The 243793-nt window shown below is 38.8% G+C and overlaps 6 protein-coding genes and 1 long non-coding RNA gene across 15 annotated transcripts; 3 read left to right on the forward strand and 4 right to left on the reverse strand.

The window, feature by feature from the left end:
* Positions 1–72583: 72583 nt before the first annotated feature.
* Positions 72584–74525, reverse strand: foxd1 (forkhead box D1). Its single transcript, XM_042509498.2, has one exon. The coding sequence runs from the start codon at positions 74218–74220 to the stop codon at positions 73219–73221; it is 1002 nt and encodes a 333-aa protein (XP_042365432.1). The 5' UTR covers positions 74221–74525; the 3' UTR covers positions 72584–73218.
* A 7126-nt stretch (positions 74526–81651) lies between these two features.
* On the forward strand, positions 81652–89958 carry btf3 (basic transcription factor 3). Of its 2 annotated transcripts, none has more exons than XM_088070841.1 (6): positions 81652–81732; positions 84130–84195; positions 84612–84725; positions 84827–85028; positions 87281–87337; positions 89448–89958. In XM_088070841.1, the coding sequence occupies exons 2-6, from the start codon at positions 84130–84132 to the stop codon at positions 89492–89494; spliced, it is 486 nt and encodes a 161-aa protein (XP_087926967.1). In that variant the 5' UTR covers positions 81652–81732; the 3' UTR covers positions 89495–89958. The 2 variants fall into 2 exon arrangements, with proteins under 2 accessions (XP_087926967.1, XP_087926968.1); XM_088070842.1 differs by having other exon boundaries at positions 81665–81795.
* Positions 89959–90875: 917 nt separating this feature from the next.
* On the reverse strand, positions 90876–96230 carry ankra2 (ankyrin repeat family A member 2). The gene is made up of 9 exons (XM_088070840.1): positions 96107–96230; positions 95537–95855; positions 95271–95429; positions 95124–95189; positions 94116–94213; positions 93890–94015; positions 92890–92956; positions 92658–92738; positions 90876–91880 (listed from the first exon to the last, which is right to left on the reverse strand). The coding sequence occupies exons 2-9, from the start codon at positions 95814–95816 to the stop codon at positions 91825–91827; spliced, it is 933 nt and encodes a 310-aa protein (XP_087926966.1). The 5' UTR covers positions 95817–95855; positions 96107–96230; the 3' UTR covers positions 90876–91824.
* Positions 96231–116149: 19919 nt separating this feature from the next.
* Positions 116150–134206, forward strand: LOC148186158 (uncharacterized). Of its 3 annotated transcripts, none has more exons than XR_015775180.1 (5): positions 116150–116327; positions 116417–116482; positions 116584–116892; positions 119709–119803; positions 134184–134206. It is a non-coding gene; the product is annotated as an uncharacterized LOC148186158 (long non-coding RNA). The 3 variants fall into 3 exon arrangements; XR_015775181.1 differs by lacking the exon at positions 134184–134206 and adding an exon at positions 121027–121041; XR_006105340.2 differs by lacking the exons at positions 119709–119803; positions 134184–134206 and having other exon boundaries at positions 116584–117203.
* Positions 134207–144132: 9926 nt separating this feature from the next.
* LOC148186159 (uncharacterized) lies at positions 144133–146814 on the reverse strand. The gene is made up of 2 exons (XM_088071442.1): positions 144366–146814; positions 144133–144152 (listed from the first exon to the last, which is right to left on the reverse strand). Exons 1-2 carry the CDS (start codon positions 145468–145470, stop codon positions 144133–144135), a joined length of 1125 nt encoding a protein of 374 aa, XP_087927568.1. The 5' UTR covers positions 145471–146814.
* Positions 146815–156407: 9593 nt separating this feature from the next.
* arhgef28a (Rho guanine nucleotide exchange factor 28a) lies at positions 156408–242353 on the forward strand. Of its 6 annotated transcripts, none has more exons than XM_088071123.1 (36): positions 156408–156812; positions 183319–183373; positions 191902–192046; positions 192143–192523; positions 197898–198087; positions 198214–198403; positions 200462–200531; positions 202861–202907; positions 203102–203174; positions 209434–209549; positions 210638–210909; positions 210998–211187; positions 211283–211394; positions 213061–213147; positions 214464–214506; positions 215773–215874; positions 217066–217189; positions 218646–218781; positions 218868–218923; positions 219044–219104; positions 219581–219701; positions 219798–219913; positions 221376–221516; positions 221687–221937; positions 222032–222157; positions 222670–222787; positions 222916–223170; positions 223293–223369; positions 224205–224383; positions 224488–224579; positions 224691–224876; positions 225989–226224; positions 226893–226940; positions 229387–229905; positions 232828–233113; positions 239494–242353. In XM_088071123.1, exons 2-36 carry the CDS (start codon positions 183341–183343, stop codon positions 239667–239669), a joined length of 5355 nt encoding a protein of 1784 aa, XP_087927249.1. In that variant the 5' UTR covers positions 156408–156812; positions 183319–183340; the 3' UTR covers positions 239670–242353. The 6 variants fall into 6 exon arrangements, with proteins under 6 accessions (XP_087927249.1, XP_087927250.1, XP_087927248.1 ...); XM_088071124.1 differs by lacking the exon at positions 156408–156812 and adding an exon at positions 162037–162148; XM_088071122.1 differs by lacking the exon at positions 156408–156812 and adding an exon at positions 177624–178182.
* Positions 165606–167293, reverse strand: LOC148186160 (uncharacterized). The gene has a single exon (XM_088071333.1). The coding sequence runs from the start codon at positions 166746–166748 to the stop codon at positions 165699–165701; it is 1050 nt and encodes a 349-aa protein (XP_087927459.1). The 5' UTR covers positions 166749–167293; the 3' UTR covers positions 165606–165698.
* Positions 242354–243793: the final 1440 nt, after the last annotated feature.

Here is a 243793-nt window from a genome sequence, read left to right on the forward strand (position 1 = left end):
TTCCTTTTACTGCTGCTTTATTATTTAATCAATTGAAGAAGCCCTCTCATGTCCCTTTAATTATGGTTTTCTTTGTAGTTATGTGCTCAAAGTTGGAAGAGATTAAGCTGTAGGAGGAAGAGGAAATGACTGTTTACAAACATGATAACCAATAACAATAAAATGCCTTGATTTATGTCAGACTAGGATCTCGACATATTGTAATAGCATGTGATTCACCATGTGCATTTGGGGTGTATGTGTGGACAATTTTATTACTTGAAACAATAATGACATCGATTATATTGTGGGCGTAATTGAACTACAAGGTATATTATTTATTAAAAACAGCTACTGACTTTGGAAATATTAAATGGACAGTTTCCACTAAAATCTCTTTAAGAACTTGGTTCTTGTCTGACCAGACTCTACTGAACAAGTCAGATCATTCTGATTCTGTGCCGTCTGCAGATTTAATACGCCTGGTGATACTTTCACTGTCCACATGGGGAGACATGTAGCCCTGTTGTGTTGCTTGGTGACACATGTCTCTTGTTTCCGTTGGCTGACTGGATTCTGGATTGTCACACTTGAATTTTTTGCCCAACAGCAGCCAACGCTTCTATAGGTATCAAAAAACATTGGTACAACTTGTACAAGTTTTTGAAGCTCCTATCCACTTTAGTTATTTTTAGTGTATTATAAGTTGGGATATGAACGCTGACTGACCAAAATAATGAGTGTAGTTTCAAAAAGCCATAGTCCTCTTGAAGCCTTGAGTTTGGCATTATGGCCATCGTCAATCTTGGTGTTCTGGAGCAAGAAGTGATCATATTTAGGCTGTACTCATGCACTGTTTGTGTGTAAATGTACAAAATATAATGCATCAAAATAAATATAACCCACGTCATCATGATAACATGACCTATGCACTGACGGGAGTAAAAATGAAATAGTGTAAAGATTGAAAGTCTCTGTAAAGATGCAGATTCGGGTGGTCAAAAAGCACAGGACCTGTCCCCAGGAGATCAGTGTTCATAACCATGTGAAATCAAGGGAACTTTGAGTTATTTTAAGGAACGTCATGTTTCTTTTCATAAACCTAACCTATTTAACTTTACTTGGTCAAACTTAGCCTATGTAACTTTAAGAACTTAAAGTCATTCATGGGGTGCTAAATTGTTGCATATCACACAAACCATTGTTGCCATATTTGTACCACGGTGGGGAACTAACCCTAATTTTAGCTTCTGGCTTGGTTAGCAGGGTGTATTTACAGCTATGGTTAATGAATATAATGCTAATGCTAATTTCTGCAAGCAAAAAAACTTAAAACTATTAAAACAAAATGTAACTACTAGAAAAAATAAATAGAGGGTCCTTAGAGGGTCTTTTAGTGCAACCAGATGCTGAGCAATACTTTTTTTTATGACCAACATGTTATAATTAACTTTCATGAACTGAAAATACACTAAAATTTCATCAGCTATGGCTATGAATATACAGTAAATGTTGAAATTAGCTATAGAGACCAAAACCGTTTTTGGGGCATTTTATCATCGGTGCCTATGGGACTAACTCGCTTCTGGAGCCAGCCTCAAGTGGAATTTTGAGGAACTGCTTGTTTGAACTGTTTTTGGCACTTTGGTGTTGGCTTTAATTTTTTTTTTAATTTCAGATTGCCACTTGGATAAATAAATGAAATGCTGATCGGATGTTATGACGTTAGTTCCCAGGATATATTCTGCTACATACAATATTCCACTGAATGCCATCTCTTTTGCTGTTCATGGCCTCAACCAAAATTCTTGTTGCAAACTCATTGGAAACTAATTGGTTCTGAAACATCTTCCTCTGCATTCCTTTCACAGAACTAGTTGAATGATATCATTTCTGGAGCTCATTGTTGAGCGTGTCTATCAGAAACATGTTGTGCATGAAAAACAGCTTCTGAAGTAGAACAATTTATAACCCCCCCATACACTTACAAACATACAATCAACGGGAAAACATTTGGCTAAATTATGGTTGCATCTGGATTTTCTCAGTTGTTTTGCATTTGCAGCCCCCTCAGCATAGCTATAGATCATACGCTCCCATGAGAGAGTATCAGAGATTTTAAGCACCTTTTGATGTGAAGCTAACCTGGATTTAACCCACTACATGCCACCCTGACCATTAACGAATTTATGCCTGGTATAAGCAAACCCAAACAGATAACAAAAACATTTTTTAGCCATAATTTGGGAGAAAAATCTGCGGATCTGCTTGTAACTTACATAAAACCTGCACTGACATTTTCAACAGTTTAATGTATCCCTATTGCATCAATACTTTTCCAGAAGTTAAGTCAAAATGTCACCTTGCAGCCATCATAAGCAACCTTTACTACAACAGAGAATTTGTGATATCCATCTTCACATGTGTGTGGCTGGGTTCAAAGATGATTGCAACATGCTGGCTTCGCTGCTCATGAGAACTTTGTGGAGCTGCAGCGCACAGAGGACCACACTCGTAGTCCCGACCAATATCTGCTCTGCTCCATATCGATTATTTCCATAAAATGTTATTATGAAGCTAATTGTGCTCCTATACTTTAGATCAGATTTCCAGCATATGAAAGTCAATAAAATGTGGTATTTCTGGGCTTGAGGATAAATCCACTTCAACATGAATGATCTAACAGCCTCCTGCACTTACTAACTAGACTGTGGGGCGTTTGCGATTGAAATTTCAGCGTGATTTGTGTGAACATTGCAAAACCTTCTGGCTGAGAAATAATCGATTTTACCCCCATAGCAAGGGCGTGTGAGAGTCTCTTTACGCCAAACGTGTGCAGAGTAATGGTTATGGTGCAGCACAAGTAGTTAATGCTCACTTAACTGAGCGTGATAAAAGTAGATAAAGTGTCGATTACTAGAAGTATAATTTGAAAAGCAGCATGCAGGAGTAAGTGGATGAAAAGATAAAAGTTATAATCACTAAGAACCATTATCTATCTGATTAATGGTAAAAGTCCTTCACAAACTCATAGAAGAATTTTACAACATCCTTTGGTTGAAGTTAGTGTTGGTGTATGGGAGGCCAGCTGCGCAGTGTGCCGCCCTGATGAAGATATTGCCCGGTAAGCAGTTCCAGCCTCCTCCCGGAGCTCGAGATTGTTGCAGTAAAATAGCACACTGAGAATGTGAGCTGTGCGCACCCCAGCTGAGAGCCACTGCTATCAGATGTAGGGCGCAAACCGCAGAGTGTGGGACCATGTGGGGCGGACCACCCATGAGTGTGCCTCCCCCATTTTCCCTGGCTGCAGCTGGAAGAGACACAATGCTGGAGCATGGGAACCGAGCGCCAGCCGTCAGCCGTGGAGCTAGGCCTTACACAGGGGATATTTTTGGTTTAGCAAATGAGGAGAGTCTCACTCAACTTTCAGTACATGCACAGGTTTTTTTTTTTGGTCTCTCTGATCCTGCTCTGAGCCTTTGTTTGTTCAAGGAACGTCCTCTGGGACATTAAGATGTGCTGTCGAAACTGATGGGATTTAAATGGGAGTTCAGAGTTTTGTCTGTCCTGAAACAGGGATCAATGTCCAAATTAAAAAAGAAAATTGAGTTTTAATTCTTTCGCACACACTTTTGACATTTGACATTAAATGTACAATATGTAATTTTCGGCTGCAAGGGGTTTCTCAGTCAAAACAATGACAAAAGACACAGCAATGCAGTCACTACAATTTCCCATTAGTATTTCTTCAGTGATCATTGTTTAAGAATCAAATTATCTGCAAAGGTTTCTTCCTCTCAAAAAACAAAACAAACAAAACAGAGCGAGAGATTAAAACTGGTAAAAACACTGAATAACGCAGTTTCACGTTAAAAATCTTTTTTTCCTCTGATGGTGTTCACTAGTTGCGGAGGGGCTGCCAACTCGTCTCCTGCTAATGTTTGCTCACCTTTTTATTCTGATAACTACAAATCCAGACACTCGCAAGTTTTTTACCGGTAGCCAAATTATAAGCAGAGGTTTCCTCCTCTCCAAAAGAAACTGATCAAGTGATTCAAACCAGTACAACACTGAAAAAAATATTTTAACATTAAAAATCAGTGTTTCTTTGATGCTGTTTGGCTCATTGAAAGAGGGGGGGATGCTAGCCCAGCTACTGCTAATGTGTGCTCACCTTTATTCTTTCATAAATTAAGATTCAGATGTTCAGGAGGTTTTCATCGCAAGCTGAATTATCTGCGAGGGTCTCCTCCTCTCCAAAACAAACAGACAATGTGACTAAAACTCGTAAAAACTCTGAATAAAGCAGTTTCATGTTAAAAACCAATGTTTCTGCAACACTGTTTGGCAGGGCACAACCTAGAGCTGAGCTGCCGCTAACACTTGCTCAGCTTGTTTCTCTGATAACTTAAGATCCAGACATTAGATGAATAAAATCCTTCATCCGGTTAAAGCATATGGCTTAAAAAGACCAAAAGTGTATCGTAAAAATGTGATTTAAAACTGAATAAAAAGGCAATTTATGACAGCTTCTGGCAGACAACCACAACCCTGACACATGCGCAAAGGGACTCACTGAGTCACTGACATGCAAAATGACACGAACCGTGTCCTTGATTAAAATGACAGATTTCTCTGGGTTTGAATATTGTTGGAAACATTTGGGATAAGATAAATATTCAAGTTGTTTTTATACATTTCAATGCAGAAAAATTATGTAGTATATATCTTTAAAGGTTATATTTAACAGGTTCTAAAAATTAAATCTGTGCATCAGATCTGAAACAACTGAAGTCAAATTTCCTCAGTGTTAAAAGAAACTATTTGTTCAAAAAAATACACTAACTATACATTATATTTTATTTATTTATTTATTTTTAAGTTAGTGTATGAGTTAGCTTAAAATAGACTGAATTAGAGTAGACAAGTTGTGGTAATTTTTAAGGATTTCACTTAAAACAAATAGGTTCTCTACAGTGTAATTGATGAAGTGCCATTTCAAATAAAAAGCACATTTCAAGAAACTGTAATATGTCATCCACCAATCACTTTGACAACCTTATAACCGTTTGTCAGTGTGGATCATAAACCCCGTCATCCTCACCCTCTGTCACTTTCAAAAAAATACTTCTGTTAAAGATGTTGAAACCCAAAGCCGAAGCATTCAGCTGCGATGTTTAGGTTAAGTAACCCCCTGGGTTAATAAACTAAACAAAGGTAAACCGTGCAAAATGGTCACAATGAAATCCAGGCTAAGTAAACGAAGCAGAGTTTACAAGATACAAGGGGCTGGGGCTGCATGCGTGAAACTTTAATGTGAAACAGGTGATGAATGTGTTTTTACTCTAATAAAGAGGCTCCGAGGGAGAATCCCGCTGAAGAGAAGATTATTGAAAATCACATTACAAACCCATATGTAGGGATGTTTGGTGCACTTAGCTGCAGCGTATCAGTATGTCCCCGATTGATCTTACAGTAATAGCCTGTAGATTTTATCAGTACCGTATCATTCGATCAAACATCATGGCTTTTGGCGAAAGTCTGGGCTTACACTCTGTTAGGTCACTAAATTGTTCGCTAAGTCTCAGCCGGGCGTTTAAAGCGTGAAGTTAAACTGTCTAAACACAAATTCTGGCAATCACCTTCAATAAAAGCCTGCAGCTCATGGTTTGCACCCTGTTTGATTTATATCTTATCTGCGAGATTATCCGCGGAGTCTTTGGAGAGTTTGTCTTCACTTTAGGTGAGTTATTGCGTTCAGGTTTTACCCCCTTTTCATTTTCAGCCGGGGGAACAAACACCGCGCGTGGAGCAACTCCAGAGAAAATATGAACCCCAAGAACAACAAAAGGGTTCTTTTTAACTTCTTCAAACCACATCTCCCAATAAAAGCTGAACAAACATACCCTGCCACTTGCGAGCGGCTGCTGTCCAGCAAGTTTCACAGAAAAAGGGCTCGCTTTCAAAGGGGGGTAGGAGCGGGGGCGCTTATGGGACTAATGAAAACTTCACCTTAACTGCAATAATAAAAAGCACACCACCCAAACACTAGCGATTTGTTCCTCTCTGCAGTGTTTTCTCTGGGTTCGTCATTCTAGATGCTTTAAGAAAAGTCGATGCCCATTTAAAGGTTTTCATTTTTAGCTTGTGTTTTGTGGCCTGTTGATTCTTTTAGGAGGATAATGGGATTTAAAAGATGTCAAATGTGCTATGAAGTGCAGCAAACCGCATTGTTGCTGGATGTCTATGACAAGATCCGATGGCTGCGGGGGGGGCAGACTCGAGGCCCGTGACCAAACCGGGGACATCTATCCCCTGAGCTCCTCCCGGGGAAGACAAAACGGGCTTAACGGTGGTATGAAAAAAGAAAAGAGTGGCCTGTGAATGGTTACTGTTCAATTTGTATTTGGTTCCCCGCTGGTCGCAGAGCTGAGATCAGAGCCGAAAGTGAAAACACATGGCGAGGGTCAGCAGGATCAGAAGACCACCACACACACGGCAGAGAGAAGGAAAAAGGCAATGGGAACTTGTGTGAAGAAATGGATTGAATAAACAGAGTCTGCAATCGCCTGCACCCTATTATCCTATAATTTACACTGCATGGGAGCTTGGAAACGCGGGCTGTTAAAGGGCGACCATTGGCTTCCACTGAAAAGTGGCATTCCACGCCTCATGCTTGCCAATCAAAGGGCCGAGGCATTATCGTCTGAGACAAGTTTTGAATTCTTTCAGGCCTAATGTGTTTATTTTAAATATCCAAGGGAAATTATTACATCAGCGGCAAGCAATGTCTCCAGAAACAGCCGGCCCTTTGAAGCTTCCAGCAGCAAAACATACATTTAATTACATAATAACTCTGAAAATTGTATTTGTACAATCAATAGTGAGGATTAAATGTGGAAGTACGAGATTGGGCTAAAATATTGGCCCGTACCATGACAAAACAAACTTCAGAGGGAGAAAAGGCCAAGAAAATAACTGAAGATGAAGAATTAGAGCGTTGGTTTGGCGCGGAGCTCAGCATCAGCTCCCCCTCCACCCTCAGTGCTGATGAATGTCAGCTCACTTCTTCCACCTCGCTTTAATTACCGCTCTGTGCACCCCGTCCCCTCCAATCTAGCATTGAGCGAGCGCCAGTGAGCTCAACAGTAGTGAAAACATTTCTCGAATCTCTTGAAAGATGTCCTATGTGTTTCCAGAGGGATCCTGCTGCCAATTATTTTCTGCACATCAAAGAATTTTTTTGTTTTTTGCTACAAATGGGAGCGAGGGTGCAGTCGCTCATCTGCTAACAGACAGCCAGCCGAGGAGAGCGTGCCGTCGCAGTGAGGGATCATCTGTAATGCGGCGAGCTGAATTGTATGGATGTGACATCAGTGTTTGTAAAGAAAACAGCTGATCTGCTTTGATTAACTGATCTCATTACACGGAGAGTTGGAAAGCCTTGCGTTACATGGCAAGATGGTGTCATTAAGCATGATGGGGTTAAAGCATGACCAGGCAGTGGTGTCCCCAAGGGGACCCAGGGGGACCAAGGCCCTTTGATACAGTTGCAGGGTATATTAAATGGGCTGAAAAGTGGGGCCTATATGGGATTGTCCACAGGTTCATATTGGCCCCATGCCAATTGCCCATTTGGGTAGGTTTACCCTGGTGGTCCCCAGTTATATGTCCATTTTGGGCCCATACCCACTTGGTACCCATGTAGTCCTAGCATTCTTCCATGCTGGGCCCACTTGGGTAAACCCACCCGTGTGGGCAATTGGTATGGGGCCTTTATGGACAATCTCACATAGGGCCCATTTTTCAGCCCATTTAATTCCCCCAACATACAAATGTTGGCTGGGTGGTCACCACTATGTAAAATTTCTTTGGGTGCCACTGTGACCCTGAAATGCAGGGAATTTTAACAAAACATTAATAAAACACCAAAAGAGGTATAAAGTTTTTTTCTGGTACTTATCCTTCAAAGGCATTCAGAAGAATATAAGCCTCTCATTTTCACTTCTTCCTTAGATCTCCACCCGTCTACTGCTGTGGATCTGGGACTGAAGGCTAATTGGAGTCAGTGTTGTCTCATTTGAGAATGGAGTCGATTACGACGCTCTCTCGTCTGTTTGGTTTGATGGGCATTGGCGGAGGTTATCCAGCCTTTGAATCTCTCTGCTTATTTATCCAACAGCTGGGCAAATACCCACAGCCCTTCTGCATTAGGGCTCATTTTTAAACATTTAGAAAAGACAGGGCCCAGTGTTTATGCCTCCATCTTCCCTCACATCTGCACTTAATATTATTGTGCAGACTTTACGCAGAACAAGGGCTCGATCCTTTGTTATGACAGGAAGATATTTTGAACTTTTTGAGGATTAATACTGTTTGCTTTCCTGCTCACTCCCTTCAAAACAGCTCCAGGGACCCAATAGGTTAAAGCTGAAATCTGTAACCGACTTTGGCAAGCCTAGTGGATGGGATATTGTTTTCAATTCATCTGCCACTTACATTATTCAGCTGGGATACATTGTCTCTTTTATCAATCCCTCTTTTCCTCATTTTCCCCCCATCACAGTTTTATTTTCCAGTCCGTGCTCAGTGGAAATACGTTTTGTTCCTGGTATGAGCACATTTAGTCTCCGTCCATGACTATCATGACATCAACTTAGTCCTTCTTTCATAATCTGAACAATTTGTTTTTATATTACATATTTTTATGACGTTTTCATCCCTTATTAATAAGAGCCTTAGATTCTAATCTTTTGATAGAAACAACTCTCAAGCGTGGTTTATTGGCTCAGTAAAAATGTTATTTTTACTGTGATGTCGATCTTTGTATTTGAGTTATTTAATCAAAAGATTGTGCTGGAAAATACTTTCTTTCAGTGTTGCAGGATGATCCAAAGAATCTGACCAGAAAACAAAAGGGCGGCCACTGAGCAAGGCATTGCAATGCTCATGAAATATTACAATACCCCTGCCAATACCAGTACCTTTAAAGTGATAGTGATACCAATAGGGGACTTCATTTGATTTTTTTTCTTTATCATGGGAATGGAAGCATTCAGTTCTGTAAAATGCCACCAGACACCACAGATGTGTAGTACATTTAGCTAAAATGCCAATTCTGTAAAAAAAAAAAAAAACTGTGCTTGACCTCATCATACCGCAGACTGTATGGGTTGTTGCGGCTGTGGTAGTGAGCCAATCACACGCTCCATTAAGTGGAAGAACTCTGGTGGTGACATTTTCTAGCTCTGGCAACAAAAAGGTTTGAATGCAGGTTTCTTTTGACTGGAGAAGTTTTGTTGCTACTTTGTAGGTTATTTTGGTCAATACCTGAAAGCTCCAGTGTGTAAGATTTAGGGGATATATTGGCAGGACTGGAATATATGTTTTTTATTAGTTTATAATCACCTAATAATAAGAATTATTGTGTTTTTGTTGCCTTAGAATTAGCTCTTTATGACTACATACAGAGGAGGTCCTCTTACACATAGTCCATGTACACACTAAACACAGGCTTTAGGGCCTTTTTGCTTTTTTTTTTTTTCATTGGTCAGTGTAGTTCATCTACACACTTGGCATATGGGGAAAGTTTCAGCTGCTTGCAATCTGCAACCTCACCACTAGATGCCACTAAAACCTACACACTGGACCTTTTAAAGTATTGAATACCAATCATAGACTGTATGGAAGACATGACACATCCCTAAAGTAAAGTCAAAATGTTTCAATCGCCCCCTGGTGGCTGAATGCAGTATAGGTCACATTGGCCAAACTAAAAACTCAAAGTACATGTAAAACACATTTTTCCAGAAGATGGTTTATGTCATTTTATATTAAAGTGTTTATTTTTCTGATAAGTTTGGTTAAAACTGATTGAACTGTAGTGAATTGATGTTAGAGAAAGAGGAATTGTGGTCATGATTGACAGCCGTGTGTGCCAATCAGTATGTTCGCTGTCATGATTGATCTGATTGGTGTATGGGTGAGACTCAGTACCTGCACAAGATGACAGCGACTGTATCTGGGATATTTTTATTAATGTATGTACAATTGGGGTAAGTGGAGACCCATCATCTCTATTTATTTACAGTCTTTGGCACCAATACCCTAGTGTAGCAGAAAGGGAGTAAAGGGAGAAAAAAAAGTGCAGAACAGCCCTTTACCACTCTGCCAGTAGAGGAAGTTGTAGAGTGAGAGGGCATTAATTAGGCACACCTGTGACCTTGGGGGGGTTAACAACAGCAGCAGCAGCATGGAGGAACAGAGGAGTGAGAGTGGCTCAAGGAGAAGATAAATCACAGTTTACTTTAGTTTTTGGACATTTTTGCTCAAAAACATACAGGAAAAAAGTTAAATTAAAAGTAAAGTGAGCAACAGTTGAGACAAGGACCAGCTGGATTGTGGGAATATTTTTGGACACTTTTGAGTGAGTGCTGATCTCTGGAGCAGGTGGGATGAATGGACTCTGGTTCAACTACATCTTAAACCCATTTGGATGCACCTGTGGACTTCCTTGCTGTGGCCATTAAGGTAGGTCTCCCTTTACTTCCCTCTTAGATCACTCTTTGCTCCTCAGTGACATCACTCCTCACTTGTCAAATTCACCCCCAACACACACACACACACACACTGAACTGAAGTGCATACACACACACATATGTACATATGCTCACACACTCAGAACTGAAATGAATTGAACTGAGATGTTTATCAGCAGCCCTTTAATTAGGCTATTTGTTTATTTATTAAGGGACATTTTATTTTCAGATCTGTGCTCAAACTTTGAATTTTGTTTCTTTTGATTTGATGGGCATTTGGTTTGTGAAATTTTGTGTTGAGTATGGACCTTACCGTTTGATCTGATCATAATCTGGGTATAATACAATGAGGTTTATTGATGAATGAGATGATGGTTGGTGTTTTGCTCCTTTCACGTTTTGTAGCGGAGGTCACTAGCTGTGGTTGTATGTTAACAATAGGCCAAATGATTATCTGTAATGCGAATGGCCTCGCTTGTGAGGAACCTACAAAAAAATATCACCCAGCTCAAGCTATTATCCTCAGCTCTGCAGGTTGCATATATGAACTTACTGTTTTGGCTTTAGGAGCCATGACTTAACTTTTTGGTTCCCTCTTAATGTTCTCATCCATATAATTTACAGTTTGTTGAACGCAAGCTGACAAAATATACATTAATTCTGGTAAATTCTTAAGTTTCTGCTAACTATTGCTATATATAAAAAAAAATATCAACAAGGAAATCATCTCAACTTTTGGTTTGACTTTCTTGTATGTTGATGCTGTTCCCACGCACTTTTTTGTACGTATATCTATAAAAGGTAATGCACCAGAAGCCTAACCTACATAACTGTACTTTCCTAAGCCTAACCTAAGTTAGTTTACTTTCTTAAACTTAACCTATGTAACTTTACCTTCCTAAACCTAACCTAAGTTTATTTATTTTCCTAAACTTAACCTATGTAACTTTACTTTCGTAAAACCTAACCTATGTAACTTTACTTTCCTAAACCTATCCTATGTAACTTTACTTTCCTAAACCTAACCAATTCAACTTTACATTAACATGACAACGCCATGTGTGGGACGTTGTTTTGTAAGCTATCATAGGAACCGTTATATGAGGACATGTTTACATGTGATATCGTAACTATTAGCTTTATTACAACCATGTAAACACAATGAATAAATTAAAGCACATGATATGGCATATTATCCACTTATTTTCACACTTGGCCTCATCAAAGGGCCACTTTACCAAAAGGGAAGTGGTGTCTTCAACCAGAGTCAAGGCAACTTAATCGACCATTTCATTACTTGATCATTAGGCGTTTTAGTGGTTGTTTTTTGGGTAAAATCTCCATCTCAAGTTCAGTTTGCAGACTTATGTTGCATTAGAAAGGCCTGTGCTGTAGAATTTTAGACAGTATTTGAGGTTTCCATTGCATTTTCGTTTGTGTCTGTAACCTCAGGCACTGGGTGCTTTGAGGTTGTTTTTGCTTACATTATGAATGACTTTGTCTACAGTCAGTGGGTATAGCACGGCACCAGGCAGAAACACAACAGAGCCCAGTTGTCTCTGGTGGGAGATAGAAGTGTTGATGTAATCTAGTGTTGTCCCAGATTTAAAGATGCCTGGCTTTATGGTCACTTTTTCTTGATGTAGTGTTTCAACACATGGCCACTTCGATTTAAATCCCATATTGGTTTGTGGCAGCGGTGGACTTTGACTCTTTCAGCACAACCATTCAAACAGATTCTTGAGGACATATTGTGTTTGATATGATTGATTCCAAACATTATTTAGCTGGAAAATTGGACCAAACAATTATCAGTTTTTACTGCATTTTTATGCTTTGCTTTAATGAGGAGGGCTGGCTCCCATTTTGAGGTCACACACACTTAACATGAAAGTTTTTTAACTTATTCTGTGGGGAAGAGATACATTTTTTCTGGTGAAGAACAGTGAAGCCAGCTAAAGCTTTTGGCTGGAGGAATCGTGAAAGCTTTAAGTTTGAATCTGCTCAATATGAGTCTTTTCACGGTTAGAATGAAACTGATTGGAGTTTGTGTTTTGGCAAATCCAGGTAGAGCAATGCAATACGCATTGGATTGTTTAATTTGAACAGAGAGCAACACTAAAAAAAATGTGAAAAAAAGTATTTAATTTTCAAGCTAGAACTGTATTTACTTTCACCATGCAATCTGGATGAAATGACTTCTGCATCTTTGAGGCTTTTATTTTGGTTTTATGGCCTGCAGACTCTGCCCTCATCAACCTTGTTTTCAGCTACAGGAGTTAGCATTTGATAAAGCCTCTGTACACTACCTGTTCAGCACCAAACACCAGACAAAGTTAACAAGCAGCTGGTTAACATGAGGGAGCATTTAGCTGTTAAAGAAAATTATATTTCCCTAAGGATTTGGTGGGGAACAAAACCGAGCTAAAGAAGACTGAATATTGGACATGACTTCATATAAACGCTGATGTTGCTCCTTAGCCTTGCTGCCGGAGGAGAATGTTGCAAATGTGCATATCTACAAACCACAAATAGATTACTTTTGTAAGTTTATTATGTATTATATTAAAATTCCTAAAATGACACAGTTCTGAGTACTTGTGTATGAGCTGGCTTTGTCATTGGGATGTGGATGGTGACAACTAGGCGAGACTCCTACGAAGCTGCAGACCAAAGTTGGAGACCATCAAACAACAAATCCCAGCAAGTTTGTAGCCACCAAAAGTGGGTGTTTTTTTAGTGAGCCATCACTTTGTTTCCAGTGGATATAGCCACAAAAAAAACACTTGTTTCTTTACTGAGCCATCCCTGTATTTTTTGCTGGGACTATGCCACAAAAAGCAAATATTTTACACCAAAACACTATCTTTTCCTAATCATAACCAAGTGTTTTTTGTGCCTTAACCCAGGGGCATAGCACCACATTCTGGGCCCTATGTATGAATTGTCTTTGTTGGTCCCCTAACTTTTCTTTCATTTTTTTAAAAATAATATGTACCCTCATTTTTGCACTAAAATAGCTGGTAGTTTTTTGCAAACAGGAGTAAGCAGTGTACTTCTTTTGTGGTCTATTTTCCTACACAGATTTGGTTCTCTGGTTTTGTGAGTATTTACAGCAACAGGTTGGTGTATGTGGGACTGACTCAGAATAAACTACAATGCCAATATATCATTATAATGAAGGAACATGTCACCCAGCGCAACAGTGTGGCTCATTCATGTGTTTGTTTTTGGACAACAATGGAGCTCTACAGCACAGAGAAAAGAGATACTAAATCAGACAATATGTGAGATCGGCTCTTCGTGGGTTTTGGGACTTGTAATGTTGCCTTTAGGAAATCTACAGAATATCATGAAATGTACCCTTTGACTCTATTTCTCATTCAGATCATTTTAGTCTTCTTTCAGAGTATTTAAATGCAGCAATAAGATAATTTATGGTGTGCATTTTAAATTCATGGTAATAGAAATGTGCTGTTGACAGATGTCAGCTCTATATATGACGTAAAGACAGTTTTAGCTGTGTGTGCGTGATTCCTTTTATGATTCCAATCATACAGAAAAAAAAGAGAACAATGTTGTCCCCGCATGTCTGCAGTCCGTTTATCTCCCTGAATACTTGAATGATGGTGTCTCATATTGGCCACTGCATATGTATGTGTGCGGTTTTATATGTGTGTTTATGTGTGTGTTGTGCAAGCGCAGACACAACGAGAGCAGGACAGACACGCAGCGAGGGAAGTGTACTGTAAACCTGCCACAAGTGATTTAGAAAGTCGTATTTTTCCTGCCGTTGACCAGCAACATGTGGTGTTCATAGACAGCACATGAGGCAGGACATAATGGATGCTTTTAGGATAGCTTTGTCGAGAGCGGTTCTCTCTGTCCTTTTTAAAAGTTAAAAACACACACATGCACAAAACATTTCCCTAACCATAATTCAGACGGACCACCAGCTAAGTCGAATGAGAGTGTAGGCTACGCTTGGTACTTAACACGCACCAATCTCCCGCTCACATTATGAATTATAGCATCTGTCAGAAAGCGGAGAGGAATAGGGAAAGCTTCTCCGCCCATCATAATGAGCATCATCCCCCACTTTGTCTAACCATAATTGGATGGGACTGTCAGATGAGCATGTGCAGAAAAAGAGAGATCGATCATATTTAGCATGTTGTTGGTGAACTATGTGTAAGGAAGAAAAATGATTAATTTCCTTTTTTGAGAGCAAAATACTTTCAGCATTTGATGTTGGTTTGTTGACATGTAGTAGGACTGAGCATCCGCTGTGTGAAGTTTTGATTCATTCGCTGTTTGTTCCTGCTGATCCGACTGACAGCGTCCTGTTCCTGGTTTTCGATGTGGCGTTCTGTGCCTCCATACACTTCTCTGAAGCTGCAGTTGATTACATTTCATAGTGTTTTATACCATCGGCTTGTTGCACTTGATTAAATTTGATGAATTTTTATTTGTACCAACTCGCGAAGCAAACACCAGGCAGCAGCTGATAAGCATTACTGTTGGTTAACTTTGTGCTCCACAACATTCATTTCCTATTTGTATTCATTTTTCTAGTCATGACATTGAACCATTAAACATCATAAAATATACATCTAACAGCAATTCCAACTTTTGTGCAATTTACTCATTACTGGTATAAGCGCTTACAGGCCAGTGTGTGTGTGGTATGTAACACTTTATAGTGGTTTCTGCTTGTGTGTGTGTGTGTGTGTGTGTGTGTGTGTGTGTGTGTGTGTGTGTGTGTGTGCGCGTGTGTGTGCCAATTTCACCATGCTAACACACAAACATGAAAATACAAGTTGCTGTTAAGCAGGTATAGTGTTTAACATGTTTACTATTGTAGCCGAGCATATTAGCATGCAAACATTTCTTACTATGCCCTAAACACAAAAAAACAGCTGAGGCTGATGGAAATGTTGTTAGTTTTGCAGGGATTTGGTCATAAACCACAGTATTTGACAAATTACAATTCATTCTGAAAGGGACATGAATGTCTGGACAGAAATTTATGACAATCCATTCAATAGGTGTTGAGATATTTCAGTCAAAACCACAAATGGCAACCTCATGGTGGTGCAAAAGTTAGAAGATCATCAAAGTCATTAGGATTCATCCTCTGGAAACCATGAATGCCTTTACAAAAACTCCAGGAAATCCATCTATTAGTTCAGTCAGGACCTAAGTGATGAATCAACAGAGCAACCTGCTGCTAGATTTGCTTCAGACCTGAAATAATGAGAGGAGAAACATTACAGAAATTGAGATTTCTTTCTAGTATACTCTAGGGCAATGAGTATGAAAGTGATGTGAATCATAAATCAGCAAGTATGGGAGATTTCAGAGCAACTTGTTCGACTTTCCACCACCATCATAAAAACGCCAAATGAGGGATTACGTTTTGGAAGAACTGTGTTCATTCCTATAGTAGAGCTCATGCATCTCAGTCACCGAGAAAATATAAGCACCGCACATTTCTGCAAACCCCAGATAGATTTGTATGTTTCATACATATCTCATCAACCTTTCTAAAGAGACACAGTGTTTGAGCCGACTGTCATCAAAAAGTGGAGGGAATGGTGGATGGAGTGACACTCGGGTGTAAGCTGCAAACCACTCCAGATCACTGTTCATGACCTGAGAGCAACAAAACCCACTGCTTTTTAGAGAGTTATTCTGTGTTTCCAGCAGCTTTTTAGCCACGTTACTACTAGTTACTAAACATAGGTGATTTTTAGTGGGCTATTTAGCCACCAAACGCAGATGGTTTTAGCAGTCCATTGCTGTGCTTCAGCGGCTTTTTAGTTATAAAAACGGAAGTCTTTTTAAGTGACCATTTGCTGTGTTTCCTGAGACTTATAAGCCACCCTACCTGTATGTGTTTTAGTAGGCTGTTATTGTCTTTTCAGCAGAATTTAATCACCAAACATAGGTGGTTTTAGCACCCCTTTGCTGTGATTCCAGCTGCTTTTTAGTCTCCAATCGGGGTGTTTTTTAGCTGGCTTTTTAGCCACCAAACATGAGTGTTTTTAGCAGCCCGTTGCTGTGTTTCCAGCATCATTTCAGCCAAGAAACTTGGGTGTGTTTTTAGTGGGTTCTGCAGACACAAAACTGGATTTTAAGCCCCTGTTGCTGTATCTCAAGTGACATTTTAAACACCAAACATGGTTGTCTTTAGTGGCCTGTTAGCAGGTTTTTTAACTACCAAGCAGATGGTTTTTAGCATTCTCTTTCTGTGTTTCCAGCAGTGTTTTAGCCACCAAATGAGTGATTTTTATCGATCCATTACTGTGTTTAGAGTGGCTCTTTAGCCACCAAACCTGAGTGTTTTTCAGCAGCCTGTGACTTTTTTTTCTACAAGAAGCAGTTATTTTTCACAGAGACATTGCTACGTTTCCAGTGGCACCAAAACTGGGTATTCAACATTCACATTTCTTGGCGTTTGGGTTGACTCACGAACTTGTGCCAAGGAGCAGTTAAGCTGTTCTGGGGGCTTGTGGTTGCTTAATATCTTACTTAGACACTTCATGCACTTTTTTTGAAATGTTCATTGAAATGATTGTCAAATGTCATGATGTCATCCACTGTTGAAAATGACATCGTGAAAAGGTCCTTAAATTTGTAAATTGTAAATTGAATTATCTATCAGTCCTCCAACAGCAGTTAGTGATTTCACTTAGAGTTCATTCATGATAATAACATCCTTGCATCTGAGCCCTTACAAAGGAAAAGACCAATAAATTAATAATAATAATAAACTCTATTTGTAAAACACTTTTCAAGCAAAAGCACAAAGTGCTGTCCAAGATGAACAAAACAAAAACAAGCCAAAAGCATTAATAATAAAACATATGCATATACATACACCTACATATACACATGTAGACGAACATATATGCATGCATACTTGCATTTGCCAGTGCATCTACATACACAAAATAACTCAATTAAAGAAAAAATATTAAAAAGTAAGTGAAATACAATAGTCCAATAATGTAATGTGTCTATCAATTATTAGGAAAAGCCTGTATGTAAAAGTAAGTTTTCAAATGCAATTTAAAAGCATGAATAGAGTCAGTGGATCTGATGCTCAGTGCGAGGTTATTTCAGAGTCAACACTGCAAAGGCTCGATCACCTTTAGTTTTTAACCAGGACTCTGGACTAGTGAGAAGACCAAGACTAGCAGACCTGAGAGGCTTGTTTGGACAGTTTGGAGCTCAGTTACATACTCCGATGCCAGATCATTTAAAGCCTTGTAATCACATATGTTGGTACTAACGTAGGTTCCAACCTGTTAACTCTGGCTTTCAATGATATATTGTACAAAGCATGGGAAAAGTGCAGCGCTGTTGGTGGGGTCCCTGAAAGCCACCTCCCTGCCAAATTTGCTGCCGTGCATACTATTAATATCATGCAGGTTTCATGCTGCTACATGCTCTTGCCATGCACATGCTCTATGTAATGGGAAAAACCACAACTTAAGACCACTAACAGTGGGGTATAATTTTTCTAAATTGTTCTAAAAGCCACATAATGTTAAATGCTTGTATAAATCCAACCCGAACCAGACTCTGAGGGTATTTTAGCACAGCCCCGGGCCTAATTATTATCTATCATCCAGGGAGACACAGTAAGTGGGAAACCCCTGAGCCACCACCCGCATAGAATACAGCAAGAGTCATTTGCACAGAAACAGGTTGTCTGGTCCTAATGAGAGGTGGGTGGATGGAGGGTGACAGACTTGCTTGGCCTATGTGTACGCGGCCCACTGCACCCAAACTAAAGAGGGGATGGTGGTCTCCGCCATCAGCAGACATTAGGCTCCAGTGGGGAGAATAAGCCGGCTGTGTCAGGTGTCGGTGGACACTCAGCGACTGCGGAGGTCAGTACACAGACAACCAGCGCTGGTTAGATCCCTACTTATCAGAGGACAAGGCCTCCATGGTCAGTGAATCAGCCCAAAGAGCTGCTCTAATCCAATTAGAGATGATTTTGTTTGCATTTGTGTGTGAGTGTGTGTGTGTGCATCTGTCTCTTTATTTTTGTAAGCTGTAAATCCCTTGTAAACCGAAGGCTGGTCTTTGATTTCATTTTTGAATAATCAAACGGTATGAAGCGTTCTCATTGTGTTACCTCGTGCTACAAGATTTAATAGAGTCATTTTTCACAGTTAAACAGGAAAATAACAAAAGCACTTGTATATATTGACCTAATTGAGGCCTGTGGGGTCTGAGACGCATTTATTTCTCAAACTGTCTCCCTGTCAACATCGGTCACACAATAAGCAAAAAGGCCTGCCAGATTTCCCTGTGTGTTGCTCTCATATGATAACCACCTCAGTACCCTGAACGTTCATGAATGGAGGCCCAGATGTGGGCCATATGCAGATTTGCAGTCACAGAGGGTGGGAAACATGTTGAAGTGAAATGACTGCTGAGCCAAATTCACATATATGGAAACACATCTACTCTGGCGTGGTGATTCCTGAAATGGCTAATTAGGCTACAGCAGCTGGCAAAGGAGAATTCTGGCAGCAGGGGTGGCCGAACACATTTGAGCAGTCTAGAAAGTTTTAGGGATCGCCCTGGTTCTGGTTTCTGTGGGATTTTTTCTCTCAATGAGGGAAAAATCACTTGTTGGCTTTTGAGGTGCAAGAGATCTACAGGATGCTTAGAGAGGAGATGTTCTTTTTCCTCATGATAAACAGCTGTAAAACTATTCATATTTAGGGTTTCTAACACATTAATTTATTTGTGGTGGACTGCTGTGATTAAAACATCTGCTGCCTCATACTAAGTTTATGTTTTTGGAAAAGAAGCCTTCATAGGAGCACTATTGGAATATATTCCATTCAGTTTCACATCGCACGTCTCAGAGTGCAGAGTGCAGACCTATTGTGGACCCTGACGGAGCAGCTAAATGCCAGGCGCAATGAAAGTGAAACTTAATTGTGCTTGGTCTAAATGTTCGCTTCTGCAACAGTTTCTCCTCTCATCTCTTGATATGATCAGCTCTGATGGCATCAGCAGATCAGATATTGATCCTGTGACTCAAACTTCTTAAACTGTTGGTGAGGAGAAAAAAACTTTTAGTTTTACCTGCAGTATATTCAAGGACCTGCAAAAATGTTTGAATTTAGAGAGGGGACACAGATTGATTTTTTTTTTTTTCAAAGATACAAAAAACAAGATTAAAAAAAAGGGAAACTTCTGTAAATCTGTGGGAAAGACTGGAATTAAATGGGTGCCCTTTTTACATTTTGTTTTTTGTGCCTAATATTAACAAATCAAACCTGTTTCAGACTAAGAAGCAGCATTATTGTTACCCACAGTTCAAAAATAAAGCCCTGCTATTTCTTGTTTAACTTCAAATGCAGACGAGCTGAGAAATGGTTCCCAGCCTGAGTGAAGCCCTGAGGGGTTACAGGATAGGTTGTGAAATGTTTAACAGGATAGGAAAGAAAAAACATTTCTGCTAAATCATTAATTTCTTCAGATGTTTTTAAAATTTTCTTCTCCTATATCTTTGAGTTTTTTATTTTTATTGTTTTTATTTCCACATATGCACATTAAGAATACACAATACATAATAAGACAGAATGTGAAGGAGAATTGCCCAAAGCTGTCTAAGGGCTTGAAAAATGGCATTCTCAAGGCAGCGAAGACAAGAAATATCAGCAGAAATAATCCATTAAATCTTAAAAATAATTAAAGATAGTGTTTTTGGTTTTGAAGTAAGGGGGAAAAAGTGAAGTAAAGCAGCAACATAAAAAGGTACACATTCTTTTTAACACTTGGCCATAGTCTTTCATACTGTTATGAAAGAGCTGCACCCCCCAACCCCACCCCCAACACACATTTTTCTGTTTTCTGTTTGTCGGGGTTTGTTTTTGACTTTGCACCTTCTGCAAAATATTTTGGGCCTTTGTGGCACGTTTGCCATTGTCAGCCACCATATTTGTTCCCCTCTGGGTTGGTGTTAGGACTCTACGATTTATTACAAGTAAACCAACTGAAAAAGGCATGTCACTCTTTGCTACATAAAGAACTGGAACCAAGTTTTGGACATATGCAACTTGGGTTACAACCAAATGGACATGGGGCTCTTTGAAGGTTTCACTGGCCGAAATAGTTTCGAAACTAGTTAACTGCTGGATGTTATAAACAGAACCACAAACCCCTCAGAACCCTCACATGGGCTTAAATGGATTTAATCTATTCAAATCAAACTTATTCCGATAATTAGATATTTCAACAAGTTCTCCAAACTAAACAATAAAAAAATATTGTATCATCCACTATGGTTATAGTATAATGAAGACTGCGGTCATTGTTAAAAGAAAGTGTTGGTTTGCTGTAGAAAAAAGATGAAAACAGCAGTATCCTGAGTTAAAGTCACACCCTTTTTTGACCCATCCATCAACGATGAACTCTTCCCCATGAGATTTTAATATCAACATCATGCTACTTTCACTTTTTTTCCTGACATTCATAGTTCAAACCAAGGCCGGCTCTAAGCATGAGCACACAGGGGACAATACTCCCCCAAATGCTCCATCTGCCCCACTAACACCAGACATAGGCATCTTTAGCCTCGAAAAATTCTCACTTTGAGTGATTAATGTCACTAAAACATGAGTACCCAACTTGCCCATATATGTTTCTAAGATTTTAGGATATTTCTAGGATTTTAGGAAAAATCTCTGATTTTAGCACTTTTCTAGGATTGTAGGAAATTTTTAGGATTTTAAGACATTTCTTGGATTTTAAGACATTTCTAGGAATTTAGGACATTTCTCAGATTTTTGGACTTCTCTAGGAGTTTAGGACATTTCTCAGATTTTAGGGCCTTTCTTGGATTATAGGGCATTTCTAGGATTTAAAGCATTCCTAGGATTTAAGGAAATTTCTCAGATTTTAGGGCATTTCTCAGATTTTAGGAGATGTCTCAGATTTAAGGATATAAGACATTAGGGGCTTAGCTAGGACCTCTGTCGTGGGGTGCGGGGGATCTTCCACTGGCACTTTTTTTGACAAATAATGTATTCTAAAGTACAAAATCAATTCCCAGTGTGAATCACTTTATTTTTATTTTGAATCAGAAAATTGTTGGGGGGCCACCTAGCACCCTATGGGGAACCAGATTTGGCCTGAGGGCTGTAAGTTGAGTATCACTGCCATAGTTAGAAGGCACAAAATTAAGCTTGTTAATCAAAAAGCTTAGGATAAATACATGGAACAGTTCAGCATATGTGCTTAAAGGATAACTCATATCACCAACCAACATCTCTTAGGCACTAGTAATGTAACATAGATCATTTAGTCTTTTAAAAATGCCCAATTTTCTTGCTTGGACAACCTCAGATGTTTTCAAGCTGCCCTGCATAAAAATATTCATTCAGTCAGCGCACTTGCAGAGTAACACTGTTTGATCCAGGCCAGTTTTGGGTCCAGATTCAAGCTTGTCATTCAAAGCATTTCTCTACCGGAAAAAAAGTGCCTCACCCCACCCAGCCTCGCACCTCCTTATCCTGTCCAAGACAACAAAACCACACAACACAGCCGAGCCCTTTTTCTATAGAACTCCCTATTGTAATTTGAAACACACTTGAGAACCCCCCCCCATACAACCCCATGGCTTCCCTCCACACCCATTGTCAGATGGAGCGAGACAATTAAGACCACATTAGATCTTTTCAAGTACTTGTAATTTCATAAGAGTGGGCTTTCTTTTCCTCTTTTTCCCCCCATTTTTTGAAAATGAAATGGGGGAAACCCGCAGTTCCTCAAGAGCCACTTGGAAAAGATGGGAAACAGATATTAACCCTGCGAGTGATGGTTCTCCAAGAGGCCTCCTCACTCAAAGTGCCTCAACTATGGGACCACACACACACAGACACCTGCACCCTCTGAGACACACACAAATCTAGAACCCTAGACTCCAAAAATGACACAATCTCTCTAATCAGTTGTCTATTTAAAGAAGAAAATGTAACCAATCTTGACTGATTTCCTGTCTTATATTACTCAAGACGTAAGCTACAACTACAATTACATCCATTAACAAAGAAACGGTCATGTTTTTGTTAAAATAATTGAACACACTTTGTATATTTCATGTATTTGATTCATTTTCCTTGGCTCCTCATGAGCTTTAACTTACCCCATGTTGAGTAACCCGGGCCCCTGCGCTTGGCCCCATTCCACCATGTGAAATGTAAATGATGTATTGTCCTAATTAGATGAAAAAATATGAGTAATCCTCCCAGCATGCACCACTTCTGAGGGGGTTTATTATTCTAGCCGAAGGTGCTACTCTGTTTTATTTACTTTGATCCCGCGTCTTTTCGGACTCTGCGGTAATCAGAGGCAGAAAGTCATTACGTTGTTATCACAACTGCAGCCGCGGCGGCCAAAGCTTGACACAAGACGTTAACCCGTCTGTAATGGAGAGGCCTTCGCTTGCTCAGCGGCCTGGCCCACACGGCCCGCCGCCCCGGAGGAACATACATCAGAGGGCTAGGGATTCATTATGACCTGTTCCCCCTAAAATGGCATCAGCAGAGGTGTGCAGAGAGCGCGGGTGCAAGAGGGGACCTGAGGGGGAAACAGGGAGCGGGTGGGACGCCCCTTTGAGGACCGAGCTCTGAAAATCAAAAGAAAATGAGTGATGGGTGTGATTTGAGCCCACTCCTCCCACCAGTAATCACCACTTTAAATGTTTAAAATACCCAGGGATTTGTGCGCTACAGATTTCATTAGTAGCCCTCCTAAATGAATGGAAAGTCGCTTGGCTTTGTTTGTTTTTCTTGGTGCGTTCTGTCACTCCGCTCTCCTCCCCCTCCAACCTCCTTTAAGAGTGGCATTGCGTGAGTGGCAGCCATTTCACCTTGACCCGCCTGATTGACCCTGACGATGGCGGCGAAAAAATCCCTCATCAGTGTGAAACGTTGCCATGGTTTCAGCTGAGCTGAGACCCCTGGTCGTGGGGACAGTGGGTCTTTTTTTTCTTTTTTTTACACCCCTCCCCTTGCTGCTCCGTTCCTCTCTTCCGTGGCTCCATGCCACAGCCATGTGGGGCTGCATCATGTCTGCCGGCCTTCTCACACGATCCCGGCACTATTGCGTGCAGAGGCTGCGCTGAGAGCATAGCATTTTCACCCCACTACCTTACGCATGAGTAGGCTTGGGAGGGGCTGAGTGATAGAGGGAGGGGAGAGGAGCAGGAGGGGGGAGATTGTAGATTGATGGCGGAGGATGAGACACAGAACAAAGGTCATGTAACTAGGTGAATATTAGGAAAACAAGCAAATGATTGAGGGATTGGAGGTTAAGATGAGTGGAGGAGAGATGGAGAAGACGTGAGATAAGAGGGAGAGGGGAAGGGAATCTCCTGATGCATTATTCAGTTCATACACAGACAGCCGGTGGAGCGCTCTCTGAGGTATTACTGTGACGCACGCACACGCACACATACACACGGTGCACACGCAGACAGGATGAGAGAATAGTCTGGGCACTCAAACCACAGACAAAACATTGAAAGCGTACACACATGCTTCCTCTCTCTCTCCGTCTCACACAAAGGTACACTCAGCCGCCCACTCACACAAACACCAAGTGAAAACACAGTTATTTACTCATTGGATTCAACGGAAAAGCAAGAACTAACAGCAGATGTGCGCGCTTATCACGATTTCCTGATTTTATGTTTCCAATTTTGCCCCTCTCCTGCAAACCCAGATTTCACTATAACCTACTGTAATGGTATCCTAATATACTTCAATATATATCTATACATATATATATATATATTGCATGCCTACAGAGTCTGCTATGTACAACACCGATTCCAAAAAATATTAGAACGCGGTGTAAATAACAACAGGATACAGCAATTGGCAAATACTTTTTTTAACTACATTCAATTTAATACAGTAGGAAGACAAGATATTCAGTGTTCAAACTGATAAACTTTATTGTTTTAGATAAAATATTCACTCATTCTGAATTTAATGCCTGTATAACATTATAAAAGGTTGTGACATGGGCAAGAAAAGGAAAGATTGTTGAATGCTTGAAAAAAATTCATAGGTAAACAGGTTTATAGGTAGCAAATGATAGTATCATGAATAGGTATGAAATGGTCTTCCTTGAAAGGCTCAGTGTTTACAAGCAAGGATTGTGACTTTGTGAAAAACTCTGTGGACAAACTGCCCAACAGTTTAACAACAAGTTCAACACACAATTGCAATAAATTCAGGGATACCATCTACAATCCATAATATCAAAAGATTCAGAGAATCTAGGGAAATCTCTGCATGCAAGGCTGAAAACCAATAATGAATGCCCTTGACCTTTGACCCCTCAAGCAGCACTGCATTAAAAATTGACATTACTGTGTAAAGGATAGCATGGACTGGGCAACCACTGCCATTAAACATGGTTCATTGTTGTATCTATAAATGCAGGTTAAGACTCTATCATGCACAGTGAAAGCTATATGTCAACAACATCCAGAAATGCTGCCAACTTCTAAGAGCCATCCAGATTTTTACCAGCATAAAATTAAGCAACCAGAGTCTGTGATTTTATGGAGTTTTGTTGGTGTCTATGGCATCATGGATAACCTGCACACCTGTGAAGGCACCATGAATGCTGAAAGGTACGTAAAGGTTTTTTAACAACATATCCTGCCATCCAGACACCTTTTTCAGGGACGTCCCTTTTCATTCCAGCAAGACAAAGCTAAGCCACATTCTGCACGTTTTAGCGTGGCTTCATAGTAAAAATATGCAGGTACTGGACATGCCTGCATGAAGTCCAGACCTGACATTGAAAATGTGTGGTCCATTATGAGGCAAAAAATCAACAACGGAGTGTTGAGCAACTCAAGTCATCTATCAGGCAAAGTGGGAAAGAATTTTACTTTCAAAACAACAATTAGTGTCCTCAGATCCGAAACACTTACCCTGAGTGCTGTGTAACAGAAAGTGATGTAACACATCGCTAAACATGCTCCTGTCCCAACTTTTTTGAAATGCGTTGCAAGCATCAAATTCAGACAGAGTGCATATTTATTGAAAAATATACAATAATAATGATGTTCATGAGTTTGAAAATTAAATATCTTGTCTTTGTACTGTATTCAATTTAATATAATATATCTAACATATTGAATATTATATAAGTGGTTTGCATTTGAAAAAAAAAAAAAGCAAAATATCTACTGCTAAAATGAAGGTGCGATTTTGGGCTCAAAGGAAGTCATCAAACACTGCGCAACAAGAGGATTCCCCCCCGCTAGCTATCAGTAGCTATTACCAGTTACCAAAGAGTAGTTTGCTGTTATTATCCCCAGTGGCAGAAATGGCGGTTGGTTTCTAATAAACACAACATTAGTTTTTTTTGTTTTTAAAACACACAATATCACATACTAAAATGAACAGCATTTCACTGTCTGGGTGTGACAATGACTTGTTATAGTAATCTAAAAACCATGACCATTTATGTGTAAAGCATAAAGTGTAGATCACAATAACCCCACAAAACTGCTAAAAGAAATCTAAACAGTCTTTTTTCTTAAGCTCACTAATGTGCATCACCACATGGCCTGTGTGTGTTCGAGAAAGAGAGCGGGTGTTACTGAAGCACTTACGTTGCTTTAATTGTCAAAGTAAATGAAACCCCGTAATAGATGAGTAATTTGGCAGTAAGTTAAAATGTGTGGTTTCTTACATGTCTTAACGTCTCTTTTTTTCTTCTTCTTCTTAAGTGTTTTTTCCACTATTTGTACCACTTTCGCCCCTTTAGAATAACATTATTATCACAAGCATGAAGAGCACCACAATTATTCACAGCCCGCTCTTTCTCAAGTTAGGAAATCGCCTTGAAAATTGGGCAGGCCTGCAGAGTGTTTGCCACTTAAGTCCCCGGTCTTGTGCTTTTGAGGTGTGTGTGTGTAGATGTTGAAACTCCACACCATACTTGCTGTCAGATCTCAAACCGTAACATAAACCAATTTTCAACAGTGTTTCTCCTTCAATCGTGTTAAGTAACAACAACAAAAATAAAAGTGTTCATAATTTCAGTTCTAAACGAGGTCAAATCCTGCTGGCATACATTTTTTTGAATTATGAAATTATGAAAACAAGTGTATACCATTTTGCAACACGTTTAAAAGTAGGTGATGTATAGAATTACTAAAATCCTATTTAGATTTCGTTGCAGTTACTCAAATTTTTGGTTATAGCTTTATAATTGATTTTAAGATGATGCCTTTTTAAGCTCTGTCAGACCTGGTTTTCAGCTCCTGCTCAGATCTTTTAACCCATGAGGAGCTGGACTGCATCACTGTAGCCTCAAGCAAAAGGTCTCCCTGACGTCCACATAAATAAAAGGTCCAGAGGTGATTTGACCTTTACTATCTTGGCTATGAAAAACCTACCTGAGAGCCACAGGGCAACAAAAGAAATCTTATCAAAACACTCTTTTGATAGAGAGACTTTAATAGGAATATCATTTTGGGGTACTGAAGCAATGTGGCACAGCTATTTTTTATTGATTTTTAACTTAGAGCCCTTATTCTACTTTACTTTGCTGTTCTAAAGTGTACACCACCAGTGTTGGGACCTTTAGTAAAAAATGTATGTTATTCATGAATCACTACTCCTTTCAAAAGTAATGCAACTTTACTCATTACTCCCTTCCAACAGTAATTTGTTACACTACTCATTATATAACTTTTTCATTACATCACACAAAATTTGTAATTATGCCCTTTCTCCTCAAAATTCAAAGTTCACATGTGCGCCTCTTTGTGAAAATCAGGATTGTAAATAACTTTTTTAACCTTTTACCTGTGACTGATATTTACCTAAGGATCTGTGGAAGATGGAAGATCAATAGTGGAGTTAGGCAACGTGGTATCTATCACATATCTGGCAACAAGCTTCATTGGTTGTTTATTGTAGCAGCTGTCCAAAATTAAACTCCAGTTTTTGGTTGTTTAGCCAGACTTATTCTATTATAGCCACCTCTCTCTCAAACACAGCTACTTCCTCCTGCTATGCAATAACCACTTTTACTCTAGTTCCAGTTACCTGGCATTCTCTGCGAAGGCTGGGTAATTGGTACTCAATACCTTTAAAGTATCAACTGAAAAACCCAGTACCAAATAACATTAAAACTTCTCCAGTCAAATAATACCTGCATTTCATCGTTTTTGTCCCCAGATTTAGAAAATCAAGACTATTTATATGATTTCACTGGCAGCCAATCATCGCAAGTACTATTTGATTTAATGTGATGTGTAATTGGCCCACTACACACTGTAAAGTTTGTAGTGTGAAATTGAGCACAGTGTATTTCTGTCTGTTCAGGGTGCTGAGATGCCACCAAAACTTTAAAAGTATGGCTATATGGGTGTTGAATGTTGAAAAAAAGGAATCGAATGAGGTAGTCTACTGGTATCAGTATCACTTTTAGAGTACTAGTACTGGTATTGTAATGTTTTAAGAATACCCAGCCCTATTTCTGCTAGCCTTTTCCCACTATTCTTATCAGCCTTGCAGATATTTAACCTGCCATTTTCCAGTCATTCCATGCTAGATTATCAAGGTTGCAACGCTGCAAATGCTTGCTTGTTTTTCACCAATCTTAACTCGAACCTTTGCTTGAACTTGTGCCCAATCTGTTCCTACTTTTCTCGTATTATCCATTACATGTTCCTGCTCTGCTCACCAGCTCTGCCCTTTGGATTTGTTTGCCTGTTTGGACAACCTTCCTGTTGCCAACCTGTATCTGTTTCTCAAACTTTACCTCTCCCTACCTGCCCTTAATAGCCCCAAAACTAGCACGTGTAAATACAGGAGCACCTGCTAAAACTATGCTATAGACTCCTTTCCCATTGCTAGAAGACAGCAGGCAAGGATGCCTGTCTGTGTATTTTTACTGATATGTCACGTTCAAAGGACAGGCCACAGAACAGGTTAGTAAACAATAGAAAGCAGCATGGAGGCCAGTGAAAACGTTACAGTGGTTACTTCTATTTTATATCTCTTACTTATTCAGTCTCTTTCTCAAACTCGATGCAAACAAATTTTGAATGATGTTTTAGCTCTGCTTAGGCAGAGGTGGACGGTATTTTGTGGAGGCGTGCCACTGCATCTCACTAGTAAATTGGCTAAAATTAACATGTCCACCCGGGTGTTGCATTTCCATCACTGCCGATCAAAGCCGGAGCTGATAAATATGTGTGACTACTGCAGAATCATTTGACACTGGTTTAAATGCCAATTGTAACCTTTCCCACTACATATCAAAGCCAGATATTGGCAGGTGTTGCTGAACAGATCAGCATAAAATCATTCATGCATAAGATTAAATCTTTCTGTACAAATTCCAATGGTTTTAGATCTGCTGACAAATTAAAAACTGAAATAATATATATATTAATTTTTTTTTTTTTTTTTTTACATAAACACTTACAATATAGGGCTGAAGAAATTATTATTGGGCACTTGACTGATGATGTTTTTAGTGGTTTAGTCTAAATAATGAATCCCAATCAATAACTCTTGCTGTCTTTGCCCTCAGCTATGTTTCATAACTTAATGCCTCTCTACGAAACCACACCACTCACATAAACATTCAACATTTGTTCAGTCAGACCAATTTGTTTGACTTTCCATGCAACACAACAAAAAGTGCCTTTGCCCAATTACCATGTACACAGACTCTGCTAATAGCAGGTTGGCCTCTCATTGTTTACAGGAGGGAGTAAGGTTGTATCCCTTAACTTCTGGCACAGTATCACTTTACTTCAGATTCAAAGCAGAAATCGCCTTATAATAGGGGAATGATGTCATAGGACACAGTGAAGGGGGTCAACTCAGGGGCCACTCTGAATATGTTATTTGTAGACACACTATAAAAAAGAGTGAAAAAATTGTGATGAAATGTGTTGCTCCCAAAAATAATGAAGCACACAACTAATGAGTCACAGCGCTTTGTGAACATACAGAGCACAGACAATGTTTTTTTTTTTTTTTTTTTTATATGATGTTTGTGCTCTTTTGCTTAAGGTTTTCTTTTTCATGGCATCCAGTGCACCAAAATGTAATTGGGTGTTTATTCAGGATACAGACAGGTAAATATTATCCTGTAGAGATGAATTTTCACATTTTAGCAATGCTTTTACTAATATAGTTTTAAAAAAATCTAGAGTGGTGACTTCAGTTCCAAACACTCATAAAATAAACAATAGTTGTTGTGCAATCTCTATATTCGGTATTCTGAGACTGTGATACTGTTGTCTTAAAACATTTATACTTGACTTCAGGAGTTACTGCTATAGATTTGTGGAAGTTGTGTAAGAGGCTGGACTGTATCAACAAGACAAAATCTACAGCAGAGCTTTAAACTATGCAAACATGCTAACATACTTGCAGTGAAAATGCAAACATGCTCAAAATGACAGTGCTAATTTGGATTTTTAGCAGGCATCTTGTTCACATCTTAGTTAAGCATGCAAACATTTGCCGATAGCCTTGAAACCAGATGAATCTGCCAGCTCATACGAACAAAAATGTTCAGATTGTCTCCAGAGGGTGGATCCTATCATTTTGGTGATCCAATAACTTTTCCTCTTGTGCCACCACGAAATTCACATTTGTGGTTTTGAGTGAAATTTAACTCTTGGTTGGATTTCCATGAAAGCAAGTTCGGACATTCATGTCCCCCTGAGGATGAATCGCAAGCTTTAGTGAACATATGACTGTTATCGCTACTTACATAAACTACCATATTTGCATATAATATTACATTCTATTACATGCTATCTTAAACTATATTTATTAATTTTTGTGTCTATAACTATTGTTATATGTTATGGTATTGTTACCATTTCTGTTGCTGTGCATCTGCCCCCTCTTCCATCCTCTTTTTTTCTTTCTCTCTCTCTTTCCTATATATTTGTAATCTACTGTAATTTAATTGTTTTTTACAACATCCATTGGTCATCTGTTCATCCTGGAAGAGGGGTCCCTCCTCAGTCGCTCTTTCTTAGGTTTTTACCTTTTTTTTTAGTGTTTTTGGGGGGAGTTTTTCCTTAGTCGATGTGAGGGTCTAAAGACAGAGGGATGCTGTAAAACCCAACACAAACTGTGATTTGTGATAATGGGCTTTATAAATAAAATTGACTCGATTTGGACAAACTGAAAATTTGACCTTGTGTAGGTGCTGTGTAAGTGATCACCAAAGTTATAATAATTCAACCTGGAGGGATTTAGGATTGTGAACATTAGGATCCATTCTGTTGGGACCATGAATGTCTGTAAAAAATTACATGGCAATCTTTCCATTAGCATGAACTGGCATCAAGAGTTGCAAAAATGTAGAGAGGTACTTAAAAATGTTAACTGCTTAAAATGAGCCAGATATTTCTCACAGCATGCTTTGATAAAGTGACCAGCTAAGGCGTGGGGTTATTATAGCAGTTGGAATGCATCCATCAGCTGTTGGATAAGAGCTGGATCATTTGTTTAAAACTTTCTAAAATATTCAACACTAAAACCTTAATGGACAGTTGTTTGACTCAGCTTGATTTAATGTATAATTCACAAAGTCAGCATTTTAAAGCACCCTGCAAACATTTAGCTTCTATTAAAGAAAGCAAATTGCATTTTTTTTCCTTTGTTATTAGCAGAGTTCAGCATGTTCTCGCCAAGTTTTCATCCATCAAAGAGATGAAACGTTTCTCATCTCTGAACTGCGACCGGAGACGAGAGCTAAAATGATTATGTGAAGCAATGAAAACATTAATGTGGCGAATGGATGTTCCTCCTGCTGTGTCAATGATTTTAGAGTAATTCTCGGATGTGCTCTCACACACACACACACACACACACACACACACATGCATGCGCACACACACACACACACACACACACATTTAATTTTGTATGGGGAATTGAGGCCTTTTATTAAAAAAAGAGAGAGAGAGATGGCTGAACAGCTTCAGAGACACACACACACACACACACACACATTCCCTCTCCCTTTCGCTCTCTCACACACACTTAAACACACATTGTTCCTTTGGGATCTGAGCGTATTCATGAGTCTTATTATGCCAAGGTTTTCAGGTCTTTCCTTTTGATGTGTCATTGTATTTCTCAAGCCTTTTAGGTGGTTTTCTCCTTTTCTGAGTAACATTTCATGAACACACACACACACACACACAACCTTCCACTCCTCTCCGTCTCCTCCCCCTCCCAAAACACCCACTTCACCTCCAGTATCCCTTTTGGCACTAATGATGCCATGTTGTGCATTTGTCTAATTTTCTGAAGTTGGTTCTGTACGTTACACTGGGAGCTGACTGATTCCAGATTTTCTGGGATCACGATAGGTTGTGCGTGAGAAGAGCCAGCCGTTTGTTCATTTGTTTCGAAGTTTGTTTGTCTTACTCATCCATGTGTGCTTGTGTGTGTGAGGCAGCAGCAGAATACGAACAGTATGTGTATATTGTATAAATTCCCTTGTTAATATTAGAGGATAAACACAGGTCTTTGATTTTTTTCTATTGTGTTATGCATCAAGTTTGACCTATTTGTTGATTTTACACACTTAATCTCCTGTGGATTCTGTGAAAAGCTATAAATTTAAAAGAACTGTGACATACTGACTGATCAGATGTGTTACTCCAATATTTTTTCTTCAAATTTTGATTTATTCATGATTTGGACACAATTTCAAAACATCATTAAATTGATAGTTCAGGTTTTTGTGAAGTGGGGTTACATGGGATACTTACCCATAGACAGTTTGTTCCAAACAGTAGATGTCAGTCAGCACATCCCCAGTTTGGAGAAGCAGGCTGGACATCAACATGGAAGCTAAGCAATGTATTGCTGTGGATAGGGTCCAGCAACAAAACATATTTTAGCCAGCTTAAAAAAGTCCCACCTAATAGAATAAATATGAGTTTAAGAGAGTTTAAGTGTATGCAACATTGTAAGTATTTTTACAGCTTTACCTTGATGTCAGACATTGATTTCCAACAGGAAATTCTAGCTGTTATATTACCCTCCTGAACACCAGACTCCATTAAGAAAAACATTGATTAAACATTGCTGAACACAGCACTCTAAAAATAATCCACTGGTTCAATTTTAAAGTAATTCCAACTCTGGCAGCATTGAGAAAAGTCTTTTTTTTATAGTCTGACAAACCCAATTTGCTTTTGATTTGATTTAATAATAATCATAAATATGTGCTATGTAGTGGTCAAACTTTCATTTAGGGTATTCTAACTCTATTTTAATGTTGTCCTATTGATTTATTCAAAACTGAGATATTTTCTAAGAAAGTGTTGTTAATTTTTGATTTTCACCAGCTTCTGAAAATAAGTTGTCAACTGAGAAAATCACGCAAGCAATATTTTATACTTACAAACCACTTCAAGAATAATTTCTCAGAGTGCAGTTAGTTAATTTCTTTGTGTCATTGTTCGACTTTGGGGTTAGTTCACACAATGAGATAAACTAACTAACTGATCTAAACAGTAGCAGACCAGCACGAGTTGTGTTCAGTGAGCTGAAATTACTGTTTTTCTCTATGGAGTTTGGTGGTTTTGACAAGAGCATAGATGGGGAACTGAAACCGTTAATGGCTTCCCCATGGAAACGGACAGTCTTAAGGAAATTTAAAGGAGTGGAAATACTCTCAGTATAGCGTCCACTCAAACTGATACTGATTTTTTTAGGTGGGACTTTTTTCAGATGGCTAAAATGAGTTTTGTTGCCTCCATCCACAGCGGTACATTGCTTAACTTCTGTGTCAGGCTCCAGTCTGCTTCTCCAAACTGGGGACATGCAGACCAACATCTACTGTATGTTATACACTGATTATGGATAAGTACCCCATACATCCCTACTTCCAAAAATCCGAACTATCCCTTTAAGTCTTTTTTCAGACTTATTGAACTCAGTTACCCTACCACCAGTGCTGCTACACTGTAAAAAGAAACTAATTGCTTTAACTTAAAAAAAAAAGAAAAAAAAGAAAAAAAGTTAATGTCTGGACTGCCTTAAAATTTGAGGTAAAACTGTAATGATTCAACCTGTCTTCTCAAATTTTGTCAACTTTTAAAATTTAATAAATAAACCAACTTTAATAAGTTAAAACAAATAGTTTCTTTTAACTGTGTAACGTAAATCAATAACCCACAAGGGCCTAATTGCCCCCGAATAGTTTGAGCCACACATGATCTCCAAATGCTTTCAGTCTATAGATTCACATGTTGCAGCTCCAAGACTGCAGCTCTGAATCCCACTTTGGCTTCCTCCTGCTTCCCCATGCAAGGATGCATATGCAGATTGCACATGAAGCTCTTGTGAAAATAAAGGCACTTGTGGTGAGGGGGTCTGAAAAGTCTCCTGAAGTGGTAGACTCTGCGGCCTAATTAACATGCCATAGGTGTTAATTGGCAGCTGGCAGCAGTCAAAGCAGTAGCAGGTGAGCACCAGCGCTTGTTGAACTTAGATGCACTGAATAGCACGAGGAGTCACTGGGGGTTTATACACCAGCGATTTGCAAGTCAATGCCCACGGCTGGAGGTTAATTTGGATGTGGAGAAGTCTGACATCATGTTTCCAACCTTCATTCAGGAGGTTAAAGCACCATTTTCACTTCTCTTTTTTTTGTGCACAGAGAATTTGATTACAACAATTTAATCTGATCATGTTTGCTGCAGTGATGTGTGAGTCCATGCTATAATTACATTTGACTGTATAATTTGGAGAAATCATAGTGTAATGTGCCTTTTGGGTGGGGAATAGCTGCATAACTCCATTGTAAACTGAAAAGAAATCACTCATATAAACTTGGTTTTCAACCACCTGCTAATATTTTAAAATCACTTGAGTGAAAGGTGTTAAAAGCCCTTAGATTCCTCCCAGCATAATGTACTGACAGTGCTCTTAAGGGACTGCGGAGGAGGATTAGCAGACTTCCATTATTAATGGTCGACAATAAGAAATGTGGATTATTGTAAATGCGATTTGACTTTGGATAAGTTCACATCCATCTGCTATTAAATCCATTAAACACACAGATTCCCACATTACACTAATGACACAGATGGAGGCTTCCTTCTTTAAAGCCAAAATAACACTAAATAACGCTAAGGGTTGAAACTTAAGGGATTGTTCTCCGTTTATCAGAGTAGGGGGTTGTGGCTGTTTTATATATATATATATATATATATATATATATATATATATATATATATATATATATATATATATCCATCTTAACCCTCCCCCAAGCTGGAAATGTTGTTTTTTTTTAAATGCAAGACCCTTCCTCCACCATAAATAACCTCTAACCTTTTTTTTCTAAATTTACACCAAATTAAGGTATTGGAGCCAATGCAATGACCACAGGCTTGCAAGTTCTCAACACAATAAAGCTCATTTTATTGTTTTTACAGTTTTGGCCATGATAACCAATAGGATTTTGACAATTTAAAAAAGCAAAAAAAATATCAAACAAACTTGCCTTTCAAACCTGCTGGTGCATGGGTTTATAATAAATACAAAAAACAGGATGCCTTAAAGGTTTGTGTACAAAATTTGAGAACAGTTGTTGTTTTGAAGAGTTGCAACAATTCACCATCTCTCTTTGAATTCAGTCAACTTAAAAATTTAAGGTAGCCTGAATTTTTTAATATACATATAAAATGATTTATTTCAACAATGCAGAAGTCCCTCCCCATGCTTGAAAAGTGATTGAAAGTGCCTCCTGCGTTTTGCACCACCCCTTCCCCACTTATAAATAACAAACAGTCCTTTATTGATTATTCATTGATTTGTAGGCATCAGGTGGATGTTCATCAAGACTTAATATAGTTGGTTTATCGCGAGATGTGACGGGATTTAAATCATATGCGTGATTTTTCTTTAAGCAGAGCAAAATGCTTCAAATTAAAATAAATTTTAAAAAAATAAAAATAACGTCCTTTCAAAATTAAAGGCCACATTGGTGAATAAATAAGTCCTTGAGGGAAGTGAGTTGGAGACTTGAAACTATTAAGAAGTTACTAATAGTTCTATATATATTTTTAATCTTTCAGCTGTTTTTTTTTTGTTTGTTTTGTTTTGTTTTGGGGTTTTTTTTACACTTCTGTCACTATTTAATTGTTAAGAAGCTTCCAACTTTTCTCGGCTCTGCCTCTCGGTCTCTCCCCCCTCCCTTCCTCCCCCCTCGGGGGAGTTGTGGCCCACATTCACAGCCTCCCTGCGGACACTGAGCTATATGAACCTGACCAGTCAATTAGGAGAGAAAACAAAAACTAGCTGCAACCAAACACAACCATCGCGTGCAGTCCCGCAGCTTTCAGCCAATAAACACATCCACGCACGCGTGACAGAGCCTATAGCCTGCACGCGGGATTACTTTGGTCATCCCTGGTTTATTACTTGTCACTTTAGACACAACTGCGACGCTTTATTACTGTTTGTTTGGTTTCATTTTCCACATTTGATCGCTAGTTATTATAAAATGAGACTGCTGTCCCCAAATATATGGCCACTATACTCTGAGTTTATTATACCCCCACACATCAAAAACAGGACGTTTGAAGAAAAAACACGATTTCATCAGCCTACACTAATAACTTAAACAGTTATTTTTAATAACTTTCCACCTTAAGCTAAACCCACATCTTAAGACCCCCTCCAGACTATTTTTAACACATATAAAACTGTTAAAACAACATGTTATCTGCCAACGTTGATTAATAATTTGTGTCTGATAAAAGTTCTACATTCAAAATGACGTTTATTCTCTCTTCACCAATGGAAAATCTAAGATCTATGAGTATGCACTTCAAATGTTTAGTTGATCCTAAAAATGCCAAACTCTGCACATCCATCATTCTCCGACTGAATTCACAATAATAAAATAAGAAATATAGGTTAATGACACACAGTGTTGTTATTAATAATCATAACAATACCGATTATAATGAAAGTGTAGCTATTTGCTGTTTCCTTTCAGGTGATGCTCATATTTGACTGAGTTGGTCCTTTTCAAATTGAATAAATAAATAAACAAATAAACTGGCACCCCGTTTGTCCTATTTAAAGTGATGATTAATTTAGATTTTGTATTTTTTTAATTATCTTTTTTTTATTAATTTTTTTTCATGTTGTCCTTGTTTGAAGGATTATTGAAGCCCCCATGGTTATTATTGAGGAACTAGAAGACAGTAGCTGCAGGCATCAGCCAGACCTTATTAGATTTATTGGAGTCACCTCAACCTCAACTCAATCTCAACGAGACTACCTGATTAAATATAGTTTAAATATAGTTTAAATATTTATTTTTTTAAAAATTGGAAAATACATTTTAAAAAATAGTGCAGTATTTTAACCCTAATCCTTCCAACAACCCTAACACAACTTTGGGCAGCATTATAAAATATTCCACTACAGTACTTTTCAGGCAGTAGCTGTCTCTTTGAAGCAGTTTGACAAGACGAGACAAACACAACTTTTCCCCCACCAATTAATCAAACGGACAGAAGAATAAACAAATAAATAAACAAATAGACCTAAATAAATAAATAAAAAGCCTAAATAAATAAATATTTCATCCGTGCATTTAGTTTCCTATAACTTTTTGGACTGAAAAATTAACTGCTGAAATAATTTACACGTCTTACAAAATGACTCAGATGATAATATCAACCAAGTGTCTTAAAGAAATAAAAACGTGTATAGTTTGTGCCTGTTAAATGTCGCAGCCCTGCAGCTCTACAGTAGGTTATATTAAGTGTGTGTGTTCTCGAGCCCTCTGCGAGGCTTTGATGTGATGTAAAAAAAGTGAGTGGCACATCGTGTGTATGGCGGTGAAAGAAAGGGGAGCAGCTTCCTTTGGGGCAAAACACACTCGTCTCTTTCATCAATTAGACTACCTCCCACCACGACTCAGCCCCACATGAAGTTTCCCCCCTCTGAAACATATTTAGTTCACTTCATGGGAAAACAAAACATCCATTTTTAAACAGATTTTTCATCAACTTGACTGTTCTGCATTAATATTTCACTTGCGATGGTAAAGCCAAGCAACACAGTTTAGAGCAGAGAGTCAGATCCGTCCGCTGCTGACCCTTCACATCCTGCAGAAATCTGTTCAGTCACTCTAGGTGGCGAGTTTCGTCAATTTATTAAATTGCAACATTTTTTTTGCCAATCCCTTTGCACGGAAAGCATTGTTTCGTTTTTTCTCCACAGGGCATTATGAATAATTAGAGGCCAAACACACAATCCTGCTTAAGGGGACACCAGGAAAGACCTGCTCTGTACTGAGGCGCTTGTGCCTAATGCCAAACCAGAAACCATAAGCAGCTGGGAGCGATCAATAATTAATATACACCGGACGCGCATGGGCGACGTTAACTGAGTCCTGATTTGGTGCTTCCTAGGAAAAAGCTCAGTTTCACTGTAAAACCATATCATAAGGAGCTCAGATTTTTTTTGTAGTTCAGTTAAAGTAGAAATATCATTTTGTAATAAGACTGCCAAAGTTAAAGTATTGTGCGCCAAAATGTAATTTAAAAGTATTCAGTTCAATGCAAATGACCCCTGTGACCCCTGTGCACTGCTTTATATTATTCAGTTCTCATTGGGCAAAGCAGCTTTTTACTTTTGTCATGTGGAGCTCAGTATTACTGGCTACTTCTCTAAAACATTGCTTCATTATATGATTTATGGGAAACATTTTTGGTAAAGTAACAATAGCTATAATGCCATAAAACAAGAATATTTCTCCATGAAAATTTTACAGTATGATATATATTGCTGCAACAGCATGATATTTTCATGGTAACCATCCCATGAAATATTGCAGTTTCATGGTATTACAGAATTATTATTATTATTATTATTATTATTATTATTATTATTATTATTATTATTATTATTATTATTATTAGTCAGAATGACCTTTACATTAATGAAAACATAAGGGTAGGTTTTGTGAACAAATGTTTTATCATAACTTGAAAACTATTTTTAAATGGAAGCATGTACAAAGTCTCTTTTTTGAATAACAAATAAATAATAATAATAATAATAAATGTTGAGATTGTCTGTCCAGTCACCCACCCCCACCCCGACCCCTTTTTGTGTATCAAAGTGTTTAGAGAATTATTTAATTTCAAATTAAATGTTTGTAGGTTAAAAAAAATGTTGCTGATTGATAATTATTTTAAGAGGTTTTGTTGCTTAACAATGTCAACAAATAAAAAAAAAGAAAAAAGTAAGAAAAAGTATTTTATTTGCCTAAATTTTCGGAATTTTCAAAATAATAGCCATGAGTACATCCACGAAAAGAGCATCACAACTTTGCTGGCCTCCACTCACTTAATCAGAACTGCTAAACTCCTTCTAATCAGGCCAGTTTGCAGAGTTTGAACTGGAAATCCTCCAGTCAGCAGGTTTACCTCAGTTGAACTAAAAGAGCTTGTGGGTCCACTGATGATTGCTCTCTGCAGACTATTCAGTAACTGATTCTAACAAAAATGCATGCAAACACCATTTGATAAAATGACACAGATTAAACTTTAGGTAATAAATTTCTGGTGTTTTGCAATGTTGTAAAAGTTATAGAAGTCACAATTTTGTTAAAATTTTTCAAATATGAAAATAATTCCAGCAAACTTTGTGGAGATCATTTTAAATGACAGATCCAAATATTAAACTTTAAACAAAAAGCTCTGGTGTTTTGCAATGCTTTTATAGGCTAAATATGATTTGAAATAGCTAATTTGAGAAACTTTCAACAGGATTGTAATTTATCTTTAACTCCAGATTTTACTGATTTTTTTAAAATAAAAATGAATATTCAGATTAAGATTTAGCTCTAAATCACGTAACTTATTGATAAATAAGTTGTAAATAATAAATGCAAAAAAAAAAGCGAGGCCTGGAAAAAAGTTGTTAAATTTAGAATAAAAACATGTGTTTTCATTAAAAGTTTCAGCTTATTAAGTAGTTTAAATTGAGGGGAAGTGGCTGTTTTTTATTTTCTTTAAATTGCATGGTGAGTAATTCGGAAAACACAGTTTGAAGTAGTAGTTTTAAGACTTAACTTCGGGTGTCATCAGGTGTTTGTTGACAGAAGGCAGTGATGCGTCTGTTTTTCACCCATTTGTGTTCGACACTTGTTTCTAATTTCTCAAACACATAAAATGACATCTAACGATCACTTTGTGGATTTTTAGTTGTCTTAAAGTTTTTAGGAGTGAGTAAGAGGTTTGGATAACTTGTAAAGTGAGCGTTTTTGATGCCTTCACGTTGACAGAAACGCTGATTTTTCAGTGCGCGCGCGGTGATGTTTGCAGGCTGTGACAAAGCGCGAGGGAAATTCCTTTTCTCCCAGTGGGCGCCCACGGGTGCCCGCTCAGCGATCCGATGTAGTTTGCAACAAAAAAAAACGTTCCCAAGATTTTAATCGGTGAAATGATCCAGTCCATGCAGTCCCGGTTAACAGATGACTTCAGTAAAGCCAAACGTTGCCGGCTACTCGCCCTGAAAAGATAAGGTGCGTTTGGGAAATGTTTGTTTCTGTGTTTAGTCAGATTTAATGACAACATAAACTTATCTTGAAAACCATAATGAATGGCCATTAGGACTACAAAGCTTTCCAAATGGTGCGCGTTCAAGGGAATATTTTAGTGTCATATCAAAATTACAACTCGAGTAAACCAATTTTCTCCACACAGGAATAAACACAGACTCCAGTGAACCGCAAAGATCAAGCTCAGGGAATATCACAAAGTGTTTCCCAAACTGCAGCAGACTTCTTGAGCAATTAAGAGCGTTTGGCTTTGAATGGTAAAGGAAATAGCTTTCCTTGCTGTTAAATGTCACCAGAAACGCGCCCGGGGCATAAAGTGACCACTTTGTTTTTGTTTTGTGTGCTTAAATCCCTCTCAGTTACAGACTGTGATATCACAGGAGAGCCAGGGGTCAAACCTAAGACTACAGAAAACTCCATTCTTATGATTTTACTTTAAATAAAGTAAATTCATTTAATTGATATTGGTTTAAATTGAGTGCAAAATAGTTCTTCCTCTATAAAGTTATTCAATGACTATTTGGCATCAAAATGCCTTTATTTAGATCGCACAATAAAACCAAATAATTTGAACTTTGATCCCAAAAGGCAATGTTGTCTTTTATTTCCCTTCTTGCCCAAAGTAGTTGAATTATTTCAATTAAATCACTAAGAGCGCTGTGAGAATTCTAAAATTAAAGATAATAAAGTGACAGGTTGGGAAGATGATTAAATTTGTGGCAAGTTACAAAATTAGCTTTTACTGTTTCAGAGGATTGCTGGGAAGGACACAGGGGCGTAGGTTTCTGTTAAAAATCAGGGGCACATATGTGAAGGGAGGGGGGTTCCTCCCTCGGGACAATTTCAGCATAATACAATTAGTTTCCTGCATTCTGATACATTTTCTGCACAATTTTGTGCCTTTTTGCATCAATTTCCAGTGGAAATGTCTTTAAATTTGCCAAAATAAATGCCCTCTTTAGACCCTAACCAGGAGCATAGCAATAAATTCTGGGCCCTATACATAAGCAGTCACAGTCACCAAAGAGCACTTAAAACATTGTTCAAAATTAGTCAGCAAGTCAAGAGTTGAGAGAGAAAAAAGAGACTGAATAAGTAAGATAGAAAGAAAAAAAGGAGGACCCACTTTAACATTTTCGCTGGCCCCCATAATGCTTTCATACTGTTTACTATCCTATTTTCCAGTCCGTACATGATGTTGCTCATTACATGACACACCAGATGTAAATGTGAGGGAAAAAAAATCTTATTTTTCTGTTCTTTCAAAAACAAAAAAAAAAACAAAATAGAAAGGCATACTTGTCTACTGACTTACTACCAGCAATGGGAACGGAGACTCTAGCCTGTTTTGGCAGGTGTTTGATCAGTAGTGGCAGAAATACAACACTCAGACGGATGTGCTAATTTTATGCACTTGCAGGCAGCCACAAAATATCATCCCTTTTCATCCAAGTAGTGCTTAAACATTGTTAGTTTGTAGCAAGTTTGAAAGGGAGACTGAATTAGTAAGATATATTAGACAAGAAATAGCATTTTCATTGGTCTCCATGCTGCTTTCTACTGTTTACTAGCCCTGTTTTTTGATCCATTTGTAACGTTGAATGTGACACCCCAGAAAAAAACAGAAGGGTATACTTGTCTGCTGCAGAGCTGTGTAAACAACTCTGGTCCACTTGCAATGTGAGAACTTCTATTGCCTATTTCCAACATTTTTTCCCAAGTTTAAAAATATGCATACATGCATACACACTAATTTGGGTGGAAAATAGGTATATGTTTTTAAGAACCTTTCGTCTTATTTATATGCAGGAGAATTTCTTCTGCAGGATAACTTATTGTCTTATTTAAGTGATAGAGAACTTCTTGTCTTCTTCAAACTGGCATCAGATTCTGATGAACCCCTAACTTTGACAAAAAAAATTGCTTTATTTTTTTCTACATTCACACACCTCTTTTACACCCATTTAACAAACTTGGGTCACGAGTATAAAAGGAATTCCCTCAGGTCAGAGAGAAAGCTGTGTTTTGAGGACCTTCTTAGCAGCCTTTGCCTCACTGGCCTTTGACCCCATCAGCCCTCTCTAGTGAAGGAGCATAATCCACCTAACATGGATTTAAACAAACAATGTAATCCATAACACTCAGCCGTTGCACACCATCTCATTCAGGTTATGAGTCCTGCTGCTGTTATGACTGTGTTGCTTTGAGTGGGCTGATTTGTCTCACAGACTATATTGTCCTCTGGCAGCGGGAGCGAGTTCTCACTGGCATTTCACTGTGCACGAACACTGAATATAAAAGGGAGCGTGCATAGGTGCGCTTCTCGTGATTCCCCCGCAAGCCACACACCTGCATTAGAACTTGGCCGCGGTGTTTTTCCCAGTGCACAGCCCGGCCGGCTCTGTGTGCGCTCTCAGTACAGCTGTGTTTGTGGCCCTTGCACCTCTGCCCTCGCCTGCCTCCCCGCCGCTTCAAGCCTCACTGCTCCCCCCTCCTTCCTTAAAAAAGTTCATCAATATTTTGGTTGACCTTTGACTTGACCCGCACAATTAAACAATGGGATTTTGGGTACACTAAATGGCCTGGCTTTGCTACAGAGGGCAGACTAATGAGAGGATGTCGTCTTTAGTTTATAGTTCAGTCCAGAAAGCAGTGGAGCGGAAAAACAACCCGACGTTCCGTTAAGCTGCCTCACGCAAACTTTCAAAGCGGGGGCACTTGGAATCAGACTGGGCTTTCCAATGTCATTTACCTTCACTCACATAACTCCACCCACCCACCTCCATCCCCTTCCCCCAGCTTTATTTTAAGTTTCCCTCTTTTTTTTCTAATTTAGGTGCCTTTTTAGTTGCATTTCCTGTTCCAGTCCAATAACAAGGGAATCAAACATTTAGCAGGTTTGCATGAACAGATGTAGAACAGTGCTGACAGTGTGTGCATGTGCTGTCATGGTCAGTGTGTGTTTGTGTATGCGTGAGAGAGAGAGGCTGTTTTTTGTATGTTTAGCTGTGTTATTGATGTACTTTTCCCTCGGTCTTGCCAGTGTTGCTTTTTCAGTCTCCCAGCTGGAGTAACAACTGACTGCTGAGCCTTATTTTTTTATTTTTTTCAATAAAAAGTCTGACAGTGGCCAGTGTTGACCAGCACAGGTACAAAACTCTCTGTTTTTACCCAAGAACTGGTGTGAAGTACATTTTAATGTACTTTTACTCCCATATAATGCCACTTTATACTTAAATGCCACCAAGAGCGTAAGCTTCATTTCAAATTTTAGGAGGGTATATAGGAGACAGGAGATGTGGGAGTCCTATGCAAGAAAAAATGTACATAAAACACTTGATTTCCTGCATTGTGATGAATTTTATGCGCACATTTTCACTTTTTTTGCATCAATTTATACAGTAAATGTCTTTAACTTTGACGAATAAACTTTAATACTTTCATGATTTCATTGCACCCTCCCCCAAAATCTACACCCATATTCTTCACTAAATATCAGAGGTAAATATTGTACTTTTTATCCTACTACAGCTCAGTACTTGCAGATTTAGATTTCATTCAAGAAGTTCACACACAAATTAGACGTACAATTAAGCAAACAGCACATACCCATAAAAGCACACCAAACAGTCATGACTGTGGAACACATGACATCATATCCTCAGATTCAGATTTTAATTAGCAGCATAGTGATTTTGCTTTAGCAACAGGACAGGCTGATTTAGAAACTGTTTTTTTTTTCAGCATATTGTGTTTGCATGGAGGGATTTTTAATTGCCTGTTGGAGGACAGAAGTTAGTATTTTGTGTTTAGAAAGTGCGAGGGGTCAGTTGAAATGCTGTTAGCAAGTCTGAGCAAGCTTTTTTCATGGGTTGCCTAAAAGTAGTGTGTACCACAGGTTGGCCAGTCATCTCATCACAAATTTGGAGTTGACTGTATAATTAAGTTTTTAAGTTTGACGCATATTTGACATGTAAAACCTATGATAAGCTTTGGACAAACAGGCTTTCTTTGCTGTTTCCAGTCTCGTGCTAAGCCAACTAAAAGCAAAGTTAGCCAGCTGTTGGTGGTAGCCTTATATTTGCCGCACATATGTAAATGGTATCAATGTTCTCATAACACCTGGAGGATCTGGGGGTCATCTGCTAGAAAAATATCACCATAAACACTTAATCTCCTGCATTGTGGTGATTTTTTTATGCACTAATTTGTGCATTTTCTGCTTCGATTTATGGTCTAAATGTCTTAAATTTGGGGGGGGATGAGAGGATGGTGAATTCCACTAAATGTCCAAGGCAAATATTGTACTTTTTAAACTACAAAAATGTATGTAACAGCTAGTAAACTCTGCAGAGATTTATATTTGAAATATAAAACCTGTGATAAGCTTATAAAACACAATGCATTGCTGTAAAGCTGTGGTCTTAATCCTGTGAATGCTTGAAATGGAGCCGTCTTTGTCAGCGCCCCGGTTGAAAACCACTGCATTAAACTACCAGCTCCAACTCTACATCAAAGTACTTATTACACATCAATGCATCAGTGATATTTATACAATATCTAATATAATATACCATATTAGACCACTGTCAGAGGCTATTCTGCATATTAAGTACTATTAACCCATTCAGATCCCTTATCTATTCCTATGGATAGAATGATTTTAGAAATTTGATTTTCTAATGATACAATCAGCTTATAGTACATCCTATTGATTACATCTACAGAATGTTCATGTCAGGAGGTTTTCAACATATTGTTTTCATGAGACACTTCAGAAATTGATGATATTTCAAGTAGCAATAATGATGCAATATAAAATACATATGCAGTGTGTTTTAAAGCCAAACTTTATTCATTGATATGAGTTCACCATTCATGAAAAATAAATGAGCTTGTTTTTCCTTTTTTTTTCTTTTAAAGGGTCTGTTAAAACCATTTATTGTGTACTAGTAGATGTTTCTGCGTTCAGATTCGCCATCCATTGGAATGGACAGAAAAAATAACATAATAAAGTATCTTAATCACAGTTATTTTCATGCTAATGATTTATGAGTGCATTTAGAGTAGAAATCCCCCCCATTACATTTTTTTTGGGTTGGACCATAAATGGGTTCTGAAAAGGGTAGTTTGAAGGAGGTTACAGTATGCAAAAAAACAGAACCTTGAAGAAATGAAGAAAACCAACAAAAGTGCAAACATACAAGTAGGTATTTATCAGGTTGATTACAATATTTTTAAATTCCGTACATTAAAAATCCTCCAGACATATTACACTCTGATTTAAGGTGAGCGTCCCATTAACAAGAATATATGGAAAAAAAGCCTTTTTCTACACATGCACCATCTTGCACAGTGAGGCTGAAACATCCAAATAACAATAATCAAAACACATTTTTGAGTTGAGGGAGGGCTTTAAAAATGAACTACTTTGAGGCAAGATAAATAATATAAAAATATAAAAATAAATATGTATTTCCCCAAATTCTACCCCTGGAAGTTTGGAGATTTAAACCTTCACCTTTAAATACAAATTACAGATTATTTCCTTAAATAAATTAAGAAAAATTTGTTGCAATTACTTGTTTTTTGTGAGTGGATTAGGGAGATTAAGACACACAACCTCAGTATTTGTGAAAGAAAAACCCTGGCTACAGCCCTGCACCTCTACCCTTAAAAAACACATTTTAAGATGTAAACCTCGTGATAAAGACATAGCTGACACTTTTCCATAGGCTGTTTTAGCTTATGTGTGTCGGCCTATTTTCATTCATGTATCACTCCATTTTTGAAACCAAAATTTACCCTTTGAATAATGTCAAAAAGCCATGAACCAAGCGATTAATTTCTTCACTCTGACGGTTTTCCAGAATGAAGCTGAGCAGGCGCAGCTCTGCCCTTCAATGATTTATTAGTGCATCAGCTGAGTGTTTATGCAGCATAATGGCACTGAATCTATCACTGCCACTATATTGTCACAATGGAAACGTGTGTTGATACTGTTATATATCTGAATGCCGGTAATACTATTACTAGAGCCCTACCCCCCCTCTCACTATATAAACACACACATGCACACGCTCCGACCCTATGGTGCACATACACATACTGGCTCCATCTCCATTCATTGGTTCAATCTTTCGAGGAACCTCCTCCCAGAGCGACAGACTCGATATCTTTCGCTCTAATAATCCCTCACAAACGCTGCGTGTGGCTTTAGTGTCCCCGAGTGCTCTACGCACGAGATGGCTCGTATAGGACTCGCTGTTTGACCACGCAGACAAATAAACATACTGTACGCACACAATAATATCCCTCCTTCAGGATACATTTTTACATCTTGGCAGCTTAAACTTGCTGTTTGATCTCTTTTAAGATAGATTCATTGACTCATTTGGGATTTTCCTTCATTCAGAGCCCTGAAATAGCACCTGATATGTTTGAGGGGATAGATGGCATGAGAAATAGCAGCGACAAAGGATTGAGATGAATGGATTTAGGGAGAGGAGGACTCACTGTCTGAAAAGCAGAGGGAGGAGGGTTGTGTCATGCACCGATGTGTGTGTATGTGTGTCTTTGAGATGGAAATAGACAAGCGGACACATTAAGGGATTACGGATGTGATTTTGGGCTAAAGGGAGGTTAGAGGACCTGACTGTTTTGGAGTGAGAGGAGGGGAGAGGGGGAGCGATGACTCTGGAGGAGTTTCACACCAGGGCAACAACAACGCTCAGAGGGGAGCAGTGGATGTCGATCAAAACAGTCAACAGATACTTGAAGGGATGAACATCAGGAGAATGTGTCTTGAAAATAAAATTTACAAAGAGTGTTCTGTTTTGCTCGTGGTGACAACAGTTTTGAGAGCGGCTGATTTCCTGGTGGCTCTGTGCTCACTGGCACTTTGCCCAAGCAGCGGGTTCATTACCACTGAATCAGTTACAGCAGACTGACACCCAGACTTCAACCCGTACACCTCACAGCTCTGATGAGACGGCCCTCCTCCTCTGTGCCAAGATGGTTTGAGACCTCCTCTTTTGTGATGCAGCCGGCTTACAGTTCTGTGACCTCTGAAGCAGGAAAAACACACCGAAAAGCGCTTAAGTTGTTGGTTTTTACCCACCCAGGGGAATACTTTCAACTTTCACTGGGATTTGCTGTTTTTGTAGGCTAGTCCTATTGATCTGCTCATTTTGTCAAAGGAAAACTTTGGGACATTTTGGGAAATGCTTAATTTCTCTCCTATGTACTTCATATTTCTCTCCTGTTTTCCTCCTTTTACTTGCCTTCTTTCTCACTTATGTACCTTATATTTCTTTCCCCGTTTCCCTACTCTTACTTGATTTCTTTTTCTCCTATGTATCTCATATTTCTCTCCTGGGTCCCTACTTTTGCAACACTTAAATAGGCAACCCAGCTGCTAAAAAAAAAAAAAGCTGGCATGGTACATTTCCACTGTTTGAAACCAACAAACAGAAAAACTTGTTGCTTTTGAGCAAGTCATCCCTGAGTTCTAGGTGCATTTTAGCCACCAAACCTGGGTGTTTTTTTAGTGACCATCACTGTGTTCCCAGCTTGGACACTGTCACGAAAAGCAGTTGTTTTTTAGTGTGACATTGTTGCATTTCCTAAACTGGGCATTTTACGCAAAAACGTGATCTTTTTCTATTTATCCTTTATATGTAATTTCAGCCCAGCCATCAGAAAACCCTTTCTGGTAGATTTTTTTTCAATATTAACCAGCAGAGTCTTATGCTAAGCCACTCATCAGTTGGCTGTTGTTGGTAGCCTCTTATTTACGGTAGACAAGTGAGTGGTAACTTGTCTTCTAACACTTGGCAAGAATGCAAAAGAGCACATTTAAGAAAATGTTAATATGACCCCTTTTCCTTAAGACAGTGAATTTTCATTTTTACACTTTGTTTTCTGTACAATCAAACAGATATAACATGTTAGTGAACTTTCGGGGTGCTGGTAGGTGAATTTTGTTACCTTAGGACAGAAATGCTAGCTCTTTCCTGTTTCCAGTCTTGTGCTAAGCTCATCATTTGCTAAGCAAAGTTAGCAGCTGCTGATGCTAGCTTTATTTTTACTGTAGCTAAAGATGTGAGTTGTATCATTCTCTTCATTCTTCTCACTTAGAAGCAAATTTCCCAAAATGTGAAACTGTTCCTTTAAGGTGTACATTCTATTGACAAATGTAAGACTCACTTACAGGGGCTGAACAGCAGCAGAACCTTGAATTAAAATAATCTCTCATAAATGAAAACATATGCAGCCGATCCTTTTAGGAGGGAAAAATGATTGAGAGCCACAACTGAAAGAGGAAGTAAAGAAGGTCAAAAAGTGATCTTTATTTTCTTAAGCATCCCTACCTCTGCTATTAGCCAGTGGTCGTTTCTTAACCTTTTTGGTCTTGAATCAAGGGCCTGCTCAGTTGAGTTTCCCCCCAAAATGGAATTAGACTAAAATTACAACATGAGGTCATGGCTCTCTGGCAATGAACTCAACAACTAAAAAGGGGTTAGCAAAAAAGATTTAAACCTTTTGAAGAGCACGGCTTGGTATAGAAATAATCATAAAAAATAAAGTAAATTATATTTACTGAAGTATGTCAGAGCATGTTAAAGCCAGAAACCTCAAAGTGGGAGGACTATAGCAGGAGTTTTATGGAAGTGGCCAGCTTCGGCATTCTTGTGATATTCCCAAAGGAACTAAAGATAGCAGAGCTGTAAAGTACACATAAAGGCTTGTGCACTACAAGGACATACACACTTAGGGCCTTGTAAGTTAAAGTTTGTTCAGATAGCTACCTAAAATATCAGGTCTGCTTCATTGTTTTTACAATCACGGCCGCTCGCCTTCTAATTATGTGATCTTGCAAAATGGTTGCGGTGTGGCATAAAGTTTATTTTGTGAGGACGGCAGCAAATAGAAAACACCAAGGAAAAACTCATCACTGTTCTCAAATTGGTGTAAGAAGTTACAAGAACATTCCAAACTTTACACTCTGGGTTGGTTATGATAGCTGCGTATGATGTTGGGAAGTTGTATTTGCATCTGGTTTTTAACATCCCGAAAGTGCAGCTTCCTTTGCTTTGCTTGTGGTTCGTCTTTGTCAAACAGCTTCACTTATGGGGCTTTTAAAACAAACGTCCTGAGGCATCATTTTAACCACAGTACCTTCATATGGAGCAGACCCTCTAAACATATGTGATGCAGGCAGAGGCAGAAATCTTCAAAAAGATTTTTAAGATAGGCTTACCACTACACAGAGTAGAACAAATCACAACCATGATTTTTTTAAAAAAATTTCCCCTTCATGTAATGGCTGATTGTAACTAAAATATTTTATACAGCAAAAACTGTTGAAACCGATCAGTATATTGACTCAGCCCATCAATGAAAAAGTGCGTAATAAACCCACTCTGAAGACGGGATGTACCTGCTTAATTTCATGTCTTTTTTCCCATTGCCTGTATTTAGTTCAAGTTTATACTAATATCTGCCAGTTTTTAATATACATATTAAAAACTAGAATAGTGACACTCAACTAAATCTGGGCACCTCCAACCATTTTCTAATTCACAATAAAAATAAAGCAGTTCACTCTGGGAATTGTTTTTGTACTTTTAGTCTACATAAGTAGCCAGAGTGCACAAAACTGAATCACAATAGAGCTTGATTATTAAAACAAAATATTGCCAGTGGAGGATCCATCCAAAGAGATGTCCAGGCTAAATGTCCTAAAATCCCAGAAACGTCCTAAAATCTTAGCAATGTCCTAAAATCCTAGAAACATCCTAAAATCCAAGAAATGTCCTAAAATCCCAGAAAACAATGTATGGGGCTGCTGAGACTGGCTCCTGGCCTAATATCATTTTGTAAAAGTTGCCCCTAAGCAAAGCAATTTGAGTAACCCTGACCTAGAGGCTTTTTAATACTTAAATATTTCACCCAAACAGCTTTTTAAACGAAAGTTACTTTTACATGTATGATGGTATGCCAGCACAGCTCAGGCCATCACATTGATTTCAGAAACTCTGCACAAAAACAATAGGTTGTGCAATCAAACACAATGTGTAAAATGTATTTTTTCATGTTATTATGCAGGCTGTTTTCATAAATTGTTTGTACTTTTTGCTACACAGAGTAATGGACCCAAATTTGTACATCTCCCATGTAATCACGAGACAGTAATTTGTGCATAACCCACATCTTATGGAAGGCTGCAATCGCGTGACCAATGTGCTGACAGGAGTGAACAAGAAAGCTGGGGGTGGTAGCATGTCTCTTTTCCTAAACCTAACCACAGTTACGTTACTTGCCTAAACCTAAACGCCATAACTTTTTCGTTAATTAAGTAATTTAACTACACTGAATGTCTTTCTTGGGGCGTTAATTCATAGGATATCATGTGAACCATTGTATGAGAATACATTAAAACCAGACACTCCATGCTTCATAAAACAGATCTTGTTACAGCTTTTATAGATTTTCTATAATTTTTTTTTATAATTTAGAAGATTAAAACACCATTCCAAATGTCATACTTTTTTTTCTTTTATATAGTTTTAGTTTTCAGGCTGTAAAAAGTGGAGGGGTCCCCCCAACCCCTCTTAAATTACGCCCCTGGATGTAATCTTTTACTGATATTTAAGAGCATGTTTTGGATTTTACAGCAAGAAAACAACTACATACTGTATGTGTTTTGAATTTGACTCATGCTGTATCTTCACAATAGTAGAGAGCCACATGTTTCTCCTCAGCTGTGAGGAAGACTGTGACTCATCACTTGTTTGACACGATGACTCCCACAGAGCTGACCTACTGCTCTGTGGTAAATTTGGAACAAGATTTTTTTTATGCAGCAGTAACAACATGGCAACATGCCTACAACAACAACTACAAATAATACTAATTGGGGAGGGGAAAAAAATCAAATAATAACACTTATATATTGTTATAATTTATACAGTAATACATGTTCTTTAGATGGTGTAGAAGTGTTTAGTGGTTAATTAAAGGTGTAGAAACAAGAGAATGTAAATAGGAAGATTGAAAAAATAAAGGAAAAAGACAATAAAACACACGATAAAATTAGAAAGAAAGAACATAATAAGCACAAAGTAATAAACGTGATGAACACCGTTAAATACAAAGTGACCGATCTACATCGTACATGACTATTTAAATTAGATTTAAATACCAACATCATTTTTGTTTCATCTCCTTTAAATGTAAATTGAGGTGGTGAGACAGTTTGGCGACTTAAGTCAGGTGACCACAGACAGAATGTACTGAGGCCTTGCTGAGTAATGGTAATTAAAATAATTCAAAAATGGATTTTAATGCGAAGTGGGAGCCAGTGTAATGAGACTGGGTAATGTGAGCAGGCTGTTTTTGGTGTTTGTTATAAGTCTTCCATTCATTGTAAGCGCTCCTCTCCTGCGCACACACACACACACACACACACACACACACACACACACACACACACACACACACACACACACACACAAACACACACAGGACAAACAACCTCCAACAGAGATGAGCCCAAAAAAGCAATTACAGCATGTCCTTTCAACACAATAACACTCACACTGTAATGGACCTGTCTACAGCCAGTTACTGGCATGAGCTTGACTGGGAATGGAATAAACGGCACTTGATCAATTCAAGCTATTTAGAGTTTTTCAGCGATTACAGCTGAAGTAGATATGTTTTAATTAGTTTGTGTTTACTCTGTGTGGGTGTGTGTGTTGGACGGCAGTGTTCCTGTCAAACTGAAGTTACATCAAGCAGTGCAGCACAGCAGGGGACACGGAGGAAATGTAATCATAATGATGGCATTGTCATCAGTAAACAAAGGTGTTTCTATGGCCGGTTCTCCTGTTTTTACCTACAGTGTTTGCATTATGTTCCACTCTCTTGTAAATTCTGCTGTTAGAATAAATTCATGTTGGCATTGTGTATTTCTGCAGTTCGCAGATATGAAACATTTGTACATTGTTATGTGGCATTGGAGGTTTACATTTCTTTAACTTTGAGCAGTGTTGTGCTTAAAGGGATAGTTCAGTTGCTCTGAAGTGGGGTTGTACATATTCATAGTCAGTATATTACACAAAGTAGATGTCATTCAGCTCATACCCAGTTTGGAGAAGCAGGTTGGAGTCCAACATGGAAGCTGAGCAATGTACTGCTGTAGATGGGGGTCTACCTGCTCTATTCATACATAGGCTCAATTGGATATTACATGACCTTTGTACGTGGGAGCTGGCACGGTAAAGTATGTGTAATGTCTGATTGAACAGATTCAGACATTCACTATCTCACATACAGCTCATCTGGTAATGTCTGGATAAGTTCAGGGTTGCAGGGCATGTGTGAAAGGGATTAACATTGTCAGACTCACCAGGGACAATTACAAAAAGGGATCAAAATCTATGCAGAAGAACCAGAGAGATCATCCTTTTTATTCTAAGCATTCTTTCTACTTGTAAAAATGTGGTGCCTACATTACCCACAATGCAGTGAGACCATTAACTGTTCAGTTGGAGATTCCAGTGTGTTATGCCAGTGGTGACTAATCTAGCTTCAAGCAACAAAGGGCCACACATTCACATCCCAACCTGTACAATATTAAATATTGTTCAGTGGTTTTCGTGTTTTCAGATGACATGCCAGGTATCGTCCTATGTTTGTTGTTGATGTTCAGTGACAGTGTGTTAGTTTGCATCTGTTAAATGCATTGTGGTTTTTCAAAATACACCTTCGTTTTCCAGAAAATCTAAATTTTCTGCTTTTTAGATGCAAACAGTCTTTTTCAAAATAAACATACATTTTAGATAAAACACTTCGTATTTAAGTTTATTTCCTTGTGCCAAGCCATCTGGCTGTTCAATGGTGTATCACACAACAGGCAACAGGTTACGTCCAGCTGCACAGTAAACTGACGCCATCTGCCGGCATGTCACAAAATGGCTTTTGGCGCTGGTGGGTAACGCTAACATCACCAACCAAGCAGCGGTATTGGAGGACTTGAATGTGAATGGTCTTGTAAAAAACACCCACGAATAAGGGCTCAAATGCCGCCAGGAAATGGGAATTAACTGTAATTTTGGGAGAAACGAGACTCTGGACAAATCAATATTTTTTGGGGGGAGGGATATTGGTATGAGATCATTGCTTGCCTTTTGGCTGCTATAGACACAGAGAAAAATGCGTCAAACTTTGAAAACCACATCCATCGGGGTAACTATTGGCACCACAATATGCGAAAAGTGTTGAAATGCTAACGAAGTACCTGTGGCAAGCTAAAAACATAAAGTATCAGCATGACATTGGATTATTTAAGCACATTATGTCTACTAGAGAGGAAGAATAATATTCAGCTTCAACCTCTACAGTTTATCTGGTCAAATTAGCAAAACACTTGCAGCTAATAGTACACTGTCAGGATCCCACAGGTTCCCCTATTTTCTCTGATGGTCCTTCACTTTTGTCTCCACATTGGTTCTCTTAAAAGCTGTTTTTCCGTTTGGAAGCTAATAAAAACATAGTTCCTCGTTTTTTAAGTTGTTGGTAGTGCATCCCATCACACAGCTGCTTTTACACATTTTTGAGTTGTTTGCTTGCAGTCGGAAAAGACACAGTTTAGATAGCATTACGTCACCCACCAGCAGGAGCATTTATAGGTCTGGTATGGTGCAGTGCATTCTGGTAGTTGTAGGATTTCTACCGTTTGAGCAAAAGCAATGTTTTTCTCTTTTTTTTTTTTCTGGTCACGTAGCACCAGTTTCAAAAGTATTTGTGTCTTTATGCTGCACATACAACCTAGCTTTACATGAGAACTCTCTCTTAATGTCAGTGGAATACTTCTTTAACTTCTTTGAAACCTGGAGCGACATTACCTCCCCTGTGCTGCTTTCAGATAGCGTTCACATGTATTCAAACCTTTGAACCCTGAGCAAATTGGTTTGACTTCTTTCAAAAGCATGGGGGGAAAGAGAATGAGCAACTTGGTAATAAGTGTTTCACAAACTGCAAGAAATTAGTAGATTTTTTTTTTTTAAATCTAGGGAAAAAATGGCAAGGGAAAACAGAACAGAAAAACAGAAAACAGCTATATTACAAACTATATATAAACTATATTTATGATTATCACTTATATAAAATGATGTTAAAAAATATTAGACTTTTTAAGCTCTTTTTTCCAAGTTGCTTATTTTGGGGTATTTTCTTATTTTGTTGCTCATTTCCTTCTCCCTATGTTGAAAAAAAAGGTTTCAAAAGGTAAAGTAACCCCTTGAAAACAGGGTGATATAACCTCAGATGATAAATTCTGATTTATCATTCTGAGTCTGATGGTTGGGTATCTGTAAAGATGGATGGCTTAAGCTTAAATTCTACAACACACATGCATGCTAAATCATAATAGATAGTCAAAGATAGTATGTGAAACATGATGAAGCGGAGCACATGTCTACGATTAATGAAACATTAAATCACCCGCACTGGTGTTTTATCAGAGATGATCGCTGAGACGTTCATTCTCATGGGAGTGTTGTAAGTGTGGGTGGTTTATCTGCACGCCACACCTCAGCCAGACTCACTTCTAGAGCACTTCCTTAGAAAAAAGACATGACTGCGTGCAGCATGTATGTAAGCAATCACACACGCTGCAGATTACTCAAAACATGATGCAGGTCGCTTGTTCCCATGTGTCATGAGTTTGCAAATTCTTTCTTACAAACGCCAATCTGTGTCAAAGACGTCACCAAGCTCGTCCTGCTCTTTGTCTAATCCTGCACGTACAACTTTAATGACCTCAGCTGTACAAACAGACTCATCTCCTCCTCCGCACCCTGTCCTACAGCAGGTCCCTTTAGGGCCGGCGTTGGCGAGGGGGAGTTTGCAGGATTTGGGGGGACCCAGATTCTTGGTTTGAAGGAAGCAAAATAACTTCAGGGTTCACTTGGTAAAGCACCGTAAGACATATTTCAACACTTCCTCCACTCGCTCCCTCTCACTCTCGGTGGGTGCGCCTCCACTGTATGTTTGTCTAAGGCAGTGTGAGAGAGCGAAAAGTTTGTGTTATTCTTCAGTGCATATCAATCCTTCTACATTTATGCAGCCAAAAGGTGTCTCGTTGAAATATCAGGAATAAAGTGTAGCGCCATTTTTGAGCAAGGAGAAGAAAAACAAACAGGTAGTGCAGGGGTGAATAGAAATGTTATTGTGAGTAAGTGTGAGCAAAGGAGTTAAATGCTTCCATTGCTCTCCCGTTCTGTCTCCTCGTGCCCCTCAGGCTCCATATAATGGCAGTGGATAGCAGGCCGTCCCTGCGGAGCATCACTAGGATAAACACACACTCATGAATGGCGTGCATTGAGCCAGGGCTCTGAGGGGATGCAGGGGAATACAGGGGTCACCGGTGGACCCCCTCCTGCAGGGGAGAGGTCGCCACACTGACCGCCCTCAGAGCAGCCAGAGACAAGGAGGATAAATTCTTCCCCTTCTCCATTCCTCCGCTGCCATCAGCCCTCGTTCCCTCCATCCTTCATTCTTTTGCATCCCCAAAGAGTGAGTTGCTAGCCCCATGAATCCCCCTGTGCTGCTACTGAGAGACTGATTATTTGTTTAGACTGGGAAAGTCATTAAGCATTAACGACAGAGTATCAATCTGTCAGGCTGTTTAACTGTCAGCTGGAGTTACTCTGACTTGGAAATCAGGTAACAAACAGTGGAAAGTACTTTTATAGGTTTATCCTGAGCTACAGGATGTGCGCAACAATGTACTTGCTTCAACTGACAACATGGTTGAAATGTGGCAAAAGATGAATTTATTAATTTTATTGTTCTGTTGCATGTCTGTCCGCCCTAGAAGAAAGATCCCTCCTCAGTCGCTCCTCCCGAGGTTTCTACCTTTTTTTTCCGACCTTTTCCGCCTTTTTCTTTTTTCCCCAGGTTTTTTTTTTTTTTACAAATAATTTTTCTAAATCTGTTAATTGATTACAGTTTTTAGAACATTTTTCACCAAGTTGCTCATAACATTTTTTTCTGATATTTTTGAAAGAAATCAAACCAATTTGTTCAGGGTTCAAATTTGAATTACTTGTGAAAAGCGACACAAGAAAAGTGATGTCAATCCAGGTTTCAAAGGATTAAATTTAAAGACCAAGGACATTATTCAGACTGTAGGCTATTCAGTTTTGTTTCTCAAGTCCAGTCTTAAAGATAAACTGTCCGCATCACTATTTGCAAGTGGTCAGATCAGATTTGAGTGTCCAACCAGTAACACCCTCTTCTGTACCAACCTATCTTGCTGTGGTAACCATGTAGACATCACTTACTACAAAGCTAGACTAATGACACAGCTTTCCAGTGCAGAAGCATGCCAAATAGAGGTCCATCTTTTTGCCTGACGATCTCGCTGTCAAGTGTTATTTAATTTGAAATACTTTGGCATCTGTCCACACGCTGTTGTTCTCCATGTTGTCCCTCATAGTGCTCTGCTAGAAGCGTTATGGATTCAGCACTTGCATCACTTTGGACGTGATGCTGTCGAGGTTGCAAGTAAAGCAACAGACACTTTGAAATTTGATTGAAGTAGCCGGAGCGACTGGACTGAGACTCATCTGTAGAAATCCGGATGGAATTGGGTTTCAAACCACCTCCAAATGGGGTTTGGATCCAATTACCAAAAATCGCATTTCATGTGGGTTTTTGTTGTCCAGATTTCTAAAATCATTCAGAATATGCCAAGGATTTGGGGTTTGCACTTTTAACAAGGCAGATGTCATTTCTGGCTACCAGGTCAGGGTCGCAACTTGTTTGTTGGTTTCCAGCAGTGGTCTGAAGCAGCAGGTTTTGCCTCAGTGACACACCTTTCATCATTCCCTCCAACCCCAGATGGGCTCAGCTCAGGTATTTTATAACTTCAAAAGCATTGAAATGATATGTACGTAACGTAAAAATGCAACATATTCGCAGTACAATGCCAACATTTTCTTCTGGCAACTATACAGGGGCTGCAAATTATAGGGAAGCTAAGCTAACTGTCTGCCAGCTCAAGCTGCTTACTTTGAATCTAACTCCAGGTGAGCAAGAAAATTATCATATTTCCCTTAGTGTCAGTTGAAGAGCAGTTGGATTTAGGTAGTTTACTGCACCAATACGTCATATTAACATATGTAGCAACCACAGTGGTCCAGATGGAAAATGGCTAAATGATTTGTAATATCTTGCAAAGAAACCTCCTTTTTCAGATAGATTTCGTTTTCAAGGTCAACTTTCAACTTATATATTTAAATCCAACTTCTTCACCATAGCTGTGTGTTCTAACTGGGTCTGTTTGTCTGATTTCTTATTTGAATTTTAGCAACAGTAGTTATTACATTTTTGAGATGTTCACTGATGCATGTTGTTATTTATTGAGAACTGAGAACTGTTAATGAGAACTGCCTCTTGGTTTCATAAGGCAGGTTTCCATAACAAATTTACGCAAAAAGGAAGCCATATTTTCGAAATGTTGGAAAAACACAATTGCGAGATGACTGCATGTCCATTTTAATGATGTTATGCGACTTGTCCTCTGGCGGTAACATCCCAAGAAGCATGACGATGGTTGTTTAAAACATCAGCAGGTTTATTTTTATTGCAGCCACCACACTAGCCGTCATTATTTCCAATCGAAAGTCACGCAGGCGTGCTATGCGAGGGATAATTGAAGCGTGAGTCCCTAGCAAGCTATAATTTCTTTGAATCGTGTAAGACTGCGTCATGTTTTTTTGGAATGTCACATCATGTGTTGTTGTACATCATGTGACCGATAAAAGCGAAAAAAAAAGTGTTTCCATTGCCAAATATGGCTTTTTTGAATCGCCTGAAATACCACTTCATGCGTACATAAATACTTTATTGCGATTAAAGGGATTTTTTTTCTAAATAGACATGTTTTCATTAGCCTTATTTTATATTCACAATTTCAATTTGCGCAGTTTGAGGGTTAATGGAAACCCGCGTGCAGATATTCATAAACTAATCTTAACTTTTATTATACTGTATTTTTAAAGGCATAGGAAGGACACTGATGAATTGACAGTAAAAGTTTCCACCTAAAACTTCCATACCCTGTGGTTGCAACAGTAGGAGGAGGGTTAAAGAAGTATGTGGGAGGAAAAGTTCCACAGCTAACAAACGAGCAGCGTTCAGATGCACAGATTTATGTGTTCGCTCTGTGACATCCTCGCGCCATCCAACCAGCACTGCATTTCACCCCTCTTTCCTAATCGCCACACAGTAACCCTATCCCCTCTGGTGACGGGCAGAGAAATGGAAACATGCTGATCTGTGTAGCATATGTGCTCATGCCGGACTGAGACTGCGTCCTGGACCCCCCTACCTCCTCGTTCCACCTGAGTGCAGAGTGACAGGAGAGGATGGAGAGATCAAGAGGAGGAGACCAGTGCGGCCAGTGAATCAATTACATTACTGTACAAACAAGGAGCTGCACAGGCAGGCGGAGAAGTCCCAGCTGTCAGAGTTGTTGCTACTGTCTACATCTTGTCTGCATGCAGCTTCAGACATCTTCTTGGATTTTTTTGTTAAGCTTGTTTTGCGAGTTTTAGTAGTTTAATATCTTGTTCTCATTCTGGACTCATATTCAGGAAAACAGAGGACTTTCAGGAGCATACCAGGCTCTTTTTAAAGTAATTTTCCTAAGCTTTCTCACTCATTGTCAGACTTCTCAGCTATGTTTTTCTGGCACCTAATAGCTTTGCTTTTCAAACAAGAACTCGCTCTGTAATCCAGTTTTTGTTGAAAGTTTCCAAATGTATTATTCCATCATGTTTGAGTTGGCCGCGTCGGGCTGCAGCGCCGTACATGAATCAGTAAAGAATAAACAGCCACTGAAGACCATCCAGGGCATCGTTTGAGAAACTTCCACGGCTAAAGAAACAAATACAGACTTTAAACAAATTTCAATATTGTTATTTTAGGCCTCACGTGCAGCAGAGCTCAATTAGTGAAGCATCGCATATGTTCAGCATAAACCATCAAAATATTGTTGAGAGAAGATGAGAGCACGTCACAGTGTTTTAGGGTTGAAGTTGTTGTCATGCATTTGGCATTTTTTTGTTTGGTTGCTAAATTGAACAGTAAACGATAAAGATGTGGATACAGTAGAGAGCTGCATGGATAAGAGCCCAGAGGAAACACCTGACCAAACACTGCACACAAAGAGTTCAACTCTGGATTTATTCTTATTATCATTATGTACAATTATAAGAGACTAAATCAGGGTCATAGAGAATGTGAAGTCAAAAACCCAGATTCTGCTAGTACCAACCCACCATCAAAAAAATCTCAGACTGGCTACCAATACATTTTTTGATTGTTTCAATATTTGTTCAAATTTTAGTAATTAAATTTTATCTGCATAAACATTGTTTTGAAATCTCTTCACTGCCAGTACTGATATTCTGGGAGTAAAAAAAAACCTTATGTGAAAATTGTACAATTTTCCCCAAGTGGTTTTCAGATATTTAAAAATGATGTAATGTCAAATATTTAAAAACAACAACAACAACAAAAATCCACATTCATTCCATATATACAATGACCACATAAGTTTTGGACAAGTGCTTGCAGACTTGTGAAATATCAAAGGTGTGTGACAATATATGGATATGAAACAACGCTACACATTTTTCTGTTAAAAAACAATATATCAAATTTGATATATATGTTATTTTATAATATTTTTTGGGTTATATGTAACCAAAAAAATATTACAAAATAAATTAAATGTAACTAGAGCACATCATTTGATGGGATCACAGCTGTGACTTCGCAATGTGATTTCACAATTTAAAGCATAATTGGGCCACAGGTGTAAAGTGGGGAGAAAAAAGGCTGCTTCCTGACTTCTGGCACCCTTGCTTAGACTACACCCACCGTCGAACTCGGCCATCATTGTGATCTCAGCTAGACAGCTGCTCGGGGCATACAGAGAGGGGCCAGTTTCCCCTTTCCTACTTTCTACCCCCTTTTTTTGGTGAACTTGCTCAGGCCACACCCATCTTCAAACTCGGCCTTCATTTGATCTCAACTACACACCTGTAAAGTTATGTGACTTGCGCAGTTGCGTTGATGAAATCTATCCACTGACAGACAGATAGACTTATAAATACCTGGCAAAATACTCAAAACAACTTTAGTTGTAGTTCTTGTTCCATTAGGCGTCACCAGGAAGTGGGTGGTAGGGTTGGCCAATAAGAGCATGTGGTGAGATTTAGAAAAAAAACCATCATGGTTTGGGTTTAGTTCAACATTCATACATGAAGCAAACAGTCTGGGGTTTAGTTGGACACATCATCACCTGTCCCACCTGCCCTATAGGCACTTTTGAGCTACTTACATTGCGTTGTTATCGCCAGTGTTTCAAACTGACTCAGTCCGAATGGTGTACCATACCGCCATGACAGGTGGCTTTTGGCATCAGTGTCTGATGCAACCAAGCAGCAGTATTTGGGGACTTGGGAATGAGAACGGATTGTACCAGCCTCCCTGTAGAACTAGTTTAATACAGAGGACTGTGCATTTTATTGAGCAAAGTTTTTTATTTCTGAAAGTAACACAGTATGTTCTAACAAAAAGTTAAGGTTATATTTATTTACACTAGGAATAGTGTAGAACACTAAAGGGATTTTGAGCTATCTATCCAATTTTTCTTGTAATTTAGTGGATAAGTTTGCAGATACTTCATTTTCTCAAATAATTAAGAGATAAATCATTATGAGCTACTATAAGTATAAGATGAACTTTGAGTTTGAGTTGATTGTTGTGTATTGTATTGGTGTTGTAATGTGTTTGGTCGTAGTGAGAGTATGAATGTTATGGATGTGTATTTATGTAATCTAGTCCATGATTTATTGTTAATAAAAATAATGTAGATCCCAGGAAGAGTAGTTAATACCGAAGCTTCTGGAGATCCTAATAAACAGATAAACAGACAACGCTGTCATGGCTAATAATATCTTGTCTAAGAAATAACATCCTCCAAAACTAACCATACGTAGTTGTGGTCATTGGTGTAGTTGGTGAGGTGGGTACCCTTCTAGATGATGGGCAGGTTGACAAGGAGGAGATGAGTATACTCTACTGTAATTTTCTGTGGCTTTTTGGCTGATAGGTATACTGTAAACATCAAGAGAAAAGGGTGAATATACCCTGTATACATGCGTATGACCTCCTATCCACCACTGGTTGTAGTAGCCTATTGAACTCCTCCTCAGGTTGTTTAAAGTTCTAACTTCCTCCTTTTTTAACCTGAAACGTGTACACTGTAAATGTTGAGTGAAATAAAATGAGCATTTTGGTTGCTGGCTCTATCATTAGTATCATAGAGTTCGAGTAACAGCACAGTTTCATAGTAAAACAGATATGTTTCTGTTTGGAGAAGGCTGCTTGCATAATGATTGCACTGAATTACCACTATTGGATGGCAGTAATTAGTCTTGGTGTTCACATTTAAGAGTGTGTGTGCACTGATGGTATGTGGGTGTGTAAAAGCCACTTTTGCAGCTTTGCCGTGTACGAGAGGGCAAAATGGAAGCATAAGTGAGGCACTCTGAGCATTGGAGATAAAACATGTGAAAAAAAAACCCTAACCAGAGTGATTGTAGATTCAACTGGGAAACATGAAGCGAGTTCACATTATGGAACTTCAGTAAACACACAAGATGGACCTCTTTACTGAACTGATGCAATTTGTGTGAATTGAGTAGGAGTGCAGCTTTTTGGGTCCCGATCAGGTATATTTAGCTGTAAAAGCAGTAGAGCTGCATTAAAATTCAGCCTGTAAATTTAGCCTGTGCTAACACTAGAGTTCGGCTACATTTCAGTGGCTCTGCTGCACCCTGCTGAGCCCTGAATGTGTATCCAGTTACCTGCCAGTGGAGCCACTTCACATATCCAGCAGTGATCCGCTCAGAATTGGCGGGCTTGACCACCCTGAAGCATAGGGGCCACTGGACACCCCCCTCAGTGAAGATATACTTTGATAGAGGCCCCTGAAAATGTTGTGACGGGGAACAGGAAGTGCCAACTGCCTTGGGAGGAAGTATCAAATAGAACAGCGTCTTTTTTCTACTTTGGTGAGATCTTGCCTGTTCGATGTTTTCTATAGTGAGTTTTAGTGCTGGCACTCCACACAAAAAGAGGCTTTCAGCAGGACCTCACTAGAATATACAGTGTTTTTACAGTTTCTTTCCTCCCTCAGAGAGAGTCAACATTGTTGTTGCACACTAGGTGTATGTTTTCCGTCATTATTTTATCAAACCAATGAGGGTGAAGACGGGGATGAAGAATGGTACACTGAAAAAAATTGCATCAAAGTTCCTCTACTGGCACTACATGGAATGACTGATTTGACTGTCACAGACAGATTTCCAATGTCGGAAGAAACTCCTGAAAGTTTTGGTGCACCCTTCTGTGATCTTGATTGATTAGTGTAGGGCAGTCATAAAACTGCCGGAGCTGTCTTGAGTCCAGACACACCAAAATTACATCAGTGTTTCATACCCTCCTGCTGCCTGTGCCAAAAAGTTGCACTGAAGACCCCAAAGACTACAGCCAATGGCAAACTAGTACATTTGCATCTTGTGAGAGGACACAACTCTGAAAAAGCAGGGTGGTAGTCTGTATTTTCATTCAAAAAGGGAAACCTAAGGGCTAACGGATTCAAGATGCTAGTTAGCTACTTAGCATACATACAACACAACCCAGCGTTGAAAGAACAAAGCATATTTACTGTGCACAATCTTGACTTTAGCCGTTTGCTTTTCCCACTTCCGTTGGACTGCCAGTCAGAGGGATTTCAATAACCGTCAGGCTCCACCATGTCCAATTCAACATGCTGAACCTGCCTGGGAAAAACAAAGCCAACATGGGCAAAATACTACCAACATTGCAGGAAACACCAAAATAATTAGTGTGACAGATGCTTACTAACTGCTCAACACTGAGCAACTGTTGGCCTGGTGTGTCAGGGCCTTTAGGTCAGCCTTTGGACATTCCATTTATTCCATTTTATCATAAGTTTTTAGTCTTGGCTCATGCAAATACTAAAATTCAGTGATATGAGCATTGTCAACAACCAACAACATTTTTAGAATATTTTATAGTTCTTGAAAAGATTTTGGTTTAACGTTTTCCACCAGGAGCAGGATGTGAAAAGGAATCTAGTTGTAGTGTCGCAAAAAGTGACCCTAGTCTTTGTAAAATCTTGCAATTTGTGACTTCAAATTCACATTGTCTTTAGATGTGAGAGGGTGTCAGACTTTAGTCTTTTAAAAGTCCTTTCAAAGTCTTCTGGTGTACAGTAGGACAAACTTGAGGCCACCGTGACCTGTACATGCACACATGCAGTAGATGTTGGGAAATGAACACTCAAATACTCACATTTCCTGTATTTCCTGTCACTCTTTCCCCCCAGTAATCTTTCTTTTTCCAAGCATTAGCGAGTCATGACTCAAAGGGCAGCTGAAAATTTAAAAACGTGTCTTTCTGAGGCATTTTCCTCACCTCCACAATGTCATACATAACCATGCAGTATGTGATCCCAAAATCAAAGCTCAGATCCTTAATACGTTGCAGAGGGTCATGGTTTTGTCTTTTATGTGGCTCACATTTTGGCTACATCTAAGAGTCGGGGTGCTTGTGAGTGTGTCCTAAAATCTCTGGATCTAATTGTGGGTTGATGTGTTGCTGTGTGCAGAGAGCACGTATGTCAAATATTGAGACAGACTTGGGCAAACGTCCAAAAAAAAGCTTGAGAAGACACAAGCGACACAGAGAGAGGTGGGGCGGCTCGATCACCACCACTTAAATGCTCAGCTCCAACGTCTCCCCGCTCCTTTCAGAGATCCGAGTCATCTGCCATAGACACTTTGTGGTCGAGTCAATGAGGCGGAGAGCTGGAGAAAGAGGAGGATGGGGAGGGGGGAGACATACACAAACAGAGGGGAATGTTCGGGGGAGGAGAGGGGAAGGATATTTAGGAAAGGAAAAGTGAGGAGTGAATGGGCCTACATGGGTGGCTTCCAGTGTTGACGTTTTTCCTTTTGAGTGACAAGGCCTTCGTCATTGAGGAACAGATGACATAACGCAGAGGATGCAGACTGAAATTACAAACTTGGAAGCTGCTTGAGGAAGCCAAAGTTTGAATTGCCCCCCATGTCACCCCTCCACCCATCTACACAAGGGCGTAGGTTTCATTTCAGCTTTGCTGGGGCATATATGCATGGGCAGATTATGAGACAATAGGCCCCTGGGCACAGATCCGCAAAAGGCCCCACCACTTCTGCTACATAGAAGCAGGACGCACAGACTTTGTGCTGGTTTATGACTCTTTATTGTTGTTGTTTTGTGTCTCTTTGTAGTTATTGTGCATTTTTAATGGTTTTGTGATAACTTTGTGTGTGGTCATTTATGTCTCTTTTAACTTTATTGTATTTTTGTTTCTTAAACATCATTTGTGTATTTTTTGTGTATTTGTGTCTCTTTGTCATCCTTTTGTGTCAATTTGTAGTTGTTTTGTTTCTCTGAAGTAATTTTGTTTATTTTTGGTCATTTGTATCTCTTTTTAGTCATTTTGCATCTCTTTGTGGTTGTACTGTGTCCCTTTGTTGTTGTGTTTTTTGTTGTTGCTTTTGAGTTTGTTTTGTGTCTTTTTGTCATATTGTTTTTGAGGTCTTTTTGTATGTTTTTTAAGTCATTTTCTGTGGGTTTTTTTGGTCATTTGTGTCTCCTTGTTGTTTTCTTTCTTTGTGGTCATTTGGGATATTTTTTGGTTGTTTTTGTCTCCTTGTAGTCATATTGTGTCTCTTTGTTGTCGTATTGTGTCTGTTAGCATTTTGTTTCTTTGAAGTCACTTTTTGTCTTTTGGAGGTAATTTTGTGTATTGTTTAATTGTTTGTGTATCTTGTAGTAATTTTGTAGTCGTTTTGTGTCTCTTTGTAGTTGTTTTGTGTTTCTTGGTCATAGTTTTGCTTCTTCAAGATAATTTTGTGGGTTTTTTGGGTCGTTTTTGTCTCCTTGCGAAAACAATGGGAGGCCCCTGACACTTAGGGCCCCTGAGCCTGTGCCCAGTACGCCAGTTCAGTAACCCCACGTCCATGCCAGTGGTGGACAAAGTACACAACTCCAATACTTGAGTCAAAGTATAGATACTCCTCGTCAAATATTGCTCCATTACAAGTGAAAGTTGCTGAGTTAAATTACTACTTCAGTTAAAGTACTGGAGTATTTGCTTTTAAAAATATTTAAGAATTCAAAGTACTTTCTTTTTTAATCTTAACACGTTGTTGTATATTGCTTCAATACCTCAAGTCCCCCAAAACAACCCTCTGAATGCAGTAATCTGCTTGTAGAACCTGTAGAGTAAAAAGCCTGTTGAATATGGATGGCAAATTCTTGTGGGTCATGTTGAAGTTTACGCGCGGTAAATAGAGCAACCAATTAAGTCGATATGAATCATTCAAATGAAATAAACACTGCATAACCAAATACAACCACCTGCTGATGACCTCTCCTCTCTACCTGTCTCTTCCGATGAGCTGCTCAATCTGAGTAGTGCGTGCACAAGTTAGAGATACAGGGAAACCACCTCGACAAAGAAACCACATGCAGAATTGCACCATCACAGTTTATAGACTTTTGCATTTTAGAGGAGAAAAATCTTCTGTCAATGTAGCAAGTAATAAGAGCCCTCATAGAAATTAAGTGGAGACAAAAGTATATTTGTTTTTCATATGTATGGAACAAAAGCGACCCAACTCCGATTAACGGAAGAAAATGGATGGATGGATGGATGGATGGATGGATGGAACAAAAGTAATACATTTCCAAAAAAAATACTCAAGTAAAGTGCAGATGCTCAAAAACTGTACCTAAACCTTTGAAGCCTAGTCAGACATCCTTTTCTTGTACTGCATTCAGACATCTATCACATGTATTTAAACGTTCGAATCCAGAGCAAATTGCTTTGCTTTATCTTGAAAACAGGAGAAAATGCAATGAGCAACTTGACAAGAAATGTTTTGCATATTGAAAGAAATTAGTAGATTTAGAAAATAATTCTTTTAAAAGCTAGGGAAAAACGAAAACTGTATTTGCAATAATTATAAATGTGAATTTAAAATTAGGTTCCAGATTTATTTATTTATTTATTTTGCCATTTTTTCAAGTAATTTACTTTTCTTTTCTTTTTTGCCTGTTTTGAAGTGATTTTCTTTTATTGCTTTTTCTAATGTCCTTTTATTTTTGGGGTTAATTCCTTACAGGCCTTAATCCCATGTTTTTGAAAGAAATCAAGCCAATTTGCTCAGGTTTCAAAGGGTTAAGTACAGTACTTGAATAAATAAACTTCAATACTGTCAACCACTGCTCCACGCACATACAAAACGAGAAGTTTGGACTCCTCCGCCAGAAAATGTGAACTGTCAAACACTAAATTTCCAGCATTCCTGTGATTTTTACACACTAATATGTGCAATTTTGCATCAATTTACTGTGTAAATAACTTAAATTCCATTGCAATTGAAGTCTTCTGCTACTTTAATGTTTTCATTTAGGGGGACAAACGCACATGCATCCACCCAAAATCTACGCCCATGCATCCATATACGGATACACACACACAAGCTGAAAAGCCTCTCATCTGTCTCGGTTAGTGGTTTTGAATGTATCCTGCTATATTTACTGCCGCTGCGTGGTGGATTGCCGGCAGTCTGTGTTTAGAAGCTCAGAGGAAATGTTTGGGCTCTGCCTTGCGTCAGCTGCAGCCGTTGGTGTGGATTACCTGTGGGGTGTCACGATGATGAACGGGCTGCAGGAGCTCGATGAAGTGTTTACGACCGAAAGGCGTTGTTGCATGTAACTAATCAGGCCTGAAGCTGCTAGTGCTACTTTGGCAGAGCCCCCTTCTGAAACGGTGAACGCGATGATGCTTAATGATGTGAGGGATGCACGCGGATGCTGCGGTGACATCACACAGCTGCCGGACTCCACAAAGCTCTTTGGAGTGACCACAATTTGGGACTTTCCAACTGTTTCTATAAGTGCAGCCTATTTCTCTTTGTTCTATTTATTGTTGTAACCTAAGTAGGAGATGTCTAGGTAACCTCTGTACTTTGTTTCGAGCGGACAGAATAATAAATTCAGCTGTAACAAATGGTTTGTTTCAAGCCGGGCCCTGTTATTTTATCATCACATTTCTGCACAAGCGTGATGGATAAGCTACGGGCCCCTAGTTGTTTGCATGAGCGGATAGCAGGCCAAAGCAAACACGTGCAGGGCTACAAAAAAAAAAAAAAAAAGAAGTGAAAAATGCAGTGAGAGGCAACAACATAATTCTGCAGCAGATCCCGGATCTGCGGGTTCACACCGGGGTGAGACAGGCAAGATGTAGAACAAATAAAAACACCTCTGAAAGTCTTCGGCTAAATAAATTATGTGCAAGGACGCGTAAGCTTGCACTTCATGGAGTTGGTGAAAGCTCAGTTTTTCTCTCCCCCTCGGCCCCTGTCTGGAGCGAGGTGGCCCGGAGCCAGAGTCTTTAATTCCTCTGTCAAACAGCACTTCATGCATCTCTACAGCTGTTACTGTAACTGCGAGTCTCATCATGTGTACTCATCACTGCTCAGGCGCTGTACTTTCACCATCACTCCGTCTCTGTAGGGGAGCAAAAGTGCTAAAAAACATGATGAAAGCTTTGTTCTCCTTTTTTTGTTGCACGGAAAGAAAAAAGGAAATAAAGAAAAGAAATAGAAAAAGATGTATGGGTCAGGAAGAAAAAAGAGAGCAAAAACGATGGCATTACAAAAGGGGAAAAGCAGAATGTATCCCAAAGCCACTCTTGTGTAGCAGGTCCTTGCAATTCTGAGCAGCCTCTAATGAGGCTAGTATTCAGGGGTGGCATTAGTTCCCAAACTTTTTAATGGGGTGGAAAGCGGAGCTCCTTTTAGAGAGAGGGGATAAGTGTAGCGACTGTTCCATACACTGAATAGCAGATGGAGAGATTCTGCACCTCCCTGGGAGGTATTCACTCTTTTTTTTAACCTTTTTTTCCCTAAATTTCATTCCTTGAACTTACCCCCTTTTTTCCAATTGCTCTCTTTTTCTTCATATTTCTCCTGTTTTTCACACATTTCACATCAGCACATGTTCCAAGGGTTTGCTTCTATGTTATATCAATTAATCAAAAGAAAAAAAGTTCGGCCAACGTATACAATGCTAAAAATAAATAAATAAATACATGAGCACATGTGTAAGATAAAACTCTTCTTAAAATGTATTTACTTTTGTATTATGGGAAACCACCACGAGTGAATAAAGTAGTATAAGTAAGTACATCCCCGACTTTAATACTGAAAGTAACAGGTAACTTCAACATACCAAATACATTTAAAACTTGTGTCAATTATACAAATACAGAAATAGCTTTTCTAACTTGCTTTTATTTAAGATCTTATAACATATAGTTCCTGTTAAAATGCCTTTCAATGCTCGTTTATTCCTCTGTGTTTGATCGGTGTTTGAATTTAAAATACTTAAAAATAATAAGAAAAATTAGAACATTTTATAAAATAAACCTTTTTTTACTGAGATAGAACTTTTGAATTTAATTATCTTAATTAATTTCTTATATAAATTATGATTATTGGTAACTGCTATTATTAGTATTTATTATTTAAAAAGAACGTTAAATTTAATATAACAAATAACTTGGTTCACGTCACGGAGGACTTCCGGTTACAATTTCTGCAATGCACCTGGGGTTGTAAATAATTTATTAATTTTTGGAGGCATTGTGAGGCCAGACACATGACATGTTTGCTATTAAACTCTATCCCAAACTGTTTATAATGAGGCGAAATTTTCAGAAAATCGAGTCAGCTTTCTACTTTAGGCGTATTAGTGACGGGTCATAAAACTGTAGTTGTTGACGTTTTTATATCACAATGTTTGTAATTTTATTCACCTTCGATTATTTCTTAAATTTTACATTTTACAGCATGGAGCCATTAATAAGTGAACGTCTATGTTATTTATGCCCTGCAAAAAAAAAAGCTCGTCAAATAAATATCAGATAAACGAGGACATAAAAAACGTTGTTTCTATATTTCCCAAAAAATGTTACTGTGTTTTATTTCATAGCTAAACATTTTTTTTTCAAAGTGCAGTTTGAATCCAGTTATTAGATGTATTCCCAGTAGTTGTCACCAACTCTCTGTCTTTGCAACACATTTGTTCTGCTGTGTGTGTTGAGGACAAAAGCTGGTGAGGTCAGTGTAAGACTTATTTATTCAGCAGGGCCATAAAGGTGTCCAAAGGCGGCCCAAAATGAGCTGTTTACCGGCCCTATAAGTTTATAAAGTAGCCAAAAGTCTTTAGGGCTTCCTTTGAAATATAGATTATTCTCACAGCCTTGAATGCCCCAACACATTTAGCCAAAGCCCAAAGTCTTTTATGGGCTGAGTGTGGTGCTTTATCCCCTCTCCTCATGACCTGTGACCCAGCAGGATAAACTGCTAACTGAGCTTCAGTCATGCTCAAGACGGCTGATGGCCACATGATCCATGACATTTCATGAAAAGAGCCTTTTTTTTTGTAACTGCAGGACTTTACCTACATATTCTGCTGTTGCTGATGACAAAACACTGAACAAACCAAATTCAGTTATTCAGTCATTACAGGCATTTTGTCACTTGTATGCTCATAATAGTTTGATGTTTATCTTCATTGACCTTTGCTCTTCTTGTTTGTAGATTTTTGTCTAATTATATCTCTCTGGATTCGGGACTGTGGGTAAATGAATTAAAAACGAAGAAAAAACGCAGTCAGATTCCATGTATGTGTGCACATACTTGGTCCAAAAATCTATTGTGATCTTATTCTGATTTAAGTGTAAAGTTTAAAAGATTGCACTTTTTTTATACTGGGAAATAAAAGAATTAACTGTAAACATTTTAAATAATCCCAATGCCTTTATCAAGTCTATATCTTAAATATTAGGCTCTACACTGTTTGATTGGCCTGATTAATTAATTATGAATTCTATTTCAGACTACTACTACTACTACTACTACTACTACTACTACTACTACTACTGCTACTACTACTAATAATAATAATAATAACCATAATAATAATAATAATAATAATAATAATAATAATAATAATAATAATAATAATAATAGCCAAAAAAAATAAATGAGTAGGTATAGGGCGTTTTTCTAAGAATAAAAATCTTAGAACCATTTTTGGTGATGTGACCTACAACCAAGTAGATTTTCTTTTTCTAGATCATTTTTAATCAACAAACTACTGCATACAGCTCGCTGGCTTAATGGCTAAATGGATAGATAGCTGGCTATTGTAGTTACCGGCCGTCAATTTTGCGCGCGTATGATATTGTTTTTTTAGTTCTTTATTTTTGTATTGAGTCCTATTTTCCAATGAGTCAGATGCGTTATTTCTTTTACACAATGGAAGCGCCAGAGTGACATAAAAAATATATTTTACAATGTTCTCCTCCCCTCGGTATAGCACAATAACATTAGGCCCTTAGATGCGTAAAAGGAGGGTTTGACTTCATTCGCTTTTACGAAATGTGTTTTCAATATGGCGTTTGGGTGCTTGGTGAAAGCAGTCTTTCCAAAGGAAGTTTATAAATTATAAAAGCCAAGGATGAGTCTGGACCACTGCGTAGGCCTACATATTATGCTCCAAATCGTAGCAACTCATATTTGGCAAGTGAGCTGTTATCAGGGCAGTTACGCAGAGAAATATTGTTAAAATAATTCTAAACTGAGAAACAGGAAATCCAGTACATCACAATACCAGATACACACTATACTCCCATATATGGAGAGGATAGAGCTTTTTCACATGCATTGCACGCGATAGAACACCATAAGAGGGTCGTATTGCTCACTGTTTAATATATAACACCTCTTATAGGTAATACGCACGTATATCTGGAATACCCAGATATTAGGCTATATGCTGAAAGATAACACAAAAACACCATACAAATGACAATTAACAACAATGTAATGCTTCTAAAACCCTTTTTTGATAGTACAGCAACTGGAAAAATGCCGCGCGGCTCCACAACATATTATAACGTGTCTTATCGCATTAATTAATCTTCCCTTTCCCCTATTTAACCTTCTCTTTTTCTGTAAACAAGTCCATACAGTACAACTGACCCCCTTCCCTCCCTGCTCCTACTCTCCCTCTCTCTCTGCAGCGTGTGTGTGTATGTGCCTGTCTGTCTCTCGTTGCGTGTTACATCATCACGCAATAGCTGTCCTCCCGTGGCCTAGTGAACTGGCTCTAAGCGCTGCACCAATTTAGCTATCTACTACACACACGTTGCTTTGAATCAGGGGATGCAGACACACGCAGTGGACGGGCGCACATATCCAGTCACGGAAGCAGCGCTGTTGTACAGTAAAGGCTTACGTACAGAGAGCTCGTGAAATATTCACAAAGCAGAGGTCTGACACATGAAGCGTCACACATGAGATCTGCAGCTTCAGCACCTGAAATGTGTCTTGGAAATTAATATAATAGATATTTAGTTATCCACTCTTTACTTTTGATGCGTAATTATTTGTGCGTAAAATGGCACAAATTGGCTTTTTGTGTCACCAAAGTTCAAATGCCATGCTGTGGGGGCAAAATTAACATAAAATAACAAAAAATAGTGAGTGGATTAAGGTGGTTTTAACCTCCACTACATATCCTTTCATGCGCCCCTGTTGGCCCCGCGTGGCGTACCAGGAAGCAAACATTTCATTTTCTCTGGGAACAAACTGTGTCAAATAAGAGCCCATAATGAAATATTACGCTAGGAGTGTTTTCTCAAGAGCTGCCCAGCTGTCGACATCAGCACCGGTATAATCACCGACCTGAAGCAGGCAAAATACAGCCCCCGTGTCACCCCGCTGACACCTTCCTGTCCGCTCACCATAATTACGAGGATGAGTGTGAGAGAGGTCAGATGGACACACAGGGGCCTCGTGTGCGCATGTTCCAAACGCGCTGACATTAGAGAGTGTGTGCAACATCTGAACAAACTGTTTGATCACATGAAGAAAATGCAGAAATTTCTCTTGTTATGCGCGCTTTTTGTGGGAGACACTTCGCACTTCTGCAGCCTATTTGGATTGTTGTGACTGTATCAGCTGGTTGAGTAGCACAGGCACAATGTAAAGACCCTATAAAATCACACACACGTCCAACTTTTTGGCAAAATTATTTAGCCTAATTTCCTCCTAATAAACCCTCAATGTTATTTAATAAATTTATCTCCAAACAAATTATCCTTTTTTGCAAAACGAAATTTATTCTTGTTGAAAAACAAACTGTGTAAAAATATCACACTTCAATTACACAATACTTGCCCAAAAAATGTACAATGTTTTATTACTGAAATAAACACACACTGCATATTATTATTATTATAAATGTATGACTTGGCTCTCTGTGTTCGTTTTTTTAATACAAAATCAAAACCATAAAAAAAGTTTTGATTTGCCAAACTAATAGAAAAAACATGGATGTGTTTGACACAAATACATTATTATTAGCCTATTTTCCAAACGTGATCATTTATAACCTGTCCATTATAAGTCCTGAGACGCCCTAAAAAACAGTGACTGAAATTACTTCATGAAATACAAGGAAAAAAAGTTTCAACAGTCTTGATTCACACCGAAAAAAATGAACATAAATATATCTTTTTAAACAGCATGAATATAGGCACAAATCGTGTTTTCTTTTTTTTCTCTTATGTCCGTCATTCAGCTGCGTGCTATCAAACAAACATACAAAAATAATCCTACCTTCAAAGAGGGGCGTTTTTTGTTTTTGTTGCTGTGTCTCTTTATTTTTTTGAGTTTCTTGTGAAAGTTTAAGACATTTAACAGGCGCTCGCAGCTCTGTTTGGAAAGTTTTATACCGGGTGTAAAACAGCTCCGGGGTGCACGCTCTGCGCCTGAGTGGCCGCTGCAGGCCCCAAAGAGGACGGTAAGACCGGGATAACAGCCGGGGAAGTCCTGGAGGGGCTCAGGGACCCTCCGATGATACTCTCTATGGAGAAAGGGGACCGCTGCACCGGAGAGCTGGACTTCTGCACCGGGGCTGCAGCCTGCACGCTGGCTGAACCCAAACTGGAGCTGAGCTGCGGGTAAAACCTACTCCTGGCTAAGTCCGTGGTGGTGGGCATCAAAGACGGTGCGGGGATAATGGTTCCAGTGTGCCTGGAGTGCTGCTGTTGCTGCTGCTGCTGCTGAAACGCAAAAAGTGCAGAGTGTGTGTGGTAGGACTGGAGCTGGATGCCATATCCTCCGCAGCCGTACGGTCCGTAGCCATACGCAGCAGCGGCGGCGGGGAGAAAACTGTTGTGCTCCCGCAGCAAGTCCTGCGCCTGCTGCCTCTTGAAGCGCTTCCTCCGCCTCAGAAAGCTCCCGTTGTCGAACATATCAGCCGACTCCGGGTCCAAGGTCCAGTAGTTGCCCTTCCCAGGGTTCCCAGGCTCCCTCGGGATCTTCACGAAGCAGTCATTGAGCGACAAGTTGTGTCTGATGGAGTTCTGCCAGGCCGGGAACTTCTCCCGGTAGTAGGGGAAGCGGTTGCTGATGAAGTCGCAGATCTCGCTCAGAGTCAGCCTCTTTTTTGGACTCTGCAGGATGGCCATGGTGATTAAGGCGATGTAGGAGTAAGGAGGCTTCACCAGGGTGTTCTTGCCTGCCGGCTTGTAGGTGTCCCTGGAGGAGGTGGAGCTGTCCAGGCACGGAGGAGGAGAGCCGGCCAGGAGGATGCCGTCGCGCATCTGTGCCACCTCGTCCACGTAGGAGCGCGTGTGGTTGTCTCCATCCTCCCCTTCGCCCACCACGTCTATGTCGGTCTCTTCCGACAGGATGGAGGCATCCGACATCTCTGAGCTCAGAGTCATGGCTCACACAGGGAGCTGTGCGCCTCCGACCGCCAGATGAGGAAGCTGCCCTGCCCTCCCTCTTCAAAAACTCATATGAGGAGGGGGAGAGGAGAGGAGCACGTGTCCGCGAGAGATGTCCCCCTGCGTTCTCGCTATTTCCATATGTTTTCTGGGGGATTTTTTTGTTAAATAGCCGACTGACGAACGGTCCCGTCGATGCCAAGCGGAGGAAACGTGCGGGGAAACCTGCAAACGGGTCAAACCTGAATCACACAGGGGGCGGATCTTCTCCCGTTATTTATACCAGCGGCGTGGTCACATGGGGAAGAAACGTCACCGAGGCAAATGAAAAGACAGAGAAAAAATTAAATAACACAAAAGGTCTTTGAAAATTAACTGAGAGTGGGGTTTTTTTTTTAAGTTTGGTGTGGCCTGCATCCTTTTTAGTGGTCATTCACGGTGGCCTACAGTGCGCATTAATCTGAAGCTTTTATTCCACCGCAGCGTTTTGGGCAAAAATAGATCTTTAGGAAAGTCTAATTATGACCAAGATCCACGCGCATATCTTGACATTTAATTTATTTATTTAAGCTTCCATTATATTTTTTTAATGTGCATAAACAATATCCCCAAGTATTTAAGATAAAAAAAAATAGGTTGCTGCTAAAATATAAAATTTTAATATAGGCTAAAAGCAGATAGTTAAAAAACGCGTTGGGAAATAGTGCCGGGGAGTGGTGCACCATATCCAGGCAGCTCCGTTTGCGTGATCCGGTAGTTATCTAGATTATCCGCGAGCCATTTGTAATGGAAAAGAGTCAGCTGTTAACTCGAATCAGTCACGGGTCACGCAGAGCATGCAAGCCCCAGATATAAGGCCTCTGCCGTGCGTCTGGAGCATGGAGCTGTGTGTGTGTGCAGAGAGAGAGTGTGAGTGTGTATGTGTGTGTGGACATTTCTATTAATCTTGTTTTATTTTGTAGAGTTACGAGAATGGAATTAATATTACAAATAAGTGTAAAAAAAAAAAAATAGATTGAAAAATGTTAAAGTTGATCAAATGAAAGTCAGAAAGAGTGCAAAGTAAAAATTGCATAATGACTGAAGGCCCATTAAAAAGTGTGATAATAAATAATATATCGACCCTAATAGTATAAATTGCATATTAAATAGATCCTAAATAAAACACATGGAGCTCAAGTTTATTTTATTTATTTATTTGCAGCAGTTATTTTTTTTACATGCGTTATTATAGATAAGTAAGAGCAACCTAATACAGTATGATTTTTTAAAATTGATTTTATTCTGAAGGGCCAAATTGCCTTCAAATGTGGCTTATGACTGCCTTAAAATTACTTTGAAAATGTTTAACTAACTTTTTTTTCAGAGAAAGCAGAAGAAATGCATCCCCCATTTTTTTTTATTCAATTTAATTTATCTAGGCTATTTATTTGCAAAAAAATTGTTTAAACAAAGCAATAACATTCATCAAAATATGCACTCTGCTGAGTTAATCAAATTATTATATAACACCCCCCCCCCCTTAAAAAAAGAGGAGTCGCTTTTCATTAACGCAGCGGGCCTAGAAACACATTTATATATCTCATAAAAATCTGCACATAAAGTGGCTTATCATGACTTTATTTCTAGATATATTCAGTTCTAGGGCCCTTCAGTAACTTTTCACAGGTTCCCATTTGACTGGCGCCATCTAGCGGCGAACGTGTCTCACAATTAAAAAACTTGGCCCATAAAAGTTCAAAACTGTTGCAGCTGTGACACAAACAGAACCTTAATAGTAACTTGTCTTAAACTAACCGTTTTGGTGTAGCGTTTGGTGTTTATAATAAACTGATATGACTTGTCATCTGGTAAAAAAAAGGGCCACAATACAAGACTATACTGGCCTTTACAAATACTAATTAATTTTCATGCATGTGACAATAGTTATGGTAAAAGTCTGAAGGAAAAAAAATACAACGAGCCTATTAACTGTAATTTTTATGTATTTATTTTGGTTTATTTATGTTAAAATGATTGTTGTTTGCCTCGATTATATCTGACTGTATTCGTCATCACTTCTGTCACTTCTAAGTTGGAAATGACCGACTTAGGTGTGCACTATTACCACATAATAAAATCAAAATACGCTATAGGCCTATTGATTACTGATTTTTAATTTTCGGACAAAATCAACAAAAAAAAACAATAAAGATAAAACACTAGAGAAAGTTGGTCACACGTGCGCAACCCACATGTTTCATCAATTGATTAGCAATTAAACTAATGGTGTTTGTGATTTAAAATAAACCGAATGAATCAATGTTGTTAACTAATATAGTTGCAACAAGACTTGATGTTGTTTTAATCGAGTAGTTTTGGTCGATCAGTTTTGATTAACATCTTTCTATTTATAGTTCCTTTATTTTCTATTTATAGATTATTTTATTGCACTGAACTCCTTTGGCAAAAAGAATCTATTTTTATTTATGACTCACATATTTATGTGTCTAAATGTTACTATATGTAATAGTATGTGTGCAAGGCAAGCTGTTCAAGCAATCTGCCCCCGGTGGGATTATAAAGGTTATCTGAATCGGAATAATACTGACCTCACTGATTTGTCCTTTAATAATCAATAACCAGTCCATATAGATTGTGTGATTATTTAAGATTTTAAAACTCAAATTCAGCCTTCATTGAAAAGAAGTCTGGGTTCCTCTAAAGCATTCCAAGGACTTGCGCGCATTAAACTGTTCCCTGCAAGCATGCGTTATTGACTCTCTTTATCTTAAATTTGAAACCAGAAAGCACGGGCAATAACTTGCACATCTGGAAATCCAAAAAGTCCTCATCAAAGATTAGTTTTTATGCAGAAAGATTGTTTGATTGCTGTCATTTAGAATGCATAGAAAGTTATTTTTTTTCAGTTTAAGTGGAGATCTGCAGAGCCAAAAAAGGTTTACGCATAAGTTTTTTTGTGAATGCACTATATGAGAAAAAAGTCCGCATTAAATGAATGAAGACCAGGTGATTTTTTTTCTCCCTCTCTCTCCCTCTCTCTCTGAGCCGACACTTCGAACAGCAGCTCTCGCATGTGTGGTAAACCGCCTCTAAAGTGTTTCTAAATTCCCCCCTCTGCGATCCGAGGGTGTTTCCGTGCCACGGGGTACCAAGAAAGCACTTAGCTGGTTAAACGCAATCCCTGCCTGCCTGCCTCCTGCTCTGACAAAACCCCTGAGTGTCACCAAAAACCGGGCAGTCTGAGAGGGGCATGTGGGGCATGTGATTAATGTGTATCACATGCAGGAGAGGCGAGACAAAGCTACAAAGATACGGTGCGTGAGGTGGACTGGAGCGAAGAAAAATGAGCCTGTGGGCCTTTACTTGAGGAATATCACATCCAGGCCGGATTTAAATGAGGACAATGCTGCAGTTATTTTTTTAAAATTAAATCTCAATGGTAATATTAAGGAATATACATTAAATAAAACATGTTGACATGCAGTTTGTAGTCTTGCACTTAAAAGTTACAGATGCCAAATTTGTTCCTCAATATTCCAAAAGCTCTGTGCAGAATGAAGTCAGGTGAGATGTCAGGTGAAGTGAGACAATTAAGAGTTTGCATCTTTGGTTCTTTAACCCTTTAAAAAAAAACTGAGCAAGAAGGCTTGATTTCTGTTAGAAACATGGAAAGAAAGCAAAGAGCAACTTAGTTAGAAAGAAGATCCCCAAATATGAATACATATTAATATATTAAATATATAAATATTAATGAAATTAGTAAAAAAGTTCCAAGAAAATTACACAAAAATAAGCAAAAATCGAAGAAATGTAACAAAAAACTGTATAACTGTGTAACTGTGTTACTTTTAGAGCTTGTTATGTTCTCTGCTATATAGTTATTGTGAAAATATGTTGTCAGGTAAGTTATTTTAGAAATATTGGACCTTCACATCAAGAACCTGACCATTTCGATGACATGTTCAGGTAACAGCTGGGACAGCTGGTAAGGTAAAATGGGAAAATAATGTTTGTGTGTGCTTTTTATGTTTACATAAATTTATCAGCTTATTCATGGAATCATTAATGTAAACTGTGACAAATCATTAAAAAAGATTGTCCAACTTTTTCTGCCAGCCTTTCCCTGTTCTCTCACTCCCTATTACCCTGGTACTATATTGTCTACAATGACATGTTTGTAAAAAAAAAAAAAAAAATATATATATATATATATATATATATATATATATATATATATATATATATATATATATATATGGGTAATTCTGGACTACTGTGGTCGACATGGACTCAGCGCATAATGTTTCATATTATTTAAGAGACAAAAATATTTAAAATGTCTCTAATATGGCAGGATGGTACTCAATAGCATAAATGATTTTATGGCACTTTGTAGCCTCAAAACATGCTGGTTTCACTTCACTACCTTAATTTTTTGTCCCATAATACCCAAATGCATAAAACTATTATCCATAAAAACTTAATGTGTATTGTGATAATATTCTGATTGTAAGTCAACATTTAACAACATCCTACAACCATTTTTGTTGTTCTACCTGTATTGTTTTGCTACAGCACTTTTATTACCAAAAAGAGAAAATTAACATGGCACATGGCTTTCCTTGCAAGTTATGGGACCAGTGGATTTTTATTTATTTTTTTTTTGACTCTTTACTTTGTCTATCCTTATTATCTCAGAGTTATAAAAATTATTGTTTCATGTAAAGAACATTTGTAGTAACACTGCAATAATATGCTGGGTGACTTCTAATATTCAAAGAGCCTGAGATGTAAAACTTTATTTTTCCCATTTTACCTGATGCCACAAATTACCTAACTTCAGGTCCAAAACAATACTTTTATACTTGAAAATCTGAATTTTGGCTGTAAAATCTGCATACTTCCTTACACGGCTATGAAATTTTGCATGCAATGTTAGGAAGGAAGGGTTCATACAATAAATAAATGCATTTTATAACTGATAGGTCATCCTGTCTTGAAGAATGTGGTGCTGTTAGAGCCACTGTTGTTATAATAATCCCTAGTCTCAGTTTGTGTTCTTGCCCCTGAAGGTTACAGACACATTTTTGCAGGAGTCTCAATACCCCAAAAGCTTCATCAGGTAATTTGAGACATTGAGTGGGACAAAAAGAGTTTTTGTATCTTAGGCTCTTTAAATCTCACTAACCTGAGATTGAACATGTTATGGAGTTGTTGCCACACGTGTCCTTTACATGAAACAATTATTTTTATTGGTCTAAGATAACTCAAATGGACAAAGCAATGACTTAAAAAATCACTGATCCCAGTACTTTCAAAGTAAGCCATGTGGCATGTTGATTTTTTTTTAATGTTGGTAATAAGAGTGCTGCAGCTAAAACAATAAGGTTGTGACTGCAAAAAATGGTTGCAGGATGTTTCTTACTAAATGTCTGACTTAAAAATCAACATATTTTCAAAATACACTTTACTTTACATGGGAAACGGTTAAGTGTTGTTGATGCATTCACATAAAATAGGACAAAAACTTTTTATAAAATGACATTTTTCTGAAGAAAAGAGCCTGTTTACACATATAGACTATGTACTATATATTTGTAAACAGTTATATTTATATATTTTTAAGGTGAAGACAAAATTGCAGTTAGTTTATCTGTAAGGACATATAAAACTGAGCCTCTGAGAAACAATGATATCTTCTCAATTCGCACATATTGTGCGTGCCCATTGTTACTTTTGGTAACAAGTAATTGCTAGAACAACAACAGCAAACTACAGTTTTGCTAATATTTCATCAGCGGTGCTGATTCTAATGATTACTTTACACTGAAACTCACCACTTCATTAATGAATGGAGACATCTGCTGTACCCAGGGGTTTTTGCTCCACCCCACATCCATGGTTCAGAATGGACTACTTCCTATATAAATGTGGGGTACGTCATTCTGATAGGTACAAATATCTATCAGATTGGATTACTATGCATTAAAATGTATTTAAATGTGGTTTGGGTCATTCTGTCAATTGCAAATATCTATCAGATTGTATGAATGGGGCGTAGGTCATACTGTCAAGTACAAATTTCAATCAGAAGGAACTACTACCTGGATAAACTGCAGTTAAATGTGGAGGGGATCATTTTGTAAGGTACAAATATCTGTCAGCATAGACTACTGTTTGTATAACCATAGTTAAATGTGGAGTAGGTCATTCTGTAAGGCCCATACATTGTTTAGAAAAAACTAAGACCTGTATTAACATGGAGTAGGTCATTCTGATCATATTCTGATAATATCTATCAGATTGGACTACTTCCTGTATAAATGTAGTTAAACGTGGTGTAGGCCATTCTGTTAGATACAGATATCAATGAAAATGAACTACTACCTGTATAAATGTAATTAAATGCGGAGTGGGTCATTCTGTTAGGTCCAAAAATTGTTTAGAATGAACTAAGACTTCTATAGATTATGAGTAGGTCATTTTGATAGGCAAAAATATCTATCAGATTGGACTACTAAATGTACAAATGTAGTTTAATGTGGTGTAGGTCATTCTGTTACATACAGATACCTATCAGAATGCACTACTACCTGCATTAATGTGTAGTGGCCTCTGCTGTCAGGTACAAATATCAATCAGGAGGGACTGCTACTTATATGAATATGGAGTAAGCCATTCTGTCAGGTACAAATATCTATCCAAATGGACTACGGTACATAAAATGTAGTTAAATGTGGAGTAGGTCATTCTGTCTGGTACAAATATCAATCAGAATGGACTGCTACTTGTATAAATGTGAAGTAGATAATTTTGTGATGTACAAATATCCTGAGATGGGTCTTTGTTTTGCAAGTCACAAATAAGTCTTTTCACCTATAAGTTCCAAGTCAAGACAGACAAGTTCCACGTCTAGTCCCAAGCCCTCAATTTGTTGTTGGAGTCCCAAACAAATCATAGTACATTCTTCATTAAATGCAAAAAAAAAAAAAAAATCATTAATGCTTTTACTTTTGCATTTATTTGTTAAAACAAACATGTTACTGCACTTAAACTAACATGATCTAAGCATTATTTCACTCACTATGTTCATATTAGCCCAGACTTACTGCTCTTTTCAAATGTTTACTGCTGCATATTTTTTAATATAAATTAGGAATTACATCTTTAGTTCGGGAGAAGGTTACAAGTATTTTTTTCAAGTCAAAAGGCTAAAGTCCAAGTGCAATCATGAGTCACTGGTGTTAAAGTCCACGTCAAATTGCAGATCATTTTGACTGTCCAGTCTAGAGCCAGTCTAAATGCATCAAATATATCACTCAAGTCCATTTTCTTTTTCAATTAATTTGATTCAGACATGGACAGGCGAAACTGTTGCCTGCAAGACAAAACACTGAGCAAAAAAACACCCCACGACTAGTTTGCGCATTTGGCCGTACGTCACTTCCTCCCTCCTCTCTCTCGCTTCCATCTTGCTCCCCGCATGTGTCTGCTGTTAGTTTACAGGTCAGTGAGGAGCTTTAAATACCTTCTTCCCTGCACTGTTTTCCCCCGATCCGACGGCAAGAGGTAAACGAAAGCCTTTTCTCCCTAGATGGCTGAAATCTGCCGGGGTTTGAAGCTAACGTTACTGACGGTTGTGTGTTGGCTATGAGTGACAGGCCGTCCACTCCACAAGCTCCCAGTTAGCTCAGAGGCTAGCTGAAGTTAGCCCACAAGTTCTGGCACAAAAGCTGAACCACACCTTGTTTTGATACAGAGGTTGGCCGTATTAGTCAGCAAACGTTAGCTTGAACCTACCTGACGCTACCTGCGGTGCTTTTGGCTTATTGTGTGTGGCCCCACCACAGCTTTTAGTTATGTGGCTGTCCCCGCTTGTTATCCACAATACAGGCTACATACCGTTAGCTTTCGGTGGCTAATTAACCAAAGTCAACGCGTTTGGCTGACACTGACAGCTCCTTAATGACTCTAATAAAAGTGGAGTAACCGCTTTGAATGGGGTCAAACCGCCGACTACTGCAGCCATACCGAAGCCTCTGCTGTCTGCCCGTGTGTCAGTATGACTGTTTCAGTGTATTAGCCTCCCCTAACTTCTCATCTCTTGTTTTCGTCTGGTGTATCATGGCTATTGCGAGGTGTTAGTCAAATGACTCTGACAATGTATGTCCATATTGTAGGGGTGGAAAACGACAGAGGACGCACGATACGATACATGTGTCACGATACAATTGCGATTTCTAACATTTTGTAATAATATGAGGGTATTGGATAGCAGATATTGTGATGTATTGTTATTTGTTACCCTAACATATAAATAATATATAAATACTGTCTCAAAAAGAAAAACAATGCCTAAATAGGTTTTATCTATTTGGATAAAGTTTTAAAGATTATGTGCCTCCAGTCATTGTAATTGGTGCAAAATGTATCTAGTCGACTGAAAAAGTAACTGATTATTTTATTCTAGCAAACTACTAAAAGTTTAAGTTGTACTCGCCAATAAGAAGTTTAGTAAAAGGTTGCTGCTTGACGTCAGTGTAGTGATAAAATATTGCCGCACAAAATATCACAATGCTACACTTAATCAATGTTTTCCCCCACCCCTAATAGATTGTATGCATCTCTTACTATAAATATTTGAAAGCTCATAATATTGAATTTACAGTGCAGCTGGCATATCTGAATTAGAATTTCTTTTATTTTCTGTATTAATGAAATGAAATACCAATACATGATATAGTAACACAATAATGAAATATATGTACGCTACATGAACTTAAGTAATGTGATCATGTCCTTGATGTTCAGAGTTCTGTCAGTGAAACCTGACTACATGGTTGTCGATACATACTCAACTCTCATGTGCATGAAGGAAACTTTCAAGAGCAAAAGAAGGGTTAGGTTATATATTGATAATATAACGATGTCTTGATAGGATATTGTCTTAGATTTCAGATATTGTGGTTTCATATGCGTTTTTTCTTTTACTGGTTTTAAAGGCGACATTACAGTAAAGTGAAGTAATTTTTTTAACTTACCAGGCTGTTCTATTTACTGTCTTTACATATTCAGTCAATATACCTACATTATTGCTAAAAGTTTTGACTTGTAAGAGAGGTAGCGCAATAAGGCATTAAAAAAAAAACAGTCCACACTACAGGCAAATTTTTTGTTTAGAATAACACAAAAGTCAGCATTTCACACTTGAACTACACCTAATGTGTTTCTGTTACCAAATGTATGTAGTCAGAAGGGTGGGGTTAGACACAGACGCAGATACAGCCAGTTAGTCATGATAAAAACCCTTTAGAAAGTGCCATACATCACTCACTATCCATGTTCTCTTTCTGTAATGTTTTACACACTGTACATGTAAATCACACTGTCTTCTGGGTTAGATATTTCAGCAGCACACATTGTCTGTTTGCAGTGTTTCATGAGATCAGAGTCTTCAGTCAGCACATGACCAAACCAGATCACACTAAATGCACCTTGCCTCAGCTTGTTACTTGATGTCAAGCCTGTCAGATTTCCAGTTAGTTTTCAGATCTCTCGTTTTCAGTGTGTTGCATTCTGAATGTTTGTATCCCCTTACTGGCATCATGGTTTGCTTCATGTCTTGTTGCCTGCTTTTTGCTGTATTTTTAGATGAGATTTATTTGAGAGATGAGATCTTGTGAATTACTCCTAATATGTTTTTCTGCCTTGGCTGTGTTGTTTTTGCCTGTTTTATTTCATTTTATCATAAGTTTGTAATATTTGTAAGATAGAAAATAGTGCAGTATCACATGAGTTAACTGCTAACTTTCCAAAATGTCTGTAAAAAGTTTGTTAAACACAGAGACTGTCAATATAAAGATACACTAACATAATGTGATGTAATGCACTTTATTTTTTCAGATGAAAGAAACTATGAATCAAGAAAAACTTGCCAAACTGCAGGAACAGGTCCGCATCGGCGGAAAGGTAAGGGACAAAATCATTATCTTTTAGGCCAAAAAAGTCCCAAATTCCACGTAATGGATATGATGGATACAGGAGAAGTTGCCTAAATAGAGCATTAAAAACTCATCTATATGCTTTAAATTCTTGCTGTTTTTGCTGTGTTTTGTAAATATTGTCATGCTTTTTGACTGATGCTCACATTAGAAAATATGATATTGATACACTTTGAAAAAAGAATGAAAAAAAGGTGTTGATAAGCCATGTGACTCGTGTATTTATCACACATGTGAATGCTTATGTAATTTAAATGAACGAACCTGAAGAAGCTACAGGCAAAATGCATCACTCGCTCTGGAATAAAGTCGCGGTAAAGTTCTTCAGTGTGCGACGGTCAATCTTGTTCTTAACTGTTTATGTTTTTATGTCTGTCCCCACAGGGTAGTGCACGTAGAAAGAAGAAGGTTGTACACAGAACAGCAACCGCAGATGACAAGAAGCTGCAGTTCTCCTTAAAGAAACTCGGTGTCAACAATATCTCTGGTATTGAAGAGGTAGGAATAAACTCTCATCTCAGTTTTGTCTCATTTTGACTTAAGGTGACGGTTTCAGTGCTGCCTGGGGTTTCGTTGCAAACTTTTGTCTTCTGTTGCAGGTTAACATGTTTACAAATCAAGGAACAGTCATCCACTTTAACAATCCCAAAGTGCAGGCCTCCCTCGCAGCCAACACCTTCACCATCACTGGCCACGCTGAGACCAAGCAGCTGACCGAGATGCTTCCTGGTATCCTGAACCAGCTGGGAGCCGACAGCCTGACGAGCCTCAGGAGACTCGCTGAGGCTCTGCCCAAACAGGGTTAGTAACCTGTTAGACTCGCTTAGTTGTTCTAATGCCCGGTACACATTACAGGTGAATCAAGATGGTCTGGGGCCTGATTCCGCCCTCCTAACACCTGTCAGCAAAGCCCCAGTTTTGTGACAGTTGTAAAGATTATCTGACCAGATTTTCCTGTGGTGTGAGGTATTTTTTTTGTTTGTTTGTTTTTTCTACAACCCCCCCCCCCCCATCCGTTTGCAAGTCTAGCTTAGTTGCCCCAATTTCAAATCACAAATAATCTTCCTGTTGTGAGGAGGGGGGGACCCTGAAGATTGCCGGCAGTCCCGCAGATCTCAGAGGGTTTTAATGCAATATGGAACTCAATTTAGGATTTACTCACCAAAATTTAAGGTTTCTTTATGAATTTTCTGTCAAAAGTAACAGCTACTTTTTTGTGCTTGTCAACCGCCATGTTTGTTTACTTTGATTTGCATTTCTGGTTTTGGGAGTCGGGTTGTTTGCGAGTGAAATCTGTTAGTATGGTGTGTTGTTTTGGCCAAATTGTTGCTCTTACCTCACTATAGGAACAACATTGTTAAATTTCAATCTATGTGCAGGGTCTCTCACATTTTCAACATCTGCTGAGATTACAAAAATCTTTTAGTGTGGGCCAGCCTTAAGCCCAGGATGCTGACGGTGTCCGTACAAAATCGTGTCAAAGGGAGGTGTTTTGGTACAGAGTTTAAGGATTAAAATGGCTTAGCGAAAAAGCCATATTAAACATTAAAGGTTTTTTAGCATGCTGGTTGCCTGCCCAGAGGTTGTTTTATGCACAGCGCTAGAATGAAATGTAAAGTCGTTCCACGTAGCGACAGGGATTTACAGAAAGGCGACCAATGACAGGCTTTATGTCCACTTTTGACATCCTGCGAGCCTGTCTATTAACTTATCATACTAAAGCTTATTCTCACATAAAGTCATAATTTAGCATACATGACTGCAGAACTGTATTTTTTAGGGCTTTAAATGTTTGTGTATTCTTACCTGCACCATCACAGTATGGAGGTCAAGGTCAGGTGCATGCAGCAGCAGCAAGAATATACACTATGTTACATTGATGCATGAAACGATGACTTAAGTTCATAAGCAGGAGTTATGCACGGAAACATTTTTAGGAGTGGCGGAGCTGGAAGACCGGCCTGCAGGTTACTGGTCAGCAACAACAGCAACTGAGAGAGTTACGTCTGAGATGAGGACAGTGTGTTTGTGTTGCTTCACCGCTGTGGAGTCTGTTAATGGAAATACATCCAACATGCAAATGCACATTCAGCAGCAACACCTAGATGTGCCAAAAACGATAAATGTTTTGGTGCTATAAATATTTAAATATAGCCATGGTGGAACGAACTAAACCTCTTCTCCTAATGCACAAGTTTCATTTTTGTTATTCTGTGTATTTGTGTATTTTCATTTGGGGTCGACCGATATTGTTTTTTCAGGGCTGATACCAATTATTCGTACTTATTGAGACAGATAACCGATATTTGGAACTGTTTCACATTCATAATAAAAATTAAAATATTTCTGTCGAAATTTAGAATTTGGAATAGAACAAACTCCAACACAAAAGTTTGTTTAAATGCCTTTAGCAAATATTTAACCAGAACTGAAACTTTTAACATCATTATTTGGAAAGTTCCCAGCAATAATTTAATAAAGGTAAATGGAGAAAAAAAGAGAAAAAATAACTCCCTGACGACATACATTTTATTGGCGATCATTAAAATAAAATGCTGATACTGATAATCTGCAAAATGCCAAATATTTGCTATTGCCCACCCCCATTTTTCAATTCAGTTCTATATCCTGTTGTGACCTGTTGCCTTTGTGGAAAGTGCATGTTCAGTGTTTGTACATTGTAATACAGTAGATATTGAAATATTTCTTATTTTTATAATGAGAATAGTTTAGTTTTTAGCTGCCAGGGGGCAAAATGTGGCCTCAGTAGCCAGCTAGAGTCTGTCTTGACACTAATACAAGTGTCTACAGAAAATAAATGAAAAGAAGAATATCCTTAAGCATTTTTATTTGTCAAAACATGACACCTAAACGGGGGGATGAACCAAACACTGACTTTTATGAACCGTGATGTCTCCAGTATTTTCTGTTTAGTCAAACTTGTTTAAAGACATGAGTCTCGCTGCCCTCTGGGTGTAACTTCGATTGTTCTGTGGCAACTTAGCTGTTTAAACTGCTCTTCAAACCACTGACACATCTTTCTGTTCTTGCAGCTGGAGATGGAAAAGCGCCAATTGCAACAGTAGAAGAAGAGGACGACGATGTTCCAGGTGAGTGCTATAATGTACAATATGTGTTTTCCTGCTGTCAGGGGCCCCTCAATCAAAACAGGACCAAGAGAGTCACCTTCTCTTAGTTAGAATTCCTTCAGTGTTCGTCGTTCAGAAGTACGGAAACACATTGCTGCCACTCTAGAATAAAAAAATATGCATCAGTTTCATGTTATAAAGTGATAATTTATAATGTATGTCAGCAGAAATTGACAGTGAAAATGGTTTTTTGATGTTTATATTGACTCTACACCATGTTTCACTGCAGTTTAACAGTCTCTATCTGTCACAGAGATTAGGAAATACAAAGACACCTGTTTTACTCCAACGTCCCCGCTTCACACAGCAACACTGACAAAAGCAGTTTCACGTTAACAATGGTGTTTCTCTGAGACACGTTTGCTCAGCTTGTTTCTCTGATATATCAAGATCCAGACTTCTGATGACTTTAATCCTTCATCTGGTGAAAGTATAAAGGTGCAAAGGGGATACCACTGACAGGTGATGGTGACCAAATGGCACGCACCGTGCCCTTGATTAAAATTACAGAGTTCTCTATGGTTTGAACATTGTTGGAAGTGTTTTGGATAATGGGAGCACATAACCAGTGTCTCCCGCAGAATGAGAGTGTATGTGTGGCGGTAGCTGATGACTGGACGAGGGGGCATCAGCAAACTGTGCCTTTGAGTCATTCTGTGTCCCCTCTCTAAATTCAGACTGGAGTTGACAATTGTTGGAATGATTGAATGATAACTGAATAACTTTTTTTCAGTCTTTTTTATGTTTTTTTTAATCATTCTGTATCCCCTCTCTAAATTCTGAGCTTTTTGTGGGTCCATGAACACAGCGCTGGCAGATTTGTTTTTTTCCTCAGCAGCAGTTTTTGACTTGTGGGGTGGATAGATCAGATCAATGAATGAGAGCGGCTGCAAACTTATACATCCAGTGCAATAAACCGTTGATTTCACTTAAAATGCACCTGGCATTCTACTGCTCAGAGGACGCTCTGTGCTCCCACAGTGTGGTGCCATAAATAACCGAACAGTATTCCAACAATGTGTCTAGCAAATGGTCCAGCTCCAAAAATAGAAAATCTATTTGTGGCTGCAGATATTTTAATCGTGGCAGGCCGCCACAGATAAATAAATGAGTGGTAAAGCCTGACACAACTCAACAGAATATATAACATCGGTATAGTCGTTCTTAGACATTATAATGCAGAAGTAACATACTGCATCTTTAAATATCTCATCTTGTGTTACAATCAACCGTCTAGCATTCAAAATAAAAGGTTACTGAAAAATGTAATGTTTGGTCATCTTGCATCAAACTCCTTTGCAGGCTTGTTTGGAAATACTCTGTCACATTTGTTCATTATGAGGAAAGTTTTTTTTCTCTCTTTCTCTCCATTAAATAAACACGGTTTGTTTTCTTTGGGCTTGTGAAAGGGGTCACACGAAGGGGATTCATCAATGACTTAAGACCAATGGTGCAATGTTTGAATCTCGTCTTATTGTTTATAAGATCTCAAGATCCCGTTTGCTTTTCTTTGTGAGGAAAATAGACCAAACACATGCGGTTGCCATTAGAATAATCTAAGCTTTTTTTCCCAGGACTTCTCTTCTCGCCGTAGCTCTCACTAATGTAACAAACGATTACACATGCACTCAGCAATAGCAGCAGTCGCAGCCTGATGGCACAGGGGTTAACAGCCATTGCCATCATGCTGTTATTGGAGTTAAGTTTCCTTTTTGTTCTCCCTCTGATGGAACATGTTTACTTAGACCTTTCCAATTGTTTCCATTTTAACCCCTCGACCCTTTGTGCCAAAGCTCTTGCGAGGCTGATTTCTCACATTTCGTGGAGTAATTGAAGCCAACCTTTTGATGCGTATACGCCATCATTTTTACAGCTGCTTTCAGTAGTTGAGGCCCTCATATGTTGAGCACATTGAGTCGGTGTAGTTGAGGGGAAAGATGAGCAAATAATTTGGATTGCATTACTCCTTGTATCACGTTTCAGATAAACATGCTTTTCCTGAGTTGTGCTCCGCGCCTCTGAGAGTCATTTGCGCAGATGGACAATTTACCATCGAACTTTTTTGTTTCAGACCTGGTGGAGAACTTTGATGAGGCGTCCAAGGATGAGGCTAACTAGAGGAAACGGGACTCCGTGAAGTGTCAGAACTTGACGGGACCATGTGAGGCACAAGATGTTTTTCTGTCTGTTTCGAGGGGTGGAAAGCTGATAGTTAAAGTACCTGAGAAGATGGATAATCTGTCGACTTTTGGCTGTGAGCGTTGTGTTAAAATGTGCAACACCTGAACAAAGTGCTTGAATACGTTTATTATTTTGGGGTAATTTTCTAGAATAGCACTCTAAAACCAAGGGGTAGCAGTATTTAAGGTATTTTAGTACTCATTCCACTTCTCCATCAGACTCTCCAAATGCTTGTTGTGCTCTGTATGTCCAGTTAGAGTGAGAGATTGTGTGTAAAATGTGGTGTTTAATGCTCCTGCTGTAGTGTGCATCTTATTTTCCTCCATGTTACTGAACCTTAATTCTTTGTGGCCTCTCTCAAAACACCATATCTGGAATAAACCTTTGCTACTGTCAATATATATCCAACATTTCTGGTGTTTTTTTACCCTCAATTGCAGTTTCTGCAGCTGAAATACTGCGGCTGCCCTTCTGTAAATTGGTCAGGTTTGAAGGTTGATCTTTGAACTGTTTACAGTGATGTGCAACTCAGTTAAAGGAGCATTTCACAAAAAAAAAACCTCAAGTAGAAATGAAAAAAGTCAACTTTTACAATCACAGCTGCATCCCAGCTGTAGAATTTTGCTTATTTTTTATAAATGGGATTGTGTGGGGCACTTATCTATAGACAGTATATTAGGAACAGTAGATGTCAGTCAGCACGCCCCCAGTTTGGAGAAGCAGGCTGGAGTCTAACACAGAAGTCGAGCAATGTACTACTGTGGATGGGGGTCAGCAGAAAAATGTATTTAAGCCACCTAAAAAAATCAGTTAAAGTGTACACTGTATTAAGAGTATTTTTTACCATGTTACCTTGCTGCAGACAGCCCCTCCTCAGTTCCTCATCCCATGCTCTTGTCAAAGCCACCAGACCCCTTTTAGAAAAACATTAATTTTAGTTCAGTGAACACAGAAGCTGCTGATCTACCACTGCTGCAACATTTTAGTTAGTTGTGTAATGTTTGACTTTGATGAATCTGAACTAACCTTTTAAAACACCAAAGTCACACAATACACAAGCAAAGTGACTGATAAAGACAGCAGTAGACCAGCAGCTCCTGTGTTCAGTGATTTTTTTAAATGACTGTTTCGCTTAATGGAGTCTGGCTTTGGGCAGAGCAACATCACATCTTCAGTTCCCCACTGGAAGTCACTGGTGAGGTTCAGCTGTGAAAATATTCTTTATAGCTTTACCTTCAGTGATAGACTCCTCCCTGCTTCTTGGTGCAGCACTAAACAGCCTTGAAAGCGTGTATTCTCCCCACGACTGTGACTCTAGTTGCAGTTTTAAAAGATCTTTTAATTAAATAACAGCTTATTTCCCGTGTTTGTAAACTGCGGCTTGACCTTCTTGTCTTGCAATCAGTTAAATATCTGTACAGAAAGATGAGTGTTACTGAGGTCAGTACAAGTTATACCTTGATACATCACTTAGGACTGGTATAAAACACAAGCACCTTCATACAGTGGCAAACAGCACCACAGTTACTTTGCTTAACATTTCAATGAGGTGTGAGGTCTTTAAAAATTCACACAACAATAGTGGACATTAGTATCATAAATACACAGAAACAAAACAGACTTAACATCAATGTGAGCATTTTATCACAATACAACACGTCTAAAGTATAAATAGAATAAACTCCATACAACCAACACAAAATCTTCAGGATCAACAGTCCGTCACTGTGTGCATTCCAGCCTGTAAAAACCTGTTTTCAAATTTTCAATCTGCCGACTTTGCAGTCATCTTCGTAGAAGCAAAACAAGACTCAGAAATGTGCCTGAACAGTATGAACATGAGGCAAATTGTATTACATTAAAATTCCTTTACTTTTTAAAATCTGTTTTATGATTAAGGTTAATACTTGCCATGGCATGAAGAGGATGGATCAGCCACTGATGCATTTAATTTAAAATACGACTGCAAACCTCCATGCTCAGTTAAAGCAAAATCAACTCTACACTGCAAAAAAATCCGTCGCTGTATTCAGATCCGAATCTCAACTCTGCATTCGACGTGAAGAGTAAAAGTTAAAAAGACGATTACACTGAAAACGTGTCGCGTACAAACCTTCATGTGCATCATGCCAACAAAATACTGCTGACATGATGTTGAAATGTCACATTATGAACTCAAATTACTCCTGTTGGCAGACAGCCGGGGCGTGCTACATGATTGTCAAGAGCCCGGCTGCGTCCCTTCCGCATTCATTTTCCTTGAGTGTTCATTCTCTGATTCCCATCAGTAACTTCAGCAGGTGTGCCTCCATCACCTGTTGAACTGAACGGAGAAATGCAGAATTTTACTGAACAGAGCTATGTTTCATATCAAAATGAATACTAATCACACTTTTGCAAACTGACAGTAAAGTGATTGTTTTTCTGAGCAGGCACACTGTCGACAGCTTGTTTCCAGCTCCGATCAAAGTAAAGTGTGACAGGAGTTAACTTGAAATTTTGTGTTTAGAGAAAATCAGCCTTTTAATTAGCGCTTCCCACTTTGGGGGTTCATGTAGATAATATTAGAAATTATTTAATCAGTAAAAAAACAAGTTTTTTAGTGAGCTTTCATTTTTCTAAGTATAACTTATTTTAATGTCTAAAATTCTTTTAGAAAATTATTTCAATGATACCATTCAGCACTACATGTGCCACCTCTGGCAGTTCTTCTATATGGTAAGATTGTTTTAATGTTTCTTGTGATGGTTTGCGTTGTTGTTTACTGCTGTGTGGTAAATATGTTTCACCCTTTAAATATTAGTTTGTGTTAATAATGTGCTCACTAGATAGCAAGATCTTCCAGATTCCCTTTTTTCAATGACGATTATAGACTAATGCCATCTTAGTTCCCCCTCACACAGGCTTAGAACATACAGTACATACTGGTTGGCTGTAGATTTTCGTCTTTGCAGTGTGTTTACGTGTAACTTTTGGCCGTGACACAAGCAACATGAGGCGGCGCATCAGTCGACTTTGTCACTGCCAGTTTTTTGATGTCGGTTTGGTGTGTCTGGGCTTTTAAATGTAAGCTCAGACTATGAGTTTAATTGACACATACCATTGCGGTGGCCCATGGCAACAGCCATGTCCATTGCATTGAATCCAGAGTCAGACTCGATTGTGGGATCAGCACCGCTCTCTGAAAAACATAACCATCCCAAAATGTTATTGTTGCACAGGTTTGTGTTGGATGCATAACATTTCCTAGATGTTATGCATCCAACACAACAGTAAAGAATGCTGAACAAAGAAGTTTTTCTGACTACTAGTTTTAGAAAATGTGTCCTCACCTAACAAGATTTCAACACAGCGCACATGGTTGCCATGGACAGCGTACAGCAGAGGGGCTCCTCCATTCTGAGGGCCACAGGAGCAAAGTCTCAACACAGACTCTAAATTTCTCTAAACTAAATTTCATTGTATATAACTGTACACTGACAAATGAATCTGACTCACCAGGGCTTAAATTAACCCTTTGAAACCTGGGCATCTTGGCTTGATTTATTTCAAAACATGGCAAGAAGGCAATAAGCAATTTCAGAAGAAATGACCCATATATTAGAAAGAAATAAGAACAAATGACACAGAAATTACCAAAAGATCTGCACAAAAAACAGTAAGTAGAAAAAGTAAAAAGTTAAAAAAAAAAGAAATTATCTGGAAAAGCTGCACAAAACGTGATGATTCTGTAAAAATAATTTTATATATAATTATGATAATTAGAAACTTAGTTTTCTGGACATTTTACCCTAGATTTTTTTTTTTTTTTTTAATTTTTAAAGATTTTTTGGGGGGGCTTTTACTGACCTTAACAGACAGGACAGTTTGAGAGTGAAAGGGGGAGAGTGACGGGGCGACATGCAGCAAGGGGCTGAAATCAGAATCAAACCCACTACTGCTGCGGGCGAGGATACAACCTCTGTATATGTGGTGCTGCTTTATCCACTGAACCATCAGGTGCCCGCCCTTGCTTTTTTTTAAATTTATTTATTTATTTTTCTAAATTTACATAATTCTTGAAATTTTCAGGACATTCCAGGCTAAGTCGCTCATTGCCTTTTATACCTTTGCTTTTTTATGGAATTCAAAGGTTTAAATACTTATTCAAGGCGTCCGAATGCAGCACGGCAAAAGTGATGTCAATCCAGGTTTCAAAGGGTTAATAGTAGGAGTCACATTACACCCCTGGTGCAAAGTGAGTGAAAAATCTCTCTTGTATCATATTTTTTTATTGTCATATTCTACTTAATCAGCTCTAGTAATTACGGGATAAACGCTTCGTATTCTTACCCAGTCGTATTCATTGACGTCAACACCACAGTCAATGAGCATCTTCACAATATCAGTGTAACCCTTACTGCACGCCAGCGACAACGCACTTTCCCTCCCTTTGGCCAGGAGGTTGGGGTCAGCACCCTACGGCAAAGAATGATACAGACAGTACATAAATAAAGAGGGCATACTCCTTCATAAAATCACAGGATCTGAATAATACGAGTCGTTCAGATATCCTCACGTTTTGGAGCAGAAACTCGACAACAGCGATCTGTCCGTGTGCAGCCGCCCACATCAGGGGGGTGAAGCCTTCCTCATCTTGGAGGTTGATTACAGTCTCTATTAGGATGACACATAACAAGATAAATAAACAACATCACTGCATATATTTTCATTCACAAAGCTGCTTGTCCTTTGCGGGAGTACAGTGAAATAGGGGAAGATAATATAATTTGATATTTAAAACTACATTTCTTACTGGTTATTAATGCAGCTTAACAATATTACATAAAAATGTTGGAAAAAGTTAATAGACAGTATAACTAGTATATAATTTCATTTAATTACTCTCATTAAATACTAAGTTTCATGTGTTATTTAGCATGTTATTCAAAGTTCTTGCAGATTAAGACAAGTCATATTGAAGGTTTTTAAAGACTTTGTTATGCCAGACTGAAGTTTTAAGACCAAATTTCTCATAACAAAAGTTAAAGGACAATTTTATTTTGCCCAAATGTTTATTGTAGCATAAAACATGATGTTTTCTTTTTGTCCAGTGAAAAAGTTAATGATCTACATCAAATGTTGAAAAATAAACCCATCATGCTAAGAGTGGAACACATGGAAAACAATTAACATATATTATCATAAACATATCTATTTGGATCACCATTGTGCTGAGTTTAAAAAGAGGAATTTACTTAATTATTTCACAAGAAATATATGTTACCAAATATTTTACAATACATTAAAAAAAGATATTCTCCATGATACAACTCTGGGCAAACGTATTTCCTAATAAGGAGAAAAGGGGGCGTGGCAGTATGTTAATTGCACACAGTTGGCACGAGCCTGCCAATTAAGAATAACTCTTGATTCACCAACATACGCACAGAGGCAAGAGCAAAGATCAGACGGGACGCACGTCTCTTGAATTTGACGGTAATGTTGCTGATGCTTACTTTAAGCGCAGAGTAAGAACGTTTCTACGCATATATTAGTGAATGAGGCCCGCACGTATGATGCCTACCTTGTTCAATCCTGCTGGCCAGAAACACCATCTCACCTTGGGCTGCAAGCTGGTGGATAGACAAAGCTGAGAGGAAAAAGCAGTAGATTAACATTTTGACTTGACTCTGTTTAAATAAATCGAGATTTTAAAAGCTGTGCTACTTACAATGCACCAAGAGAGGTGTGGAAGAAACCTCGTTCCCGCGGTGTTTGTTGGTGAGAGTGGTGGACTGTTTGATGGGGGAGAAATGTTTGGTGGTGGAAGGCGTGTAAACATGGCGCACCTGGATCCCCGGAGAGGGTGAAGTCTGGATGTTGCACTCAGCTGAGAAGAGGAGAGAAACACTTGTGGTAAGTGAGCCTCGCGCATCGGACATTAAGATGTAAACAGCGTGTAAAGTTACGTTAAAGACACATATATGGGGCTCTTACCTTTAAATAAAACAGAGGCCACCTCCAGATCAGAGTTGACCTGGTCCTGGATGTTCTTGCTGTCCTCCTCGTTGAGCGACTTGACAAATCTCGAGCAAACATTCATGTCAAAGCGGTTGGGCAGGATGAACTTGATGCCCATGGCCACATTTTGAGTGCCTGTGTCATCTGGGCTTGCACCCACCGACTGCTCGGTCTTGATGGCACTCAAATCCGGCATGACACAGATCCCCTCCATGTCCTCTGACCCTCCGGAGGCTGACACCGTAACGTTGTCCATTCTCTCACCGAGCTGTCACACTGAGGTCACACGGCAAGCCTGAGAAAATTATATTAAAAACACTATTCAAGAGGTTGACGGTAGCGTTATCTCCCTCTGTCTGCCGACGATAATCTACACAGAGCAGCCGTCATATTAAATGCCCGGTAAACTGCATGTTAGCTATCAGTTAGCATGCTAGCTGTTGTTTCCATAACCTTCCGTTTGACGCACTAACGAAACGTAGCAAACACATTTGAATATGAAAACACATTTAGCGAAGGTTACGAAAAAATAAATACATTCCTTACTTGAAAATTCATTGTTTTATGTCATTATCCACAAGCGGCGACACTTTTACAATCGGTGTTTTGGTATTTTTACGCATGCGCAAGTGGGTCACGTCAACAATGCGGTGCATCCACTATTGCCATCCCTCACTTTGGTTCCGGATTCCTGCTAAGGAAAATATCAAATCTTTTATATTTAAAACGTTGAATCCTGAAAACATGGGAAAACCGGCAATGAGCAACTTGGCTATGAAGGCCCCGCAAATTGCAAGTAAGGACTTGAAAAATAAAAATAAGATAGGGAAAATGTCCACACAACTATATTTAGAATTGTCATAATTATATACTGAAAATTATCTTACACAATATTACTACTACTACTACTACTACTACTACTACTACTAATAATAATAATAATAATAATAATAATAATAATAACATTAATACTGATTGTTTTTATTATTATTATTATTGTTGTTGTTGTTATTATGTTATATGTTGTTTTAAACTTGCCTTTTTGCCATGCTTTTGAAAGAAACCAAGCTAATTTGCTCAGGTTTCAAAAGGTTTATAAGGAATATATATATATGTATATATATATATATGTGTGTGTGTGTGTGTGTGTGTGTGTGTGTGTATATATATATATATATATATATATATATATATATATATATATATATATATATATATTTAATGTGTGTGTGTGTGTATATATTTATTAGACAATTAAGACAAGACAATTATCCACATTCCCTAAGGGTCTAAGAAATGACCTTGAAAGTACTTGACAGCAGGACATCGTCTAGTCTTGAGTTTACCTCAGCCTAAAGGGATAGTTCGGATGTTTTTGAAGTGGGTTTGTATGGATTACTTATCCATAATCAGTGTTTTACATACAGTAGATGTCAGTCAGCACACCCCCAGTTTGGAAAAGCAGGCTAAAATGACACAGTAATCGTCGTGACTCGGTGTCGCTGCTCATTTAAAGAGACTCCTGCTGTCAAAACTGTTCAAGCTGCATTTTAGTAAATAATACATTTTATGACACCTATAACTTTTTTTTACAGCTTCACATGAACTCAACATCACTTAAGTTCAAAGAAATCTCATAAAACATAGTAACACTTTGAGTGTTTTATTAAATGCAACAGCAAACATCTGACTAAATTAAAGAAATGATGGCAACATTGAGCCTGCTGACACCTGGTGATAACATGCGTTCTTGGTGATCAGATCACATGTGTACAGTGCTAAATACAGGTGTAAACAACCACCAAGACATACTGTGATCCGATGACTCAAACTACCTGCTGAGGTGGACTGGGACACATATGACCAGAGATCTTTTGGACAGGGACATCAGTGCAGGACATGGTGGTTTTGGTGACAAGGGGTTTATGCTCTAAAATGTACCCATGTTGGATCACCCAAATGCATGTTAATGCCGGGTCTAAACAGGCTTGGAGTGTGCTCGGTGGACGGCTGGGATGGCGGCTTTGTGTCGAAGGGTTCATGTTGACTCTCAGGAGCTCTTGGACAGAAGAGGAGTCCTGTCCTGAAACAAATACATCTGTTTGTGCTCTTTGTGTTATGTAAGGAAATATAACATGTCTGCTAACAGCATCAGTGTTCTCCAAAATTCTGTCACACTAATGGACTGTTAAATGACGAACCGTCTTTTAATTTAATGTTATTAACCCTTTAAAATCTTGATCCTCATCAATTCTGTTATGCTGCATTCAGATGCTTCTCACAAGCTTTTTAATCCTCAAAACTGAGCAAATTGGGTTTTGTTACTTTGAAAAACATGTGGGGAAAAGGCAACAAGAAACTTGCCCAAAAATAGTATATGGTGTCAAGAAAATGACCTGGAAATTCGTTAATTTTTTTAAATGGGCAAGTATGATAAGAAAATGATCAAAAAACTAGGGAAAATGTACAAAAAACTATTATTTATAGTAATAATGTACTTAAAATTATGTTACAGAAAAATGATTCTACATATATCAATATATTTTAATTCACTGACTTTGACTTTTCTTGTTTTTGCTTATTATTAGGTAATTTTCTTGTATTTTTTACTGATTTCATGCAAATTTCTAGGCCATATGTTTCCTACTCTCTGTTTTTGAAAAAAGCAACCTAATTTTCTCAGGTTATAAAGAATTAATCTGCTACAGGTTATTTTAGTATAGAAAACATCTAAGGGGTTTATCTTTTATGCTGACTGTAATTCAATATATGGAGAAAAGTTTGAATATCCTCAGCATATGCTAATGTATGGCAGTTATTGTAATATTAAGATCCTTACTTGGTGGACTGAAACACAGACGAGCACCTATCTGCTGCTGTCTAGTGAAGGCAACACTGGATGCTCTGCAGGAATTAAAAAAAATAAAGAACAATAGAAAGAGTAGCATTAATCATCTTTGAGTTACTAAATAAGACTTGCAGGAGACGTCTGTAAATGTTGTCATTAATTTTTACCTCTGTCTGCTCTCCCGTTTGTCCTGTGGGTCGGATGTAAGCATTTCCTCTTTGTCGTCAAGGTGGATGTGCTTCAGGAACGCTGAGACTGGGTCTTCCTCCTCCGCTGCTTCCTATGTGGATGTTGGAGCGGTGCACATCATCCTGCTGACTGACAGTAAGATTATCTTTAATCTATTAAATAACAGAAAAGTGCGTACATGGCCAATTTACACAATACCATAAATGATTTATCTTTATGTAAATGAGGAGTTCATTCTCATCCTGAAGTCCACAGTGAAAAGTCAGCAGCTCAGGAGGTGGAGAAAAAGAAATAAGGGTTTATAAGGCAAATAATATTTATGCAAATAAAATGTATTTAATCAATTATATTACATGGAGAAAAAAACTCACCTTTTTTTTAGCCCACACTAAACAACAGCAGCTCCAGTGGTGGTGAAGTAGGATAAAGTTAAATATGATGAAGAATGTTAATATTAAACAAATTACCAATTTTCAAATTATCGAATAAGTATGGATAAAATGCACTTGTCAAAGAAAGAGAATGTTAAAAAGTGAGCTTACACTTACCTATTTTACCTATTTTGTCTATGGTAAACTGAAACTGGTCAGGTGGTGGAGTAAGATAAAAGTAAAGTCATAAATTGTAAGTAAACTAGAAATCTGAGTCAATGAAATAATCTTACCAAAGAAAAAAGTTTAATTCGGAAGCTCACACTCACGGTTTGTATCCACAGTGAACAGCAGCAGCTCAGATAGAGTGAGATAAAAGTGGAGTCAAAATGATTAGTAAATGTGAAATCAAAGTAAGTAAAATAAACTTGTCAAAGAAAAAGAAAAGGTTAATTAGTTAGCTTATACTCACTTCTACCGTCCACTGCGAACAGCAGCAGTTCAGTCAAGTCAAAAATGGTTCATGAAACAAGAAATTTGAGAAATCTGTGTTATTAAAATAAACATATCAAAGAAAAAAGGTAAAGGAGGAAGCTCACGCTCACCTTTGGTGTCCTAAGTGAACAGCAGCACTCAGGTGATGGCGTGAGAGAGGAAAAATAAATAACGGTTAGTGAGACAGAAAAGTCATCTTTGAATGACTAAATAATTGGTATTATTTCAACAAACAGATGTAGTATACGGATATAAGGTAGGTCACATAATATTACTGTCTGTTAATATTGCAGATTATTCTAAGTCACTTTCTCCACAAGTCAGTACTTACTTTTGTGTCAACGTTGATCTGCAGCAGCACAGGTGGTTGTAAAAGATAAGAGTAAAATCAGAAATGGTCAGTAAGACAAGAAAACGCAGTAAAATAAATTTGTCAAAGAAACAAATGTTAGTTAGTAAGCTCACACTTATCTTTTCTGTCTGTGGTGAACAGCTGTTTAGGTCATGGAGTAAGAGAGGGAACCCAAAATGGTTAGTAAGACAAATAATCTTTGAATTATTGAATCAATGGATAAATGGGCACATACAATTACATTAATTACTTTCTATGTCCTTCTATAATATCCTATTTTAAGTCACTTTTTTAAAAGTCAGAAGCTCATACTTACTTTTTTCATCCATGTTGAACAGCAGCAGCTCAGGCAGTGATGTGAAAGAGAGAACACAAAAAACAGTGAGTAAAACTGACAACTAATGATCTTTGGAGTATTAAATGAGTGCTATTATATGAACAAACAGGCTTTGTGTACAATATGTAGCTGGCGTACACGATAGTTTACATTACGTTCTGTATTTATATTATATACGTATATAACTTATCTTGTATAAGTTAGAGTGTCATACTTACTTTTTTTGCTGTTGGGGAAAAAAAACAAATGTTAGTGAAACAAATACTAAATTATTATTATTGAATATTATGAATATGACATATTTTATAGAGTTACTTACCTTTTTGGCCATATTAACGCATTTTGGGTTGCTGATGATAGATGTTTGGTAAGTATACAGTTCAGAGTGCTTGATGTTAGGTAGACTTTAAATATGCTTTGTTGGTCCCATGAGGTTCGCTCATATTGGATGTCCTGTTTTTTGTTGTTTTTTTTTTAGTTCTTTTTTATTTTAGACAGACTCTAAACTACTTTTTAGGAGCTCTGTTGGTTCCATGAGGTTTGCACATACTAGATGTCCTGGTTTCTGTATTTCTTGTTTGTTTGTTTGTTTGTTTGTATGTTTTGGGTTTTTTTTAGGTTAGGCAGACTTCAAACTATGTTTGGGGAGCTTTGTTGGCTCCTTGAGACTTGCACATGCTGGATGTCCTTGTTTTTGGGGGGGGGGGGTGTTATTTAGTAATTTAAAGCCTGTCTTACTTTAAAAATAAGACAGGCTTTAAATTACTTTTTAGGATCTTTGTTGGGTCCATAAGGCTTGCACATACCGGATGTCCTGGGTTTTTTTTAGGATAGGCAGAAACTACTTTTGGAGAGCTTTGTTAGTTTGCACATATTGGCTGTTCTGTGGTTTTAGGTGTCCAGGTGGTCTGAGAGTGAGGTGCCATGAGGTGCTTTTTTCATCCATCTTCTTCTTTTAGTGGAGTCATCTTTAGTGACATGTTTAGTGTTGAGAGCCATGTACAGTTTTGCAGTAGGAGACACTGGTGCTACAAGAAGAAATGTAGTGTTCATTTGAACAGCAACCAAACCAAAGATTCTTCAGCCCTGCCAGTCGCAAAGGCTACATGCACGGGATGTCAACAGCCCTGCCAGACGCAAGGGCTACCTGGGGAATGCTGGACCTGCCAGACGCAAAGACCAGCCCTCAGGATGAAAGAAATGCTGATCGATCCAACGTGCAAAGAATCGGATATACTCCAAAAATGTCCTTGTGCAAAGACGCTACCTGGAGTTTAAACAGCCCTGCCAGACGCAAAGGCTGCTTTGTCTTCCTCAGCCCTGCCAGACGCAAAGGCTGCTTTGTCTTCCTCAGCCCTGCCAGACGCAAAGGCTGCTTTGTCTTCCTCAGCCCTGCCAGACGCAAAGGCTGCTTTGCCTTCCTCAGCCCTGCCAGACGCAAAGGCTACATGCACGGGGTGTCGACAACCCTGCCAGACGCAAGGGCTACCTGGGGCATTGCTGGCCTTGCTAGGCGCAAGAGCTGGCCCTCTGAAAGAAATAAAATGTCGATCAATCCACCGTGCAAAGAATGAGGAGATACTCCTAAAATTCCTGGTGCAAGACACTACTTGGGGTGTCGAAGCCCTGCCAGACGCAAAGGCTGCCATAGGAATCAGTGGTCCTGCTGAGCAGTGGAAGTGATGAAGGGCAGATGAGTGATTGCTCTGATGTTTCAAGCAAGAAATTCTGCCCATTCATCCTAGACTCAATCCCAGTCGCTGTCTTCAGCCCACCTTCGCCTCTTCGCGTCAGCCTCCTCCTGCTCCTCTTCCTCCTCTTCCTCCTCCTCCTCCTCCTCCTCGCTCTCTTCTCTGTCTCTCTTCGTGGAGGAGCCAACGCCAGAAGGTCCAGGAACCACTGCATCTTCAAGCTCCTCGGAAGCATCTTCATGGGAGATGGGCCCGATGTCCTCAACGTCCGACTCAGGGTCCTCAAAAGCCGCCAATACACTGAACTCGGAGATCTCAGAGGACGTGTACTCTTCAGGTTCCCAATACTCGGCCCTGTGAAGCATGTTCTCAACAGCAGCACCAACAGGCATAGGCATAGCATGAGGGTCAGCATCAAGGAAAGCATCAAAAGCATCACCATGATCATAAGGGTCACCATAACGGATGTCCTCATGTTCAGCGTGAGGGAAAGCAAGAGGAACATTGCGAGGAGCTTGAGGAGCAAAGTAATTTGCAGAAAGAGCATTGCGAATAGCATGCTGAATAGCAGGAGGAGCATAGGGGCGAGGAGCATAGTTATTAGCAGGAGGAGCATAGTGATTAGCAGGAGGAGCATAGGGGTGAGGAGCATAGTGATTAGCAGGAGGAGCATAGGGGTGAGGAGCATAGTGATTAGCAGGAGGAGCATAGGGGTGAGGAGCATAGTGATTAGCAGGAGCAGCATAGGGGTGAGGAGCATAGTGATTAGCAGGAGGAGCATAGGGGTGAGGAGCATAGTGATTAGCAGGAGGAGCATAGGGGTGAGGAGCATAGTGATAAGCAGGACGAGCATAGGGGTGAGGAGCATAGCGATAAGCAGGAGGAGCATAGAGGTGAGGAGCATAGTGATAAGCAGGAGGAGCAAAGGGGTGAGGAGCAAAGTTATTAGCAGCATGGGGATAAGGGAAAGGAACACCAGGGGGAAAAGCAAAGGGAACAGGGTAGTGAGCAGGGAAGGGAACAGCTGGGTGTGCAGGTGGGAACGGCTGCTGACCCTCTACGTTACCTCTCGGAGGCTCTGCCTCCTGAAGCCCGTCCACGTCATCCGCCTCGACACCGCCAACCTCTTCCTCCTCGTCCTGGTAGTCAGGCAGGACTGGCTCATCGGGGGGTCTCTCAGGGGGTGCAGTGCTCAATGGCCAAAAGGAGCCAGCTGAGGAAGAAAACATATTTTTAATATTTCACATTTTCCACTTCACAAAACAAAAGCAAATATGATCAGTAAACTCTCAGCTTGCCCCAATTTCTTTGGGAAATACCAACTTTGTATTCTTATGCTGGATTGCACCAACAAGGTTTTACTATTATTAACTATTATTAACTAAATTCTATTGCACCAAATTTCAACATAAGTTTAAGGAAGATTATATCTCAGTTTAGTTTTTGCTCTAAACCTAAATTCAATTTAATTCTATAGCTTTATGTAAATTTGGGCTAACTGATCAAGCATGGCAGTGACAGAAATGCAGCTGTATCACTTTTGGCCCTGAGGTTTTACGCTACCAGCTGTTTCCAGAGGGGTGATGAGGATCAGTTTGGCCTACACAACTCGACTGCCTGCCAGATTGTTGGCAGAGTTTCTCAAAGGAGGAAAAAATCTGAGCCTCTGCAGAGCCATCATAAATACCAATAATCTAGCAATTTAGAAAGCTGGACAATGCAACGTTTATTGTTGCGTAAAAGCAGCATTTTAAACAGTTAATGCCCCCTTTACCTCTTTTTTATACTTACTTGGTGCCGCAAGCAAGCTGATATGAGCTGTGTATTTATTTATTGTAAGTATTTGTTTATTTATTATTTCAATTCCTATATGACATGTGTCTCAAATCATTGAACTCAGTTTAAATATATATTATAGCTAAAGTGACTAAGGCTGACTTGTGTTCAGTCAGATATGACATTCAGTACTGTCTCTGCTCAGTGAGAGAGGAATCAGTTCATTTAACCCTCATTTGCATCAGACAATTCTGTGGACTTTTGGTAGTCCACCTACAGAAAGCATTTGTGACATCTCAACAAATTATTGTTTTTTCGGATTATCTGTATGTGACAATTCATGAATATGCCTACATACTCACAGAGTAATTTAGCTGAATTTGGACTGAGTAGATAGTTCAGTTACATTATTCTAAAAATATGTAGTAAATTGACACATATACTCCATACACTGTAAATTCTGGAGAAATAATCTTGGAAACCCATTTTATTGGAAAAAGAAAGAACATATAACTATTAATCTTAAATCTGGTTATTTTACTTACTAAGCTGTATTTACTTTTTTTGTGAAGTTGTTGCAGTTTCAAAATGACAGGTTAAATTACCTCATTCTTTCTTAGTGTTAGCAGCGTCAGAAAACCAAGTTAGTTTGACTTGAACTTGATCATGCCAAAAAGGATTTTGCGAATGATGAAGTTTCTGCTAGTTTTGTTAACATGTTTAAGAAGATACAAATATGAATGAGTAGTATGCAGCCGGCACAATGCAGATATATAGCAAAATAACTTGAAAAATATATAGAAAACTCCAAGGCCCTCTTGTTGAAATGCATTTGTTTTTAAGGCATAGTCATTTTGCACCTTAAAAACACTCCGACATGAAACATGAAACTCAGCGGAGTGTGTTTTGAAGGTGCAACATTACTATGCTGTAAAAAATACATGCATTTTAACATAAAGATGATTCCTTGGAGTTTTCTTTTGACTTTTCAAGTCTCGGTTTATCCCTACCCAAAGAGCACCTCGAACAGAGTGACTTTGAGTCCAGGAAGTGCTTTTCTTGCAGTTTTGAAATAGCACAGTGAACTTTTACTGACATCGCTTAGACTGAGAAAGATTGATTTGATTACACTTGTCATTAATAAGTTGCAACATTAAAAATGTAAGTAAACCTCACAAAAAAGTCAACATAAATTGAGATTAATAGTTATATTTTTCATGGCAATTTGTTTCCTAGATTTTTTAAAAATATAAACTTGTCACATTTTACAGTATTAGTTTAGAATCAACAATTCAGCTATTTTGCTTTATGTTGATGTTTATCAGATTATCTGTATGTGACAATTCATGAATATACCTATATACTCACAAAATAATGTAGTTGTACTTGGACTGAGTAGATAGTACAAGTTCAACTAAATAATTCTTAGGATATGTTGTGAATTGTCACATATATATATATATATATATACTATAGATAAAAATCTACAGACAAAGCAAAATAGTTAAATTGTTGATTCTCAATGAGCGGGCTGTTTAAATGTTACAAATCTTGATAAACTTATTTGTAAGTGGACTATGCAAATGTGCTACCCACAGTTCAACATTCCTGGTTGCATTCCTGCTTTTGCCTATGAAAATGCATCTTATTCCTTATAACCACAACAGAAGTCAGACTGGTATAATAGTAATCAGAACGAAATGCCACAATTCTTTCATGTTGCATCATATATAGTACAGTGATGTAGAGACAAGAGATGGTTTGACACTAATGAGGATGTAATTCCCTCCAAGATAAACTAAGTAAAGGTTTGAGCGAACAGACCCACGTGCGCAGTTACGCACAATAAAACATGAAACCCTCCACGAAATGACGTAAAATCAACAACAATGCTGTTTCAAAAATAGATGTGGGAAGTGCAGTTTTCCAAGAGTGTCTAATCCCCCCGAGATAAGCTGTGTAAAACACTAACATGCAGCCGGAAAGTTTGAGCGCAAAGACCTGCGTGCGTAATTACGCACGGTAAAACGCAGGCGACCTCATGAAATCATGCATCAAAAACAGGACTTCTCCTAAATTAACCAAACAAAACCGGTGGGGTTTTTTTTTTGGCACACTAATTGTTGATATTTAGATTGAGTATGAGTTCAAATCATGCAGCACGGAGGAGACGGTGACACTTTGGATGCAGGACGCGCACAGTCACAGCACGAAAAATAACTCATCGATTACTTTCATAAGAAAATACCACATGAACGAGCAAAGCATATCGTAATGTTCTGATAATAGTGATATTTTAAGTATGAGCTCTGAGTGATCACTGAGCGCCTTTAGGTCCAAAACTGTCAAACACTTTAAGTCAATTCTCATTCAGACTCAGAGTAATATAGCAACCTGTTTGTGCATTTTAAGGAATTTGAATGAAAATGTATCTAATTATGTGATAAATTTAAACTTTAAAAGGACCAGACAACAGCAGCCTCAACGCTCTACACAATCTACACAGAGAAACGTGCCCCGGTTTGTTTACACCTGCGCGTTCTGACGTCTGGACTTGCGCTCCCACACCTTCCATCGTCTCCATGGCGCTCAAGATCAACAAATCTTTTTTGCATTTTTCGAAAAATGGCCCTTTTTGCATTTTTCGAAAAATGGCCCCGTCGCCATTTTGTTTCATTAAATTTCGACAAAAAATTTGGAAAATTCACAATTATCAAACAAAAATATCAGTGTCTCAGAATCAATACACCACCATTAACACATTCCACACTTCTCCCGCCAAATTTAGTAAATTCAATTCATAAAAATCATTTTACACCGAAAAACATCGAGTATCACCAAAAGCTGTGTTTTGCTAACAGGTCAATTAGCATTTTGTTAATAGACTCTCCTCAAATTCAGTAATTTACCATAATTAAATGCATTTTTTGTCGAAATTCTCTCATAAGTGGGCTATATGTGCAACATTAATCAATAAATCCCCAAAACTACATTTGACATGATATAACAAGGTGTCTTACTAGCAAAGGAGGCGATCCAACGCCTGATACGGGCCAGCAGGTGCTCCTCCGCGGGGGGTCCGGACGCCATCTTTCAGCAGGTAGCTTCAGGTGTAGTTTTCAGCTCAGATATCCAACAATTTCTTCTGTAGACGTTGTTTCCAACTTTACAGCAGACGGGTTTTGCAGGTCAACTCGTATCAAGTCCAAGTGCAAATGAGGATTCTCGAAGTCCGGCGGCTTTTATAGAGCTTCTTAGAACATGTTCAGTTTCCATGACTTTTACTGACGCACGTGCGTGAGCGACGTTGTAGACCTACACAGTAAATGGATGATAAGGATGCAGACCCTGAATTGGGACACAGCTTTGGTGATGAGTATCATCTTCTGCTGACTCTGCAGAAACTTTTGCAGCACCTGTTGCGTGCAGCTAGTCTATCTAATAATGAGCACACGCAGCCTGGCCTCTGCAATTTACACCATCTGTATTGCATATAGTTGTAGTCTATATGTGCAAATTATTCCCTGTATCTCTCCCCTGTATTTTCAAATACAAAGAAATGTCCACACCATCAGTCAGGGCCGTAATAACCTATGAATCAATATGGGGGACCCAACCCTCCAGGGGGTCTGCAGAAATATCCCCCAGGAGATAATTTTTAACAAAGTTAAACGCTAGAGTGACCATTTTGAAACAAACATCATGCATTAGGGGTTTGATGACTAAGGACCATTTTAGGCAGCCAGAATATGACTGAGGGCTTACACAGGAAAAGTGCAGACTGTTTTAATGACACAAAACATTTTTTTAAACTGACATTTTACTGAGATTTTTTAATTATATTTGTTTATGATAAAATAACACTTAATAAAAACTAATTGACAGCGATAAAGCCTCCGTAACACTCATATTTAGTCTTCCATTTGTTCGTACATTTGAAGTGCACACATAGACGGTTTTAATGGCATATAACATTTTTCAGTGACATTTATGTTTATTTATGACAAACTCATAATTGACAGTGATACAACCAACATAACACTCATATTACATTCTAGTTTTCCACTTGTTAATAACAATTTGTTTTGATAATTTAATATTGATGAAAAAGAGAGGGTTTGGCTAGTATATATTATAATTACTACCTAGATTTCATTACAAAGTAGCAAGATCAAGAAATAACTAAGTAGCCAAATAAGTGGGTAAAATCAAAGTAACAGTTAATTGTAATCTGAAATGACTGCCAAGTCAAACTGATCAAAAGCCAGCCTTTGTATTTCAATAATAAACTGATATTTGAATAGTAAGGTATTTGCTTGTTGCCATACAGCTTCCTATATTTATATTTGTACATGTCCATTTTCCTGTCTTTAACTCATAGATGCAGGCAGTTCATGTCTTATAGGAATACTTTTGCAAATTCACTTCACTTATAGTAAATTCATAGTCCTTACCAGAGGTGTTTCTAGGATTTGAGGACATGAGAGATTTTTTTTAACAAGTTCTATTTTATGCTTTTTTTATGCAATCAGGCACCTCATTTACAAGTCTAGAATGACAGATTATTAGATGTGAGGCTTTTAAAAAATATTTATACACATATATATATTCTATTTATATCTGGGGCTACATTCGGGCTGACGCATCAGATGAGGAAGCCAAACAGCGCCGCTGGTCATTACCTAACATGTGAAAGATGAAATTTCTCAGGTTTTAATTTGTTCTTTTTTCGCCAAAATGAAGATTAAACAGACATAAATAAAAGGAAACTGATAAGACCAAAATAAAGTTCCACTCAAAGATCATTTGGAAATGAAACAGCAAACATTGCATGAAGTCATTTAATTCTCATTAACTGACTAAATTAAAGTATTTTTGAGTTTTATATGGCAGACCAGCTCTATAATATGTCCCATTAATGTCTTTAATTCTAATTAATAGCTGTGGAAAAATAATGACTGATCTCGAGACCCCGAGACGGCCAGATGTTCCAGAATAACAATTAAATAATGGCACCTTGTCCTCACATGAGAAAAGTTCAACAAAGCAGAAAGATTTGGAGCTTGTTTGATATTCTTTTAGATCAGTTTACCAAATTAATGATGGGGAATTACAAAGTGGTTCCAGCAGTGGTTATTATTTTCCGTCAAAGCTCCAAAATGTTAATCAGATTTAGAGGTTACAGCAAATATTTTCCCAAAGTCTGTCAAATCCCTTCATCAGTAGGCATAAATAACAATAATAATACATTTACTCACAGGTTGTGTCTACTAAAAGACACAACATCTGTTAAAATGATCATAAAAATACGTTATAATTCTTGTCTTTTGTAACTTTTTATTAAAATATTTTTTATTATTTAAACTTGTTTTTCTCTTTCTCATCAGTTACAAACACAGTAAATAGAAGGATAAAATACTAATAAATATTTCAACAGAATGCTTTTACATAAAGAAACTATACCTATTTAAATGATCATAAATGAATGCAGCAAAATAATTGTCCCTTTATTTAAATTTTTTGTTATTTTGAATTGATTTTAAATTTACTTTTTTATTTTTTTTCTTGTCATTAATAAATCTAATAATAGCAAAGATAAAATAATATAACAACAAGTACAACAGCAAATTAATAACAATAACAATGAAACATTTTAACAAATTTTAACAAATTAAAATTTTGAACACAAACATTAATAAAACATTAAAAGCAGTTGTAAAAGGTCTTGATTGGTGATTTGAACAGCAACAGACTGGTGCAGACTTGAATGTGTTTGTGGAGAGATAAACATGCAGTAGTATGTTTTTGTTGTTGTGAGGTAGTGTGAATGAGGTGCTATGAAGTACTGCGTCAGGATCTTGACTTTCTCTGTTTGTTTTGATGTGACTGTCTGGAGCCTGAAAAGCTGCAAAGCAGCAATTAATAGGCTTTGCAGGATAAACAGTGCTCAAGCCCCTGGAGCATTTATCCCATTCATTAGGACTACAGGTTTGTGTGATGCTTTATTTTGTGTCATTTTACATTCTGTTGATGCTGATGTTAACCCCTTTCCTCACACAGATTTAGAAATCATTTGATCTTTCAACACATAATCTATCAGTTAAACTTCAGAAAGTCATTTTTCCAGTTTTACCTCTCTTTTAGGACACTTAGAGGAGGGGGGAAAAACATAGAAATTGGATATTTTGCAAGAGGAAAACCTCATGAATAGGATTTTTAACTGCGCTTTGACTGTGTTGCAAAATTCAAATCCCTCAGTCTGAACTTAAGGACTGATTTTTTTTATCATTAGTGTGTTTGAGAGGTCAAGAGGAGCTTTGGAGGCTCAGTTTGTTCAAGTAAAAATTACCACACAGCGCTTCATAAGCGGTTATTGTTGGACTGTGTGTGGAATGTCTAAACAGGGAGAAAAGCTCTGATTGAAACAGAATGTGTTGGGATCCCACTACTCTCATTACTCTGCAAATAGAGATTTCTGTCCCGAGGCCTCTTTGTGCAGCTATTGCTGTTTACTTGTTTGTTTGTTGTGTCACTAATGAGAAAGGTCAGGGGTTTTGGGCCTTGCATGCTGCTGTGATGACACAACAGGGGGTTTTGGAAATTAAAAGCTTCAGTTGCACTGAGGAAGTTTTGTTAGTTTTGTGTCTTAGTTTCTGACAGCGTGGGATTAAATCCTCAGTGTGCTGCTCTCGCCATCTACAGGAAACCCGGGTGACATGTATTGAAAACAAGATGATTACACCAGATTTGTGCTTTATTCCTCGCCTGCTGTGGACATCATTTTGTGGTGCATTTTGCAATTTAATGAGAAAAACAAACATGGGATGAAAGATGATGCATCTAGGCTGCAATCTGGAAAATCTCCACATGATGGCAGTATTGTATGTATGGCAGTATAACTGCACTCATTTTGTACTCACTGATATACTTTTGCCAAAAGATGGCACCAGAGTCTCATTGCAGTGCTGCTAATATAATGAGCTTTGTCCCTCTCCCACATTTTTTAAAAAAAATGATAATGACAACAATTTACAACAGCAATAGCACATATCAATTAAATATAGCAAAAGCCAATCAAATAAGCATATATGATATAAATAAATATATAAAACATCCAAACTACAATATACAAGATAGCTAAAACAAAACAAAACAATGAATTAGGTTGAAAATACTACTACTACTACTACTAATAATAATAATAATAACAATAATAATAATAAATTAATTAATTAATAATAATTAATAAATACAAAATAAACTGCATTGTCAGAGAGAGGAAGTACACTGCTCAAAAAAATTAAAGGGAACACTTAAACAACACAGTGTAACTCCAAGTCAATCACACTTTTGTGAAATCAAACTGTCCACTTCGGAAGCAACACTGATCGACAATCAATTTCACATGCTGTTGTGCAAATGGAATAGACAACAGGTGGAAATTATAGGCAATTAGCAAGACACCCCCAATAAAGGAGTGGTTCTGCAGGTGGTGACCACAGACCACTTCTCAGTCCCTGTGCTTTCTGGCTGATGTTTTGGTCACTTTTGAATGCTGGCGGTGCTTTCACTCTAGTGGTAGCATGAGACGGAGTCTACAACCCACACAAGTGGCTCAGGTAGTGCAGCTCATCCAGGATGGCACATCAATGCGAGCTATGTCAAGAAGGTTTGCTGTGTCTGTCAGCGTAGTGTCCAGAGCATGGAGGCGCTACCAGGAGACAGGCCAGTACATCAGGAGACGTGGAGGAGGCCGTAGGAGGGCAACAACCCAGCAGCAGGACCGCCACCTCTTCCTTTGTGCAAGGGGGAACAGGAGGAGCACTGCCAGAGCCCTGCAAAATGACCTCCAGCAGGCTACAAATGTGCATGTGTCTGCTCAGACGGTCAGAAACAGACTCCATGAGGGTGGTATGAGGGCCCGACGTCCACAGGTGGGGGTTGTGCTTACAGCCCAGCATCATGCAGGACGTTTGGCATTTGCCAGAGAACACCAAGATTGGCAAATTCGCCACTGGCGCCCTGTGCTCTTCACAAATGAAAGCAGGTTCACACTGAGCACGTGTGACAGACGTGACAGAGTCTGGAGATGCCGTGGAGAACGTTCTGCTGCCTGCAACATCCTCCAGCATGACCTGTTTGGCAGTGGGTCAGTAATGATGTGGGGTGGCATTTCTTTGGGGGGCCGCACAGCCCTCCATGTGCTCACCAGAGGTAGCGTGACTGCCATTAGGTACCGAGATGAGATCCTCAGACCCCTTGTGAGACCATATGCTGGTGCGGTTGGCCCTGGGTTCCTCCTAATGCAAGACAATGCTAGAGTTCATGTGGCTGGAGTGTGTCAGCAGTTCCTGCAAGACGAAGGCATTGATGCTATGGACTGGCCCACCCGTTCCCCAGACCTGAATCCAATTGAGCACATCTGGGACATCATGTCTCGCTCCATCCACCAACGCCACGTTGCACCACAGACTGTCCAGGAGTTGGCGGATGCTTTAGTCCAGGTCTGGGAGGAGATCCCTCAGGAGACCATCCGCCACCTCATCAGGAGCATGCCCAGGCGTGGTAGGGAAGGTCATACAGGCACGTGGAGGACACACACACTACTGAGCCTCATTTTGACTTGTTTTAAGGACATTACATCAAAGTTGGATCAGCCTGTAGTGTGTTTTTCCACTTTAATTTTGAGTGTGACTCCAAATCCAGACCTCCATGGGTTAACAAATTTGATTTCCATTGATAATTTTTGTGTGATTTTGTTGTCAGCACATTCAACTATGTAAAGAACAAAGTATTTAATAAGAATATTTCATTCATTCAGATCTAGGATGTGTTATTTTAGTGTTCCCTTTATTTTTTTGAGCAGTGTATTTGTCCCCTTCCCACATGGCCTATAACCCATCTCCTCAATTAATCACGACAACAGCATGCAGGAGAAACTGTAAAATAGCTCAGACTGCAGACTGCATTCAAAGTAAGACAGTATTGCTGTAGACACTCTGTTTTGACCTCATTTCACATATTGAAAGTCGTTAGCAGCGAATGGGATAAGTCTGGGAGCAGGAAGGGTGGGAAAGTCCTCCTCTGGCTTCCTGTTACTGTCATACGTCTGTGTGTGATTATGGTTACAATCCAACTGAGGTTTCTATTCAGCTGAAGGGCATTAGGAAGTAAAGTGCTTCATGCAAATTCAACACTGATATGAAACAGAGCTGGCTTTTCCCCCTCAGTGCACAAGTCTTTTATACTTGTCTGTATTTAAAATGTTCAGTTAAAATGTCCATAATACAAAAATAAAATGTAGATGACTACATACAAACCTCTCAGGCTAACTGATGCGGTAATATATATGCTCCTTGTCTGTTTTAAGAATTGATTTTAAGGTTTTACTGATTACTTTTAAAGCATGTATGGGTCTTGCTCCAATTTCCAAAATGTTGACCTCGTATGAGCCAACAGCCATCAGGACCCCTCGAATTAGGAACGGCATGCCTGAGGACATAACACTCGCAGAATCTGTGACGTCTTTTGAATCACTTCTTAAAACTCACTTTTATAGACTTGCTTTTATATGATGTCACATTTATGTATTTATTTATTTATTTATTCATTCATTTTTTTGATTCCTCTTTCTTATGTCCTGGTCCTACCATTCTTTCCTGTTTTTAATGTATTTACTTGTTCATTTTTCCCTTTACAAGAAAGTTAACAGGGTGCATTTTGTGTTACATTTTAAATTGTACTTCCTTCGCTCCTTTTTGAAATACAGTACCTGTAACAACCAGATCTCACCTCTTTGTATTAAATGCAATAGAAATATTGGCACATATTTTCTTATTTTAATTATTGTCAGTAGTTATTTATTTATTGATATTAATTTATTTATTTGTCTGTTCGTTTTAATCTGCAATGTATTTGAGTATGTGGAGAGCATAGTGCTTTTAAGTTATAAAATCAATAAAATCTATTAAAAAAGAAAAGAAAAGCCAGGCCCTTTTCAAGTTTATATTCACTATTTTAGACCTCCAGAAAAACTTTCCTCTAGGAACAGTATGTGTTGCTATATTGTTTTTTCCCACAGTTTTATTGAACAAAATATGTACAAAACATGTTTTCTTTTCATCTTTTTTTTTTTTTTACAAAAACTTATTCGGCGAAACCCCTGATATGAATACTTTTTTAATGTATTGTTATTATTTGTTTATTCCCGTGTCCATTTTGTTGGTTCAAATCTAATATTATGATCATTTATTATTATTTATTGTGTCGCTTCATTGTGGACAGTTGACAAAGGTGAAAGTGACATCATCAGTCCAGCTTGCCTCTGATTGGAGGAAATTAAAATTGCAGCTCCTCTGTGTACCACATCATGAAGTAGCCAACAGTGAAATTACACCATTTAAAGCATGACATATCACTTTAAGTCACGTTTAATATGGCCATTAAACATATGGCGATAACATCAAACTATAAATCACGGTGATGGGAGTGTTTGCGTCTCGTGGCTTCATTCAGTCGTGCAGCCCGGTGCGCGTGAGGGGGGCTGGACCAGAGGGGGAGGCTGCAGAGAGGACACACAACTCCGGCGACACCTGCAAACTAACTGCTAACAGACTCTCTCCCGGAGCCGAGACACGGAGGACACGGACGTGAATGCGGAATAACGACGTAAAATGCGTTCACGAAGCGGATAAGAAGCTAGCAACAGAAAAACTTTATTTTACGATAACAAAGTGGTGCGTTTTGAGTCGAGTTTGGACCGAGAGCTGAGAGAGACGACAGCAGGTAATGGCAAGCTTATTCTTCTTCAGCTAAACAGCTAAACAGCTCCTCCTTACAATAGCTTTTTTTTTTTTTTTACAATGAAACAGAAACTGCGCAGTTAGATGGCGTTTATACTTTTTGGGCACTTGCCGTTTTATTCACTCGATAGACGATGCAATGGTGGTGCGTTCACAGGTAAAACGTTAAAAAGCGTGGTGACTTTAATGTCTGCCTCATGTTTCAGATTGTCCTTGATGTCTTGCTGGGATGAATTTACCGGCTGTGTTTGACTGCAGGAGTTTCACTTCCCAGTGAAAGCAGTAGAGGTCATTTATTGTTGTTGATGGATATATTTAAGTGCTGATAATGTGTATTGTAAGGGACTGTTCGTTATCTATGAGAGGGGAGGGGGTGCTGCTGAACGGGGGAGGCATTTCAGATTTTTTTAAGCACTGGGGAGAGTTGTGTTTTTGATTTGGTATAAGGTAGGGCCATTCAACTTTAAATGGTTGTCTTTTTTAAAATTAATTTTAAATACCTTCAGAACCCCCAAAACCTGCCGTTTGAAACATGCATAGGCATCACGTTTTCTGTGCTGCATCCAGATGCCTTTCACAAGTATTTACAACTTTGAACCCTGAGCAAACTGGTTTGATTAATATATAAAAAAAGAAAAACATGGGGGAGAAGGCAAACAGCAACTTAGAAAGACCTTGTCTGCAAATTACAAGAGATTAATAGATTCAGAAAAAACAAGGGAAATAATTGCAGAGAGCTATGTTTAACGTTATCATAATTTTGTAATTAATGTATTTTTAATAGAGTTATTATAACTTTTAAGCAATTTTATCAGGTAATTTCCATTTTTGTTTTTTTCACCCTCCTTTTTTGTTTCTTTTCTTTCTTTCTTTTTTTGCACTTATTCACTGGCAATTTACTTTTTACTAATTTGTTGCTCATTTCGGGGTCTTGTCCTCTTATGTTGCTTGTCACTATCACTTTTTTATTTTTTATTTCTTAAAAAAAAGAAATCATGTCATTTTGTCCAGTTTTTAAAGGATTAAAGACATGTTTTCCAAAACAAAAAATCTCCAAAATCACACCATTTTCAATAGCCAGAATATGTGAAACGTGGTTTTTATGACAGAGGGAGCATCAAAGAATGATACAGACAGTACATAAATAAAGAGGGCATACTCCTTCATAAAATCACAGGATCTGAATAATACGAGTAGTTCAGATATCCTCATGTTTTGGGGCTGAAACTCGACAACAGCGATCTGTCCGTGTGCAGCCGCCCACATCAGGGGGGTGAAGCCTTCCTCATCTTGGAGGTCTATTAGGATGACACATAACAAGATAAATAAACAACATCACTGCATATATTTTCATTCACAAAGCTGCTTGTCCTTTGCGGGAGTACAGTGAAATAGGGGAAGATAATATAATTTGATATTTAAAACTACATTTCTTACTGGTTATTAATGCAGCTTAACAATATTACATAAAAATGTTGGAAAAAAGTAATTAGACAGTATTACTAGTATATAATTTCATTTAATTACTCTCATTAAATACTAAGTTTCATGTGTTATTTAGCATGTTATTCAAGGTTCTTGCAGATTAAGACAAGTCATATTGAAGGTTTTTAAAGACTTTGTTATGCCAGACTGAAGTTTAAGACCAAATTTCTCATAACAAAAGTTAAAGGAGGCTGACACCGTAACGTTGTCCATTCTCTCACCGAGCTGTCACACTGAGGTCACACCGCAAGCCTGAGAAAATGATTGTGGCAGGTGATAGGTGCACCAGTCAGGGACCCTATAAATACATGTACCTGTAGCAGGAACAGAGGTTCCGCTGTTGGTTTGTGCCGGTGGAATGAGGCAGGTGCACACCTCATTCCACACAGGCGTGCAGAAGGCACGGGCTGCAGGAAGACAGGTAGGCGAATTTTGTTTGTTTGTAGGTGAGTGTTGGTTGATGATGTCGTGTTTAGCACGCATTACATTTAATGTTTTTATTACTTTCAGACCTGTTTCCTCGCTGGGTTGAAGGCGGCTGGTAGTCGGTAGGGAAGTTTATCACCGACGTACCAGGTATTTTAAATTTGGTCGTAGCTTTCATATTTTAATTGGTGTGTATTTTAATACGTTTTTGTAATAAAGTGTTTTTAAATTGTTGATGTGTTTCCTTGCAGAGCATCAGTGGTCCATACGCTGCTCTTGCCGGGAATCATTTGTTTTGGTTCGTTTTGTTTCTTTCGGCTTTTTTTCCTGTGTCTAGTCCGCCCTGGCAAGTGAGCCGGTACGGGGCAAAAAAAGAGATGGCTGTTGCCCGTCGGGCGGACTAGTTTCTTTTCTTTTCTTTTCTTTCTTTATGTTTGTTTGTCTTTTTCTTGTCAGCTGCTTCCCCCTCATCACCAGTACCCAGCTTACTCCCGGTCAGGCTGCCAGAGAGGGCCTAAGGTGTGCAAAGTGTGCAGCGAGTACATTCACGCGTGTAAATTGTGAGTGAGAACTCTTGGAGTGCAAATTCATAGTGTGCAGTGTGCTGTGAAAAGATTCACGTGTGTAAACTGTGTTAACTCTTTCGAGTGCAGACCTAAGGATTGCAGTGCATTGGTGTTATTGGAAACTTATCCCCCCCCCCTTTCTGTTAGCATAATTGGGAGTTAAGCTGGGACGCGGGTAATGTGAGAGAAACTGATTTGTAAGCTGAGCTTTTGTAATAAATATTCGCTATCACTTACCTCTGTGACTGTCCTTTTTAAAAGACTAGTACTTGAGCGGGTGTAACACTTGAAAATTCATTGTTTTATGTCATTATCCACAAGCGGCGACACTTTTACAATCGGTGTTTTGGTATTTTTACGCATGCGCAAGTGGGTCACGTCAACAATGCGGTTGCCATCCCTCACTTTGGTTCCGGATTCCTGCTAAGGAAAATATAAAATCTTTTATATTTAACACGTTGAATCCTGAAAACATGGGAAAACCGGCAATGAGCAACTTGGCTATGAAGGCCCCGCAAATTGCAAGTAAGGACTTGAAAAATAAAAATAAGATAGGGAAAATGTCCACACAACTATATTTAGAATTGTCATAATTATATACTGAAAATTATCTTACACAATATTACTACTACTACTACTACTACTACTACTAATAATAATAATAATAATAATAATAACATTAATACTGATTGTTTTTATTATTATTATTATTGTTGTTGTTGTTGTTGTTGTTGTTGTTATTATTATGTTATATGTTGTTATTAACTTGCCTTTTTGCCATGCTTTTGAAAGAAACCAAGCTAATTTGCTCAGGTTTCAAAAGGTTTATAAGGAATAGAAATATGTGTGTGTGTGTGTGTGTGTGTGTGTGTGTGTGTGTGTGTGTGTGTGTGTGTGTGTATATATATATATATATATATATATATATATATATATATATATATATATATATATATATATATTCTTGAGTAGCTGAGTGTGCTTTTACTGGTAATTAAGACAATTATCCACATTCCCTAAGGGTCTAAGAAATGACCTTGAAAGTACTTGACAGCAGGACATCATCTAGTCTTGAGTTTACCTCAGCCTAAAGGGATAGTTTGGATTTTTTTGAAGTGGGTTTGTATGGATTACTTATCCATAATCAGTGTTTTACATACAGTAGATGTCAGTCAGCACACCCCCAGTTTGGAAAAAGCAGGCTAAAATGACACAGTAATCGTCGTGACTCGGTGTCGCTGCTCGTTTAAAGAGACTCTTGCTGTCAAAACTGTTCAAGCTGCATTTTAGTAAATAATACATTTTATGACACCTGTAACTTTTTTTTACAGCTTCACATGAACTCAACATCACTTAAGTTTAAAGAAATCTCATAAAACATAGTAACACTTTGAGTGTTTTATTAAATGCAACAGAAACATCTGACTAAATTAAAGAAATGATGGCAACATTGAGCCTGCTGACACCTGGTGATAACATGCGTTCTTGGTGATCAGATCACATGTGTACAGTGCTAAATACAGGTGTAAACAACCACCAAGACATACTGTGATCCGATGACTCAAACTACCTGCCGAGGTGGACTGGGACACATATGACCAGAGATCTTTTGGACAGGGACATCAGTGCAGGACATGGTGGTTTTGGTGACAAGGGGTTTATGCTCTAAAATGTACCCATGTTGGATCACCCAAACGCATGTTAATGCCGGGTCTAAACGGGCTTGGAGCGTGCTCGGTGGACGGCTGGGATGGCGGCTTTGTGTCGAAGGGTTCATGTTGACTCTCAGGAGCTCTTGGACAGAAGAGGAGTCCTGTCCTGAAACAAATACATCTGTTTGTGCTCTTTGTGTTATGTAAGGAAATATAACATGTCTGCTAACAGCATCAGTGTTCTCCAAAATTCTGTCACACTAATGGACTGTTAAATGACGAACCGTCTTTTAATTTAATGTTATTAACCCTTTAAAATCTTGATCCTCATCAATTCTGTTATGCTGCATTCAGATGCTTCTCACAAGCTTTTTAATCCTCAAAACTGAGCAAATTGGGTTTTGTTACTTTGAAAAACATGTGGGGAAAAGGCAACAAGAAACTTGCCCAAAAATAGTATATGGTGTCAAGAAAATGACCTGGAAATTAGTTAATTTTTTTAAATGGGCAAGTATGATAAGAAAATGATCAAAAAACTAGGGAAAATGTACAAAAAACTATTATTTATAATAATAATGTACTTAAAATTATGTTACAGAAAAATGATTCTACATATATCAATATATTTTAATTCACTGACTTTGACTTTTCTTGTTTTTGTTTATTATTAGGTAATTTTCTTGTATTTTTACTGATTTCATGCAAATTTCTAGGCCATATGTTTCCTACTCTGTTTTTGAAAAAAAGCAACCTAATTTTCTCAGGTTATAAAGAATTAATCTGCTACAGGTTATTTTAGTATAGAAAACATCTAAGGGGTTTATCTTTTATGCTGACTGTAATTCAATATATGGAGAAAAGTTTGAATATCCTCAGCATATGCTAATGTATGGCAGTTATTGTAATATTAAGATCCTTACTTGGTGGACTGAAACACAGACGAGCACCTATCTGCTGCTGTCTAGTGAAGGCAACACTGGATGCTCTGCAGGAATTAAAAAAAATAAAGAACAATAGAAAGAGTAACATTCATCATCTTTGAATTACTAAATAAGACTTGCAGGAGATGTCTGTAAATGTTGTCATTAATTTTTACCTCTGTCTGCTCTCCCGTTTGTCCTGTGGGTCGGATGTAAGCATTTCCTCTTTGTCGTCAAGGTGGATGTGCTTCAGGAACGCTGAGACTGGGTCTTCCTCCTCCGCTGCTTCCTATGTGGATGTTGGAGCGGTGCACATCATCCTGCTGACTGACAGTAAGATTATCTTTAATCTATTAAATAACAGAAAAGTGCGTACATGGCCAATTTACACAATACCATAAATGATTTATCTTTATGTAAATGAGGAGTTCATTCTCATCCTGAAGTCCACAGTGAAAAGTCAGCAGCTCAGGAGGTGGAGAAAAAGAAATAAGGGTTTATGAGGCAAATAATATTTATGCAAATAAAATGTATTTAATCAATTATATTACATGGAGAAAAAAACTCACCTTTTTTTTAGCCCACACTAAACAACAGCAGCTCCGTGGTGGTGAAGTAGGATAAAGTTAAATATGATGAAGAATGTTAATATTAAACAAATTACCAATTTTCAAATTATCGAATAAGTATGGATAAAATGAACTTGTCAAAGAAAGAGAATGTTAAAAGTGAGCTTACACTTACCTATTTTACCTATTTTGTCTATGGTAAACTGAAACTGGTCAGGTGGTGGAGTAAGATAAAAGTAAAGTCATAAATTGTAAGTAAACTAGAAATCTGAGTCAATGAAATAATCTTACCAAAGAAAAAAGTTTAATTCGTAAGCTCACACTCACGGTTTGTATCCACAGTGAACAGCAGCAGCTCAGATAGAGTGAGATAAAAGTGGAGTCAAAATGATTAGTAAATGTGAAATCAAAGTAAGTAAAATAAACTTGTCAAAGAAAAAGAAAAGGTTAATTAGTTAGCTTATACTCACTTCTACCGTCCACTGCGAACAGCAGCAGTTCAGTCAAGTCAAAAATGGTTCATGAAACAAGAAATTTGAGAAATCTGTGTTATTAAAATAAACATATCAAAGAAAAAAGGTAAAGGAGGAAGCTCACGCTCAACTTTGGTGTCCTAAGTGAACAGCAGCACTCAGGTGATGGTGTGAGAGAGGAAAAATAAATAACGGTTAGTGAGACAGAAAAGTCATCTTTGAATGACTAAATAATTGGTATTATTTGAACAAACAGATGTAGTATACGGATATAAGGTAGGTCACATAATATTACTGTCTGTTAATATTGCAGATTATTCTAAGTCACTTTCTCCACAAGTCAGTACTTACTTTTTGTGTCCACGGTGATCTGCAGCAGCACAGGTGGTTGTAAAAGATAAGAGTAAAATCAGAAATGGTCAGTAAGACAAGAAAACGCAGTAAAATAAATTTGTCAAAGAAACAAATGTTAGTTAGTAAGCTCACACTTATCTTTTCTGTCTGTGGTGAACAGCTGTTTAGGTCGTGGAATAAGAGAGGGAACCCAAAATGGTTAGTAAGACAAATAATCTTTGAATTATTGAATCAATGGATAAATGGGCACATACAATTACATTAATTACTTTCTATGTCCTTCTATAATATCCTATTTTAAGTCACTTTTTTTAAAAGTCAGAAGCTCATACTTACTTTTTTCATCCATGTTGAACAGCAGCAGCTCAGGCAGTGATGTGAAAGAGAGAACATAAAAAACAGTGAGTAAAACTGACAACTAATGATCTTTGGAGTATTAAATGAGTGCTATTATATGAACAAACAGGCTTTGTGTACAATATGTAGCTGGCGTACACGATAGTTTACATTACGTTCTGTATTTATATTATATACGTATATAACTTATCTTGTATAAGTTAGAATGTCATACTTACTTTTTTTGCTGTTGGGGAAAAAAAACAAATGTTAGTGAAACAAATACTAAATTATTATTATTGAATATTATGAATATGACATATTTTATAGAGTTACTTACCTTTTTGGCCATATTAACGCATTTTGGGTTGCTGATGATAGATGTTTGGTAAGTATACAGTTCAGAGTGCTTGATGTCAGGTAGACTTTAAATAGCGCTATGTTGGTCCCATGAGGTTCGCTCATATTGGATGTCCTGTTTTTTGTTGGTTTTTTTTTAGTTCTTTTTTATTTTAGACAGACTCTAAACTACTTTTTAGGAGCTCTGTTGGTTCCATGAGGTTTGCACATACTGGATGTCCTGGTTTCTGTATTTTTGTTTGTTTGTTTGTTTGTATGTTTTGGGTTTTTTAGGTTAGGCAGACTTCCAACTACGTTTGGGGAACTTTGTTGGCTCCTTAAGACTTGCACATGCTGGATGTCCTTTTTTGGGGGGGGGGGGTTATTTAGTAATTTAAAGCCTGTCTTACTTTAAAAATAAGACAGGCTTTAAATTACTTTTTAGGAGCTCTGTTGGTTCCATGAGGTTTGCACATACTGGATGTCCTGGTTTCTGTATTTTTTGTTTGTTTGTTAGTTTGTATGTTTTGGTTTTTTTTAGGTTAGGCAGACTTCAAACTATGTTTGGGGAGCTTTGTTGGTTCCTTGAAACTTGCACGTGCTGGATGTCCTTGTTTTGGGGGGGGGTGTTATTTAGTAATTTAAAGCCTGTCTTACTTTAAAAATAAGACAGACTTTAAATTACTTTTTAGGATCTTTGTTGGGTCCATAAGGCTTGCACATACTGGATGTCCTGGGTTTTTTTTAGGATAGGCAGAAACTACTTTTGGAGAGCTTTGTTAGTTTGTACATATTGGCTGTTCTGTGGTTTTAGGTGTCCAGGTGGTCTGAGAGTGAGGTGCCATGAGGTGCTTTTTTCATCCATCTTCTTCTTTTAGTGGAGTCATCTTTAGTGACATGTTTAGTGTTGAGAGCCATGTACAGTTTTGCAGTAGGAGACACTGGTGCTACAAGAAGAAATGTAGTGTTCATTTGAACAGCAACCAAACCAAAGATTCTTCAGCCCTGCCAGTCGCAAAGGCTACATGCACGGGATGTCAACAGCCCTGCCAGACGCAAGGGCTACCTGGGGAATGCTGGACCTGCCAGACGCAAAGACCAGCCCTCAGGATGAAAGAAATGCTGATCGATCCAACGTGCAAAGAATCGGATATACTCCAAAAATGTCCTTGTGCAAAGACGCTACCTGGAGTTTAAACAGCCCTGCCAGACGCAAAGGCTGCTTTGTCTTCCTCAGCCCTGCCAGACGCAAAGGCTGCTTTGTCTTCCTCAGCCCTGCCAGACGCAAAGGCTGCTTTGCCTTCCTCAGCCCTGCCAGACGCAAAGGCTGCTTTGTCTTCCTCAGCCCTGCCAGACGCAAAGGCTGCTTTGCCTTCCTCAGCCCTGCCAGACGCAAAGGCTACATGCACGGGGTGTCGACAACCCTGCCAGACGCAAGGGCTACCTGGGGCATTGCTGGCCTTGCTAGACGCAAGAGCTGGCCCTCTGAAAGAAATAAAATGTCGATCAATCCACCGTGCAAAGAATGAGGAGATACTCCTGGTGCAAGACACTACTTGGGGTGCTGAAGCCCTGCCAGACGCAAAGGCTGCCATAGGAATCAGTGGTCCTGCTGAGCAGTGGAAGTGATGAAGGGCAGATGAGTGATTGCTCTGATGTTTCAAGCAAGAAATTCTGCCCATTCATCCTAGACTCAATCCCAGTCGCTGTCTTCAGCCCACCTTCGCCTCTTCGCGTCAGCCTCCTCCTGCTCCTCTTCCTCCTCTTCCTCCTCCTCCTCCTCCTCCTCGCTCTCTTCTCTGTCTCTCTTCGTGGAGGAGCCAACGCCAGAAGGTCCAGGAACCACTGCATCTTCAAGCTCCTCGGAAGCATCTTCATGGGAGATGGGCCCGATGTCCTCAACATCCGACTCAGGGTCCTCAAAAGCCGCCAATACACTGAACTCGGAGATCTCAGAGGACGTGTACTCTTCAGGTTCCCAATACTCGGCCCTGTGAAGCATGTTCTCAACAGCAGCACCAACAGGCATAGGCATAGCATGAGGGTCAGCATCAAGGAAAGCATCAAAAGCATCACCATGATCATAAGGGTCACCATAACGGATGTCCTCATGTTCAGCGTGAGGGAAAGCAAGAGGAACATTGCGAGGAGCTTGAGGAGCAAAGTAATTTGCAGAAAGAGCATTGCGAATAGCATGCTGAATAGCAGGAGGAGCATAGGGGCGAGGAGCATAGTTATTAGCAGGAGGAGCATAGTGATTAGCAGGAGGAGCATAGGGGTGAGGAGCATAGTGATTAGCAGGAGGAGCATAGGGGTGAGGAGCATAGTGATTAGCAGGAGGAGCATAGGGGTGAGGAGCATAGCGATAAGCAGGAGGAGCATAGGGGTGAGGAGCATAGCGATAAGCAGGACGAGCATAGGGGTGAGGAGCATAGTGATAAGCAGGAGGAGCATAGGGGTGAGGAGCATAGTGATTAGCAGGAGGAGCATAGGGGTGAGGAGCATAGTGATAAGCAGGAGGAGCATAGGGGTGAGGAGCATAGTGATTAGCAGGAGGAGCAAAGGGGTGAGGAGCAAAGTTATTAGCAGCATGGGGATAAGGGAAAGGAACACCAGGGGGAAAAGCAAGGGGAACAGGGTAGTGAGCAGGGAAGGGAACAGCTGGGTGTGCAGGTGGGAACGGCTGCTGACCCTCTACGTTACCTCTCGGAGGCGCTGCCTCCTGAAGCCCGTCCACGTCATCCACCTCGACACCGCCAACCTCTTCCTCCTCGTCCTGGTAGTCAGGCAGGACTGGCTCATCGGGGGGTCTCTCAGGGGGTGCAGTGCTCAATGGCCAAAAGGAGCCAGCTGAGGAAGAAAACATATTTTTAATATTTCACATTTTCCACTTCACAAAACAAAAGCAAATATGATCAGTAAACTCTCAGCTTGCCCCAATTTCTTTGGGAAATACCAACTTTGTATTCTTATGCTGGATTGCACCAACAAGGATTAACTTGTAAACCTGAATAAATCACGTTGTAAGTTTAAATTCTATTGCACCAAATTTCAACATAAGTTTAAGGAAGATTATATCTCAGTTTAGTTTTTGCTCTAAACCTAAATTCAATTTAATTCTATAGCTTTATGTAAATTTGGGCTAACTGATCAAGCATGGCAGTGACAGAAATGCAGCTGTATCACTTTTGGCCCTGAGGTTTTACGCTACCAGCTGTTTCCAGAGGGTGATGAGGATCAGTTTGGCCTACACAACTCGACTGCCTGCCAGATTGTCGGCAGAGTTTCTCAAAGGAGGAAAAAATCTGAGCCTCTGCAGAGCCATAATAAGTACCAATAATCTAGCAACTTAGAAAGCTGGACAATGCAACGTTTATTGTTGCGTAAAAGCAGCATTTTAAACAGTTAATGCCCCCTTTACCTCTTTTTTATACTTACTTGGTGCCGCAAGCAAGCTGATATGAGCTGTGTATTTATTTATTGTAAGTATTTGTTTATTTATTATTTCAATTCCTATATGACATGTGTCTCAAATCATTGAACTCAGTTTAAATATATATTATAGCTAAAGTGACTAAGGCTGACTTGTGTTCAGTCAGATATGACATTCAGTACTGTCTCTGCTCAGTGAGAGAGGAATCAGTTCATTTAACCCTCATTTGCATCAGACAATTCTGTGGACTTTTGGTAGTCCACCTACAGAAAGCATTTGTGACATCTCAACAAATTATTGTTTTTTCGGATTATCTGTATGTGACAATTCATGAATATGCCTACATACTCACAGAGTAATTTAGCTGAATTTAGACTGAGTAGATAGTTCAGTTAAATTATTCTAAAAATATGTAGTAAATTGACACATATACTCCATACACTGTAAATTCTGGAGAAATAATCTTGGAAACCCATTTTATTGGAAAAAGAAAGAACATATAACTATTAATCTTAAATCGGGTTACTTTACTTACTAAGCTGTATTTACTTTTTTTGTGAAGTTGTTGCAGTTTCAAAATGACAGGTTAAATTACCTCATTCTTTCTTAGTGTTAGCAGCGTCAGAAAACCAAGTTAGTTTGACTTGAACTTGATCATGCCAAAAAGGATTTTGTAATGATGAAGTTTCTGCTAGTTTTGTTAACATGTTTAAGAAGATACAAATATGAATGAGTAGTATGCAGCCGGCACAATGCAGATATATAGCAAAATAACTTGAAAAATATATAGAAAACTCCAAGGCCCTCTTGTTGAAATGCATTTGTTTTTAAGGCATAGTCATTTTGCACCTTTAAAACACTCCGACATGAAACATGAAACTCAGCGGAGTGTGTTTTGAAGGTGCAACATTACTATGCTGTAAAAAATACATGCATTTTAATATAAAGATGATTCCTTGAGTTTTCTTTTGACTTTTCAAGTCTCGGTGTATCCCTACCCAAAGAGCACCTCGAACAGAGTGACTTTGAGTCCAGGAAGTGCTTTTCTTGCAGTTTTGAAATAGCACAGTGAACTTTTACTGACATCGCTTAGACTGAGAAAGATTGATTTGATTACACTTGTCATTAATAAGTTGCAACATTAAAAATGTAAGTAAACCTCACAAAAAAGTCAACATAAATTGAGATTAATAGTTATATTTTTCATGGCAATTTGTTTCCTAGATTTTTAAAATATAAACTTGTCACATTTTACAGTATTAGTTTAGAATCAACAATTCAGCTATTTTGCTTTATGTTGATATTTATCAGATTATCTGTATGTGACAATTCATGAATATACCTATATACTCACAAAATAATGTAGTTGTACTTGGACTGAGTAGATAGTACAAGTTCAACTAAATAATTCTTAGCATATGTTGTGACTTGTCACATATATATATACTATAGATAAAAAATCTACAGACAAAGCAAAATAGTTAAATTGTTGATTCTCAATGAGCGGGCTGTTTAAATGCTACAAATCTTGATAAACTTATTTGTAAGTGGACTATGCAAATGTGCTACCCACAGTTCAACATTCCTGTTTGCATTCCTGCTTTTGCCTATGAAAATGCATCTTATTCCTTATAACCACAACAGAAGTCAGACTGGTATAATAGTAATCAGAACGAAATGCCACAATTCTTTCATGTTGCATCATATATAGTACAGTGATATAGAGACAAGAGATGGTTTGACACTAATGAGGATGTAATTCCCCCTCCAAGATAAACTAAGTAAAGGTTTGAGCGAACAGACCCACGTGCGCAGTTACGCACAATAAAACATGAAACCCTCCACGAAATGACGTAAAATCAACAACAATGCTGTTTCAAAAATAGATGTGGGAAGTGCAGTTTTCCAAGAGTGTCTAATCCCCCCGAGATAAGCTGTGTAAAACACTAACATGCAACCGGAAAGTTTGAGCGCAAAGACCTGCGTGCGTAATTACGCACGGTAAAACGCAGGCGACCTCATGAAATCATGCATCAAAAACAGGACTTAATTAACCAAACAAAACCGGCGTTTTTTTTTTGTTTTTGGCACACTAATTGTTGATATTTAGTTAAAGTCGATCTCTCAATTTATGAGTTCAAATCATGCAGCACGGAGGAGACGGTGACACTTTGGATGCAGGACGCGCACAGTCACAGCACGAAAAACAACTCATCGATTACTTTCATAAGAAAATACCACATGAACGAGCAAAGCATATCGTAATGTTCTGATAATAGTGATATTTTAAGTATGAGCTCTGAGTGATCACTGAGCGCCTTTAGGTCCAAAAACTGTCAAACACTTTAAGTCAATTCTCATTCAGACTCAGAGTAATATAGCAACCTGTTTGTGCATTTTTAAGGAATTTGAACGAAGATGTATCTAATGATGTGATAAATTTAAACTTTAAAAGGACCAGACAACAGCAGCCTCAACGCTCTGCACAATCTACACAGAGAAACGTGCCCCGGTTTGTTTACACCTGCGCGTTCTGACGTCTGGACTTGCGCTCCCACACCTTCCATCGTCTCCATGGCGCTCAAGATCAACAAATCTTTTTTGCATTTTTCGAAAAATGGCCCTTTTTGCATTTTTCGAAAAATGGCCCCGTCGCCATTTTGTTTCATTAAATTTCGACAAAAAATTTGGAAAATTCACAATTATCAAACAAAAATATCAGTGTCTCAGAATCAATACACCACCATTAACACATTCCACACTTCTCCCGCCAAATTTAGTAAATTCAATTCATAAAAATCATTTTACACCGAAAAACATCCAGTATCACCAAAAGCTGTGTTTTGCTAACAGGTCAATTAGCATTTTGTTAATAGACTCTCCTCAAATTCAATAATTTACCATAATTAAATGCATTTTTTGTCGAAATTCTCTCATAAGTGGCCTATATGTGCAACATTTATCAATAAATCCCCAAAACTACATTTGACATGATATAACAAGGTGTCTTACTAGCAAAGGAGGCGATCCAACGCCTGATACGGGCCAGCAGGTGCTCCTCCGCGGGGGGTCCGGACGCCATCTTTCAGCAGGTAGCTTCAGGTGTAGTTTTCAGCTCAGATATCCAACAATTTCTTCTGTAGACGTTGTTTCCAACTTTACAGCAGACGGGTTTTGCAGGTCAACTCGTATCAAGTCCAAGTGCAAATGAAGATTCTCGAAGTCCGGCGGCTTTTATAGGGCTTCTTAGAACATGTTCAGTTTCCATGACTTTTACTGACGCACGTGCGTGAGCGACGTTGTAGACCTACACAGTAAATGGATGATAAGGATGCAGACCCTGAATTGGGACACAGCTTTGGTGATGAGCATCATCTTCTGCTGACTCTGCAGAAACTTTTGCAGCACCTGTTGCGTGCAGCTAGTCTATCTAATAATGAGCACACGCAGCCTGGCCTCTGCAATTTACACCATCTGTATTGCATATAGTTGTAGTCTATATGTGCAAATTATTCCTTGTATCTCTCCCCTGTATTTTCAAATACAAAGAAATGTCCACACCATCAGTCAGGGCCGTAAAAACCTATGAATCAATATGGGGGACCCAACCCTCCAGGGGGGTCTGCAGAAATATCCCCCAGGAGATAATTTTTAACAAAGTTAACCGCTAGTGTGACCATTTTGAAACAAATATCATGCATTAGGGGGTTTGATGACTAAGGACCATTTTAGGCAGCCAGAATATGACTGAGGGCGACACAGGAAAAGTGCAGACTGTTTTAATGACACAAGACATTTTTTTAAACTGACATTTTACTGAGATTTTTTAATTATATTTGTTTATGATAAAATAACACTTAACAAAAACTAATTGACAGCGATAAAGCCTCCGTAACACTCATATTTAGTCTTCCATTTGTTCGTACATTTGAAGTGCACACATAGACGGTTTTAATGGCATATAACATTTTTCAGTGACATTTATGTTTATTTATGACAAACTCATAATTGACAGTGATACAACCAACATAACACTCACATTACATTCTAGTTTTCCACTTGTTAATAACAATTTGTTTTGATAATTTAATATTGATGAAAAAGAGAGGGTTTGGCTAGTATATATTATAATTACTACCTAGATTTCATTACAAAGTAGCAAGATCAAGAAGTAACTAAGTAGCCAAATAAGTGGGTAAAATCAAAGTAACAGTTAATTGTAATCTGAAATGACTGCCAAGTCAAACTGATCAAAAAGCCAGCCTTTGTATTGCAATAATAAACTGATATTTGAATAGTAAGGTATTTGCTTGTTACCATACAGCTTCCTATATTTATATTTGCACATGTCCATTTTCCTGTCTTTAACTCATAGATGCAGGCAGTTCATGTCTTATAGGAATACTTTTGCAAATTCACTTCACTTATAGTAAATTCATAGTCCTTACCAGAGGTGTTTCTAGGATTTGAGGACATGAGAGATTTTTTTTAACAAGTTCTATTTTATGCTTTTTTTTATGCAATCAGGCACCTCATTTACAAGTCTAGAATGACAGATTATTAGATGTGAGGCTTTTAAAAAAATATTTATATATATATATATATATATTCTATTTATATCTGGGGCTACATTCGGGCTGACGCCTCAGATGAGGAAGCCAAACAGCGCCGCTGGTCATTACCTAACATGTGAAAGATGAAATTTCTCAGGTTTTGCTTTGTTCTTTTTTTGCCAAAATGAAGATTAAACAGACATAAATAAAAGGAAACTGATAAGACCAAAATAAAGTTCCACTCAAAGATCATTTGGAAATCTCAGCAAACATTGCATGAAGTCATTTAATTCTCATTAACTGACTAAATTAAAGTATTTTTGAGTTTTATATGGCAGACCAGCTCTATAATATGTCCCATTAATGTCTTTAATTCTAATTAATAGCTGTGGAAAAATAATGACTGATCTCCAGACCCGAGACGGCCAGATGTTCCAGAATAACAATTAAATAATGGCACCTTGTCCTCACATGAGAAAAGTTCAACAAAGCAGAAAGATTTGGAGCTTGTTTGATATTCTTTTCGATCAGTTTACCAAATTAATGATGGGGAATTACAAAGTGGTTCCAGCAGTGGTTATTATTTTCCTTCAAAGCTCCAAAATGTTAATCAGATTTAGAGGTTACAGCAAATATTTTCCCAAAGTCTGTCAAATCCCTTCATCAGTAGGCATAAATAACAATAATAATACATTTACTCACAGGTTGTGTCTACTAAAAGACACAACATCTGTTAAAATGATCATAAAAATACGTTATAATTATTGTCTTTTGTAACTTTTTATTAAAATATTTTTTATTATTTAAACTTGTTTTTCTCTTTCTCATCAGTTACAAACACAGTAAATAGAAGGATAAAATAATAATAAATATTTCAACAGAATGCTTTTACATAAAGAAACTATACCTATTTAAATGATCATAAATGAATGCAGCAAAATAATTGTCCCTTTATTTAAATTTTTTGTTATTTTGAATTGATTTTAAATTTACTTTTTTATTTTTTTTCTTGTCATTAATAAATCTAATAATAGCAAAGATAAAATAATATAACAACAAGTACAACAGCAAATTAATAACAATAACAATGAAACATTTTAACAAATTTTAACAAATTAAAATTTTGAACACAAACATTAATAAAACATTAAAAGCAGTTGTAAAAGGTCTTGATTGGTGATTTGAACAGCAACAGACTGGTGCAGACTTGAATGTGTTTGTGGAGAGATAAACATGCAGTAGTATGTTTTTGTTGTTGTGAGGTAGTGTGAATGAGGTGCTATGAAGTACTACGTCAGGATCTTGACGTTCTCTGTTTGTTTTGATGTGACTGTCTGGAGCCTGAAAAGCTGCAAAGCAGCAATTAATAGGCTTTGCAGGATAAACAGTGCTCAAGCCCCTGGAGCATTTATCCCATTCATTAGGACTACAGGTTTGTGTGATGCTTTATTTTGTGTCATTTTACATTCTGTTGATGCTGATGTTAACCCCTTTCCTCACACAGATTTAGAAATCATTTGATCTTTCAACACATAATCTATCAGTTAAACTTCAGAAAGTCATTTTTCCAGTTTTACCTCTCTTTTAGGACACTTAGAGGAGGGGGGAAAAACATAGAAATTGGATATTTTGCAAGAGGAAAACCTCATGAATAGGATTTTTAACTGCGCTTTGACTGTGTTGCAAAATTCAAATCCCTCAGTCTGAACTTAAGGACTGATTTTTTTTATCATTAGTGTGTTTGAGAGGTCAAGAGGAGCTTTGGAGGCTCAGTTTGTTCAAGTAAAAATTACCACACAGCGCTTCATAAGCGGTTATTGTTGGACTGTGTGTGGAATGTCTAAACAGGGAGAAAAGCTCTGATTGAAACAGAATGTGTTGGGATCCCACTACTCTCATTACTCTGCAAAGAGAGATTTCTGTCCCGAGGCCTCTTTGTGCAGCTATTGCTGTTTACTTGTTTGTTTGTTGTGTCACTAATGAGAAAGGTCAGGGGTTTTGGGCCTTGCCTGCTGCTGTGATGACACAACAGGGGGTTTAGGAAATTAAAAGCTTCAGTTGCACTGAGGAAGTTTTGTTAGTTTTGTGTCTTAGTTTCTGACAGCGTGGGATTAAATCCTCAGTGTGCTGCTCTCGCCATCTACAGGAAACCCGGGTGACATGTATTGAAAACAAGATGATTACACCAGATTTGTGCTTTATTCCTCGCCTGCTGTGGACATCATTTTGTGGTGCATTTTGCAATTTAATGAGAAAAATAAGCATGGGATGAAAGATGATGCATCTAGGCTGCAATCTGGAAAACCTCCACATGATGGCAGTATTGTATGGCAGTATAACTGCACTCATTTTGTACTCACTGATATACTTTTTCCAACAGATGGCACCAGAGTCTCATTGCAGTGCTGCTAATATAATGAGCTTTGTCCCTCTCCCACATTTAAAAAAAAATGATAATGACAACAATTTACAACTTAGATAAACAGAGCAATAGCACATATCAATTAAAGATAGCAAAAGCCAATCAAATAAGCATATATGATATAAATAAATATATAAAACATCCAAACTACAATATACAAGATAGCTAAAACAAAACAAAACAATGAATTAGGTTGATAATAATAATAATACTAATAATAATAATAATAAGAATAATGATAATAATAATAATAAATACAAAATAAACTGCATTGTCAGAGAGAGGAAGTACACTGCTCAAAAAAATTAAAGGGAACACTTAAACAACACAGTGTAACTCCAAGTCAATCACACTTCTGTGAAATCAAACTGTCCACTTCGGAAGCAACACTGATCGACAATCAATTTCACATGCTGTTGTGCAAATGGAATAGACAACAGGTGGAAATTATAGGCGATTAGCAAGACACCCCCAATAAAGGAGTGGTTCTGCAGGTGGTGACCACAGACCACTTCTCAGTCCCTGTGCTTTCTGGCTGATGTTTTGGTCACTTTTGAATGCTGGCGGTGCTTTCACTCTAGTGGTAGCATGAGACGGAGTCTACAACCCACACAAGTGGCTCAGGTAGTGCAGCTCATCCAGGATGGCACATCAATGCGAGCTATGTCAAGAAGGTTTGCTGTGTCTGTCAGCGTAGTGTCCGGAGCATGGAGGCGCTACCAGGAGACAGGCCAGTACATCAGGAGACGTGGAGGAGGCCGTAGGAGGGCAACAACCCAGCAGCAGGACCGCTACCTCTTCCTTTGTGCAAGGGGGAACAGGAGGAGCACTGCCAGAGCCCTGCAAAATGACCTCCAGCAGGCCACAAATGTGCATGTGTCTGCTCAAACGGTCAGAAACAGACTCCATGAGGGTGGTATGAGGGCCCGACGTCCACAGGTGGGGGTTGTGCTTACAGCCCAGCATCATGCAGGACGTTTGGCATTTGCCAGAGAACACCAAGATTGGCAAATTCGCCACTGGCGCCCTGTGCTCTTCACAGATGAAAGCAGGTTCACACTGAGCACGTGTGACAGACGTGACAGAGTCTGGAGATGCCGTGGAGAACGTTCTGCTGCCTGCAACATCCTCCAGCATGACCTGTTTGGCAGTGGGTCAGTAATGGTGTGGGGTGGCATTTCTTTGGGGGGCCGCACAGCCCTCCATGTGCTCGCCAGAGGTAGCCTGACTGCCATTAGGTACCGAGATGAGATCCTCAGACCCCTTGTGAGACCATATGCTGGTGCGGTTGGCCCTGGGTTCCTCCTAATGCAAGACAATGCTAGAGTTCATGTGGCTGGAGTGTGTCAGCAGTTCCTGCAAGACGAAGGCATTGATGCTATGGACTGGCCCGCCCGTTCCCCAGACCTGAATCCAATTGAGCACATCTGGGACATCATGTCTCGCTCCATCCACCAACGCCACGTTGCACCACAGACTGTCCAGGAGTTGGCGGATGCTTTAGTCCAGGTCTGGGAGGAGATCCCTCAGGAGACCATCCGCCACCTCATCAGGAGCATGCCCAGGCGTGGTAGGGAGGTCATACAGGCACGTGGAGGACACACACACTACTGAGCCTCATTTTGACTTGTTCTAAGGACATTACATCAAAGTTGGATCAGCCTGTAGTGTGTTTTTCCACTTTAATTTTGAGTGTGACTCCAAATCCAGACCTCCATGGGTTAACAAATTTGATTTCCATTGATAATTTTTGTGTGATTTTGTTGTCAGCACATTCAACTATGTAAAGAACAAAGTATTTAATAAGAATATTTCATTCATTCAGATCTAGGATGTGTTATTTTAGTGTTCCCTTTATTTTTTTGAGCAGTGTATTTGTCCCCTTCCCACATGGCCTATAACCCATCTCCTCAATGAATCACGACAACAGCATGCAGGAGAAACTGTAAAATAGCTCAGACTGCAGACTGCATTCAAAGTAAGACAGTATTGCTGTAGACACTCTGTTTTGACCTCATTTCACATATTGAAAGTCGTTAGCAGCGAATGGGATAAGTCTGGGAGCAGGAAGGGTGGGAAAGTCCTCCTCTGGCTTCCTGTTACTGTCATACGTCTGTGTGTGATTATGGTTACAATCCAACTGAGGTTTCTATTCAGCTGAAGGGCATTAGGAAGTAAAGTGCTTCATGCAAATTCAACACTGATATGAAACAGAGCTGTCTTTTCCCCCTCAGTGCACAAGTCTTTTATACTTGTCTGTATTTAAAATGTTCAGTTAAAATGTCCATAATACAAAAATAAAATGTAGATGACTACATACAAACCTCTCAGGCTAACTGATGCGGTAATATATATGCTCCTTGTCTGTTTTAAGAATTGATTTTAAGGTTTTACTGATTACTTTTAAAGCATGTATGGGTCTTGCTCCAATTTCCGAAATGTTGACCTCATATGAGCCAACAGCCATCAGGACCCCTCGAATTAGGAACGGCCTGCCTGAGGACATAACACTCGCAGAATCTGTGACGTCTTTTGAATCACTTCTTAAAACTCACTTTTATAGACTTGCTTTTATATGATGTCACATTTATGTATTTATTTATTTATTTATTCATTCATTTTTTTGATTCCTCTTTCTTATGTCCTGGTCCTACCATTCTTTCCTGTTTTTAATGTATTTACTTGTTCATTTTTCCCTTTACAAGAAAGTTAACAGGGTGCATTTTGTGTTAGATTTTGAATTGTACTTCCTTAGCTCATTTTTGAAATACAGTACCTGTAACAACCAGATCTCACCTCTTTGTATTAAATGCAATAGAAATATTGGCACATATTTTCTTATTTTAATTATTGTCAGTAATTATTTATTTATTTATATTAATTTATTTATTTGTCTGTTCGTTTTAATCTGCAATGTATTTGAGTATGTGGAGAGCATAGTGCTTTTAAGTTATAAAATCAATAAAATCTATTAAAAAAGAAAAGAAAAGCCAGGCCCTTTTCAAGTTTATATTCACTATTTTAGACCTCCAGAAAATCTTTCCTCTAGGAACAGTATGTGTTGCTATATTGTTTTTTCCCACAGTTTTATTGAACAAAATATGTACAAAACATGTTTTCTTTTCATCTTTTTTTTTTTTTTTTTTACAAAAACTTATTTGGCGAAACCCCTGATATGAATACTTTTTTAATGTATTGTTATTATTTGTTTATTTCCGTGTCCATTTTGTTGGTTCAAATCTAATATTATGATCATTTATTATTATTTATTGTGTCGCTTCATTGTGGACAGTTGACAAAGGTGAAAGTGACATCATCAGTCCAGCTTGCCTCTGATTGGAGGAAATTAAAATTGCAGCTCCTCTGTGTACAACATCATGAAGTAGCCTACAGTGAAATGACACCATTTAAAGCATGACATATCACTTTAAGTCACGTTTAATAGGGCCATTAAACATATGGCGATAACATCAAACTATAAATGACGGTGATGGGAGTGTTTGCGTCTCGTGGCTTCATTCAGTCGTGCAGCCCGGTGCGCGTGAGGGGGGCTGGACCAGAGGGGGAGGCTGCAGAGAGGACACACAACTCCGGCGACACCTGCAAACTAACTGCTAACAGACTCTCTCCCGGAGCCGAGACACGGAGGACACGGACGTGAATGCGGAATAACGATGTAAAATGCGTTCACGAAGCGGATAAGAAGCTAGCAACAGAAAAACTTTATTTTACGATAACAAAGTGGTGCGTTTTGAGTCGAGTTTGGACCGAGAGCTGAGAGAGACGACAGCAGGTAATGGCAAGCTTATTCTTCTTCAGCTAAACAGCTCCTCCTTACAATAGCTTTTTCTTTTTTTTTTTTTTCAATGAAACAGAAACTGCGCAGTTAGATGGTGTTTCTACTTTTTGGGCACTTGCCGTTTTATTCACTCGATAGACGATGAAATGGTGGTGCGTTCACAGGTAAAACGTTAAAAAGCGTGGTGACTTTAATGTCTGCCTCATGTTTCAGATTGTCCTTGATGTCTTGCTGGGATGAATTTACCGGCTGTGTTTGACTGCAGGAGTTTCACTTCCCAGTGAAAGCAGTAGAGGTCATTTATTGTTGGTAACAGATATATTTAAGTGCTGATAATGTGTGTTGTAAGGGACTGTTCGTTATCTATGAGAGGGGAGGGGGTGCTGCTGAACGGGGGAGGCATTTCAGATTTTTTTAAGCACTGGGGAGAGTTGTGTTTTTGATTTGCTGTAAGGTAGGGCCATTCAACTTTAAATGGTTGTATTTTTAAAATTAATTTTAAATACCTTCAGAACCCCCAAAACCTGCCGTTTGAAACATGCATAGGCATCACGTTTTCTGTGCTGCATCCAGATGCCTTTCACAAGTATTTACAACTTTGAACCCTGAGCAAACTGGTTTGATTAATATATAAAAAAAGAAAAACATGGGGGAAAAGGCAAACAGCAACTTAGAAAGACCTTGTCTGCAAATTACAAGAGATTAATAGATTCAGAAAAAACAAGGGAAATAATTGCAGAGAGCCATGTTTAACGTTATCATAATTTTCTAATTAATGTATTTTTAATAGAGTTATTATAACTTTTAAGCAATTTTATCAGGTAATTTCCTTTTTTGTTTTTTCACCCTCCTTTTTTTGTATCTTTTCTTTTTCTTTTTTTTGCACTTATTCACTGGCAATTTACTTTTTACTAATTTGTTGCTCATTTCGGGGTCTTGTCCTCTTATGTTGCTTGTCACCATCACTTTTTTATTTTTTATTTCTTAAAAAAAGAAATCATGTCATTTTGTCCAGTTTTTAAAGGATTAAAGACATGTTTTCCAAAACAAAAAATCTCCAAAATCACACCATTTTCAATAGCCAGAATATGTGAAACGTGGTTTTTATGACAGAGGGAGCATCAAAGAATGATACAGACAGTACATAAATAAAGAGGGCATACTCCTTCATAAAATCACAGGATCTGAATAATACGAGTCGTTCAGATATCCTCATGTTTTGGAGCAGAAACTCGACAACAGCGATCTGTCCGTGTGCAGCCGCCCACATCAGGGGGGTGAAGCCTTCCTCATCTTGGAGGTCTATTAGGATGACACATAACAAGATAAATAAACAACATCACTGCATATATTTTCATTCACAAAGCTGCTTGTCCTTTGCGGGAGTACAGTGAAATAGGGGAAGATAATATAATTTGATATTTAAAACTACATTTCTTACTGGTTATTAATGCAGCTTAACAATATTACATAAAAATGTTGGAAAAAAGTAATTAGACAGTATTACTAGTATATAATTTCATTTAATTACTCTCATTAAATACTAAGTTTCATGTGTTATTTAGCATGTTATTCAAGGTTCTTGCAGATTAAGACAAGTCATATTGAAGGTTTTTAAAGACTTTGTTATGCCAGACTGAAGTTTAAGACCAAATTTCTCATAACAAAAGTTAAAGGAGGCTGACACCGTAACGTTGTCCATTCTCTCACCGAGCTGTCACACTGAGGTCACACCGCAAGCCTGAGAAAATGATTGTGGCAGGTGATAGGTGCACCAGTCAGGGACCCTATAAATACATGTACCTGTAGCAGGAACAGAGGTTCCGCTGTTGGTTTGTGCCGGTGGAATGAGGCAGGTGCACACCTCATTCCACACAGGCGTGCAGAAGGCACGGGCTGCAGGAAGACAGGTAGGCGGATTTTGTTTGTCTGTAGGTGAGTGTTGGTTGATGATGTCGTGTTTAGCACGCATTACATTTAATGTTTTTATTACTTTCAGACCTGTTTCCTCGCTGGGTTGAAGGCGGCTGGTAGTCGGTAGGGAAGTTTATCACCGACGTACCAGGTATTTTAAATTTGGTCGTAGCTTTCATATTTTAATTGGTGTGTATTTTAATACGTTTTTGTAATAAAGTGTTTTTAAATGGTTGATGTGTTTCCTTGCAGAGCATCAGTGGTCCATACGCTGCTCTTGCCGGGAATAATTTGTTTTGGTTCGTTTTGTTTCTTTCGGGTTAGTCCGCCCTGGCAAGTGAGCCGGTACCGGGCAAAAAAGAGATGGGTGTTGCCCGTCGGGCGGACTAGTTTCTTTTCTTTTCTTTCTTTCTTTATGTTTGTTTGTCTTTTTCTTGTCAGCTGCTTCCCCCTCATCACCAGTACCCAGCTTACTCCCGGTCAGGCTGCCAGAGAGGGCCTAAGGTGTGCAAAGTGTGCAGCGAGTACATTCACGCGTGTAAATTGTGAGTGAGAACTCTTGGAGTGCAAATTCATAGTGTGCAGTGTGCTGTGAAAAGATTCACGTGTGTAAACTGTGTTAACTCTTTCGAGTGCAGACCTAAGGATTGCAGTGCATTGGTGTTATTGGAAACTTATCCCCCCCCCTTTCTGTTAGCATAATTGGGAGTTAAGCTGGGACGCGGGTAATGTGAGAGAAACTGATTTGTAAGCTGAGCTTTTGTAATAAATATTCGCTATCACTTACCTCTGTGACTGTCCTTTTTAAAAGACTAGTACTTGAGCGGGTGTAACACTTGAAAATTCATTGTTTTATGTCATTATCCACAAGCGGCGACACTTTTACAATCGGTGTTTTGGTATTTTTACGCATGCGCAAGTGGGTCACGTCAACAATGCGGTTGCCATCCCTCACTTTGGTTCCGGATTCCTGCTAAGGAAAATATAAAATCTTTTATATTTAACACGTTGAATCCTGAAAACATGGGAAAACCGGCAATGAGCAACTTGGCTATGAAGGCCCCGCAAAGTGCAAGTGAGGACTTGAAAAATATAAATAAGATAGGGAAAATGTCCACACAACTATATTTAGAATTGTCATAATTATATACTGAAAATTATCTTACACAATATTACTACTACTACTACTACTAATAATAATAATAATTATAATAATAATAATAATAATAATAATAATAATAACATTAATACTGATTGTTTTTATTATTATTATTGTTGTTGTTGTTGTTGTTGTTGTTATTATGTTATATGTTGTTATTAACTTGCCTTTTTGCCATGCTTTTGAAAGAAACCAAGCTAATTTGCTCAGGTTTCAAAAGGTTTATAAGGAATATATATATGTGTGTGTGTGTGTGTGTGTGTGTATATATATATATATATATTCTTGAGTAGCTGAGTGTGCTTTTGCTGGTAATTAAGACAATTATCCACATTCCCTAAGGGTCTAAGAAATGACCTTGAAAGTACTTGACAGCAGGACATCATCTAGTCTTGAGTTTACCTCAGCCTAAAGGGATAGTTCGGATGTTTTTGAAGTGGGTTTGTATGGATTACTTATCCATAATCAGTGTTTTACATACAGTAGATGTCAGTCAGCACACCCCCAGTTTGGAAAAGCAGGCTAAAATGACACAGTAATCGTCGTGACTCGGTGTCGCTGCTCGCTTAAAGAGACTCCTGCTGTCAAAACTGTTCAAGCTGCATTTTAGTAAATAATACATTTTATGACACCTGTAACTTTTTTTTACAGCTTCACATGAACTCAACATCACTTAAGTTCAAAGAAATCTCATAAAACATAGTAACACTTTGAGTGTTTTATTAAATGCAACAGAAACATCTGACTAAATTAAAGAAATGATGGCAACATTGAGCCTGCTGACACCTGGTGATAACATGCGTTCTTGGTGATCAGATCACATGTGTACAGTGCTAAATACAGGTGTAAACAACCACCAAGACATACTGTGATCCGATGACTCAAACTACCTGCCGAGGTGGACTGGGACACATATGACCAGAGATCTTTTGGACAGGGACATCAGTGCAGGACATGGTGGTTTTGGTGACAAGGGGTTTATGCTCTAAAATGTACCCATGTTGGATCACCCAAACGCATGTTAATGCCGGGTCTAAACAGGCTTGGAGTGTGCTCGGTGGACGGCTGGGATGGCGGCTTTGTGTCGAAGGGTTCATGTTGACTCTCAGGAGCTCTTGGACAGAAGAGGAGTCCTGTCCTGAAACAAATACATCTGTTTGTGCTCTTTGTGTTATGTAAGGAAATATAACATGTCTGCTAACAGCATCAGTGTTCTCCAAAATTCTGTCACACTAATGGACTGTTAAATGACGAACCGTCTTTTAATTTAATGTTATTAACCCTTTAAAATCTTGATCCTCATCAATTCTGTTATGCTGCATTCAGATGCTTCTCACAAGCTTTTTAATCCTCAAAACTGAGCAAATTGGGTTTTGTTACTTTCAAAAACATGTGGGGAAAAGGCAACAAGAAACTTGCCCAAAAATAGTATATGGTGTCAAGAAAATGACCTGGAAATTAGTTAATTTTTTTAAATGGGCAAGTATGATAAGAAAATGATCAAAAAACTAGGGAAAATGTACAAAAAACTATTATTTATAGTAATAATGTACTTAAAATTATGTTACAGAAAAATGATTCTACATATATCAATATATTTTAATTCACTGACTTTGACTTTTCTTGTTTTTGCTTATTATTAGGTAATTTTCTTGTATTTTTTACTGATTTCATGCAAATTTCTAGGCCATATGTTTCCTACTCTCTGTTTTTGAAAAAAAGCAACCTAATTTTCTCAGGTTATAAAGAATTAATCTGCTACAGGTTATTTTAGTATAGAAAACATCTAAGGGGTTTATCTTTTATGCTGACTGTAATTCAATATATGGAGAAAAGTTTGAATATCCTCAGCATATGCTAATGTATGGCAGTTATTGTAATATTAAGATCCTTACTTGGTGGACTGAAACACAGACGAGCACCTATCTGCTGCTGTCTAGTGAAGGCAACACTGGATGCTCTGCAGGAATTAAAAAAAATAAAGAACAATAGAAAGAGTAACATTAATCATCTTTGAGTTACTAAATAAGACTTGCAGGAGACGTCTGTAAATGTTGTCATTAATTTTTACCTCTGTCTGCTCTCCCGCTTGTCCTGTGGGTCGGATGTAAGCATTTCCTCTTTGTCGTCAAGGTGGATGTGCTTCAGGAACGCTGAGACTGGGTCTTCCTCCTCCGCTGCTTCCTATGTGGATGTTGGAGCGGTGCACATCATCCTGCTGACTGACAGTAAGATTATCTTTAATCTATTAAATAACAGAAAAGTGCGTACATGGCCAATTTACACAATACCATAAATGATTTATCTTTATGTAAATGAGGAGTTCATTCTCATCCTGAAGTCCACAGTGAAAAGTCAGCAGCTCAGGAGGTGGAGAAAAAGAAATAAGGGTTTATGAGGCAAATAATATTTATGCAAATAAAATGTATTTAATCAATTATATTACATGGAGAAAAAAACTCACCTTTTTTTTTAGCCCACACTAAACAACAGCAGCTCCGGTGGTGGTGAAGTAGGATAAAGTTAAATATGATGAAGAATGTTAATATTAAACAAATTACCAATTTTCAAATTATCGAATAAGTATGGATAAAATGAACTTGTCAAAGAAAGAGAATGTTAAAAAGTGAGCTTACACTTACCTATTTTACCTATTTTGTCTATGGTAAACTGAAACTGGTCAGGTGGTGGAGTAAGATAAAAGTAAAGTCATAAATTGTAAGTAAACTAGAAATCTGAGTCAATGAAATAATCTTACCAAAGAAAAAAGTTTAATTCGTAAGCTCACACTCACGGTTTGTATCCACAGTGAACAGCAGCAGCTCAGATAGAGTGAGATAAAAGTGGAGTCAAAATGATTAGTAAATGTGAAATCAAAGTAAGTAAAATAAACTTGTCAAAGAAAAAGAAAAGGTTAATTAGTTAGCTTATACTCACTTCTACCGTCCACTGCGAACAGCAGCAGTTCAGTCAAGTCAAAATGGTTCATGAAACAAGAAATTTGAGAAATCTGTGTTATTAAAATAAACATATCAAAGAAAAAAGGTAAAGGAGGAAGCTCACGCTCACCTTTGGTGTCCTAAGTGAACAGCAGCACTCAGGTGATGGTGTGAGAGAGGAAAAATAAATAACGGTTAGTGAGACAGAAAAGTCATCTTTGAATGACTAAATAATTGGTATTATTTGAACAAACAGATGTAGTATACGGATATAAGGTAGGTCACATAATATTACTGTCTGTTAATATTGCAGATTATTCTAAGTCACTTTCTCCACAAGTCAGTACTTACTTTTTGTGTCCACGGTGATCTGCAGCAGCACAGGTGGTTGTAAAAGATAAGAGTAAAATCAGAAATGGTCAGTAAGACAAGAAAACGCAGTAAAATAAATTTGTCAAAGAAACAAATGTTAGTTAGTAAGCTCACACTTATCTTTTCTGTCTGTGGTGAACAGCTGTTTAGGTCGTGGAATAAGAGAGGGAACCCAAAATGGTTAGTAAGACAAATAATCTTTGAATTATTGAATCAATGGATAAATGGGCACATACAATTACATTAATTACTTTCTATGTCCTTCTATAATATCCTATTTTAAGTCACTTTTTTAAAAGTCAGAAGCTCATACTTACTTTTTTCATCCATGTTGAACAGCAGCAGCTCAGGCAGTGATGTGAAAGAGAGAACACAAAAAACAGTGAGTAAAACTGACAACTAATGATCTTTGGAGTATTAAATGAGTGCTATTATATGAACAAACAGGCTTTGTGTACAATATGTAGCTGGCGTACACGATAGTTTACATTACGTTCTGTATTTATATTATATACGTATATAACTTATCTTGTATAAGTTAGAATGTCATACTTACTTTTTTTGCTGTTGGGGAAAAAAAACAAATGTTAGTGAAACAAATACTAAATTATTATTATTGAATATTATGAATATGACATATTTTATAGAGTTACTTACCTTTTTGGCCATATTAACGCATTTTGGGTTGCTGATGATAGATGTTTGGTAAGTATACAGTTCAGAGTGCTTGATGTCAGGTAGACTTTAAATAGCGCTATGTTGGTCCCATGAGGTTCGCTCATATTGGATGTCCTGTTTTTTGTTGGTTTTTTTTTAGTTCTTTTTTATTTTAGACAGACTCTAAACTACTTTTTAGGAGCTCTGTTGGTTCCATGAGGTTTGCACATACTGGATGTCCTGGTTTCTGTATTTTTTGTTTGTTTGTTTGTTTGTATGTTTTGGGTTTTTTTTAGGTTAGGCAGACTTCAAACTACGTTTGGGGAGCTTTGTTGGTTCCTTGAGACTTGCACGTGCTGGATGTCCTTGTTTTGGGGGGGGTTGTTATTTAGTAATTTAAAGCCTGTCTTACTTTAAAAATAAGACAGGCTTTAAATTACTTTTTAGGATCTTTGTTGGGTCCATAAGGCTTGCACATACTGGATGTCCTGGGTTTTTTTTAGGATAGGCAGAAACTACTTTTGGAGAGCTTTGTTAGTTTGCACATATTGGCTGTTCTGTGGTTTTAGGTGTCCAGGTGGTCTGAGAGTGAGGTGCCATGAGGTGCTTTTTTCATCCATCTTCTTCTTTTAGTGGAGTCATCTTTAGTGACATGTTTAGTGTTGAGAGCCATGTACAGTTTTGCAGTAGGAGACACTGGTGCTACAAGAAGAAATGTAGTGTTCATTTGAACAGCAACCAAACCAAAGATTCTTCAGCCCTGCCAGTCGCAAAGGCTACATACACGGGATGTCAACAGCCCTGCCAGACGCAAGGGCTACCTGGGGAATGCTGGACCTGCCAGACGCAAAGACCAGCCCTCAGGATGAAAGAAATGCTGATCGATCCAACGTGCAAAGAATCGGATATACTCCAAAAATGTCCTTGTGCAAAGACGCTACCTGGAGTTTAAACAGCCCTGCCAGACGCAAAGGCTGCTTTGTCTTCCTCAGCCCTGCCAGACGCAAAGGCTGCTTTGTCTTCCTCAGCCCTGCCAGACGCAAAGGCTGCTTTGCCTTCCTCAGCCCTGCCAGACGCAAAGGCTGCTTTGTCTTCCTCAGCCCTGCCAGACGCAAAGGCTGCTTTGTCTTCCTCAGCCCTGCCAGACGCAAAGGCTGCTTTGCCTTCCTCAGCCCTGCCAGACGCAAAGGCTACATGCACGGGGTGTCGACAACCCTGCCAGACGCAAGGGCTACCTGGGGCATTGCTGGCCTTGCTAGACGCAAGAGCTGGCCCTCTGAAAGAAATAAAATGTCGATCAATCCACCGTGCAAAGAATGAGGAGATACTCCTGGTGCAAGACACTACTTGGGGTGCTGAAGCCCTGCCAGACGCAAAGGCTGCCATAGGAATCAGTGGTCCTGCTGAGCAGTGGAAGTGATGAAGGGCAGATGAGTGATTGCTCTGATGTTTCAAGCAAGAAATTCTGCCCATTCATCCTAGACTCAATCCCAGTCGCTGTCTTCAGCCCACCTTCGCCTCTTCGCGTCAGCCTCCTCCTGCTCCTCTTCCTCCTCTTCCTCCTCCTCCTCCTCGCTCTCTTCTCTGTCTCTCTTCATGGAGGAGCCAACGCCAGAAGGTCCAGGAACCACTGCATCTTCAAGCTCCTCGGAAGCATCTTCATGGGAGATGGGCCCGATGTCCTCAACATCCGACTCAGGGTCCTCAAAAGCCGCCAATACACTGAACTCGGAGATCTCAGAGGACGTGTACTCTTCAGGTTCCCAATACTCGGCCCTGTGAAGCATGTTCTCAACAGCAGCACCAACAGGCATAGGCATAGCATGAGGGTCAGCATCAAGGAAAGCATCAAAAGCATCACCATGATCATAAGGGTCACCATAACGGATGTCCTCATGTTCAGCGTGAGGGAAAGCAAGAGGAACATTGCGAGGAGCTTGAGGAGCAAAGTAATTTGCAGAAAGAGCATTGCGAATAGCATGCTGAATAGCAGGAGGAGCATAGGGGCGAGGAGCATAGTTATTAGCAGGAGGAGCATAGTGATTAGCAGGAGGAGCATAGGGGTGAGGAGCATAGTGATTAGCAGGAGGAGCATAGGGGTGAGGAGCATAGTGATTAGCAGGAGGAGCATAGGGGTGAGGAGCATAGCGATAAGCAGGAGGAGCATAGGGGTGAGGAGCATAGCGATAAGCAGGACGAGCATAGGGGTGAGGAGCATAGCGATAAGCAGGACGAGCATAGGGGTGAGGAGCATAAGCAGGAGGAGCATAGGGGTGAGGAGCATAGTGATAAGCAGGAGGAGCATAGGGGTGAGGAGCATAGTGATAAGCAGGAGGAGCATAGGGGTGAGGAGCATAGTGATTAGCAGGAGGAGCAAAGGGGTGAGGAGCAAAGTTATTAGCAGCATGGGGATAAGGGAAAGGAACACCAGGGGGAAAAGCAAGGGGAACAGGGTAGTGAGCAGGGAAGGGAACAGCTGGGTGTGCAGGTGGGAACGGCTGCTGACCCTCTACGTTACCTCTCGGAGGCTCTGCCTCCTGAAGCCCGTCCACGTCATCCACCTCGACACCGCCAACCTCTTCCTCCTCGTCCTGGTAGTCAGGCAGGACTGGCTCATCGGGGGGTCTCTCAGGGGGTGCAGTGCGCAATGGCCAAAAGGAGCCAGCTGGGGAAGAAAACATATTTTTAATATTTCACATTTTCCACTTCACAAAACAAAAGCAAATATGATCAGTAAACTCTCAGCTTGCCCCAATTTCTTTGGGAAATACCAACTTTGTATTCTTATGCTGGATTGCACCAACAAGGATTAACTATTATTAACTAAATTCTATTGCACCAAATTTCAACATAAGTTTAAGGAAGATTATATCTCAGTTTAGTTTTTGCTCTAAACCTAAATTCAATTTAATTCTATAGCTTTATGTAAATTTGGGCTAACTGATCAAGCATGGCAGTGACAGAAATGCAGCTGTATCACTTTTGGCCCTGAGGTTTTACGCTACCAGCTGTTTCCAGAGGGGTGATGAGGATCAGTTTGGCCTACACAACTCGACTGCCTGCCAGATTGTCGGCAGAGTTTCTCAAAGGAGGAAAAAATCTGAGCCTCTGCAGAGCCATCATAAGTACCAATAATCTAGCAACTTAGAAAGCTGGACAATGCAACGTTTATTGTTGCGTAAAAGCAGCATTTTAAACAGTTAATGCCCCCTTTACCTCTTTTTTATACTTACTTGGTGCCGCAAGCAAGCTGATATGAGCTGTGTATTTATTTATTGTAAGTATTTGTTTATTTATTATTTCAATTCCTATATGACATGTGTCTCAAATCATTGAACTCAGTTTAAATATATATTATAGCTAAAGTGACTAAGGCTGACTTGTGTTCAGTCAGATATGACATTCAGTACTGTCTCTGCTCAGTGAGAGAGGAATCAGTTCATTTAACCCTCATTTGCATCAGACAATTCTGTGGACTTTTGGTAGTCCACCTACAGAAAGCATTTGTGACATCTCAACAAATTATTGTTTTTTCGGATTATCTGTATGTGACAATTCATGAATATGCCTACATACTCACAGAGTAATTTAGCTGAATTTAGACTGAGTAGATAGTTCAGTTAAATTATTCTAAAAATATGTAGTAAATTGACACATATACTCCATACACTGTAAATTCTGGAGAAATAATCTTGGAAACCCATTTTATTGGAAAAATAAAGTACATATAACTATTAATCTTAAATCTGGTTACTTTACTTACTAAGCTGTATTTACTTTTTTTGTGAAGTTGTTGCAGTTTCAAAATGACAGGTTAAATTACCTCATTCTTTCTTAGTGTTAGCAGCGTCAGAAAACCAAGTTAGTTTGACTTGAACTTGATCATGCCAAAAAGGATTTTGCAAATGATGAAGTTTCTGCTAGTTTTGTTAACATGTTTAAGAAGATACAAATATGAATGAGTAGTATGCAGCCGGCACAATGCAGATATATAGCAAAATAACTTGAAAAATATATAGAAAACTCCAAGGCCCTCTTGTTGAAATGCATTTGTTTTTAAGGCATAGTCATTTTGCACCTTAAAAACACTCCGACATGAAACATGAAACTCGGCGGAGTGTGTTTTGAAGGCGCAACATTACTATGCCGTAAAAAATACTTGCATTTTAACATAAAGATGATTCCTTGGAGTTTTCTTTTGACTTTTCAAGTCTCGGTGTATCCCTACCCAAAGAGCACCTCGAACAGAGTGACTTTGAGTCCAGGAAGTGCTTTTCTTGCAGTTTTGAAATAGCACAGTGAACTTTTACTGACATCGCTTAGACTGAGAAAGATTGATTTGATTACACTTGTCATTAATAAGTTGCAACATTAAAAATGTAAGTAAACCTCACAAAAAAGTCAACATAAATTGAGATTAATAGTTATATTTTTCATGGCAATTTGTTTCCTAGATTTTTTAAAAATATAAACTTGTCACATTTTACAGTATTAGTTTAGAATCAACAATTCAGCTATTTTGCTTTATGTTGATGTTTATCAGATTATCTGTATGTGACAATTCATGAATATACCTATATACTCACAAAATAATGTAGTTGTACTTGGACTGAGTAGATAGTACAAGTTCAACTAAATAATTCTTAGGATATGTTGTGAATTGTCACATATATATATATATACTATAGATAAAAATCTACAGACAAAGCAAAATAGTTAAATTGTTGATTCTCAATGAGCGGGCTGTTTAAATGTTACAAATCTTGATAAACTTATTTGTAAGTGGACTATGCAAATGTGCTACCCACAGTTCAACATTCCTGTTTGCATTCCTGCTTTTGCCTATTAAAATGCATCTTATTCCTTATAACCACAACAGAAGTCAGACTGGTATAATAGTAATCAGAACGAAATGCCACAATTCTTTCATGTTGCATCATATATAGTACAGTGATGTAGAGACAAGAGATGGTTTGACACTAATGAGGATGTAATTCCCCCTCCAAGATAAACTAAGTAAAGGTTTGAGCGAACAGACCCACGTGCGCAGTTACGCACAATAAAACATGAAACCCTCCACGAAATGACGCAAAATCAACAACAATGCTGTTTCAAAAATAGATGTGGGAAGTGCAGTTTTCCAAGAGTGTCTAATCCCCCCGAGATAAGCTGTGTAAAACACTAACCGGAAAGTTTGAGCGCAAAGACCTGCGTGCGTAATTACGCACGGTAAAACGCAGGCGACCTCATGAAATCATGCATCATAAACAGGACTTCTCCTAAATTAACCAAACAAAACCGGTGGGGGTTTTTTTTGGCACACTAATTGTTGATATTTAGAGTGAGTATGAGTTCAAATCATGCAGCACGGAGGAGACGGTGACACTTTGGATGCAGGACGCGCACAGTCACAGCACGAAAAATAACTCATCGATTACTTTCATAAGAAAATACCACATGAACGAGCAAAGCATATCGTAATGTTCTGATAATAGTGATATTTTAAGTATGAGCTCTGAGTGATCACTGAGCGCCTTTAGGTCCAAAAACTGTCAAACACTTTAAGTCAATTCTCATTCAGACTCAGAGTAATATAGCAACCTGTTTGTGCATTTTTAAGGAATTTGAATGAAAATGTATCTAATTATGTGATAAATTTAAACTTTAAAAGGACCAGACAACAGCAGCCTCAACGCTCTACACAATCTACACAGAGAAACGTGCCCCGGTTTGTTTACACCTGCGCGTTCTGACGTCTGGACTTGCGCTCCCACACCTTCCATCGTCTCCATGGCGCTCAAGATCAACAAATCTTTTTTGCATTTTTCGAAAAATGGCCCTTTTTGCATTTTTCGAAAAATGGCCCCGTCGCCATTTTGTTTCATTAAATTTCGACAAAAAATTTGGAAAATTCACAATTATCAAACAAAAATATCAGTGTCTCAGAATCAATACACCACCATTAACACATTCCACACTTCTCCCGCCAAATTTAGTAAATTCAATTCATAAAAATCATTTTACACCGAAAAACATCGAGTATCACCAAAAGCTGTGTTTTGCTAACAGGTCAATTAGCATTTTGTTAATAGACTCTCCTCAAATTCAATAATTTACCATAATTAAATGCATTTTTTGTCGAAATTCTCTCATAAGTGGGCTATATGTGCAACATTAATCAATAAATCCCCAAAACTACATTTGACATGATATAACAAGGTGTCTTACTAGCAAAGGAGGCGATCCAACGCCTGATACGGGCCAGCAGGTGCTCCTCCGCGGGGGGTCCGGACGCCATCTTTCAGCAGGTAGCTTCAGGTGTAGTTTTCAGCTCAGATATCCAACAATTTCTTCTGTAGACGTTGTTTCCAACTTTACAGCAGACGGGTTTTGCAGGTCAACTCGTATCAAGTCCAAGTGCAAATGAAGATTCTCGAAGTCCGGCGGCTTTTATAGGGCTTCTTAGAACATGTTCAGTTTCCATGACTTTTACTGACGCACGTGCGTGAGCGACGTTGTAGACCTACACAGTAAATGGATGATAAGGATGCAGACCCTGAATTGGGACACAGCTTTGGTGATGAGCATCATCTTCTGCTGACTCTGCAGAAACTTTTGCAGCACCTGTTGCGTGCAGCTAGTCTATTTAATAATGAGCACACGCAGCCTGGCCTCTGCAATTTACACCATCTGTATTGCATATAGTTGTAGTCTATATGTGCAAATTATTCCCTGTATCTCTCCCCTGTATTTTCAAATACAAAGAAATGTCCACACCATCAGTCAGGGCCGTAATAACCTATGAATCAATATGGGGGACCCAACCCTCCAGGGGGGTCTGCAGAAATATCCCCCAGGAGATAATTTTTAACAAAGTTAACCGCTAGCGTGACCATTTTGAAACAAACATCATGCATTAGGGGGTTTGATGACTAAGGACCATTTTAGGCAGCCAGAATATGACTGAGGGCGACACAGGAAAAGTGCAGACTGTTTTAATGACACAAGACATTTTTTGACATTAACTGACATTATACTGAGATTTTTTAATTATATTTGTTTATGACAAAATAACACTTAACAAAAACTAATTGACAGCGATAAAGCCTCCGTAACACTCATATTTAGTCTTCCATTTGTTCGTACATTTGAAGTGCACACATAGACGGTTTTAATGGCATATAACATTTTTCAGTGACATTTATGTTTATTTATGACAAACTCATAATTGACAGTGATACAACCAACATAACACTCACATTACATTCTAGTTTTCCACTTGTTAATAACAATTTGTTTTGATAATTTAATATTGATGAAAAAGAGAGGGTTTGGCTAGTATATATTATAATTACTACCTAGATTTCATTACAAAGTAGCAAGATCAAGAAATAACTAAGTAGCCAAATAAGTGGGTAAAATCAAAGTAACAGTTAATTGTAATCTGAAATGACTGCCAAGTCAAACTGATCAAAAAGCCAGCCTTTGTATTGCAATAATAAACTGATATTTGAATAGTAAGGTATTTGCTTGTTGCCATACAGCTTCCTATATTTATATTTGTACATGTCCATTTTCCTGTCTTTAACTCATAGATGCAGGCAGTTCATGTCTTATAGGAATACTTTTGCAAATTCACTTCCTTATAGTAAATTCATAGTCCTTACCAGAGGTGTTTCTAGGATTTGAGGACATTAGGAGCTTAGCCCAGACTTCAGTTGGTCGTCCAGAGGGATCCTTACATGAGAGATTTTTTTTAACAAGTTCTATTTTATGGTTTTTTTTATGCAATCAGGCACCTCATTTACAAGTCTAGAATGACAGATTATTAGATGTGAGGCTTTTTAAAAAATATTTATACACATATATATATTCTATTTATATCTGGGGCTACATTTGGGCTGAGGCATCAGATGAGGAAGCCAAACAGCGCCGCTGGTCATTACCTAACATGTGAAAGATGAAATTTCTCAGGTTTTGATTTGTTCTTTTTTCGCCAAAATGAAGATTAAACAGACATAAATAAAAGGAAACTGATAAGACCAAAATAAAGTTCCACTCAAAGATCATTTGGAAATCTCAGCAAACATTGCATGAAGTCATTTAATTCTCATTAACTGACTAAATTAAAGTATTTTTGAGTTTTATATGGCAGACCAGCTCTATAATATGTCCCATTAATGTCTTTAATTCTAATTAATAGCTGTGGAAAAATAATGACTGATCTCGAGACCCCGAGACGGCCAGATGTTCCAGAATAACAATTAAATAATGGCACCTTGTCCTCACATGAGAAAAGTTCAACAAAGCAGAAAGATTTGGAGCTTGTTTGATATTCTTTTAGATCAGTTTACCAAATTAATGATGGGGAATTACAAAGTGGTTCCAGCAGTGGTTATTATTTTCCGTCAAAGCTCCAAAATGTTAATCAGATTTAGAGGTTACAGCAAATATTTTCCCAAAGTCTGTCAAATCCCTTCATCAGTAGGCATAAATAACAATAATAATACATTTACTCACAGGTTGTGTCTACTAAAAGACACAACATCTGTTAAAATGATCATAAAAATACGTTATAATTATTGTCTTTTGTAACTTTTTATTAAAATATTTTTTATTATTTAAACTTGTTTTTCTCTTTCTCATCAGTTACAAACACAGTAAATAGAAGGATAAAATAATAATAAATATTTTTACAGAATGCTTTTACATAAAGAAACTATATCTATTTAAATGATCATAAATGAATGCAGCAAAATAATTGTCCCTTTATTTAAATTTTTTGTTATTTTGAATTGATTTTAAATTTACTTTTTTATTTTTTTTCTTGTCATTAATAAATCTAATAATAGCAAAGATAAAATAATATAACAACAAGTACAACAGCAACCAAAATTAATAACAATAACAATAAAACATTTTAACAAATTTTAAGAAATTAAAATTTTGAACACAAACATTAATAAAACATTAAAAGCAGTTGTAAAAGGTCTTGATTGGTGATTTGAACAGCAACAGACTGGTGCAGACTTGAATGTGTTTGTGGAGAGATAAACATGCAGTAGTATGTTTTTGTTGTTGTGAGGTAGTGTGAATGAGGTGCTATGAAGTACTGCGTCAGGATCTTGACTTTCTCTGTTTGTTTTGATGTGACTGTCTGGAGCCTGAAAAGCTGCAAAGCAGCAATTAATAGGCTTTGCAGGATAAACAGTGCTCAAGCCCCTGGAGCATTTATCCCATTCATTAGGACTACAGGTTTGTGTGATGCTTTATTTTGTGTCATTTTACATTCTGTTGATGCTGATGTTAACCCCTTTCCTCACACAGATTTAGAAATCATTTGATCTTTCAACACATAATCTATCAGTTAAACTTCAGAAAGTCATTTTTCCAGTTTTACCTCCCTTTTAGGACACTTAGAGGAGGGGGGAAAAACATAGAAATTGGATATTTTGCAAGAGGAAAACCTCATGAATAGGATTTTTAACTGCGCTTTGACTGTGTTGCAAAATTCAAATCCCTCAGTCTGAACTTAAGGACTGATTTTTTTTATCATTAGTGTGTTTGAGAGGTCAAGAGGAGCTTTGGAGGCTCAGTTTGTTCAAGTAAAAATTACCACACAGCGCTTCATAAGCGGTTATTGTTGGACTGTGTGTGGAATGTCTAAACAGGGAGAAAAGCTCTGATTGAAACAGAATGTGTTGGGATCCCACTACTCTCATTACTCTGCAAAGAGAGATTTCTGTCCTGAGGCCTCTTTGTGCAGCTATTGCTGTTTACTTGTTTGTTTGTTGTGTCACTAATGAGAAAGGTCAGGGGTTTTGGGCCTTGCATGCTGCTGTGATGACACAACAGGGGGTTTTGGAAATTAAAAGCTTCAGTTGCACTGAGGAAGTTTTGTTAGTTTTGTGTCTTAGTTTCTGACAGCGTGGGATTAAATCCTCAGTGTGCTGCTCTCGCCATCTACAGGAAACCCGGGTGACATGTATTGAAAACAAGATGATTACACCAGATTTGTGCTTTATTCCTCGCCTGCTGTGGACATCATTTTGTGGTGCATTTTGCAATTTAATGAGAAAAATAAGCATGGGATGAAAGATGATGCATCTAGGCTGCAATCTGGAAAACCTCCACATGATGGCAGTATTGTATGTATGGCAGTATAACTGCACTCATTTTGTACTCACTGATATACTTTTGCCAACAGATGGCACCAGAGTCTCATTGCAGTGCTGCTAATTTTATGAGCTTTGTCCCTCTCCCACATTTTTTAAAAAATTGATAATGACAACAATTTACAACTTAGATAAACAGAGCAATAGCACATATCAATTAAAGATAGCAAAAGCCAATCAAATAAGCATATATGATATAAATAAATATATAAAACATCCAAACTACAATATACAAGATAGCTAAAACAAAACAAAACAATGAATTAGGTTGAAAATAATAATAATAATAATAATAATAATAATAATAATAATAATAATAAATACAAAATAAACTGCATTGTCAGAGAGAGGAAGTACACTGCTCAAAAAAATAAAGGGAACACTTAAACAACACAGTGTAACTCCAAGTCAGTCACACTTCTGTGAAATCAAACTGTCCACTTAGGAAGCAACACTGATCGACAATCAATTTCACATGCTGTTGTGCAAATGGAATAGACAACAGGTGGAAATTATAGGCAATTAGCAAGACACCCCAATAAAGGAGTGGTTCTGTAGGTGGTGACCACAGACCACTTCTCAGTCCCTGTGCTTTCTGGCTGATGTTTTGGTCACTTTTGAATGCTGGCGGTGCTTTCACTCTGGTGGTAGCATGAGACGGAGTCTACAACCCACACAAGTGGCTCAGGTAGTGCAGCTCATCCAGGATGGCACATCAATGCGAGCTATGTCAAGAAGGTTTGCTGTGTCTGTCAGCGTAGTGTCCAGAGCATGGAGGCGCTACCAGGAGACAGGCCAGTACATCAGGAGACGTGGAGGAGGCCGTAGGAGGGCAACAACCCAGCAGCAGGACCGCTACCTCTTCCTTTGTGCAAGGGGGAACAGGAGGAGCACTGCCAGAGCCCTGCAAAATGACCTCCAGCAGGCCACAAATGTGCATGTGTCTGCTCAAACGGTCAGAAACAGACTCCATGAGGGTGGTATGAGGGCCCGACGTCCACAGGTGGGGGTTGTGCTTACAGCCCAGCATCGTGCAGGACGTTTGGCATTTGCCAGAGAACACCAAGATTGGCAAATTCGCCACTGGCGCCCTGTGCTCTTCACAAATGAAAGCAGGTTCACACTGAGCACGTGTGACAGACGTGACAGAGTCTGGAGATGCCGTGGAGAACGTTCTGCTGCCTGCAACATCCTCCAGCATGACCTGTTTGGCAGTGGGTCAGTAATGGTGTGGGGTGGCATTTCTTTGGGGCCGCACAGCCCTCCATGTGCTCGCCAGAGGTAGCCTGACTGCCATTAGGTACCGAGATGAGATCCTCAGACCCCTTGTGAGACCATATGCTGGTGCGGTTGGCCCTGGGTTCCTCCTAATGCAAGACAATGCTAGAGTTCATGTGGCTGGAGTGTGTCAGCAGTTCCTGCAAGACGAAGGCATTGATGCTATGGACTGGCCCGCCCGTTCCCCAGACCTGAATCCAATTGAGCACATCTGGGACATCATGTCTCGCTCCATCCACCAACGCCACGTTGCACCACAGACTGTCCAGGAGTTGGCGGATGCTTTAGTCCAGGTCTGGGAGGAGATCCCTCAGGAGACCATCCGCCACCTCATCAGGAGCATGCCCAGGCGTGGTAGGGAGGTCATACAGGCACGTGGAGGACACACACACTACTGAGCCTCATTTTGACTTGTTTTAAGGACATTACATCAAAGTTGGATCAGCCTGTAGTGTGTTTTTCCACTTTAATTTTGAGTGTGACTCCAAATCCAGACCTCCATGGGTTAACAAATTTGATTTCCATTGATAATTTTTGTGTGATTTTGTTGTCAGCACATTCAACTATGTAAAGAACAAAGTATTTAATAAGAATATTTCATTCATTCAGATCTAGGATGTGTTATTTTAGTGTTCCCTTTATTTTTTTGAGCAGTGTATTTGTCCCCTTCCCACATGGCCTATAACCCATCTCCTCAATTAATCACGACAACAGCATGCAGGAGAAACTGTAAAATAGCTCAGACTGCAGACTGCATTCAAAGTAAGACAGTATTGCTGTAGACACTCTGTTTTGACCTCATTTCACATATTGAAAGTCGTTAGCAGCGAATGGGATAAGTCTGGGAGCAGGAAGGGTGGGAAAGTCCTCCTCTGGCTTCCTGTTACTGTCATACGTCTGTGTGTGATTATGGTTACAATCCAACTGAGGTTTCTATTCAGCTGAAGGGCATTAGGAAGTAAAGTGCTTCATGCAAATTCAACACTGATATGAAACAGAGCTGGCTTTTCCCCCTCAGTGCACAAGTCTTTTATACTTGTCTGTATTTAAAATGTTCAGTTAAAATGTCCATAATACAAAAATAAAATGTAGATGACTACATACAAACCTCTCAGGCTAACTGATGCGGTAATATATATGCTCCCTGTCTATTTCAAGAATTTATTTTAAGGTTTTACTGATTACTTTTAAAGCATGTATGGGTCTTGCCCCAATTTCCGAAATGTTGACCTCGCATGAGCCAACAGCCATCAGGACCTCTCGAATTTGGAAAGGCATGCCTGAGGACATAACACTCGCAGAATCTGTGACGTCTTTTGAATCACTTCTTAAAACTCACTTTTATAGACTTGCTTTTATATGATGTCACATTTATTTATTTATTTATTTATTCATTCATTTTTTTGATTCCTCTTTCTTATGTCCTGGTCCTACCATTCTTTCCTGTTTTTAATGTATTTACTTGTTCATTTTTCCCTTTACAAGAAAGTTAACAGGGTACATTTTGTGTTAGATTTTAAATTATACTTCCATCGCTCCTTTTTGAAATACAGTACCTGTAACAACCAGATCTCACCTCTTTGTATTAAATGCAATAGAAATATTGGCACATATTTTCTTATTTTAATTATTGTCAGTTATTATTTATTTATTTATATCAATTTATTTATTTGTCTGTTCGTTTTAATCTGCAATGTATTTGAGTATGTGGAGAGCATAGTGCTTTTAAGTTATAAAATCAATAAAATCTATTAAAAAAGAAAAGAAAAGCCAGGCCCTTTTCAAGTTTATATTCACTATTTTAGACCTCCAGAAAATCTTTCCTCTAGGAACAGTATGTGTTGCTATATTGTTTTTTTCCCACAGTTTTATTGAACAAAATATGTACAAAACATGTTTTCTTTTCATCTTTTTTTTTTTTTTTACAAAAGTTATTTGGCGAAACCCCTGATATTAATACTTTTTTAATGTATTGTTATTATTTGCTTATTCCCGTGTCCATTTTGTTGTTTTAAATCTAATATTATGATCATTTATTATTATTTATTGTGTCGCTTCATTGTGGACAGTTGACAAAGGTGAAAGTGACATCATCAGTCCAGCTTGCCTCTGATTGGAGGAAATTAAAATTGCAGCTCCTCTGTGTACAACATCATGAAGTAGCCTACAGTGAAATTACACCATTTAAAGCATGACATATCACTTTAAGTCACGTTTAATAGGGCCATTAAACATATGGCGATAACATCAAACTATAAATGACGGTGATGGGAGTGTTTGCGTCTCGTGGCTTCATTCAGTCGTGCAGCCCGGTGCGCGTGAGGGGGGCTGGACCAGAGGGGGAGGCTGCAGAGAGGACACACAACTCCGGCGACACCTGCAAACTAACTGCTAACAGACTCTCTCCCGGAGCCGAGACACGGAGGACACGGACGTGAATGCGGAATAACGATGTAAAATGCGTTCACGAAGCGGATAAGAAGCTAGCAACAGAAAAACTTTATTTTACGATAACAAAGTGGTGCGTTTTGAGTCGAGTTTGGACCGAGAGCTGAGAGAGACGACAGCAGGTAATGGCAAGCTTATTCTTCTTCAGCTAAACAGCTAAACAGCTCCTCCTTACAATAGCTTTTTCTTTTTTTTTTCAATGAAACAGAAACTGCGCAGTTAGATGGTGTTTCTACTTTTTGGGCACTTGCCGTTTTATTCACTCGATAGACGATGAAATGGTGGTGCGTTCACAGGTAAAACGTTAAAAAGCGTGGTGACTTTAATGTCTGCCTCATGTTTCAGATTGTCCTTGATGTCTTGCTGGGATGAATTTACCGGCTGTGTTTGACTGCAGGAGTTTCACTTCCCAGTGAAAGCAGTAGAGGTCATTTATTGTTGTTAACAGATATATTTAAGTGCTGATAATGTGTATTGTAAGGGACTGTTCGTTATCTATGAGAGGGGAGGGGGTGCTGCTGAACGGGGGAGGCATTTCAGATTTTTTTAAGCACTGGAGAGAGTTGTGTTTTTGATTTGGTGTAAGGTAGGGCCATTCAACTTTAAATGGTTGTCTTTTTTAAAATTAATTTTAAATACCTTCAGAACCCCCAAAACCTGCCGTTTGAAACATGCATAGGCATCACGTTTTCTGTGCTGCATCCAGATGCCTTTCACAAGTATTTACAACTTTGAACCCTGAGCAAACTGGTTTGATTAATATATAAAAAAAAAGAAAAACATGGGGGAAAAGGCAAACAGCAACTTAGAAAGACCTTGTCTGCAAATTACAAGAGATTAATAGATTCAGAAAAAACAAGGGAAATAATAGCAGAGAGCTATGTTTAACGTTATCATAATTTTGTAATTAATGTATTTTTAATAGAGTTATTATAACTTTTAAGCAATTTTATCAGGTAATTTCCTTTTTTGTTTATTCACTCTCCTTTTTTGTATCTTTTCTTTCTTTTTTTTTTGCACTTATTCACTGGCAATTTACTTTTTACTAATTTGTTGCTCATTTCGGGGTCTTGTCCTCTTATGTTGCTTGTCACTATCACTTTTTTATTTTTTATTTCTTAAAAAAAGAAATCATGTCATTTTGTCCAGTTTTTAAAGGATTAAAGACATGTTTTCCAAAACAAAAAATCTCCAAAATCACACCATTTTCAATAGCCAGAATATGTGAAACGTGGTTTTTATGACAGAGGGAGCATCAAAGAATGATACAGACAGTACATAAATAAAGAGGGCATACTCCTTCATAAAATCACAGGATCTGAATAATACGAGTAGTTCAGATATCCTCATGTTTTGGGGCTGAAACTCGACAACAGCGATCTGTCCGTGTGCAGCCGCCCACATCAGGGGGGTGAAGCCTTCCTCATCTTGGAGGTCTATTAGGATGACACATAACAAGATAAATAAACAACATCACTGCATATATTTTCATTCACAAAGCTGCTTGTCCTTTGCGGGAGTACAGTGAAATAGGGGAAGATAATATAATTTGATATTTAAAACTACATTTCTTACTGGTTATTAATGCAGCTTAACAATATTACATAAAAATGTTGGAAAAAAGTAATTAGACAGTATTACTAGTATATAATTTCATTTAATTACTCTCATTAAATACTAAGTTTCATGTGTTATTTAGCATGTTATTCAAGGTTCTTGCAGATTAAGACAAGTCATATTGAAGGTTTTTAAAGACTTTGTTATGCCAGACTGAAGTTTAAGACCAAATTTCTCATAAGAAAAGTTAAAGGAGGCTGACACCGTAACGTTGTCCATTCTCTCACCGAGCTGTCACACTGAGGTCACACCGCAAGCCTGAGAAAATGATTGTGGCAGGTGATAGGTGCACCAGTCAGGGACCCTATAAATATATGTACCTGTAGCAGGAACAGAGGTTCCGCTGTTGGTTTGTGCCGGTGGAATGAGGCAGGTGCACACCTCATTCCACACAGGCGTGCAGAAGGCACGGGCTGCAGGAAGACAGGTAGGCGGATTTTGTTTGTCTGTAGGTGAGTGTTGGTTGATGATGTCGTGTTTAGCACGCATTACATTTAATGTTTTTATTACTTTCAGACCTGTTTCCTCGCTGGGTTGAAGGCGGCTGGTAGTCGGTAGGGAAGTTTATCACCGACGTACCAGGTATTTTAAATTTGGTCGTAGCTTTCATATTTTAATTGGTGTGTATTTTAATACGTTTTTGTAATAAAGTGTTTTTAAATTGTTGATGTGTTTCCTTGCAGAGCATCAGTGGTCCATACGCTGCTCTTGCCGGGAATCATTTGTTTTGGTTCGTTTTGTTTCTTTCGGGGTTTTTTCCTGTGTCTAGTCCGCCCTGGCAAGTGAGCCGGTACGGGGCAAAAAAAGAGATGGCTGTTGCCCGTCGGGCGGACTAGTTTCTTTTCTTTTCTTTCTTTATGTTTGTTTGTCTTTTTCTTGTCAGCTGCTTCCCCCTCATCACCAGTACCCAGCTTACTCCCGGTCAGGCTGCCAGAGAGGGCCTAAGGTGTGCAAAGTGTGCAGCGAGTACATTCACGCGTGTAAATTGTGAGTGAGAACTCTTGGAGTGCAAATTCATAGTGTGCAGTGTGCTGTGAAAAGATTCACGTGTGTAAACTGTGTTAACTCTTTCGAGTGCAGACCTAAGGATTGCAGTGCATTGGTGTTATTGGAAACTTACTACCCCCCCCCCTGTCTGTTTGCATAATTGGGAGTTAAGCTGGGACGCGGGTAATGTGAGAGAAACTGATTTGTAAGCTGAGCTTTTGTAATAAATATTCGCTATCACTTACCTCTGTGACTGTCCTTTTTAAAAGACTAGTACTTGAGCGGGTGTAACACTTGAAAATTCATTGTTTTATGTCATTATCCACAAGCGGCGACACTTTTACAATCGGTGTTTTGGTATTTTTACGCATGCGCAAGTGGGTCACGTCAACAATGCGGTTGCCATCCCTCACTTTGGTTCCGGATTCCTGCTAAGGAAAATATAAAATCTTTTATATTTAACACGTTGAATCCTGAAAACATGGGAAAACCGGCAACGAGCAACTTGGCTATGAAGGCCCCGCAAATTGCAAGTAAGGACTTGAAAAATAAAAATAAGATAGGGAAAATGTCCACACAACTATATTTAGAATTGTCATAATTATATACTGAAAATTATCTTACACAATATTACTACTACTACTACTACTACTACTACTAATAATAATAATAATAATAATAATAACATTAATACTGATTGTTTTTATTATTATTATTATTGTTGTTGTTGTTGTTGTTGTTGTTATTATTATGTTATATGTTGTTATTAACTTGCCTTTTTGCCATGCTTTTGAAAGAAACCAAGCTAATTTGCTCAGGTTTCAAAAGGTTTATAAGGAATAGAAATATGTGTGTGTGTATATATATATATATATATATATATATATATACACATATACATATATATTATTGAGTAGCTGAGGGTGCTTTTGCTGGTAATTAAGACAATTTTCCACATTCCCTAAGGGTCTAAGAAATGACCTTGAAAGTACTTGACAGCAGGACATCATCTAGTCTTGAGTTTACCTCAGCCTAAAGGGATAGTTTGGATTTTTTTGAAGTGGGTTTGTATGGATTACTTATCCATAATCAGTGTTTTACATACAGTAGATGTCAGTCAGCACACCCCCAGTTTGGAAAAGCAGGCTAAAATGACACAGTAATCGTCGTGACTCGGTGTCGCTGCTCGTTTAAAGAGACTCCTGCTGTCAAAACTGTTCAAGCTGCATTTTAGTAAATAATACATTTTATGACACCTGTAACTTTTTTTTTACAGCTTCACATGAACTCAACATCACTTAAGTTCAAAGAAATCTCATAAAACATAGTAACACTTTGAGTGTTTTATTAAATGCAACAGAAACATCTGACTAAATTAAAGAAATGATGGCAACATTGAGCCTGCTGACACCTGGTGATAACATGCGTTCTTGGTGATCAGATCACATGTGTACAGTGCTAAATACAGGTGTAAACAACCACCAAGACATACTGTGATCCGATGACTCAAACTACCTGCCGAGGTGGACTGGGACACATATGACCAGAGATCTTTTGGACAGGGACATCAGTGCAGGACATGGTGGTTTTGGTGACAAGGGGTTTATGCTCTAAAATGTACCCATGTTGGATCACCCAAACGCATGTTAATGCCGGGTCTAAACGGGCTTGGAGCGTGCTCGGTGGACGGCTGGGATGGCGGCTTTGTGTCGAAGGGTTCATGTTGACTCTCAGGAGCTCTTGGACAGAAGAGGAGTCCTGTCCTGAAACAAATACATCTGTTTGTGCTCTTTGTGTTATGTAAGGAAATATAACATGTCTGCTAACAGCATCAGTGTTCTCCAAAATTCTGTCACACTAATGGACTGTTAAATGACGAACCGTCTTTTAATTTAATGTTATTAACCCTTTAAAATCTTGATCCTCATCAATTCTGTTATGCTGCATTCAGATGCTTCTCACAAGCTTTTTAATCCTCAAAACTGAACAAATTGGGTTTTGTTACTTTGAAAAACATGTGGGGAAAAGGCAACAAGAAACTTGCCCAAAAATAGTATATGGTGTCAAGAAAATGACCTGGAAATTAGTTAATTTTTTTTAAATGGGCAAGTATGATAAGAAAATGATCAAAAAACTAGGGAAAATGTACAAAAAACTATTATTTATAGTAATAATGGACTTAAAATTATGTTACAGAAAAATGATTCTACATATATCAATATATTTTAATTCACTGACTTTGACTTTTCTTGTTTTTGTTTATTATTAGGTAATTTTCTTGTATTTTTTACTGATTTCATGCAAATTTCTAGGCCATATGTTTCCTACTCTCTGTTTTTGAAAAAAAGCAACCTAATTTTCTCAGGTTATAAAGAATTAATCTGCTACAGGTTATTTTAGTATAGAAAACATCTAAGGGGTTTATCTTTTATGCTGACTGTAATTCAATATATGGAGAAAAGTTTGAATATCCTCAGCATATGCTAATGTATGGCAGTTATTGTAATATTAAGATCCTTACTTGGTGGACTGAAACACAGACGAGCACCTATCTGCTGCTGTCTAGTGAAGGCAACACTGGATGCTCTGCAGGAATTAAAAAAAATAAAGAACAATAGAAAGAGTAACATTCATCATCTTTGAATTACTAAATAAGACTTGCAGGAGACGTCTGTAAATGTTGTCATTAATTTTTACCTCTGTCTGCTCTCCCGCTTGTCCTGTGGGTCGGATGTAAGCATTTCCTCTTTGTCGTCAAGGTGGATGTGCTTCAGGAACACTGAGACTGGGTCTTCCTCCTCCGCTGCTTCCTATGTGGATGTTGGAGCGGTGCACATCATCCTGCTGACTGACAGTAAGATTATCTTTAATCTATTAAATAACAGAAAAGTGCGTACATGGCCAATTTACACAATACCATAAATGATTTATCTTTATGTAAATGAGGAGTTCATTCTCATCCTGAAGTCCACAGTGAAAAGTCAGCAGCTCAGGAGGTGGAGAAAAAGAAATAAGGGTTTATGAGGCAAATAATATTTATGCAAATAAAATGTATTTAATCAATTATATTACATGGAGAAAAAAACTCACCTTTTTTTTAGCCCACACTAAACAACAGCAGCTCCGGTGGTGGTGAAGTAGGATAAAGTTAAATATGATGAAGAATGTTAATATTAAACAAATTACCAATTTTCAAATTATTGAATAAGTATGGATAAAATGAACTTGTCAAAGAAAGAGAATGTTAAAAAGTGAGCTTACACTTACCTATTTTACCTATTTTGTCTATGGTAAACTGAAACTGGTCAGGTGGTGGAGTAAGATAAAAGTAAAGTCATAAATTGTAAGTAAACTAGAAATCTGAGTCAATGAAATAATCTTACCAAAGAAAAAAGTTTAATTCGTAAACTCACACTCACGGTTTGTATCCACAGTGAACAGCAGCAGCTCAGATAGAGTGAGATAAAAGTGGAGTCAAAATGATTAGTAAATGTGAAATCAAAGTAAGTAAAATAAACTTGTCAAAGAAAAAGAAAAGGTTAATTAGTTAGCTTATACTCACTTCTACCGTCCACTGCGAACAGCAGCAGTTCAGTCAAGTCAAAAATGGTTCATGAAACAAGAAATTTGAGAAATCTGTGTTATTAAAATAAACATATCAAAGAAAAAAGGTAAAGGAGGAAGCTCACGCTCACCTTTGGTGTCCTAAGTGAACAGCAGCACTCAGGTGATGGTGTGAGAGAGGAAAAATAAATAACGGTTAGTGAGACAGAAAAGTCATCTTTGAATGACTAAATAATTGGTATTATTTGAACAAACAGATGTAGTATACGGATATAAGGTAGGTCACATAATATTACTGTCTGTTAAAATTGCAGATTATTCTAAGTCACTTTCTCCACAAGTCAGTACTTACTTTTTGTGTCCACGGTGATCTGCAGCAGCACAGGTGGTTGTAAAAGATAAGAGTAAAATCAGAAATGGTCAGTAAGACAAGAAAACGCAGTAAAATAAATTTGTCAAAGAAACAAATGTTAGTTAGTAAGCTCACACTTATCTTTTCTGTCTGTGGTGAACAGCTGTTTAGGTCGTGGAATAAGAGAGGGAACCCAAAATGGTTAGTAAGACAAATAATCTTTGAATTATTGAATCAATGGATAAATGGGCACATACAATTACATTAATTACTTTCTATGTCCTTCTATAATATCCTATTTTAAGTCACTTTTTTAAAAGTCAGAAGCTCATACTTACTTTTTTCATCCATGTTGAACAGCAGCAGCTCAGGCAGTGATGTGAAAGAGAGAACATAAAAAACAGTGAGTAAAACTGACAACTAATGATCTTTGGAGTATTAAATGAGTGCTATTATATGAACAAACAGGCTTTGTGTACAATATGTAGCTGGCGTACACGATAGTTTACATTACGTTCTGTATTTATATTATATACGTATATAACTTATCTTGTATAAGTTAGAATGTCATACTTACTTTTTTTGCTGTTGGGGAAAAAAAACAAATGTTAGTGAAACAAATACTAAATTATTATTATTGAATATTATGAATATGACATATTTTATAGAGTTACTTACCTTTTTGGCCATATTAACGCATTTTGGGTTGCTGATGATAGATGTTTGGTAAGTATGCAGTTCAGAGTGCTTGATGTCAGGTAGACTTTAAATATGCTTTGTTGGTCCCATGAGGTTCGCTCATATTGGATGTCCTGTTTTTTGTTGGTTTTTTTTTTAGTTCTTTTTTATTTTAGACAGACTCTAAACTACTTTTTAGGAGCTCTGTTGGTTCCATGAGGTTTGCACATACTGGATGTCCTGGTTTCTGTATTTTTTGTTTGTTTGTTTGTTTGTATGTTTTGGGTTTTTTTTAGGTTAGGCAGACTTCAAACTACGTTTGGGGAGCTTTGTTGGTTCCTTGAGACTTGCACATGCTGGATGTCCTTTTTTGGGGGGGGTTGTTATTTAGTAATTTAAAGCCTGTCTTACTTTAAAAATAAGACAGGCTTTAAATTACTTTTTAGGAGCTCTGTTGGTTCCATGAGGTTTGCACATACTGGATGTCCTGGTTTCTGTATTTTTTGTTTGTTTGTTAGTTTGTATGTTTTGGTTTTTTTTAGGTTAGGCAGACTTCAAACTATGTTTGGGGAGCTTTGTTGGTTCCTTGAAACTTGCACGTGCTGGATGTCCTTGTTTTGGGGGGGGGTGTTATTTAGTAATTTAAAGCCTGTCTTACTTTAAAAATAAGACAGGCTTTAAATTACTTTTTAGGAGCTTTGTTGGGTCCATAAGGCTTGCACATACTGGATGTCCTGGGTTTTTTTTAGGATAGGCAGAAACTACTTTTGGAGAGCTTTGTTAGTTTGCACATATTGGCTGTTCTGTGGTTTTAGGTGTCCAGGTGGTCTGAGAGTGAGGTGCCATGAGGTGCTTTTTTCATCCATCTTCTTCTTTTAGTGGAGTCATCTTTAGTGACATGTTTAGTGTTGAGAGCCATGTACAGTTTTGCAGTAGGAGACACTGGTGCTACAAGAAGAAATGTAGTGTTCATTTGAACAGCAACCAAACCAAAGATTCTTCAGCCCTGCCAGTCGCAAAGGCTACATGCACGGGATGTCAACAGCCCTGCCAGACGCAAGGGCTACCTGGGGAATGCTGGACCTGCCAGACGCAAAGACCAGCCCTCAGGATGAAAGAAATGCTGATCGATCCAACGTGCAAAGAATCGGATATACTCCAAAAATGTCCTTGTGCAAAGACGCTACCTGGAGTTTAAACAGCCCTGCCAGACGCAAAGGCTGCTTTGTCTTCCTCAGCCCTGCCAGACGCAAAGGCTGCTTTGTCTTCCTCAGCCCTGCCAGACGCAAAGGCTGCTTTGTCTTCCTCAGCCCTGCCAGACGCAAAGGCTGCTTTGTCTTCCTCAGCCCTGCCAGACGCAAAGGCTGCTTTGTCTTCCTCAGCCCTGCCAGACGCAAAGGCTACATGCACGGGGTGTCGACAACCCTGCCAGACGCAAGGGCTACCTGGGGCATTGCTGGCCTTGCTAGACGCAAGAGCTGGCCCTCTGAAAGAAATAAAATGTCGATCAATCCACCGTGCAAAGAATGAGGAGATACTCCTGGTGCAAGACACTACTTGGGGTGCTGAAGCCCTGCCAGACGCAAAGGCTGCCATAGGAATCAGTGGTCCTGCTGAGCAGTGGAAGTGATGAAGGGCAGATGAGTGATTGCTCTGATGTTTCAAGCAAGAAATTCTGCCCATTCATCCTAGACTCAATCCCAGTCGCTGTCTTCAGCCCACCTTCGCCTCTTCGCGTCAGCCTCCTCCTGCTCCTCTTCCTCCTCTTCCTCCTCCTCCTCCTCCTCCTCGCTCTCTTCTCTGTCTCTCTTCATGGAGGAGCCAACGCCAGAAGGTCCAGGAACCACTGCATCTTCAAGCTCCTCGGAAGCATCTTCATGGGAGATGGGCCGATGTCCTCAACATCCGACTCAGGGTCCTCAAAAGCCGCCAATACACTGAACTCGGAGATCTCAGAGGACGTGTACTCTTCAGGTTCCCAATACTCGGCCCTGTGAAGCATGTTCTCAACAGCAGCACCAACAGGCATAGGCATAGCATGAGGGTCAGCATCAAGGAAAGCATCAAAAGCATCACCATGATCATAAGGGTCACCATAACGGATGTCCTCATGTTCAGCGTGAGGGAAAGCAAGAGGAACATTGCGAGGAGCTTGAGGAGCAAAGTAATTTGCAGAAAGAGCATTGCGAATAGCATGCTGAATAGCAGGAGGAGCATAGGGGCGAGGAGCATAGTTATTAGCAGGAGGAGCATAGTGATTAGCAGGAGGAGCATAGGGGTGAGGAGCATAGTGATTAGCAGGAGGAGCATAGGGGTGAGGAGCATAGTGATTAGCAGGAGGAGCATAGGGGTGAGGAGCATAGCGATAAGCAGGAGGAGCATAGGGGTGAGGAGCATAGCGATAAGCAGGACGAGCATAGGGGTGAGGAGCATAAGCAGGAGGAGCATAGGGGTGAGGAGCATAGTGATAAGCAGGAGGAGCATAGGGGTGAGGAGCATAGTGATAAGCAGGAGGAGCATAGGGGTGAGGAGCATAGTGATTAGCAGGAGGAGCAAAGGGGTGAGGAGCAAAGTTATTAGCAGCATGGGGATAAGGGAAAGGAACACCAGGGGGAAAAGCAAGGGGAACAGGGTAGTGAGCAGGGAAGGGAACAGCTGGGTGTGCAGGTGGGAACGGCTGCTGACCCTCTACGTTACCTCTCGGAGGCTCTGCCTCCTGAAGCCCGTCCACGTCATCCACCTCGACACCGCCAACCTCTTCCTCCTCGTCCTGGTAGTCAGGCAGGACTGGCTCATCGGGGGGTCTCTCAGGGGGTGCAGTGCTCAATGGCCAAAAGGAGCCAGCTGAGGAAGAAAACATATTTTTAATATTTCACATTTTCCACTTCACAAAACAAAAGCAAATATGATCAGTAAACTCTCAGCTTGCCCCAATTTCTTTGGGAAATACCAACTTTGTATTCTTATGCTGGATTGCACCAACAAGGATTAACTTGTAAACCTGAATAAATCACGTTGTAAGTTTCAATTCTATTGCACCAAATTTCAACATAAGTTTAAGGAAGATTATATCTGAGTTTAGTTTTTGCTCTAAACCTAAATTCAATTTAATTCTATAGCTTTATGTAAATTTGGGCTAACTGATCAAGCATGGCAGTGACAGAAATGCAGCTGTATCACTTTTGGCCCTGAGGTTTTACGCTACCAGCTGTTTCCAGAGGGGTGATGAGGATCAGTTTGGCCTACACAACTCGACTGCCTGCCAGATTGTCGGCAGAGTTTCTCAAAGGAGGAAAAAATCTGAGCCTCTGCAGAGCCATCATAAGTACCAATAATCTAGCAATTTAGAAAGCTGGACAATGCAACGTTTATTGTTGCGTAAAAGCAGCATTTTAAACAGTTAATGCCCCCTTTACCTCTTTTTATACTTACTTGGTGCCGCAAGCAAGCTGATATGAGCTGTGTATTTATTTATTGTAAGTATTTGTTTATTTATTATTTCAATTCCTATATGACATGTGTCTCAAATCATTGAACTCAGTTTAAATATATATTATAGCTAAAGTGACTAAGGCTGACTTGTGTTCAGTCAGATATGACATTCAGTACTGTCTCTGCTCAGTGAGAGAGGAATCAGTTCATTTAACCCTCATTTGCATCAGACAATTCTGTGGACTTTTGGTAGTCCACCTACAGAAAGCATTTGTGACATCTCAACAAATTATTATTTTTTCGGATTATCTGTATGTGACAATTCATGAATATGCCTACATACTCACAGAGTAATTTAGCTGAATTTAGACTGAGTAGATAGTTCAGTTAAATTATTCTAAAAATATGTAGTAAATTGACACATATACTCCATACACTGTAAATTCTGGAGAAATAATCTTGGAAACCCATTTTATTGGAAAAAGAAAGAACATATAACTATTAATCTTAAATCGGGTTACTTTACTTACTAAGCTGTATTTACTTTTTTTGTGAAGTTGTTGCAGTTTCAAAATGACAGGTTAAATTACCTCATTCTTTCTTAGTGTTAGCAGCGTCAGAAAACCAAGTTAGTTTGACTTGAACTTGATCATGCCAAAAAGGATTTTATGTAATGATGAAGTTTCTGCTAGTTTTGTTAACATGTTTAAGAAGATACAAATATGAATGAGTAGTATGCAGCCGGCACAATGCAGATATATAGCAAAATAACTTGAAAAATATATAGAAAACTCCAAGGCCCTCTTGTTGAAATGCATTTGTTTTTAAGGCATAGTCATTTTGCACCTTAAAAACACTCCGACATGAAACATGAAACTCAGCGGAGTGTGTTTTGAAGGTGCAACATTACTATGCTGTAAAAAATACATGCATTTTAACATAAAGATGATTCCTTGGAGTTTTCTTTTGACTTTTCAAGTCTCGGTGTATCCCTACCCAAAGAGCACCTCGAACAGAGTGACTTTGAGTCCAGGAAGTGCTTTTCTTGCAGTTTTGAAACAGCACAGTGAACTTTTACTGACATCGCTTAGACTGAGAAAAATTGATTTGATTACACTTGTCATTAATAAGTTGCAACATTAAAAATGTAAGTAAACCTCACAAAAAAGTCAACATAAATTGAGATTAATAGTTATATTTTTCATGGCAATTTGTTTCCTAGATTTTTTAAAAATATAAACTTGTCACATTTTACAGTATTAGTTTAGAATCAACAATTCAGCTATTTTGCTTTATGTTGATATTTATCAGATTATCTGTATGTGACAATTCATGAATATACCTAAAGACTCACAAAATAATGTAGTTGTACTTGGACTGAGTAGATAGTACAAGTTCAACTAAATAATTCTTAGCATATGTTGTGAATTGTCACATATATATATATATACTATAGATAAAAATCTACAGACAAAGCAAAATAGTTAAATTGTTGATTCTCAATGAGCGGGCTGATTAAATATTACAAATCTTGATAAACTTATTTGTAAGTGGACTATGCAAATGTGCTACCCACAGTTCAACATTCCTGTTTGCATTCCTGCTTTTGCCTATGAAAATGCATCTCATTCCTTATAACCACAACAGAAGTCAGACTGGTATAATAGTAATCATAACGAAATGCCACAATTCTTTCATGTTGCATCATATATAGTATAGTGATGTAGAGACAAGAGATGGTTTGACACTAATGAGGATGTAATTCCCCCTCCAAGATAAACTAAGTAAAGGTTTGAGCGAACAGACCCACGTGCGCAGTTACGCACAATAAAACATGAAACCCTCCACGAAATGACGCAAAATCAACAACAATGCTGTTTCAAAAATAGATGTGGGAAGTGCAGTTTTCCAAGAGTGTCTAATCCCCCCGAGATAAGCTGTGTAAAACACTAACATGCAACCGGAAAGTTTGAGCGCAAAGACCTGCGTGCGTAATTACGCACGGTAAAACGCAGGCGACCTCATGAAATCATGCATCAAAAACAGGACTTCTCCTAAATTAACCAAACAAAACCGGCGTTTTTTTTTTTTGTTTTTGGCACACTAATTGTTGATATTTAGTTAAAGTCGATCTCTCAATTTATGAGTTCAAATCATGCAGCACGGAGGAGACGGTGACACTTTGGATGCAGGACGCGCACAGTCACAGCACGAAAAACAACTCATCGATTACTTTCATAAGAAAATACCACATGAACGAGCAAAGCATATCGTAATGTTCTGATAATAGTGATATTTTAAGTATGAGCTCTGAGTGATCACTGAGCGCCTTTAGGTCCAAAAACTGTCAAACACTTTAAGTCAATTCTCATTCAGACTCAGAGTAATATAGCAACCTGTTTGTGCATTTTTAAGGAATTTGAACGAAGATGTATCTAATTATGTGATAAATTTAAACTTTAAAAGGACCAGACAACAGCAGCCTCAACGCTCTACACAATCTACACAGAGAAACGTGCCCCGGTTTGTTTACACCTGCGCGTTCTGACGTCTGGACTTGCGCTCCCACACCTTCCATCGTCTCCATGGCGCTCAAGATCAACAAATCTTTTTTGCATTTTTCGAAAAATGGCCCTTTTTGCATTTTTCGAAAAATGGCCCCGTCGCCATTTTGTTTCATTAAATTTCGACAAAAAATTTGGAAAATTCACAATTATCAAACAAAAATATCAGTGTCTCAGAATCAATACACCACCATTAACACATTCCACACTTCTCCCGCCAAATTTAGTAAATTCAATTCATAAAAATCATTTTACACCGAAAAACATCGAGTATCACCAAAAGCTGTGTTTTGCTAACAGGTCAATTAGCATTTTGTTAATAGACTCTCCTCAAATTCAATAATTTACCATAATTAAATGCATTTTTTGTCGAAATTCTCTCATAAGTGGGCTATATGTGCAACATTAATCAATAAATCCCCAAAACTACATTTGACATGATATAACAAGGTGTCTTACTAGCAAAGGAGGCGATCCAACGCCTGATACGGGCCAGCAGGTGCTCCTCCGCGGGGGGTCCGGACGCCATCTTTCAGCAGGTAGCTTCAGGTGTAGTTTTCAGCTCAGATATCCAACAATTTCTTCTGTAGACGTTGTTTCCAACTTTACAGCAGACGGGTTTTGCAGGTCAACTCGTATCAAGTCCAAGTGCAAATGAAGATTCTCGAAGTCCGGCGGCTTTTATAGGGCTTCTTAGAACATGTTCAGTTTCCATGACTTTTACTGACGCACGTGCGTGAGCGACGTTGTAGACCTACACAGTAAATGGATGATAAGGATGCAGACCCTGAATTGGGACACAGCTTTGGTGATGAGCATCATCTTCTGCTGACTCTGCAGAAACTTTTGCAGCACCTGTTGCGTGCAGCTAGTCTATCTAATAATGAGCACACGCAGCCTGGCCTCTGCAATTTACACCATCTGTATTGCATATAGTTGTAGTCTATATGTGCAAATTATTCCTTGTATCTCTCCCTGTATTTTCAAATACAAAGAAATGTCCACACCATCAGTCAGGGCCGTAATAACCTATGAATCAATATGGGGGACCCAACCCTCCAGGGGGGTCTGCAGAAATATCCCCCAGGAGATAATTATTAACAAAGTTAACCGCTAGCGTGACCATTTTGAAACAAATATCATGCATTAGGGGGTTTGATGACTAAGGACCATTTTAGGCAGCCAGAATATGACTGAGGGCGACACAGGAAAAGTGCAGACTGTTTTAATGACACAAGACATTTTTTTAAACTGACATTTTACTGAGATTTTTTAATTATATTTGTTTATGACAAAATAACACTTAACAAAAACTAATTGACAGCGATAAAGCCTCCGTAACACTCATATTTAGTCTTCCATTTGTTCGTACATTTGAAGTGCACACATAGACGGTTTTAATGGCATATAATATTTTTCAGTGACATTTATGTTTATTTATGACAAACTCATAATTGACAGTGATACAACCAACATAACACTCATATTACATTCTAGTTTTCCACTTGTTAATAACAATTTGTTTTGATAATTTAATCTTGATGAAAAAGAGAGGGTTTGGCTAGTATATATTATAATTACTACCTAGATTTCATTACAAAGTAGCAAGATCAAGAAGTAACTAAGTAGCCAAATAAGTGGGTAAAATCAAAGTAACAGTTAATTGTAATCTGAAATGACTGCCAAGTCAAACTGATCAAAAAGCCAGCCTTTGTATTGCAATAATAAACTGATATTTGAATAGTAAGGTATTTGCTTGTTGCCATACAGCTTCCTATATTTATATTTGTACATGTCCATTTTCCTGTCTTTAACTCATAGATGCAGGCAGTTCATGTCTTATAGGAATACTTTTGCAAATTCACTTCCTTATAGTAAATTCATAGTCCTTACCAGAGGTGTTTCTAGGATTTGAGGACATTAGGAGCTTAGCCCAGACTTCAGTTGGTCGTCCAGAGGGATCCTTACATGAGAGATTTTTTTTAACAAGTTCTATTTTATGCTTTTTTTTATGCAATCAGGCACCTCATTTACAAGTCTAGAATGACAGATTATTAGATGTGAGGCTTTTAAAAAAATATTTATATATATATATATATTCTATTTATATCTGGGGCTACATTCGGGCTGACGCATCAGATGAGGAAGCCAAACAGCGCCGCTGGTCATTACCTAACATGTGAAAGATGAAATTTCTCAGGTTTTGATTTGTTCTTTTTTCGCCAAAATGAAGATTAAACAGACATAAATAAAAGGAAACTGATAAGACCAAAATAAAGTTCCACTCAAAGATCATTTGGAAATGAAACAGCAAACATTGCATGAAGTCATTTAATTCTCATTAACTGACTAAATTAAAGTATTTTTGAGTTTTATATGGCAGACCAGCTCTATAATATGTCCCATTAATGTCTTTAATTCTAATTAATAGCTGTGGAAAAATAATGACTGATCTCGAGACCCCGAGACGGCCAGATGTTCCAGAATAACAATTAAATAATGGCACCTTGTCCTCACATGAGAAAAGTTCAACAAAGCAGAAAGATTTGGAGCTTGTTTGATATTCTTTTAGATCAGTTTACCAAATTAATGATGGGGAATTACAAAGTGGTTCCAGCAGTGGTTAGTATTTTCCATCAAAGCTCCAAAATGTTAATCAGATTTAGAGGTTACAGCAAATATTTTCCCAAAGTCTGTCAAATCCCTTCATCAGTAGGCATAAATAACAATAATAATACATTTACTCACAGGTTGTGTCTACTAAACGACACAACATCTGTTAAAATGATCATAGAAATACTTTATAATTATTGTCTTTTGTAACTTTTTATTAAAATATTTTTTATTATTTAAACTTGTTTTTCTCTTTCTCATCAGTTACAAACACAGTAAATAGAAGGATAAAATAATAATAAATATTTTTACAGAATGCTTTTACATAAAGAAACTATACCTATTTAAATGATCATAAATAAATGCAGCAAAATAATTGTCCCTTCATTTAAAGTTTTTGTTATTTTGAATTGATTTTAAATTTACTTATTTATTTTTTCTTGTTATGAATAAATCTAATAATAGTATAATAGTAATAATAAAAGATAAAATAATATAACAACAAGTACAACAGCAACCAAAGTTAATAACAATTAATAACAATAAAACATTTTAACAAATTTTAACAAATTAAAATTTTGAACACAAACATTAATAAAACATTAAAAGCAGTTGTAAAAGGTCTTGATTGGTGATTTGAACAGCAACAGACTGGTGCAGACTTGAATGTGTTTGTGGAGAGATAAACATGCAGTAGTATGTTTTTGTTGTTGTGAGGTAGTGTGAATGAGGTGCTATGAAGTACTGCGTCAGGATCTTGACTTTCTCTGTTTGTTTTGATGTGACTGTCTGGAGCCTGAAAAGCTGCAAAGCAGCAATTAATAGGCTTTGCAGGATAAACAGTGCTCAAGCCCCTGGAGCATTTATCCCATTCATTAGGACTACAGGTTTGTGTGATGCTTTATTTTGTGTCATTTTACATTCTGTTGATGCTGATGTTAACCCCTTTCCTCACACAGATTTAGAAATCATTTGATCTTTCAACACATAATCTATCAGTTAAACTTCAGAAAGTCATTTTTCCAGTTTTACCTCCCTTTTAGGACACTTAGAGGAGGGGGGAAAAACATAGAAATTGGATATTTTGCAAGAGGAAAACCTCATGAATTGGATTTTTAACTGCACTTTGACTGTGTTGAAAAATTCAAATCCCTCAGTCTGAACTTAAGGACTGATTTTCTTTTATCATTAGTGTGTTTGAGAGGTCAAGAGGAGCTTTGGAGGCTCAGTTTGTTCAAGTAAAATTACCACACAGCGCTTCATAAGCGGTTATTGTTGGACTGTGTGTGGAATGTCTAAACAGGGAGAAAAGCTCTGATTGAAACAGAATGTGTTGGGATCCCACTACTCTCATTACTCTGCAAAGAGAGATTTCTGTCCTGAGGCCTCTTTGTGCAGCTATTGCTGTTTACTTGTTTGTTTGTTGTGTCACTAATGAGAAAGGTCAGGGGTTTTGGGCCTTGCATGCTGCTGTGATGACACAACAGGGGGTTTTGGAAATTAAAAGCTTCAGTTGCACTGAGGAAGTTTTGTTAGTTTTGTGTCTTAGTTTCTGACAGCGTGGGATTAAATCCTCAGTGTGCTGCTCTCGCCATCTACAGGAAACCCGGGTGACATGTATTGAAAACAAGATGATTACACCAGATTTGTGCTTTATTCCTCGCCTGCTGTGGACATCATTTTGTGGTGCATTTTGCAATTTAATGAGAAAAACAAGCATGGGATGAAAGATGATGCATCTAGGCTGCAATCTGGAAAACCTCCACATGATGGCAGTATTGTATGTATGGCAGTATAACTGCACTCATTTTGTACTCACTGATATACTTTTTCCAACAGATGGCACCAGAGTCTCATTGCAGTGCTGCTAATATAATGAGCTTTGTCCCTCTCCCACATTTTTTGATAAAAAATTGATAATGACAACAATTTACAACTTAGATAAACAGAGCAATAGCACATATCAATTAAAGATAGCAAAAGCCAATCAAATAAGCATATATGATATAAATAAATATATAAAACATCCAAACTGCAATATACAAGATAGCTAAAACAAAACAAAACAATGAATTAGGTTGATAATAATAATAATAATAATAATAATAATAATAATAATAATAATGATAATAATAATGATAATAATTAATTAATACAAAATAAACTGCATTGTCAGAGAGAGGAAGTACACTGCTCAAAAATATTAAAGGGAACACTTAAACAACACAGTGTAACTCCAAGTCAATCACACTTCTGTGAAATCAAACTGTCCACTTAGGAAGCAACACTGATCGACAATCAATTTCACATGCTGTTGTGCAAATGGAATAGACAACAGGTGGAAATTATAGGCAATTAGCAAGACACCCCCAATAAAGGAGTGGTTCTGTAGGTGGTGACCACAGACCACTTCTCAGTCCCTGTGCTTTCTGGCTGATGTTTTGGTCACTTTTGAATGCTGGCGGTGCTTTCACTCTAGTGGTAGCATGAGACGGAGTCTACAACCCACACAAGTGGCTCAGGTAGTGCAGCTCATCCAGGATGGCACATCAATGCGAGCTATGTCAAGAAGGTTTGCTGTGTCTGTCAGCGTAGTGTCCGGAGCATGGAGGTGCTACCAGGAGACAGGCCAGTACATCAGGAGACGTGGAGGAGGCCGTAGGAGGGCAACAACCCAGCAGCAGGACCGCTACCTCTTCCTTTGTGCAAGGGGGAACAGGAGGAGCACTGCCAGAGCCCTGCAAAATGACCTCCAGCAGGCCACAAATGTGCATGTCTCTGCTCGAACAGTCAGAAACAGACTCCATGAGGGTGGTATGAGGGCCCGACGTCCACAGGTGGGGGTTGTGCTTACAGCCCAGCATCATGCAGGACGTTTGGCATTTGCCAGAGAACACCAAGATTGGCAAATTCGCCACTGGCGCCCTGTGCTCTTCACAAATGAAAGCAGGTTCACACTGAGCACGTGTGACAGACGTGACAGAGTCTGGAGATGCCGTGGAGAATGTTCTGCTGCCTGCAACATCCTCCAGCATGACCTGTTTGGCAGTGGGTCAGTAATGGTGTGGGGTGGCATTTCTTTGGGGGGCCGCACAGCCCTCCATGTGCTCGCCAGAGGTAGCCTGACGGCCATTAGGTACCGAGATGAGATGCTCAGACCCCTTGTGAGACCATATGCTGGTGCGGTTGGCCCTGGGTTCCTCCTAATGCAAGACAATGCTAGAGTTCATGTGGCTGGAGTGTGTCAGCAGTTCCTGCAAGACGAAGGCATTGATGCTATGGACTGGCCCACCCGTTCCCCAGACCTGAATCCAATTGAGCACATCTGGGACATCATGTCTCGCTCCATCCACCAACGCCACGTTGCACCACAGACTGTCCAGGAGTTGGCGGATGCTTTAGTTCAGGTCTGGGAGGAGATCCCTCAGGAGACCATCCGCCACCTCATCAGGAGCATGCCCAGGCGTGGTAGGGAAGGTCATACAGGCACGTGGAGGACACACACACTACTGAGCCTCATTTTGACTTGTTTTAAGGACATTACATCAAAGTTGGATCAGCCTGTAGTGTGTTTTTCCACTTTAATTTTGAGTGTGACTCCAAATCCAGACCTCCATGGGTTAACAAATTTGATTTCCATTGATAATTTTGTGTGATTTTGTTGTCAGCACATTCAACTATGTAAAGAACAAAGTATTTAATAAGAATATTTCATTCATTCAGATCTAGGATGTGTTATTTTAGTGTTCCCTTTATTTTTTTGAGCAGTGTATTTGTCCCCTTCCCACATGGCCTATAACCCATCTCCTCAATTAATCACGACAACAGCATGCAGGAGAAACTGTAAAATAGCTCAGACTGCAGACTGCATTCAAAGTAAGACAGTATTGCTGTAGACACTCTGTTTTGACCTCATTTCACATATTGAAAGTCGTTAGCAGCGAATGGGATAAGTCTGGGAGCAGGAAGGGTGGGAAAGTCCTCCTCTGGCTTCCTGTTACTGTCATACGTCTGTGTGTGATTATGGTTACAATCCAACTGAGGTTTCTATTCAGCTGAAGGGCATTAGGAAGTAAAGTGCTTCATGCAAATTCAACACTGATATGAAACAGAGCTGTCTTTTCCCCCTCAGTGCACAAGTCTTTTATACTTGTCTGTATTTAAAATGTTCAGTTAAAATGTCCATAATACAAAAATAAAATGTAGATGACTACATACAAACCTCTCAGGCTAACTGATGCGGTAATATATATGCTCCCTGTCTATTTCAAGAATTGATTTTAAGGTTTTACTGATTACTTTTAAAGCATGTATGGGTCTTGCCCCAATTTCCGAAATGTTGACCTCGTATGAGCCAACAGCCATCAGGACCTCTCGAATTTGGAACGGCCTGCCTGAGGACATAACACTCGCAGAATCTGTGACGTCTTTTGAATCACTTCTTAAAACTCACTTTTATAGACTTGCTTTTATATGATGTCACATTTATTTATTTATTTATTCATTCATTTTTTTGATTCCTCTTTCTTATGTCCTGGTCCTACCATTCTTTCCTGTTTTTAATGTATTTACTTGTTCATTTTTCCCTTTACAAGAAAGTTAACAGGGTGCATTTTGTGTTAGATTTTAAATTGTACTTCCTTAGCTCATTTTTGAAATACAGTACCTGTAACAACCAGATCTCACCTCTTTGTATTAAATGCAATAGAAATATTGGCACATATTTTCTTATTTTAATTATTGTCAGTAATTATTTATTTATTTATATTAATTTATTTATTTGTCTGTTCGTTTTAATCTGCAATGTATTTGAGTATGTGGAGAGCATAGTGCTTTTAAGTTATAAAATCAATAAAATCTATTAAAAAAGAAAAGAAAAGCCAGGCCCTTTTCAAGTTTATATTCACTATTTTAGACCTCCAGAAAATCTTTCCTCTAGGAACAGTATGTGTTGCTATATTGTTTTTTCCCACAGTTTTATTGAACAAAATATGTACAAAATATGTTTTCTTTTCATCTTTTTTTTTTTTTTTTTTTTTTTACAAAAACTTATTTGGCGAAACCCCTGATATGAATACTTTTTTAATGTATTATTATTTGTTTATTTCCGTGTCCATTTTGTTGGTTCAAATCTAATATTATGATCATTTATTATTATTTATTGTGTCGCTTCATTGTGGACAGATGACAAAGGTGAAAGTGACATCATCAGTCCAGCTTGCCTCTGATTGGAGGAAATTAAAATTGCAGCTCCTCTGTGTACAACATCATGAAGTAGCCTACAGTGAAATTACACCATTTAAAGCATGACATATCACTTTAAGTCACGTTTAATAGGGCCATTAAACATATGGCGATAACATCAAACTATAAATCACGGTGATGGGAGTGTTTGCGTCTCGTGGCTTCATTCAGTCGTGCAGCCCGGTGCGCGTGAGGGGGGCTGGACCAGAGGGGGAGGCTGCAGAGAGGACACACAACTCCGGCGACACCTGCAAACTAACTGCTAACAGACTCTCTCCCGGAGCCGAGACACGGAGGACACGGACGTGAATGCGGAATAACGATGTAAAATGCGTCCACGAAGCGGATAAGAAGCTAGCAACAGAAAAACTTTATTTTACGATATCAAAGTGGTGCGTTTTGAGTCGAGTTTGGACCGAGAGCTGAGAGAGACGACAGCAGGTAATGGCAAGCTTATTCTTCTTCAGCTAAACAGCTAAACAGCTCCTCCTTACAATAGCTTTTTTCTTTTTTTAATGAAACAGAAACTGCGCAGTTAGATGGTGTTTCTACTTTTTGGGCACTTGCCGTTTTATTCACTCGATAGACGATGAAATGGTGGTGCGTTCACAGGTAAAACGTTAAAAAGCGTGGTGACTTTAATGTCTGCCTCATGTTTCAGATTGTCCTTGATGTCTTGCTGGGATGAATTTACCGGCTGTGTTTGACTGCAGGAGTTTCACTTCCCAGTGAAAGCAGTAGAGGTCATTTATTGTTGTTAACAGATATATTTAAGTGCTGATAATGTGTATTGTAAGGGACTGTTCGTTATCTATGAGAGGGGAGGGGGTGGTGCTGAACGGGGGAGGCATTTCAGATTTTTTTAAGCACTGGGGAGAGTTGTGTTTTTGATTTGGTATAAGGTAGGGCCATTCAACTTTAAATGGTTGTATTTTTTAAAATTAATTTTAAATACCTTCAGAACCCCCAAAACCTGCCGGTTGATACATGCATAGGCATCACGTTTTCTGTGCTGCATCCAGATGCCTTTCACAAGTATTTACAACTTTGAACCCTGAGCAAACTGGTTTGATTAATATAAAAAAAAGAAAAACATGGGGGAAAAGGCAAACAGCAACTTAGAAAGACCTTGTCTGCAAATTACAAGAGATTAATAGATTCAGAAAAAACAAGGGAAATAATTGCAGAGAGCTATGTTTAACGTTATCATAATTTTGTAATTAATGTATTTTTAATAGAGTTATTATAACTTTTAAGCAATTTTATCAGGTAATTTCCTTTTTTGTTTATTCACTCTCCTTTTTTGTATCTTTTCTTTCTTTCTTTTTTTTTGCACTTATTCACTGGCAATTTACTTTTTACTAATTTGTTGCTCATTTCGGGGGCCTCGTCTTCTTATGTTGCTCGTCACCATCACTTTTTTTATTTTTTATTTCTTAAAAAAAGAAATCATGTCATTTTGTCCAGTTTTTAAAGGATTAAAGACATGTTTTCCAAAACAAAAATCTCCAAAATCACACCATTTTCAATAGCCAGAATATGTGAAATGTGGTTTTTATGACAGAGGGAGCATCAAAGCTTAAGAAAAAATATTTGTAGCTCTAGGGAGGGTCATGCAAAACAAAAGAAAAAAAACTGCTAATAAATATATATTGTATATATACTTATACTAATAAATAAATTACAGTCCCTAATTATCCAAAGCCTGTTCCCATCCTATTGTGAGTTTATCAACCAGTCTATCCAGCAAGGAGGTTATTGAAATGTATTTCTTATTATTAAGGAGGACGTTGCTGCAATTTAATGTTTAAACTATGAGCTAGTCACAATTCCTATTTCAAGTAATAGCTTTCATATGTGACCTCTCATAGACTAGTTATGCTCTTAAAGATAGTGTTGACACCTTTTTATCACACATCATTTATAGCACCTGTGCTATTTTCATTGTTGCATTGAGCATCCTCTTCTGAGAAGTACAACTAGAACCAAATTTATCTCCATGTACCAGATGATGATGCTAAGCTAAGACTTTTTTTAGGTGGCTAAATTATGTTTTGTTGCTGACCCCATCCACAGCAGTACATTGCTTAGCTTTCATGTAGGACTGCTTCTCCAAACTGAAGGTGTGCCGACTGACATCTGCTGTTTGTATGTACTGTCTATCGATAAGTACCTCATACAGCCCCACTTCAGAATATCTGATAACTGAAGTTATCAAAGGCCTGAGAGCAGAAAGGTGCACCTTTTCATACAGCCTATAAACTGATTGCAGCGTGTCATGTGAAAGGAATTATTCAATCATACATCACGTGCAAAAATGTTAAAGACAACAGGAGCAACTTGCTCACGTCTGAAAACATTTGCATCAGATACGAATATGTCAAAATAAGTTTCCCAGATGCTTTGTGACAGCCTGCGTTCCTTGTTATGTGTAATCTTGTTTCTCACGCTCTGTTCTGGAGTGTGTGGCCAAAAGCCAGCTCAGGTTTCTTATTCACGTTGAACATGGCAGAGGCTGAAGTCAGGCTGACGACACAGCTGACACAAATGCTCTAAAAACAGGATGACTGGATTTAAGATTCATTCTCACAAGCACCGTGTCGATAATTCAGAAGCTGTTATTGAACTAAAATCCAGATGGATCTTAATCCTTTTGTACATGTCACTTCATATGCCTTTAAACCTTGCGTAAACAAAAGCATACCAGAATATTCACATTTGTTGACGTTATTGGGTGCAACCTGCCAACTTAGGACAATGTTTATTCTACAAAATGACACGTAAACCTTCTCTAGTGTCACATTACAATAGTGTAGCCCCATTGATATGAGTAGAATTTAAAAAAAACACAAAAAAATCAAGAGAAAGACGCCCAGCGCCGTTGGCCATACACTTCTATTGATAAGATGTCATTTGGACACAATATTCCAGGGATAGTGATATTATTGTTCGATAAACCCTAAGGACACCAGTTCATGTATAACAGTATAATGTGACTTTACCTGGTATTAAGTCACTGGATCATGTTTTGTGTGAGTTCACAGTTTAAATTTCATAAAATTACATAAAATTGACATCAGATTCAGAGGATAGTGCCTCCTGCCATTTAGTGGTAGTTAGAAGTAAGATTATAATTTAATTTTTGTAGTTTACAAACTGCATATGTATATAGTGTCAACATTGAAACTTGTTGGATGTATTCTTTTTGTAGAATGATGGGTTACATTGAGAACAGTGAGATTAGACCGGAACAATTAGTTGACTGACATAAAATGGATAAAAAAATATGTTTATAATTGATTTATTATTTATTAATCAGAATATGTTCTTGGAGAAAGGGCAGCATTTTCAAATTCCACCATAAGACATACCCACTGGCTCACTTCTCATTTTACACCTAAACAGTACACTGAAATATGTTTCTGAAAACATGTGAGGTGAGAAATAGGCAATAAAATGATAGAATCTTGATACATATTTCAAATCAGTTCCTCCTCGTAGTGCTTCCAGTGGCATTTGTTACTATCACCAGCTGAAGGAAAACAATCAATTTAATTCAATTTTAATTTAATGAGTCTCTAAAGCAGCTGTCAATCATGCCAGTTGTTGCTTGTTAACTGTGGTCAGGTTTTTGATCAAACATCAATCACAATTCTGTTACAGCATTGCATATATGTTGCCACAAATGTTTTAAGAAGCATATTTTAGTGTACTGTTTCGCTGTAAAATGAGAAAGTTTCAGACCTGTGGGAGTTGCTTTGTTTGGTGTCACAAACTTTTTCATTTCACAGCTAAACAGTACACTGGAATATGCTTCTTAAAACATTTGTGGCAACAAATATGCGATGTTATAACAGAAATATGACATAAAATTGCTTTTTATAAAAAAAATATTAACTGCAGTTTTTAAGGCTGTCCCCCTGGGCTATATTTTAGTGTACTGTTAAGCTGTAAAATAAGAAAGTTTGTGACCCAGCCACTATGCCGGAAACAGTCAAGCCAGAAAAAAGCAACGGCTATCGGCTGGAGCCATCATTTACATTTTACAGTACACTAAAATATATAGAAATATGCAATGCGGTAACAGAATCTTGATTCATATTTGATCAGGGCTGTTTAGTTTGCCGGTCTGACCACAATTCACAAGCAGTGATTGACATGATTGACAGCTGTGTTGCAGACTTCTCGGCTCTGATTTGTTTTCCTCAAAATACTTTAAATTCTAGTAAATGCCACAAGAAGCACTTGGAAACACATATGTCAAAAAGTTATATTTGTAAATGGTATCAACTGTAGATTTAAAGATCGTCACCTTTATTGGAACGTGTAATGGGAACCAAATGATTAATCAAGAAAACTATCCTCACATTAATCAACAATGAAAATAATAATCATTTGCACTCCAGGTATCTAAAAGGGGAGAGACAATTATTTGACAGACTCTCCCAACGGCAGAAAAACAAAAAACAAATACAATCTTCCTCAGAGCCGCAGAATTAAAACAGTTGCGGCTTGTCTGTGCTCATGCAAATACGTGTCTAGACAAAGTGCATCCTGCAGAGCTGACACCACTGAGCAGCTTTGAAGTCATGCACTATTCACAGCCGAGAGTGAAGTCACAGCGGATCCAGTGTGGGCTGATGATACAGTTACCTTCTCCTCCACTGTTGCATCGTGCCTTGGGAGTTAGGGACTGTACTGTAATTATTGTAGGCTCTTCCATGCAGGTGGTTACCTCCGTCTCCTGAAGGCTGATATACAGCAAAGCGTCATAAGAATGTATGTGGCCTCAGGTGATGTTGTGTGTTGTTGCGTCTCACTTTACTGGCTGCAGTATGTTTTTTCTCTTCTTTCTGGGTATGGAAGCCAAACATTTTCAACATTTCAGATCAAATTGGGGGCCACTTTTGCATGATGATAGGAGTCCAGGGGCCGGTCGCAGCAGCCATGTACATGTTTGTAGGATTTTAGGACATTTGTCATATTTTAGGAGATTTCTTGGATTTTAGGACTTTTCTTTGATTTTAGATTTTTGGATATTCCTCAGATTTTAGGACATCTAGGATTGTAGAATGTTTCTAGGATTTTAGGATATTTTAGGATTTTAGGACATTTCCAGGATTTTTGGACATTTCTAGGATTTCAGAAATTTTAGGACATTAGGGGCTGAGCTATAGGACCTCTGTTAGGGGTTGCGAGGAATAGCATTTTTAATTCATTAATTTTTTTAATTAACAAGCTCTATTTTAATTATGTTTCATACACTCTTGCATCTTATGTATACTAAAAATACAAAAAACAATTGTGTGAATCACATTGTATTTTATTGTGAATTAGATCATTTGTTTTGGGGCCACCTGGCACCCTATTGGGGGCCAGATATGGCCTGCGGGCCATTGCTTGAGTATCACTGCTCTAAAATATATAAAAGGTTTCAGTAAATGATTATGATAAACCACTTGATACTGTATTGACCACAAAACAAAAGATAACTTTGGACAAAAACATAGATAAAGGTCAAAGAGTTTTGCTTGTTATTATCTTGCCATTGTTGTAACATGAGTATTTCTTCCCTAGGCATCTGGTGGATGGAGAGAAAATGGAGCTGAACAGAAGAGAGGTGCCTCTATATGTAAGTGCCTATTTATTTTGCTTCAGTCTGTAAGTGTGTGATGTATTGGTGGTCTAGCAGTAGGGGTCTATTTGTATATTTTTTTGGGTGCGGCTGGGTGAAAACGTGAACTCTGAGGAGCACTCTCCTATATTTAGACACAATTCTGTGTTTTCACACAGAATTAGAGCGCTCTCCCTTCAGTTCTCTCCCAGTCCTGACTCTCCCTCTGAGCAGAGGTTGACTGGTAAGCCTTGTGTCGCAGGTGAAACCAGAGCCAGGAGGGTTTCAGTCCCTGGGGAAGCAAGGGCTTACACAGCCTGTTCGCCAAATGACAAGGCCCTCTGAAAGCATGGAGGGGCCACAGTTAGAGAAATATGCCCATTTGTTCCTTGGCTTTTTGCTGTAAGGAATACACCTGCATATGCATTGAATAAATACACATTTTCCATTTGGAAGCATGTTGGAGTGCAGGGTGTGCAGGTGTGTTTGAATTATTGTTTTTTTTTTGACATTGTAGAACCCTCTGCTACTTTCATTTCTTCCATCTGTCTTCCTTTTCCCCTTCAATCCCCCATATCCGCCATCTCTCTCTCTCTGTCTGTCTCTCGCTCTTATTCTTCTGTGTGTGTGTGTGTGTGGATGCCTGGGTGGGCCAGTCACTGAAGCGTTGCCAGATTTCTGGTAAGCAGAGTGTCTGCTTGTTTTGCTGTGTCACCAGTTTCAGAGTGAGGAGGGCGGGGGATGGGGGTGGGGGTTCGCTCCAAAACCTTCGCCTCCACTGCCTCATAGAAGCTGATTGAGGACCGGTCTGGAGCTCAGGCATGTGAATCATTACGGGTTCTAGCACTCACGCATACACCTCTCCATTAAGAGGAAGTGGCGTCTCCGCCCTCTAAGGTCACAGCTCAACAGGAGCAACTCTCACCGCTGAACGAGAAACAGATTTCAATGCGGGGCTTTGTGCAGGCGAGCCACGGCACACTGCTGTGCTATAAAGGCTGTTATTGTAACACCCTAAGTAAAGTGTTTTGGTGCACTTTCCACGCATGCAACATAGTGTCAGGCCCATAGCAGATAGTGTGTACAAGATCAATGGATAATGGTTGCATTGAAGTGCAGGCAGAAAGTGTGGGAGTTCCTGTGTTTGAGGAGGTTTTATTGAGCTCCGGTGCAACACAAAGTGATTTTGTTCAGGTATGAGTAAAAGACTGTGTGTTCGTGTTGGTGAGCTGGAATGTAGTAAATGCACATCCGATGTATGAGAGAAAAATACACAAAAAAAAAGTTTCCAATTTTTAGCCATCTCTAGGAGCAAGGCCCTAAGGATGACAGTGTCAGTCTGTCTAACCTGTTGGGGTCGTTCCGCCACTTTGCTGCAGAGTGAAATGCCAAGACAACAATGTAATGGATTACCATGGAATTTTGCACAGGCATTCATGATCCCCAGAGTAGGGATACACAATATTAGATTTTTTTTGCTGATAATCAATATGCAGATATGTAACAACTCGTTTGCCCATAAGCAATACTGATATCAGTATTGCTCTTGGAGCTTTGAGCTTGGAGCTTATCCACTTTTTCCCCACCTAATTTTAGTGATCAACAAGTCTCTTCTGTGATGGGATTTATATCATATTATGCATACTCTTATCATGATGGCAGACAGAGACATAAAATACAATGCTTTTCAATGTATGTAATATCATTTATTGTACAAAATAAGAAAAATACTTCAACTTAGGGTTGATGTTTTGTTACATGTTCACTTTGTCAATTAAAAAAAAAAAATTGTTTGTAATATCAGCAGTAATCAGCATGTTGGCCGATTCCGATATTCTTATTTTAAAGCCAATATCTTCTTTTTTTTTAAAAGATATTTTTTGGGCTGTTTTTGCCTTTAATTGATCGGACAGCACAAGTGTGAAAGGGGGAGAGAGAGAGGGGATGACATGCAGCAAAGGGCCAAGCCCGGAATCGAACCCGGAACTGCTGCAGCGAGGAAACAGCCTCCATACATGGGGCAACCGCTTTATCCACTTTTTTTTCCTCAGCTGCAGTTTGTCACTTTGAATGAGAGGAGCAGTTGTTTGTGAGTGAATTACTGAAAATTTTTAGACAGCACAAGAAAACGCTTATGTTTCGTTTTTACTGTGCCTGCTATTCTGCTGCTCCGTCTCTGCCCAAGTATGCTCTATGCTCCGACAGTGTTCTCTGAACGAGCGGTATATATGTTCTAACAGCACTCCTAATGAACGTTCAAAATTTGTGAAATGGTAAGTTGTTGTCTCCATTAGTCACTTAGACGCAAAAAAGGAAATACAGGGTCCAGGCTGAAAAACACCAAAGTCCCACTGTAATCTTATTTCCTTATAACAGATATTACCTCACACAGCACCACTGCATGCTCACAAATAGGGATAGATTAGCTACATCCTTGTTGCACAGTGCCATGTTTGTTCAATTGGCCGTACGGTTTGATAGTAACAGGGATCACAGTGCTCTTTGAGCCAGTGGTTGTCTCTGTCTTATGGTTCATGATTTTGTTTTCCCTGCAAGTGCTGTGATAGTGTTTACCATGGTTTTCACACCCCAGACAAACAAAACCTCACCCCTGCCTGCCGGTCGTTAATTGACATTTGATAAGACAGTCGTAAAAGAAGGAAAAAAAATCTCTTTGACTTGAACAAATAGTCATTCTCCTAGTGCAGCTGTTTTCTCAAATATTGCGGACCTGAAATTGTTCTCAAAATTATTAATTTTAGTAAATATTTTGCATCTTGGTATTGTTATGTAACAACTTGGCAGCGCTCTCCTTTGAAATGAAATGTTTGCAGCACCATACCAGCTTCACTGACAGCACTCTGACATGTAGACTAGTTATTAGTATCTCATTTGCACAGCACATTAAATCAGAGGTATGTGTTTCAGCTGAGTATGAGAAATGACCGACAGCGCAGTTCTTGCTGTCACCCCCAAGACTCCAGTGAGATTCTATTCTAATGAATTTCCTTTAGCTCAGGCGTACGTACTCTGTGTCACTGTGGTAATGTGCGACAAGGACATATTTAAAATATTTCCACCTTGAAACACTCTCAGGAGTTTGAGAAAGACGTGTCAGCTTGTTTGAATGTTTGTAAAGTTGACCGAGCATGTGGAAGGCGGCAGAGCGGTCCAAGCATGTGCCTTTTCTCAGCCCTCCGTCAGTTTGTGATCAAAGCCAAACCGTTACGTTGTAATGATTGATAGTGACTGTGTGAGGATTTCAGCACACTTCATTTTTCTCGTCTTAATGAGACAAAATGTCATTTGCGTCAGTGTCTAAGCTGAAATACTACACCGCGAAGAATTGTTAATATTTAAAACAAAAATACTCTGTCCCCGTTGACGTCAGGCTGTCTTCTCGCTGAGGGAACCGTGTGTTATAGGAGCTGTTTTTGTTGTTGCAGTGGCAGTGATCTCGCTCCCCTGACGTCACCTACGTGTTGCACTCAGGAGATCATAGGAAAGAGCTCTAAAGCTGATGACTGCTGGTCTCCTGGAGACCGCAGGCACCAGACATTGTTTTTCCCCTCTGAATGGACAACAACATGAGATTATAACAGCATGTCACTGGTGTATTCTTGGATTTGATGCTATTATAAAAACACTTATTAACGTGTGCCAGTTTTTTTGTCATATTAAAGGGATAGTTCTTTTTTTGGGGGGTTGTATGGAGTATTTCTCCATAGACAATGTATTACATATTGTAGATATAAGTCGACATGCTCCCAGTTTGTGAAGCAGGCCGGAGTCTGACATAGAAGCAAAGCAATGTACTGCTGTGGAGGGGCCAGCAACAAAACTTATTTTATCCGCCTTAAAACAGTCCTAAAAATATCAATATCTGTTGAACTTTTGGCTATACAGAGAATATTTTCACGACTTCACTGTGCTGTCACACAGTGATTTTCAGTTTAAAAATGAAGCTATTATATCTCTCTCTTAATTGTCAATGGCTATTGAGAAAAACAATGATTTAACATCGCTGAACACAGGAGATGCTGGCGGGCTCCTGCATCAGTTAGTTTGTTTGTGTTATTGTGTGACTTTGGCATTTTCAAGGGTCATTTTGGAATTTATCCCTTGAAAGTAAATTGGCTTCAATTTTCCCAAAAACATGAAAAAAGGCAGTGAGGTACTTGGTACAAAAAATGACCCAAAAATTAGTAAGACATAAATAAAAATCTACCAGAAAATTACCTGAAATTAACTCAAAATGTAAAGTAAAAGAACAAAAACAGGAAATGATCTGAAGCTGATAAAATAAAAATAGTAATTATAGATAATATAATTTTCTGTATTTTCCCTCTAAGACAATTTTCAGTATTTAAGTATAATAATTAAAAATACAGTTTTCTTGATGTTTGTCCTAGTTTTTTGATCATTTTCCAATTATTCTTCCTGTTTCTCTCTGCCTCTTTCACTCTCTTAAAGTTAATTTTCAAGTCATTTTCTAGTCTTTAACAATTTTTTGTGAAAGACAATTTGCAGGACATTTTATACCAAGTTGTTCATTGGTCTGAATGCTGCATGTCGCTGCATGAGTTTCAAAAGGTTAACAGAGTCACACAATAACACAAACTAACAAACAACTGAAGACAGCGCTAGACCAGCACCATATTTTTTCTAAATGGGGTCTGGTGGCTTTGATAAGCACATAGATGGGGAACTGAAGCCATTACTGGCCTCCCAGCTGGAACAAGCTATCTGACAGAAAGGTAAAGCAGTGAAAATACTCTCAATATAGTGTACACTGATTTTTTTTTGTTTTTTTGGTGGAACTTTTTTTAGGTGGCCATTTTGTTGCTGGCCCCCATCCACCACAGTACATTGTTAAGCTTCAGTATCGGACTCTAACCTGCTTCTCCAAAGGGGGTTTGTGCCAACAGACATCTACAGTATGTAATACACTGATGATGGAAATACAACTCATACAACCTGCCTTCAAAAAATCTGAACTTTCCCTTTAAGGTATTGTATCAAGCTCCTATTGCATATGCGATTGACCTCCTCATGTTTCATAATTAACACCTTGTGCCTGACCTGAGAGCTGCCCATGTAGAAGGCATGAGGTAAAACCACAAGGTTTTGAATATTTTATTGTTACTGGATCAGGTTTTGTAATGATAACGCTCAGGAGAAAAAGGCACTAGATCACGTCAGTCTGACGTCTGTCACCAACCAGCTGTCCTCCTTCCTCTTCCCCAAGGCACAGGAGATATAGTTATAGCACCAAGCAAATTCTGTCTGATCAAATTGTACCTGTCTAAACCAATATTATCCGAGGCCGCTGCAGATTGTTGGAACAATTGAGTGGGAACTACAGCGTCCTTGGAGCGGTGAAAACAAAATCAAAAGATACTGAAAAAAGCGCATATATTTCTGGGTCTTTCAGAGACATTTAAATCTAATAGCTGGAGGACAAATTTTCCAAGAAAATGATAAATGAAAAAATGATTAAAAAAAATTAGAATGATGTTAGAATATGACTTTTCATATTACAAAATATGAAGAATTCTTTTGAGAATAGTTATGGTCTTTAAGAAAAGTCCCTCTAAAATGCCATGGTTACTTTAAAAACATTAAGATTTACTGCCACATTGTAATAAAATTAATGAAATTCTTCTTTAAGAATACAAAAAATGTGAAATAACTAGCAGTTTCTTGTGTCCAGCTATTCTTGTAAGAAATCAGGAAGGCTGCACAAACCACAGGCTGACATCTTATCTTTGTTAGGTGGAAAAACAACCAATGATAACATTAACAGCAGTAAGTGTGCGCTAAGTAGTACTGCAGCGAACCATTAAGTGCACACAACGAAGCTGAGAAACTGCAGCCTATATGTCAGAGCTCTATTATCAGCCCAAACCAACAGCCTGCTAACACAAGAGGTCAGTTTCACTCATACCTGTGAAACACTATGAACAGGACTCAAGTCTGGAAAGCTCCAAGAGTTTCAGGGAAAGCAAATAAAAGGGAGACTGATATCAGTTTAATGCAAATTGTTGACTTTATGCAGCCTTAACGACTGTATATAATGCTGCATTCATGTGATGTCAGAAGGTCCCAGTTTCCAAGATGAGAAGTTCTTCTTCCAACTTTGAGGGCGTAAAGTGGGAAGAACATGATATGTACAAAGAAGATGGATTGTATTGTAATGCTGAGAGTGTTTGAATAAGAGGTTGATAGCTCTTTATTTTTTATTATTTTATTTTTTATAAATTTTATATATTATTTATAGATTATTTAACATTTAATCTAGGCAACTCTACATGGACAGCAGTTAACAATACCACATTACACTTAACATATGATCAAAAATTTTATATTTTTATATATTGTAGTTTTTTACACATTTTATGTATTATATATATATTTTTTATAATATTTAATCTAAGTCACTGTACATGGATGCATTACATGTGATCAAAAATTTATATTTAAAATGTGAATTAATAAAAAGTTTCTTACCATTTACCAATCTTTGAGTTTTGCACACCATGTTTATGCCTTTATAACATTAAGTTGCCAACTATTGTTATAACATAAAATGTTACAATGTTACAGGTGATATACTCACCTGGCATGCTTTATAGTTTCAAGTTTGCTTGTTTGCTACAGCTAATAGATGCATATAATAAAATGTGCAACTACTCAAAGTAAATAATAGCTACTAGGAATAAAATAACTTTTTTTTAATGTCATCCTCATTTGTTGACATCGTTTTCATGCGTACTGCCATTTCTGCTGCTCTCAAACATCACGCAAACATCACAGCTCGGCAACTCGGCTATCATTGAAATTTCCCAATTTCTCACCCGTAATTATCACTTTGGAGGGCCGCTCATGTTCTTGTAACTCGTAAATACAAATTATGTTTTTTAAAAACAGATCTCTCCAAATGTGATTCTTATGCTGTGTTCAAATAGAACTCGTGAACTTGTGCAGACAACTCGGGAAGCTGTGTACAAGCGGTCATGAACTCTCAGAAAATTTCCACATACAACGTTGTGAATACCACGTCAGGGGGGCGTTCATGTCACTTCTTGTGAACACGGTAAACATGATGCTGTTTAACCACAGCATTAGGCCTATCAATTCAAAATTAATTGGCAGTTATCAAAGCGTTGTAAACAATCAAAAATCATTTCTTAATGTGTTCAAGAAAGATCAATGGCATAATCTGAATGAATCTTATGTAGAAATACCACATTTATGTAGATCTAAAAGACTCGTGAGGCAAGATGTCCCCTGGGTGCTGCCCCCTGTTTACCTTATTTAGCTGCTCTCCCTCTAAAATGTTGCAAGAAAAAAGACTCCATGGTGTGCTGAGAAGCCAATAAAATGCAGTATCGTGTGGCCTGAGAAAAAAAAAAAAGGTTCTTCAAATGTAAAGTTAAGCGAATGCAGGCCCTAAAAATACATTTGAACATAATGGATGCCTTGGCCTAATGTATTAACAAAAAGGATAAATTAGGGATGACTTTATTAATCTCAAGATAAAACCCTAAACTGAGCGAAAGCAAACAAAAGATAAGGATATTGCACAAACATGTAACTCCAAGAATGCGATCCCTCTTGAACTTGAACAATACACTTTGAGCTGACCCTCTTGAAAAGGAGGAAAAATAATACTGAGGAAATCTTGTGGTTTCAGTGTTTGGTAATCTTTATAGATTTTGAGGACAAAAACATTTGCTTTGTGTTGGGTGGGATGCTTGGACGTGGCTGCGTTGGTTGTGTTGATGTAAGTAAAAAGTCTTTTTCTGTTTGGATTTGTCAATGTCTGCACATAACGTGAACTACTCAGTAAGATATTTTTTCGTGTCGTGCCCTTCACGTCTTCTGTAGACTTTTGGTAGAAGTGTGGTGGTCTTTGGGGAGATGCAGGAAAAAGCAGAGTTCAGATTAGGTCAATAAACAAGGTTAATTATGTAACAGAAGTAATTAATTTCATTATGAAGGTGGATCAGGAAGCATACGCTCAGTGGGGTGCAGCTCACTCCCATCGTGCAAAAATGACTGGTGTCTCTTTAATTTTTTTTCTCTTTGCTGCTCTATTTTCCGCTTTACATCCAGTATTAAAAGTACTGTGAACTTTGTGAATTTGAATCAGAAAGTGTCAACAGGGTTATACGAAAATTTTCTGTATTGTGAATTAGGGGTCAATAGAAAATAGGCTTGGCCAGTTATTGGGCTGGTAATTTGGCATTTTGCCAATTATCTGTATCAGCATTTTATTTTAATGACTGCTGATCAAATTAATTAATCAAAAAGTGCAAAAAAATGTCTGCATGGGAGGAACTTTTACTTTGTAACATTTGCTAAACAGTTTTGAATGTTCACACACAGTTTGGTTATAGCACAAATTCTATATCGACAGAAAGATCTTTATTTTTATTGTAAATGCATATGTGTTCAGAGTATCAGTTATCAGTCTCAATCACTACTAATAATCGGTATCTGTATCTGTATGCAATTTAAAAATGTTCTTTTTCTCATCTCAGGGACAGGTGGAGGCCGAGGTGCGGTTACAAGCCAATGCTCCTGAGGACGCACAGTTTTATGTTGTCGTACAAGGCTCTAGACTGACACATGTGACGGCAGCAAAAAGAGGAGATGATGGGCTGACCCTTCGTTTCACAGTTCCCAGTAAGTCCTTCAACCTCTAAAAACACTCAGATTTCTCTTTTTGCCTGCAATTGTCTCACCACCTCCTGCCATGACCTTTTTTTTTATTTCACACAGGCCATGACCTTGTGGAAGTTGCCTCTGTCACATCCTATTTTTACGCAGAAGATCAAGTCAAGCCATGCACGGGTGAAACATCCCTTGAATACCTCAGGGACGTCGCCCAGGAAGCAGCAGAGTACCTGAGTGCAAACAGGGACCAGCTCGGCCCTCAGAGCTACCTAGAAGTCCTGAAGAGGTTTTCCACGTGGGTGCAGGCAGCAGACGTGGAGCCCTCCACTGCAGGGTTAGACTGCTGTGAGGAGGAAGTGCGGCTCAGAGAAGGTTCAGGTGATGAAGCTGGATGTCTGAGGCAGCTGGATGAGAAGATCACACAGGCTATGGCCAACGTGGATTACCCTCAGCAGTGGAAAAACACCGACAGTCAGCCAAGAGAAGGTAATGAAATAGGAAGTGGGAGTGCAAGTCAGGAGCTGCAGTCTTGTAGCTTTTTGTTTGCCAGAGGTTATTCAGCCTTTTATTGATGCTGTCTGACAGCTCTAAAGCACAGATGGGTCTGAACATGCTGTATTAATCATTTAAACTTAAGATACCACTGCAGTCTACAGCACACACAGGAAGTCTATTTTTATGTGGATTTATTTCACTCGCTCATCAGGAGAGTTGACAATGTGGAGGCCTCAGCCACTCACGTTCTAGTTTGTGCTCTGCTACTTCCTGGATCATTTACAGAGGTCATATATCAGGGATTCCCCTCTGTTCAGCAGATATGAGGGCTCTCAGCTGTTAAACTTCCAGAAGAGGGTTTTTTTTTTTTTTTTTTACATGTTTTTGCTGTTGTTGCTGTTATGCACTTCCTGGAGATGTTCCCTAAGCACTGGTTCACCCAAGTTCAGAAACCCATATTGTGACTTTACTCTACATAGTATCTGGTTAGATTTTGGTCTCATTTGCACAGGTTTTGTAATACCCATCCTGTTTTCATCGGGAATATGCCTGCAGTAGAAAGGAGCTAACATCGGGTCGGTGGATTATCCCAACTAAAGACTGTCTCTGGAAAGGCATACTGTTTGAATTTTATTTAACTTACAGATTAAATACATGCAGCACAACAGAATGCGTCACTTAGGTAGAAATAAACCCTTTGGACATCCATCACCATGCTTCTTGGAATGTTATGATCGCGAGAGGAGAAATCGCATAACATCACTCAGTGGAAACGTAGTCATTTCGAAAATACCGCTTAAGCAAATCTGGAATGGAAACCCGCCTACAGACTTTAGTTTTGTAGTGTTGGGTCGCTGTCAGATTCATGTGTGTATATGGAGTTTCACTAAGTGATTTTGCAGTAGGTTATGCAGGGTTTACAAAACGTAAGCTACATTAACTGTTACTAAATTAATTCATTGGGTCATTTTAATTTTAATTTAATAGTTTTGCTCTGCTGCTTTACATTGCCTCTGGTACAATTTGAATCCTTTTTATACAGATCAGATTGGGAAATGTTGAAATGTTTTTGGAAATGTTATTTTGTTCTGAAATGTAGGGCCATGTAGTAGGTGTTTTGGAAGGTTTGAGGTCATATTTGGAGAGTAAGGAGTCTCAGTAAGTTACCATAACATGCAGACAATTTAAATTTGACAATAATGTTCCAGTCACCTGTCCTCCCAATTAATCAAAATAGCAGGAATATTTCCAGCTGTTAAATGTTAGCATTTCCGTCTCCCAAGCTAGTTTACTGCTTGGTGATATGTTCGTGTGACAGTTGGTGAATTTCAAATCAATAGTGGGGTGACAACTAGGTGTGGGAATCACCAGAGGCCCCATAATACAATATTATTGCAGTTTTAAAAGTGCTGCAATTTGCTGGGTATTGCGATAAAATGTATTGCGATATATTGTGGTATCTTTTTTCAATTATGTCCCCAAAGGAAAACTTTGTTAACAGCTCTATTGTCTTATGATAATCAATTAAGTCATTTTTTTATTGCAGCAGAATGTATCTAGTGGACTGACTGTATTATTGTAGTAGGCTAGCTGAAGTTTAATTTGTATTTATAATACTGATAGTTTATGTAGTTAAAAAAAGTGATTCTCCATGTAATGACATAATATTGATACACAAAAATATTGCAATACTAGGCTGTATTGAGTTTTCACCCATCCCTAATGACAACAAAAATAAGGTTGAATGACTAAATTTTGGGTAGGGGGTAACTGTAGTATTAGTACTGAAATTTTATGAGTAATTCGTTACACTACTTGTTACCGGGAAAGTAATATTCTTACTGTGATGTGGTACTGCCCAACAGTGGAAATTCACAACCTCAGATATCTCAAAATCTTAGCAAAAAAATATCAAAATTGTCATCATAGCGAAACACCACTAAGGGAGGTTGTTTTTTTTTTAAGTGACCCTTGAACAAACAAACAATGTTAGTCCTTCTGGTTAATATCATTGCAGCGGTGCTCTGGTGTTCAGTGGGTTTGAAAGCCAACATGAGATCTGACTGTGTGCAGCCCAAATCTTTTATCACATGATGTACAGGACCAGCCAGCCAGCCAGCCGGGCAGAGGCCGGTGTGCTCCAAAGACGGAGCAATTACTGCCATTATTCCTCTTCAGCCGGATTAGAGTTGTCTTGCAGACCTCTTCGTCTATTAAATCAACTCCCACAATCCTCCTCTGCACTGCACTCCCACTCCTGTACACCATAGGCGTGTCAGTTGTTTCTGGCGTCAGGCCTCAGGTTTTGTTATTTATGATGTTTTATCACTTTAAAGCAACATGGTCTTGCCTCATTTTTTAAGAAATAAGGCAAGAACACACGGAATGCCAAGGTAATACTATACTGAACATGCAAATGTTTTAAGAGATTACATGCCCTAGTATGGAAAAGTATACAGAGCTGATAGAGTTGGTACAGATAGTTTTTTGCTTCCTTACAATTCCAGATTGTTTTTATTGTTTTTATGCCAGTTTGCCAATATTAGACATGTTCTGAGGCATTAGATTTTTGGTTTGTCCATGTATGCGTCCTTTCCATTCTCTCAAATGCAATATCTCAAGAACGTCTTGAAGGAATGTCTTCAGATTTGGCACAAACGTCCCCTTAGACTCAGCAGTGAACTGATTCGATTTTGGTGGTCAAAGGTCAAGGTCAACCTGACCTGGTTCATCCGATGTTTGTGAATGCAATATCTCAAGAACACCTTGAGGAAACTTCTTTTAGTTTGGCACAAATGTCCACTTGGACTCAGTATTGAATTGATGATATTTTGGTGGTCAAGGCATGAGGTCATTGTGACCTTGCATCTGTCTAATTCTGGTGAAAGCACAATCTCAAGAGGACTTTTCCTCAAATTTGGCACAAACGTCTACTTGGATTCAAGGATGGATTGATTTGATTTTGGTGGTCAAAGGTCACTGTAGACTTGAGAAATCTTTTTGTTTATAACTCAATTCATTCTCTAGTAATGTCAAGATTCCACCCAAATATCTAATCGGATAAAATGATGATGTGATGATGTTTTATATCCAAAAGGTCAACGGTCAACTTCACTGTGGCATCTTAATGTTCTGCAAAAACACTTTACTGGCCATTACTTAAAATCATAACTAAGGAACCAAAAGAGAGTCATGTGGTTGGATACTGAATTGGTGACAAAAATCTTGGATTTCCAACTTGAAACTGTGCTGATTGTAGAGATTTTCTGTGCTGCAGGGTTGAAGATGTGTGTGAAGCATTCATCTTTTAGAGTATGTAGATTCTTTGCTATAACATCCACATTTGAAGCATTGTCTACTGTCATGGCTGTATATAATACTGAGAAGACATGAATGTAAACTGTAAGTGCAACTTGTTCATGGATGCAAGAGGTGGTAATTCTAGTTATATTAAGCATGGGAAGAAATAGACACTAGACTGGATCCTTTAACAAGTGTCCGTGTTCTATTTGGCCCTCAACAGTATGGTATACGGTATGTACATGGCTTGCTCAGATAAAGCAAATGTTCATGCAAAGCACAGGCGAGGTGCGAATGCAAAGCAGCTGTCAGCCCCTCGTCCCTCAGCGCACTATTTACTGGCCTGTTTGACAATGACATTTTTGTTTGTTGAACTTTGCATGAAGAGCATGTTCAGCACTCACTCCTCTCAGTCGGTTGAATCTGGGTCACAATTAACGGCGCCATTGTGGAGGTGACGGAGAGTTTCAGTTCATCCCAGGGCTCCAGCGACAAATTGGAGGGAAAAGAGGAAATAAAAGTTGAATTCTTCGACACATTGTTTCTGAGTTCGAAACATAGCGCCATGGCAACCCTCAGCTCTCACACACACTTACAGGGAAGGCCCAAAGATCTCTGGTCCTCTCTACAAACACTCTTTCATCCTGTGCTTACAAAACAACGAGGGTGTGTGCCGAGCAGTGATCAGCACAAAGCTGTTGCCTCCCTGTGCCTCTGCATGATATTAACCCCCAAAAGTGCAGGTGAGAGCATCATTTAGAGTGATTCAAGATTGTTTATATACCCTTATACTTACTGTTCATACTCCTTTCTGCTCCACTGCACACGCAGCAACAGACAGCAACAGTTTACAGCAGATAAAATATCCAGTTTTTCAAGGTGATAATATCATTGATATACTGCAGACCTTACATAACCCAGATTCCTTCATCTGAACGGTGTACGGCTGCCATACATTCTGTACCTATGCAGCACCATGATCCGTACATCTGCAGAGTTAAAAGAGCATGCATCAAATAACACGCTTTGATCAGTTTGAAGGTTGATAGACAGGTTTACTTCATTTAAATAAAGTACAGTGTGGCTTGGCTGATACTGGATTTTCTGAACTTATATTGATATTTGGGATTGCAATTACAATATATCTGTAAACCATTTGTACTTCATATCAGTTACTCACCGTGTTATGTTGAATTCATGGAGAAGAATTTGTTTTTCTTGCATGCCTCTGGTGAACAAAAAATCCAGTAAGGGAGACAATTCTTGATGAAGTCCAATGGTTTGTGTTTGACAATATCGAAACTACATCAAAACATCCACAGACTAAATTAACTCAACTAAAATAAACTAACCTTCAAAGCCAGACTCCACTGTCAAAAACAGTAATTTCACCTCGCTGAACACGTAGGCTGCTGTTTGATCACTGCCCTGATCTGTCAGTTTGTTCTTGTGACTTAAATGAATCTTCAGCTTCTGGTTAATAGCAGCTTGCAGAGTTTTGAATGAGTTGAAGTCTCTCAGTGGTGTCTTATTGGGAGGCCAGTAAAAAGGGTAGTACAGTGGTTGTGTCGACTTGAAATAAAGGCATGAATCAATTTTTCAACATCTTGATTTAGAAATGGTTGTACTTTAGATATGTTTATGGGATGAAAGAAAAAATGTTTTCATCCCCTCGTTAATGTGGGACTTGAAGGCTAGATCTGAAACTAGGATCACACCAAGTTTCCTTCACGAATTCAACATAACACAGAGTGAGAAACTGATACACAAATGGTCATTTGATGGGTGAAGTATTTCTTTAAGATAAACAAAAACCACTAAAAGTAGTTCTGAAGACCTACAGTACAGTGTATCATGGTCCTAGTATGGACTAAGTTGATTTTTACCTTAAGTATGCATGATTAAGATGTTCATTTAAGTTTAGCAAAAGCCTTACATAACAGCCAAAAGTCTAGTGTGATTCAACATGATTCTTCTGTTAATGTCAATGTCTGCAAAACTGCAGTATACATTATGTCTCTGCCTGCATATAATTCTCTCTTCATTCATGTGTCTCTTCCTCTAGCTGCTGAGCTTCAGCCCAAAGAAACCCTCCTTCACCTCGCAGTACGTTTGGGTTTGGTCCATCTCTCCCGTTTCTTAATCCACCAACCGAAAGGTCAAAGGGCATTGACCTTACCCAATCAGGATGGCGACACACCCCTCCAGCTGGCTCAGAAGAATGGACAGCATGACATGTTCAGGGTGCTGGCAGCGTAAGGCGACGATTTTATCTCCTCTCTTATTTTTGACACATGATGACTAATGAAGGCTGATTCATAGAGGAGGCTGTTTTCTGTTCTGTTAACCTCGCTTCCTGTAATCTTTCTTTTCCTCATTAGTCCTCCAGGTCCTGCAGTCGGCCCTGTTCCAGGTGTGTGGTGCGTCTGGTCCGACAGCCTCTGCATGCTGAGGTTTTGTCCCGGGACAGACTCTCTGACCCTCACTGTGCAGCACATACCCGGAAGCTTCCCTCAGGACGGCATCACCATCCTCCGAGACAAACTGGAAGACCCCAACATCCTAAAACTGGTGAGAGCAAACCACAGGGAACACCTTTATTTAAAAACCCTATTGCAATCCTATCTACAGCATAATATGACGCTAATGGCTGATAAATATTTCCATGCGTCTCCGTGCATGATGTAATGCGTCGTTGCTGTCGAGATAAGGCCATTTGCACAGGTTTTGTTCAGGCTTGTGTAAACAAAAATCCCTTGACTCCCACACACTTTAACATGCAATCAGGCATTTTGATAAGACTTGAGCAAGTAACAGTAAATAAAACACTGCAGCTATTGCAGCTAGTAAATCAAACAACATGAGGGAGGAACATGAATATGACAGAAAGGATGGTGTAGGGATAGTAGATTGTGCAAAATAAATATACATGATGGTGTTGTGAAATATTTGATCACATCAGTCACCCTTCATGGTTTTACTCTTACAATTGTGCAGCTTTTATTATAATTATTATTAATTATCATTATTTTATTTGAATCTTTATTTTACCAGAAAAACCTCTTGAGAGGTTGAGAAATCTAATTTTCAAGAGTGTCCTGGCCAAGACAAGCAGCAACAAAAATTACAGACAACGTGGGACAAAATTACAAACTCAAAATATACAACTCCAAAACAACAATATAAAACACAAAAAGAACACAAATTTAAGTTACCACAAGGAAGAACTAAAAGTATGTTAATATATGCTACAAGTAAACCACAAGACATAAAACAAAACAAGACAATTAAAAGACCAGCTAAGATACAGCCTGACATTGGTATGCAGAAGACGACACACAAAAGTCCTGCACCACTGCTTTGTAAACGGCCTCGAGGAACCAACAAGTGCAGCTTTAAGTCTTTCTGAAGAAGATTCCACATATATGGAGCTGCAAACATAAAGGCTCTTTTGCCAAACTAGAACCCTAGATATAGACAATAAGAACAAGTTCTGTGAACAGAGAGCATAGCCATTTTCAATTTTTTGCTTAATGTAGACACAAAAAATACTGGAAGTAGGCCAAGAAATAAATAAGAGAATGCCGATGAAACAGTCTACGTAGTTCTCAAGACAACCACAGTATGACTATGTTACTCTGTAATATCAAAGTCTTTTGCTTTTAGCTGTTATGTGGTGATATCTTTGTATAATTAACTAGTGTTACACTGATCTGATACTGATATCAAATATTGGCCAATAATGACTTGAGATTTATATGTTTTCATTTATTTGTTATATATATATATATATTTTTTTTTACAAAGGTAGGCAATGTTTAAAGCAGCAGTGTGCCGGATTTAGTGGCATCTGTAAAGATTGCAGATTGCAACCAGCTCAAACTTCTCCAAGCGTGACCTTGCGGTTCGGATTCTTTTAGGGTTCGCTATTCAGGAGGTTTTTACCACTAGCCAAATTAACTGTTTAGGTCTTTTCCTCAACAGTGGAACTGGTGGTTTATACCAGTAAAAACACTCAGTATAGCAGTTTCACGTAAAAAATATGTGTTTTTCAGTTGCTGTTTGGCTTGTGGTGAAGATGTTCCTAATTAAAGAGGCTGACACGAAAACCCAAATGCCCCTATCTAGAGCTAGTATTCGGTTTGTCCCTTCTGGGCTACTGTAGAGACATGGCAACATGATGGACACTGTGGACAAGTTCTTGGACCCTTAGTAGATATAACCTGCTCATTCTAAAGTAATGAAAACCTGATTTTTATTTTCAGATAATTATACAATGAAGAAAACATATTTATTATGTTATATTCCGTTTTTGCTAATAAAATCCCCATATGTCCTACACACTGAAATGTATGAAACACACTAGTTTCCCCTGTGCACATTATGTGCTTTAGAAATGATATTGTCACTGCTAAGCCTGATGCTGCCCTAAACATAAAAGAATAATCCCAATCAGTTCCACACAGTAAGACATACAGCTTTTAATAAATACTGGTATCAGATTGGTACTTGGTACCAAGCAATACCCAAGGGCCAAGTATTAATATTGGGACTGAAATAGTCCAATTGGTGCATCCATTTAATTTGCAGTATGACTATGTTCACAAGATCTTTTTTTTTTTTTTCCAGATCGATGTGCTCAAAGCTAACAGTGAGGTAGACAAGCGAGGCAAAGAGGAATTCCTTCCTACTGATGAAGGTAAGAAGACTTGTTAAATTACTCACTGTTTTATTGAACTATTAAATTCTGGTTTGCAGTGTACATTTATTTACAGTCATAAAGAGGTTTAGTTATCAGAGACTCAGATGTATCACTGTGATCCACCTGCGTGAGAAAGTGCTTAGTGCGATGCTGTGTTGAGAATCTCAGAGCAAAATGGTTAACTTTTTAGACTAAAAACGTACTGGAATCAGCACCCAATTACACTAATTGTAAGTAAGGACTTGTAATCAGTTGCCGGTTTACCCGTGACACTTCTTCATGAGACACAGCTCAGTCCGGACACCTGCGTTGTCTGTGCTCTCCCTCGTGTGCCACACATTAGCCGTCACATGGAGGCACCAGCTGTGTAACATGAGCTCCGAAAAACAAACCCCACACACAGTCTTCTGCCTCTGCGTGAGTCTGAGTGTCTCTCACACATGTAGCTGCGTCTTATCCTAAGTATAATAATAAGTATTTGTCGATTCGTAAATTAACAAAAAACTAATTCTGACAAAAAATTAATCTTGTAATTTGTCTACGAAGCCGCTTCTCAGTGCTGATTTTCTAATAGTTCTGCTGCTTATTTTAAACTGAATATATCTGGATTTTGGACAGTCCACCCTGGCACTGGGAAATTATTATGGCAAATTTTTAATACCTCCGAGTGGCGATAGCCGTGACTGGAGGCAATATGTTTTCCAATTGTCCGTCCCATTTTTGTGACCCCAATATCTCAAGAAAGCAATGAGGGAACTTTATTCAAATTTGAGAAAAATGTCCACTTGGACTCAACAATGAACTGATTAGATTTGGTGGTCATAAGTCAAAAGTCAAGGTGACCTCCCCTGTCTCATTCTCAGGATTGCGATATCTCAAGAACACATTTAGGGAATTTCTTGAAATTTTGCACAAATATTCACTTGGACACAAGCATGACGTGATTTGATTTTGTTGGTCAAGATCACTGTGACCTTGTGTCCCTCTAATTCTTGTAAATGCAATATCTCAATATGGCCTTGAGGAAAATTCCCCATATTTTGGCACAAGTCCTCTTGGACTCAAGAATGAACTAATAAGGGTTTGATGGTCAAAGGTCAAGGTCACCGTGATGTCTTCAACAGGTTTTTGGCCATAACTCAAGAATTGATATGCTAGTTATTTCATACAAATGTCTAATAGGATAGCATGATAAAGTTATGATATTATATATCCAAAAGGTCAAAGATCATTTTTAATGTGACATCATAATGCTTTGCCAAAACCCCTTTTCTGCCAATGCCATAACTCAGGAACAGAGAGGGAGACTTTTGGTCAGATACTGAACTGGTGACACTAATCTTGAAACAGAGCTGATTGTCGATGGGTTGAAAATGTGTTTGAAGCATCAGTATTTTCACAGACATGACTGTAAACTGTATCTGCAACTTGACAGGTTTGTGAAGGCACACAACTGCAAGGCTGCTGATTGTAGTTACTCTTGTCTTGCACTTTGAAGACTGAATGATTATTTCATTCAGCAAAAATGATTATCATAAGTTTGATTAATGACAAAAAAGATCATTAGTATTGCTGTCACAGTGGTCTCTGCATGCACACACAGCTCTTATTTGCTGTCTGTCTGAGTGCAGAGACTCCATTGAAGAGCAGTGGAAACCGAACCACCACAGATTCAGTTGAGCAAACATCTGTATGGTCAGACATCCATCACTTACAACCTAAAGAGACTAAGAAAACACTTCCAGCAGACACCATAAAAGGCACACTCTGCTTTACACGTGTGTTTGTTCTACCTCAGAGGATACAGAGAAAACTTGGGGGGCAGATTGTTTTTGTCCCTGAGGTGACGTGCTCAGGCTGGCATGCAACCACACGCACACAGTGGGAGACCCTCGCAGATCGTCCATGCTAGCACCACCTGCTTTTTTTTTGTCCGTCTCGCTCACGCTCACACACACACACTTTACAGCTCTCACTCAACCCGTGGCCAGTGTTTTTTGGTAACCATAGAGATGGCACATGGCAGTATCGACTCATAAAGGGAAGCAGGAAGCGTACCTTAGTATTGACCTTAACTCTGTCCCGACTTCGGCAACCGTCCATTAATCCTCTCTAAATAACAGCCTCACGGCAGGGAGCGCGTGCTCTTCCTGTGGACATGCTGCTTCGCACGAGCACAACATCTCATTGGTTAGGTTTCCGTTCCTGGATAGTAGAGTCACATCCAGAGGGGCTGATTTTGTGCTGTCGACACAATGCTTCTTGGGAGGAGACGCGTTAGTGCATCATGTATCAGCTCCTGGCTAAATATTTTTATTTTGCACAGGCATTAGCAAGGAGGTGCGAGTGGAAGAGCATGCGCTGGTGGATAATGTGAGTATACATGTAGATTTACACATGAGTCTGTGGTACCAAGTGTGCTGTAAATGTTTACAGATTTGCCTCTTTAGTTCATTTCTGGTTTGTGCATGCAACTGTGATTGTATTTATGTTGTTTTCAAGTAAACAATACTTGAATTTTTCCTAAGAGCTGCACTTTCTCTATATGTTTTCTGGTTTGTTTAAAGGTTTTTGAAGAACAGCTTGTTCTTTCTTTGGATGATGACGACGATGAAGAGGAATGCCCATCTTCAATATCTGGTAACTCTTCTCCTACCTTTCCTCTTGACTCATCTGCCTCAAGAATAAAAAAGGATAGTTCAGGTTTTTTCAAAGTCAGGTTATATGGGGATCCATAGACAGTAAATTACAAACAGCAGATGTCAGATGTCGGCACGCCCTCAGTTTGGAGAAACAGGCTTGAGTCCAATATGGAAGCTAAGCAATGTAGTGCTGTGGATAGAGTCAGCAGCCAAACATATTTTAGGCACCTAAAAAAGTTCTAACTATAAAAATCAATATCAGTGTAAGTGTATGCTATACTAAGAGTAATGTCACTGCTTTACCTCAAGTGTCAAGCCATTGTAACGGGCTGATTGAAAGAAGGATGCAGTGGTAAAAAAAATACTGATATAGCATACACTCAAACTGATACCACTTTTCCACCAAAATTAGTATGTGCAGGCAGGTTTTTTAAACTTGGGTAAACCTGCTATAAATAAGCAATAGACTGTACACAGCTCAGCAGACACCTCTCTGTGTTTGTGGGGGTTTTTTTTGTTTGTTTTTTTGTGGTATGTGGTCTGTTTACTAACCGGTTGGTTGGCCAACCGGTTAGTCAACAGAAGAATGCAGCATGGAGGCCTGTGAAAACTTGTGAAAATGTTTGAGCGCTGCTTTGGTGTCACTGGTAAGCGGGTAAAATTAGTGTGTTCACCTGGGTGGTGTGTTTCCGTCTATGCCAGTCTGAGCTGGAGTTGATAAATACCAGCGACTTCTGCAGAGTCATTTGATGCAGGCCAGATGTAGGCAGCTGTTAGTGGGGTTATTGTGCATTGGAAAAACATCATAATTACATTTTTTTTTAGGTGGGTAAAACACCTCTTGTTGCAGACCCCACCCACAGCAGTACATTGCTCAGCATCTGTTTCAGACACCTGCCTGCTTTTCAAACTAGGGGCTTGTCGACTAACATTTTCTATATGTAATACACTGACCATCACAAGTTCCCCATGCAACGCCACTTCCTTAATTCCAAACTATCCCTCCAGGGTAAATGAATGTTTTATTTTCTTTGGCAAAAACAAAAGCAATCCAATCCAAACCAAAAATACTGTTTCCATTTAATATTACGGCTATAAAACCCTGGACTCTAGTTTAAATTCCTGAATAGCAGAGTTATGTCCAGAAGACCTAATGTTGTGCTACTGCTTCTCCTCCTGGGAGGAGGGTGTGTGTATGTCATATTTCAGCCTCTGGTTAAATTCTTTTAGTTACAGAAAGGAGCTCCATGTGGCTTAAAAATGAATAGGTAATTTAATAGAAAAACACAGCAACATATCTGTGGCTGTAGTGAACAGCAGGGTGTGGGAACAGTGCATAATGAGCCGGCTGAGAAGCCCTGACTGGGAAGCCTTTCTCTCATGGCGCTGGCACAATATGCAGAGCTCTGTTTTGAATCACATCATAGAAAATCAATAACTGCTGCATGGACACAGACAGGGATTTACTTCTGTCTGAGACTGATGAGCAGTTTTCTTTGATTAAATAGATGCATTATGCTGCTGGAGTTTGGCTTCAGGCGGCGCAGGTTGGGTCTTCAACAATGACTCAGTCTAGGAGTGCAGGAATCTGCCCCGTCACTGGGACAAAGGCAGGAATGGGGTCAGGCGTGCATGTCCCACTCTGTCTGAGCTGGGAGATGCCCCCCTCTGGCCTGTCGCCCTGCCGTCCCCTCCCCCGACTCCCCTGGATGGGACAGAGGAGCTCTGTAGTTGAATTGAGAGGGGGAATGTTAACAAGCTCAAATGTCGTTGGTTTTCAAAAGCTGACATTTTAGGTGAGCCGCATACATGAATGTATTAATTAACCTTTTCGAACCTGAGAAAATTGGTTTGATTTGAAAAAAACATGGGAGAAGGCAATGAGCAACTTAACAAGACATGGCCTAAAAATTAGCAAAAAATTAAAAAAGGTACAAGAAAATCACCAGAAAATATGCCAAAAAAACTTTAAAAAATAAAAAACAAATAAACACAAATAAAATAAAACACACAAAAAAATTTATGTGTTTTATAATATTGTTGAGCTATTAAAATTATAAAGATAGTGTCTGGGACATATTTCCGTACTTTTTTTTGGATAATTTTTAAATAATCCTCTTTTCTCTCCTCTTTTTTAAAACTGTTTTTTTTAAAGATGTATTTTTGGGGCTTTTTCAATGCCTTTATTTGATGGGAAAGATATTGCGTGAGCCACCGGCCGCCCCTTTTAAGACTGTTTATAGGTTATTTTCTTATCACCTTTTTTTGATTTCTTGCAATTTGTGGGACATTTCTTGTTCAGTTGGTCATTGCCCTTATTCCTGTGTTTAAAAAGAAAACAAAATGCTCAGGTTTAAGGAGTGAAACAGTATGTGAAACAGTTTGTGAAGCAGTTTGTGAAAGGCGTGCGAAGGCAGCACAAGAAAACTGATATCAATCCAGATTTCAAAGGGTTAAACACACACAAGATTGTATAAACTTAGCTTGTGAAAACTTTGAGGAGGATGCTCAAATGTTTCAGGTGTTGTCACGGTTACCACAAATGCTAATTTCCTGTGTGTTGTTGTGAAAGAATGAAGAGTTTGTTGTAAAACTCTAGAGGGCCCTTAAACTTTGTGACCATAAACTGAAGTGTGTGTGAGTGTGTGACATGGGGCATTGATCCCAATGTTCCCACCTGAAGCAGAACTGCAGATTCTTCTGTATTACTCAAACCATCATACTGTTAATATTTTTGGTTGTGATGACAGCTCCTTGAGGTCGCTGTGGTGCAAAGTTGTCATCTAGAGTTATTGTTTTTCCCAGATCTGTTGAAATAATCGTATAGGTTTCTCTGGTTTCACTGACATAACTCACGAGTGTCCGTTATTGTTGGAGCTAGCCAGTGTGACAATTAGTCTAGCAGCTGAGACTGGTGCTCTGTCAGTCTGTCACCACCCTTTAACCCGTTGAAACCTGAGCAAATTGGCTTAATTTCTTTCAAAAACATGGGAAGAAGGAAACTTAAAAACAAATGACCAAGAAATTAGCAAGAAATAAGTAAGAAATACAAGGAAATTACCTGAAAATTAGAAAAATAATGATATTAATAATAATAATACACATGTTAAAGAGTGACCTGAAAAAGTATGCTTTCAAAATTATAACAATCTGTAAAATTATTTAAAATATATAAAATTATGATATGATTACAAAGAGTTTTCTTGAATAAATGTCTTAGCTATTTTAAAAATAATTTCCTACTTATCACTTACTATTTACACAGATGCATGCACATGCACACACTCTCTCTCTCTCACACACACAGACACACACACACATGCACACGCACACGCAGCCTTTCAACACCCTCAACATTGCATGTGACAATACACCCTTGGTTCCTGCTTGTTTTTTTTCTTTTTTGTTTCAGTTGTTTTTGTGGGATTTTTTTTCCCTGTATTTGCCGTCCTAAGTGTATACACGTAATGTCATGTTTTCCACATAATGTGTTCATCATGTCTTGTCACCTGTTCTGTAGTGCACCGCATCACTAAATAAAAAAAAAATATATATATAAAAAAATAAAAATTCTAAATCAATCTACTACTTTTTGTAATTTGCAGAACAGTTCTCTTCAAGTTGCTTATTGCCCCTTTTTAAACCTATGTGCTCAGGACTGAAAAGTTTAAAAACATGTCTGAACACAGCACAAGAACAGGTGATGCTGATCCAGGTTTCAAAGGGTTAAATTAAGCAGAGAGGAGATCTTTGTTTCTGTATAAAGCTGCGTAACAGTTTGATTTCAGGCAGAAAGAGACAGATAGAAAATAAGATGAACGCAATGAACGTGTTTAAAAATTGTGCCTGCCTTGTAAGTTTGAGCTCCATGCTGATGTCTTCACTGTGGGAGAGCAGCAGAGAGGAAATGCCTCTGTGATGCCCAGGATTTCCCTCACATTAGTGCAGGCATGGCTGGTCCAGACATCAAAGTGTGGGTGGAAAGTGCAGAGAGGGCTATGAAAATGGCTTCTCATCAAGGGAGGTAATTTTCCACATTGTTATCGTAGAAACACCATCCACCGCTCTTGTGCTTCTGTCAGCAGTGGTGCATAACTGTACACATTTACTTCACTCTTCTTACATTTTTGAGGTGCTTTAACCTTGCATTATGTTAGTTTATACCTCTGCTTTACCACATTTTAGACAACAATAGTGTACTTTTTACTGCACTATTTTACAGCTAAAGTAACTTGGAACTTTGCTGATTAAGATCTTGTATACAAAATATGTAATCTTCTACTTTAAAGGGACAGCTCATTCCCAGATCAAAAATGCATTTTTTTCTTATTCTTGTCTGTGGTGCTATATATCAATCTAGATTGTTTTAGTGTGAGTTGTTGAGTGTTGGGGCGTGGTGCTTTTATCTTAGAATTAGTTGAAAAGAAGTGACTTTTTCTCTGGGAAGGTTAAAGGGACAGTTCAAGTCATTACCAATAATACATATTTTTCCTCCTACCCATGGTGCTGTTTATCAGTCTAGATTGTTTTGGTGTGAGTTGCAGAGTGTTGGAGATATCGACTGCGGATATTTATGCCTTCTTTCCAGTATAATGCAACTAGATGGCACTGGGCTTGTGGTGCCCTTTGACCTAAACGCTAACATCAGCATGCTAACAATCTCACAGACCATGCTTACATAGTTATGTTTAGCAAGTATACTGTTTATCATGTTTGCTAACTTAGTTTTATAGTGGCATGCTAAAATAAGTTAGCACCAAACACAAAATACAGTTGAGGCTGATGAAAATGCCATTGTTTTGTAGCTAATTGCTGGTGCCCTGGAATGAGTCCTAAAACCTGAAAATTCATTAGCATGTCAGTTCCTCTGGTTCCCTCATCTCGAGGTCTATGGATTTTTTAAAAATGCATTTTGGTTGGAAATCTGAAATAAGGTCAATGGTAAACACAAGCTTAAATGACTTTGATGTTTTGTTTCACCACAAAAAATACATCAGTAAATACCCCACTCGCAAATTTTGAAGCTTTAATGTGTCTTTAAAAAGTTGATTGCTAACAAGTGGTCAAATCGGACTACAAAACGTAAACACGCTGAGCCACACCGAACACGGCTTTACAGCCTCGTTGTGATGGCAACACTAAATGAAGTGACTGTGGTGTAGTTTGTTTATAGCCTAACATTAGCATTAGTCATAAATTGTTCATTTGTGAAGATTATCTTGCTCAACAAAACATGAAAGCATCTCCCAGAGAGATTGTATTCTGCAATAATGAAAAATTCAACGGAAAAACACCATAGGCCCGTTGATGAGGGAACCAGGGCGATGCTAGCTTCCAGATTGGCCTACAGAAAAACGACATCTCTTGGGCACTCTGTTCCAATGACCTCTGATCTGCTGATGGAGCTACGCCATCAGTGGAGCCTCGCTGGTAGTGTGGCTAAAATGTAAAGAAGATTCTGATAGAAATAGTTTTCAGCGAGAATAATAAATGCTGGCTTTAAAAGTTAAAACCTTATCCAGGTGTTAAAAGTGGTCTTTAAATTCTGTTTATGAATATTCGGAAGAGAGGGTGTACGGAAATATTAGTGCACAGCGGTAAATAGAAGTGAGCAGGACTCAAGGCAAAAATCCATTGTTATTCCCAGAGAACAGACAGCCTGCCTGTAAGGTTGATATGTGGAGTTTTCTATGAAAACAAACCTCTAAAGGTCAAACAGGGAGTAGGTATGCAGTGTCTCATCACATTTTCCTTTCTTTCCTCTAAGCCTTGACATTTAGGCAATGAAAGATCAATAAATTATGGCACAATGATCCTAAATCACCAGGAAGAGGCAGGACTGAAGTAAATAAGACTTCACAGTTCAATATTATGTTTGGTAATTTATTTTCCTATTTCTGGCACATCTGCTGGAGGCTTTCTGATTAAATGGTTGTTGATGTGCTTTGGTTGTGTGGTAAAGGTATCCAGTTACTCACACTACTCTTAGAGCTGCTTTGTCTATTCACCCAGACATTTAACTGATGTTGGGATGAGTAACGGTCATGACAAGTGGCTTCACACCGTGTTCTGTGACAGTTAATCATTCAGCAGGATAAAAACAAATTCCTAGTAGACATCTTGGATAGTACAGCATGGTCCTGTAGAGCTGTTTATCTCAACTGGACAAAGGGAGGGAAACAAAGAGAAGTAATGTTTTTAAATTATTGTAAACAATACTGAAACTAACCTGAGATTGTACTCTGTGTTTATCACAGTAAATGGGCATCCCATGCAGTCCAGTGGAGTGCAGAGCCAGTTCACCCAGCATGCTACAGACCCTCTGCTCTCCGTGATCAACAGCAGCGTTCAGACCATCACACAGCGGACACAGGTCATACATGACAATCTCTCTTTAAGTTCAGTCATCATTTCATCTCACTAACACCTTGAAGGAATTTCTTCAAATCTGGTACAATCGCTCACTTGGACTCAATGCTGAAGTGATTACATTTCGGAGGTCAAAGGTCAAAGTGACTTTGCATCCTTCTCATTCTTGTGAATGCGATATCTCAAGAACACCTTGAGGGATTTTCTTAGAATATGGCACAAACCTTCACTTGGACTCAACAATGAACTGATTAGATTTCTGTGGTTAAAGGTCAAGGTCACAGTGGCTTTGCATCCATCTTAATCTCATGAACGGGATAACTCAAGAACAACTTGAGGAAATAATTCAAATTTGGCACAAATGCCGTGAACTGATTAGGTTTTGGTGGTGATTGGTCAAGGTCACTGTAACCTTGCAACTATCTTTCAGATTTGGCACACACATTTACTTGAACTCAAAGATTGAGGGAATACATTTTGGTGGTCAAAGTGACCTTGCATGCATCTCATTCTTGTGAACTTGATATCATAAGAATGCCTTTAGGGATTTTTTTTACAAATTCAGCTAAAATGTGTTCTTGGACTCATTAATGAAATGATTTGATTTTTATGGTCAAAGGTCAAGGTCACTGTGACCTCCCGTGTCTCATTCTTATGAATGTGATATCTCAGGAATACCCTACATTATTTTTTTCAAATTTAAAATAAACATTCACTTGGACTCAACAATGAAATTATTGCATTTTGGTGGCCAAAGGTCAAGGTCAACGTGACTTTGTATCCATTTCTATTTTGCTGAACGTGACATCTCACTAACACCTTCAGACAATGTCTCATTAGACACAGAAGTCCACGTGGACTTGAAAATGAACTTATTCAGCTTTGGTGATCAAAGGTCAGAGTCACTTTGACCTCACAAAACATGTTTTTGTCCATAACTAAAAAAATCAACTACTAAGCATCCATGTTTTCACAGTCATAGACGTTAACTGTTAGTGCAACTTATCGGTGCACGGATGCATACAACTGGGAGGCAGTTATTCTATTTTCTTCTGGGTTTTTAAAAATTAAAAAAAATCTTTTTTTGTTTAGGAAGAAGATACTGACATCAAGTATAGCGTCAGTGGAGTGACCCGGGACAGCACAGGGACAGACAGCGGTTTATGGGACACGGTGGACTCAGAAGATCTCCTGCTAGCCACTGACACTCCTCCACCATATTCAGAGGATTTCTACCCTCCCTCTCTACCCTGCTTTCCCGCACTCTCACCCCCTGACCAGGCTCTCGCCAGGCTAAACCGTCCCGCCTCCTCCGAGCTGACCCGTCAGAGAGAAAGTCCGCCCATGGACACCTGCGACCTCAGGTATTAAACATTGAAGATAGTTTTTTCCACTCAGAACACAGTGTTTTCTGCTGTCTCTCTGTGTGTAACTGGTCCTTTATTGCTCCAGTCCCAGTCTAGTGGCTCTGGAGATGGACAGCGAAGAGGACAGCACAGAGCCAAAGTCTCCATTCTCCCCGCTCTCGTCAGATGAGAAAAGTGAGAAAAGTGAAGACAAAAGGGAAAGCTTTCGTCCTTCCCCTGACCTCACGTGCACCCGCAGCCAGTCTGCCTCCTCAGCATGTGAACCCACAACAAAAGTAAAATACCATCTCACACTCATAAAATATTTTTGCTTCTTTTTTTATGAGGAGAAGTTTTTTTGTTTTCAATTTGGATTATTTTCCTTGTATAGGAATTGGGGGACCAGGGGATTCGACTGCGTTCGTATTCTTACTCTTCCCCCAAAATCAGCTTGCGTCCTGCTCGTTTTGCCCGGGACAACCACACGTCAGAAATCAGCCCTGGTCAGTAACACCAAGACTGTTTACTGCTTCACATGATTAGAAATATAGTTAACTAACAATGTTCCCATAAACTAACTTCACTTGTTTGCCGTGTCATTCATAGTTGGTGCAACAACTCACTTTCTGCATTCTGTTAATTTCATACCAGTTGTCAACTGTAGATTGTCTCAGTACTAATATTAAGTGCAGTCAACTCTCTATTAACAAATTTCTTAAAGGGACAGTTTATCCCTCAAAATGGAAAATACGTATTTTCCCTCATGCCTGTAGTGCTATTTATCAGTCTAGATTTTTTTGGTGTAAGTTGCCAAGTGTTGGAGATATCTGCATACATTTTAAAAACTCACCGACCTTGTTGTGAGCAGTTTCATGGAACTATTTTCTTTCTACCGAACTACATCTGCCTACTGTATTACCATGCAGAAGCAAGCATGCATCTACTCATGGATAAGAGGCTCATATCTGTGACAGTGTGAGATGTAAACATTATTGGCATCCTCGTCCTCTGAGCTGTAACATTAGCTAACTCATTGCTGCTAGATTCATGCTTCCTTCTCCTCATTGATAAGGTTATTGGATGTAACTTGGTAGAGATAAAATAGTTCCTTTATGAAACTGCTCATAACAAGATCTGTGGATTATCTTGAGTAACTTGATCATGATTTCTGTTGAGTTTTTCAAATGTATTTTTTTTTGGCGCTTTGAGCAACATCTAGTTCAATTATATTTGAGAGAAGGCAGACATCTCCACAGCTGTTATCTTCAGCGCTCAGCAACTTATACCAAAACGATCTAGACTGATAAATAGCACTACAGGTAAGGAGGCAAAATGTGTGATTTGGATTTTGTGGTAAACTGTTCCTTTAAAGTGACAGTTTGTCATTTTGCTAAGAATGCCTATTTGTTTTGTTGCCAAGAGCTCGATAAGAAAATGAATACCACTCTTTGTCTTTTTTCTGTGTATTGAATATGAAGCTACAGTAAGGAGGCAGTTAGCTCAACTTAGCATGAACAGTGGAAACGGGGGAAACAGCTCGCCTGGCTCCGTCCAAAAATATACATTTCCCAGCACCTCTAAGCTCACTTAGAGAGGTTACGTGCCACTCTCCAGCAGTGATTTCCCAGAGTTTTGAGCCAGAAAAACAGCAACAGACAGACATGAGAGTGGTGTCAATCTTCATCTCAAACTCTTGGTAAGAAAGCAAATAAAAGGCTATTTCCCAAAATGATGAACTATAATGTCCTCCCCATTGCTACACACTTTTGTCCTCTGGGGTCATTCTGACCCTGCCCTGTTTTGACTGTTAAAGCATATCGTATGAGTTGTCAATCAATTCTGTGTTACACCTTTAGTTTTACTTCAGTCCAACCCATTACCACACATTTTTCCCTTCGTTTTGGGATTTAGGGCCAATAGACCTTATTTACGTAAGTATAAAAACTGTATTTTGATAGTAAAAGATTTCATTTGGGGTCAGATTGACCCCAAGGGCAACACGAGGGTTAAGAGTTTTCTTCAAAAGGACTGAAATGTTCACAATGAGCCTACACCACTGCAGGAAGAAGTGATTTCAGAGCTCTCAGTGTGGAGTTGACTGTACGGGGTGATAGTCTGCAGCCTCTGTAGCTGATTTGTGAGCAGCCCTGTGTCCACTATGTCCTGTAGATGCCGTGCTCCACAGTGTCAGCCACAGCCGATCTCTCCTTCAGGCCCTCTCTCTGTCTAAATCTCTGTCTCTTCTCCACCCTGGTAGTAAGTACTGGACACCTGCAGCCGTCTCACTGCGCTAAGGCCCAGCATGGCCAGCATGCTGCCGTCAGTGTCAGTGCTTATATATATATGTATATGTGTGTGTGTGTGTGCGGGAGTCAAGGTTATTACTGTACACTTTTTTTAATCTGCTAGAAAAATAAAAATTTGAAAACATATGACTTTAAAACAAAAATAATTTTAAAGTGGCTGTTATCGATATCTGCACATCAACAATGGATTAATTGACTAATACATAACTAACCCACAGAGAATTAACCACTGACTCTGCAGTTCCTCTCAGCTTTACAGAACTTTGTAGCATGTTTTAGCTCATTATTTTGGTTTTACAGACCCCAACTTTTTGTCTTTTTGGACATTCATCCAAATGTTGTCTTTTGGAGTTTAATGGCAACAAAAAAAGAGCTAAAAGAAAGTAAATATTAGACTTTCATTTTTCAGGTGGCATGAAACACGACTCTAATGAAAGCTAATGTGGCTCATTTACTGCCGAACAATTAGTACGCAGGCTACATCAACTTATTGTTAGACTTTAAAATGAATACAGTATGTGTGAATTACAACTGGTTTAGATTTAACTCCCATAACAATCAAATGTGATTCTTAACTTTTGTTTTTATCCCGTGTGTACAGAAAACAGTACTTTCTGTCCTGACTGCCTGTCAAAATCTGTAAATATTTAAGTGAGAAAAGCTCATAGTGAAATACAAAACTAAACAAATGTAAACAAGTTAAAATTAGATGAACTGAAACAAGAATCAAAGTAAAAACTAAATTTGAATCATGGCGCTGTAATAACCTTGGCGCATGTTTGCATGTGAGTGTACGGCTTTTCTAATCATATTACAGCCATATTGTTATCAGAATGGCAGTGGGGCTTCAAGCAGAAATCTTTTGTGGTGATGAAATGAAAAGACAACTGATTGCTTTGGAGGCTATTGAGAGATATGAGGTGTCTCTGAGGGGACAGTGCTGCAGCTTTCATATGAAGTGTTATGTCTTTATTACATATATGCGGATCATCTGTTACTTTGCATATCAGTGGTGATTTTGTTTTAGATGTTTTTATACAAGCAGCTCCTCTGGCATGTAAATGAATCCTGGCAGGCTTCATCAAATATTCACTCTATAGCAGTCTGACGTTAGGGATGACGCTTCCTATTTTTGTTCCCTCAGTCCTATTGAATGTTGTTTATTCTGGGGGGGGGGGCATCTTTTGATGTATTCTAATGCATATTTGGTGCAATGGTGTGTTTCAATTTGTTTAACAACTTTCCCTCATTTTTCTATGTCCACAGAGCAAAGAGCTTCCAGTATATCAGAGCAGTCACATGAAAAAAGGTATTCATGCTTTACTTTTAATTCACTAAGTGTCTTTTTAAAGCTGGGGTAGGCAAAAATCTGGAAAAAGGCAAAAATAACAAAGTCAAATCACCCTGTAGCTCTTTCCTCTGCTGCTGTGGACTGGCTCCCCAGCAGGAGAGAGGGCATCAGCTTAGAGTGGGACCCTGGGTTGGCGGCTTTAGTGGCTCAATTTTGGCCAGTGCAATGCCCACCCAGCCCTGGTTGTCACAGTGGGATGAGCTCCATGTCTTACCTGTGTAACGGCAGCAACAGAAAGTTGCTAATCGAGCAGAAAGTCGGGGCTGACTGTTCCCTAGGAGTTGGGGTTGGTGCTGGCTTGATTCGGATAGCTGTGTCCACTGACTGCTGCCTGCTCGTCTCCAAAATACAATTACCTACTCCAGCTTTAAGTCTTTTTTGGATTATGTTGTATTCCAGATGCCTTTTTTCTGTCTCTTTAGTTTCAGTGTTTTCCTCTCCTCTCTCGTTGGCCACACTCTTGGGGCTTTCGCTTTTAATTAAAATGGCAGTACGTTTCATCAAATATGTAATCCTTAGCGCTGGGAGCAACTTATGTGGGTAACCATGACCACCAGGTTGCTTGGTGACAGCAGGGACTCTGGGAATTTTTTTGCCATCTTTTATGAAACTCTTTTGTCCTCGTGAAGCAGAGCTGTTTTTTTTTGTTTGTTTGTTTGTTTTATCGTTTCTGTTTTTCTTTCCCTAATGACAACAGAGGTAGTGACGTGCAGATATCTGCTTGACCCTGAGCTTCTTCCAGCCCTGTTTTTATGGCCAAAAGTGTCGTCTTGCCCCAGATATGATAAACTGCATCATAGATAAGTAGCGCAGCACAAAATAAATGTGCTGTATTTCACAATGCACTGGGAAAATATGGTTCATGATTTGGAAAATGGTCTAAAATAATGACAGTGCTGCTTTATATGGTCTGTGCCTGCTCTTAGAGGGGCTGAAAAAAAGGATATCCTTTTCTCTTCCCGTTCCACTCATCCTATGTTCATTGCCACTGCCAACTGATATGCCACCACCACTTAATGGATAAAATACCCTAATTGACCTTCCACACTTCAGCAGCTCCCCCCAGTGGAAGATACCAGACATAATCAGAGCTAAAAAAAGACGGTGTCAAAGGCCGCAACAACCAGATTTGCATCTTTAATATTTAATTGTGGCATGTCATCTTGGCCTTCGTGGCTTCCCGTCAGTATTAAAAGGTCAGTGTGTGTGCGCTATTCTTTACAGGGAGATTAAGTTCCGTAAGCGAGCCCAGTCTGCGGATGATGAGGGCAGCATGGAGCTAGCAGAGTCCCTCCAACATCTCACCCTGTCTGAGTTCCTCAAAGAGTATGTGTGGGGGGGTGCCGTCCTTTTTCGGCTGTTCTAGCATCCTTTAACCGTCCACTTCATGTGAACTAACTGTAACTAAAACTTCAAGCATGTACGTACAAATTGACAACAAACCACAACCTCCAGACCTCCCCTTTCCTTGTTTCATATCCTCATCTCTCCTAGTTTTCTCACCTTGTTTTTCTCCTCTCCTTGTTTCATCTCTTCTCTCCTAGTTTACTCTCCTCTCCTTATTTTTTCTCCTCTCTTTGTTTCATCTCCTCCCTTTGATCCGTCTTCTTTTCTCTCCTAGTTTCCTATCTTCCTGGTTTTTCTTTTCTCTTTGGTTCATCTATCCTCCTTTCATCTCTTCTCCTTTCATCTCATCCTTTTTTCTTTGCTCTCTTTGTTTCATTTCTTTTCTTTCCTTGTTTTTTCTCCATTCCTTGGTCTTTTTTCCTGTCTTTATTTCCAACTGGTCTTTTCCCCTTGTTTTCTTTCCTATCATTATGTTTTCTTCTCTCTGCTTCATTTCCTCATCTCTCCAAGTTTTTTATCCTTTACTTGTTTTTTCTCCCCTTTTTGTTTTATTTCCTCTTCTCTCTTAGTTTCTCTCATTTCCTTGTTTTTTTTCTCCTTTGTTTTATTTCCTCCTCTCTCCCAGTTTTCTCTCCTTGTTTTTTCTCGTCTGTTTCATTTCTTCTTCTCTCCCACGTTCTCTCCTCTCCTTGTTTCCCTCTATCTTTGATTAATCCCCTCTCCTCTCCTTGTTTTGTCTCCTGTCTTTGTTTCTTCTCCTTTCTTTGTTTTATCTCTCTTCCTTGTTTCATCTCCACGCCTCTAACAGTTCTTCTAATTTGATTTCACTTCCACAGCTGAGAGTTGCAGACATTTTAGCGACTAACAAAGGTTTGTCATTTTATGGCAGGATGTTGCAGTCTGAACTAACCCCAACCCCAGGTCATAACCATTTAACCATTTATATGCTTGTGTACAGAAGCTTATAAGAATAAACAGCTGATAATTTCACAGTGCCTGCACCTCCACTAAACCATCATTCTTGCTTTTGTTGTCCTGTAGACTCAACAAGAAGAAAATCCAGATGTTGTGTCTTTAACATCTAACACATCTGCAAAACATTTTTTTGTGTGTTTTGGAACACAAATGCAAGGCATCAAATTGCACTAATATGTTTTCATTCTTTCACAGAATTGAAGAGGAGGAGTTGGATAAGTACAACATCCCGACAAAGGTGGAGTCAGAGAAGTACAAAGTCATCCGCACCTTCAGTTTTCTCAAGAGCAGGATGTCCAGTACACGCAACAAGACCAAGGTAAACCGGACCCCGCGTCTGCTGTTACACCCATCAAATAATAAAAACTAGGATGTAAGGAATAACTGAACAAAACTGTGCACTCAATCCAACTTTACATGCTACATTACACAGTCTACCTTGTTTGATAGCTTAAAGGGATGGCTCACCCAAAAAGGAAAATTCAGTCATTATCTCACCCTAATGCCGATAGAATGTCAGGTGAAATTTTTTAGTGCTGAAGTTTCATGGGGAAAAAGCGTTTCACTCATCTCCCAAACAACTGAAGTAAAAAGTGACCAGGATTCAAAAGTTTACAAAAAAAAAACAACAAAATGTCTCCATACTGCACATTTGAAGTAATCCAAGTGTACTGAAGCCCCAATGTGCCAAGTTGTTTTTAAAAGTGTCACCGGCACCATGTTTTAGCCTTGTTGTAGCCTGTAGCTCCTAGTGTGGAAAGTGTGCACGCTAGCACAAGACCAACAAGAGCTCCCTGTATCTGCACACCAGTGTTTACATGTTACCTGGATGCCTCGCCTACACACAGTAATTTTATATCTGACAAAGCGACTTGTTCCTCGCTGTGAACTTCACAAATGTCTATTTGTATATAAGGGAGGCTTAACGCGGCTCCCACACCAGGAGCTACAGGCTACAACAAGGTTAAAAACATGGCGCTAGTGACATTCTTCAAAACAACTTGGCACATCGGGGCTTCAGGACACTTGGATTACTGTAGATGAGCTGTATGGCGGCATTTTGTGGTTTTATTATGTGTTTTGTTTGAATCTTGGTCCCTGTTTGTTTCAGTTGTTTAGGAGATGAGTGCAACGCTTATTCCCCGTGAAGCTCCAGCAGTGTTTTTCGGACTATAAAACTTTCCATCAGCATGATAATGAGCAGATAATGACTGAATTTTCATTTTGGGGCATTTGGCATTTTCACTGCATTGACTCCATAGCTGCAGATGCATGTTGGCTGATGACATTTTATGTTTATTCTTATATGCATGGTATTGAATATTATAGTTTTTTAAAGCCAGTATTCCAGAGCTAGACGCAGGTATGGGATTTTTGACTCTCTGGGAGACACAACCAGGAAACCTTTCTGGAAATAACTCAAGGTCAGAGGGACATTCCAAACAGGGTGTCCGGCCTCTTTCCTTTTAATGATTAATCCCATGTTGTTGAGTCAGCGCAGAGACTGGAAGCACTCCCCGACCTGCATGTGTTGTTTATGCTGCGCTACATTTCCTTTAGCTGGACTTTGTTACGGTTTGGAAAAAGGCGGGGATTCGTTCCAGATCTCGTGTATTTACTTACATGTGGGAGAGTTTACCCTGCAGACAGAAGCTCACTCTGGTTTATAGAAATATGAATTGCGGCCTGTTTGGCTCTGAGGTTTTATCTGTAGCTGTCGTTTTGTCTGCACGGCCTCTTTGTTGACTCTCATGTCTCCGGCGTGGTTTTCCAAGGGAAAGGGGAAGGATAGAGAGGCCAAGGATAGGCAGATGAATGGACATCGGTTCAACACAGGGGCATGTTTGGGCCCCAATGTGTGTGTGGTGTGTGAGAAACCGGCATCTGGAAAGGACCTGCTGCATTGCTCTGGTAAGTAATGGCGTAATTCCGGGTAATTACTATTTTTTTTGCAAAAAAAGCCACATACATGTACTTGAAAATATTTTTTTTTCAAGGTTGCACTACTATTGTCCATAAGAGCTGTAAGGAATCTGTGCCTCCATGTTTGAAGGTAAGTAGTGTGTTGAAATATTAGGATTAAACTACATTGACCTCCTCATCTCTACTGGAGCCTGTCCTTGTGTCAATTGTTTACATGTTGTAACCAGCCTCTCTCATTTGTATCACTTAGAAACTTCAGGATAAGTATGCTGTTACCATGGTAAAGAACAGGACAGCATCCCTCCCACAGAGTGAGTTTAGGGTCCAATAATGTCATGTCAACCAACAATTTTGCTGTCAAACTCTTTTAACCCTTAAGCACCCGCATCGACATCAGTTTCATTTTGCTGCATTTAGACACTTTTTACCTGCATTTACATTTCTGACACCTGAGAAAAGTGGCTTTTTTATTTTTAAAAAACCACGAGGAAAAAACACAATGAGCAACTTAAAAACTGCAAATAAATAGTAAAAGATGGCAAGAAAAGGATCTGAAAATTAGCCCGGGGGATTATAGATATTATTTAAAAAAAAAAAAACAAAGGAAAAATGTCCAGAAAACTATATTTAAAATTATGTTAAAGAAAAAAAAAAGTTTTTTTTCACACATTTTTTATTAATTAATTTTCTTGCTTCTTTTTTATTTGCCCCCCCACTCACTTCCTGTTTGTAACATTTCACTGTGGTTGCACAAGATTATTGTTAATCCTTTTTGCGTTTCCCACAGATTTCACAGTGAGAGACAGTCCTCCTCAGTGTGTGATCCCCATCTCTACCTCTCTGCCCATCATGAAGGACACTGCAACCCAGTCGTGCCCTGTTTCTGGGATTTTACCAAACAGTGACAGGTCATAAAGCCTTTTGAATTACACGTTATGATGCAGACATATTGGCAAAAACATTTGTGGTAATAATGGTTGTCCATGTTGTTTTCTGTGTAACAGTCGGCTCAGTGAGAGTCCAGAGACGGAGTCTGATTCCTGGAAAGTGACCAGCCGATCAGAGGAGCTCCTGCCAACTCCGGTGTGCTCCACCTCCACTGACTCATCCTTTGGAGAAGGTATGAGATGATTAAGACTTGTTGTTTTCAGTTTTTACAGATTTCCACACACCTGCAAAGGAGCAGATGGGTTTCAGATTTTAACATAGAATGTATGTCCTCATGCACCCAAATGTTTTTGTGTTTATGCTGGAAATTATTTCAAAAATTAAGGTGGCTGCATTTAAAATGCCATTTCACCCAGATTGTATACAGTTTTTTTTTAATCAGACTTTAATTAAACTTTTAATCAGACCTTTTAATTTTAAGTTATGTTGTGGTTATTTGTTTTTAAATAAAAAGAAGCAATTATATGGAAAGAAATAAGCCACAAATCAAAACAAGATTTACAAATATCTATGATGACTTATAAGAAATGTATATTGTTGAAAATTTAGACCATGTGATACCAAATGTATGTGACAGTGTGTGACCTTTTGATTAACGTCTTGTGCGTTTGTTAAGTTTCTCCCTTCATGGATTCCAGCTAGCTCAAATTTTGTTTGAATGGAGTTTAAATTTATGTTTATGTTTAAATTATGTTTAGCAAGATTTATTTTATTATCAATATGGGTCCTTGGAAAGCCTTGAAAGGTTTTGAAATTTTGTACATGAAAATGGGTGTGAAGCCTTTGTGTGTGTTGGGAAAAACACCTTCCAACTTTAAATAGGGAAAAAGGCAGGCATCCAGTTTTCCACCAGCACTTAAACGCGACATACATTTTTGGAACAGAGGTTAAGTTGGTAAACAAATTCAAAAAATAAATAAATAGATAGACAGATAAATAAAATTTGTTACGTACAGATCTTTTTGGATAATTGGACTGGGAGGTTTTAGTTTGTTTGGTTGGTTTTGTTTTTCTCTTTTAATTGGTTTATGTGACTGTACAAAAACAAAATATACAACCAAATGATCATAAAGACCTTTCAATCGTGTATAAAAGGAAAGTAAATAGATAAATAAATAAATAAATAAATAAATAAATGACATTAAAAAGAAAAAAATAAATTGAATGAACAAATAAATAGGTGTGAAAAACAGAGAAAAAGGGGGGGGGGTCGTACTGAGAGCTTTTTAAAATAAAATATTAGATTTGTGAACTTGAATTTATAAGTTTTGCTAATATTCATTTATTTATAATATATAAAAATGTAAAGTGGATTGTTGTATTTATTTGTAAAATGGTTCTTCATTTGTTAAAATAGGTTGGTATTTCTTAAATAGAAAAAAGCATTTGGGAACATCTTTAATAATCACAAATAATTCTATAGATTTGTGAATCTTAAATCCTGAAAAACAAGTATTTGTCAGCAGTATTGACACTGATCTCTGTCCATGTAGTTTGCTCCAGGGATAAAGTTGTAAGCTGAAGTGGGTGAAAGCAAAAAGTCCTGTCTGTTTGCAGTAAATGTTGTGAACTCTGTTTAACAGAACCCTGGCTGTTTTGATCAAAGGTGATCTGGTTCATCTTACTCTCCACAGACTGCGTGGATGCGATTATCCACAGTGACATCTCATCTGATGCTGCGGATTACGAGGCCGAGTCGTGGAGTCTCACTGTGGAGCACAAGTTCTGCAAGAAGCAGGACAAACGAGCCGTCAAGAGGCAGGACGTTATCTATGGTGAGCAGATGTCAGAGTTGGGAAAGAAAACCACTGGAATGTTTCCGTCTCTGCCAGTGTCAGTATTTCATAAAGAATTGCCGTAATCAGGGATAATTGCATTATATGATAAACAGATTTCTGGTGTGATGTAATACATGTTTTTATGTGACGCACATGTTGAACCTCAGAGCTGATGCAGACCGAGCTTCACCACCTCCAGACGCTACACATCATGGCGGAGGTTTTTCGGCGAGGCATGAAGGAGGAAGTGCAGCTAGATACAGACGCGGTGGAGCGGGTCTTCCCCTGCCTGGACCAGCTGCTTCTCTTCCATCACGCCTTCTTCGCTGCCATGAAGGAGCGGCGACTCAGCTCAGTCCAGCCCCAGGGACACAGGAACTACCTCATCCAGCGAATAGGAGACGTCTTGCTCCAACAGGTCAGCTGTTTGTCCGGGGCTACCTTTTCTCTTTGGGGTGACAGTTGGAAACCTGCGTGAGTGTGGATCACTGACTGTGTTCGTTTTTCCGCAGTTTTCAGATGAGAACAGCGAGAAAATGAAGCAGGTGTACGGAGATTTCTGCAGTCGCCACAATGAAGCGGTCAGCTTTTTCAAAGAGCTCCAGCAGCATAATAAGAGATTTCAGAACTTCATTAAGGTACTTAAAGGGACAGTTAACCCATAAATCAAAAACATAATTTTTCCCCTTACCTGTTGTTCTATTTATCACTCTAGATTGTTTTTGAATGTTGTTTTCAGATAGTCAAAACATCTGTCCATCCCTTCTTCAGATTTGGCACAAATCTCCTCATGGACTCAGTGATGAACTCATTTGATTTTGGTAGTCAAAGGTCAAGATCACTGTGACCTTGTATCCATCTCATTCTCATGAATGAGAATTTGGTGGATGAAGTTCAAAGATCAAGGTCACCGCGACCTCACAAACATGTTTTTGGTCCATGTTTTTGGATATCTTCAACACTCAGCAACTTTAAACAAAACAATCTAGATTGATAAACAGCACCACGGGTAAAAGGAAAAATATGTATAATTGATATTAAGTGGAACCTTCCCTTTAACCTTCCCAGAGTAAACATAACTTCTGTTCTATTAATCCTAAAATAAAAGAATTGTCATTTGTCATTTTACTCTTGATGTTGTTTTCTCAAGCAACAAGGAAATAATTCTTTGGTGAGACGGAGGGAAATCCCAGAGTGCATTTTGTTGGTGACCCAGAGGATTACAAAGTACCCAGTGCTGCTGGAGAGGATCCTCAAATATACCCAAGGTCAGTCATCTGCTGCCCTCTGCTGGCTACAGGGTCGTACATTCAATACCAGTACAATATACCAATATACCAAGTAAAATAAGATATTTAATTCATTCTTCGTGTATTCCTCCTTCCTGCTCCCTCAGAGGAAACAGAAGAGCACGCCGACCTTTCAAAAGCACTGGCTCAGATCCGAGAGGTGATAGCAGCCGTGGACCTGAGCGTCAGTGAGTACGAGCGCCATCAGAGGTTACAGGAAGTGTGGAGCCGCATGGAGAACCGCAGCGCAGCCAAGCTGAAGAATGGCCATACGTTCCGCAAGCAGGACATGATGGGGCCAGGACAGACACTCAAACATCAGGGCGTCCTACTGTGGAAAACCGCCACTGGACGACTTAAAGGTGAGAGCCACATTTGTTGATCTATTAATTTGTTATTTTTGCATCCTTTGACATGCATCAACATAATGTAAATACCTGATCAATTTGGTGACTTGCTTTTGGTCTTATCCTCACTTCCACAGATGTCCTGGCACTTCTTCTCACAGATTCACTCATCTTCCTGCAAGAGAAAGACCAGAAGTACACGTTTGCCACTGTGGTAGGCACTGATTAACCCTCTGAAACCTAGAACGACATCAGTTTTCTTGTGCTGCATTCAGACGCCTTTCACATGCATTTAAACCTTTGAAACCCAATTGGTTAGATTTCTTTGGCTAAAAAGCCAATGAGAAAATGAGTTTTAAAGGGAGAGAGAAATTAGTAGTAGTTATTTGTAATTATAGATACAGGGGAAAATGTTCAGAAAACTATTATTATATAATAATTTTCTTGTTTCTTAATTTTAAATATAAGGAATAAAATGTTAACTATATAGTTAACTTTACTGATTATTATATTTATTATTATTAGCAGTAGCAGCAGTAGTAGTATTAACTACTTTATGTCTATTTTTTTTTAATTTTAATTTATTTTTAGTTACTTTTTTGTTGCCATTTTTATTTTAGAGTACATTTCTAGTAGTTGTCTTGTTTTTCAATTTTAAAAATGTCAGGTGAACTATATTTATCATTATTATTATTATTATTATTATTATTATTATTATCATTATTATTATTAGTAGTAGTAGTAGTAGTAGTAGTAGTAGTAGTAGTAGTAGTAGTAGTAGTATTAACTGTTTTATGTATATTATAAGGTTTTTTGTTATCTTTTTTCTTTTATTTCTTGTGCTAAATTTTAGGTAATTGTCTTCTAACTTGTATTTTAAAATATATAAAGCCAATATGTGCAGGTTTCAAAGGGATAATTACATCAAGATTGATCTCAGAAAGACAAATACCTAGTTGTAACAGGAGACAGCTGTGTCTCCGTGATTTTATCTTGGGCCATTATCGCATCATATTCATGAAATGATCTCCATTTTTTATGTGCATCAGGACCAGAAGCCTCCAGTCATCGCACTGCAGAAGTTAATAGTGCGAGAAGTAGCAAATGAAGAGAGAGGGATGTTTTTGATCAGCGCGTCTGCCGCGGGGCCAGAAATGTACGAGGTCCACACGTCATCCAAAGAGGAACGCAACACCTGGATGCGGCTCATTAGAGAAGCTGTGGAGAGGTGTGTATTAGTCTGTGTTGTGAAAATGAAAACTGACTCAACTACACATTCACATTTCACCATTTATAGAAAAAAAATCCTAACCCTCAGTTTTCTCTGCTCAGCTGTCCAGAAGAAGAAGAGGAATACACAAGTGAATCTGAGGAGGAGAAACGCGCCGCTGAGGCTCGCATCCAAAAGATCCACAAGTTACAAGGTATTTTTTCTAACCTGTGGCGTTTCTTTCTTCACAGTCTTGAATATTTATTACCCCAGAGCAAGCATCTGGCAATGCTTCATCCCTGCACCCTGTCACCTTGTGTATCAGAGAGTCTGATGAGCCAGGACCAGCGGATCTGCTCCAGCCTGGAGGAGAAGCTGCAGGTTTACGCGGAGCTCTCTGCTCTGAGTGGGAGGACGGACGCCTCGTTGGTTGAACCGCGGCTGCTCGTCAGCGCGCACACGGAGGAGCTGCCCCAGGCCACTGTATTGTTGACTGCAGCTCTGCGAGAGGGTGACACATTTTACATATACTGTACCCTGCAGCAGCAAACACACATATACAGTACAGATTAGATTTGTTTTTTGACAAACAAGAATAGAAGCGAGAAAAATATTAGATACATTTTACTTCAACGCCTCCCATTTAGTATCTAGAGTGTGAAAATATTTTATGTTGTTGCAACTGTGTTTTACCATGAAGTCATTACAATATGAACAGAGCAGCCTTCATTCATGGGTATAAACACTTAGTTGTTGACAAATATTTTAAATGATACCCATATTTACTTACAACTACATTATGCTGTGTTATAAACCACTAATTAAATGTTGATATACTACTCGAATCTTTATTTAATTGGTAATTTCAGTCCAGCTATTTTTGGTCAAAGGGCATTTTAAAGAGGCATTCATGGAGGTGCATCTCTGCCAATGTGATGAAAAAAAATAGATTCTGTAAGTCATTAAAATGAGAAACTTATAATGCGTGGGCAACATAAAATAAGAAGAAACTTTCTCAAAACATTACTTAATATTGAGAAATGATACAAAGTCATTATTTTGAAAAAAAATTGTCATTATTTTGAGATACTAATGTAAGAAAAGAACAGTTGGGTTGATACTGGAGCCCCAAAATTAAAAAATAATTTTTTTTCCTCTTATTAGTAGTACTATTTATCATGCTAGATTGTTTTGGGTTGAGTTGCTGAGTGTTAGAAATAATGGGACATGTCTGCCTTCTCTCCATTGGATCTAGATGACATTCGGCTTGTGGTGCGCCAAAAAAAAAACAAAAAAAAAAACATTCAACAAGCAATGTCTCTTTCCAGAAATCATGACCTGGTTTCTCAACATAATACACAGACCTTGTTGTGAGCAGTTACATGCAGGAACTAACTACACCCACCAACTAAATCACTGCACAGAAGGAAGATGTTGCCATCTCGGCAATATTAGGCTTCTTTCCAGAGCACTTACATCCCAGATATTCTCATTATCTTTTTGACAATCTTCGAAAAAAATACAAGACCACAATATAAGACCTTGACTCTTTCAAACCCCAAAGTCTCAGATTTTAATTGACTGAGCAGCACACTTATCTTAACACTTGTCTTTGTTTTCCAGTTGAGAACCTGAAAGCCACGCTGTCATCCAAGACCTGCTCTCCATCAAGTCACAGCCCAGACTCGGACACAGACTCTGTGTTTCCTGTCAGCCCTGCTGCACCCGTTGAGCCCCCATCAGACTCAGAGGCCTCACCTGAAAACCCCGAGGCCGGTGAGGAGAGTTCAACAGAGTCCCTGGTTCTGCAGTCTCCGACTCTCTTGCAAAAAACAGACACGAATGACATTGACTTCAAGGTAAAGAACAGTTTCTGGTAAATAAAAATGTATCCAGCTCGTAATAATTCTTGTATGACCTCATGATATAAATAAAGATGGCAAATTTAATAGGTGTTTTGGAGTTAAATATTGATGCAGCAATATGATGTAATGTGTTTGCCATTGCTGTGGTTGTGATGGTGGTATTGCAGAGGTATTATGGCTCATTTCAGCCTCTTACAGCCTGCATCTGAACCTCTCCACTTTCCATTTCTGCACAGATGTGTGGCTCAAGATTGCCAACAGTTGTTTTAATAATTTAGTACACTCTATTAGAATTACATTTCAGTCTTAATGTGATGAATCATTGATAAGCTCATAATAAAGGAAGAAGTCCATTTAGCTCCCAAAGGTATTGCGGCATTAAAAATGGATATGGAGAACTATTCCAATTACCGTGCCACAGTTGTGCTATCGTTTGCAGCTTTTTGTGACCTGTGAGGTAAATGACTCCGATAAGAGGGAATAATTTTATTATCGACTGCAGTGTGTTAATTCAAACCTAAACAATGTGTTGGGACAGCATGCGGCCTCAAGGGGGCACAAATGTTGCACGAAAGCAGCTTCAAATTTTGACTGCCAGTTTAGCATGAGAGGAAATTATTTAGACTTCCCTGTGAGTCACTGTGAGTTTTGTTCTCAAACAGGTTGCTCAAAGCGTCCAAAGCCTGACTCAGTTACTCTACAGTCTGCAGGTGAGTACATTTCTTCATAAAAACTCAACCACCAGCTACTTTTTGTCCTGCACACAGCTCTCATCTCTCAACTCAACCCCAATTCCAAAAAAAGTTGGGACACTGAAACTTTAATAAAAACAGAATGCAATGATTTAAACAATCTGATATTCAGTTGAGTACAGTTCAAAGACAAGTTATTTGTGTTCAAACTGAAAGACTTTATTGTTTTTTTGTAAATTCCAAATTTGATGCCTGCAACATGCTCCAAAAAGTTGGGACTGGGGCATGTCTTTAACTGTGTGACATCACCTCTCTTTTAAAAACACAGAGTACGTGTTTTGGAACTGAGTACACTAATTGTTGAAATTTTGAAAGTGAAATTCTTTTCCATTTTTGGTTAATTTATGACTTCACTAGCTCAACAGTGTGGGGTCTGTATTGTCCTGTTGTGCTTCATAATGCTCCACACATTTTAAAAGGTGGACAGGTCTGGACTGCAGGCAGGCCAGTTTAGCACCCACACCTTTTACAGGGTTCCCACGGTCATGGAAAACCTGGAAAAGTCATGGAATTTCACAGTCGCACTATCCAGGTCTGGAAAAGTCATGGAATTAGTGAAAATTATTGAGAGTATTGAAAAAGTCATGGAATTTTGTTGTTTGTTACAGTAATCTTTTGTGAATAACCTTGTATCACAACGGCAAAGTTATTGTTCTAAAGCGGTCGACTTAACGTTCCTCTAAAATGTGTCAATGTGTGACAACATTTGTTTACCATCACATACATTTCTTCATTTTCTCTCAACGTTCTGTCTCTCCCTCTATGTATGTCAGCTAGCTGAAATTATAGATATGGGTAAATAGGGCAAGGACAAAAATCTTATGATAATTATGTGGCAACCCTGCTTTTACTACGTCGCCACACTGTTGGAACACGTGCAGAAAGTGGCTTAGCATTGTCTCACTGGAATAATGTCATGATAAGTCATTGTCTAGATGGCAGCATATGTTGGCCTAAAACCTATATGCACCTTTCAGCATTCATGGTGCTTTCACAGATGTGCAAGTTACTCATGATGCCATGGACATTAACACACCTCCATACCATCACAGATTCTGATATTTTAACTGTAGGCTGGTAACAATTTAGATGATCCTTTTCCTCGTTAGCCTGAAAGACATGATGTCCAAGATTTCCAAAAGCGTAGTGAAGGTGGCGTTTCTGGATATTGTTAAGATGGCATTTCAGTCTTAACTTATATCTGCAGATGCAGCAATAAACTCTATTTACCGACAGTGATTTTTCCAAAGTTTTCCTGAGCCCATATAGTAATATCTTTGATCCAATCATGTTGGTTTTTAATGCCTTGCAATCTGGGTGGTCAAAAGTCTTTTGATATTATTGATGGTAGATAATGTAATTCATAAATTCTTTGCAACTGTGTGTTGAGAAACATTCTTAAACTGACTCCTACCATGCAGTTTTTCACAAACTGGCCATCATTGCTTGGGGATGCCTGTTTAATACCCCTTAAAGATCTGTTACGAATTAGCCTGCTTACCTGTGGAATGTTCAAAACAGGTGTCCGTTTTTTGGGGGTTTTTTTTAGCATTCTACAACTTTCCCAGTCTTCTGTTGCTCCTCTCCCAACTTTTTTTAGAATGTGTTGCAGGTATCAAATTCAGAATGAGGGTGTATTTTCAGCCAAACAATGAAGCTGATCAGTTTGAACATAATATCTTGTTTTTGCACTGTTTTCAGTTGAAAATAGTTCAAAAAGGATTTGAAAATCATTGCATTCTGTTTTTATTTACATTTCACACAGACTCACAACTTTTTTGGAGTTGGGGTTGTATTTTCTTATCTAGTCTGCAAGTCAGTACCTCTTCTGTTCTCACAGAGTACCCACACATGCTATGTTAGTGTCACGCTCAGTCAGAATAAAGGCTTTAACACACCTGCACACTCCAGCTTCAGGAAACAGAGAACCAACACTCTGCTGAGTCGTTTGAAGCCAAAGGTAGCTAGAATCCTAGTGATCAGAGACATACTGGAGTCTTTTGTTTCCCTCCGTACACACACGCACACACACACACACACACACACACACACACACACACACACACTGGTGTTTGGTATAAAATGTAAATTTGTGCAGAGGGAGCATGTGTGTGTATTTGCATGAGTGGATGTGTGCACACACTTTTGCCCATCTGTGTGAGGTTTTGATTTCAATGATAATTTTCATATTCAAAGTTTTGTTGAAAAGTTCTGATAGTGGCGGATGATTCGCTTCACCATGTTGAGAGATGCTGTTGTCTTGACCCATGAAACGTCAGGGCACTCAGTAGAGTCTGATCATAATGTCGATCAATTTGCCATTCAAATCACATTTCCTTATCTCCTGTTGTGAGGATGCACATGTGGTTAAAGTCATCTCTGTGCCCTTCCTTTTCTTTGTCAGGCCGCTGTGACCATCCAGGACACCTGCTACAAGGTCCAGAGGCTCTTCCTCCAAGAGACAGGCCGCCCTTCCCCTCGCGCCCAGCGACCGCACCTTTCGAGCATCCGGGGCAACACCTTGCAGGAGCAGGAGAAGCAGCGTAACTTGGAGAAGCGGAAGGAGGAGGTGGCAGAAGCTCAGCGGCTTCAGGAGCGACTGCGCCAAGAGAAAGAGCGCTGGGAGAGGGAGTGCCAGGCCAGGGAGAGCCAGCAGGGGGAGCAGGAGAGTCGGCTGGAGGAGAGGGAGAGGCAGTGCCACCTGGAGACGGAAAGGCTGCGGCGCGAGAGGGAAGAGCTGGATGAGCAGCTGGAGGAGTACCAGCAGAGCCTGGAGCGGCTCAGGGAGGGCCAGAGGAGCGTGGAGAGGGAGCGGGAGCGTCTGGAGAACCAGCAAAAGCTGCTCCAGACCTGGAGACACAGCCGGCAGAGGAGCCTGCCCGCTGTGATTCCTCACATGGTCATCCCTCTAGATGGGCAGCAGGTAGGGAGGGCGCCCACATACACACAACTGGTTCATCTGTGTATGAATTTGAACCGTTTGAAACCTGAGAAAACTGGCTTCATTTCTTTCAAAAACATGGGATGAAGTCAATGAGCAACAAAGGAGAAATGATCCAAGAAGTATCAAGAAATGTCCAAAAAGTACAAGAAAATAACTTGAAAAAAAGTAAAAAAAAAAATAAAAAAAAAGACAAAATAAGGAAATGACTGGCCAAAAATGCTTAAAAAAATATAATAATTTTGTTACATAATTTTAAACTCGTAATTATGAGAATTGGTCATGTAGTTCTTCCCCTTGCCTTTTTAAAATAATGTTCTAAATTTACTAATTTCTTGCAAAACATTTCTTACCAAGATGCTCATTTTCTTTTTCCCCATGTTTCTGAAAGAAAATGACACCCCGGTTTGCTCAGGGTTCAAAGGTTTAAATTAGGGCTGTCAGCATTTAGGAGTTAACAGTGATGTGATTAAGGCATGTGGCTGGCCATCATTGCCGGCTCTAAGAGGCTGTACAGGGCTGAGTTCTAAAGCTAGATGACACTGATACCATCTGAAACTAGAATCCAATGGTACCAACTGTGTCATGCTAGCTTCTCAGAGAGGGAGGTGCATATCGCTTCAAAATTAGGCTAATTCTTGGCGATGGACATAAGGCATGGCCATTTCACAGGAGTCCATTGATATCTTAATGAAAATGGGTTCTATGGGTACCCATGAGTCCATGCCCTCTTTATGCTAGTCCCATAATGATTTTTATTGTCATTTGATTCTTAATCAATACAATCTGGTAAGAATGTCAATATGGACTTCATAATTGTTTTGAAATGCAAAATAATGGAATTGAAAACAAGCGATTAAAAACACATTCGTGATTAACAATTAAAATTAAGCCATTAATTCCGATTAAATATTAATTGCTTGACAGCCTTAGTTTAAATATTTGTGAAAGCCGTCTGAAAGCAGCACAAGGGAAGCGATACTATTTCGGGTTTCAGAGGGTTAATAACTTGTGATGTTTAATCTGAGGCGTTAATCGAGGGCCCCCGGCTGTAGCTCTTGACCCTGACACGAGTGTGAGGTAGATATGCAGTGTTCATGGAGTATTTCTCTGCTTAAGTCGTTAATGAGAAGCTTTTCTGAGACAGCTATCAGCCTGAGTTACGCCGGTTCACTCATTTACACACAGCGGCTCAATCCCCTCTTGATATACGACCTGCGATAATGAGAGCAATTCCCGCATCATTTGTCTTAGTGCTGCAGCAGCTCCACTCACCAATAAACATCTTAATGATTGATGATAATTAAAGCGCTGCAAATAAAAGCTCCGACAAAATAATTAAAACCAGAGGCACGCAGCCCGAGAAACCGATCAATCGCATCCGAAAAGGACTTAAATTATGGACACTTTGTTTGAAAAGCACTCCAGTGAAATGTCCCCCGCAGCTGGAAGGCACGGAGGATAAAGGGTGCACTGTTCTCCGTGCCCTTTAAGACTCAATGTACCTCACATGGGGGAGCAGCAGCGGGGGAAACTAATATAGCACATACATCTACGCCGAGCTGCTGCTGCTTTGTGCTGCTCAGTTCAGCAGGTGTGACTGTCTGAAAAGGCGCACACAGAGAGCACTCGAATGGACGCACAAATGAGCAGACTCGTGTTACAATATTCCCTCTCTCCCTCATTAATTTACTCGCCACCGAGGGCTTTTTACAGGCTGCGTGCAATGAGGCTCTCCTGGCTTTTTGCGGACTTATTTATTTCCATTCATCTATTTGAGTCGCTGTGGAGGCTGCATTAACAGCAGTGGTCTGACAAAGGCGTGCAGAGGCAGCCGAGGTCCTAATGTTCCCCCTGCTAATGTTTTTTAGCCAGAGGCAGCAGTTCACAGGGTCAGACACAGATCGAATGACGCACACACACACACACACACACACCAGCTCTCAGGTCGTTTCTAATTAGCTGTGCTCCCTGCGCTCGGCAGAGGAAAGGAGGCCACAGTGATGTGAAGATGGGACAGGAGAGAGGGGGTGTTAGGAGGGGACAGGTGGAGAGAGCTGCAGCGGTGACACCTTTCACCTTACATTAAAGGGTCAGTGCACCCAAATGACTCAACATCTTTTCCAGTTAGCACTAGTTTTCCATTCATTTCCATAGGACTAGGTTCAAGGCTGATATTGGATGAGAGAGACAAATAACCAGAGAAATGCTGTGTTCACAGGGAACTTGTTAATTAACACAAATTCAACCAATCCCTGTGAATTCTGGGCGACCTTGCAGTTTTGTCCAAATGACTGCTGCTTTTGGCCAATCATCCTAGTTTACCCCATGTGCCTGGGGAAGTGCATCAGGCTTTGATGCCAAATTTTGAAGTGGCCAACTCTTAGGTCTGTCATGTGATGCCATTGGACTTAAATAGACTTTTCCTAGTTGACTTGCTTTGGGAGAGAGACATCTGTACCTCTGTGAATGCTTTTTTTTAACGTCACAACTCACTTTAATTTGGATTTATATCATTTGGTTCGATAAACTCTGGAAAGTCTAGAGGAGCTGCAAGATTAAAGCAACATTATGTAGCATTTTGGTTTGTGCTTTGGCGCCCACCCAAGATCTCTGAGTGCAATGCTACTGTCATAAAAGTTGACTGACAAGAATCAGTAATATTACCAGATTTTGCCCAAATATGACTCTGCTAGTCATATTTGCCCATCCTTTCACTGCACTGTTGTATTTCAGAGGTGCACTGCTGTTATTTTAGATGAAGAAACTATCAAATGTACATTCTTGCTTTCGAGGTTTACGTCTGGACTTCATCTGAATGTCTGCTAACAGGGATCTTCATTTCCGTTTTTCAGCTCTGTTGCTGATCATCACCATGACATTTGCTCTCTCTCTCTCCCTCAGGACTCGACGCAGAGTCAGTCCAGAGAGCACGCCGGTAATGGCTCCGTGTTCGTAAATGAGGCTGCGCTCACCAGCACCAGCATCAACAACCGTCACGTCCACCACAAAAGAAATGACCCCAGCGCGCACAATTGTCTCAACACCCTGCTGGCAAGATCCAACAGCAGACAGCCCCCCATGGCTAAGACTCCCCACAGTCCACACTCGGACTCCCAGGGGTGGATGATGGGGACGGGGTACCTGTACAGCCCTGCAGGACGGCTGGAGCTGCAGCACACGGCCAGTGGTAAGAAGGCAGTATGTTATCATCTGTTGTAGAAGATTAAAGCAAAATACAAATTGAATGGCAGCTAGGGGCTCATGAGGACACATCTTTTCAATTTTTGTTGTCCTTTGGCACTGTAATACATGCTGTGTGGGATGGTTTCATCGATGTGTTGCTCTGTCTGGTGTGTAGACTCAGGCTGTAACTGGCGATTATTCTCTTTATCACCTAATCTGCTAATTATTTTCCCTCTTAATTGTTCTGTTATAATTTCCCAAAGCCTGAGGTTCATCTTCAGATATCTTTTTTTGTCCAACAACCGTTCAAAGACAAAAAAAATCAGTTTACCATGTAAGACAGTGTCTCCTTATTTTTTCAGCTTGTGACACCTTAAAGAGATGATTCAGCTCACAAATCAAAAATACATGATTTATCTTTTTTACCTGTAGTGCTTTTTATCGGTCTAAATTAATTTGGTGTGTGTTGCAGAGTGTTGGAGATATCGGACGTAGAGATGTCTGCTTTTACTCCAGTATAATGGAACTAGATGGCACTAAGCTTGTGTTGCTCAAAAGTGCCAAAAAATACATTTGAAAAACTCAACAGCAATGCACCCTCATGACCCTCTTATTTAAGATAATCCTCAGACCTTAGAAATAGAGAGAGATAACTGGTTGCTCTGAAGGCTATGATCAAACGTAAAACGTGAAAAATGAGGAGGAATTACATTAAAAAGCCTCTGTTATAGTGGCTAAATCATTTTTTAAAAATGCCTAAATATTTTGACCACTGCCAGTCTTTGTCAGGCCTTTAAAAACATATACAGTATATGTATGGCCCCACCTATATAGAGACAGGAACCAATAGGAAGCCATCATGTGACCTTTGTGATAAAATGACAGGTTAAACACAAATATATCACAATAACAAACCATAATGACAGAACACCTGGAACATGAAATCAGATAATCCACAGACCTTGTTGTGATGTTACAGCTCAGCCAAGGAGCCATTCATGTTTACATCAGACTCAAGCCTTTCATCCGGGAGTAGATGCACACTTTGTTCTGTGCAGCGATATGGTTGGCGGGTGAAAAAAATAGTTCCTGCATTAAAAAGCTCATAACAAGGTCTGTGGATTATAACCAGGGCATGATTACTGAAAAGAGACATTGCTCCATTATATTGGAGAGAAGGCAGACATCTCTATGACCGATATCTCAAACACTCAGCAACTCACACCAAAACAATCTTGACTCATAAAGGAGCACTACAGGTAAGAGGATAAATCATGTATTTTTGATTTTTTTTCTTAACTGTCCCTTTAAGTATTTTTTGAACCCCTTAGAAATAACTTGTGAGCCATTTAATACAAAAAAATGGCAAATCCCTACATAAAAGGGGCGAACTATTGAGGACGTTAAGTGTTTTGCTTGAAAAACGACTTGATCGATTATTTTTTGACTGATAATCGACATAATTGACTTGATTTGAATAAATGTTGCAGTTTAAGGGGAGACACAATCATTTTGAGGACAATAACAGGTAGAAATTAAATGAGCTGATTAGGTTTTAGAGCACATAACTACAGTAATTTCCATATTAATGAGGACAAACAGACTTTTTAAAGCTTTTTTTTCTTTTGCTTTCAGGTACCATCTGTGAATGGACACAATTTAGCATACAAAAATACACTAATTAATGCATCAGGTAGCTCAGTTACTAATTTTTCATTACTGGTTATGTTTAATGTCCCGTACCTTAGTGCTTAATGGCGCGACATTAGACAGCTTGAGGTGCTCTTGTATCGGAAAGCGGGGTCTCTGCTGCTTGGTATAAATGAGAAATCCGCTTCCTGTGAGAATGTAAACAAACGCTCCGCCTGCACTGGTTTCACCTGTGTATGTGAGAGCGTACTGTACACACACACACACTGCTCTCAAGGCTTTATCCCTGGTGAGGCCTTGTCTGTCCTTCCTCTCAGTTAATCAGTGCCTCCTGACAAAGAAACCACCCCCTCCTCCTCTCCACCTCCACCTGCAGCACCGGGGGCCCCCGCCTGCCAACGGAAAAGAAAAATCAATGGTTCCTCTATCCATCGACTGGCAGGGCAGACAACAGCCTGTGAATCACAGTTCACAGGCGATGGCGGACTGATTGGGACATTGATCTAAAAAAATCTTTACAAAACTCATTACAGCATGACTTGTCATCGCATCACGAGGAAGGGTGGGGAGGGCGGTGGAGGTGCGAGGAGGCGAATGAGAGATGCAGCATTAATTTCACTCGCGAGGTGTCAGCTGCATTCTCACGCTCGCCTGTCCCCATTCCTAATCCATTCATAATATCAGCAACGGGCGGGGAGAAAATTGCAGGTTACATGTGTCTGGTTCCTCATAAAGAACGGGGTCAGCGTTAAGTGATGTGGAGTCTCAGGTATTGTTTACCAGCCACGGCGGGCGGCACAATCTTGTCCTCATTGATCAGCTTATTAACCTTTCCTCGTTATTGAGCACACACGAGCCCCGCTGAAACCTGAGTCACTTGTTAACAAGCCACGGGTGTAAGACTTGGCTCCAGTCTACGACACAGGCCGCGTTACCCACGGTGCATTCCTCAGTGGATCCCATGATAGGCATGAAATATTCTGAGAGACTGAATAATATTACCCAATCACATAATTCCTCTGTTAGATTTATACATCTGTAAGGTCATTTGAGTATTTTATGTGCAATGTCAGATTGAAAGAGCTCCTCACTGGTATGTGGAGGAACCTTCTGTCTATTTATTATCGTGCAAAAAGAAAAGGAATCACTTTTAATAGCCAATTGCGCCATCAGTCACACGGAAACAAGATCTCACTTCTCGTCCCCACGTGAGCATGTGAAAATTTCTTCTCATGCACACATGCATACACACCCTTTTTTCATTCAATGGATTTCCATAATTTCTCCCCGCACAATGTAATCTCGGGGAACCAGTTGGATGGAATTTCCTGACATGAAATGACGCCTCGTCTGATGAGTCGTGTCAGGTTTTTGTTGCTCATACAAAGGGATGAGAACATTGAGAGTTGGCCGAGGATGAAAAGAGAGATGAAACCGGCGCTCTTTACAGTATGTAGATTAATTCACACCTATAATATTAGGCATAATGCACAAACCTGATCTTTAACTTTTTATGAAGCATCGCGCTGCACAGTAGTGGTTAAATAAATGATACTTATGATTATTTTGCTCAATACTGAGATCCTGACTTGAATAGAAAAGTATACACAATATAAACAGTCCCAACAGAGCAGGAAATTGGCTTTTGTGATATGTATGTATTTCATACCTTCCTGAAAATTCAGCAAGATATAGAGTATATGACAATATGAGGTATGGTACCGTGTAAGTGTGATGTGCTAACACTCCCTGCACCCCACCACCCACCCCCTTATAAAGTTTGACATGATACGATTTTAACTTGATTCTGCTCAGCGGCCTGTGATTGATACAAGACAATATCACTAAATATCTTCCTTGGTGGTATGTGTGTGTGTGTGTGTGTATATATATATATATATATATATATATATATATATATATATATATATATAGACATATATGTATTTGTATGGTTATATACATATTTATATACATGCGTGTGTGTGTGTGTGTGTGTGTGTGTGTATATATATATATATATATATATATATATACATATATATATATATATAGCACATTGAAAATAATTCTTTTTTGTGTTGGGTTATGTTTTTCCATCTACAAAAGTAAAGTGGCATCATGAGAAAAACCTGGCATTTAAAGGGTTGAAATTGTGAGATTTGGACTGATTTTGGTTGAAAAATGAACTCAATGAAAACAGAAAATAATATCAATGTATAATATTTTTTAAAGCCTGATTTTGATATGGCATTTTGTGCGCAGAGCGATGAGAGCGTGTGTGATGTTAAAGCGGGCCCTAAGGGTTTATCTTAATGGCACAAAGAATTCTTTATATATTTTCTTGTTTTTTAGATGCGTTGTATAGCATTTACCTGAAAGCTTTAAGTCACATTTAGAGAGGAGGTGTCACAGACAAAGTTTTTCTAAATACAGCAGTAGTTTACGTAGCATCTAATGATGCTGGCAAACCGCAATTTTCCCATTTATTCTAACAACCCGAGCCAGCTGGTTTGTTTGCCACAGTTGGGTCACCATACTGGACTGAGATTTTCTCCAAATGTTCTGCTGCTCTAACAAATTGATATTTTTTTTGTTGCTTTCTTTAAATAGCCTCATTTTATGTCTGTTTTGTAACACATTAATACTGCTAAAATCTTATTACCTCATGGATTAAGACAGAGTGTTTCTATCATGTGGCTGCTCACTGATGTCTCATCCATCAGCGGCTGGGCCTATATGGTGGCTAACAGAGCTACTCTAACAGACTCTTATATAATTAATCAAACAGAGACACTTTCCTACCGGGACACAATGAGGCAATTTATAGTTCACGCCATCTGTTACCATGACAGCGCACCTGCCCTAATGCTAGAGAGCACCCATCATGCACACAAATGTAAGAGCACACACACAACAAGATGCCACCCGTAAAAACGCATTCATATTTCCTTTAATTGAATAAGAATGCGATTGATCCCTCAAAGCTGCGGATATAATATGTTGCTCAAAAACACTTCCGCATGTCTGCAAAGGTCTGAATCCTTGTTATCAGCTTTAAGGCTGCTAACATATTTGCTCATCCTTTCTCGTTTCCGGCCCCTCATCTCTTCTTGTTAACCGGCAAGAGTGAGGAGGCGGGTGTCATCAAATCCGAACCGTGACGATGGATTATGTTGACAGAGATAATGATAAAAGTGACACCTCTGAATAGAAGGGGGGATGATGGATAGCTTGAAAATCTTTTTGTTTTCATTCCCGGTGTCATGCTCCGGTGCAGGATGCAGCAGTAGAGTGAGCTGCAGCAGCTGTGGATGATCTGTGTGCAGTTAGTGATTAGATGAGTGGGCTCAACAATTAGACTGAGCTCATTAAACAAGTGGCTACATGTTCCATCACTGTGATTATGTATCAGTGGTTAGTAAATGATTGATTTGGTCAGTCCATTATCAGTATCAGTAAATGCATTTCTTCAACATAGAGTGTGCTAATGGCTTTGTTTACCTTGTTTACCGGAGGCATCATACGGGTTGTCCATCGGGTTGTCCATCTGTCTGTCCCATTCTTGTGAACGCAAAATTTCAGGGGGATTTCTTTATCAATAGCACAATGTTCAATTGTAATAAAAAAATTAATTGATTTGATTTTTGGTGGTCATAGGTCAGAGGTCAAGAACATTGTGGCCTCCTTTGTCTCTCTGTCTTTCTTGTGGACGCAATATCTCACAAAGGTCTTGAGGGAATTTTGTCAAGTTCACGTTGTCAAACGTTCACTTTGAATCAGTGATGAACTGATTAGAATTTGGTGGTCAAAGGTTAAGGTCACCATGACTCTGCATTAGTCTAATTCTTGTAAAAAGAAATATTTCATAAAGGCCTTGAGGGATTTTTTTTTTTTTTCAAATTTGGCACACACATCCATTTGGACTCAAGAGTGAACTGATTAGATTGTGGTGGTCATAGGTCAAAGGTCAAGGCCACCGTTACCTCATCTATCTCATCCCTGAAGCTCTAATCTCATAAATGATTTGAGGAAATTTGGCTCAAATTTTCACTTTGAATCAAAGATGAACTGATTAGGTTTTGGTGGTCAAAGGTCAAGGTCATTGTGACCTTGTGTCCCTCTCATTCTCATGAGTGCAATATGTCATTAAGGTTTTGATGACGTTTTGCCAACTTTGGCACAAAGGACATTTTGAGTCAAGTATGGAGGTCAAAAGGTGATTGCATCCATATAATTACTGTGAACACAATATCCGAAGAAGGCCCCGAGGACGTTTCCTCAAATTCGGCACAAACAACTCATGAATGAACTGATTAGATTTTGGTGGCCGAAGGTCAAGGTCACTGTGACCTCATAAAACATGTTTTTGGCCATAACTCAAGAATTCTAAGGCTTAAATTTCACATTGTCATTGAACATGTCTAATAGGATAAAATTATGAGGTGATGACATTTCATATCCAAGAGGTCAAATTCACTGGACATCATAAAATACTTTTCTGGCTATTCTCAACATCTCAGGAACAAAAGCAGAGAAATTTGGTGAGATACTGAATTGGTGATACTAATACAGATTTTTTTTAGATTCTCTTTGCTGATATGTGTATGAAGCATCCATGTTTTTACAGACAAAGAATGTAAACTGAAGGTGCAACGTGACTGGTGCACGGAGGCATACAACCACGAGGCAGTAATTCTTTTTTTTTTTTTTTTTTGTCGTGTGCCTGCTCAGATCTTAACAGTCATAACTACATCGGAGAGACATGGTCGTCAACAGCAAGCGGACCTGACCCGTATCCAGTTCTCCCGCATCCCGGTGACCCTCAGTTGGACCTCAGTGCACTGGTTTCCTTAGAGACTGACAGCGGTGGGGAGGAAGGCAGTGAGGAAACCATTGTGTACCTTTGAATTTTGATAAATTTCAGACTTTCTAAACAGCCAACACAGCACTTGGAAAAAAAAGATGAAGAAATTCACAAAGCATCAGCACCCAGGGTGACTACTGAGAGCATTTCTCTTTTTAACTTTTTTAATTCAAAAGATTATTTTTGTGGTCTTTTTGTAAAGTTACTGGAAACACAGGAGAGGAACAGAGATAAAGAGGGGTGTTTCTATCTCACATGTGTCATGCACCTTAGCTCGAGGCACCACTGGGTGTTCAATGTCTCTTTATTTTGTTTTTTTTGTGTGTTTGTTTGTGTGTCTTTATTGACTGGGTCCCTGCAGCTACACCTTTTTCCCCCTCTTTGCTTGTTACTGTCCCTCTCTCACTGCCTTCTTTTCTCAGGTCCCACACATCTCGTCCCTCGAGCGCTATATTTATTAAATTTACCACAACAGAGGAGAAAAAGTCTATACCCAATATAAGCAACATATTGGGCCCCATCTCTCTGGCGGCTGATTGTGTTGCCGCGAAGCAAACTGCCCCTCTTTCATTCATCAGACAGGCAGCGTTTATGTGCAAGCCGAGCATAGCGTGAAGCACAAAACATTAGGATTGAGAGATGAGGTGAGACAGCGTCACTCCCACGTTTTTCAGTCCCTCACTGCCATCATTTATTTCTTCTTTCTATCTGAAGCATGTTTTTCTTGTTTAGAGAAATAGCCGCAGGTGTGGTTTTAAGAGAGATGCTGCCGCTGTGATAATATGTCATTTTTATCAGAGCGTAGGCATTCAGTGGTAACTGCTTCTGGAAAAAGTGAAAGGAACTTGTAGTGCAAGAAGACAGACAAAGAAAATCATGTTGGGTCAAACTGTTTTTAGCAGTCATTTTCTTACAGTTTTCATAACACATTTCTGACTACTTTAAGCTTCACTAGCAGCATGGTTTTAGGGATCATCACACTGGTCTGTTGATTCACTACATCGGTCCTTTGCCATAAAAATTTTGTGCAGACATTCATGGTCCCCAAAGACAAGTTGTTATGATTTAAATGAATTTTTCTCCCGTGCCACCATACCAGTAACAAGTAGAATTGACAGTCAAACAAAACATGCATTTGATCCTTTTTGTGCTGGGGTAAAATTCTGAACTATCCCAAATACCCGTCACTTCAGCAAACTTTCGGTTGCTTCCATTACTGGAGCTGCTTTCCTTTCAGCTAACAGTCAGTTCAACGTCTGCCAGGTTAGCACCAGCAGCAGCTAACTTCCGACACAGTCGTTAATGTCCCAACAACAGACTGACATCCAAACAGCTCAACTCATTTAACCCATGAATAATATTAGGTAACCTTAGCCGTGTGATTCAAACAGTTTGCCCTGTCACTGTGAGTGTGGCTGGTGAACTCTCACCAACTGTTCCCAATGTGGAGCTCACACTCCCTCAGCAGCAACTACAACCCATACAGTCTGTGCTGTGGGGACGTTGAGCACGTTGTTTTGACGGAGTTGGTAGTTCAGCGTAGCCAGATGCCACCAAAACATCCAAAAGTATAGCTTTACTCCAAGCCACTCCATTGACATTAAGGGTATGAAATGAAATACTCTATTGGCATTAGTATCACTTAAAGAATACTGACATTGTGATTTTTTTAAATACCCAGCCCTAAGTCCCATCAGCCTCAGCTGTACTTTTGTGTTTAGTGCTAAATAGCAAATGTAAGCATGCTAACACCCAGAAATGAGCAAGAAACTAGTAAAAAGTACAAGAAAATTACATGAAACAAAACAAACAAAAAATAAAACAAAAAATATATAAACAAACAAAGAAACATGGTAAACATACCTGCAAAACATCAGCATGTTAGCATTTTCATTGCAAGCATGTTAGCATGCTGACATTAGCACTCAAAGAACCACTGTGCCTCACTAATAGATTTAGAACACCATTTTTTAAAAGCTAGGGCAATTTATTTAAAGAGAACCATATATAAAATGATCACATTCTGGTCATTTCCTTTTTTGATTATTTTTTATTTTCTTTAATTAATTTACTTTCTTTTTCTTTGTTTGTTTATATATTTTTGTTTTATTTTTTGTTTGTTTTGTTTCAGGTAATTTTCTTGTACTTTTTACTAGTTTCTTGCTCATTTCTGGGTCATCTCTTAAGTTGCTCATTGACTTTAAATGTAAATCAGGCAATTTGCCCAGATTTTAAAGGGTAAAACAACCTGTTTAACCCTTTGTGGGTGAAAGATGTTGTACTAAAACCATTATTACAAGAACCGAGAACAATAAGTTGCCTCACTGATACTGTCATGCCTAACACTAAACTATTACACTTGAATATTCATGTAGTATATTTACATATTATCTCTCATGGGCATTTTTATGTGTAATGAGCTCCCCGTGCCAATGCTTTAGGTGTCCCTTGATGTTTTTTTTACAGATACTATCAAAAATAAATTGCTTTTAAATACTGTCGTAGTTGCAATTGGACAATAGGGCAGCGGCAGTATTTTGATATGATTTTATTACCATGTATATATGTTTGTGCTTTTATTTATTTATTGCCGTACAAAAGAGTTTTACAGTGCTTTGTGAAGGGTCGTATTGTACATAGTAGTGTACCTGTGTGCACAGGTGTGTTTCTGTGCGTTTGTGTTGTGTGCACAGACATGGCCGTATTGATAAAACAACCTTTATTGAACTTAACCGCTTCTGTTTTTCTTTTTGGGCTATTGAATAGGGGTCAGCGAAGGTGTCGGTACAATAAAAACTAGGTGGAACAAAAACACTATGTTCAGCTCGGGTGCAAGCATCGCTTCAGTGTTATGGCCCTGGTTTGAATTTGAAGCGTTTCCAACACTGTCAACAGATGTGTGCAGAGCTGCCAGCAGTGGCAGGTGGTACACCAGGTGCATGAATGTCAATGACTTCCTGTTTGACTTGGACCTCCAAATTGCAATCACAAAAACCTCACCAGTATCAGCAGTGTTGTTGTGTAGCAACGAGACATTTGTGGGTAATTACATTATTAAAAAAGATTTTCACTGGTGTAGATTCCCACCAATCGCAGGCTGTCTCTAAAGGCTAAAAATAAAAACCGGGATGCGTCAACTGGAGCTTCCTGCTTTTCCCTGACAGCAGTAATGTATTTCATACGCTCCACCTGTGTCTCACGCTCTCTTCCTTTTAGACAGAAGAGCATATGCCTGAGATCAACAGGGTCCCTGCTCTACCCCCCAATATGCGCCTTATTATTTCACTGAGGTGCTGCATACAAACGCCCACGCCACTCCTTGTCAGTTTTCTGGCTTATTTAATGTGGCTTTATTAAATGTAATTTGCTGGGAAATCCAGTATAATTCATGCTTTAATTACAATGTATAGCTTTGAATAATTAAGCTCAAACTTGATTAGAGCTTATTCTTATTTAATCAGCCCCTCCGAACTTGAGTCTAATGAATGAGTCTACAGCGGGTGATGAGATCAGAGGTGAATGAGCCGTTCTAATGAAATAGCATCTTTTGCGTGTCTTTCTCTTTTATTTAAATAACCCCCTGAAGCATTTACAGGCCACCGAAGTGTCGCTCCAACTTTGTTTTGATGACTTTGAATAACTGCTGTCTATTACTGACATTTATATTTGACTGTCTATTTATTTTATTTTATTGCTTTTTTGATATATAATATATACAGGTAAGAGGGGAAATATGTAATTTTGATTTTGGTGTGAATTATACCTTTAATTTATTTTTATTTGAATTTAATTGCTGGTTAATGTATTTTTACATTCCTTATGTACCTGAAAACAGTTTATAGCCCGAGCTATTATTTGCTTGAACACAAGAGGCTTATATTTGGGACAGGCATCTATGTGGGACAGGCTTTGATTCCTCTCACACAAAACTGTTGCTCAGAAGATGGGAAATACAATCAAATATCAAATTATTTATTTAACCCTTTCCAACCTAGTGGGTTTTTTTTCAGAAACATGGGAAGAAGTAAGCAAGAAAAAAAAATCTGTAAAATTGCCCCCCCCCAAAAAAAGTGAAACAAACAAAAAAAAGCGAAAAATGATCTGAAAAAAAGAAAAGCTTAAAATGAAAATAATTCTGTGAAATCATTGAAAATATAATTATTATGT

Source organism: Plectropomus leopardus, chromosome 20 (assembly GCF_026936395.1).
Source record: "Plectropomus leopardus strain MGB_pleo_1.0 chromosome 20, ASM2693639v1, whole genome shotgun sequence".
NCBI classification, from domain to species: Eukaryota; Metazoa; Chordata; class Actinopteri; order Perciformes; family Serranidae; genus Plectropomus; species Plectropomus leopardus.

Coding starts and splice junctions, on each gene's coding strand:
- LOC148186159 (XM_088071442.1), bottom strand. CDS start 145,470: ATGTTTTCTTCCCCAGCTGGCTCCTTTTGGCCATTGCGCACTGCACCC. Junction 144,153..144,365: donor GAAGAGAGACAGAGAAGAGA/GCGAGGAGGAGG, acceptor TGCGTCTGGCAG/GGCTTCAGCACCCCAAGTAG.
- ankra2 (XM_088070840.1), bottom strand. CDS start 95,816: ATGGACAACGTTACGGTGTCAGCCTCCGGAGGGTCAGAGGACATGGAG. Junction 94,016..94,115: donor TCGAGTTTCTGCTCCAAAAC/GTGAGGATATCT, acceptor TCTTTGCCGTAG/GGTGCTGACCCCAACCTCCT. Junction 91,881..92,657: donor TGCCATGGGCCACCGCAATG/GTATGTGTCAAT, acceptor TTCTCCGTTCAG/TTCAACAGGTGATGGAGGCA.
- foxd1 (XM_042509498.2), bottom strand. CDS start 74,220: ATGACTCTGAGCTCAGAGATGTCGGATGCCTCCATCCTGTCGGAAGAG.
- btf3 (XM_088070841.1), top strand. CDS start 84,130: ATGAAAGAAACTATGAATCAAGAAAAACTTGCCAAACTGCAGGAACAG. Junction 85,029..87,280: donor TGAGGCTCTGCCCAAACAGG/GTTAGTAACCTG, acceptor CTGTTCTTGCAG/CTGGAGATGGAAAAGCGCCA. Junction 87,338..89,447: donor AGAGGACGACGATGTTCCAG/GTGAGTGCTATA, acceptor TTTTTGTTTCAG/ACCTGGTGGAGAACTTTGAT.
- arhgef28a (XM_088071123.1), top strand. CDS start 183,341: ATGGAGCTGAACAGAAGAGAGGTGCCTCTATAT. Junction 210,910..210,997: donor ATGGACACCTGCGACCTCAG/GTATTAAACATT, acceptor TTATTGCTCCAG/TCCCAGTCTAGTGGCTCTGG. Junction 218,924..219,043: donor CTGTGCCTCCATGTTTGAAG/GTAAGTAGTGTG, acceptor TGTATCACTTAG/AAACTTCAGGATAAGTATGC.
- LOC148186160 (XM_088071333.1), bottom strand. CDS start 166,748: ATGTTTTCTTCCTCAGCTGGCTCCTTTTGGCCATTGAGCACTGCACCC.